Source organism: Lissotriton vulgaris, chromosome 1_2 (genome assembly GCF_964263255.1).
Source record: "Lissotriton vulgaris chromosome 1_2, aLisVul1.2, whole genome shotgun sequence".
Classification (NCBI taxonomy): Eukaryota; Metazoa; Chordata; class Amphibia; order Caudata; family Salamandridae; genus Lissotriton; species Lissotriton vulgaris.
Window position 1 is genome coordinate 161,272,165 of NC_141686.1, and position 288,358 is coordinate 161,560,522.

A 288,358-nucleotide genomic window follows, 5' to 3' on the forward strand; every position below is an offset into this window, starting at 1 on the left:
GAATTTGGAACAGTCATCGTAGGAACGATAGTTAGTGGCAGTGGTAAAGAGCAATTATTAGCAACCTGGTGAGCAGGGGAATTTGCGGTGGCAAGTGAGCCGAGCGAGGATCGTTTGGCCTGCATGAGGTCCAAGGAGACTCTTTTCTCCAGTAGGATAATACTCTTATCAATGGTGTCGTTTACCCTGGATATGAAAAGGTCTATAGGACCGGTCACTTGTGTCACCAGTGTAGCTTTCTTAGACGTGCTTCTAGTTTTGGGACGCATCGTGGTTCTCAGTGATGTACGTCAGAAGTCGTGGGGGCCTGCGGGAACGAAGTAAAGTACAGGGTGACAGGGCCGGGGCCGTCCTCTGCCGTCCTCGAACGGCCTCAAACGGCCCTGTCTTTGCCCAGTCTTCGCCCGTGCTGCGTCCCGCGCTGCGGGAGTAAGATGTTATTAAGTAGGGGGCGTAAAGGGCAGGGGGCGGGCCAGCCAGATTGGAGAGCGGACCGGAAGCTCTTCCTTGGTCTTGCAGGGACTTCTGGGAAATGAAGTCCCCGCACACTCGCAGCCCCGCTGGTTCCTCGCGCCCCTTACCGCCTTGCCGCCGGCGTCCTGCGTTGGTCCTTGAAGATGTTGCCTCTACCAGCGCCCACCAGCGAAGCGGCACCCGCGAAGCGGGTGCGGCGAGAGGTGGGCTGGGAGGCCGGTGCGCTGCTGGGCTGATAGGCTACAGCGTGAGTGATGCCTTCCGCTTCAAAAGTAAGTAAGTAGGTGTCCCACAGGGTAGAGGAAGAGGAGGGCTTTTAACTGGCTTTGATGGGCGGGGGGCGGGCCAGCAGGGAGAGCGGACCGGAAGCTCTTCCTTGGTCTTGCAGGGACTTCTGGGCAATGAAGTCCCCGCACACTCGCAGCCCCGCTGGTTCCTCGCGCCCCTTACCGCCTTGCCGCCGGCGTCCTGCGTTGGTCCTTGAAGATGTTGCCTCTACCAGCGCCCACCAGCGAAGCGGCACCCGCGAAGCGGGTGCGGCGAGAGGTGGGCTGGGAGGCCGGTGCGCTGCTGGGCTGATAGGCTACAGCGTGAGTGATGCCTTCCGCTTCAAAAGTAAGTAAGTAGGTGTCCCACAGGGTAGAGGAAGAGGAGGGCTTTTAACTGGCTTTGATGGGCGGGGGGCGGGCCAGCAGGGAGAGCGGACCGGAAGCTCTTCCTTGGTCTTGCAGGGACTTCTGGGAAATGAAGTCCCCGCACACTCGCAGCCCCGCTGGTTCCTCGCGCCCCTTACTGCCTTGCCGCCGGCGTCCTGCGTTGGTCCTTGAAGATGTTGCCTCTACCAGCGCCCACCAGCGAAGCGGCACCCGCGAAGCGGGTGCGGCGAGAGGTGGGCTGGGAGGCCGGTGCGCTGCTGGGCTGATAGGCTACAGCGTGAGTGATGCCTTCCTCTTCAAAAGTAAGTAAGTAGGTGTCCCACAGGGTAGAGGAAGAGGAGGGCTTTTAACTGGCTTTGATGGGCGGGGGGCGGGCCAGCAGGGAGAGCGGACCAGAAGCTCTTCCTTGGTCTTGCAGGGACTTCTGGGAAATGAAGTCCCCGCACACTCGCAGCCCCGCTGGTTCCTCGCGCCCCTTACCGCCTTGCCGCCGGCGTCCTGCGTTGGTCCTTGAAGATGTTGCCTCTACCAGCGCCCACCAGCGAAGCGGCACCCGCGAAGCGGGTGCGGCGAGAGGTGGGCTGGGAGGCCGGTGCACTGCTGGGCTGATAGGCTACAGCGTGAGTGATGCCTTCCGCTTCAAAAGTAAGTAAGTAGGTGTCCCACAGGGTAGAGGAAGAGGAGGGCTTTTAACTGGCTTTGATGGGCGGGGGGCGGGCCAGCAGGGAGAGCGGACCGGAAGCTCTTCCTTGGTCTTGCAGGGACTTCTGGGAAATGAAGTCCCCGCACACTCGCAGCCCCGCTGGTTCCTCGCGCCCCTTACCGCCTTGCCGCCGGCGTCCTGCGTTGGTCCTTGAAGATGTTGCCTCTACCAGCGCCCACCAGCGAAGCGGCACCCGCGAAGCGGGTGCGGCGAGAGGTGGGCTGGGAGGCCGGTGCGCTGCTGGGCTGATAGGCTACAGCGTGAGTGATGCCTTCCGCTTCAAAAGTAAGTAAGTAGGTGTTCCCTCACTTGTGCTGGTAAGTACGTTTGTACTTTCGTACCTGGCTATCACTGCTTTTAGTGTTTGTTTTGCATGGATAATGGCTGTGTGTTATGGTGCTGCGTAATATCTATTTTTTCAGCCTTAACAGCAGATTCTAGTGGGATTTTTGAATGTGCTCCCCTGTAGGGCCTTAAACTTCAACGGCTCTGTCTGGGCTGGAGAGGGGCTTTAAATCCACATACGCAAACTTCAGTTTTCTTTGCGTCGACTTTGGGCGCACGTGGCACGCACAAGCAGTTTGGTGTACTCGTTGCCTGATGTAGAGGCCTCCCCAGCCCAGAATATTTCAAATTTTTGGACCTGGCATCTTTTGGCATGATTTCCAGTCTTTTTACTTCTGACCTCCTGTTTTTGACTGTGTGCTGCATTTTATTTGTTGCTGGTTTTAGAAATCTGTGCCCTTTACCACTGCTGACTAATGCTAAAGTGCAATTGCTCCCTGCATAAAATGTAATGGTAATTGGGTTCTCCATAATTGGCATATTTCATTTACTAGTAACGCTCTACTACAGTGCAGTGAGTAGCTTTCACAAAAGTGTCTCAGACCTACCACTGCAGTGTCTGGGTGTGCAGATTTAAACTGCCATTTTGATCTGGCAAGTGCACCCACTTGCCAGGCCCAAACCTACCCTTTTGGTACATGTAAGGCACCCCTAAGGTGGGCCCAAAGTAGCACCATGGGCAGAGTGCAGTGTGTTTAAAAGGTAGTACATGCACTGCTGTGTTTTACATGTCCTGGTAGTGAAATATTGCTAATTGTATTTTTTACTACAGCAAGGCCTATCTCAGCATTGGAGCTGCCTTGTAACATCTTACAAGTGTATCTTCCAATTGGAAGCTGATAGAAAATTGAAGTTTGGCATCTCTGGACGATAAAAATAAATATTTTAGTAAAGTTGGTTTTTAAATTGAGGGTCTGAAAAAGCCACTTTTAGAAAGTTTGGCTAAAAGAGGAGTTAGGCCCAAGGGACGAGGACTAGGCAGGGCCCTATAATTGTAAAAAGGAAGGGGGTAAAGCCTGTACCTCACGTTTTTTTAAAAGCATTCACAATTTCGCTCTAAGTCCAAATATATTGATTTTTGTTTGTACCAGTATTTTATTTATACCTTTTATTTTTCAAATTCTTTTGTTCTTCATTAGTTTGTTTCAACATGAAAAAGACAGTTGTCCGTTAATATCTATATTCTGTATATAACCATTTTACTAAACATTCTGAATCCACATAAATGATAAAACATACTGTACATAATACATCACATTAAACATTTATATACAAAAAAGGAAAAAGACATCCAATACATGCACCTTTTTCCACCAATTATGGTGCACAAATTAGTGATCCTAGATTCCTTCTAGTGTCTATATGAGGTATCCGTATATACACAGGGAAAAACGTTTTTTGGATTTAGTTTTTCTGGAAGGGGAATTAATCCTTGATTCACGGACTAGAATTTAGTTTGTCATTCTTCTGTACTTTGGTCATATGCTGACGCGTTTCGAATCCTGGGCGCTGAGTACCAGGATTCTCACCAAGGCTTTTGAGTTTTTACCAGCGTTTGTGTTTTCTGTAAAGGATGTGTAACACAAAAGAAGTTTTTTTTTTTTTTTGGGGACTCATTCCTTCTCTCATTTATTTTTTGCTAGCATTTTCTCAAATTTATTATCAATCGTACCTGAGAAGTTTTGGCTATCTTCCCATCAAGTTTTGAGCAACCGCAAGATGAGCTGTGTCTTGTTTGGGGGACTTTCTGTAAAAAAACAGAAAAACCTGTCAGCAATATCGATTTAGGATGCATTATTTAAAAAGGGGCTTCCGTTCTTGTTTACTATTTTCCTACCTTTTATTCTTCTTTCTTTTCTTTACTGAATTGCGCAGCCATTTATATGCATAGCATCCTACAAGACATATAAACTTGTTATGATATTTTTGTTATGGAGTTTGTATTGCACGTGTCTCTCTGCTTCAAGATTTTCACATCTATATGTACCTGCTTATGGGTATAAGTACTGGTCCTGTGACCCCTTATCTTTATAACACTTCTGGACTGAGGACATTCTGCCACGAAGAAGAGCTGGATAAGTTGTCAGAAGGAACTGCCATTTTGCTGTTGGCTTTGCTGTGTTGCCAACTGCTTGCTGCTTACTGCTTCTATCCTAGGAGCTAAAGGACTGAACTTTGCTTTTTGTATCCTGCTTCCAAGGTGCTCCAAGAGCTTGAGTTGAGCTTGCCTACTGTTTATGAGGTCTCAGGCTCATTAAAGACTTCACCTGAGATCTTCTACTGAGAGTCCTGACTTGCCAAGTGGGGCTAAATCATCCCTTTCCTGAGTCCTTGGAAGTGAATTCTGGTGATTTAAAGTAGAAATCTGCACAGCGACTCCCAGCGTCATTCCGAACCGACGCATCATTGCAGAACTCAAAGTATCGTCACTGCAAGCACAGGTCCTGCTTGATGCGATGACCGCGGCTTCCAATGCAGGCCCCAGCTTTCCATGCCAGCATGTCCGATTAACTGCTGCTGCATGAGTCATGAGAACTGCATCACTGAAGTCTGTAACTATCGCCCTGACTCCGAAGCAGCGCCGTCTTCAGCACTGTAGAATCAACACAGCGTGACTTGACCTTTGAAGCATCATCGATGCATCGTCCCTGGGTGCCTTTTTCTTCATTGACAGCACACCACAGAAAGTAACTGAGGCTGCGTGTCCAAAAATGGCGCATCGCCTCCCCAGCGACAGTAAGGAACCAACCCTGACAATAGAAAAGGGAGAAGTACTCTTAATGGCAGTCAAAGAATACATTTATATAACAAACAGGGTATCAGTGTCTTCCCATAAGTTCTTTGTAAGAGTCAAAACTTCGTGTAGATGCCACAACCAAAGGTAATAAAAAATGTGTTCTTTATTCCATTCTTGGAAGCAGCAGAGATGTGGACCCAGCCAACGCATTTCGTCCCATAGCAATGGGACTTTTTCAGGGCAAGCAACTTGTAAAAAGGGAATGTGCCCTATTCTGTAGCATCAAGTACTGGAAAACCAGTCTCATCTGATTCAAAATTAACCCATTTCTTAACGAAATCTAATTTCTTGAAAACAGTGAATATTTCAGAGTCCTAAGGTCAAGAGTCCCAAGATGTCATTGAAAAGGCCACAATTTGCCCAATGTTAACAGCTTTTGCTTCCAAGCATGAAATAAAGAACACTTTTTTCAATTACTTTGTATTGCAGCATCTACACAAAGTTGTAACTCTTACCCAGAATTTATGGGGAGACACTGATAACCAGGTAGTTGTATAAATGTATTATTTGATTGCCATTTAGAGTGCTTCTCCCTTTTTTCTTGAATATAATTTTGGGGCATTATGTGGAACGGTTGGCCCTTGGAGTGGGGCACGTTTAAGAAACGTTGTGGTGTGTGGAAATTTGTGACCATCAACGTTCTATGTCCTGTAATTGAATAAAGAAGCAACCCATCACCTCCCCTGCCTAGCAGTAAGAAACCAACACCTCAACTCCCCTGTAGCAGTAAGGAACCGACGCATCACCTGCTTTTTCTGCGCCTCACCTCACCTCCCCTGCTCTTCGCTTCGTCTTTGATTTTTGACAAATCTAAGGTACTTTGTCCTGATCAAGTGCAACCATTGCTTTTTAAGAACTGAACTTTATTTAATCTTTGAAAATTCATATCTTGACTTGTGTCTATTTGATTTTAGTCACTTTGGTCTTGTTTTATTCAGATACATATTGGCTATGTTTCTAAACTGGTGTGGAGTCCTTTTGTAATGTTTTCACTGTGTTACTGTCTGTGTACAAATACTTTACACATTGCCTCTGGGAAAGCCTGACTGGTCTGTTCCACGCTATGAAGGGAGTTAGCAGGGGTTTATTTTAGCTGTTTGTCAATTTTACCCTGTCTAGAATGAGGTACCCTTCTAACAGAAATAAATATGCCACACACGGATCCCTCTGACAGACATCTTCATTCCTCAGCATACGATCACACACTGGACACTTATTTTGTCATCACCATAAATAACCACATCTTGACACCACCCAGCAAGTTACATAATTCCTCTGTGAGCCCACCCAGAACTGCAAGGGTCCTAGTGCAAATAGTCTCACAACACTACATATACCACTTACTACAACTTAGTTCTTGCTTTAAGCAGCACTGCTTTTATTCACCTGTATGATCTGCCTCACATGTGCCAGCCTCATCACAGTGAAGGGGAGTTACTGTCACAAAAAAAGTAATCGAAGAAACAAGTTATGAAAATGGAAGGATTGAAGCACATTGTGTCAATTTTATCGTGGTTTTATAACACTCCTGTATATATGTATATATATATATATATATATATATATATATATATATATATATATATATATATATATATATATATATATATATATATATATATATATATATATATATATATATATATATATATATATATATATATATATATGAGTGATATTGGCGCAAAATCATACAGGAGTCTAGAGTTAGTCTCTGAGCTACAGATGCCATTCTTGAGGGTGGTGATCAGATCGAAACAAGGTTCTTCCCTTTCACAGAAGAGAACTTGTGCCACCTCTGGATGTAACTGCCACTCTTGATCCGCTAAGCGCCAACAGCTGAGCTCATTTGTACTGCCATTCAACGATCCTGCCAGATGGTTCATCACCAGAAAAGTTCCTTGCTGGTCCAGCCATTTACAGAGGTGAAGGGCCTCCTGACACAGGGTCCATGACCCTGCCCTGCTTGTTGCAGTACCATATGGCAGTGGTGTTATCCATGAGCACCTATACCAGTCTCCCCTTAATGGATAGAAGGAAGGTGTTTAACACCATTCCGATTTCCCTCAGCTCTAAAAGGGAAGGGCTGTGCCGCTGACCCAGTAACCAGTACTGCACACCTTTTGTAATGTCCTCCAAAATCTGAACATGGCTGGTGGGGTCCTCTTGATGTTGGGCCCATTGATATTTCAGATCCTACTGCAGAGCCCACATATGCCACCTGGCATGGCTGACAAGCAGGATGCAGGAGGCCATCTGTCCCAGCGGCTTCAAAGTCGACCTTATTGAGATCCAGGTCAGAGGCTGGAAGATCTGGGCCACAGCCTGAATGTCCTGGACTCTCTTTCCTTGAGGATAGGAATGAAACCGAACCATGTCCAGAGTGGCTTAAATGGAGGGGAGCATCTGCAAAGGAATACCATGTAACTTTGAGATGACAGGAGGTTCACAGTAGTCTGGAGATGGTTGACGACTGCCTGGGGCAAGCCCACCTTCAACAGCCTGTCGTCGAGGTGGGGGAAGACTGGGACCCCTAATTTCTGAAGATTAGCTGCTACCATATCCATCACATTTGTGAACTCCTGAGGGGCGCTGGTGAGACCAAAGGGGAGCATAGCGAATGAAAAGTGTTCTTGTCCTACCAAGAACGGCAGGTAGCACTAATGGCTCAGCAGGACAGGTATATGGATATAGGCATCATGCAGGTCCAATCCCACCATCCAGCCTGCACTTAAAGATGGCCGCTATACGACCGCTGGGGGAGTTGTGATTTGTTATCTTGTGATTTGATAAAGATGGTTCTCAAGGCAAATGCGAGTGTCTGTCTGAGATGCATCATCGATTGTGTGAAGGATACAGGAAGTGCAATTGAGAAGGATGTCTGATGTGTTTTTTTTTTAGCTCAGCCTGTGTATTGATTGTTAGATTAGTACTTTTCTCCCAGTGACACTTGAAAATATGGCCCGCACTATGGCTTGAGCATACTATTGGGAACACAAAAGATAAAGAGATCCACACTTGGGAGATTCATTGTGCTTTAACTCTTGAATAGGGGTGGGCAGAACTTGTGGAATTATGTGGCGTTGCATAAAAACTCTGAGAGATTCCACGGAGTTCGGCCTACTACTAATTGATATTCACGAGGCTTCAAAGTGCTCTCTGGTGGCTGGTGCGCATGTCAAAGGCTTTCATGTGCTCTCTGACATACCTTTCCCATTTCTTTAAGTACAAGAAGGCAAACAAATACATGCTTTTACTACGGTACCAGACAGTGCTCGCATCCGTGAATAATTTACCATATTTATTTAAATGTATAGACCGAAGTAATGGTGTACAATTGCAAAATGACAAGTTTATTGAGAATATTTTTTCGGCTTAGACAATATTTGAGACTCCTAATGACTTTCTGTATCAGAAGGTGATTGATGGGCAGTCGGCAATAACAACAACGTTATTAATGCATTTGACAAAGCAGCAGCAAGAGCTTGTCTGGTAATTATAAAATGAGGCAACAGATTTTGGCAAACCGAAAAAAACCATTATATCTAACACCGTGCATGGACTGGAAGGGGGAAGAGCGTGCAAGCCATGATTTAGTGCCAATTTAGTACAAAATCGCCCAGTTCTCTGATCTCACTACCAACAACAGCAACTTGGTGAATGTTCCTGAATTGATAAGAACAAAATAAAGCATCTGTGCACTGTTCTAATTTGTGTTACTAGTGACATCAATAGAACAACAGAAGCATCATTATTTTTGTCTGCTTACAGGGAATGATTTTTCCATTCACAAAGTGTGTTTTTTATCTGTGCCACTAACCCCAACTAAAAATCAAAAATCAAATGTCACCGGGCTGCGGGTGTAAGCAGGGCATCAGGACCTGCTTGCTGTGCGAGCCCTTGAAGGAAGGCGGCGGGGGGGGGGGGGGGGGGGGGGGGGGGGGAGGAGGGTGGCAGCCGAGCTCCGCAGAGTAGGTACTTAAAGAAGAGAGACTGAGTTGTCCCTGCCTCTTTATTCATACCAGTGCCTTTGCTACGTACCAAGGGCCTCATTTATGAAAAGTGACGCATCGCTGCGTGAAAACAGGGATGCGTCACTTTTCACTGCGCACTCCTTACGACATTCCTGATGCGTCATGTTTAATGTATGACGCATCAGATACGTCAGTATTTCTGACGTATCTGTATGCGCAAAAGTGACGCATTGCTGGAGTGTGTCACAAAAGTGACGCAACTCCAGCAATGCGTCCTTTCACATGGGGAAAGCCCCATGTGAAAGGGCTTGCTTCAGTCTTACGCCTGCTGTGAGGCAGGCACAAGATTTTGACGCAACAGCGTCCTAAAAGTGACGCAGTGAAATCTCATAGATTTCACTGCGTCACTATTACGAGGCTTTTTGCAGGGGAACGCCCCCTCTGCATACATTATACCTGACGCAGGTATAATGTGGCGCAGGGGTTTAAAAAGTGACGCATCGACCTAGATTCGTCACTTTTTAAATATGGCGCAACGAGGCGCATTTTTTACACCGCTGGGGCCTCATTTATGAGAAATGACGCATCGCTGCGTGAAAGCAGCGATGCGTCACTTCTCAGTGCGCACTCCTTGCGACATGATTGATGGGTCATATTTATAATATGACGCATCATGTCGCAAGGAGTTACAGATACGTCAGTATTTCTGACAAATCTGTAGGTGCAAAAGTGACGCATTGCGGGAGTGTGTCACAAAAGTGACGCAACTCCAGCAATGCGTCCTTTCAAATGGGGCAAGCCCCATGTGAAAGGGCCTGCGTCAGTCTTACGCCTGCTGTGAGGCAGGCGCAAGATTTTGACGCAACGGCGTCCTAGAAGTAACGCAGTGAAATCTCATAGATTTTACTGCGTCACTTCTACGAGGCTATTTGCGGGAGAACTCCCCCCCTGCATACATTATACCTGACGCAGGTATAATGTAGCGCAGGGGTTTACAAAGTGACGCATCTGCTTAGATGCGTCACTTTGTAAATAGTGCGCAATAGGAGGCATGTTTTACATCGGAAGCGCAAAACTGATGCAAGGCCTCATAAATGAGACCCCTGGTGCGTCACAAAAAGTGACGCACCGGCGGCGCAAAACTGACGCAAGGCCTTCATAAATAAGGCCCCTGCTGTATTCCTTGCGGACTAGAGAATACACAATGTCTATGTTGTCTTGATCTTCTCCCCCCCCCAGGGCCATGCCTGAGCCCTCCAATGCAGACCGCCCTAACCGTATGTCCGACAGTTTTCAGCATGTTCCTTCCTGTCTGGTATGACGGTTGAGGAAGCAGTGACACACCATCTAGTGAGAGCATCTCGGACAAACACTAACAGCCTATAGTGGAATGTAGCGGATTCACATGGCCATTAGTAGCTAGCCTACCACAGGCAGCTGTAAAGGATAGACCATACCCCGGCCGAAGCCATGCTGGGTGTAGGAAACCCATTGCTGTTCTATATTTAATAAATGGTGGGCGGTAAACTCCGCTCCTTGGCGGTGATTGAGTTTTGATGAACTCCAGGCTCCGTTTGGAGCGCGTAGTCTCCAAACTCTGAACTCTGCCTGCGGAGCGCAGTTTACCACCCACTGCTGCTCTTAATAGTAATTCAATTTATTTTTCTCCTCTTGGTCACAGTGGTGTGAAGTGTTTTGTAAATGGGGTAGATAAGGACTACATTAGGTGGCGATTTTTAAGGTTAATTTGGCCATGAAGCACGTGTTTGCTGGTGTTGCAGCTGCAAATATTAGGATCACTCAACATAGTTTGAGAAGACTCGGGTACAAGCAAAGCAGCACTTTTTTGGATAATAATGTAATTTCTAATGTTAACTTGCTAAAATTCCTTTTTGATAACCCTTTAGCAGTTAAGAAGAATGTGTTTAGTGTTTGAAAACTGTGATTATGAAGGCGGGACTATGTTAATTTTCATTATACTCCTTCGTGCCTTTCGCTTTTGGGATGTAGGGGTTCACTTTCTTGACTGCACGTGGGTGGTATTTTATCACTAAGTTTGCCGTGGTATAGTTTCTTTATGATTCCTCCAGTGTTATTTTAACAGTGTCAATAAGTAAGTAGATTCTGCCTGTTCACAATTTTTACTGAATAGTTGAATTACTACTTAACCAGGAGATTATTCATATATACACTTGTGCATGGCTTTTCGGAAGTTGAAATGTGGTGCTCACAGGTATTTGGTACAAGAAATTCACAATTTTGGAGTCACCCTGGTATTTGTATGGTGAACCATGTTTTGTAAATTGGGGGATGGGCTATTTTTGTTATTCTAGAGATTTTACTTAATGTGTGTATATTAAGTATGTTTCCTAGCCCTGAGAAAGTTGTGGCTGTGGTGCCAGATGAAACACATGTTGACTCTGTGCTCTTGAGAAAAGAGGACAATAAAGGAACTGATCCTTGATATAACATGAAGGATGCTACAACATACTCCTTGATTGTGGCAAACAGATACTTTACATTGCTAAATTGAGACAAACTTTCTGAGGTAAGTGGTTCTTAGAGAGGAGAGAGTGCTATGAATCCCTGTCTAGTGGCCCAGACAGAAGTGAAGTGACGTCAGTGCACAGGAGTGGCACCTATATAGGCTCCGCACACAACTTACAGAGCGAAACTGAAACAGTGTGGAGTGACACAGCGCCACCTAACGGCACACAGAGGTGCTGTAGAACAGTTTGCAGTCTTGCACCTGGGAAATATTCAAAAGACGAGGAATCTGCAGCTAGAAGTCGCTATCAAAATGGTGCTTTATCACAAACATTCAATTTCGATAAACCAGTAAAGACCAGAGACAACAAGGCAATGGCAGTCCAAGCAGAAAAATGCAAAGGTCAAACTCTCAGCCCATCTGGAATGTAAAGTCGTCCCCAAGCCTGACTGCCTTTACTTAGTCTGCCAATATCTAAATATTCTTTATCCTTTCATGTAGTGTTAAACCTATTGCATAGCTTTAGCAGAATAATATCAGGATTACTAAAGTCATACTAATAGAATTCCTTTTCAGGTCTTGCCCACTACACATCCCAAGGTATGTTTTCAAAGGTTTATTGTCTGCTTACAGTGGGCTTAGACCCTGCATACTACACCATTGCCTGCCCACGGCCTTTAAAAAAAAAAGTATCATTATTACAAATACCTTTTGTTTCACTGGGAAAATCTGCTCCCTACCTGGCTTCCCCATCTAAACGCTGCTGGCCCAGCAGAGTAGCTGCCTTCAGTCTTCCCACCGCCACATTCACCACCATTGCGGCCGCTGAGAGGAGGACTACGCCTCCCAGGGTGCACAGCTGCCGAAAACGCCCCTGTCATTTCCCTCACCCGGAGGCGCTTGAAATAGCGCTTACACCCCGCGTCGCGGGACAGCGCGCGGGACACGACGGGCTAAGCCCGGGCAAAGGGCGGGCCCACTGTGGCCCTCAGAGGTCAGAAGAGGCAGGGCTGGGTCATACCTTTTCCACCTACAATTAGGCTACATGGGACTTCAAAACTCAAAGGTACTGTGATATCTTGCCCCAGAACCTGTTTCCTCACTTTTTCACTTTCTGCCTCATTGTGTTTTTGGTGGGGCCCTTGCTTATTACTCTCTAGGTCACAGAGTACCTGTGCACAAAGATTGTGGAATATGCTGCGCAGGGAAGGAAATCATTAGTGGGTGGGTCCGTAAGGGGGACGCTCAATCAGTTTATTACCAGGGCGGCCTCCATGCTGGAGCATGAGATAGCCATCACCGAGCGCGGCATCTCAACTGAATTCCAGAATAAACGTTCATCATTAGGACCCCTCCAATTAGTGACTTCACCAACGCCTACTCCGGACAAGGAGAGATCTTCTCACAGCGATATTGGCACTCCTCTCATGTTTAAAGATTCTACAACATTATATGAGCCCAACAGGTCATATAGTAGCAAGGATTCTAGCACCGATCCTGTCTTAGAAATAATTTCGAAAGAACCCCTGCTTCAGAAACATTCGAGCCCCACTGTAACAAAAAAACCTGGGGGCCAAATTCTATCTAAAGGGCATTCATTAAAGAGGAAAAGAGGGGGAAATAGACACGGGGGTAGACAGGCTAAACTGACCAAGACCCACCCACATTCCCCAATACATCAAACTACAGGAACAGGGAACATATTATTAAACACAATCTCAGGCCAGATTCCAATGCCTTTTCCCCCAATTCATGAGTTAATAGGGAACATTGAAGTCCTAGTGAAGTCACTACTTCTTCTTCTATTAGTTGAAAGAGTAAAGAGAACAGCTTACGTATTGGGGACCATAGAAGTTGCCGTAAATCAAACACAGGTTTATTAAGGGAATTATCATCCAATGTAAGTAATAAATCTGTATTAGTAGAATCGGCGACGCATAACACCAGTAAGGCAAATAAAATTCTAGAACCTACACATACACTACCAGACAAAACACAGACTCCAACCACTGCCACTAAACCAACTAGGACCGATGGACCAGAGGGACATGAAATCCGGTCAGCGACATCACGGGGTAACAATGGGAGGGGCAACTTAGATTCTAGAAAAAACACTGGCCCCATTTTGCGAATTGATCTTCCGCCAGAAGCAGCCCCTTATGTTGCGGTACTGACTATGGTCCCAGAATTACAAATAGGGAAAACAGAAGGCTTTCAGGAACTTACAAATAAAGTCATTTACTGGCTAAGGAATAATAGACCACTACCCCCCAATATCAATGGGGAAATTCTGAATGTGAGAAGGTTCAATTGGGTGGAACAGAGGCCTAAAGATACCCAAGGCGATGCCATAATAATCAACTTTAGGGACCGCAGGGTTATCCCGTACCTCAATGACTTGTATAAGGAGAGCGGGGGGTTGGGATCCAGATTCACAATTTGAGTTATTTCTATCCCAGGTCCCTACTACCCCATCAACATAGCCGAATGAATCCCTACCAGGGATCGTGGGGGGTCCCTGCATTTAACATCCCTACCCTAAACAGATTCGATGCACTCACAGGATTAGATGGAGTACACTGACTCACTTCAGGGAAACGTATGGTCCCATGTGCACTAAATCACATCGACTGGTCAAATGCCTCAAATGGCTCTCCACCCCTAGCATCACAGTTAAATGTGGACTTAAGTAAACACATTGTCACTAAAAAGACCTCCACACAGGATAGTTTGCGTAGTGATAGTGAGCGGGGTGTGAATGAGACAGACTATGTATTCAATATAGTCCCGGCCATTCCTACGGCGCCCATTGTAGATGGTAGTCTTGACTGTAGGTAACAAGGACCCCCTGATAAGGATGAATATCCTGGGACAGGGTAAACAATGTATGAAGTAACACTCCGAGGCATACACTAAGGAAAGTACACAATAGATTCAACAAACAAACTAGTTCAGTTAGGAAAAATATATTTTTTTAATTTGATAAATAAGGAATATTAAAATTAAGTGCATTAGTCACAATTGATAAAAATAGCAATATAATGATACATATGTATTCACAAAACAGATTAAAAAGAGGTTAGATGGCATCCAGTCGACGCGTTTCGACATATACAATATGCCTTCATCATGCAAGATATTAATATTATTGATTTCCTTGAAATCAATAATATTAATATCTTGCTATGATTATTTTTTACAGAACTTTGATGGTTAAAGTCCTGATGAAGGCATATTGTATATGTCGAAACGCGTCGACTGGATGCCATCTAACCTCTTTTTAATCTGTTTTGTGAATACATATGTATCATTATATTGCTATTTTTATCAATTGTGACTAATGCACTTAATTTTAATATTCCTTTTTTAGCAAATTAAAAAATTATATTTTTCCTAACTGAACTAGTTTGTTTGTTGAATCTATTGTGTACTTTCCTTAGTGTATGCCTGGGAGTGTTACTTTTCATACGATGGTAGTCTTGACAACAGCAGTGTAAAATCCCATTCAAACAACAATGTCAATGTCTTAAGATATCCTAACCAAGCAACTAGCTTTTTAAATAACTTTCACAAAATACATGATATGGGTCTTACAAATCTTTGTCCACCTTGTACGACCTCAGATAACCCTGCCGATCCGGCCACCTCCACAATGGAACTTAAATCTCAATTAGTACAACCAACAATAAGCCCTCCCATAGTAAATCCCGAGGGGTGACAATCGCCCACCTGTCCTGTGCCTCTCGTGGGAAGTGTTGAAGTTATTTTTCCTGAAGTCACTGAAACCGGCCCCTTATTGAAGCCTGTACTTCCCAGCAGCATCATTAGCTGGAACGTGGCAGGCCTGCTCGCCAAAATCAATGACCCGATGTGGCAACCATTGACTTTAAATTATAACATCATATGCGTTCAAGAAACTTGGGCTAACAAGGAATGACATATTGTGGGCTCTAAAACTTTTTTTACTCCAGCTACCCCCGGCCAAAGTGGTAGGCATAAGGGGGGTCTGTGTACTTACATTTTGATCACCACTGGACCCTTTAATGTTAAATTCTCCACTAATGAATACTATCAAATTTTAATTACATCATGGGGATACCTACAAAATATGGTGCTGGTAAATTTTTATAATAATATTCCTCCCGTATTTATAGAGCGTGTCATCAACAACCTCTTCACAGATCTCATTAAAATCGAGGAGCATATGACAGGAGACATGGCCCTGCTGTGGGTGTGGGATTTTAATTGCCCCCTATGTCCCAGAGGAATAGCGTGTTTGTGCGGTGCGGGAGACGACAACGAAAGGGCCCTGAGTCATTGTACCCACACAAAACTAGCGGAGCTATATAATTCTATATCAGCTCAATTATCTTTGTCTTTCATTAACAAACTTTGCACCCCCATTAATTCATTTAGACCAACTTTCAATGGGAGAGGGTACAATTCGATTATTGATGTTACTCTCCTATCAACTCGTTATGTAGGTGTGGTACTAAACTGGGAGATCATTGATACTGCCCTTAGCGATCACTACCCCATTGCTGTAAATTGAAGGCTAGGGATGGTGATTTAAGTCACAAGAGCAACATCATATATAATCTAACGCCAATACTGGCATCGAAAAACGGGTTTTGTATCAAATGGGAAAAGGTGACACCCACAAACTTTTTACAAAAGCTTGTTAGGAAACCCAATGAGGAGTTTAAAATTTGCCTTTCAATTGAAGAAGATGCTCATACCATTGTTGGCTCATTTACAAAAATCTGTTCAGGTATAAAACAACTTTTGACCAGAGTACCCCGTAATCCACCAAAGGGGTCTCAGGGATGGTTTAACGGGAACTGTACTAAGGCGCTTGCCGCCGTGAAAAAAAGCTCTGCATTCTTGCCCAAAATCTAGAGAAAACATCCAGTCAGCTTGATGTGCCTATCGGAATGCCCTAATAACCAGGAAAAAAGAGCTAAAAATGCAGGCATGGTCAGCCCTGCACGCAGCCTCCGAGCTGAAGAATAACACTGCCTTCTGGAAAGCAGTCAATGCCATGTTTTTTCAAGGCCATCAGGGCCCCCAAATAGATCAAGCTATCACAGCACAAGACTGGGTTACACACTTTGAAGGTCTCTATAATGAAATAGACCTCCCAGGAATAACACCAAAAAACCCTGAGGCACTGTCGGCGGAGATACAGAGCTGTTCTTTCCCATTGGGCATCTACTTCCATCTTGATGAAGTGATCAATGCACTCACAAAAAGCCCGGCGGGGAAGGCTCCAGGGCTGGCTGCGTTCCAATAGATGTTTTCAAAAGTATACCTGACCTTTGGGCACCTCTGTTGACCAGAGTGCTCAACTCCTCAAATAACATTGGGTTCATCACCACCTGGTCGGAGGCCATAGCAGTTCCGATCTATAAAAAGGGGGATAGATATGATCCTGCCTGCTACCGGCCAATCTCGCTTCTCGATGGCCTAATGAAGGTCGCAGGCAGGATCATTCTAAACTGAATGCAGGACTGGTTGGAAGAACATGAGGTGGTTTCCAACCTGCAATATGGGTTCAGGGCAGGTAAAGGGACCGTTGAGCAGGGACTCCATCAAGCAATAATAACAGCTAAGTATATCCATGCCAAAAAAAGAAATCTCTTTATAACATACGTGGACTTAAGCTCTGCATTTGATTGTGTCGACAATGGAATGCTTTGGCAAACACTATCTGACATTGGTCTGGACAATCAAATCCTCACTTTCATCAAAGAACTCTATAATGGGGCTGGTGCACGTGCTAGATTTGGCAGGATGGGTGAGTGCTCTGACATGTTCAGAATCCACAGAGGAGTAAGACAGGGGTGGATTTTAGCACCCCTGCTTTTTACTCTATATATAAACAAGGTTGGATCCGCCCTGACTGAAGTCTACCACGATTATCCCACAGTAAATGGGACACCCATTCCCATACTCCTTTACGCGGATGACGCTGCAATTATGTTCCAGACCAGGGTTTCTTTACAAAAGGCGGTGTCGAAATTTTCAGATTTCATGAAAAGTAGAGGCCTCTGCGTGAAAGTTTCTAAAACATACACTATGTCATGCGGAGCCAAGAAAGAAGAACATCCTGTTCAATTGTTCTGGACGTTAGACAGGTAGAGCTTACCGACAGATTCTGCTACCTTGGCATACATTTTGAGAGAAAGGGCTCATGCAAACCTGCATTAACTGCCAGGGGTCTTGCGTTTACTAGAGCCACTGGAGCTCTGGGGAATTTTGCAAAAAAGCTAGGTGGAAGACCAGTAAGAGAATTGCTCCAGATTTTTAAGGCCAAATGTATCTCTACTGGGACATATGGGGCAGGACTCTGGGGGATTGAGTCTGTGGAAATCATCCAACGAGTTGAAAATCGATTCCTACGCTATCTATTGGCCACTCCAAAGAGTACTGCAGCATATGTAACACATATGGAAGTAGCCTTGCCATATGTTACAGACACTATTAAATCATCCCCAGTCTTGCTATGGCATAATGTATGGGTTAATCCAGAGACCTCTCTGAATAGAGATATAATAAAGGATTGTTTGGCATCTGATGGAGCCACCAACATCAAATGGTTTACCTATGTTAAAGACCTACTGCAAGAAATTGGGCATCCTGAATATTTTTCCAACACAGATAGTATGGTGAACGTGTCTAGAACTGCCCTTCAAAAACTCCTCTTACACATTTAGAGAGAAAAAGATGGCGGGAAGAAAGATCTAAGAAGACAGTCATGGATCACGATCTGATTACTGTTAATAAGGGGGCCCAGTTGTATCTTCTGATCGAACAACCCCCTTTGAACCGCATGCTCCTGACTCGTTTTCGCTAAGAGACTTTCTTTAGACTGATAACCTTCCCACAGTGTAATGACTGGTCAAAAGAAAAAAGAACCTGTCCTTGTGACGATGTTTCTTATCAGTGTAACATTCACTGTATTCTCTTTTGCACCTTTTATAACCATCCGAGGAAAACATTGCTGAAACCCCTACTTGTATCATGGGGCTTGAGGTCTTGTAGAGGGGCATGTGATAAATTTAGATCTCTAGAAAATGAACGCATCATTGGAATCGTATCTTCTTTTCTGAGAGCTACCGTGAGGTATAGAAACACAATGTAAATCTAAATTTGTACCTGTTTTTGCTGAATATGCAGAATGTTTAAAACTCAAAATGAATTTTCTCACTAGGCCGCTGTACTATATCATGAAATTCTTTGATTTTAACCCCTTCGATGCTCATGACGGAACGGTTCCGTCATGAGCATCGGTTGAGCTGTGCTAATGACGGAAGCGTTCCGTCATGACCACACCCAATTTTGAGGATGCAGCACCGGTGGAAAATCTCCGTAGCAGCGATGAGGTTAATGTGTTTAACAAATTTTGTATCTTTTTTAATTATGTATTGTAAATGCAGTCACTGAACCAGCATCGCAACTGTTTATTTTAAATCTGAATTTTATTTGTACGGTTTTATGAATTCGTTTTTACAATTCGAATAAAGCTTCTGGAATTGAATTGAATTGTATCATTATTTTTCAGAGGACCCGGCAGCAAATTGCTGTGGCCTGTTGCTTTTGCAATACTTTAATTTCTTTATATCTCGAATTGGTAAATAAATAAAATGACAATTTAAGTCATTTTGTCGGTGCAAATTCATAATAGAGCATGTGAATGCTTAGAAAGTGATGTGGCCCCTGCCTCATCACACCTTTGCTTTTAATTTTAGCTTTTCACCATCCTGCACAGCATCTTGCTGATGCTGTACATCATGGCTTTAAGGCATTAGAAAAGCCAATAGGTCCCAAATACAGTGCATTTTTACCACTTAACACCTTCGCTGCGGCGGCTATTCCGCCGCAGCGCTAACGGTCGCGGGGGACGCTCGGCTCACCTGCGCGGGTGACAGAACCATTTCGTCACAGCTCGCGGGTGAGCTGTGCTTGTGACGGAACGGTTCCGTCAAGGCCCAGCCCGCTTAATGAAACGCGCCGCGCTGGCGCGAAATCAGCGCCGCGCAGGCGCGGCGAGCGGGCCGTGATGGAACCGTTCCGTCATGAGCACAGCCCACCCGAGGGGCGTGACGGAACGGTTCAGTCAATAGCGTTGAAAGGGCTAAAAAATTACAATGTAACAAATTAAAATGCATTTAAGGAATCTGCGGAAACTGTTGAAGAAAGCTAGCGTTGGACCTTTGGCCAGTGATCTAGGGAATCTCTCTACAAGAACGAGGGAAGATATTTTGACCAGGTTAAGCATCTATATTAGTCTTTTGTCCACAAATATTTCCATTGTACAATATTCAACCCCTCTCTCTATCCCTCTATATGGAACTTTGTGCACGCCAGGACATCGATAAAGATCCTTAGAAGAGAAATACTTTCTGTCATTATCCAGATTGGTTTTAAGTTTGAGTATCTGTTCAACAAAGCCTTCACTGCTTTGTGAGTCTGAGCGTTCACTTCTCCTTGTTGCATTTCAATGCCATTTACATGATGTATACAATTCAGAGAAAAAATGGCAAGGCTAAACATTCCTGTCCTAGAACTTCCATTCCTCATGCTTTACGCCAGTTTAAGAAGTATTTCTTGATAAAAATTTATTTCATGTAACATGAACGCTTAGACTAAGCATGGGCTAAGTGTTCCTCAACTTTACGATCTCACACTAGGTTTGCAATCTATAATCTCGTCTTTTGCCCCAAATATGTCATTTTTCTTCCAGTGTATACAATCACTGTGTTCCCTCTGCTGAAAAGGTATATAAGTAATTGGAATTTTCTCCTTCTCCTTTACTAGTATACAGGAACATTATGTGAGTTCATGGATTTGGACCAGTAGTGTTGGATCTGTGTTGTGCCCCAATCCACGATGCAGCATCTGACTTGTGTACTGCAGCAAACTTATTGCTGTTTCTGTCTTCATCATAATTTAATCAACAGTAGTTCACACATCTCTGCCAAGCTCACCTTTGAAGATTCCAGAAAGTATCTTTCAGTCTAAAATCAGGATCATGCTACTATCCAAATTTTGGATCATACTATTACCCTGTTAGAAATTGGATTCCTGGATAGATGATCTATGCACCCAGGCCAGGCAGGAACGACCTCTTTAGTCAGGGTAAGCTAGATACACACAAAAAGATCACCTGTGGTCACCCTCTGTTAGCTTGGCACAGAGTAGTCTAAATAGGCAATGTGTGAAGTATTTGTGCAACACACACACACAGAGTAGCAGAATGAATCCACCACAAAAAGACTCCACGTAGGTTTAGAAAAAAGAGAATAGTTATTTGAGCTTGATAAGACCAAAACGACAAAGATCCAATCAGTAGAAGCCTAGATATGATTTTTAAAAGAATAAATGCTAAGACAGTGCTTAGAAGTCAATAGCACTAAGGTTACTTGCAGTTGCACTAGACTGGGGTAATCCCAAAGTTGAGGCCGATCCTGATCTAGGGCAGGCCGGCTACTGGACTCAGACAGGCCCAGTTGACAACACTCCTTAGATGGAGCAAAGCTTCGAAGTCGAAAAATCAAGGCAAGGAGTCGAGGAGGTGCTGTGTTGTCGTCGATCCGTGGATGGAGGCAAAGGTCAGGACTAATCAGCGCCGTAAATCCAGGGGCGTGGCCATGGAGGCGACGAAGATGGCCGCCTTTGCTTGAAGCTCTGCTGTCCGGGCGGCCTACACACGACATCCTAAGGGCCTGAGGCGTTGTTGACACCGCTCCCTTCATCCATCCTGCAGTGGCAGCGATTTGCTGCCGATTGATTCCAGACTTGGACTCGGGGTTGCCCGGGTGTTATGTTATGTTATATGTTGTCTTATATAGCGCACGGCTACTCAAAAAGAGTGTCCCGGCGCTTTTATTGAAAACCTGTAGCAGAGTAACACAACACAGTGATATAAAAGCGATATAAAAGGGTGGAGACGTTACGGCGGAGGAGCGGGCCGCCACCCCACCGTCGGCCGCTCGCGGGTAAGTTCTGTGCTGGGGCGCTGCGTCTACGGGCCTGGTCCCGCTTTGGTGCCAGGTGCCTGTGCTCACCTTCCCCGGACATCTGCCTGAGGGCTAGCCCGCGCCGGCTCTGGGGTTCTGGGCCGGGCGCAGCCTTGCGGCCTAGTGCGCGGGCCGGGACCGGGGGCTGGAGTAGCGGCTGCCCCGGATGGGGATCGGGGGGCGGGTCGAGCACTGGCGCCTACAGTTGGGCCCCTGGGCTGGGGTGGGCGACCTCCAGTTCTGGGCTGCCACGAGACTAGGCGGCCCCGCCTCCCTCCTCCGGTGGTGTCCTCCGGTGCCCGACAGTAGCACGGAGCGGTGTGGTTCCTGAACTTCTGGCGGTTCCCCGCCACTGGCCGCCATATTATCTGGTGTTTCCACAGCGGGAACGGTATTTGCACCAGCGACCAGCTACTAATCGTCGACCTTGCCGCCAACACCTTCACTGGAGAGCAGTGCCGGGACACATGGCCATTTACTGCACGCTGCCTGACTGACCCCTTGTTGTTGCCGGCCCAGTCTGCCCGACCCTCATCTCACGGTGACCCCTGCAGCCATCAGTCTTGACTACCGGCTACCACACTGCCGTTCTCCTTTGGCATACCGCGCCAGACCTCGACTCGTGCCTACCACCTCCCCACTTGGCCGCTACAGACAACGGGCTGACCCTCGGCGACCATGGGTAAAAGAGATCCTAACCAGCGTAAACTCGGCTTCGATAAAACCCCCCTGCTGAACGGGGATGCCGCCATGGGCGCCTCTTCAGAAGCGGTGCCACCCACCCAATTGGACGCCGCCACCACAATGGTCTCCACCATGATGTCCGAAATGAGGGCTGGGTTTAAAGTGCTGGACAATAGATTTGACACGCTGGAACAAAAGCTTGCGGACATGGGCTCCAAAGTGCAGGTCCATGATCGGCGCTTAGATGTGGCTGAAGCCCGCATTTCAGATCTGGAAGACTCTGGCACTAAAACGCTGAAACGTCTTGAGAGAGTTGAGAAGATCTTGAAGGAGGTGGCCATTAAAAATGAGGATTTAGAGGCGCGCGGGAGACGCAACAACATACGCATTTTAGGTGTTGCGGAGTCCACCCCAACAGGCCGGAGGGACGTATTTGTGGAAAAGCTTCTTATTGACTTGTTCGGAAGGGACCTGTTTACCCAAGGGTTTGTGGTGAAAAGAGCACACCGTTCCTTAGGTCCGCGACCACAACCGGGCCTACCACCATGCCCAATCATCGCTCGGATCATGTACTTCAGGGACCGTGATGCAGCCCTGCGGGCCGCTCGAGAAGAGGGCAAACTCCGATGGCAGGGCGACTCCCTATCATTCTACCCTGACTTTACCGCCATGGTTCAGGAGGCGAGAAGGAAATACACCGGGGTAAAGGCCACACTGCGTAATCTGGGCCTGAAGTACGGCATGCTTTACCCCGTGCGGCTACGGGTGGAAGTGGCAGGCAGGGCCCGCATTTTTGACTCTCCAACGGATGTGCAGGAGTTTTGTCGAACTTACAAGGCTACCGGTTCTCAGACCTCGTCCAATTCCAGAGCTCAGTCGCCGGCGCAGGGAGACACTCAACAAAGCGTGGACCTGTTCGCTGACGCTCGTCAGGGTTGACATTTATTCTCCTGAATTTTTGCTTTCATGCTATCATTGGTCCCGGTGCGTGTTGCTGGCTGCGATCCCTAGATTTCCTACTCCATCACAGTGTTTGATTGCCCGGATGTCGTGGCGTCGCTGCCCCCTGGCGATAGCCGTGTTCATTGAGGGCTTTCCTGGTTCTTTTGCTTTTTTGGACCTTTTGAGGTTTCAACTACAATTGTACTTTCGTTATTCATGATGCTATGTCTTTTCTCCTTGTCGGGTGGGATGGTACACTCTGGGCTTCATGAGAGGCTGGGTGGAGGGTGGGAATGGGTTTTTGTTGGGTTTTGTTTTGATTTAAGGTGTCCCAATGTCTATGCAGTCACTGTTGCGATCATTGCGATCATTACCGGTTCATGCTACAGGTCATTCCACCCTACTTCGCTCCTATGGCCACGTTAGGATTGCAGCTGGGCCCCTCGGAGCTATCACTCATGACGTGGAATGTTAGGGGTCTGAACAATGACAGAAAATGCAAGCAGGTGCTCAATTATATCATTAGGCATAAAATCGATACTATCTTCCTGCAGGAGACCCATCTGACCGCTGATTCCGCCACTAGAGTGGCCAGGAGCTGGGGCACACCGCTTCTTCGCTAACTACAACAGGTACTCCCGGGGGGAAGCGATCTGTATCCACAAACGGCTCCCATTTCAACCGCATCATACCATCCTTGACAAAGAAGGCAGATACGTCATAGTTGCAGGAACCCTGATGGGTCATAGGGTCATTCTCGTTGGGATTTATGGCCCGAACACTGACGCCCCCGCTTTCTTCAATGACATACTTGTACACTTGTTACACTTGGACCCTGGCCTACTACTGATGGGTGGGGACTTCAACCTTCTCCTTGATGCACAGAGGGACAGCACAGCAACTACCCCGGACACACAACCCCATTCACGCCCAGTCCTTCGTGACATCTGCACACGATTTTCCCTGGTGGACATTGAAGCACTACTACACACCACTACCTCCGCCTATTCACACTACTCTGGATTCCACGACACCTGGACAAGGATCGATTACTGGCTGTTATCCCCGGAGGTGGTTGGGTGGGTGACGGACCTCACTACTCTTCCACGCACACTGTCCGATCATTCCCCCGTAGTGCTTAGGTTGAGGGTCCCCCGGGAGGGGTGCTACGAGAGGAGATGGCGCTTCCCTGGGAGGGCTTTACAAGACCCGGTTTTTGCAGAGGAACTCCGGGAGGCCATAGTCGAGTACTTTGATTTAAACTCTGGCTCGGTGGATACCCAGGCTGTTCTGTGGGAGGGATTTAAGGCCACCATCAGGGGAGCTTGCATTACTAAACACACTGGAATGCTTCGTGAAGTCAGATCGGCCCTCACACGGATAGAGCGTGATATCGCGGCGCTAGATGCAGCGCAACTGCTGCGTTACACTGAAGACCGGGAGCGCAAGCGCCTACAATTAATGGTGAACTTTCGAGAAGAGGCTGAGCGCGATCTCCGCTTCCTGTCCAGATTGTATACGGCCCGACAATACGGGGAAGGGGATAGACCCGGCAAACTTCTAGCACACCTACTTAGTCCCCCCTGCTCCTCCTCCTACATCACTGAGCTTAGGGGACCGACGGGGGACACCACACCTGAGATCTGTGACGCATTCCTGTCCTACTACACCAGCCTTTACACCTCCACCTTGGCTGACGTTGCCGCTGAGATTATCTGAATGAGATTGCCATGGTGTTTTTGGAGAGGTGGATGATTGATTTCCTGGCAGACCCCATAACAGCGGAGAGCGTTGAAGAGGCCATAGACTCTATGAAAAGCTCATCGGCCCCTGGGCTGGATGGGTTTTCAGCTGACTTCTACAAGGCCTACAAAGACCTACTAGTTCCCCAATTGGTAGAGATGTATGCTGAGGCGTTCGAAACTGGTTGCCTACCCCCAACTCTGAGGGAAGCAGTCATTGTGTTGTTACCTAAGCCGGGCAAAGATCCCACGCTTTGTGAATCCTACCGGCCCCTGTCCCTTTTGACTCTTGATTATAAAATCCTTGCGAAAGTGCTTGCCATGCGCCTCTCCCTCCTGATGGAGGCCATTATCTCACCTGCCCAGTCGGGCTTTATCCCACACCGCTCCACTTCCCTCAACCTCCGCACCCTGTTTTCCGTCCTGCACCAGGTAGACCCCGACACGCCGGCTGCGGTGATTTTGTTGGATGCCGAAAAGGCGTTTGACTCCTTAGAGTGGCCTTTTCTGATGTCTGTAATGCGCCGCATGAGCATCCCGGAATGCCTGGTCAACACTGTCGAATTGTTGTATACCCTGCCCGTCGCCCGCCTCCGCCTCAATGGGACCCTCACCGCCCAGTTCCGGCTGGCGCCCGGCACCAGGCAGGGCTGCCCACTGTCTCCCCTATTGTACATACTAGCAATGGACCCACTGGTCCGTCACTTCCAGGAGAGGCACTTACATCGTGGCCTCCAATTCCGCACGGGCCCACTCCTGGTCTCGCTATATGCGGACAACACCATCCTGTATGTCAGACACCCGCAAACCAACCTGGAGCCCTTACTCCTAGAAATTACCAGATTTGGCAAATACTCTGGCCTCCATATTAACTGGCACAAATCGGTCATATTTCCGCTCACGCCCAGCACTACCGAATGATCCAGTTCCTTCCCCCTTACGTGGTGCCGCGACTCAGTAAAATACTTAGGTGTTCATATACATTTGGAGACGGACGCCATACTTCGACTGAATTACGGCACTGCACTGACGGCCCTGGAGGGGCAAATTGAACGTTGGAATAGGCTCCCACTGTCCATGGCGGGGCGGGTCGCTATTATCAAAATGATTGCCTTACCTAGGTTTCTGTACCTATTCAACAATATATCCATACCCATCACTAAGAATTTTTTCACGCAGCTTCGCTCCCTGCTCCTGACACTGGTGTGGGGCGGCAGGACCCCGCGGGTGGCATGGCAGGTGCTCACTCTCCCATACGACCAGGGTGGGATGGGCGTTCCAGACTTTTACCTTTACTTACTGGTGGCGCAGTGCTCGTATGCATATACATGGTTTCACCCTGACGACAGGGTCCCGTATCTAAAGCCAGAGGCCGACTTGGTATTGCCAGGTTCTTTGTCCACCACACTCTCGTCGGGCTTCCCGAGGGATCCTAAAGACATCCAAACAGTTTCGTCTACGTGCTGGGCGTGGGGGAGACTGCGCTGACTGGTTGACCTCCCACAATTATATTCCCAGGCCCTTCCACTGCCGAACGCCACTTGGCTCCTGATTACTGGGGAGTCGGTGGTGCGCCGCACGTTGTCCAAGTTCCATGTAGACACGATAGGAGATCTGTTCCTACAAGGGCACGCCTTCACGCTGACAGAGGATCCCAGAATTACTGAAAGGACGTTCATGGACTCTTTTGTCCTCACTAGACTCCAATCCCTGCTATGCGCTTCCTTCCCAACGTTTCCCCTCCCCCCGGAGGAGATGACACCCCTCACTTTTATCATTTAGCATCCTGCTAGCGCACACCTTGTTTCCAAACTTTACCGAATGTGCAGTGATCTCCTCCCCTCCCGGGATCAGGTTGTCCGTGCTGCTTGGGAGGCCGATTTGGGTTACTCTATTTCTGATGACCAATGGCTGTGGTGCTGCAAAGCGACCAAAAACGTATCCATTAATAGCAAACACAAACTCTTACACTTCAAATTCCTGCGTAGGTTGTACTTCACAAGAGCATGACTCCTCAGAATAGACTCCTCACGCTCTCATAACTGCCCCAAATGCGGTGGCCAATTCGCAGATTTTGCTCACCTTTCTTGGACCTGTCTTAATCTGCATGACTACTGGTCCCAAGTCCACACTACCCTTGGTTCCATACTGAACTTAACCCTGACCCCAATACCTGAGATCGCCCTGCTGGGTTATGTGGCAGAGTTTCCTAGGGCGGTGCGTAGATTGGCGGCGCTAGGTTTTCTTCTGGCAAAACGAGAAGTGGCACTGAGATGGTGCGACCGCCATCCCCCCCTACACAGCTCCTGGCTCAGAAGCATAGCACATTGCAACCTCAACAGCACGGAATACTCAGAAATGGTCCCCTCGACATCCAGACCGATTGACATTTGGGGCCCATACGGTGCGTACATTGCGAGTACCATCGAGAGCACTCAAACTACACCTACTCCCGAGCAGGTTCCGGAGGGTATTGGTTGAAGTGTATTAATGGCCATTGTCGCGGCCCGGTTGCAACCTACACAGTTGATAGCTGCGTTCCTATCCCCTCCCTTTTCCCTTTTTTTTCTGATTGACTGCCTTGCTGAATGGGCTACTGCATTGCGTATACACACGACTGGTGGCGCTGGGTGGGTCCGCTGCCCTGGGTGCTCACAGTGGAGGTTGTCCCCTGACGGGGGTCGCTCTTCTTATGTTGGCTATACAAGTAGAGCATGATTGGACAATGCTGCTATCGAACACTGAGACTGTTATGACACCTTTTGAATCATCATTTCATGCTACTTGCTCTGTTTTTCCTTTTTGGTTTTTTATTTCTGGAAAAAAGTGACTATTTTATCAATGTGTTCCTCCATTGCGCTCCTGAAAAAGAAAAAGTTCATCTGTAACGATACACCACATCTGTATTGCACACGGTACACACTGCGGGGCATACACTACTACCAAACGCCACCGGGCCTCCGGGCTGTCGGTAACAAGGCTGTGTAATTCCACCGCACATCTCCTCGATGCCCGCTTTCTTTTGCCGCTGGCCTCCGGGTTGTAGGCACAAACGGCAGTGTACTGAATGCAACGTGCAATAAACAGTTGAACACCAACAAAAACAAAAACAAGAAAAATCAGCGCCATAAATGGAAGGTTCGATGTTGAATCACTTTGCAATGCAGGCACTGTGTCGATGTCGAGTTGAATTGTCCGTCAGCCTTGAGCCGCGCCGGCTGTAGAATCGTTGTTGTCAAGCAGCCACTGCTTAAGCATTGAATGTGATGTATCAGATCCAATTGGCGCAAAGTCACTGCTGTGTAAATGTGGAAAAAGCTGCAAGAACCCACTTTTGAGGTCCAGAACTGGAGATGGACCTAGGTAAGGGTAGGACTCACAGATGGCAGAGTCCAGCAGCACCAACAGAATTGTAGGAAGTCTTTTATTCCCCTGAGACTTCGGAAAACAAGAGGCAAGCCAGCAAGCCCTTGGAGACCACTAGGAGGGAAGGTAGAGGCAAGACCTCCCTCCAGTAGAATCAGGAATCAACAGGTAGCAAGGTAAAAAACAGAAAAGCAGTCCTTCCAGAAAAGCGATCAAGTTGAGTCCTTTAAGCAGCAGATCAGTCCTTCTGACAGAGGTTCAGTCCAAGATCCAGAAGTGTATGATTTTAGGGGGTCAGAGACCCATTACTTATTCCCAAAAGTGCCTTTAATATAGGGGGTGACTTCAAAGCAGCTCTCTGAAGTGCACAAGGATCCCTTCCAACCCAGTCCTGCCTGTCAGGCTAACCCGGGGGGAAAATCTTTGTGTATGGACAGGACACAACCTTTTGAAGTAAAAGTGTCAGCTCTTCCCACTGCTCCCTGCCCAGGAAGACCCATCAGGTGGCAGATGAGTGTTCAGAACTCACCTTCCTGTATTTCTGGCTGTCTAGAGGGTATGCACAAAGTGTAGCTGTGACCCAACCCAGACATGTACTGGAGACTTGCTTTAAGGCACAAATGAGTTAAGAGCAGAGAAATGTTGACTTTCTAAGCCTGAGATGGATTCTGGTCGTAAAACTAAAGCCGCAGCAAAAAAAACAAGGTTCTGGCTCAAGTCACGAAGCCGACCTTCCAAACGAGATAGTATTCCAAATCGTTGAAAAGGTAATTTCGTTTAAATTCCATTTAAATCTGGCATGTGTCTTCCCCACTCACCCAAAACCTTTAGATTCACGTGTTGATTCACGTGGCAAAATCGGCTGATTTCGTCAAAATAGGAAGCTTGCCCCCTCCCCCACATCACTTCTGTCCTGAGGAAGACCCCGGTTGAGGTTCAAGCTATACCTACATATACATTGGGGTTGAAATGTTGGCAACCTACACACCCGCCAGCTTTTGCGTTGAACTAGGAAGCATTTACTACAACGCTCTTAGCATGGCTCTGTAAAAGTTGAGGAAATTTATTGCATTGTACTGCGGCTCTGTGTTGAAGCCAGTGAGCTAGCATTTTATGTTGATCAGGGTCTTATGACATACACTGCATTATTTCCCATTCCTTGCACAAAATGTCACTTATACCCTCAACTACCCCTTCGCTTTCACCTATTGGGGCACAAATGTTTAGTGTATAAATGATGCAATTTATATGTGATTTTCTAAAGGCACATTGTGATTAAATAACAGTGTACCTACCCTACCTTTACTGTACATTTCTTTATGTTTTCCATGTTTATTTGAATCTACTATTATCTCTACTTTGAATGAATGTGTGCTTGACCCCTTCCCTAATGTACTGACTTTCTAAAAGTGACATTTCTAAAACAGTCATTTTAAATTCAACTTCACCAGTAAAGAGGATTTATCATGACCATTCCAAACATATGAAACATGAAAAAGCTACTCCTCTCCAATCAGGAATTAAAACTTAAAAGTGTGTTAAGGGACTCCCAATGCTGGCCTGTGGAAGGGGTAGTCCTCCCAGTAGTTAACAATGAAATAGGTTGTTTGTCACTACCGGGACATGAAAAACATAAAAGTTGCATGTCCTACCTTTTTCTTACATAGCTCACTGCCCTTAGGGTTACTTAGGGCCTACCTTAAGGGTGACTTTAAGGCTTGGCAAGTGGGTTCAAATGCCAAGTCTAAGTGTGAGTAAACTGCATACACACTCACAGGCAGTGCAGTGGCAGGCCTGAAAAAGGTTTGAAAGGATACTTTTGTGAATGGCACAATTAGTGCTGCAGGCCCACTAGCAGCATTTGAAGTAGAGGCCCTGTATAAGGTATACCACTCTACAAGAGACATGCCGGTACAACAAGTATGCAAATCAGGTATACACTAATGTCATCATGTTTAGAGGAGAAAGCAAATGCATTCTAACACTGGTCAGTAGTGGTAAAGTGCCCGGAGTCTTAAAGCACATAAAAACAGTCAGAAATGTAGGAGGAGGAAGGCTAAAAGTTTGAGGGGACCCTTCAGAGAGGACTATTTTCCAACATACACTTAATACAAATACTGATACTACTGTGCACTTCACTTCCAATCCCTCACTTACTAAAATATGTCTTTCAATACTCACTACTGTCTTAATCTGATTAAAAGGTCATCAAAGGGGCCAGCACAGGTTGAGTCTGACACAGCACATGTCAATGACCCAGTTGCGCAAACCATGGTGGGCACTCTTGCTTAGTGCTAAATTTGTGAAACAAAGAGTGCTGGGGCCCAAAGCTCTGCTTAGAAGCAGGCGGCCAAAACAGTTAAACATCGGCATGCCAAATACCAAGGCTGGTAGCCTTTATTCCACTACCAGACACTCCCAGCACCTGTGAGAGTCAATTTTTTGTCAATAAGGAGCATTTGGAAATAAATTAATCTAACATTAGATTGTGTTTACACTGTACTCCATCTTGCCTTATCACAATATATCGCATACTGACTACTGCTGTTCTTATTCTAAATAAAGTGTGTCTAGTGTTTACTTGAATAAGCAGAGGTTTCTCATTGTACTGAATCAAGGATGATTCTCATCATCCGAGGCTTAGACCACAACAATATATTAGTTTAACTGTACAGCCAAAACTGTGTGAATGGTTGAATATTAATGTATTACTATCCTGAGAGACTCCTTGAATGTATTCTCTAGTAAAAGGTTTCTTCTCGCTCGTTTCTTATTGGTCCAAATTCTGAGAACAATGCATTTTCCCCAAGTGTATGGAACTCTTTGTTCCAAGTCCGATTGAAATGTGTGGATTTCTGTAACTAGTGAGACTCCTTTTTCCCCACCTTAGAAGGCAAATCTAGAATTTAGAACCATAAGGAGTTCTTTGTACTTTGATTTATATGCTTTGCTGCTAAGAATGTGCTCATGCTACCTTTATTGCAATCTGCCTATTTACTCTTAAATAAAGTATGGAAAGAAGAATCATTGTCTGTCATTCTTATAAGAATGTTTCAGCTTTATTATACGAATTCGCCTCCACTGAAGAAAGATGCAGTTCCAGTCGGGGAGCACCAAAATCAGTATGGGGACTAGACAGCTCCTGGTCACAATTGCTGCCACGCCCCAAGAGATAAAATTAAAGACAGACTTGCGAGCCGACACCCCTTTTTTTCTCACTTGTAGGTTTCTACTTTCTGTTTGTGATGGTTTTGCCATCTTTATCTTCCTGACTCTTTCCGATCTGTGTATTTTTTCCCTCTCTTGCACTCTGTAAATATCTGATACATGAAAAATAAGTGCTTGTTCCTATAAATAAGGGTTGGTTTCATGTCTACAGGCAAGGAAAAGAGATGATACCTCCCCCTCCAGCAACCGAGATCTGGAAGCGGAGTGTTTGCATTTGCTTGGCTGGAGCTGTCAGCCACCACCAAGCAAAAGCAAACAGCTATGTCCCATGGGTGGGCACCCAGGAGGGGAGCTGCTCTGCCCCCTTCTTTCAATTTCAATGGAATGCCCCAGGGAGATGATGGTCCCCGGGGCCCAGAATGGCCCAGGAGGGGGGCCATGCAGGCCCCTCCTCATACAAAATAAAGAAAGCCCTAGGGAGGAGCTTGAACGTGGCTCTTAGATGATTGTGATAAATAATCATTATCCCACTGCCGCGTTTACCTTGTCAGTTTAATCTGAAAACATCATAGCCTTCATGGATAGATATTCTAAAATCAGGGTCTGATGCAAAATCAGCCAAGGTCACCGAAAAGAAAGATATATCAGGGGTCAAGATCCATAAATGAAGATAATTCATATTTGTTTTTTATCAATGATCTAGTATTAAGAAGTATGCGGGTCAGTGTGTTATATGAACCCATCAATTTAGAGGTTTTGTGAGAAGTGACTGTTCTAAAACAGATCTAAAGACAAAGCTCCAGTTTAAACAGGAAAATTTACTTGATACAGACTTGAGATTGTGCAGAATTTGGGCCTACCGGAGTTCCCAATCCGCATACATTCTTCCCTTAAATAGGCATGGATGGCGGGACTACCAGGGGTCCGGGCGTAGGCGCAGTCTGGCCACTGACGGACTTGCCTTTGGTGCACCTGCTGTGTGCGGACGCATTTCATAGTCCCTTAAGAGGCCGGCATCAAGGGGCATGGCCAAGCTTCAGGAGTGTGCTGAGACGCTTCGGATTTTTAATCTATGGGTAAAGTAAAATCACTAAACTGGGGTCAAGCAACCCCTTGGTACTGCATAGGCTACTCTGTGCAGTAGGAAACAATGGCAAATAATATCAAACTAGAATAAATGTGAAAAACAACAGAAACACATAAAATGGATATAATAGGCGACACAGCCTTCCCAAGTTGGTAGGATAAGATTAGGAACCAGGCTCCTCCTAAAATGGCTTCTAAGAGACTACACGGAAAACAAACGGCCTCCTATGTGAGCTGCCGTCCACTGCCAACTAGGACACTGAGGACCAAATGTATGAGCTTTATCTTTAAACCGGGATGTGAAATTTGCACTCCTACAGGAACGGGCATGCAATTTGTGATTAACCTGTAGAGTGATAGGTTGAATCGTAAATTGTCCATTAGTATGGTGTCACAAAACAATCTGCCTAATAAGTATTAATTAATAAGGTCACAATTTGCAACACCTTGCGATAGAATGCAAAATGCGGAGATGAAGGTCTGCAAGAGAGAGGAGTTCTCCATTTCTTCATTGACGTTCCCTATCTGGAAACTTTTTGTTTAAAGCAGCCTATGTCCATTTAAAAGACTGGTGCTCATTTTAATTTAAAACGTTCTTGTTTAGGAAGTCATCAGAGGGTAGTGCCAGTGGACAGTGGTCCTCTGAACAAAACAGTGACAACAATGATGATTTCTAAACTTTGAAGTACCGACCAACAACTTTAGGGGGGAAGCTGCACCCCACCCCAGGTAGCAGTATTCCTAGCCTGCCCCCTTTTCTTTATTTATACATTTTATTTCCCAAGATGGCTATCTATCTATCTATCTATCTATCTATCTATCTATCTATCTATCTATCTATCTATCTATCTATCTATCTATCTATCTATCTATCTATCTATCTATCTATCTATCTATCTATCTATCTATCTATCTATCTATCTATCTATCTATCTATCTATCTGTTAGACCTGTCTGCATCTGGGGGTGTTCTAACCATTATTATTTATTTTTGTCACCCTTAGCCTCCCAGTGTTTCTATTTTTATTTTTATGTTCACCAGGATTTTTCAGTGCTGTCAGGGGGCTAGGTGTTCCTTTACTATGAAGCCATTTTCCCCTTCATACTCTGTGAGGCCTAGTTAAGCTTCTGGAAAATCTAGGGACACTAAGGAACCTAAAATGGTGTCCACCAACTGCCATAACGGACATCCCAGGAAGGCAGACCCATAGGCAAACATGAGGAAGGTTCCAGAATCATCTAGTGGCTTCCAGGGGTCTGAGGCCAGCCTATAAAAGGCCAGTGACCAGCAGCCATTTTGTGCATTATTGGAGGTGATCAGTGTGGAGAGAGGCGACTTGAGGAGGAGGATTGTGCACTAGTAGTGACAAGATCGACCTGTGGGGCCGGCTGTCGCTCTACTGGGAAGTGCCCCCACCTAGGCTGATCAAACCCCACTGTTACAGCGACCACCTTCAGAAACCAGGAACTCTGTGGCGAGTTCTGTGAAGAACTGTGACTCTTGAAGTGTGGCTACTTGTGACCTGTTAGTCCCACCCTGAAGGCCGTGTGCAGAGGGGGCAAACTGGGACACAGCCTCAAGCTGACTGGCCCCGAATTCAGGAGGTAACGAGTAAAAATAGTCGCGACTGCAGCACTCAAGACCGACATCCCCCTTGACAGGAAAAGCGGCGGTACCAGCTGTCGTCCCTACCTGAAGGCGACGCTGCCGCCGAGTGCATTTCCTGACGCGAGGTCGGCAGAAGAGGAAGAGCCCAGCTGACCCGTGTTGTTCATCGGAGAGTTCCGTGGAAGCGCCGGAAAAGGCGGGGAGATTGCAGGTAGCGTGGCTGAGCGGAGGCGGAGCCCTGTGTGAGGCGGCCGGCGGCAGCAATTGAGGAAGACGACAGACGTCCCAGAGGTTGAACAGGGCGGAGTCGGGAGTGCGAGGAGCCGGGCGGAAGAACGTCGCTGGAGCCGTCAGACTTCCCCTCAGCCCAGCGAGCAGTTGAGAAAGGTGCATCGGAACCGGCGAAGAAGGTTCCGTGAAGGGGACTAGCCCGAAGCTGACTGCCGCCTGAAGTAAGCTGGGAAGAGTACTCTGGTGGGAAGGGGTGGTGAAAAGTAAAGCGTCCCGGCGCCGTGTGGGTACACAGATCGAGCTTCCCACAGAGGCGCTTCCCCCTGGTGCGTGGGCGACACGCAACAAACTCCCCCCAAGAGTACATTACTGTAGACTGGAACTGGGACCCGTTAAAGCAATTAACTGTCCAGCGGTGAAACGACTAAGCAGGACTCAGGAACTGGGGTCATAGGGCAGGCAGGCCTTACATGTGGACAGGAAAGGGGTGTATTGCTGTGAATGACCTGAGTGGCGGGGGAAACTTCCATTGAGAAGGGGTAGAAGTAAAAACTATCCCAGTTCCCCTGGGTGCTTAGAGGAGTCTAGAAGGGCTAAATGAAATTGAGGTTTTAACTACCCTGTCTCCTTACAGATAGCCAGCTGTCTAATCCAGATTCAAATGCATCAGTAAAGTCCTCTTGTTGAACAACTGTACCTCCCAGCCATTATGGTCTTACAGTTCCTATGGTAATGTAGACTTTGATTTACTTACAGGAAAGTTGCATTGAGTCTTCTCCAATCGTTAATGAGATCAAATATTCATGAGTAAGGTTAACAGTGGAATTTTGATTTCTGCCAAACAGGAAGAGGTGGGGGCTAATGCATTCAGTGAAAGTATTGTAAAGATTACAACTGTGAAAGTGCATTAATGTGGAAATTTTATATGTGAAGTGATGAAACAGTATTGCAGAACCAAACAAGAAACCATAGCTTGCTTTTATAAAACATTCGTATTTTTCTAAATGGTGTGGTGTCTTTTATTTTTAGTGGTAAGTCATTGGGATACTGTGAGTGGGTCCTGTAAGCACTTAATCAACGCCTTGGAGTTTAGCTGTTCCCCCTACTGTGCCAGGCTACCCTATGTAGTCTAGGATTCCCTAGGTCTAACATAATTGGTGTTTCAGCGGTGGGATCACGGATTTGTGCTTACACTCACTTAGTAGTAACGCAGTGCTTACCACGGGCCTACACCTGGAGTTTTCTCCCTGCGGCCCTCCTAATTTGAATTTTGTTTTTTCTATATTTATTTCTGGTGGTGGGTGGAGGTTGACCCCAGGTCACTTTTTGGTTTTCTCCTGTGTGAAAAGTTTATTCCATAGTGAAAATGGAGATAAATGTGGAAGAGCTGGAATCCTATACCGTGACCCAACTTAAGGAATGGTGTCAGCAACAGGGGGTATTCTTTAACCAGATCGCTGCTGTGCATTTTCCCCTCCTGTGCTGGAAAGTGTGATTTTGGATCTTTCATGACGAGCTCAGCTCGTCATCAGCACAGCTCCACTGTGCCTCATGACGAGCTGAGCTCGTCATGAGCATGGAAGGGGTTAAAAAAGGTGCCAGGAAAGGCGAGTTGCTGACAAGCATAAGGGCATGGGTGGAGGCTCATTCCGGGGAGGAACCAGACCCAGAAGGGAGTGACAGGGACACTGTCCTTGAGACTGCAATGTTGTACCAAGCTGGAGGGGGGAATCTACTAACAGGTCCCAGGACACCTTCGAGGGTGGGCAGCAGCGTCTCAGAGAGGGGTTTGACCGACGCCGAGCTAGAAGATAGGAGGGAGGAGAGGAGGATGAGGTTGGAATTAGCCAGAATGGATATGGAAAGGGAGGACAAGAGGTTAGCCCACGAGCGAACCATTAAAGAAATGGACCTACAAGCTTTAAACCTAAGATCTTCCAACTCAGATAATGGTGGCAGCGAAACTAAGGTGAACACCAGAGAACCCAGACCCTACTTACCCAGGATGTCATGGCTAGCTACGCACCAAGTGATGATATTGCAAAATGGCTAGCCGCCTATGAGGTCTCATTGAGGGCCCATGGGATCTTGGAAGCCCACTGGGGGTGTGGGTTGTATAAATACATGCCACCTGCTGGCAGGGATACCTTGTTGGCCCTGGAGCAGGGTGAGCAAACCCACTACCCTACAATGAAGGTGGCGCTGATAAGGAAGTTTGGGCTAACCCCTGAGAAGTATAGGCAGAAATTCAGGAGTAGCCACAAACTAGGCACGCAGAATTGGGTGGACTTTCTTGATTACGCCAGGAAGGCCCTGGAGGGTTGGGTGAAAGGCAGCAAGCTAGGGGACTATGAAGGTTTATATGACCTCATACTCAAGGAACACCTACTCGAGAAATGTTTTCCCGAGCTGCGACAGCATCTGGTGGACAGCAAGCTGACCAGCCCCAGGAAGCTTGCTGAGGAGGCGGACATCTGGGCTAGTACCCGGGTGTCATCAAAGGGGACTGGAGGGGATTCCCAGAAGTCTGGACAGGGCGCCCCCCAGAAGAAAGAGGGGGGAGATAATAAGAGGGAGTTCTCAAAAGGTCCACAAAATACTTCACAAGGAAGGGGCAGAGGATTCATCCCTAAGGGTAACCCCCCCGCAACCCTAATCCTGGCCAGAGCCAGCAGCCAAGGGTTGTTCATTGCTTCGAGTGTGGTGGGCGGACACTATAAAGGAGACGTGAGATGCCCAAAAAGACCACCCCCTCCCACTGGAGGAAAAGCCCCGGGAATAACTAGTGTAGTGCTCGAGGAGGAGATGCCTTTGGGTAACGGAGGGGAGCGGGCGGGTGTCACTTTAGTGTCCCTGGGTGATAAGGAGATGGTACCAAAGACCCAATTGCCCTCCAATACTACCAAGTATGAGCAGTGGGTCACCATCAACGGCCGTAGAGGGGAGGCTCTGAGAGACACAGGAGCCAGTATGACTATGGTAAGGAGTCAACTGGTGTCTCCAGAGCAGGTCATCCCAGATGTACTCCATCCCGCCGTGATGGCTGACGGCAGATTGGGCCACTATCCCGTGGCCGAGGTACCCTTTGAGTGGGGAGGGGTTGCAGGCCCACTTCGAGTTGCCGTAAGCCCTGCTGTGCCTGTTGATTGCCTGTTAGGAAATGATATGGAGCACAATGCTTGGAGGGGGGTGGAATACCAGACTCATTCTGAGATGTTGGGAACCCCTGACTGGGCCTGTGTCAGCACAAGGTCCGCGACTACCCGGAGGGGGAGTTCGCTTACGCTGGAGCCTGGAACAATGGCCCAGCCGGCTGCCAGAGAAGAGAAGGACAGGAGGCCGGAGGGCCCTGCCTCGGCATCTCCACCTCGTGAGACAGACAGGCCACCTGCAGAGGTGGATCTGGAGTCCACAGGGGAGAATATTGCTCCCTTGGAGAACCTACCCATCCCTACTGAATGGCATGTGGAGGGAGGTCCTTCCAGGGAGGAATTCTGCAAAGCTCAGAAGGAGTGTCCTACTCTTGAGGGGCTGCGGCAACAGGCCAAAGCCCAGGCAGCAGGGGACGTTGTAGGGAACTACCAGATTTACTGGGAGGATGGACTCCTCTACAGTGAGCCCAAGGCACCCGGACATGGTTCATCCAGGGCCTTGGTGGTCCCTCAATGTTTTAGAGCCTTTCTTTTAGAATTGGCTCACGAGATACCATTGGCAGGACACTTGGGACAGGACAAGACCTTTGCCCGGCTTGTCCCCCACTATTACAGGCCTCGGATGAGAGTGGCGTCTGATACATATTGTCGGACGTGTGTGTCTTGCCAAGCCAGTGGGAAAACAGGGGTGAAGCTAAAAGCTCCCCTGGAACCACTACCTGTCGTTAGCACCCCCTTTGAAAGGGTGGGCATCGACATTGTAGGGCCATTGGATCTACCAACTTCAGCTGGTCACAGGTTCATCCTGGTTTTAGTGGATCATGCCACACGGTACCCAGAGGCAATTCCTCTGAGAACCATCACTGCACCCGCAGTGGCAAGGGCCCTGATGGGGATCTTCACCCGAGTGGGTTTCCCCAAGAAGGTTGTGTCCGACAGGGGGACCAACTTCCTATCAGCATATATGCGGGCTATGTGGAAGGAGTGTGGTGTTACCTATCGGTTTACCACCCCTTATCACCCACAAACCAATGGTCTTGTGGAAAGGTTTAATAAAACCTTAAAAGGTATGATAAGAAGTCTGCCTGAGAGCCTGCGGAGGTAATGGGACGTCCTCCTACCCTGTCTCTTGTTTTCCTACAGGTAGGTGCCACAGAAGGGAGTGGGCTTCAGCCCCTTCGAACTTCTGTATGGGCACCCTGTACGGGGTCCTCTCAGCCTGGTGAAGGACGGATGGGAAAAGACTCCCAGGAAGCTTCCCCAGGACGTGGTGAGCTACATGCTGGCCTTCCGGAGCCAAATGGCCAAGTTGTGGAAGCAAGCTTCTGACACTTGGAAGCCAGCCAAGCAGTTATGAAGGAGTGGTATGACCACAATGCTCACCCAGTGGAACTGGAGCCTGGACAAAAAGTGTGGGTGATGGAACCTGGAGAGCTAAATGCCCTCCAGGATCGTTGGACAGGCCCCTTTGAGGTATTGGAGAAAAAGGCTAAAGTCATTACTTGGTGGATCTTAAGACCCCGAGACAGCCCCACCGGGTGCTGCATGCCAATCGCCTCAAGCCACACCATGAGAGGCCCGAGGTTGTCTTATTGATGGTGACCGATGGAGCAGAGGAAGAGGAAAGCGAACATCTCCCTGATCTTCTCTCGTCTCAAGAAAAGGATGGGTCGGTGGAGGGAGTGATTCTCTCACCATCCCTGACTCCTGAACAGCAGAGAGATTGCCGCCAGATCCTGGAGCAATTTTCTTCACTGTTCTCCCTTGTCCCGGGTAGGACCCACCTGTGTACCCATGACGTGGACACAGGAGACAGCCCACCTGTGAAGTCTAAGATCTACCGGCTGTCGGACAAGGTGAAGGCCAGCATCAAGGGTGAAGTCGCTAAGATGCTGGAGCTAGGAGTGATTGAACCTTCTAGTAGCCGTTGGTCTAGTCCGGTGGTTTTGGTACCAAAAGCTGCCCCGCCGGGCACCACACCTGAATTGAGATTCTGTGTGGACTACCGAGGACTAAATTCAGTAACCAAGACTGATGCTCATCCCATCCCAAGGGCGGATGAACTCATTGACCGGCTGGGAGCTGCCCAATACTTGAGTACCTTTGACCTTACTTCAGGGTACTGGCAGATTTCCCTTACTGAGGGGGCGAAGGAAAGGTCAGCCTTCTCCACGCCTCAGGGACACTACCAGTTCCCTGTGATGCCCTTTGGGCTCAAGAACGCCCCTGCCACTTTTCAGCGGCTGGTGAACAAGGTCCTTTCTGGTATGGAAGCTTTTTCCGCTGCTTACCTGGATGACATTGCTGTCTTCAGTAGCAGCTGGGGGGACCATTTGCATCATTTGCAAGCTGTTCTTCATGCCCTGCAACAGGCTGGCTTGACAATCAAGACGAGCAAGTGTCAGATCGGGCAGGGGTCGGTGGTGTACCTAGGCCGCTTGGTGGGCAGAGGGTCGGTGCAGCCCCTCCAGGCAAAGATTGAGGCTATCATGGCCTGGGAGCCCCCCAAGACTCAAACTGAGGTCCGAGCCTTCCTGGGCCTCACTGGATACTACCGTCGCTTCGTGAAGGGGTATGGCACCATTGTGGCACCCCTCACTGAACTTACCTCTAAGAAACAACCCCGACGGGTAGTCTGGATGGAGGCTTGCCAGCGAGCCTTCATGACCTTAAAGCAAGCATTGTGTACTGCTCCAATACTCAAGGCCCCTGATTTTTCTAGAGAATTCATTGTCCAAACAGATGCGTCAGAACATGGCATTGGGGCAGTGTTATCGCAACTAAATGATGAGGGCTTGGATCAACCCGTGGTTTTCCTGTCTAGGAGACTACTCCCCAGGGAACAGAGGTGGAGTACCATTGAGCGAGAAGCCTTTGCAGTGGTTTGGGCCCTGAAGAAGCTGCGCCCATACTTATTTGGCTCGCACTTCCTGGTTCAGACCGACCACCTTGGCTGATGCAAATGAAGGGGGAGAATCCCAAGTTGTTAAGGTGGTCCATCTCCCTACAGGGAATGGACTTTCGGGTGGAACATCGGCCTGGAATGGACCATGCCAACGCAGACGGTCTATCTAGGTATTTCCGCCATAGTGATGAGAACTCCCAAGGGATTGGGTAGCTCTCCCCACTTTCAGCTGGGGGGACGCGTGTTAGACCTGTCTGCATCTGGGGGTGTTCTAACCATTATTATTTATTTTTGTCACCCTTAGCCTCCCAGTGTTTCTATTTTTATTTTTATTTTCACCAGGATTTTTCAGTGCTGTCAGGGGGCTAGGTGTTCCTTGACTATGACGCCATTTTCCCCTTCATACTCTGTGAGGCCTAGTTAAGCTTCCGGAAAATCTAGGGACACTCAGGAACCTAAAATGGTGTCCACCAACTGCCATAACGGACATCCCAGGAAAGCAGACCCATAGGCAAACATGAGGAAGGTTCCAGAATCATCTAGTGGCTTCCAGGGGTCTGAGGCCAGCCTATAAAAGGCCAGTGACCAGCAGCCATTTTGTGCATTATTGGAGGTGACCAGTGTGGAGAGAGGCGACTTGAGGAGGAGGATTGCGCACTAGTAGTGACAAGATCGACCTGTGGGGCCGGCTGTCGCTCTACTGGGAAGTGCCCCCACCTAGGCTGACCAAACCCCACTGTTACAGCGACCACCTTCAGAAACCCGGAACTCTGTGGCGAGTTCTGTGAAGAACTGTGACTCTTGAAGTGTGGCTACTTGTGACCTGTTAGTCCCACCCTGAAGGCCGTGTGCAGAGGGGGCAAACTGGGACACAGCCTCAAGCTGACTGGCCCCGAATTCAGGAGGTAACGAGTAAAAATAGTCGCGACTGCAGCACTCAAGACCGACATCCCCCTTGACAGGAAAAGCGGCGGTACCAGCTGTCGTCCCTACCTGAAGGCGACGCTGCCGCCGAGTGCATTTCCTGACGCGAGGTCGGCAGAAGAGGAAGAGCCCAGCTGACCCGTGTTGTTCATCGGAGAGTTCCGTGGAAGCGCCGGAAGAGGCGGGGAGATTGCAGGTAGCGTGGCTGAGCGGAGGCGGAGCCCTGTGTGAAGAGGCCGGCGGCAGCAATTGAGGAAGACGACGGACGTCCCAGAGGTTGAACAGGGCGGAGTCGGGAGTGCGAGGAGCCGGGCAGAAGAACGTCGCTGGAGCCCGTCAGACTTCCCCTCAGCCCAGCGAGAAGTTGAGAAAGGTGCATCGGAACCGGCGAAGAAGGTTCCGTGAAGGGGACTAGCCCGAAGCTGACTGCCGCCTGAAGTAAGCTGGGAAGAGTACTCTGGTGGGAGGGGGCGGTGAAAAGTAAAGTGTCCCGGTGCCGTGTGGGTACACAGATCGAGCTTCCCACAGAGGCGCTTCCCCCTGGTGCGTGGGCGACACGCAACAAACTCCCCCCAAGAGTACATTACTGTAGACTGGAACTGGGACCCGTTAAAGCAAATAACTGTCCAGCGGTGAAACGACTAAGCAGGACTCAGGAACTGGGGTCATAGGGCAGGCAGGCCTTACATGTGGACAGGAAAGGGGTGTATTGCTGTGAATGACCTGAGTGGCGGGGGAAACTTCCATTGATAAGGGGTAGAAGTAAAAACTATCCCAGTTCCCCTGGGTGCTTAGAGGAGTCTAGAAGGGCTAAATGAAATTGAGGTTTTAACTACCCTGTCTCCTTACAGATAGCCAGCTGTCTAATCCAGATTCAAATGCATCAGTAAAGTCCTCTTGTTGAACAACTGTACCTCCCAGCCATTATTGTCTTACAGTTCCTATGGTAATGTAGACTTTGATTTACTTACAGGAAAGTGGCATTGAGTCTTCTCCAATCGTTAATGAGATCAAATATTCATGAGTAAGGTTAACAGTGGAATTTTGATTTCTGCCAAACAGGAAGAGGTGGGGGCTAATGCATTCAGTAAAAGTATTGTAAAGATTACAACTGTGAAAGTGCATTAAGAGTCCGAGGCCACCGAAGTCATCTGCGGCGTACCACAAGGATCCTCACTCAGTCCCACCCTCTTCAACGTATACATGAGCACCCTTGCGGCCATCGCTCGCCAACACAATCTCAACATCATCTCCTACGCGGATGACACTCAACTGATCCTTTCTCTCAACAATGACCCCAGCACCGCCAAAACCAACCTACATGAAGGAATGAAAGAAGTTGCCGAATGGATGAAACACAGCCGTCTGAAACTGAACTCAGATAAAACAGAAGTCCTCATCTTAGGTACATCCCCATCTGCATGGGACGACTCTTGGTGGCCAGAAGCCCTTGGAAAAGCACCCATCCTGACAGACCACGCACGGAACCTAGGCGTTATCCTGGATTCTTCACTTTCAATGAACAGACAAGTCAGCGCCGTATCCTCATCCTGCTTCAACATTCTTCGCATGCTCAAAAAAACATTTCGCTGGATCCCCACCGAAACCAGAAAAACAGTCACCCATGCTCTGGTCACGAGCCGACTGGACTACGGAAACACCCTCTACGCAGGTACTACCGCTAAAATCCAGAAGAAACTCCAACGAATCCAAAACGCCTCAGCCAGGATCATATTAGACATCCCGCGTAACGAACACATCTCTGGCCACCTGAAAGACCTCCACTGGCTGCCCGTCGATAAGAGGATCACTTTCCGACTGCTGACCCACGCACACAAATCACTCTACGACATCGGACCAGAATGCCTCAACTCACGACTGTCCTTCTACACCCCCTCCCGCCAACTACGTTCTTCCAGCCAAGCCCTCGCCACTGTACCCCGCTTCAACAAGACCACCATGGGAGGAAGATCCTTCTCATACCTGGCAGCTAAAACTTGGAACTCACTCCCCACTTACCTTCGCCTTACCCAGAACCACCTAGCATTCAGAAAGCAACTTAAAACATGGATATTTGACAAGTAATCCTCCTCCCCTCCCTAAGCGCCTTGAGACCCTCTGGGTATGTAGTGCGCTATATAAATTCTTTGACTTGACTTGACTTGACTATTGCAGAACCAAACAAGAAACCATAGCTTGCTTTTATAAAACATTCGTATTTTTCTAAATGGTGTGATGTCTTTTATTTTTAGTGGTAAGTCATTGGGATACTGTGTGTGGGTCCTGTAAGCACTTAACCAACGCCTTGGAGTTTAGCTGTTCCCCCTACTGTGCCAGGCTACCCTATGTAGTCTAGGATTCCCTAGGTCTAACACTATCTATTATCTATCTATCTATCTATCTATCTATCTATCTATCTATCTATCTATCTATCTATCTATCTATCTATCTATCTATCTATCTATCTATCTATCTATCTATCTATCTATCTATCTATCTATCTATCTATCTATCTATCTATCTATCTCTCTATCTATCTATCTCTCTATCTATCTCTCTCTCTATCTATATATATATATAGATAGAGAGAGAGATAGATAGATAGATAGCTAGATCGATAGATAGATAGATATAGATACACACACAGAACAATTATAATTACCTTAAGTACTTTATCTTGTGTGGTAAAGGCATATGCGTGGTGATTGCCACATTGTAAAGGCTGTTTCCCCATCATAACGCCATGACAATCATTCATTGCACTCCACACAGGTAATGATAGAAAAAATCTTCTTTTTCCATTTACAATCCTAGGGGTATACTATGTATGTACTTGTCTGAATAGTTTTAACAAGCTGGGACAGAGGCTTATCATTAAATATCTGTTATACAAACCTTTCTTCAAATACTTATTGACCTCTCTGACTCGATAATTAGCGAGGCTATGAAGTGTTTGGCTGACCATTCTAAAATGGCTGATATGTCATCGAGTATTCTTAATGATTACGTTCAGTCTTTTATGCACAAAAGTTGTGACATCATGTACTTTGGCGCATTTGGCTCACAAGTTCAAACAAACCTGGACAGAAGGTCATAAATAAATCATTACCGTACACATTTTTAGAAACAAGTATTTTTTTCTCTTTGCAAATTTAAATATTATCGGCGTTTTGTAGTATTTGGCTAAATGCTCAAAGTTGGCCGTTTGTGTTTGGTTTTTGGAACGTAGTATTTACGAAAACTGGGGGGACATTTTTATGACAATATTACTTACAAGTATGATTAGTTGGAGCAAACATAATCCTTGAAGTCATACCCATTGTTTTTTTTTTGGCCAACCATTAAAAAAGACCTGATAAATGACCACTATACTTGGCCAAATCTTGCAGATTTATGATGTATTCATTTTATTAATTTGAGAAACTCCTTTTTGGAGCCCATGTGATTACATATTTTTCCATGTGGGGTTTAATGAAAGTGAAAATACATGTTATATTGAAGTTATGTATAGGTCCAAGTGGGTAGAGATATATTTTATGTTGTCATTGTTTATTTATAGGGGACTACTGACCTGATGAGGGACTACTAATATTCCCGGGACTGACAGAAAATAGGGCATACTTATATGCATCCTTACATACTGAGGAGGTAAGCCCGGCATAGAAGGAGCCCACAACTTTTAACATAGATTGGGGTATTCAACGGTATACACCTGTTACAACGCAATTTTTACAACGCACTACCACTACAACGCAGGCATTACAACGCATACAATTACAACGCATTGCGCTGGGGGGCGCTCTAGGATAGGGAATAAGTATAATTTACTATCCAACACCTTCCCTTGGGTCCACGGGGACTGGAGTTAGAATAGTAAATTATACTTACCACTATCCAGCACCTCAAAGCGCTATGCGTTGTAACGGTATGCGTTGTAAATACCGCGTTGTAATGGTATGCGGAGTAAAAGTATGCGTTGTAACGTCATACATCCGTATTCAACTATTGTAATATTATTAAAAAAATAGTTGTTTTACATAAATCATTTTTGAAACAGTGAATGGATGTATACTATACTATTTAGGAGAGATAAAAAATAAGCTGAATGGTATTTAATGGTGAGTGACTACCGTTATTTTAGGATCTGGTTCGACATTTGGATGTCTAGTCTTGATAATACAGGATTTTAATCTAATTGATATTTGTCCTATTGGTTTATAATGTTATGAGCTGTTATACTAGACAGGCCTTTCAAATTATAAAACAGAATTGCAGAAACAATAATGACAAAATAGACATTTTTATTGACATTTTATTAATAGAAGAAATTGAGACTTTGGTCATATTGTGATGTACATTATAAATGTTTAAATGCTTGTGATTTTTGTGTATGGGCGTGCCTTTGTTTCATGTTTGGGGGCATATGCTAACTTGGTTGTGTACCCCTAGATGATCAGGGACATGCTTAGAACGAAATAACAACTATCGTCACTTCTTTGAATTGTCTTTAAATATTTGGACTACAGTAATGTACTCCTCAACAAATGTGGAATAACTTTTCTTGAGTCGTGAGTTAAGCCCATCTAAGATGTGGAATAATTGTATGGTCTACTTCTCTCTTCTTTGTGTAAATTGCTTTTAATATGAAGGGTTTTGGAACAGTTAACCCAGAGAGTTGGGCATCCGTAACCTGGAATTACTTTGATTGTGGTAACACATATTACAACCCTTCTTATTAGTGTCTTTTTACCTTATAGTTAAAAGAACACTCAAAAAACACTGGAATTCACCATTTGTAATTTACTGAAGTAAATATAACTTTCCCCCTCTCAATGCATAGTTATGTAATTTTAGATGTCATCAGTGATGTTATCAATGATGTCATAGAACATGTCATGAGTGATGTAAAATGTGAGGTCATCAGCAGTGCATGCTGAGGGTGGAAGATGTGCATAGTGTAGGGTTGGCTGAAGGGCCTGCACCCAAACCTTTGTGGGCAATCAACCCCCGCCTCCTACCCCTTCGGCGCCCTAGCCCCTTAGGCAGACAACACTACCCTATGCTATTCTTTTTTTTTCAGCCATGCAGGACTTCCACATGACGTCCTATCTCCGGCAAGGCCATGATGGCACAAAAACATTAAAAAAAATTGTTCCCAGGGAGGGCCCCTCTAGGATCACCCCACAAGGACTACAATGAAGGTATATCTACATTGTCTCCTTATAACTTAATTTTGCCTGAGTCCCGTAATGGCAGCCACAACATTTCACTTGATGTTGCAGCCAGCCTATGACAGCACTCAGTCTCACAGGACCGGTCTCAGTCCTGCAGGTCAAACCAGTCAGCATGCTTCATTTGCAGTTTTGTCTCACTAGACTTACTCTGGATTCTTTTGGGAGCCTGGCGGCACTAGATATCTCTGTATTTTTAACCTTAATTTCCCCAAAACGGCTGGACAGAATTACACAATATCAAAAAATCACCCTTTCCGGGCAAAGATTTAGGTTTCTGCCAAATTTGGTGTAATTTCCGTATTGTTGTCTGATTTTTCCCTATGGAAATTGTATAGAGAAAAGGCGTTTTGGCATCCCCTTTTTCTTGTCCTGCCTCTGACTGTCCACCCCAACACTTTCCATGACAGAGCGGATGAACTTTTTTTGGGAAAGTTTTGTGAAGATTCATGAAACGGCACAAACGTTATTAGCAGAGCAAAGAAAAAATTTCCTGTAGAAAGTCTGACCGAACTATAACTACACTGTAGCAACCAGCACTGTGTAATATATGTAATTTCACCTTCATTTTTCGAACAATATATAAATGTATTTCCTTTTTGATTTCTCCAGATATGTATTTTTACTCAGACATGTATTTGTACTGTGTGTGTGTGTTTGCATGTGTGTGAAGAACCTGAATTCCTTCTCACTCTGGACTGTATTAAGAACCTTAATGAGTAAAAACTTGTTGAAGTAGTCTAATCTCTTCATGTTTAATTATAAAAAAACTCAAGTCTATAAGGATTTTGTGGATTATATGTGGGTGGAGTAATATACTTCTACAATCACAAAAAACTGCCTTCAAGGGCATTTTAGTTTGTTGCCCACCTGAGCCCAGAGAGAACTTCATCCAACCGCTAATTTAGTTCATGGAATCCTGTCTAGAATTCCCTCATTTCACTGTCCTGTGTGATTTTAATTTTCACTTGTTTTTTTCTGAAGACAGAGAGATGAAGCGCCTAGTTGATGGCTTGTATAGCTTTGAACTCACGCAGCTGGTGAATCTACCTACTCATCAGGCAAATCATACTCTCTATGGCGTCTGTACTAGCAACCCAGATTTCAAACTGGACAAAATCTTGCCTTTTATGTGGACTTATCACAAAGCGGTATTTCTAAAGCTTAAAGTACCGACCAACAAGTTCCCCAACCCTAATGCATCTACTTCCTTCAAGTTTTGCCCCTGTAAGAAAATGTACAGTATAGAAGTAAATAACATTCAGAGGAGGTCGCACCCCACTCTAGGTAGCGATATTGACTCAGCGTCTGCCAAATATATGAATTGGATCGACACCGCAGTCACCCAGGTGGCCTCTGTAAAACAAGGAAAAACCATAGGACCAAGACCTCCACTCCTTAGTATTCTCCTGAACTTAGAGAATCTAAGCAAAATTGCAGGCATCAGGAGCAAATATGGAGGATTGATTATTGTCAAAAGAAAATGAATAAACATAAATGACTTATTAAAGATGATAAACCCCTATTCAACACCAATACAAACAATATACCTTTGGATGATCCAATATATATTGAGACGCTTGGAAAGGCCATTCATGCTAAGCCTGATGCCATTTCAAACCCTCTCATAGCATTCGCACCCTCACTCAGAAGGTTGCCATGCTCATCGAATCCACCAAATCTGGTACCCCTCTGGCCCCTCTCCCTGCATTCTTCCCAGAGTCTCAGACACAGTATCTGTCTATCTTATGGTACTTTTTATCACATTTCTGATTTCCAGACATTTTCTAATAGGGTGGAAAAAGGCCTTGATACTCACACTGATAAAAAAGCTGGTAAATAAACTCACCATAGATCCCCTCGACAATAAGAACTACAGGCCTAACTCTGGTCAGCCTCTGCCAGTCAAAATATTAGAGAAGACAATGAATCAAGATAACATAGTGGTGGGTGGAATAAAGCTGGTAGATCTCTCGCCAATTACCTTAAAATTAAAAAGCAAAAAACTAAAATTGCTTCTATTAAGGAACCTTCTGGAGTGTTGCATCTTTCAGATTCTAAAATTCTTGATTGCTTTACTGCTTTTTATTCCTCTTTTTATATCCCATAATCTTCTCCTTCTCCTGACCTTATTGATTCTTATTTTCAACGAATCCTATGTCTCCCGAAAATCAAGTTGACCTTTCTTCCTTGAATTCGTCCATCTCTGGACAAGAAATTATTGATGCTATATCCATTCTGCCCAAAGATAAAACCCCAGGTCCTGATGGTTTCTCCATCCGATTCTTTCTCCAATTTAAATCACTTTTGACCCCTCATCTCGTCTCCTTAATTAATCCTTTTCTTAGTACCGGTACAGCGCATGGTACTTTTGCTCAGGCTATACTTTGCTTGATACCTAAAGAAGATAAATATCCGTCCCTTTGCAAAAATTATAGGCCAACTCTTTGATTAACACAGATTGCAAAATGTTTGCAAAATTACTTGCCATGCGTATTAATAAAGTTATTCCTGATCTTGTTAATATATACCAATCCGGATTTGTTAAATTACAGATAATTCACGTACCTTTCTTAACATCCTCCATCTCGCCTCTAAACTAGATTCTCCTCTAGCCGCCAGAACATTAGATGCTGAGTAAGCGTTCAATAGGGTTAATTGGGAATTTGTCTTTGCTGATCTTAAATGGCATGGTTTTGTCCCCCCTATCCTCCAATACATTCAACTCCTGTACTCAGCTCCGAACACTTCTGTTTAGGTAAATAGTTGTCAGTCCAGTTATTTACCTCTTCTTAGAGGGACTAGACAGGGATGTCCCCTTTCCCCACCTTCTTTTTGTCCTTGCATTGGAACCCTTTTTAGAATCAATCAGACGCTCCCCCCAATATTCAGGTTTCCAATTCAAGTCACTTGACATTAAGTACTGCTTATGCAGACGATATTCTTTTGTACATCTCCAACCCATCTACTTCCTTGCCAGCCTTTTTTTCACTTTTACAGGAATACTCTAATGTCTCTGGATATAAACTTAATGTAGATAAATCTGAGATCCTACCTCTCAATAAATTCTGTCTTCCTTCCATGTTCTCTACTACGGGTTTTGAATGGAACTCCAAACATCAAATGTCTCGGTATCCTTTATGCCAATACCATCAAGGAAATAATCAAAATTAATCTTGCTGACATCCTTACGAAAATCTCCTCTCTGACTGATGGTTGGTCGCCTCTTTTCCTCTCATGGTGGGGTAGATTAGCTACCATCAAGATGATGCTCCTCCCTATTATTAATTTTTACTCCTCCATGCTTCCTATTTCTATTCCCAACTACTTTTTCCGTGTTATTAATAGCTCTCTCTCCAAATTTCTTTGGACCAATCGCAAGCCCAGGATCTCATTGGCTCGTCTTCAGTCTTCTAAAGAAGTGGGTGGTGTCAATTTTCCTAACATTCGACGTTATCACTCTGCTTTCACTCTAAAACAAATTTGAACTTCTTAATCTGAAACCTCAGATCCGCCTTTAACAGCATGGAGCTCGCTGGAACAAGCTCAGTACTCTCCTTTTTCTTTTCTCTCTGCTATCTGTTTGTCCCAACCTCCTCAGCGTTTCTCATCTACTATTTTTACCCATTCTAAAGCAATCACTACCTCTCTGCTGCAATTTCACCTACCTTCTACTGATCCCTTTTTACGCACCCCAATTTGGTATCATAAACACATTAAGATTAATAAATGTTCCTTATTTTGGAAAGAATGGATTGATAATGGTATTATTACACCTCATCATTTAATGAAAGATGGTTCTTTCATGGATTTTTCAGAACTCCAAGGGCTAGATGTAGGTAGAAGAGATTTACCGATTTTTAATTACCGAATTTTACCGATTCGGTAATGAAAAATCGGTAAATCTAAGGGGTGGGTATGTAGGTATTCCAGATGTGCTAGAATACCGATTCGGAAGAATTCGGTATTTACCGATTCGGTAAATACCGAATCGGTAATGCCCATTCATTCCTATGGGCTTTGAAGCCCATAGGAATGAATGGGCATTACCGAATCGGTATTTACCGAATCGGTAAATACCGAAATTCACAAGGGTGCAGGGGGTGTCACTTTGACACCCTCTGGCACCCCGAAAATAGGCATGTGCGCCATGTGGCACACAGACATGCCCTAAGGGCATGTCTGTCTGTCTCATGGCTAGGTGTGCATGCACACAAGTGCATGCACATCTGAATTCGGTATTTTAACACCCAATTGGATTGGGTGTTAAAATACCGAATTTGTAGGGCCTTTGGGACTCAGAAGAGTCCCACGTACATCTGAGATTTACCGAATCGTTAAAAATACCGATTCGGTATTTTACAGAATCGGTAAATTTACCGATTCGGTACATTTACCGATTCTGTAAAATAATGCCCCTACATACCATTTCTGAAATACCGGTCGGTAACGGCCGAAAATACCGATTTTCGGCCGTTACCGACCGACCTACATCTGGCCCCAAATGTCTTACAACATTTCTTCTTCTCATACCCCTCATTATCCTCTACTTAAAGAACCTCTCATTCGCTTTTCCCTGCAGGACTCTCCCACGATCACTCCTGATCAAACTCTCCCTTCCTCTATTGACTTCTCCACTTAATTTAAAGCTACCACCATTTATAAATTACTTTCCCGCCCTCTCCAGGTTAGGACCAAATCCAAGTTAGAGTTTGTATGGGAAAAGGATCTGGCCCTAACAATTCCTTTATGCACATGGGATAACCTTTGGATAAAAATTCACATCTCCTCACGTTCTGCTAGCACTACATAGACCGTAATTTATTTTTATAACAGACTTTTTGTCACCCCCTGTGATATGTATACATTTAGGTCACTAGATTTCCCCGAAGTGTTGGTCTTGCCCTCACAATAATAGCAATTTCTTTCATATGTTTTTCCTTTGACCTCTAGTTAAAGCTTTTTGGTCTCAAGTTTGGTCAAACCTAAATGATATTTTATCAACTAATGTTACTTTTGAGATTTCACATGTTTTTCTGGGTAGTTGTTCTGTTTGGAATGTTCATGGTATGGTGGGTAAATTCATTGACTTACTCTTTGCCATTACTCTTCAAATTATTACTACCAACTAGAAAGACACTTCAAAAATCTCCTTCCAAGCCTGGTGGAATTTGCTCTGCCATCATCACAGACTTGATCGTGCTTTCGCTAATTCTACTGCTTTGTTGATCAAAAAGGACTTGCTATGGTTGTCTTTAACCTCTTTTCTTTCTAGGTCAAAACGTTAATGTTTATATATGCATTTATTATTGGTTTTTCTTTCTCAGTATTTTTTCACCGTCACTTTTTCACCTTTCCTTCTTTATTAGACCCTTTCTTTTCTTCTTTTCTTCTCTCTTCTCCTCTTCTCCATCTCTCCTCCTCCCTTTTTCCCTTCCTCTTACTTTCTCTTTCTTCCTAAAATCTTAAAAATGCATTTGACTTTGTATAGTTTTTATTTCCAGCTGAGGTGTGATTCTTTTTTAGGCTTTTACTTTGTTGTTAATTTTTACTCGATTATTGCTACCTCTTATCATATAACATGTACTGATGTTTTACTATGTTTATTACTTCAATAAAGCTTTCTAAACTTAAAAAAGATAACGTATACTTTACATGATGAAAGCCTTCTCTTAGATCCCTCTCAACATGGGTTCAGAACTAATCACTGTACCGAGTCAGCCTTTGTGGTGGCCACAGAGGAAAATAGAGCCATTGTTGACAACAGTGGGAGGGTGGCTCTGATTGTACTTGACCTTCCATCCACATTTGATGTGGTTAACTATTCATTACTCATCAACCAGCTCCAAAGCATCAGCATTAAGGGCTTTGCTCTCTCCCTTCTAGGCTCTTTTCTGTCAGATAGAGAACAAGTAGTCGCACTTCAAGACTTCACCTAAGAACCTTTCTCTCTTCCTTGTGGTGTCCCTTAAGGGTCTTCATTAAGTCCCACTCTCTTTAATATTTATGTCACACCTTTAGTTAATTTAATCCACACTTGTGGGATCTCAAACATATCATATGACGATGATACTTAGATAGTTGTGTCAGTTTTATCTAATGTAGATGAGGTGGCCAGTTTACCAACTGCATGATTAATATTGTCAGTTAGATGCAGAACAATTGTCTTAATCTAAAGTCTGAAAAGACAAAGGCACTCCTATTTGGTTGGGATACCTTTGGAACACTGCCTGGTGGCCTCCCAATCTTGAGGCTCATCTTCTACCAGTGCAAACAGCCAAACATTTAGTCCTCTTCAACGGAAAGCTGTGCTTTGCTGACCATATAATCAGGTTATTTTCTCCTGTTTTTTCGTAATAAGAATCTTGAAAAAAATTCTTCCCTTTTATCCCCACGGACCTTCAGCAAACAGTTATTATGGCACTAATCATCTTAAGGCTAGACTACTGTAATGCTCTGTATGTCGGTGCCCAGCAACGCCTACTGAAAAAAATCAAAATCCTTCAAAAGGTGGCTGCTCACCGACTCATGAAATTCCACAATTCAGCTGTTTGACAAATCCTTGTCGGTTTTCATTCGGTGCCAGTGGGTGAACAGATGAAGTTTAAGGCCCCATGTTGGGCCCATAAAACTCTTCACATAGTTGACCCTGTCTACTTTCAAAAACTTGTTTAATGGCACTTACCTACTCACAGTCTTCATTCTAGTTCAGCAAAATAGTAGGGATCCCCAGACTTAAAAAAGCTCGATGGGGTGGTAGAAGCTTCTTCTATTTCACTTGTAAATGGTGGAAATCACTGCCTGGCCCTCTCAGAGACAAGCCAGATCTGTCAAAGTTCAGGAAGCAGCTGAAAACCTGGCTTTTTTCTTCATCTGCTAAATAGTTGTCCGTTTTTTTGGAAGGGCTTTGTCTGGACGCTAACTCCAAGACGCAGACAGTCATTCCAGTGGTTTGCTTTTTACTTACAGTTAAGTAGTGGTACTCACACACAAAGAAGGGTGCTCAAACGCAGAAGATTTCAAAATTATTTGTGTCAGCCTTCGTTTTTGTGAAGTTTAATGCAGTCTTGCCAACTGCTGCAGTCGCTTCCCAATATGTTGAGAAGGAGGGTGAACAGGCCACCAGAGTAAATAATAAAAGGATTGAGCATGGGTGATCTACTGTCAGGAATTATGTTACAATACATGTCAAAAAGGAAGCCTAACCAAGTTTTTTTTTAACATTTCGGATCAATATATACGAGGCAATATTCACAAGTGTCTGCCATACACCAGAATTAACTTTAATAAGAACTTCAAAAAACCTCATACATGAACATAGAGGTGTCTGACCTAAGTGAGACCCCTTTACCAAGAATGAACCTGCACAGTGGCATACTTATACAGTTCTTTAAAATGGAGGACTGCAGCATGGAGTAAGTGCCCCTAGGATAGGACGCGTACAGCGTAATATGGAACTTATTACTTTTTTAAATACCCGTAGTGTTCTGGAAAATACAGTAGCCTCACAACATGAACACAAATATCCTTACTACGACATTCATTACTTTTATGATCTTTATTTGGAGCACAATCTAAAGTCTCAAAATATACAACCTGGTTTTCAATGAATGTTCAAGAAAGATCTCACTGACAATTAAATTCCTGCCATTATTTGTTTCCCTTTATTAGTGCTCCCCAACCCAATGATTGTTCACTTCTTGAAAGGTACTTTTAAAGGGTTAACTCATTCTCATGATCCCTTCACCTATTTGACTCACTCAAATATTAATTCTCTTGCAAAGAGTTACGCGTCAGTACTATTCATTTACAGCCCAGTTGATGGAGCGCCTAGAAAAAAATGTTTGGTTTCACCAGTCAACTTTTTGTTTGGCATTTCAGTTTTCCTGAAAGGCTTCACATATTCTTGCAGTGGAAAACTCAGCATCCTGGCGAGGCAGTCATTTTGAACTTTAAAACTCTGCTGCAAAAGGGTAATCCTTCATATTCCTGCATCTGAAAAAAAAGTCATAATCAACTGTTTTAAGACAGTTATGAAACATTGTTTATAAGAGCACTCCAACTATTCCATGAGCATAAGTTCAGCAGCAGCTACTAAAGAGTGGGGTTCATATACATTAGCAGCAGATGGCTGTTCAATGGGTTCTCGACCTTGGGATCTCCCCAGTGTCAATCATTAGGCAGACGGTCATAGGCGACACAATGAACTGCCTGGGGTCAATTTAGAAACTGGTAGGGAAGACAGGTAGAAGAGGAGAGGTAGGTCATTGTCAGGAAAGGCGTGGAAGCAGATGCAAAAAAAAGCAAACAGCAGAAGGTATGTAGGCACCTTAAAAACAAGCAATGGCAATGCAGATAGGTCGGGTCTATACCTGAAAGTGTTTCTGCAGTCACTGGTGAGTGTATGCTCTCATTAACCTCTCTTGCCTGGATCTGTCACTTATCCACATACTCATGCATTCAACGATCCACCAACAAACTCACTCTATGTATGTATGTATGTATGTATTTTTTACAAGACCCAGACAGACACATTGTAATAAAAAAGTCATCATTGAAGGTACCTGCCTGCCCTTAACATATGATTTCAATACTGCCTTGGTTTATATTTTAATCATAAACAGGTCAAACCTACAGCATCTGATGTAACTTTTCCCAAAGTAGCAATCAGGCCTATGGCCTTCAACGTTGGTATATCGCCACTTCAGACATACTGTATTGAGCATAAGCTTTTTTTAACTAGGCAACCATCAGGATATAGCAATAACATTACAAATATGTACAAGTCTGCAGTTGTTAAACGAGTATATAACCCCTCCGAAGATGGTCTATCAGAGATTTCCAAGATGCAAATCTACCATCAGGCCTATTGACTTTAACAGACACTCTTTTCACAAAACAAGTCAGCTCTACTGCCTTTGTTACAAGGTTCCATAATGAATAGATCAGACCTATATCAGCACTGACATGATATAACGTTTACCAATGAACCAATAGGGCCTATATCATTTGGGATTGGCTTGCCATTTTAGCTAACAATTACCTTGTCTATTTAAGCTTCAATAAAAAGCAACCATAAGACATACACTCAAATTGCAAATATGAGAAAAATCACAGTTGTCAAAATAGTATACCGTCCCTCCCAAAGGGGCGTAACAAGATTTGTCACTGAACACATGTTCTATCCCAGGGTTTGTTATAGGGAGTAATAAAATCCTTTTCTGATACTGTCCTTACTTTAACAAACCCCTGCCAGGAGGCTTTAACCCAGGGTAATAACATTCCACCCAAACAAGGCTGTTGACTTCAAAATTACCTTTTTACAATAAATAAGTCAAGCCTATTGCTTTTGTCATAATATTTCATAATAATCATATAAAGTCTATGCAATCTAATACTATTTTTTCCAAAGAACTAATGTGGACCATATACTGTTACTGGCTTATAAACATCATCAACTCAGGCCTGCCTTGAGTGAAAGCTTTGTGCAGAATCAAGACGCAGACTCGAACATTTGAGTGAATAGTTAAGTGCACAAGTAATTTATTCAGAAAACAGTAAGGACCACCGGGGCGAGTAGCAATGAGAGAAGAAAAAGAGCGGCTGCATTCCCATTCCCTGGGGTATTCAAATCGGCCTTACAGCAGGCGCGCAGATGAGCAGTCTTTTGGACTCCACACAACTAACTCACGGTTGTTGGTGAGATGTCTCCAAGTGTGGATCAATGTCTAGTTAAGAAAGGTTGGCAATATGATACCCTGTGGAGGATTCCATGGTTCGCCACGTAGCCATGAGTAGGTGGCTAGGCAAGGTGGAGAGCGAGAGAGAAATGCTGAAGCATACCCACTGCCCATGGAAAAGCAGGAGGTAAAATACCAAAGTATACAGGGGCAGGGTAAAGATACAACTTCCAGTGTACTCAATCCACGGCCCTTTACTACAAAGGATGTGAACCATCTACCCAGTCCTTGAACAGCCTGCTACCCGGAAAAATAAAGTATAAAACAGTGGTATATAGTGGAGCCTCTCACATGTCCATGCATAGAGAGAATGATAACCTGATCACTTGGTGGATATGAGGAACCCAGTCAAAGAGCTAAAGCCTGCCTCTATTGAGATCCTCGCGATAGAAACCAACAAAGAAACCCTTTTGTAGGATTATTTCTATTACAGGCCATGGTTCCAGGACAGTGCAATGGTAGGTGGCAGTGATTACCACAAAGATACTGTTAAAAGTAAGAGAGGGGAGCTCGAAGAGTAGCGATGACATCCGCTGACCACCTTTTCAATAAGATTGCTTGGCTCAAATCCAACCTGACGTCAGTTCAGTCAAAACGAAGGTCCTTGTTTCCAAGAGTTACAGCAATTGAGATCGATTTACAGAGAGTGGAGGCTAAAAAGAAATAATTTGTTAATATTTGTTACCTAGCAGAGCGCAGTGATTAACACATCCTGTTAAATGTGCAACAAAACCAAAAGTATACCTTTAGGACAGACTCAAAAGGTTCGAAAATGTTCAGAGCTCAAAATCAAAGATTGATTTGATGGCCTATTCCGTGGGAAACTGAGGGCTTAAAGGGACTTTTTGAGACTTTTTTTACCCTTAGAAATGATTCAGACTGCAGAGAAGTTACTAATTAAATTGAACAGTGTACCACCTACCCTCCTGGGACCCAAAGAAAGAGGGAAAAAACAGTGCATGATCATCGTTCTACTTTGAAATGAGAAAGTGAGAGATTCTATACAGAATCACGCATTCAAAAATACATAAGTATGCTTGGTGGTGTGGAGTAGAAGACCTAGCTATTTGTGCATCAGAAACATATTTGAAATCTCTCCATAGTCTTTTTGAATGATCACACTACATCTAAAAATGATTCTGGATACTCACTATGAAGTGTAAAATGTTTTGTTATAGTTTGGCTTATTTCTGATTCTAAAGACCCCATCTGTTTCTCCTTTGAAAGAGCGCGCATGTTAAGAGTTTTGTATGCACTACTAACCCTGGGCAATGAACTCCGCTCTGCTACCGGAGATTTGTTAACTACGCATTGAGTCAGTTACTACACTGCACCCACAAATGCTTTGATAAAGCAACTTTACATGTTAACAAGCATATAACCAATTCACAAACATGAACTTTGAAAATGAAAACTATCAGGCAATGAGAGAGGTGATGATTTTAGCGTCCCCCCTAGCCTAGGGGGAAGACCAAGCAGATGCCTTGAACACAAAGAGCATATCATGCTGAACGATTCAGTGTTGGTCCCATCCTCTTCCAACCACCCCAAGCACAGTTATGGGTAAAAATACAATCCCAACAAAAGGCCCTGCAAAGCATTATGGGCCGAGATTAGCAGTGAACAGTGAATATTATAGTATCCAATATCAAAATAATTCTACAAAGAGCTGCAGTTCAACTAGTCGTTACTAGATGTCTCTCACAAGTCAAATGCAAAAGCATTGAAATTATTACATCAAGCTGCAGTTCAACTAGTCGTTGTCAGGTCTCCCTCAAGTCAAATGCTTTACCATTTGACTCATGAGGGACACCTAGTAACGACTAGTGGAACTGCAGCTTCATGAAAGGGTTTCAATACTTTTGATTTTAAATGGTGAGGGAGACCTAATAACAACTAGTGGAACTGCAGCTTGATGTAATAATTTCAATGCTTTTGCATTTGCATTTGACTCGTGAGGGACACCTAGTAACGACTAGTGGAACTGCAGCTTCATGAAAGGGTTTTAATACTTTTGATTTTGACTGGTGAAGGACACCTAATAACAACTAGTGGAACTGCAGCTTGATGTAATAATTTCAATGCTTTTGCATTTGACTCTTGAGGGACACCTAGTAACGACTAGTTTAACTGCAGCTGTTTGTGTTCTGCTCACAAGAAAAAGGGTAGAAGTGCTTTTTAACCTGCTATACTCTCACCCCCTTTCTAAACTCTACTTGTTCAAGTAACCTTCTTTTATCTGATTGACAACTAATTTTAATCCACTTGTTTTCTATATTGTGTTATGCGAAATGGTTTTAATTAACTGAAATGAATTACTTACTTATTAACTAAATTGCTTACATGTCTGCAACACCTCATGAATGCATACCAACCCCCATAGACAAGGATGGACATACTTCTGCATCAGACCTCTACACACAAACCTATTGTACCTCTGCAAAGACCACTACCCCTTACACAGACCCTTATATGCATGTGCACCTCTACATACAAAAACACTAGCAAAGATATATGGATATATAAATACTCACTGCTGCAGTGCACCCCATTACACAAACACCCACCCCCACCCCCACACACAAACACACACACCTTTGTACCTCATCCCCACACACTTACTGAAAGAAGGCTCTTTGCCCGCTCCTCTGCAGCTCATCTTTTCAAAAAGTAATTAAGCAATGTGAAGTCTGTCACTTGATGCCCTTAAGTTCCACTGAAGCATTTCAGGGCCATTCAGACCAAACGCATGACCTTCTCCCATGCCTTTCTAATGACTCTCAGTCTTTGCAGAGAGAACCCGTTAGCAGACTTTCACTTTTCCACCGGAAGAAACAAACGTTTACAGTAAAACGGTAGGCCCTGAATCAACTGAATAACCACAAGTATTTCGGTAACATGTAATTTTCTTAACAAAAGGCAATATTTATAGGCAGCCCCATGCAGGGATAACAACAAAGCCTCAGTCTTCAGAGCACCCACATGATTTAGATGGAGCAATCAGCCTAACGAGGATGCCAGCTTTGGATTTATGAAAATACTTGCACGTGACTGCAATATTTAGTCTTTCATGACTATATATTACGTTTAACACCAAATGTAGAAATCTGACCATGGCCCTCAGACATAAAACTGCCTTGGGACCCTTCCCTGGTACCATTTACCTACATCTCACACATGACAGAGCCCCTCCAAAATAAAACACCATCTACCTATTGCTGAACTCGCTTATTATTAAAATTACTTACCTGTTGTGGAAGCTCTTTTCAAATGCATGTCCGCTGTGACGTAGCAAGCAGCAATGCCTGTCTTCGTTCCACTCCAAAAAGTGGAGAGAAAGAGACAGCCCCCAGCCATCCTGTGCTGCCACAAATGAACACAGAGGCCCTAATATCGATGACCTTACTCTCTAAGCCAATCCTGCCACTGCAACTGCTGTTACAGCAGCGCCAGGATTGGCTCGGACAGGTTGGCCTCACCTCTCGTTTCTGAGTCCAGAGGATGTGACTTTGAGTCACATCTGGCTCGCTAATGCACAGGTGGAGGCGTCTCTAGTGCGCATGTCGGGCTGGCCGGGTGCTACAGCATTTCTGTTGAGAGAAGTGCCTGGTGGGAGTTATGACAATGTACCTTGGAGTAGAAGTGATCTTGCTTCATTCACAAATGACTTTCCCAAGTTGAGAGAGAAATCAGTGGAATGGTATACATAGGTTGATCGATTTGTGAAGATGTTAAAGGTTTTTTTGGGTGCATTTGAAAAGCTTTTTTTACGTTTTGGTATCCAGTGATTTTAAAGTGGCTACAGAATGGCATGAGAAATAGCCTTTTTAGAAATGCAGTGACATGTGTTACTTTGCCATTCAGTGAGAGAGAGGGCTGCACTCTCTCAGAGGTTTTATGGTTACATGATAATAGCTGAAGAACTACACCCTGATAGGTGTGAAAGTATTGTGTTGAGTCATCCCTTGACTGTCTTTGTGCCCCACTCTGTAGAAATATTGTTGCCCCGTACCTGCACACAATACTTACAAATAGACGCTTGACCAGATATGAGTTAATCATTCTGGCAGCGGATAACGTGACGTTAAAGTGTTGTGCCTCTCTAAATCCTGCAACTTTGCTGCCCTTGCCTGAGAATAGGTGATGATAACGAATTACAGTAGGACTGTCTCGATGTTACTTAACTGTGCACCAAGCAAAGACCAGATATCCAAGATGAGTAACTGCCTGAGTCTGATTTTGTGCTGTTCATTGATTGATCCTGTCTATGAGACAAAGCAGAAAACGTGAGAGCTGCATTCGCAGTTTGTACATTATCAGGTGTAATTGAAGTTTCCTGGCTTCAAGGAATAACATCCGCACAAGTGATTGACTTGATTGCCCTTACTAGGGCATGCTGTGTTTCTGCACAGTTGAAAGTGACGATTTTCACTGATAATCAGTACGGTTTTAGTGTTGTTCACAATTCTGAACAGCTATGGTCACAGAGGTGTTTCATGACCTTCAGGTTTCCCCATCAGAAATGTGGTAGATGTTAATAGGCCGCTCGAAGCTCTACAGCTATCTGCCAGGATTGCGGTCATAGGAAGTAGTGAAAGAGGCAAACAGCAAAGTTGGGTCAGAGCAGGTTGTGTTAAAAGAGATGATATTTGGGTTCGGATGATTTAAGACATGTGTAATGACTTGACATTACTACAGCCCTGATCTCATTGGGAGGGATGCAATTCTACGCTTGTTCCAGCAGACATGGTTTAATCCCAGGTTCAGGTTGATGGGTGAACGATTGTATCACAGATATGGTGTTTATCAACAAATGAATGTAGGGAAGAGAACTGCAGCAACACTGAGTTACAAAGGGAGATCAGGAGGTCCATTCAACAAAATGCAATTTGACTTTATTGAGATGTCTGTGCATCTTTTCACGTTGGGGTGAAGCTTACCCGACCAGAAGAACTGACAGTTTCACAGTAGCAAAGTTGTAGTTGAGGGAGTTAATACCTAGGTTCAGGTTCCCGTCTTCTCTAGAGCCAGACTGAGGCACTCATTTTAATAATGAGGTCTGGAGAATGTTGTGTGCAGCATTCGAAGTGGAGCAGAGACTACATTGTAGTCAACATCATGAGGATTCAGAAATTGTAGAACAAATGAATGGCACACTGAAATCCAGACTAGCCAAAGTGTGTGCTTCAGTGTCTTTGAAATGGTCTGATGCTTTGCCTCGTGTTAATGAGTCTTCACAGTATTGCTGATCGGAGGACAGGATTGTCTCCTTATGAGATAAGCATGGACAGAGCAATAAGATTGCAGATGTATCTGGAAATGCACTTGTGAACATTGCAGATGACATGATTCTTGATTACAACAAAGGACTGTCATCGTGGGGCAGTCTGTGTCTCTTCAGGTTGAAGCTGCCACAGCCTTGTCACATCAGGAGCAGCATGTTAGGAAAATGTGCTTGGAGCCTTGTTGGTGTGGTCCTTACCAGGTCATTTTAGTGATGACTGCGGTCAAGTGCAGAGGTCTCCCCAACTGGGTGCATGCCACCCACACTCGCAGAGTTGAGTGTGTCCTAGATGATGTAACAGCACCTCTCCCAGAAGTACCAGTTGTGACCGAGAGAAATCAGGAGCAGGTTAGACAAGTTCTGGGGTAACAACAAGAGTTTGAAACAGCACACATTTGGTCTGAGGGGGGTTCTATATGAGTCAACATTTGAAAATGAGGCAAGAGTGTCTCTTCCTGTGGTGATGACTGAGCCAGATTCACATCCTGATGAAGGACTTAGTGCTATGGTGAAGCGAGAGAGAAGAGTGAGGGCGAATTTGTCTGAGGAACATGTGCTACACACTATTCCAGAGGAGAAACAGCAATCACAATGTGGATTTTACCACGCAATACCATTACATAGCATGCGTTACAACCCAAGGGAAAATGATGCATATTTAGATAAAAGTCTACAGCTGATACAAACCGTGTGGGAAAGAGTGAATGCAAACACACCTTTAAAGCTAGAGGGCACTGGGAGTCATTATTGGTAGGTAAAGTTCCTGTTATTTCTAGATTGTATTATGTTTGTGGAGCACATGCATATTTTAGATTGCCAAAAGGATGGTATGTAACATCTTATTTAGGTATAGTTTTCTAAAAATGTATCTTGTGGAACATTTTGATGATCCTGTATGGGAAGAGAAGACAAGACTCAAAAGAATAGATAGTGCTAGAGAAGTAGTAGAAGTAGTAGAAGATATTTAGGTGTGATTTTGAATGACATCAAGATTAGAAAGTTATCCACCATTGTGTCCACCAGTACAGCAGGAGCTTTATTAGTTGTGGATACTGAAATAGTTGCTGTAAAGTCCATGGGTTTGAAGAATCGCCTTGCTTTAGACATCCCCCTCGCAAAAGAGGGTGGAGTCTGGCAGATGTTAACGGTCCAACAATGTTGTACTTACATCCCTGACAAGAGTAAACATTTTTATTAGGAACATTACTGATCTGTAGTGTGATTTGAAAGAGTTGGAAGCAACATGTACTTGGAAAGCAACTGGAAATGGATTTGCTTCAGTGGGTAGATGGTTTGGATATCTGAAAAGTGGATTAGTGGTATGCACCTTGTGATCATTTCTCTTTGTGCAATATTCCTGGTTTTGATCTTTAAAGGATATGAGTATATAAGCAAAGAAGGGAGTGCAGACAAAGAGAGCAGATATAGAATTAGTGGAAAGTCAGAGTAGATACTATGATAAATGAAACATCTGGAGGAATCCAAACAAAAATGTATGAAACCCATCAGGTTTTGATTGGTCCATCACATAGCTAGATTTGCCATCAGAGGCGGGATTGGAACCGCATAATTTTGCCTCCACCCTAACACATCATGGAAATGCAATATATATGTGCATTTAGGACCATATACTCTGTGGGCCTGATTCACAGAATGAACTTAAGACTCAATCCTAAATGTACTACTATTTTGGTATTCACAGAATGCACTTACTACTTTTGGCATTCACAGAATGAACTTACTACTTTTGGTATTCACAGAAGTTTGGATTTTGTCTTAAGTCTGTCTTAAGTCTGTCTTAAGTCTGTCTTAAGTTTGTCTTAACCTCTTCGACGCTCATGACAAGGCCAGCTCGTCATGGGTTTTACCTGCGCTGTGCTTATGACGAGCTAGCCTTGTCACGATTATATGATAATCAAAGAATGTCAGCGCAGGACGGGAAAACCCCGTAGCAGCCAAGGTGTTAAGACAAACTTAAGACAAAATCCTAACTTCTGTGAATACCAAAAGTAGTAAGTTCATTCTGTGAATGCCAAAAGTAGTAAGTGCATTCTGTGAATACCAAAATAGTAGTAAGTTTAGGATTGAATCTTAATTTCATTCTGTGAATCGGGCCCTGTGTGCCTAACTTTATTAATGAGAAGCAAAGTATTCAACTTTATTAATGAAATGCTTTCACTGTAGAAACTAGATGTTCATGGCGTGTGCACTTTAATGTTTAGCGTAATCATGAAGAAATGTAGTTCTCATACATACCTACTCTATGTCACAGGTTGTGTTACATTAATTTGAAAGTACATTACACAATGTAAGCATGAACACATTTACCTAAGTTACAATTATAATAAATTTGAATATGCAGGTATAATCATGCAGTCAAAGTTCACATTTTAGGGTTCATCTGAACTAGCTTAACTATGCCTGAATTTCACAATGTATTTTCTGTTTGCCTTGCATTTTCTCCCCTATGTATGTGCAGTTTCAAGGCTTTATTAGCTAGAGAAAGGAGTGCTATGTAGTAGTGATAGTAAGGCCTGAGAAGAAAATCTTGGCAGTGATGTGAAGAGCTAATAAGCTGAATAAGGTGTCTATTTATTGTGTATGAGTAATGGTGTATCATCCAAGACTGTGAGAATGTCCAGGTTTCATGGAATGGGAAAATCTGGAGATATTGCCACTGTGCATGTGAAGTGCAATTACATTGGTTCCTGGAAGAGTGGTGTGAGGATCAAATGTATCTGTGTGTTTTTATTAATGTATGTATACACTGTTAGAGTTTAGAGCGGATCCCGTTTGGCTTAGAGAGGTACATAGCTATGCTTGCTGTATTTTTGTGTGTAAAGCTAAATGCTAAACACTTGTTTCCTTTTAGAGCATTTCCACTGAAATCCTTACTATGGTGACACCTTCCTGTTTTGCTTTCCTATTTTCTGAATATTTTTTGAGATTTCCATTCTGAACCATCCCTAATCCAACTTAGAGGCCTACTTAGGTGACTTACAATTTTTGTCATTTGTACCTATGTGGCTGCGCTTGTTGTATACTGAACTTACTTTGTCGACTAACGGTAACTTTTTTATTCTGCACCTGAGCGATGCTTAATTTGCATTGATTTGATTACTAATTTGCAATAAACCACCTAAACTTTAGTTACGGATTCTTGGTCCTTCTTGTGTGGTCAAATGGGCTACACAGATTTGAATTGTTTTATTGAATGCTAACTTCTTTGCTCCTCAGTCATCCATAAAGATCTGCCAAATGGTAATTGAGTGCCAACCATAATATCTGTCATTTATTTTACTTCTAAGATGCAAGTGTGTGCCAATATCCACATCTTATCTTAATTATAAAAAACATGAGCTCCGCCTTTTTCCAACCAGGATACTTACAGTTCCATGTCACAAAATCGCCAGTTTCTGTTAAAGCTCAGAATAGTCTCCATCTCATCTTGTGCCAGTTTAAAATCAAATACCTGGGAATGCCGGGAGAAACATAAATTGGGTCAATTGAGCAACACTGAAGAAATGATCAATAAGCAATTCAGCTATGATGTACAGTATTAACAGAATATGGCACCCCCTCCCCCACCCCTCAGTGTTTTTCCTTGCACCAGCACAAAAAAGCTGCCTAGTGCCAGCGCAGGCTACCTTGACCGTGGTGCAAGGGTGCCTGCGTTGCAGGAATGATTATGTTTGTGCATGAACGGACAACTCAGGATATTGAGCAGGGAATTGCACTACTGGAACGTTGGAAAAAGTGACGCTCCTGTGGCGCAATGCCCGTGTAAATATGTCCCTGAGTTCCAAATGATGATGATAGCATAAGATATGTGCATAAACTATTCATGACTTTGAATAATAATGCTTAGCAAAACAATAAGCCATATAGTGAGAGGGCTAATACAAATGTGGACATTTTGGGCAGGGAATAAAATAATAGGCTATGGATGTGTGATAAAAATATGATCATAGCTTTTCTAACATTTTCCCTAACTTGAATAATGACTGTAGAGTTGTTCATAATAGCCATCTTCATTCTGATGATTATGATTTGCAGTTGAGTTATACATAATAAATAATTCCACATAGTCAAATACCAATTATTGTGTTTGTTTACTAATTTCGGGATACAAGGGCATAGCTCCATTTGTGATCAGCTGCAGATAAGAGATTCTCTTACAGGTTTGCCTGACTTCCAACACTCACGCTCAGGAGTGAGAGACACCTGCCAGTCCTCATTTGCTTCTAAAAAGGCATTTATCTTTTTGGGGCTAAGAGGATCTACAAGGGGACTCCAGTGGTCTGGCGGGGGAGGGGGCGTGACAAAATGCAATAGATCTGATTTAGGTCACCTGACTATGCTTTGACTTAAAACACAAGCTCTATTAATCTTACATATACAACACATTTCACCCCTGTAACCTAGCACAGTGGTACAGCCCAAGTGTTGCACCTCACCTGAAAGTTTTGCTTGATGCGCTCCGGAGTGACTGATTTGGGAATTACAATCAAATCTCTCTGGATTTGGAACCGCAGTAATACCTACAATAATACAAAATAATTATTTTAAATGAACGGTCCTCTGAAAACAGCCTGCAAGACTCAGAGGATACTGCCTTCTAGCTCTTGGGTCTTCCCATTCTACTGTGATGTAGGGTCGCCACTTGAAATAAGGTGATGAAACCAATAATTGTGTCAAAGTCAAAATAGTCATTATTCGGCTTTGCATAAAACCATAAAAGATAATGCAGTAAAAACAACACAATAAAAAAAACAATTAAAAAATAATTGAATAACACAAAAAAATCGAGAATTGCACGTTTTGCCTTGAATCTGATTGTTTTTTAATTTAGTTTGAATCAACACTTTGCACTTTCGTAATACGAGGCTCTGCTTCCCTGAGAGGCCATTTTGTTGTGCCTCATGCCATCTCTAGTCAGCATTCTAGCTTTTAAGCTGGGTCTCGCCTCGGCTCACTGTTTAATGGCCTGGGAGCAGATGCGCAGCAGACGTGCGCAGCGGGTTCACCAAAGGGAAGCCCGTCTGCACCCGTCCACGTCCGACCGAGACCAAAAGCCACAACCCCATGCCCAAATATTGCTATGAGATTAATCTATTCTGCTAAACAATTGTCCAAGCTCCGTCAGACCAACTAAAAAATTCTTAATTTAGATGAAGCCGTCTCCGACTGCCAGAATTGTAGATTTTTTCTCACTTGCTCTAGGCAAAGTAATGAGTAAAGCGGAAGGGTCCGACATAATTGCAGTGAAACAGGAAAATCTGACAGTGTTGAGCGACCAGAGAAGATTACACCTAAAGGTACACTCTCAGCTCCTCAAGATTTTAAATTTTATAATATTAATTGCCGCTCACTCCCTAAACACAAAACTAATATTTTTGATCTCCTGATAAATAATCAACCCAATGCTGTATTTTTAAGAGAGACCTGACAACAAGATAGCTCAGGTCCTGATGTGGCAACAGCACTTCCATCTAACTATTCCATCATCAGAAAGGATAGGTAGCTAAAGTTGAGGGGTGGCATTGCGATTATCTATAAAAGCACTCTTGAATGCAAAGCTGATGATTTCTCTGCCACTGATTGTGAAGCTTTACTATTTAAAATCATGCTTACACAGAAGTTCACTTTTTCCAGTATATTGCTTTATTGTACTCCGGGCCCAGCTGGGCCATGGGCAATGTTCTTCCCCAACCTAGTAACCCCTTCATATTTTGAAGAGGCTGAAATGCCAGAAACCGGTCCCCGGTAGCTTGTCTCCTTTCTGGTAAAGAATTGGCTTGGTAGTTTAGTCTGCCCTGTTCCCATGATGCACTGGGCCAGGGACAGACTGATTTGCATATAGCCAGGTTCTGAGCTGGGATGGGGCAGTGAGATAAATAACGGTGATGGATCAAGCCCTGATCTTTGGACTGGGTAAGAGTGGTCTGCTCAATTCAGACACTCTGTTCATCACCACCCCCTTTTGTAAATCGATTTTGGCCACTATAGGTGTGGCAGGGTATACTCAGACATGAGTCCCTTTCTCACTGCTCCATCAGGATTCAAGCAAGCCGGGCCGAAGAGGCTGAAATGCCAGAAACCGGTCCCCGGTAGCTTGTCTCCTTTCTGGTAAAGAATTGGCTTGGTAGTTTAGTCTGCCCTGTTCCCATGATGCACTGGGCCAGGGACAGACTGATTTGCATTAAGCCAGGTTCTGAGCTGGGATGGGGCAGTGAGATAAATAACGGTGATGGATCAAGCCCTGATCTTTGGACTGGGTAAGAGTGGTCTGCTCAATTCAGACACTCTGTTCATCACCACCCCCTTTTGTAAATCGATTTTGGCCACTATAGGTGTGGCAGGGTATACTCAGACATGAGTCCCTTTCTCACTGCTCCATCAGGATTCAAGCAAGCCGGGCCGAAGAGGCTGAAATGCCAGAAACCGGTCCCCGGTAGCTTGTCTCCTTTCTGGTAAAGAATTGGCTTGGTAGTTTAGTCTGCCCTGTTCCCATGATGCACTGGGCCAGGGACAGACTGATTTGCATATAGCCAGGTTCTGAGCTGGGATGGGGCAGTGAGATAAATAACGGTGATGGATCAAGCCCTGATCTTTGGACTGGGTAAGAGTGGTCTGCTCAATTCAGACACTCTGTTCATCACCACCCCCTTTTGTAAATCGATTTTGGCCACTATAGGTGTGGCAGGGTATACTCAGACATGAGTCCCTTTCTCACTGCTCCATCAGGATTCAAGCAAGCCGGGCCGAAGAGGCTGAAATGCCAGAAACCGGTCCCCGGTAGCTTGTCTCCTTTCTGGTAAAGAATTGGCTTGGTAGTTTAGTCTGCCCTGTTCCCATGATGCACTGGGCCAGGGACAGACTGATTTGCATATAGCCAGGTTCTGAGCTGGGATGGGGCAGTGAGATAAATAACGGTGATGGATCAAGCCCTGATCTTTGGACTGGGTAAGAGTGGTCTGCTCAATTCAGACACTCTGTTCATCACCACCCCCTTTTGTAAATCGATTTTGGCCACTATAGGTGTGGCAGGGTATACTCAGACATGAGTCCCTTTCTCACTGCTCCATCAGGATTCAAGCAAGCCGGGCCGAAGAGGCTGAAATGCCAGAAACCGGTCCCCGGTAGCTTGTCTCCTTTCTGGTAAAGAATTGGCTTGGTAGTTTAGTCTGCCCTGTTCCCATGATGCACTGGGCCAGGGACAGACTGATTTGCATATAGCCAGGTTCTGAGCTGGGATGGGGCAGTGAGATAAATAACGGTGATGGATCAAGCCCTGATCTTTGGACTGGGTAAGAGTGGTCTGCTCAATTCAGACACTCTGTTCATCACCACCCCCTTTTGTAAATCGATTTTGGCCACTATAGGTGTGGCAGGGTATACTCAGACATGAGTCCCTTTCTCACTGCTCCATCAGGATTCAAGCAAGCCGGGCCGAAGAGGCTGAAATGCCAGAAACCGGTCCCCGGTAGCTTGTCTCCTTTCTGGTAAAGAATTGGCTTGGTAGTTTAGTCTGCCCTGTTCCCATGATGCACTGGGCCAGGGACAGACTGATTTGCATATAGCCAGGTTCTGAGCTGGGATGGGGCAGTGAGATAAATAACGGTGATGGATCAAGCCCTGATCTTTGGACTGGGTAAGAGTGGTCTGCTCAATTCAGACACTCTGTTCATCACCACCCCCTTTTGTAAATCGATTTTGGCCACTATAGGTGTGGCAGGGTATACTCAGACATGAGTCCCTTTCTCACTGCTCCATCAGGATTCAAGCAAGCCGGGCCGAAGAGGCTGAAATGCCAGAAACCGGTCCCCGGTAGCTTGTCTCCTTTCTGGTAAAGAATTGGCTTGGTAGTTTAGTCTGCCCTGTTCCCATGATGCACTGGGCCAGGGACAGACTGATTTGCATATAGCCAGGTTCTGAGCTGGGATGGGGCAGTGAGATAAATAACGGTGATGGATCAAGCCCTGATCTTTGGACTGGGTAAGAGTGGTCTGCTCAATTCAGACACTCTGTTCATCACCACCCCCTTTTGTAAATCGATTTTGGCCACTATAGGTGTGGCAGGGTATACTCAGACATGAGTCCCTTTCTCACTGCTCCATCAGGATTCAAGCAAGCCGGGCCGAAGAGGCTGAAATGCCAGAAACCGGTCCCCGGTAGCTTGTCTCCTTTCTGGTAAAGAATTGGCTTGGTAGTTTAGTCTGCCCTGTTCCCATGATGCACTGGGCCAGGGACAGACTGATTTGCATATAGCCAGGTTCTGAGCTGGGATGGGGCAGTGAGATAAATAACGGTGATGGATCAAGCCCTGATCTTTGGACTGGGTAAGAGTGGTCTGCTCAATTCAGACACTCTGTTCATCACCACCCCCTTTTGTAAATCGATTTTGGCCACTATAGGTGTGGCAGGGTATACTCAGACATGAGTCCCTTTCTCACTGCTCCATCAGGATTCAAGCAAGCCGGGCCGAAGAGGCTGAAATGCCAGAAACCGGTCCCCGGTAGCTTGTCTCCTTTCTGGTAAAGAATTGGCTTGGTAGTTTAGTCTGCCCTGTTCCCATGATGCACTGGGCCAGGGACAGACTGATTTGCATATAGCCAGGTTCTGAGCTGGGATGGGGCAGTGAGATAAATAACGGTGATGGATCAAGCCCTGATCTTTGGACTGGGTAAGAGTGGTCTGCTCAATTCAGACACTCTGTTCATCACCACCCCCTTTTGTAAATCGATTTTGGCCACTATAGGTGTGGCAGGGTATACTCAGACATGAGTCCCTTTCTCACTGCTCCATCAGGATTCAAGCAAGCCGGGCCGAAGAGGCTGAAATGCCAGAAACCGGTCCCCGGTAGCTTGTCTCCTTTCAGGTAAAGAATTGGCTTGGTAGTTTAGTCTGCCCTGTTCCCATGATGCACTGGGCCAGGGACAGACTGATTTGCATATAGCCAGGTTCTGAGCTGGGATGGGGCAGTGAGATAAATAACGGTGATGGATCAAGCCCTGATCTTTGGACTGGGTAAGAGTGGTCTGCTCAATTCAGACACTCTGTTCATCACCACCCCCTTTTGTAAATCGATTTTGGCCACTATAGGTGTGGCAGGGTATACTCAGACATGAGTCCCTTTCTCACTGCTCCATCAGGATTCAAGCAAGCCGGGCCGAAGAGGCTGAAATGCCAGAAACCGGTCCCCGGTAGCTTGTCTCCTTTCTGGTAAAGAATTGGCTTGGTAGTTTAGTCTGCCCTGTTCCCATGATGCACTGGGCCAGGGACAGACTGATTTGCATATAGCCAGGTTCTGAGCTGGGATGGGGCAGTGAGATAAATAACGGTGATGGATCAAGCCCTGATCTTTGGACTGGGTAAGAGTGGTCTGCTCAATTCAGACACTCTGTTCATCACCACCCCCTTTTGTAAATCGATTTTGGCCACTATAGGTGTGGCAGGGTATACTCAGACATGAGTCCCTTTCTCACTGCTCCATCAGGATTCAAGCAAGCCGGGCCGAAGAGGCTGAAATGCCAGAAACCGGTCCCCGGTAGCTTGTCTCCTTTCTGGTAAAGAATTGGCTTGGTAGTTTAGTCTGCCCTGTTCCCATGATGCACTGGGCCAGGGACAGACTGATTTGCATATAGCCAGGTTCTGAGCTGGGATGGGGCAGTGAGATAAATAACGGTGATGGATCAAGCCCTGATCTTTGGACTGGGTAAGAGTGGTCTGCTCAATTCAGACACTCTGTTCATCACCACCCCCTTTTGTAAATCGATTTTGGCCACTATAGGTGTGGCAGGGTATACTCAGACATGAGTCCCTTTCTCACTGCTCCATCAGGATTCAAGCAAGCCGGGCCGAAGAGGCTGAAATGCCAGAAACCGGTCCCCGGTAGCTTGTCTCCTTTCTGGTAAAGAATTGGCTTGGTAGTTTAGTCTGCCCTGTTCCCATGATGCACTGGGCCAGGGACAGACTGATTTGCATATAGCCAGGTTCTGAGCTGGGATGGGGCAGTGAGATAAATAACGGTGATGGATCAAGCCCTGATCTTTGGACTGGGTAAGAGTGGTCTGCTCAATTCAGACACTCTGTTCATCACCACCCCCTTTTGTAAATCGATTTTGGCCACTATAGGTGTGGCAGGGTATACTCAGACATGAGTCCCTTTCTCACTGCTCCATCAGGATTCAAGCAAGCCGGGCCGAAGAGGCTGAAATGCCAGAAACCGGTCCCCGGTAGCTTGTCTCCTTTCTGGTAAAGAATTGGCTTGGTAGTTTAGTCTGCCCTGTTCCCATGATGCACTGGGCCAGGGACAGACTGATTTGCATATAGCCAGGTTCTGAGCTGGGATGGGGCAGTGAGATAAATAACGGTGATGGATCAAGCCCTGATCTTTGGACTGGGTAAGAGTGGTCTGCTCAATTCAGACACTCTGTTCATCACCACCCCCTTTTGTAAATCGATTTTGGCCACTATAGGTGTGGCAGGGTATACTCAGACATGAGTCCCTTTCTCACTGCTCCATCAGGATTCAAGCAAGCCGGGCCGAAGAGGCTGAAATGCCAGAAACCGGTCCCCGGTAGCTTGTCTCCTTTCTGGTAAAGAATTGGCTTGGTAGTTTAGTCTGCCCTGTTCCCATGATGCACTGGGCCAGGGACAGACTGATTTGCATATAGCCAGGTTCTGAGCTGGGATGGGGCAGTGAGATAAATAACGGTGATGGATCAAGCCCTGATCTTTGGACTGGGTAAGAGTGGTCTGCTCAATTCAGACACTCTGTTCATCACCACCCCCTTTTGTAAATCAACTTTACCATTTTGGGTAATCTGAATTCAAACTTAGATGATCCTAAATGTAATAAAAGTGTGTCATTCATTTAGAAGCAATGAACGTTCAACTTTGTAATTCAGGTCCTACCCATGTCGCAGGCCATCTGCTTGATCCTATTTTCTCTAATTTGTCTGACCTTAGCTGCCCCACTGCTTTTCCCTTGTGCTGGTCCGATAATTTTTCTGTTACTTTCTTGTTGAAAGTCTCGCCTTGCCCTCCAGCAATCTCTAAACAAAAAGTTAGAAGTTGGGGAAAACTCAATGTCTTGGCTTTGAACAAATTTCTAACTGACAGTAAACCCGCTGTCGAACAGATTTCAACCACGGATCTTGGTTCTATCCAAAACTGGATTTTACAAGCAGTTGATACCTGCCTCCCTCTGTCCAACAAACGCACTAACAATCATCGACCACCAGCCCCTTGGTTCACTGACAGGCTTAGGATTAAAAAGTCCAGATGTAAAACCCTAGAAAGAAACTGGAGGAAAAACTACCAGATAGGTGCCAAAGTGGCATACAAAAAAGCCCTAAGTGAGTACCACATTCTCTGTAAAGTAGCTTGAGCCGAGTTTTTCTCACATAAAATATCTCAAGCACAAAATTGCTCTGAAACTCTTTTCAAGGTGGTAAAAAAACTCTCCGGTTCTGAAACCCAGGCCACTCCCCTTGTCCTTACTGGTACTCAATGTGAGGAACTCGCCCACTACATTGTGGATAAAGTTGAAAAATACACTCTGCACTGTCCTGTAAAAACTCACAAAATATTCCATCTGATACCGAGACCTCCCCAAATGCTACCATTGACTGAGACCTACAATAACACAAAACCAACCGACAAACTGAAAGCTTGATCTATTTTGGAATTCAGCTCGTTTAACCGATTTTTGCAAACATTAAATCTGGTTCTCCCCATGATCAACTTCCTACTTCTGTGGTGAAACAGCTTGATGCCCCTATACTTTCCATAATTATGGACCTCCTCAACGCCTCTTTGCATGAGGGCCTCGTTCCCTCAGAATGGAAACATGCTATGGTGCTCCCTCTCCTAAAGAAAGCCAATGCTGACCCGACTAAGCCATCTAAATTCCGTCCATTATCGCTGCTCCCGGCTTTTTCTAAAATTCTTGAAAATCATGTTAACACTCAGCTGACCTCCTTTGTTGAGTCCCAGCATTTTATTCATACCTCTCAATCTGGATTTAGAGCTGGTTTCATTACTGAATCAACTCTACTTGGAGTCACCGAAACACTGAGGCACCGGTTGGATGAGGGCGAAATGGTGGCTCTTATTTTACTGGACCTCAGCGCCGCGTTTGATGCGGTGTCTCACACTGTTCGATTGAGAGCCCTGCAGTACTTGGGCCTAGAGGTCTCAACTTTGCAGTGGCTTGGCTCTTTCTTAACCTTCTGTACTTTTCAGGTCTTTTCTGCAGAGGCCAGCTCCAATTCTTACTTGTCACCCTATGGAGTCCCCCAGGGCTCTGTGCTGAGCCCTTTGCTGCTTAATGTCTATGTCCGTCCTCTGGCTGATGTTGCCGAGGAGGCTGGGCTGTCCCTTTTTTCCTACGTCGATGACACTCAGATCATCTTTTCCCTCTCCTTATCTTAGAGATCTGAACCCTCAACAACTTACTCAAACTTAATGGAGACAAGACTGAAGTCATGATCTTAGGGGAAAAATATGAACTCTGAGGACCTAAACACTGGCCTTCTTAAATTGGTGCCCTGCCAGTACTTCAGGTTTGCAATTTGGGCCTCATCATTGACAATCATCTTTCAATGAAACAACAAGTCACCAAAGTGGCTTCCACCTGTTTTAGTGTTCTAACATGGCTGAGCCAAATTCGATTGATGATACCTCTCTCTGCGCAGAGAAGGGTAGTTCATGCCCTGGTAACTTCTTGTCTAAACTACGGTAATGTTCTTTATCTGAGTTCAAACAAAGCTACGATTCAAAGACTTCAAGTGGTACAGTTTGCGGCGGCCAGACTGTTGTCTCATATACCTAAGACTGCCTCAGTCTCTGGCTTTCTTTGCACCTTCATTGTTGGCTAAAGATGGGGAATCTAGTCAAATTCAAAGCTGTGTGCTACATGTTCAAAATCTAACTGGAGTGGCCCCAAAATATATGCAATCTCTAGTTCAACTCTACCAACCCTCACGCCCTTTGCGCTCTGCCCTGCAAATTATGTTTGCTATCCCTAAAATCAAACTTATTTTTCCTACCTGGGACCCACCCTATGGAATTCTCTACCTCTCTCTTTACGTGAGGAAACCATGTATGGTAGATTCGGCAGAAGTTTGAAGTTTGAAGACTCTCCTACCCGGTTGGTGCCAGGAAAACTCTTGGGGTAGCTGTGCGCCCTACAAATTCAGTTTATTGATATTTCAGAATAACCATACAAGATATACAAATGCAAACACGATCACAGTAAAATGGGTAGGACTTAAATGTGTCTGCTGAATGCGTCCAAGATAAACAGACTGATGATAAAATCTTAGCTCAACCTTCAATGGATTTCATGCACCTAACAGCCTCCTTAAGAAAAGAGGAAGTCCTAAAACATACATCTGGGCTCCCTAAAAGCTGTAGATAAAATAATGCATCACAACACTTTCTAAAACTGAGAGACTTTAAAACTGGCTTTGGGTAGATAACAAAAGGAGCACTGTAAAATTTGCAGAAGAACATGAAGTGCATCATGAAGAGTTTGAGTTCTGGACCTGTTGCACGGACAGGCCTGAACGCCAGCTCCCAATCTACAATGGCTTTCCCTAAAAACAGAGAATGCCCAAAACGGATCCCGCCGGAAGCGAAGCAAGATCGACCTCTCCCACTCAGAATGAGGTAGAGATAGATAAATTACTGGTATTTTTCTCACAAGCTAAGTGCTAAATAGTCCTTGACTGAAGTTTTGGTGGCCTCAGTATGTAGTCTTCGCGAAAGATTGAACGCTTTGAATGTCTATTTAACCTCCATCTTATCAGATTTTAATAAAGTGTGTGGCGCGTGTGACATGTATGACAGTCCTAGCTCATTAAACATTATGGAGACAGCTCAACCAAGGAATGGAGCGACCTCTATCAAGGTTGAGACAATCCTGTATAATGTTCCTACATAATCTGGCCTCCGCGTTAGTTCATAGCATTAATTGGGCCAATGTGATTTTATCTGTAATAAAATTAAGTTTAAGAATGATCCGAATGAACAATAAAATGGGAGCTAGTAGGGGGAAGATGAACCAAATGCCTTCAAAAACTGCTCTCCTCTAATTGCACGGCCAGAGGGTTTAAATAGTCCCAGACTCATGCCCGAAGCTGGGGTGATGCATTGTGCATTATAAATGATTAAAGATGGTGCGGTGGAGCCCTTCCATGTCGCTTTGTGGATATTAAAAAGGGCCCCTGCCAAGCTACTTGATTTTAGCCATGCAGGAGTAACCTATGAATGCCTGGAGTCCAATTAATCAAAAACAACGCCAAGATAACAAAAACAGTTAACACTGGTTAAAATGTGTCTATTGACATGGAGTTTAGAGGATCCTTTATTTACGGGAACATATGCCATGTGATGTGACTACCCATTGTTGGTAGTTAGGTCAAGATTGCTCATAAAAACCACAAAAATCTCAACCAGAATACTTCAAGCTCTGCGAGTCCGGGCTCAAAAGGACCATGTCATTTGCATATGCCAATGCAGGTGCCAACAGATTCTGTATTCTCTGCATATTCGTGGTTACACTCTACAAATGTGAGATCAATTTGTTTAAATAGAGGCTAACCCACAAAGGAGCCAGGATGCAGCCTTGGTGCACCCCTCTGGCATTGACCACAGTTTGGCTCTATTCACTCTACAGGCCCATTAAGGCCAGGTAGAGTGGAGAGTGCGTGGCAACGGTGTATGTGCCAAGGATCAAATGTACATTCATGCACTGTTCCACAGTACCCAGTCCTCCAAGCAAACCAAATTGGAATGGGCCCAACATCTTGTTTCTTAGTTGCCCAAGCTCTTACTCGGTTGAAGACCACCCTACCCACAGTCTTAACAATGCTTCCAAGTAAGGAATTCGTTCTGTAGCACCTTGAAGAATTCTTATAGTCTTTTTGAAGATGGAAACAATGGTGGATACCATCCAAGAACTTGGGATCTTGTTACAGAAAGAGTTGTTTAAACATTGGCCAGCAAAGGGCCACCAGGGGTCGATGGTGCCTTTTATGAGGTCCATGAGCACTCCATCCAGCCCGGGAGCCTTTCTACCAGGGTTTGGCTTTATAGCAGCTACCACTTCCTGCAAAGTGAAATTCAAGTGGCAGCATTTCTCATTTTGTCCTTTAGACAGTCCTCTAATTCCTGCTCCTTTGCAGTAGTGTATGGTGCCAAAATGCTGGATCCAGTCTAAACCAGAGACATTACAAGATAAAAGGGGGTTTGTCGGGCATCCTCTGTCTAATCCTATTCACCATATCCCAGAATACTTTACTATTTTGATGCGTAGCTACACGTTCCATTTTTTCCTATTCCCTGTTAAACAAAAGTTCCCTCCGGTCCTTTAGGATGTTTTAATAAATTGACCTTGCTGCCCTCATCCACTAGTGTTCTTTAGGGTGATCCAATAGTGCCATCCTCAAAAAGTGATTGGCCGCAGAGCATTGACTGTCAGACCGGCATGGGCACTCTTGTTTACTACAGCTAGGCTACAGAAGATGATTGCCTCATAATGGGCCAATAAGACACCGTTGCACCCATCTCCCAAACAGCCTTGAAATAACTGATGGTGATTTTTTTGAGTTGGCAAAGGGTAAATGCAGGATTATTCAACTGTCAGACTAATCTAAGGCCATCGTTGGATTGCTGGGAGATTGCCACAGAGACAGCTGGCACTTTGGTCTTGCTTAGGGGAAAATGACCTTGAACAATAATGGACCTCCTCACTCTGTCTCCTTTATATAGCCCCGGTAAAACCAAAAAGAAAAAGCCCTAGTGGAAGAGTATAGTCAATGATCGAGGCTCGACCCAACCCCCTGAAGAGACTGCTCGAGGACCGATTAATTGAACAGATTAATCAAGTCAACAAGGTCAAAGTCCAAAACAAAATACCCACATTCCGTCCCTCTGCCGTACATATGTCCTAAGGGGACAGCTTGATTGTCCCATCCCAAGTCCTCACACAAGAGAGCTATCTCAGCATTAAAATCCCCACTTAGAAGATAAAATGGCAGAGCACAAACCCCCTCCCCGATAGGCCTCAAACCTAAAAGAAAAGTGACCAAATGAGAATAATGGATGCAGTCAGAATATATGAAGACATTATTGTAGACATTAACCAGACAAAAATTATAAGGACTAAAAATATCCTGGATGAGCAATGCTTGAAAAGATTACGCCTTAATGAACATAAATCAGCGTTGAGAAATGGTATATTGAATGCCCCATTGGTAGAGCACAAGGACATTTGGATTTACCTTGGTTTACTTTAGAAAATATTATAGGAAAAATGTGTGGTGGCTGCCTAGAGGAGAAAATGAAATTCAGGGAACAGTGTTACATTTCGAGGCTCAACACTGTGAGACAAGGTCTTCATTCAAGGGAGGAATTGATGAAACTCACTTATCAATAGGGTAACACAGTTCAAGAAGAATATGTACAACAGACCTCTAATGAATCAGTGAAATTAAAGAATGTGAAGTTATTAGCGCACCAACAGAACCATACGACTGGGGTGCACAGTATGGTTAACACACATCAAGATAACTTAAATAATAACAAGACCATAGGTTGGTAGGGAACCATATGGGACCTTATTAGGCTCTGGAATTCCGACCCCCATTTGAACATTTCTGGGATCATTATAATGCTTCCAGTGAACAAATATTCTCACATTGATGCATGCATAGCTCAGATGTATTAAGAGGTAAATCATTTTAGAATGAAACCTTTGAATCTGACCAAAAGGGGAGACGGGCGCTTGCTCTAATGCGATGTCTACATTAGAGAGCCTTTTACAGCATTAGTTAAGGGAGAAAATCTAAACATATGCCAACCAAACAAATTAATAAAACTGAGATTTTTCGCAAGTCTCGCAGTACGGCAGAATCCACTAAAATATGGCGGCACCAAATCCCAAGGGGCGAGTCGACTTCTGGCAAAGATCGCATGTGACACCAGAAAGAAGACATCCATGTTAGCCTGAGAGGAATCGGGTCCACATGGAAAATACAAACAGGATGGCAAGAAGTGGTGACACTTTCACGAAATACACGAACCGAGGTAAAAGGAGTTAATGTACACCTGATCTCAGGATAGGGGGATAGTATAGCAAGAAATTAGCACAAATAACTTGAGAAAATAAGAAATACAGGGGCATATTACCATGGGCCATTATCGCCGCATTAGCGGGACTTTTTCTAGCTAATTCGCCGATAATTTCATCGCCCTATTACCAAGCTGTAGCTTACACCAGTTAGCGACAGCTTGTAGGTGATAGCGGGCATTTAGGGGCCCACTTTGCATGTCAGCGATAATTATCGCTAATGACATGCAAAGTGGGCGTGCTAAGATGTTAGCGACTGAAAACAGTCGCTAACATCGCTATCTCCGATTACCAACTTTTTGAAATATTTGCACTAAGCGCGAATATCTTCAAATGCTAATGCCTGCCCAGAGCTGTTCTTAGCCATGTTATCCAATCGTAGGTGGATAACATGGCTAAGAGCATTAGCTCGGTAATCCATGAATATCACTGACTTTTCAGCGATATTCATGCATTTCGGCCGATTTTTATCACTTAGGAGATAAACCTTGATAATAGCAAGGCTCCTAAGCAATAAAAATAGGCGAAGCACGGCGATAAAATTACTGCCGCTAACCAAGCATAGCAATAATTATCGCTTATGCTTGGTAATATGCCCCGCGATTTGTGACCCGGACACTCTTTGCCTTCATTTACAGAGAATGGGCCGATCGAGGTTGAGTGGAGGCCAATTTTTGAGCGACTAACAGCCAAAGACGATGATTGGCCTACCATCCTAAAGAAATCCGACCTAATTAGAAGGGAGGGTGCTATATCTAAATAACAAGTGGGGGAATACTTTTCTAAAAAAAAAACTTCTTTGATTTCGTGATTGTTGGGAATCCCTTGATGGATGTCCCTGATATCAGTAGAGATAAGGCTCTCCATATAAAATGAAAAAATACATATATATATTTCTTTTTGTTGCCCATGTTTCTCTGCAGTAGAAATCAATATATATGGGACTTACTGACATTGTTGAAGTACAAACAGACCCCATATAATGGTCTGCAACAAAGCATATAACAGATACGCGATGGGGACTGATTAAAAGGCCCGACGGGTGAGTTCTATGCAACATGATTGAAACCATTGTATTTAGTGGAGTATCATAGTAGCATGGAAGCATGTGATTAACGATCGAATTTTAATAATAGAAAGAAAGTTGGAGAGTTCTTAGCCTATGGCACATGAGTGAACAAAATGATGGACGTGTTTTGACTTGAGTAGGCATAGTTACAGTATAGTTGCTGAGAAACTGACTACATTGAATTTTGTATGTTGATGTGTGGGATCAGCTAAAGATATGAGGTTTGCATTTTGCTGAACCCCTGATTGATATTATGGTGCCACAGTACAAACTAGGAAGTATAATTAATACAACTCAAATTTGTGTTATAGTGAATCATAGGTCTTTGTGTACCTGTATAATCAAGACCAAAGATCGATTTTATTAGATATTTGATACTGGTGGTAACTGTGACATTTGTGTATTTATATCCAGGTGCCAATGACAACGATTCACAAATGAGAGATACAACTGTGGTCTTCAAAAAGGTGGTCTATATTTGTGCAATACTACCAAACCATGTGACGCATCTAACTGACTAAATCTGTAGAACATACTGGCCTGGTAGATGGGAGCTTTTCACTGATCATATGCCTGTAGTGATTATATACACAGATTCGTTGATGAATTGATGACTAAGTGTACTGTCTTATGCGTTTTATCTCCCTTCTTTTTCTATTTATATAAAAATAAATCCATTGTATTTTAAAATTATATAGGACATTTGCTTGCTTATCTGTTTTAGGATTTGCACTTAATACAAATTGTTGGATTTCAATTGATGGGGTCTGATCAGTTGTGAAACAGTATTTTGTTCATATTTAAGATCAATATATTGTTTTTTAGTGATGTGTTTGGCTTAACGATATGATATCATTTTTTGTTAACTACAACTTTTATATTACTCCTATGTCTGTAGCGCTATAAATAACAGTTGGGGTTCGGATGTATACATGAGGTGTGATTGAAATCATGATTGTGCTGCTTGTAGCATATGGTAAGGTTGGAGACCAAAGGGAATGTTAGCTTTATTTAACAATTAAGTTAACCCATGCAGGGTTCGTAATCTTATCCATAATACCCGCAGCATTCCGGCTCGGCATGGAAAAACAACGGTCAGCTCCCACCGTCTTGGAATAATAACCTTCTGGTTGGATACCAGAACACATAGGTGAACAACTAAAAGAAGAGTCACCTACTGCAAAAGGGGGCATTAATAAATGTCCATCAGACGGTAAAGGGTTGACCTCCATAGTATCATTCCCCTCTACACTGGTATTAGATGGAATGGCCTGAGTGACGTCAGGGAGTCAGTCCAAACCTGCTAAAATATCAAAATGATTTGAGGTTAGTACTTTAAAACATCAACATTTCACAGGGAAATAGGGTTAACCCGATCAGACACTTGTGAATCAGATACATTTGGTGGCTGCGGTTTAAAGCAGGCTGGGGTTGAAAATGTGGTTTGTAAAAATAACGTAAAGGTAATAAAACAATGTTGCTCCTGAATACCGGTTAGCTTGGACATCCAAAAAGCAAACTCCGCACCAATAATGGGGATCTAAAATTAATAACATAGTCACCACATCTGTCCACTTGCCCAGGCCCAATCGAACCAACCCTGTAAGTCAATAAAATATTGTTTGCAGAAGATAAGCAGAAATTCCTGTACCACACATGCCAGTCCAGAGTTTTATTAAAAAGTTCTTCTGATCCTGTGCAAAGGAGGATCACTTGTTAAGATAGCCACATACGGACAAGAAGCTAAAGGGAGATTCAACACTGGTTGGCTGAGGTTGAGAAATGACCCACTGTTCTCAATCCCATTAGGGTTGGGATCATCTGGGAAATTTAGGCCCTGGAGATGATGCAAGGATTTGGCAGGTGGAGAAAAGGGGGATAGGAGAGACAAATCAGAAAAATTGCGCTTAAATGCTAGGATAGTATTATCAGGACAGTGTATACCTGTTGGAAACCTCCAAACTGTCATAGGCCCTGAAATATTGAGGGAATTAACTGATGTGCAGGTGTGCTCTCCGTACCCCCCATAGGGAATGATGGCGGCTGGACCTGGCTTGGGGGCGAAAAGGAGAGACATGTTTAGCTAGCAGCCTCACAATTTCATTTCAGGCCACCCGCCTAGACCCTATTACATTTACGGGTGGCTGAGGTCTTTCAGAAGCAATAGACATGTTTTCAGATGCAAACCTAGTGCTCCCTGGAGGAGGATCGCTGGGTGATAGCACCGTATCAGAAGATGTAGGGACTGCATTTGAGACTGCATTTGCACCTGAAACCACACCAGAATGAGGGAAAGGCACCTTTCACTTCATGCAGCTTCGGTACTGATAGCTCCCATAGCCCTCTCCAGCATCCTATCTACTGAGGTGCCTTTTACGGGAGGACTGGAGGTGGGAGGATCTTCTGCAGATTTTCTTTTGCCCATATCACAGTAAACAGTGGGTCGCAGTACAATAAGAAAACCGAAGAGAAGGCAACTCCGGATGAAGACCGAAGAGGAGTAGCCCGGTCACCACTGAGCTCTGACGGGCACAGGCAGGCCAGTCCTTGGCCAAGACATTGCCTAGGCATGGCCAATTCGTGTCCAGCACAGTGGGCCTTTCGTTGGCACTTTAAAGCGCTAGGGGAGTCCTGCTCCCTCCCCTCTCAGCTGCAGTGAACGGTGGTGGCGCCTATGGGTGCAAGGGCTGATGGGACTGGGAGTCCTCACACAACAAAATGTCCCATGCAACGGGGCTGTCATTAGCACTATAAAGCGCTAGGGAAGCCCTGCTCCTCCCTCTTTCAGCTGTGGTGAATGGTTGTGCCACCTCCGGGCACATGGGCTGATGGGACAGGTAGTCTCAGACACAAGAAAATGTCCCGTGCAGCAGGGCTGTCATCAGCGCTATAAAGCGCTTGGGGGGTTGCCCCTCTCATCTGCGATGAATGGTGGTGGTGCCTCTGGACGCAAGGGCTGATGGAACAGGTAGCCCCCAAGACAAGACTCAACAATTGTGATCTGGGGTACACTTGCATAGAACTGAAGAACATCTTGCATAATGGTCCCAAAATGGTCTACATTGGAAAGGTCCATTTAGGGAAAGAAAGGGTAAGTTTTAGAAAATAACTATAAAAATACTTCTTGCGCATCTGATGCGCAAAACAGACCCAGGGAATACAAATCGTCATGGTTCGCACCCATCCTTAATACTGCTTATGATTTCCAGACCTCCATAGCACTCCATTTGGATGTGAATCTTCTCTTTTCACCTTCATTCGTTTTCTTATTTACTCTATACAGATGCATTGAATACTGTTGTAGAATGCAATGAAAGGAAAATGAACAAAATAAATAAATGAGTCTTCCTTACCAGTATTGCAGGAATCTTTATGCAGATCTCGACTGATGCATGTAGACATCAGTTTCAAACTCAACACTTCCCAGTTGGTTCTATCATATTTTATAAACTTTATACACACATTCAGGCTCTCTTTTGCTTTCAAATTCTCTCCTCCTTTTCTTTCCTCTTCAATTATGCCTCTCTCAAGCTGTCTCTCCGCTCTCTCATTCACAATCTCTTGTTAATGATGTGGCTCTTTCATTTACTTGATGGTAACTTGCAGGTGCATTTTCAATGATTTTGCATTAAGAGACTAGGGGCCAGATGTATCAAGGCTTTTGCGACTCGCAAACGGACTTTTTGCATATTTTCATATGTATGAAAAAATCGCAATTTAAGGAATCGCAATAATTTGTGATTCCTTTTTTTGCCATAGCATTTAAGGAATCGCAAATTTAGCGATTCCTTAAATAATATGTATGTAACATTTTGAAATTGAGATTTTGTGTTAAGAAATCGCAAATTACCACCAACTTGTAGTTGGTGGTAATTTGCGATTTCTTTTAAAAATGCCCTATTTGGCATTTGTAAGGGTGGCATGTGAGGCACGTGCATGCCCATAGGGAATGTATGTGCGCCACATGCACACACATGTAAATTTTAGGGGTGCAGAGGGTGTCTTTGAGACACCCCTGCACCCTTGAAATAATTCTCAAATTGCGATTAGCTAATTGCGAATTCGCAATTTGAGAATTATTGCACTATCATTCCTATGGGCCTCCTGGCCCATAGGAATGCATTGGAAATTATTCTTTATTTGCGAATTCACAAAATGCGAATTCGCAAATAAAGAATAATAAGGAATCGCTAAAAAATAGCGATTTTGTACATACATTCCATTTTGCGGAATTCTAAATAGCGATTCGCAAAAAATCGCTATTTAGAATTCGCAAATCGGAATCTTGATACATCTGGCCCTAGGAGGTTCATAGCAGCACTGCCTAATTCCCTTTTAACGCATAGGTTTCTAAAACTTTCTACAGGCAGCACTCTGTGAGTCAACATTTGGTCACATTATGTCAAGTGTTTCGTAGTATAGGCAAATGAAACACATTGACAAAACATTGTAACACCCTGTTGGCTGCACTGGGCTGGTACTTTTGCTTTGCGTCGCCGTTTTTTAAAAACCTGAACAAGCTGCAATTAGCCCAATAGCATTATGTTAATTTCTAAAGGCACTCTTTGTCCTCAAGTGCCCGTGCCTTTGTTCAAACAGAGAAGGCTGAGGCGCTGGACCTTTGTCTTTTCCAAGAGAACCTTTTACCATGACAAACTGCCCATCACAATAAAAGTCTCACCCTTGGATATTTTGTATTGGCTTTCGGATGGCTCAGAACGAGATCTATTCCACCTCCATAGGGACTATTTGATTAGCCAGATTTCCAGGCTTAGCAGAGGTCCTCCTTTATTTCAAAGTTGTAAACCTCGAAAAAAACTGCAATGGGAGATTTAGGAAGAAGGCATCCTAGAACTTCTATAACACTGGCCAACAACCAATCACTCTTTTTAGGCATTTGCATGTAAGTATCGTTTTTTTTATAGGACGACCCAAGCCAAAAGGCGGTGAAGATATCTACAAGATCAAAGATGGACGTTTGTACATGGATGTAAGGGTTCCTCATCACCATCAGATTTTGGGAAATCCTCAAAAGTCCCACTCATAGCTTTCCTTGCTTTCCGGGTGTTGGACAACATGATTCAACCTCATTTGCCTGAGGACTGGTTAGGTTGCAGGATCACACTCTCTTTAGGCATCCTTAAAATGTTCAAGTTGAAGATACCATCACTACATATTTCTTGCTCCTGGCAAGATAAGAATCTCCATGGCAAAAGAAACTAGAGAATTGAAGTTGCAACTCTTAAGATTTGGAGATACTGGAGAGCATAAAGGGAAGGCAGGACGTTTTCTTTACGTGCACTGTGGTATTACTTTAAACATTACAGGCATGAATATCAACTTGTTTTCCCAGATGACTCAAACAGCATGTCCAAAATAGTAAAATGATTAGGAATGGTCCTTGTTCTTGCAGATGAGCCCATACTACCTGAAATAAAATGACAATATCTCCCACTGGTGACCTAAAATGCTGTTCCATCAAAAAATATGATGCAGTAAACTCCCTCTCTGAATCCGAAAATATTTGGGGAATCAACAGCGGACAAACCAAAAATTGGGACACAACCCATGGTGCCAGAAGACACACAGATGTAGTTGCTGGCTGTTCAGTACTAAAATTCACGAAGGCTGGGTGAGGCAATAAACTCAATACCAATTCACGCCAACCGTGTTTAATTTCCTTTCTTTTCTTATGCCTTCTGTGTTTCTTAGCAGACACAGATGAATCGTTTGAGATCAAGAAGAACTGCTCCTTAACTGTAAAGGCACCTTAAACAGATCAAGGGTAGGACCTGAACTTTGATACTTTTATACAAAAGCTAAAGATCCCATTACTACAGTACTGATGTACTGCCAATGGTACTATACGGGGAATCACACTCAGCTGCTACAGGTATAGACAGGTTGGTCAATGATGGGATATTTGGCTCTAGGGATCTGATGACACATTTAAGCCTCACAGCCTTGTGGGGTCCAGACCAAAAGGCAAATAGTGTTCAAGGGCTGTTTGGAGGTGAAGAGTAAGCACTACTTATGATTCTGATTAGTTAAATAAAGATGAATACGAGTTTGGAAATCTACAATGTGCACTTTAAAGTGTGTACAGTGGTCATGGATTGGTTTTAGTGTGCAGAACGCTCCTGTGAATCTGGAATTAAGATGGCTTACAGTGCTCAGGGGATTAGTAGACTGGTGCCCCATCTCTGAGTCAACCCTTAGCCTCCTACTGAAGGTCTGTATATTATTTCAAATATATGTCTAAGGTCAATGACAGTATTACATATGCTCTTTAATAACGTTAACACACCCTTAGCGGCAACAGGCAGAACACAAACTAACATGAAGGGGACAAACAGGAAGAAAGTATTACAGGAAAGGTTACAAAGAGGAATATGGAATAGTTTGACAAAAGTAGAGGGATAAAAGGATCAGTAGATTAGACTTTTTTTAGAGCCATTAGTCTGAATAAACTTCACTGTCACCAGGTACCTGAGCAGATGTTTTCTTGTACTTTGCGGCAATCTTCTTGATCCTAGGGTCCTCCAGGAGGGCTGGATCTTCAGGTTTGGCCCTAGTAAAGATAGTAGGAGAAGAAGTAGTGACATTTAGAAAAGGCAGGCTAAGTAGATCTTATGAGTTCACAACGCAGTTGCGTTTATATTTTCCATAGTTCTCCATGTTTTAGATTTATAATTAAAGAAGGTATAACGGGAGATAGGATGAATGGAATGGAGAAAGAAAGGACAAAACATGGATTTTTGAAGGCACAGTTTTAGAAGTGAGATTTTGAGCATATCTAAGGAAATTTCATGAAAGTTCACAGCAATTTAGAACTAAAGAACTAAAATAACTTGTACTTGTTTGGGAACTGGCCTCAAATATTCATTAATACAGATTATTCACAGTCCTGCTGAAACAATACACCACAGTAACATCCTATACAAAGACTCATCAGTAACCTCCCTAATGGACTTGCATCACCTTCCCCCCCAACTAACAAACCTCCACTGGCTCCCATCCAGAAAAGATATCATTTCAAGATGCTGATGCATGCCTACACGGCCCTCCACGACCATGGACCGATATGCATCAACCAATGCCTGAACTACCAACAACCGTCCAGACAGCTGCGCTCCACCTCCCTAACCCTCAATCACACTCCTTGCATCAGTCAAAGCCACAGCAGAGGGAGATCCTTCTCCTACCTCGCTGTCAAGTCCTGGAACAACCTTCCCCTCCATTTCCGAACAACATCCTCTCTCACAGAATTCAGAAAGGGCCTCAGGACCTGGCTCTTTGACTGATCCCAGCAGGATCCGAGCACCTAGTTACCCCAAGGGTGATTATTTGCGCTCCACAAATCTAGATTGGTTGAAATAATGGTGCTATAATATTTTAAAGTGCTGTCCTCGTGTCACACTGCTGACTAATAACCTGCAGTGCTGCTTAACATCATTCTAAGCTGCCCAGTATTTCATATCACAACAGTGCATAGAATAGCACTGGGCAGTGCAGCGGCCAAAGCTGGACCTTAAACTGGTTGAAGGTAGATGTGTAAGCAGGAGCAATGGGTACTTTTTAAGAGTCTTCAATCTCAAGGTGTACAACACGTTTTGCTGCACAACTCTTTGATTATGTCCATGCTGCATTTCTTCACGGTATGTGCTCAACTCTAGTGTTTTTCAAGCATACCGTTGTGGTTCATGGTGCTGGGGAAATAGGTAAGACTGATTTAGTAAAAGGCACATCTTGAAATGAGAGATGCCGGTGCCGAAGTAACGCCATTAGCGAAATATCTAAAGGCAGCTGCAAAGGATCACAAAAGTAGAGGCAAATGTGGAGAGAGAGAGAAATCAACATGTTCCCCTTAAGTTCATGTTTATTAAGGTGTTTGAGGTTTACTAATCATGGGATGCATACTTACAAGTTGACGAGGTAACTTGACGTCACAGTGGACACAGTGCTAGAGTCCAAGACCTCTCCTTCACAAAGCAATGTGCTATTGAACTTTAATATACTGCTCAACATGCCCTTTTTATTCATGCCTCTTCAGTACATGGGTCATTAAGTTTCTAAATTTCTGAATCATTCAAAGTGTCACAAGTTCAGGCTTCATAATTAATTCATCCTCATTCCACCGTAGCAAAGTTATTATTACTCCGTTTTCATAGCTGCTATCTGCAGATATCTATAGGGAAGCTTTGAGATGGTTTTGGGGGACCTTTAGAGAACTCTTTCTTTTTATCTCCCCTCTCGTTGTTCTGGCGGAAACCCTGACCACCCTTTTGGGAGTTACCCCCAGATACCTTCAAGGACACTCTGGTGCTGACCCAGATGTCCACCTCCTCAGCAGGTTTCCTGGGGTCAGTCTATTTGCTATCAGCCAGGTGCTGGTGCAGCTCTAGAAAACAAATATCATGCATGTGCTCCTTCAACATTAAGTTGTACAGCCCTGAAAAATCATCAACCTTGCTGCCCCTCACCCAGCCCTTCAATGCCTTGCTGGCTAAATCAAGGAAATCCACCCATGTTTGTGATGAGATCTTGTGGGTGCCCCTGGTTATGATCCTATACCTACCTCTCAGGGCCCAGCCCAAACTTACTGACCCGGATGGCCTTTATAGCATTATAGCATATCTAGTCCTCTACCTCTAATTTAAGGAGTGTGTCCCTTTCCACTGTGGGCATATACCTACCACCCGCAACTCCTCTGGGACCTTGTGCAGTCATAGAACTACTTTATAGGCTGCAAAACATTCATCTATGTCGTCCCCCACTCCATTAATAGGCATCAACTCCTTGAGTATCCTGACTCTGGACTCACCAGTGGACACTGTAGGTATGCTGCCACCGTTGCTACCACTGGACCCCAGTTTTAGGGCTCTTATATCCCGCTCTGTCATGCTGAACTCATTGACCATTTTCCTCTCTTCCGTGGCCAGCTTTTTCTCTTCTAGAGCTTGCTCTTTCTCCATTTTAGCTGAGGCCTGCTCTTTCTCTAGCTTGGCTAGGGCCTGCTCCTTATCCAATTTCACTTTGTAAGCTCTAGTTTTAGTTTCCTCTACTCCTTCCTGTCCTTCAACTTGTCTGAAGACAGGGTATTTGAAGATACACAAATGCCTGGTCTACTGCGGACTTACAATCCTGGGAGGATGTTACTCTCCACATCAGTAGTCTGCTTGACAAGACCTCCAGACAGTTCCTTCTTCATTTCCTCCTCCTCAGACTCTGACCTCTACTCCTCATTCTCTGTGTTTATCTGGTTGGGTGCTGTCAATGCTCTAAAGCTTTATGAAGCCCTGCCTTCTTGGCACTTCTCTTAGTGAACTCCCTTCTGGCAGAACCCCTTGAGCTGGGCCACTGTGTAGGTTTACAGATTGCAAAAATCAAATATTTCAATTTAGGAAAAATTGAAAAAGGGTTCAAATTGGTCTTAGGAAAGGCTTGTAATGAAAAATGACTTACTATATGGTATTGCACAAACACAAGTCCTATCCTCACCATTGATCACTAATGTTGGAAATGGGGTTTCTGGTTGGCAGAGGTATGCACCCTGTCCAAACAGGCACCACCACTCTACTCGAGGTAAGTTAAATACACAGTAAAAGATAACCTGTGCTCCCTCTCTTGTAACTTGGCACAGAGCAGTCCGGTCTATCTAAAGAGGCAATTTGTAAAGTATTGGTGCAACACACCCCTCCACACACCTATTAATACAATGAGATCACCACAAAAATACACCACACAGGGTCAGTACAATAGAATATATGATTCTATAAGAAAAATAAGACCAAAACAACAAACATCCATTCAGTAGAACTAAAGTTATGAATTTTTCAAGGTTAAATGTAAATATAGGGCTTAGAGTCGTAAAGCTCCAACCGGGACCATCTGGCCATGCTAGAAATTCTGGCCAACCGCGATGGAGGGCACGCCGCCTACAGAACTCACGCAGGTCCGGCTAAAAATGTACCCTGGGTGCAGCGACAGCCCGTGGAGGGAGTTACGGTGGGGCAGGAGGGCGGGGAGGGGGAGGGGCAGGGTGGAGGTTGCTAAAAACCGGCATATGGATAATTGCAGGTAAGTAAACAATTTAATTAATAAAACGAATTTCGTAGCTCGCACTGCATTGCATTTTGCGATGCAAGGCACACTACGAAATTCGTTTTATTAATTAAATTGTTTACTTACCTGCAATTATCCATATGCCGGTTTTTAGCAACCTCCGCCCTGCCCCTCCCCCTCCCCGCCCTCCTGCCCCACCGTAACTCCCTCCACGGGCCGTCGCTGCCTGGGTGGATGAAGCATTGTGGCCAATCCCGTGGATGAAGGCAACACATTAGTACTGAGAGACTTCATCGAAACGTTGTGATGTGTTGTCGTAGAGTCAGGCAGTCCATCAGCATCGAGCCGCACAGTCCGTCAAGGCGTTGTCGTTGGGCAGTCACTGCTTTGGAGTAGAGGGGAAATGTGTCAGATCCAATCAGCGCAAAGTCATCGATGTATGTGTTCTGCAGAAATCAACACACAACCAAGCACTTTCAAGGGCCCAGGACTTGATTAGAACCACTTGGCAAGGCAGTACACACAGATGGCAGAGTTCAGGGAATATTACAGGGTTGTAGGAAGTCTTTGATTGCCTTGGGACTTTTGAACAGGAGGCACGCCCGGGTCCAGTCCTTTTCTTCGGCTGGGCAGAGGATAGGAAGTAGCTAGCAACAGGCAGAACATGAGAGCAGAAAAGCAGTCCAACAGAGTGGCAGTCCTTGTAACAGCACAGCAGTCCTTCTTCCTGGCAGAGTTCTTCATGGCTCCACTAGGGCACTTTCTTGGTAGGGCCAGAGCCTCAGTTCTTATACCTAGTTGTGCTTTTGAAGTTAGGGTGACTTCAAAGAAGGGTGTTTGAAGTGTACACAAGACCTTCCGGACCATAGATTTTTAAAGTGATTTGAGTGTCATCTGCATAGTTGTAACAGGGAAGATTGAATGATTTAACCCCTTCACTGCGGCGGCTATTCCGTCGCAGTGCTAAGGGGGCGGGGCAGAAATGCGGTGGGCGCATGCTGGTGACAGAACCGCTCCGTCACCAGCATCGGTTGCGCAGTGCTTATGACGGACCGGTTCCGTCATGGCCCGCCCGCTCAATAGAACGCCCATCGCAGGCGCAGAATCCGCGCCGTGCAGGCGCGTCGGGCGGGCCATGACGAAACCGCTCCGTCATCAGCACAGCTCCACCACGGCTGATGACGGAGCGGTTCCGTCATCAGCAGGGAGGGGTTAATCAGGTTTGGTAAGTGGCTTAGGTAGATGTTGAATAATAGAGGGGATATGATGGACCACTGAGGGATGCCACAATATTGTGTATGAGGAGCTGATGGCAAAGGTGGAACCAACATCAGTTTACAGTTACAGCTAAGAGGCCAAAAATGTATTGGGAGTTAGCTGATCTACCATTTCACCTTTCATATATTGTATGTTGGACAAGAATGTGCTGTGTGAAAAGATTGCACAATTGTATAGGACATTGAGTCATCTCGTTCTTAAGCCAGCAACTTAGATGACCTATTTCGGTTCCTGATACTTAAGTGGTTGCCACTACCTAAACCTCCCAGATATTCAAAAGCAATGTTCAATCAGGAAAGTCCAGATTCCAATGTGGCATAATGTTTTGATTAGTCTAGTGTACTGGGGCAGAGTCATCACTTCTGGTACAACTTAAACTTGACTGACATTGCTCCAGCTTAAAATGACCTGTTGTGATTTTGAAGCCTGCTGCGATGTATCTGCTCGAGAAATCTTTATTTAGTTTGCATGAACCAGTCAGTTTGTTGGATTAATGTTCCTGCTGCAGAGGGCTGCAAATTCCCAAACTAGCAGTAGTGTGAGTCTGAAATGACCCAATATAGACTGCCACATCACAAAGTGCTGCATATAGGAATATCTACATTTTAGAAATGGCTCAGTATCTAAATAGCCCTGACAGGGTCAACACACTCAGGATACCATTCAAAACTCCGCTGCAAGATTCATACTCGATCTTCTACACCACACCTACTTCTAACCTCCCCTCAGAGAGCTCCACTTGCTCCCCATACACAAATACAGACAATGTAGACTCTTTACACAGACCTACAATGCCCTACACAACACTGCACCAGCATACCTAAACACTTACACCTTCACCAACCGGCCAGACACTTTACCTTCAGCCACACTCTTACTCACACATACCACCCTGCATTTAGAAAAGCAGAGCAGGAGTGTGCTTGTTTTCCTACATCCCACCCTAAAAATGGTACAAACCTCCACAACACATTAAGGTCTCCTCTTTACTTCTTGAGTTCTGCAAGAAGCTAAAAACATGGCTCTTTAAACTCTATGGGAAATACATTGAGAGACACATGCTCAAGTACCTGAATGAGGGAATTCTGTGATTTAAGCAATTTTTGTGTTTGCAGGGAATTCTGGATAAGAAGATATATTTTGATCCATGCACACTACACCACCCCAGATTTCCCTAGGTACCCTGTTTTCAGAAATGTCTGGGCCTGGCTTTCCATTGTTTCCGAATGATTACTGGCCTAAATACTGTAGTTACCGACAGAATGGGTGAATTTGCAAGGCATCATCTTGATGTTTCCTTGTTTTTTAATGCCTCCGTGAGCCTTTCCATTCACAAGCAATAGCACAGTCACTCAAGTGTATGAATGCTGCAGGAGCGGCCCGTGCAGGTAAGAGCAGTGGGGCGGTGGGCAGGGTGGGGGGACTCGACAGTCAAAAACAAGGGAAAATGTAAGAAATATTTAATTTTCCCTAGTCATCATCTGTCGAATAGCTTACCATGTTTTGACCAATACATCTGGCCCAAAGTTATTTCAATGCACAATATTGTGCTTTATTTTCTTAAGGGGATCTTAGTGTAAGATCCATAAATCACCTTCCATAGCAGTCTTCAAATTCCTAGAAAGATCTAACCATTCCTTTTTAATACACATTGATTTTTGAAACTTGCACCCTCTTTTTATGTGTTACTCTATGCTCGTGGTTAGATGATGCTTTCCCTTTTAATGTTTATCAGCCATATGCACATTTACTGTATATTAGCTGGAAAGTACATCATACATGCTGAGAAGGCAAAGTAATATTACACAGGTGATTTGTCTTCCTAGTAAACATTTAAATATGTCAGTCTCTTAACTGTTTCATAATGTGAAGCTTGACTTGTATATGAGACACTAGTAATGCCAATCACTCAGCAAGTACATATTTTCCATTTCTAGTATACATGGCAAGCTTCCATGCGTTCTGCATTCACTAAAAGTGCGAGCTCATCCAAGCAACCACACAGATAGGTCCACCTTTCGGATTCTATGTGAAAGAGTGGAGAGTATCCATAATTCCGGAAGTGGAGGACTATGTGGCATCCAACTACGAGGTACCATGCAGGCAGCATCAACAAGCGAGATTAATAACAAGCAGGATACTAGATGCAATTTGTGAAACCATGACTTAGACCTTCAGAAGCATCTGTGGCTCCTCTAACTGAGATGGAACTAGTGTCCTCAGCCAGGCCAGAGGACTCATTCTGAGCTCACACAATCACCTATCCTTTGCCATGCCTATCCATCTTGCTGATCGAGTTCTAATGAAAGTCTCCTTTGGTACAATGTACTGCATACAACCTGGATCTAATTATGAAGGTGAGTATGCTAATATGGGTCCATTCGGTTTTGACTGATGTTTTTGATCAAATGTAACTGAATTGTCAATCTTTTGTAACAAACATATAGTGAAATCCATTGAGGATGTTCCCAGCCTCCCCTGTAAAATGACATCTAAATTCTATTTAGTTTTCACCATTGTGTAAAACACACTGTTCACCACTAAATTCAGCAAAGGTTCGTGATGGGGGAAACATCCTTAACAACGCGGGCATTACCCCGCACTGCTATTACGACGCTGCCTTTACAACGCAAGTCGTTACGACGACTTGCGCTGGAGGGCGCTATTGGATAGGGAATAGTTCATTTTCTATTCCAACACCTTCCCTACTGTAACGTGGGCTGGAGTTGGAATAGAAAATTAAACTATTCCACTATCCAGCCCTTACAGCGCAAGTCGTTGTAACGACTTGCGTTGTAAAAACAGCGTTGTAACGGCACGCGGTGTAAATGCCCGCGTTGTAATGCCGTACATCCCCTGACGGATATGCTCCAAACTCTCTGTAAAGGTATTTTATATTTGAGACATCTTAAATTACAACTTTTCTCATGAAGTTGGGGAAAATTAGGAAACTCCACACTTTACGAACCAGATAAAGTATACTAACTTTACGTGGGGTAAGGTTTAGCCCTTTCTGTCCTTGAAGGTGTGATTTTTTCCTGAAGCAGAATGCCCCAGGTAGGACATTCTTCAGCACACAATATTGAGTGTGGAGGTGTGGAGGCTGGACATCAAAAAGCATTTTTTTTCCTGCCGATTTCATTATTAATATCCTCTGTTTTGGTTCCTTAATGCATGGGTATCACCACTCTTAGGTGTTGCTAGTAACCTATGTATCTTTGGCGTCTGATTGTTCCTTGGGATCCTCCTCTGCCATTCCTGGGTAGACTCCTCAGATCAAATAGTATGGTTGGTTGTATAATGTTCATTCCTATTGGTTGATCCCTGCCATACCAGGGCCTCTCTCCCTACATATCATTTCTAAGGGTTTCTTCTGTACAGCCCTTGGGAGGGACACTCAGAAGCAAAATAATATGGATAATTGTATAACACCAGTTCCAATCAGTTGAATCTATGCCATTATTCTTTGAACTCTTAAGACCATTGACTGTGGCTGTCTGCATGATGGCTGCTTGTTTACATCTGGATAGGCTAAACTATGGGCTGCCTTAGTGAGTACCAATGCATGAATCAATGAGCACTTCTCACCAGAGGCAAATACATGCTTCCAATACAACAACAGTAAACAGGCAATCCCTTGGATCGAGGACAGGGAATATTCTGGGTTTATTTATGCTACATAACATGGAAGCCTTGGTGTACCTTACCAGGATTCTAACATGTGACTTTTAGATTACTGTGAATGTCAGGAAAGAGTTCAGTTGCAGATCCATCTTGCATTGCATGGGAACTTATTTTCACCACCCTCTAGTGCACTGCGTGGTGCTGTTCACTATGAATTTACAATGCAGAACAAGCTGCTAGCGCTTCAAATCAGCATGTGCCATGCGCACATTCATGGAACTCTGTGGGAATCTTGCTGAGTTTTTAGGTAACTTCATGTACATTCCGCAGAGTAAATTCTGCGAGCACCGTCCATGCCTACTTTAACACCTTCGATGCTCATGACGAGCTCAGCTCGTCATGAGGTACACCTCTCATACACTCATGACGAGCTCAGCTCGTCATGAACAATGGGAATGAACAATGGGAATAAATCGGGGCCAGCACAGGAGGGGAATACCATCAGCATTGATGGTGTTAAACACTCACATGATGAAAATGTATACAAGTTGGGGACAATAGGGAAGGGGTTAGCATTAGATGCTCAGGTACTTTGTGAGGTGTAAGAATGTTTTGCTTTTTCTTGCTTCTTGCTTACTAATCATGTTGTAGACTTTAGGTGGGCTTGGAGAGATATTTTTCTTCCACATGGCTCATTCATTAGTTTCTAAAAAGTTGATAACTGAGAAAGTTTATCATTTGAAATGCCTACATTGTAGCATCAGTTTTAAAACTATAAAATGTAATAAAGATAATATTTAGAAAAGATGGACACTCACATTGGCCTGTCAGGGGAGCCTAAGGGAGCATAGGCGGTCACAGCAATACCTTTAGACTGGCAGTACTCCACAAGCTTGACCTGGGTTAGGTATGGGTGGCACTCAACCTGAAAGTAAAGTTAAATCAAGTCAGCCTTTATGTTATCAGAAGAGGAGCTTGGTAAGCACTGGGACAGCAAGCGCCCGGGCACATGTGCGCAATACAGAAATGGTTTGATTGTATTTACTGTTTTCACATTTCAATCTGTATTTATCCATATTTAATTATGCACTACTACATGTGACTTTTTTATCAGTGAATACACAAAAATGCTACTGTTATAAAGATACTGGGCCTGATTCACAGAATGAACTTAAGACTCAATCCTAAACTTACTACTATTTTGGTATTCACAGAATGCACTCACGCCTTTTGTCATTCACAGAATGAACTTACTACCTTTGATATTCACAGAAGTTAGAATTGTGTCTTAAGTTTGTCTTAAGCCAGACTTAAAACAGACGTAAGACAAACTTAAGACAGACTTAAGACAGACTTAAGACAAAATCCTAACTTCTGTGAATACCAAAGGTAGTAAGTTCATTCTGTGAATGCCAAAAGTCGTAAGTGCATTCTGTGAATATCAAAATAGTAGTAAGTTTAGGATTTAGTCTTAAGTTCATTCTGTGAATCGGGCCCACTACTATTATATTTCCACAGTATGTAACTGATCAGTGTTTCTCACAATTTGATGTCTGCAGGCTTGTTATGTGCTATGTAAATATATACAGTAAAAAAAAAACACCCATTAAACAGGAGCACTGTTGTATGTGTATTACGCTATAAATGACCTGGCGGTTATGGCAAGCAACATGGAGAAACACTTAAAGATAATCTAAATTCTGCATTTTTGGGGGTTTTCATAGTAGTTACAGATAAATAATTGTTTTGTATATAAATGAGAAACAGAAAGCACAACGTTGAATTTAAAGGTAATTTGGTATTTAAGCAAACTCATTTTTAGACCCTGGAATAACCTCTTTATTTATGTTTATCCTTTTATCAAGTACGTGCCAATACATTACCTATCAACTCTATCAAAATATTCTGTCTTCAACTGTCTTTTAGCAATAAAATGATATATGTATATAAAGCTTGCATTAGCGCTCCTCTGCTCATGCCTGTCTACCTGGGGTACAGACATCTCCCCCATCTACCCCGCTTATTTGCGCCACATTAGTTTGGCATCTACCATGTATAACCTTCCTATATATATAGCAGCTCCACTCTCTATTCATTGGTGCTCCTATTTTTCATTTTAGTCTTTCATCGACTCCCCTCTAAGAGTTCCCTACCTCCTCTTTTTTATCATTGCCATTCCCTCCCTATAAGGTATGATTTGGCTTTATCATTTTACTGGATTCAAGGTAGTCTCAGATATTAAGACTATGTCAGTTTTTTAGCTACTGCCAATTACTCCTCAAAACCCCCATCAGCCTTTTGCCGAATTCTTGTGATATGGGTTTCTTCTGCATGAACCCATTGCATAAGATCCTTTTTCCAAGCCTCCCCTTTGAGGCCTATATGATGATGCTAGTGTATGGCTATGCACTGGACAGTCAGGAGGGTTCCCAGACTGACTTTAATGCATTTTGGTGGTTGAATTATTCCTACAAGGCATTGCTTGACCCTTAGTTGATGTTTATGTGATGGAACGCAGCTTGGTCATAGTCCCCTTTTAGTATTCAACTATTATTGAACAGGAACTCTTCATGCATATAACATTTGTGCCTGCGTCTCCACTTCTAGGGCAGTTTCTTATTCTTGTACAGTACATTTTGTTTAACCCTAGAGGGGTCGATTAAGCTGTATGTACTCTACATACCCTGCAGCTGGTCCCTTTGTTCTTATGTAGATCATAGTATGAGATCTCCACTATGTATGTCCATACTTGCTCTTCTGCCACTCTATGCATTCATAGCCTTCCCTTAATACAATGACCAGTGATGATTGATCAAGAAAAGAACCTTCACATATACTGAGATGCCTCAAATCTGTGCTGTATCTCTTGTAAGACCAACATAAGGTCTAACTTTATATAAGTGCTATGTGTGCTTGATTAGCAGACGTATTATTTCTTGGAGGGGCTAAACTCTCTTCAAATATCAAGCAATTCACTTTTTCCATAACCTCCCTCTAGGCACCCATCATATCCGGTTAACTTCTCAAGTTGAGGGGTGCTTATTCAACATTCTTTATAAAACAAAATTAACTCCACCTTCCCACATAACTATAGTTCCCAAGTATGTAAATCCTATGACAGCCACAAAGATGATTTGTTGCCTACATGAGCTAAATAGATTTTTGTAATGCTCATTAGGTGCCATACATTAAGAGGTATGTCCCTTTCAGTTAAATAGGTGGTAGAGTACATTTGTCCACTACATTTCTTACATACTTTCTTTACCACAGCTTCCATAAAGTGTGTTTCCTGTAGACCGGCTATACCAAGCCCACATCTTTAAAGACACAAGTGAACCCTTTTTCGCATGGTGTAATATTTTGAGGCTCTCACATTCCAGGGAAGGAATTTAACATTGGTGACATGGTGTTATGTAAGTGATATTTCCTGAGGCCTTTGATCTATCATCCAGCACCTTGGTTTCCTGGATATGTTTGAGGTGTGACAGGGCACGCGCCCCTTCTCTTTCTCAGCTCAGACTAAGCCATAATCTTCTGAATGTGTGACAAATCTCTGAGATGATAACTCCACTACAAACTCACCTTCTAATAGTGCGCACACACAGTATCCTACCCACTTTGTTTGATGCTTGAAACTAGGAAATTCAAACATGAGCTCCAGTTCCACCAACTACCTAAGTGCAGTTGTTCATGTCAAGTCTCTGCTCTTCAGATTCTACTCAGGATCGGTGTTCATCTAGATATCCATCAGCTCTTGTTGGTTGTCTATCAAAGCTATTGTATTCTCATCCCTCAACACAATTCTGGTAGGCAATACAAGACTCCCCAACTACGTCCTCTCTTTCGTTGCTGAGGATGTCCTTGTGATTTTCCTTCATCCCTCCCTGGGCTTCTGCTGTTTGCTTGAGGCTCCTGTTAGTTTTCTTTAATCACCCATGTCCAGCCAATCCCACTCTTCTGATGGGATGTAGAAGATGTGTAACTTTCTTTGAGGATTACACAAAGCTTGGTGGGTACAGCAGATAGTACTTCTGCCCTGGGCTTGGAATTAAAGTTTCACTCCTTGAGAGGTCTTCCTTAACTTCTGTATGCTTCAGGTGTAATGTGGGACACTTCTTATCACATGTTCCTTCAATCCAGGGTCACCAGGTTTCACATATCCTGCAGTATTACATCTCTGGCTCTGAAGTTGAATATCCGACCTATAATTGCTGTTGGAGATGCTCCAGGCGGCCCAATGGGCCCTTTCCATGGAAAATAAGTTAGGCAATCCTTTCAGTAACAGTTTCTTTTAAATCCATTGTTGTACAAACAAGCCAGGGCCCAGGCCTTCTTCTGGTTTAGGCAAAACACACAAGGCAGAGGTTGTTCCCTCTGGCCTTCCCCTATGAGCCATTGAATCTGTTTTCTAAGTCCTGATCTTTCAATGTTACTGCCCAAAAGCCTCCAACCTCTCTCATCTGCCTCCCCGCTAACTCTCAGCTGTTGCTTCATTACTTGCCTTACAAGCCCATCTCTGAACTGTATCTTTCTTACAAACTTCGGGCCCGATTCACAGAATGAACTTAAGACTCAATCCTAAACTTACTACTATTTTGGCATTCACAGAATGCACTTACTACTTTTGGTATTCACAGAATGCACTTACTACTTTTGGTATTCACAGAAGTTAGGATTTTGTCTTAAGTTTGTCTTAAGACAAACTTAAGACGGGCTTAAGACAGACTTAAGACAGACTTAAGTTAGGATTTTGTCTTTAGTACGTCTTAAGTTTATCTTAAGACAAACTTAAGTCAAAATCCTAACTTCTGTGAATACCAAAGGTAGTAAGTTTAGGATTTTGTCTTAAGTTAGTTCTGTGAATTTGGCCCTTCGACTTTCTCCACCTGCCTCTCAGTGATCTGTCTCTATCTATATCAAATCTATCATACTGTATCCCCTACATCTGTCTGATTGTCACCTATGTGTGTCCCCTGTTTCACTCTCTATCACGTGTTTACCACTATAACCCATTCACAGTGTCGGGCTTGGGAAGGAGAGAGATTTGAAAGGGTACAACGTTTGTACTCTCCCAACTAGAGATGAATTCACAGTAAAACAAACGTACCCTTTTCAAAGAATAAGCTTACATTTCCGGCTCACGCACCCAATTCCTGAGGAATTCCACAAGTGAGGATGGATCCCGTCTTCCTGGCGAAATACTAAAATATCTCAAGTGCATTTATTAAAAGTAACGAATGGCCTCACAAACACCCCGGGTGCAATGCTTCACCATTGGCCATCCTGCGCTCGCCAAAGCATACTCCAATGACAAGCGGGCCCCTAGTCAAAGGCTGAGGGAATCTTTTTTGAAGGGAACCACCTACCAAAAAGACGTCTGAGTTTAATATATGGCGGAAGATGGATGGTTAAAAACAGTAACATAAAAGGTGAGACTCAACTATGGAGTTTCTGTTCTTATTAGGTCGACATGTTTCAGATCTTAGTTAGCGGCTTTCTTCAGGGCCAAAAATAAGTGACCATATTATATTTCCTAGCTTAATACCCACATACTCTGTGTACATGTGCACTAAATCAGATCCCTAATTTCTTGTAAATTCGGTCAGGAAATTTTCCTTTTTAACTCGGGTCCTACGGAGAAACATAGAAATGCCATTTAAAATGTTGTTAACATGAAAAGGACAAAACATAGTTTACATACATCATAGTTTAAATGAGACAATACATGTGTAATCGCTAGGACATATATGCAATTAATTATCAATTACAAATATAGTTGAAATCACCATATTTGGCTGACCACATTGTGTCTTCCTAGTGCGTACACTGCACACTGCAGCCAACTCATGCTTGTGTAAGCCCAACAACAAAACTGCTTGAATGTGCATCATCTGAACACTGGAATTCGTCATGCACACACTTAAAAATTCACACCATAGCTGCAGGAGAATCCTAATCCGTGGAGGAGAGGAGAGGGGTAGCCTTATAGTCACACACAAAATAAAAAGATGGTCAATAAAACGACAAAGCTAAGATATTGCCATATCTGGTTGAGAATGCCAAATGACTGTTTGTTCAAGGCACCCACCTTACTTCTTCAAAGGTCTACCACCATTACAGCAACTATTGCGCAGTCCAATCTGCTTCCGATGCTGTCATAATGATGGTGCGTGGGGGAATATAACACCTTCGCGGGTAAAGGCGTCAGAGCGACTGTGTCATGCAGAGCGCCTTCACTGGAATATCGTGGATTGTAGTCCAAGCACATTGAGAAGATTGCCAGGTGGTCCGTTCTCCTCTCGCGGCTGATATGGCAATTGGCCAGTTTGAGAGTGAGACACAGGCTGCCACTCATAACTTGATATGGCTTGCTGGGCTGGGGATTTTGGGAAATGTAGTCCCAGCCCTGCGCTCATTTATATAGACGTTTTTAGGATATACAAATCAATGTGTTTGTCCACCATGTCAAAAATTGTAAAATGTGACAAAAGTGACAGCAATGGCCCACTCACAGGTTGGGGAAATGGATAATAATTACTCCTAATTTCGAGAGTGGACCCTCAGTGGCTTTCACTTCTAAATATTTAGACATATGGCGTAATCTTTTTAAATTGTCAATTGTCAATTATGGGGGCACTCTGCATACATGAATTCTTGTATAGTTCTTATGTATGTGCATGTATACATTAAATGTGAAATCATTCCTGTCTCCAGGTGGTTTATCAAGGTGGTATCAAACCCTACGATCATTACATACACATCGGCCATCCAACAAGGGGTTTCATCTATATTTGTAGTCCGGGAAGCCATAGATGAGGTGGATCATGTGAGTTTTCAGACTTTGCTCCCACCATTGCGCTCTTTCAAGCAATTTTTGACTCATGTTACTCCCAGTGCAGTGAGCTATGACCTCTAGTAACAGCCACAGTAAATCCTTTTCTGTATGATTTTTTTTTAAATAGTGTCTGGTAATACAAGTAGGAGGCTTCCGACACCAAATAGTGCTTTGGTATTCGCTAATCTAAAGCCAGATTTTTCGAGTTGTCATTCCAAAGTAATTCTTGCCACAAGGGCAGGTTATTGTGTACACCATATTTTCAGTGTTACATTAGTGTGTTGTTCGAAGATCCATGGTCGGTCAGTGCCAATGTTTACTTCCTTAAACTGTTTTGTAAACGGACAGGCCGAGCAGCGGCCACAAGGGAAATGTTCCACCACCGGGAGGAGGTCCCATATGTTCCAGTTGGTGGTTATTGTTGTGTCAGTGTTCTTGGTTGTCCATGTGTGTGCCAATTTGTCCCTTCGGTTCATACTGCTTTTCAAGGAAAACAGAGACTGTTTCTATTTGATGTCTGTCTTTACAAGTATAGCCCAATGTTTTGAGATTAACTGCTTTACTTTGTTAGATGCGGGAGTACATGTGGTTGTGGGAAGTCAATAGCCCTCTGATATAGCACTCAAACAGAAGATACCCATGTTTATAGTACATCAGTTTACCTCCAACTTTTTGTGTAACACCCTCCAAAATTATGTCAGAATAAAAATACCCAGCATTTGACAACAAAACTATTGCTACCATCTTACTGGCCGCCTCACTTTTGGGAGACATAAATGTACCACAAGCACTGGACCCAGATTAAAACAGCACCATGATGACTGAATATTTACGGGCAAAGGTAGCACCACAGGGACTAATTGTCACTAATGCGTCATGTTTCTTTCTTGATGACATCATTTTCTGCAAAGAATGGTCGTACGTGGCCTGAAAATATACAATGGATATTATTAATATAATAATATTAATACGGCCAAAAGAATTTTTGAATACAATCCCTGATATTCCAGTCAAGGCGCTCTGCATGACGCCTTCTCTGATGCCTTTACCAAGGGACCCATTATATTCCCACAACCGCCATTGTTATGTCAGCGCCGGACGGAGATGGGACCGAGTAATAGAAGCCATAATGGGGTTAGACCTTTGCCTTGAACAAACAGAGTAGATGCATTCTCAACCGGATATGGGCCACATCTTAGCCTTGTCTTTTTATTTGCTGTCTTTTTCTATACAGGAGTAGGATTCTCCCGCAGCTAGGGTGAGAATTTTTAAGTGTGTACATGACAAAATCCAATGTTCACATGAGGCACGTTCAAGCATGATTTTGTTCTTGGGCCTACCCAAGCACTTGGCTGCAGTGTGCAGTGTACACACTGGGAAGACACAATGTGGTCACACAAATATGGTGATTTTGACTGTATTTCTATTTGATAATTAAGTGTATATATGTCCTGGTGATTACACATGCATTGTCTCTTTTAAACTATGATGTATGTAAACTATGTCTCGTACTTTTTATGTCAAAAACATTTTATATGGCTTTTCCATGTTTCTCTCTAGGACACATGTTAAAAAGGAAAATGTCCTGACTGAACGAACCAGATATTAGAGATCTACATTTTCACAAAATGTGCGGCTATGCAAATAGGGAAATATAATAGGGTCAATTAGGGTCTAATTTTGGTCCTGAAGAAGGCCCGGGACCTAGTTGGGGGGCCAACTAAGGGCTGAAACATGTTGACCTAATAAGAACAGAAGATACATAGTTGAGTCTTATCTGTTCTGTTTCTGTATTTAACCATCCCTCTTACGCCATATAATAAACTCAGAATAGTCTTTTTGGTAGGCGGTAGGTATTTTTATTGGATATTACCCTTCCCTCAGTTACCGTACAAAAGGATTCCTCTCAACCTTTGATGAGGGGCTTGCCCACATTAGAGTATGCTTTGGTGAGCGTGGGATGGCGGATGATGAAGTATGACACCAGGGGGTTGTGTGAGGCCATCCTGTTACATTTTATGAATGCCCTTCAGATACAGTGGTATTTCAGAATGAAGATGGGATCCATCTACATTTGGGGAACTCCTCAAGAATTTGGTGGATGAGCCTGATATTGGGGCATATGCTTTGCAAAGGGTACGTTTTTTTCATTGCGTATTCACTCTCTTTCATACCTTTTTGTATCTCTCTCACACCTGTCACCTCTCTCTGTAAATGCTGTTGCTTTTAGCTCAATTATTTATTTTTGCTTATGTTCCACTGCTTCTTCCAGCTTTGTGACCTTTCATTGGCTTTCTTCAAACAAGTTCTGAGCAAAGTGACCTCCATTGTGATGGCATACTTTTTGTGTCCCCGAGTCGAACTAGAAATCTCAATGGCCTGCAACAATTGGGTTTAAGATGGCTCTTTACAGCGTCAGTGGGCTTCTCCACCAAATGATTTGCCACTGTAATAGAAACTCTTCTAGCCAGGGCCGGTCCTAGGATTTTCGGGGCCCTGGGCAAAAGGGAATGTGCGAGGCCCCTGAAATGTACATAAGTAACACCTTCTGATCTCGGGAAGCTGCTTTGTGCAGACTCCAACTGGGCCCCAGCTCCTCCTCTAAGCCACCCCAAACACCTCTTGTACAGCCCATTTCGGACTGAAGGTGTGAGAATTGCTTGGGGCCGAGTTAAACCTATATGGGTTAAAGTGCCGACAATGGGCACCCTGCGGAGTCCCTGAATGGGCAGCCCTAGAGGTGTCTCCCTCCCCTAGGCCTTCCCACGCCATCCCTTAGAGGCTCCCCCTTCCATGAGCCCAATTGTAAAGAGACGTATTTCATTTATTTCTTTCACTTTGATCGGCAGGGGTACACACGGACTGGTGGGGTGTTGCCATTGTGTGGGGCCCCATCCTGGTAGGCAGAGTGCGAGTTACAGCCTGAGTTGGAAGTGACGATGATCCTGATAGATTGTCAGATAAGTAGCTGAAGGACATTTACAGGTAATGACACAAAACAATGTGCACCATCAGGTAGTAGTTAAACAAAATCCCTAAAAAGCGCTCCCAGCGTTCTTTGTTGCTATTAACAAGCAATTTTGGCTCGTGGCCGAAAAGCCATTAACATGCAAAGACAATTTGACACGGCTTGGAGTTATTAGAAACAATGCAAAACTCATCAATAAGGCATGCAACTGTCAACAACGTTGCAACACCACAGAAAATCAGTGTGACACTTTACCAGCTCACTTCCGCATCAGATGGTTAACATGTATGACTCATGCCATTCAGATTCTGTGTAATCTGTACATGCATGTTTATTAACTTGAAAACGGCTTTTAATGTAAGTTTCTGTGCATGTTTCGCGTTTGATAATAGGTATTCAAACAGGAAGTTGTATGTGTTTAATAATTCAGTGCAAAAACTTTTTTTCAGGGTTTTAAACAAGAGCCAGGCAGAAAGTGTTTTTCCCGGCCTCATTTTTACTGCCTGCTGTAGCCCGGCCCCTGCGTGAGCGCGACGAGAGTGCTGTGCGCACTGCGCAGAGCTTTTCTCCCATGATGATTTTAATTTATTTATTCCTGCTGCCCGCAACTGCGGGGCTGGTGGCTGGGCCCCCCTGAGCGCGAGGCCCTGGGCAGCTGCCCATACCGCCCATGGCTAGGACCGGCCCTGCTTCTAGCCATCGTATACTCATTTGTTTTGCTTAGCTTTGTCAATTTTGCCTGCCTATGTCTTCTCTCTCTCTCATGTACTACTAGTGTGGGATTTATCATGTCATAGCTAGCCCCAAAAGTTCACAGAATACCAGTATTTTCTCCTCGCAAATCTGTCTCATATTTCTTTTTCAACAGTTGCTCCCACTACAACAGCAGCTTCTTTGTAAATTTAGGCTATCACAGGAGGGAAGGAAGCAGCAAACTTAGCCAAGCCATGCTCTCCAGCAGTTGCCAATGGACAATCTAGTCTGCCGCTAGAGCAGTGGTTCTTAACCCGTGGTCCAGGGACCCCGGGAGCTCTGCAAAGTCTACTCAGGGAGTGGGTGACTGATTTGAAAAATTGAAGAATTTTAACACAATAAGAAAGTGTATATAAATGAAGAAATTTACAATTTGAAATTGGAGGAGAAAAGGTTAGTATCCGCAGATTGAATGTGGGAGCAGTGCAAGTATACTATAGAGAATTTTGTATGGACAATGAGTGGCCTCAATTGAAATTAGAAAAGATCTTAGCTTCAAAATAAAATGTAGATTTGTTTAAGTTTGTTCGTGAATTAAATAAAATATTTCATCATTTGAGTATTTGTTTGATGAATGTTTGTATTTGGGTTGTTTTTTAAACTTCAGATCATGGACAATGCTTAGCCCGTGGCACCCTGCTTCCTGTAATGATTCGGTTGGGGGTCTCCAGATTCCAATAATAATTCATTAGGGGTCGTTGTGTTCAAGTAATGATTAAGTGGGGTCCACAGAAGTGAAAAGGTTAAGAATCACTGCCATAGAGCACAAGTTCAGAAGACTCTAAAGCTAGCTTTATGCACACCAGGTTGGAGGCTAGAGAACCTTCGTCAGAGTCTCCCAGTGTTGCCCTATCCTGTATGGCTCTCAGTTCCCTGGACCACTAAGCACCCCACCTCCCTCATGGATGTCATTTAGGGGTTGCGATTGGTCGCAGCTGAGATCTCTGGTTAGCCTCCTGTGCCTGTGACCCCAAGCAGTGAGCTTGTGAACCCTGCCCTCAGAGGAAAGTAACAAACTTTCTAAACAATTATTTATTGTTACAACAGATGGCAGTAAGAAGATGTCTCTGTGGTTCCTGTCACCCTTGTGCATGTGGGAGAGTAAGCAGGAGACAGAGAGAGGGGTAGAGGGTACTCAGGTGGAATTCGGGATAAACACAATTAACAGCAAGAAGAGGACACTACTAAGAGATATGTGAGACTTTGAGAGACAAAAGCTGGGGTGTATATGTGTGTGTGAGAGAGAGAGAGAGAGAGAGAGAGAGAGAGAGAGAGAGAGAGAGAAGGATGAAAGAGACATCAGAGGGAGGTGACAGATGTGAGCGAGATACATACAGGTGTGAAAGAGAGTGAGCCAGGTGATAATGATAGGTGATAGATATAGATCTACAAAGATACTGCAGAGAGAGGGAACCACTGGTGAAAGGGGATGACAGTTGCAAAAGTGATAGGTAAGAGAGACAGAAAGAGGGGAAAGACCGATGTGAGGAAAGTAGTAAAAGGATAGGTGGTGACAAACAACTGAGAGGCAGGTAGAGGTAGGTGAAACTTGTAAGAAAGATGTAGTTCAGAGATGGACAGGTAAGGCAAGTAATAAAGAGGCAGCTGAGAATTGGCGGGAGGCAGGTGAGATACTAGGGGGAAAGAGAAAAAGACGGAGAGCAGATAGTTCAGTGAAGTAACAGAGACAATGCCGAGAGAGGCAGCTCAGAGCAAGTTGAAGACCGGTGTGAAAGAGAGGCTTAATAAAGAGACAGGTTAGAAAAACAGCTAAGAAGAGGAGGGGAGGCGTCCTAACGTTACTACTACTAAATGCCTTCTGTGAATACCAAAAGTAGTACGTTCAGGATTTTATCCCAGTTTAGTAGTAGTAAAGTTAGGAGTCCTAACTTTAATACTACTAAATGCCTTCTAACAAAGAAGCAAGTAGGATGGTGGAACCTTTCTTTAAGATGCACCTGACCACAATAGCCCAATTAATATTTCCCCTCTAAATATCACCGAGGGAGTAGTGTGCACACTGACAACCACCCACCATCACAATGGCAGTTCTATATAGAACTTTGAGATACAAAACGTAATTTCAAGCAAAGGTGCACCACAAAAAGGACATGTGTAAACTAAGGTCTTCTAGTTTGCACACAAGATATATTCAAAAGAAACTTTTCATATGAAACCGGACAATTTTTTTCTCAAAAAAGATTTTTCTTTATTCATTCCAAATGTTAAAGGACAGCCGACGCGTTTCATCCCTACGGGGACTTCTTCAGGGCAAGATAAGTAATGGAAGCTCCTTAGGCGCGACGATGTAGTGTTGGAGAAGTCCAGTTGCGACTTCTATGGCCAAATCGTGTGTGGTCACAGGATCACTGGTTCAAAAACGTCCAGTGTTTCGTATGATTCAATAAAAAGCAAGAAGTTCTGTTACAATTCGATAGGGGACCTACGGTTCCTGGAACTAGCATTCATATGTAGTTTGAAAGTAAACGGATGTGTGTTAAATGATGAGACATCCCATGGGATCAGTGCTTTCAAGGATTACAGCGAGTCAAGGGATGTGCTTAGCCATTTATTCAGTGGCTGCGAGCAACATGTCCCCTTTCTTGTTTTATCTTGATTTATGGTGTTATGTGCAGTGGTCCGTACTCATTCGAATCCAGCTGCAGAATCGTCAAACCAGCGCTGTTCCAGAATCGTCCGTAGTCGTGTGTCGTCCCCTTCCCGTCTAAACCAGTTAGTATAGAACCTGGTGAGACTAAATGCCTTCTGTGAATACCAAAAGTAGTAAGTTTAGGATTTTATCTCAGATTAGTTCTGTGAATTGGCCCCAGTGTTATTATCGAACATTGAAGTACACCGTCCATCTGGCGTGATTTGGAATGGTAATATTGTGTTTAAAAATAGCTGGCTATAGTGTTGTTAAAAATTATTTTTGTAAACTGATTGTATCTCTGTTTATGTGGTGGAGTTGCTAATAATCATCTACTAATTGCAATCTCGACTCATCTCCACCACATACAGCTTTGAAGAAACTTTTACCTGATTGGTTGCTGGCTTATATTTAAGTCCTGGCTTGTTCAAGATGGCTTCAATCTGAGCGTGGTTGAAGTTGGAAACACCAATGGCCTTCACCATACCAGCATCCATCAACTCTTCCATGCCCTTCAAGAAGTCAGATGAAATGTAAGTGTCAATAAACCCCTACATACTGTAGAGAAGCAGCGATCTCATAACTCACAGATGGCGACCTGCCCACAGCCCCATACAGAGCAAAATAGCCAGAGCTGCTGATTCAAGAAATGCACCCCAACCATAATACAGTAACACAATCAGTACAAAAGACTCCTAAGTACAATATATTTATTTACCCACATAGTCTGGAAAAAGAACCCAGTAACAAAGACCAAGATTCCACAGGCAACAAATAATCCATGATACCATCAAGCAACAAACAGACACAACTTCATAAAGTACAAAGAATTCACAAATAATCAGGGAAAAAATTCCCATAGTTCTCCCCACCTGCAAATATCTGCTGTAGACCAAAATCCACACAACCTGAAACCTATTACCTTGCAATCCACACCCCACAGAGAAACATCACAATTGAGTACCATACAAGAAAAACAATGTAATTGCATACTGTAACAAGAGCAGAACTACTAGGAGCACAGTTTTAAACATGCAATTTTACCAAAAATATCAAATAAATTCCTTAAGATCAAAGCGTGCAGTTATGAGGTGACAACAATGGCTGCTGGAGAATCAAACTGCCAAAGATTAGTGCTCACCAGTGAATGCTATCTGTTGATTATACAATGTGGCAAAAGTAATTTTTCATTCGAAATAAAACCAAACATAACTTTTTTAGATGACTTTTCCATACATTCTCAGAAGTATATGTCTATTGACAGTATGACCAAAGTGTGCGTTCTATTGTAACACCAAACAGAGGTAGAGGGCAAAATCTAAAAATATCCAAGAGTGGACATGTAGAACAGATGTCATGAAACAGCAAACACATCATTCTCCTAATGTGACACTAAGACATCCTCAGTTCATCCTTCACTGACAGTAGGACTCCTGGTGCAGCACAGCTTCCCCAATCTTACCTCCCAAGTCTCCAGAATGTTAGTGTTGCTCCTAATTAAATGCCCATTTTCATCAAGTGGGATCAGCTTGTCACCAGCCTGCCAAAGAAAAAGAAAAATATCTCACACAAGAACCTTTATGGGCACTAGGTGAACACCTTTTCACTCTTTCTAAAGGCAAACGCTTGAATGGTGACCACATGCAAAGCAGGACAGCAATGTGGTGTAGTTAGGGCAGTGTTGTTAAGTTCATACTTTGCACAAAAAGAAGTATGGCCTAAAATTGACATAAAAATGTACCTTGAACCCAATCGGCCAGTGGATCAGGTACATATCAAGATAGTCCAGCTTCAGCGCATCCAGAGTTTTCTGACATCCAACCTTCACCATTGACTTCTCATGAAACGTGCTCCAGAGCTACAAGAGAACATAGTTGAGTTACTGGAAGGATGAGTGTTCACTCCAGGCTTCTGAAAGGTTAGAAAAAACACATGAATTATGTTCAATTCTAACCCAGGTGAACAGTAATTGAAATGCATTACTATCTGGTGTGTGTTCAATGGGCCTGCTGCAGGCTTCAATCAGGGCTCCAAATGCAGGAGGGGGAGACAACTTTATGGGCTGAGGCCAAGGACTGAAGAAGCTTGAAGAAACTACCCGTTTCCATCCCTCCTTAACAGGTTTGATGTCAGAAGCCCCAAAAGGAAGCAGCAACTGCCTTAGAAGATTTCAGCTAACTGTGCACTCTACAGGACATCTTTTACAAGCAACAAAAGGTCCATCAGTGCCGTACAGATGCACAGAGTGCAATGCAAGAAGGGATTCACATTAGACGTATTCTGTTTAAGCGCCTTCTGGTGGCAAACAAATCAGAGTCTTCTCCACTAGAAGCAGGGAATTAGGAACTTCTAAGACACACCATTGTATCTAGATGCGAAATCACTAGTGAACAGACCTGAAAATGACTTTAGACTGGTGGGATGGACAAACAAAATGCATGAGTGCTTGATTTTCTGGTAGTAAAAGGAGACAACATATTGATGGGAGATCACTGACATTAGGTGAGCATGGCAGTGTGGACAATGTATTACAAACAATTGTGAATAGCCACAAGGTTTAGACTTTGTTGGTTTTATTTGCAATTCCAGTGCCTTTCCCTGACCATTCCTATGACAATCCCTGAGGAAGAGTCACTGCGACACACTTAACAATTACCAACGCAGAACTAAAGTATACATTTTTATGCTCTGACCACTTCAGTGTCCCTTCTGCAGGCAACAGGCAACAATGTGAATTTTCTGCCAATGTAGCTCACCTCTGAGTCATGGGTGGGGGATTTCTGTCATTTTGCATGAGCAAGTGATTCTCGCGCATAAAAAAAAGTGTGGCTATACGCGATGGTGGAAACAGGTCTTGACGTGCTAAACAGGCATTATAGAAACTGTACATAAAGTGCTGACTTAGAAGTCATGGCCTGGGTAAAAAGTAAACATATCGTAACGTCCTAAGAAACGAATTTCTAAATGCAAATTCGCATGCATAAGTAATTGTATATGATCAATGTGTAGTTTCTATATACAAAATAGAATTACATTATATTGAACCCTTGGCTTGTAGTACATAGGTACCTTGAATACAAAATAGCCTTCTCCCTGTTCTGTGGCTGTGTATGCATTTTAACTCTCTGTGAAATACGTGCACCTAGTTACTGAGTAACCGGGTGTGTGAGTGTGTGGGCATCCAAAGGGTTAAAAAGTAATGTTTTGAAGCACCCTTTCTACCCCAATAAAATGTTTTTCTAGTGGAATAGACATATTGATTTTACTCGCTGTCACCTTAAAACAGGAAGTGTTTAGGGCCATATGGTAATAACAATCCAGAAAATGTACTTTCAAATCACTCATTTTAAAAATAACGCACATGGAGGCAATACACCACTGAAACAACCCTGCTGCTACAAGCTCCTATAAAATACTTTTCAAGGCCAGAGAGGCGTTTCTTAGATAGTAAAACAGAATGTCTAGAATGGAACCACCAACAGGACTGTTTACCTTCCCAAACTCTCTAACATTCTATGAAGACAACTAGACCGTCTACAAGTAACAAAGATATGCACATGTATAGAGCAAGTGTAACTGAGCAGTTATTGCAATTGTTGTTTTCATGGGGTGAACCAGCTGAACGTGATTATAGTGTGAATTTGGGCGGAACTTTGATGTAGAAATGACTGTTTTGCCTATCACTGCTTGGCAACAGCATGAATATGTGTGTGAAATGTATAAATAAATACAATTGGACATATAAAGAGTGTAAATGAAATTGTACTGAAGTGCTGAATTATAATGAGTCTTCTCAGCACAAAAGCGGACAGAAAAGAATATTTCACATTGTGTCAAACAAATTCTATTTTATCGGCCCCTGACCAAACAGAAGAGATTATATATTACAGGTCAGTGGCTGAATCCAAGGTGTAAAAGTGGTCATGCGCGTCAATAATGGGATGTAAATGCAAATTGCTGCTTGTTGGGATCCCTGGTGTTATGAAGGTAATGATATGAAACAGAAAGTAGGACATGAGACTTTAACAAACGTAGGGCCTGATTTTAAAGTCAAGTGGATGGAGTAGTGTTCATTGGGATGGCAGAGGACATTACTACGACAATCCAGAGGGTACTCTGCTAACCACATTTACAGACTGTTTCCTTCAATGTAAGAAAATGTAGGTGAACGTCAGCCACTTGATTTGATGGCCTTTCACCAAACTAGTAACATTTTTATGTTTTTTGATAACAAACTTAGATAGTGGAATTTTGTTATTGAAAAACAAAAAAATAATGACCCCCCAAATCCTGGGCGGTCATTGGTTTTCCTGTGCATCTCGTTCAGATTTTTCCTGGCCATGGCATACCTTCAATCAGCAATAAGCACACTTGCCCTACAGGACCTTTGGGAAACCATTGGGTCTCATAAAAGTTTCAAGAAACTATTAAACAAATCAGTAAAGATACTGTCCCTTGGAGAAGGCAAAGCTGCACTAAATGGGAGGGCCCATAGCTGGTTTGTTATTCAGAGCTATTCCAGGTGCCTGTCACAAACATACATTGGTATAGGTTTTTCGAGAGCAGTGAAGGAAAAATTCCTGCATCTGAGACTGGGAATCCTACCAGCAATGCGGCACCTCCCACAGATTCAACAACACTGTGTAGATTATTGTGTGATGCCAAAGAGGATGCACTACATTTACTCTGCATCTGTAAGGGCTTAGATAAGAAACAAACATCATTATTAAAATCTACCCTGAAGGAAAGACAGATTTGATCATGCAGACAAGCAGTAAAAGCTTGCTTTGAAGGAGGAGACATTCAGCTAGCCTGCAGCCTTGTCCTCTTTATGAGCGCAGCATGAACAAAGCTAAACCCAGCAGTAAACTGATTCCCTGATCATAAGCTTGCGATTATTGCTTGCTTTAGAACAAGCTGGATACATTTTTAGTGTCAAAGTCTAAACGATCTTTTAATCTCCACAATTAAACCCTTTGTTGTTTTAACAGATTGTTCCTGGCAGTAATGGAACAGAAAAAAGAACTACCTTGTTACCCATAAAAAGGTGAACAATGTAATGGCCTTTCTTCAACAGTTCTTGCTCCATTAGGCCATTGGAGGAAGTATTCCATTGACGGAGCTCAGGAGGGCTCTGTCCATAAAACTCTTAAGGTCCACTCTTCTCTAAAGGTGGCAGGCAGACCAAAGGTTTGGTGGCACACTTTCTGCATTTGCGATGGAGTAACCTGTCCACCAAACTCTAAATCATATTTATTTATGGCATCTGTAAGTTTTCCAAAGTGGTCATGCAGGTAAAACGAAGGATGTTAGTGACCTTGCAAAGTCACGTTTGATGAATTCTGATTGATTTGAGGTCATTTCTAAGCTCTTTAATACACTAAAGAGGTTTTCTCAAATTGACCTTGCAATATCCATTTAGCTGTTTGGTGTGTGGTCAAATGTCACTCAAAGTGTCATACATGACAGAAATGTCACACAAAATTCTATAATCAGGGAAATGCCAAGCATACGCCAAAAGAAAGCTATGCAGCCATGGCTGTGGTCTGAAGAGAATAAAGAAGGTCTGTAGTCAGACCGGTGCGGTCCTCTGTGCCCTACCACTTTCACTGTAAAGTCGGAATTTCATGATCTGTTCAGAATAGCCAACAAGTCACTATAATTGCTTTCGAAGGTGTGTGAACTGCCTTGGGTGTTTTTTTGTTACAGGGGACCGCAATTGCCAATTGCCAGGGCCTAGCCTTATGTACAATAAAACAGTACTCCATACATGACTACAAACAGGGTGAATACAGATGTGTGTGCTCAGGACTAGAATAATCTACAAAATTCCATTGATAGTTATCAATATAATGTCCTGGTGACAGACAGGTTCAGACAGACCACAGGCCCCTCAGATGCTTGATGCAGATGAGGGGTGAGAACCCAAAACTGTTGAGGTGGTCCATTTCTCTACAGGGGATGGACTTCACGGTGGAACACCGCCCTGGCACAGATCACGCCAATGCTGATGGTCTGTCCAGATTTTTCCGCTTTAGTGATGAGGACTCCCTAGGTCAAGGGTAGTTCTCCCCATATTTCAGCTGGAGGGGACACGTGTTAGACCTGACATCATTGGCTTGAGTCTCTCCTCCATTTTTTTCTGTTTGCCTCCTCTGTTTACGATGTTTTTGCTGGTATAATGCTTTGGGCACTGTGCCATTGCTGATCAGTGCCACAGTGCAAGTGCTCCCTATGTAAAATTGCTGTATTGATTGAATTCCATGTTTGGCTTATTTGGTTTACTGTCAGTCCCTAGTCTAGTGCACCAGGAGTGCCAGGGCTTGTAAATACAAATGCTGCTCGTGGGCTTGCAGCACATGTTGTGCCACCCACAAGAGCGGCCTAGTAAAAGTATGTCTGCAGGTCTGCCATTGCTAGACCTACGTGCAGTCTGGTACTGTCACGCTGACTGCGCAAGTACACCTACTTGCCAGTCCCCAAACCTTCCCTTAACTTGATGTTAGTCAACCCTATGGTAGGCCTGAGGGCAGGGTGCATTGTAAGCATAAGGTAGGACAAGCCTGACCAAGTTGGCATGTCCTAATAGTGAATTACAGCCATATTCGTTTTTCACTATTGTAAGGTTACCTGCTCTCCATTAGTTAGAATGATTTACAAAAGGGGGTGGTGATGAACAGAGTGTCTGAATTGAGCAGACCACTCTTACCCAGTCCAAAGATCAGGGCTTGATCCATCACTGTTATTTATCTCACTGCCCCATCCCAGCTCAGAACCTGGCTATATGCAAATCAGTCTGTCCCTGGCCCAGTGCATCATGGTAACAGGGCAGACTAAACTACCAAGCCAATTCTTTACCAGAAAGGAGCCAAGCTACCGGGGACCGGTTTCTGGCATTTCAGCCTCTTCGGCCCGGCTTGCTTGAATCCTGATGGAGCAGTGAGAAAGGGACTCATGTCTGAGTATACCCTGCCACACCTATAGTTGCCAAAATCGATTTACAAAAGGGGGTGGTGATGAACAGAGTGTCTGAATTGAGCAGACCACTCTTACCCAGTCCAAAGATCAGGGCTTGATCCATCACCGTTATTTATCTCACTGCCCCATCCCAGCTCAGAACCTGGCTATATGCAAATCAGTCTGTCCCTGGCCCAGTGCATCATGGGAACAGGGCAGACTAAACTACCAAGCCAATTCTTTACCAGAAAGGAGCCAAGCTACCGGGGATTGTAGTTTGGTTTGTCCTGTTCCCATCATGCACTGGGACAGGAACAGACTAATTTGCATACAGCCAGGTTCTGAAACTGGGATGGTGCAGTGAGCTAAAAAACGGTGTTGGATCTAGCCCTGATCTTTTGACTGGGTGAGAGCTTTCTGCTCAATTCAGAGACTCTGTCCCTCACCACCCCTTTTTGTAAATATTTTTGTCCACCCTAAGCGTGGAAGGGTATTCTCAGATGTGAGACCCTTGCTCATTGCACCATCAGGATTCAAGCAAACCGGGCCGAAGACGGCTGTAATGCCAGAAACCGGTCCCCGGGAGCTTGTTTCCTTCCCAGTGTAAGAATTGGCTTCTGTAGTTTGGTTTTTCCTGTTCCCATCATGCACTGGGACAGGAACAGACTAATTTGCATACAGCCAGGTTCTGAAACTGGGATGGTGCAGTCAGCTAAAAAACGGTGTTGGATCTAGCCCTGATCTTTTGACTGGGTGAGAGCTTTCTGCTCAATTCAGAGACTCTGTCCCTCACCACCCCTTTTTGTAAATATTTTTGTCCACCCTAAGCGTGGAAGGGTATTCTCAGATGTGAGACCCTTGCTCATTGCACCATCAGGATTCAAGCAAACCGGGCCGAAGACGGCTGTAATGCCAGAAACCGGTCCCCGGGAGCTTGTTTCCTTCCCAGTGTAAGAATTGGCTTCTGTAGTTTGGTTTGTCCTGTTCCCATCATGCACTGGGACAGGAACAGACTAATTTGCATACAGCCAGGTTCTGAAACTGGGATGGTGCAGTGAGCTAAAAAACGGTGTTGGATCTAGCCCTGATCTTTTGACTGGGTGAGAGCTTTCTGCTCAATTCAGAGACTCTGTCCCTCACCACCCCTTTTTGTAAATATTTTTGTCCACCCTAAGCGTGGAAGGGTATTCTCAGATGTGAGACCCTTGCTCATTGCACCATCAGGATTCAAGCAAACCGGGCCGAAGACGGCTGTAATGCCAGAAACCGGTCCCCGGGAGCTTGTTTCCTTCCCAGTGTAAGAATTGGCTTCTGTAGTTTGGTTTGTCCTGTTCCCATCATGCACTGGGACAGGAACAGACTAATTTGCATACAGCCAGGTTCTGAAACTGGGATGGTGCAGTGAGCTAAAAAACGGTGTTGGATCTAGCCCTGATCTTTTGACTGGGTGAGAGCTTTCTGCTCAATTCAGAGACTCTGTCCCTCACCACCCCTTTTTGTAAATATTTTTGTCCACCCTAAGCGTGGAAGGGTATTCTCAGATGTGAGACCCTTGCTCATTGCACCATCAGGATTCAAGCAAACCGGGCCGAAGACGGCTGTAATGCCAGAAACCGGTCCCCGGGAGCTTGTTTCCTTCCCAGTGTAAGAATTGGCTTCTGTAGTTTGGTTTGTCCTGTTCCCATCATGCACTGGGACAGGAACAGACTAATTTGCATACAGCCAGGTTCTGAAACTGGGATGGTGCAGTGAGCTAAAAAACGGTGTTGGATCTAGCCCTGATCTTTTGACTGGGTGAGAGCTTTCTGCTCAATTCAGAGACTCTGTCCCTCACCACCCCTTTTTGTAAATATTTTTGTCCACCCTAAGCGTGGAAGGGTATTCTCAGATGTGAGACCCTTGCTCATTGCACCATCAGGATTCAAGCAAACCGGGCCGAAGACGGCTGTAATGCCAGAAACCGGTCCCCGGGAGCTTGTTTCCTTCCCAGTGTAAGAATTGGCTTCTGTAGTTTGGTTTGTCCTGTTCCCATCATGCACTGGGACAGGAACAGACTAATTTGCATACAGCCAGGTTCTGAAACTGGGATGGTGCAGTGAGCTAAAAAACGGTGTTGGATCTAGCCCTGATCTTTTGACTGGGTGAGAGCTTTCTGCTCAATTCAGAGACTCACCACCCCTTTTTGTAAATACATTAGTTAGAATGGGCTGCCATGATTATTAATGCTATAATCCTAGCTGGCTCGGGGAGCATGGTACAATGTCGAGTTTGGTATCCCTGAACTCGGGGTTTAATCACGCATCCATTTGTGTGGATGGTTTTTGGACTCTGGGTTTGAAAATAGCACTTTTAGAAAGTGGCTATTTTCTCGTCTAACTATTTCTGGTTTTCTGCTGGTTTGGTGTGTGTGTGACAGGAGCTGGGTGGCTCCAGAGGTCTGAGTGAGTCAGTGTGGGATGAGTGGGACATTTGCATTGAGAGTAGGGGGAGAGTAGTTCCTGATAGCCTGCCCTGCCTGATACAATGCTGGCTCCACCTCCTGCCAGGCGACTGATGACTCTGTGCCTGCCAGGGACGATCCTGGCCCCACCTCCTACCAGGAGGCCGATAGCTCTGCTCCTGCCAGTGACAATGCTGACTCCACCTCCTGCTGGGCATCTGAGGACCCAGCCCTGCACAGTGAATAGGCCAGGTGCCTCTGCCTGGCTACACCCACAACAAACCCAGGATGTGGGGAAATTCCCCTGCATGGACAAAGGGATCAAAGCCAAAAAGGGGTATAAGAGAAGGACCCCTGAACCAAGAATTTAGATCACTTCTGACAAGGAACCCTGAACCAAGGACAAGAAGCCTGCTGATCCAAGGACTTGCCTACCCCTTCTGCCAGTGTGCTGTTTGCTGCGGGGAATCCTGCAGTTGCTTCTTTATTTTTGCCAAGGAACCAGGAGAGAGGAACTGTGTGTGTACTCTCAAGGTTTCATAGAGAAAATCTCCAAGGGCTGGAAGAGTTCCAGCCTCCTGTTGAAGTCACAGGGCTAAAGGACTTCATCTGCTAAAAGTGCTTGTTGCTGGAACCTGAAAGTCCAGCACCTCTGAAAGAAACCAGCAATCTCAACGCCGACGGACGCCGCCGAATTCAGCTCGACATCGTGAGTAACGGCTCCAGTGTCCCGCTTCCTCGACGTAGGCCGCCGGGCCCGATTGACGCCCGCAGCAACACCAGTGAGTAGCGAGTTCGGCTCCAGCTCCAAGTGACCCCGTGTCTGCACCGCTGCTGATCGCATCGACTTCGAGCCCTCTCGACGCCGTGAGCGCTGCTCACTCTTGCAACATCATCATCGACATCGACGACGACGCCGTATCCTGCTTCGCCTCGTGAGCGCTGCTCCTGCCTGACATCTGTCGACGCCGCTGCAGATCGCCCCGACTCCGAGGCCCGATCGATGCCGAAGACGCGACGCCGGACATCTCGACGCCGCTGATCATTGTGTGCTTCGCTTTTCCAAGGTACTGTGTTGTGGGCGTCTGTGCGACTCCGGGCTCGACATAGCGCTCCTCGCGGTCGACGCCGAACCTTTGGATTAACTTTGCCTCGATGTCGTGTGACTCCAGTGTGGGTTACATTGTTGCTAAGAACTGTGATTTAAAGAAGAAGAGTTGCTTTTGTTACTAAAGACTTTGTGCTAAGAAGAAACTACACTTGAACTATTATTTTTACTTCCAAGAGTATTTATAAGATTGTGGTATATTTTTGTCATTATTTGGTCTTGTGCTTAGCCTTATATAAAAATCCTTATTTTTATAATACTACTGTGTCGTGTCCATTTGTAGTGTATTCACTTTATTACTGTATGTGGTCATAAATGCTTAACGCACTGCCTCTGAGATAAGCCTGTCTGCTTTGCCAAGCTACCAAGGGGGTGAGCAGGGGTTATCTAAGTGTGTGATCCCCTTGCCCTGACTAGAGGAGGTGAGTCCCTATTTGTCAGATGTGTATACCTCTGCCAACTAGAGACAGCCAAGTCTAACACACACACATACGCGTAGACATAAAATTCTTGTAAATATTGACATAAATATTTCCTGTCCAGAGAACTCTAAATTGAGTATTTTATGTTCAAAATGCTTCGGGTTTGAAATATCTGGGTTCATGGGAATAATCCAACTAATTTAAGCCATAAATTCAGTTAATCTTTGTTGAAGAAACTTCCACACAGGCAGTTTTCGACCGAGGTGCAAGAAAGGCAGGCTCTCAGGCCAACTGCACTGAACAACATTCTGGCAGTATTTTAGGGACTATTTACAAAGGCATTCTGGAGTAGGGAAAGTATTACTCCTGTAGTACTCTTTTAGGGACTCAAACGTACCTTTGTGACAACTAAAATGTAAATAAAATCCAAATATTTGGACTGTATTCATTTATGTGTGGTAGATATAAAAGGTCTATAGAAGCTTTGCATTTTTTTGTATTAGGAAATTCGATATTTCAGGACAAATTCACAAAGGCATGTAACAGGGCATAACTCCTAAATGCTTCTGAGACTTTTCACTTTTCCCTTTATTCTGTAGGGGATCCATTTAGAGTAACATTCAGATTCACATTTAGTCAGGTCTTAACTTTGTCAAAAACAATATGAAATATGGATTCCCATCCCTCATGATAACTCTCAAACTACAAACATTTATAATTAGCTTTATGGAGAAATTTGTAACTTGCCCTCAAGAGTTTGAAGTCTTCAGAACAGTACCTTGCTGACGACAAACAAATCTTCTCGTTTAACAAGACCCTCCTGGATTTTCTGACAAATTCCTTCCCCAACTTCTTGCTCATTCTGATAGACAAAGGCACCATCGAAGTGGCGATATCCTGCATCAATGGCCACCATCACAGCATCCTTCACTTTTCCAGGAGGAGACTGGATTAACAAAAAAAATTAGAAGAACAAGAAGAACATTATTTAGTTGTGCCTCAACCATAGCATAAGCAATAATGCCAAATACAAGCACTGGCAAGACAGGAGGTCTGGCCCACCTCTTCAATGTGTTTAATTATCCATTTATCTATAAAGTAAATCACTCACCACCTATGCATCTTTGTACAGGACACATACTCTCTCTCTCTCTCTCTCTCTCTCTCTCTCTCTCTCTTTCTCTCTCTCTCTCTCTCTCTCTCTCTCTCTCTCTCTCTCTCTCTCTCTCTCTCTCTCTCTCTCTCTCTCTCTCTCTCTCTCTCTCTCTCTCTCTCTCTCTCTCTCTCTCTCTCTCTCTCTCTCTCTCTCTCTCTCTCTCTCTCTCTCTCTCTCTCTCTCTCTCTCTCTCTCTTTCAGGGACGATAGCAAGAATTACTAGATGAAAACATTTGAATAGCATGCATGGTACTCACAACAGCACTAGGAGGCCAGCCACATTAATGTGCCCTATACAAATATCAATAGCATATCATTATGCTGACTTCCTTCTGAAATTGACCAGTAATGTTAATATCTGTATTTATTTTCAAATCGTCATTCTAATCAGCAGACTTTAGCCAATAGCATTTCTATTTCTCTGCATAGGCACAGGAGGTAGGGATGCGCAGTGCTGCAGCACATCCAAAATAGCCATGCTGGAGTTCAGAAGGCGAATGAGCATTACAGAGACATTTCTGTTTGATCTTAGCAGATTTGTTGTGCTTTCCAAGACAGAGGACAAATGTCTGGCTATGTCTTGCTGCCCATTCTACTACCATGGAGATTGGCGTTTTACTTTCCATTTCTTTCACCGACTGCAAAGCGAGAGAAGTTTATAAAGTGAAGAACATGACAATCCTGCTATGGTAAAGGGAGTGTGAAAAGAAAGGCTGTAGAATTTCAATTGTATTCTAACACAAAACAACATTTAAATACCTATAAGCGGACTGTAGAAATATTTCAAAATACATCAGCCATTAGCAAACTACACAAATAATTTTTTTTTGTAATTCTGAACTGTGATGGAAAGAAAGTTTTAAGTAGGATTAAAGCAAATCAAAACACTTTTCTTGGTGATGCACAGGCAATAAATATCTACTGAAACTCTATTTCCGCATATTATAGACTACATGTCTGTACAAATGTATTGACCATTTCAAGGTGCTACACCATGTTTTCATAATATATTTGTTCCAAAAATTAGTACAAGCTACGTATTACACCAATACCGGTCTCATGCTGAATGGGTGTGGCTCATTTGCTACACTTGTTCTTTGTGTGACATTTGGATTTTCTACAACTTTTATGACTTCAGTGATGTAAGATTGATGGCAGCACCCCCACTCTGAAAACTGTTTCAGGTCCACTGTTCCTCTGTGCTTGTCCTCACATTTTCCAGGTGCAAATTGATTATGGTTGCCATCTTGGAACGGTATTGCTTAGCACCTCCCATGGGGAATCCAACCAAAGTAAAAAACATGTACATTCATAATGTGCAGTGAAACACCAGCTGTCCCCAAGGCGCAAAACTGTGGCTGCTGCATATCCCAAGAGTAGTAGCTAGAACCACTCCCACCATAGCTCATGGCCAAAGCATGAACCTTTGCTTGTACAAAGAGGAGTTCATCAAACAGGTGATGGCCCTAGTGGTAGTCAGGGTTTTCACATTCTGATGGCTCATACATAATATTGATCCGCTATTGGAAAGGGAAGACCACTCGGTCCCCCCGCACGTATGGATGGGTGCCCCGATCCCCCCGGGAAACCATTTTGGGCGGGGGGCGTGGTTCGGCTGGTATGCCCGAAGCGGCGTAGCCGGAGCACGCCCTTACCGCCCAGAAAGGGTTGTCCTAGAAACCCACCCGGAAGACTGCGCCCCGTGGGCGTACCTGAGGAGGGTCCCCGCCCTCCCGCAGACGGATAAAAGAGCGGGAATCCAAAGAAGCGTCCTCTTGTTCCAGTGCTCTGGAGGCTGCACCACCCGTTGCTCGTGAGCCCTCGAAGGAACAAGCGGCAATTTTGAGAACTTGTAATCTTGTTTTTTCTCTTTCAGTTATCGAGAGTTCGAAGGATCTGGGACCTTCGTTGATCAACTTGAGCGGAGTAAACGGAGCTATGGCAGACAAAAAAGCGTGAAAGAGCTCCGAGCTGGAGAAGGTACTGCGCACCTTGTCGAACCGAATGGCAATCATGGACCGAAAACTCGGTAAAGTTGATTCGATCGGTAGAGGTTTGGCTGAAGTTAAGAAGCAGTTAGCGGCCCAGAACGACCCCTTAGGCCGCCCTAAGAAGGTAATAGGCCCGGCCTTGCCGGGAGTCGTCCCTGAGGATAGGGGGAAGCGTATTAAGAGGAGGGCGGTTTCCGGGGAGGACCCGGTGCCCGAGGTACCCCCCCCCGCCCCCATCACACCGGCGGACAGCCCGGTACCAAGTTCAGATACGGGTCTACCAATCCCGTTGGTAATTATCCCTGTCAATGATGATCAGATGCCCCCAGAACTGGCTCTTCAGTTAGCGGCAGTATTACCCTATCTCAAGAAGAAAGCGGGGGGGGCAGTGGCGGGGGGAGGGATCCGGCCGAAGAGGCAAGATTGATAATTGAGCAGTTGCGGCAATCGAGAGAAGCCGGGACGGCGAATGCTCCTTCTATTTCCTCACAGGTAGCGCCAGGAGCAAGCACGGTTGGCCGGGAAAAGACAACGAACACGGCGGTTGAACCTGGTAAGAATCCATTGCCAATGGTTGGGGAAAGTTCAGTGCCTTCGCGGCGAGAGAGGGTGGCACAGCACATACCAGCGGCCACTAAGGAAATGATATGGGGGGACAAGTATGTGAACATGTTTTCTTTATTGACCGACCATCGTGAGATGGAGTATGCAAAGACCCAGAAGGATCTATGGCACCCCAGCGTGTGGCGGGCCAAAATGGCAGAATTTAGGGTCGATGAGACCGTAGCGAACTGGGTGAAGGCCTTCTCGATATTTACGGCAGTAATGGGGGAGCGTAAGCCTGAAGTCAAGTCAAGTCAAGTCAAGTCATAAAATTTGTATAGCGCACTACATACCCAGAGGGTTTCAAGGCGCTTAGGAAGAGGAGGAGGATTATTTGTCAAATATCCATGTTTTAAGTTGCTTTCTGAACGCTAGGTGGTTCTGGGTGAGGCGGAGGTAAGCGGGGAGTGAGTTCCATGTTTTAGCAGCCAGGTAAGAAAAGGATCTGCCTCCCATGGTGGTCTTGTTGATGCGAGGTACAGTGGCGAGGGCTTGGTCGGAGGAGCGTAGTTGGCGGGAGGGGGTGTAGAAGGACAGTCGAGAGTTGAGGCAGTCTGGTCTGATGTCGTAAAGTGATTTGTGTGGAGTGGAGGTCTTTAAGGTGACCAGAGATGTGTTCGTTGCGTGGGATGTCTAATATGAGCCTGGCTGAGGCGTTTTGGATTTGTTGGAGTTTCTTCTGGAGTTTAGCGGTGGTGCCTGCGTAGAGGGTGTTTCCGTAGTCCAGTCGGCTCGTGACCAGGGCGTGGGTGACAGTTTTCCTAGTTTCGGAGGGGATCCAGCGAAATGTTTTTCTGAGCATGCGAAGAATGTTGAAGCAGGAAGAGGATACGGCGCTGACTTGTTTGTTCATTGAGAGTGAAGAGTCCAGAATGACGCCAAAGTTCCGTGCGTGGTCTGTCGGGATGGGTGCTTTTCCGAGGGCTTCCGGCCACCAGGAGTCGTCCCAAGCAGAGGGGGATGTGCCTAGGATGAGGACTTCTGTTTTGTCTGAGTTCAGTTTCAGACGGCTTTGTTTCATCCATTCGGCGACTTCTTTCATTCCTTCGTGCAGGTTAGCTTTGGCGGCGCCGGGGTCATTGGTGAGAGAAAGGATCAGTTGAGTGTCGTCCGCGTAAGAGATGATGTTGAGGTTGTGTTGACGTGCGATGGCCGCGAGGGGGCTCATGTATACGTTGAAGAGGGTGGGACTGAGTGAGGATCCTTGAGGTACGCCGCAGATGACTTCAGAGGCCTCAGACTTGAATGGAGGAAGGCGGACTCTCTGGGTTCTACCGGTGAGGAACGAGGTGATCCATTCCAGTGCTTTTCCTTGGATTCCGATGTTATTGAGGCGTTGTAGAAGGGTGCTGTGGCAAACTGTATCGAATGCTGCAGAGAGGTCGAGGAGGATGAGGGCGACTGTGTCTCCATTGTCCAGTAGAGTTCGAATGTCATCTGTTGCTGCGATGAGGGCGGTCTCAGTACTATGTTTTGCTCGGAAGCCAGATTGTGAGGGGTCGAGGGATTTGTTGGCTTCGAGGAAGGCGGCGAGCTGGCAGTTGACGGCTTTCTCGATGACTTTGGCCGGGAATGGAAGAAGCGAGATGGGGCGGTAATTTTTGAGTTCGGTGGGGTCCGCTGTTGGTTTTTTCAGAAGGGCGGTGAGTTCAGCGTGTTTCCAGTCTTCAGGGAAGGTAGCGGAGTTGAAGGAGCAGTTGATGACGTCTCGGAGGTGCGGCGCTATGACGGAGTCTGCTTTGTTGAAGATGTGGTGAGGACATGGGTCTGTGGGGGATCCTGAGTGGATGGAGTTCATCAGGCGGATGGTGTCCTCAGTGGAGATTGGCTTCCAGTCGTTAAGGGTGTTCACGGGGGGAGGATGGACAGCAGACGGCAGGGTGGGTTGGTTTCCGGGTTGGTTGTCAAAGCTGTTGTGGATGTCTGCAATCTTGTTGTGGAAAAAAGAGGCTAGGGAGTCGCAGAGGGTTTGAGAGGGGGTGATGTCGTTGGAGTTGGCCGAGGGATTGGAAAATTCCTTGACGATGTTGAAAAGTTCCTTGCTGTTGTGAGCGTTGTTGTCGAGTCGATCCTTGAATGCTGCTTTCTTGGCTTTTCGGATTAGTTGGTGGTGAGTGCGGGTGGCGTTTTTGAAGGCGTCCTTGGTGCTGGTGGTTGGGTCTTTTTTCCAGGCCTTTTCAAGGGAGCGGCAGAGTTTCTTGGACTTCTTGAGGTCATCGTTGAACCATGAGGCCTTCTTGCTGCCAGGTTTGTTTTGATGTTTTTTCAGAGGTGCTAAGGTGTCAGCGGTGTTGGATAACCATAGGGTGAGATTGGCGGCGGCTTCGTTAGCGTTGGAGGAGGGGGCTGGGGTGTGTTGAAGGAGCGATGCGGTGATTTGGTCCGTGGTGATTTTGTTCCAGTTCCTTTTCAAGGTAGGTTGGAGGTGGATGCTGGGTTTTGGTTTGTTGTAGGTGAAGTGAACGCATCTGTGGTCAGTCCAGATGAGGTCCGTGGTGTGGCTGAAGGAGACATGGTTGCTGGAGGTGAAGATGGGGTCGAGTGTGTGACCTGCGATGTGGGTGGGGGAAGTGACCAGTTGTTTAAGTCCGAGGTTGGTGAGGTTGTCCACGAGGGTGGCGGTGTTGCGGTCGTTGATCTTATCGAGGTGAAAGTTGAGGTCTCCCAGAAGGATGTAGTCTTTGGAGGGGAGCGCGTGTGGAGTGATGAAGTCCGTGATGTCTTCACTGAATTTTGCGCGGGGTCCTGGTGGCCTGTAAAGGAGGGTGCCTCTGAGTGTGGTCTTGGGGTCATGTACGGGGGGAATGAGTGGAAAGGATATGACATGCAATTCCGAAAGGCTAAAGAGTTTGATGTAACTTTAACGTGGGACTGCCTCGACACGGTATCATGGCACAAGCAGCTCTTGCCTGGATCGGCAGGTACGTCCTCGCCGGGCGGGAGCGGGCCTGGGACAGTTCAGCAAAAGCCAGCTCAGCCCTTTCGAGCTAGTGCCGGGGGGGAGACGCAGCCCAAGACTGGGGGGAACGGGGGCAAGCGCGGGGTCTGTTGGGGCTTCAACAGAGGAAACTGTAACAGACCCCAGGGAACGTGTAGGTTCCGGCATGCTTGTGCGGGCTGTGGGAACTCCTCACACCCGGAGAGTAGCTGTAGATCCAAGAACAGTGGTACGGGAGGAAAGGGGGGGTCCAAGCAGGAGTGAGGTGATGCTGGGTAAACAATCCCCTTCACCCGTTGACATCATGGCTTTGACTCCCTGGTTGAACAAATACCCTGATCACATATCCGCCGGGGTGTTGAGGAATGGTTTCCTATATGGCTTCAACATCCCGGCGGAGAATTTTCACGGGACCCCCTTTTGTAAAAACCAGCTATCTGTCCAACACAACCCTGCAGTGGCAGCCAGAAAAATTAACAAAGAAGTCGGCCTGGGGCGGGTAGCAGGACCCTTTCCATGCCCGCCAGTGGCGGATTTTGTGTGTTCACCTCTGGGAGTGGTCCCGAAGAAAGACCCGGGGGAGTATAGACTCATTCACAACCTATCGGCCCGAAGGGCGCTTCGGTGAATGAGGCCATTGATCCGGATGTCTGTTCAGTTAGGTACGCATCATTCGACAATGCTGTGACCCTGCTGAATCGCTTGTGCCCTGGGGCCCTGATGGCTAAATCAGACATCGAGTCGGCATTCAGGTTGCTCCCAGTACACCCACGGGACCAGCGCTTGCTAGGATTCACCTTCCAGGGGAAGTATTACATGGATAAATGCATGCCCATGGGTTGCTCAATTTCTTGTGCTTATTTTGAGATGTTCAGCTGTTTTTTGGAATGGGCTTTCACTAAGGCTACAGGACGTAGAGAAGTGATGCACTATTTAGATGACTTCCTGTTCTTGGGGCCGGCAGGCAATGCGAACTGCGCACAGGCACTGCGGGATTTCTGCATTCTCATGCAGGAGTTTGGCGTCCCATTGGCACCAGGTAAGACGGTGGGGCCATCTACTTCACTCGAGTTTCTGGGAATTGAGCTTGACTCGGGGGAGGGTTCCTTCCGTTTGCCAGCAGAGAAGGTGGCCAAGTTCAGGGCATCCTTGACGCAGTGCCTGGGCAAAGAGAAAGTGACCCTGCACCAGTTACAACAAACAGTGGGTCAGCTTAACTTTGCCTTGAGAGTAATACCGATGGCTCGCCCATTCTCCCGCTCCATTGCACGAGCTATGGTCGGCCTCAAGGAGGGACACCACCGCACAAGACTGTCGGCAGAGGTTCGCCAGGATATGCGCACTTGGTTGGCATTTCTGGCGGACTTCAACGGTCGAGTAGTGTGGAACAAACCCCCAGCTTCGTCGGAGGAACTGGGTTTGTGGACCGATTCAGCCGGGAGCGTGGGATTTGGCGCCATTTTAGGTAACCGACGGTCGGCGCAAGTATGGCCGACGTGGTGGCACGCCAGTGGCCTAACAGGTAACATTGGGTTCTTGGAGCTGTTCCCCATTTGGGTGGCTCTGTTGGCATGGCCAGACGATTTCAGGGACCGATCAGTAGTGTTTTGGTCGGACAATATGTCTGTAGTTGAGTGCATCAATCAGCAAGCGGCCCACTGCAAGTGGATCTTGAGACTGTTGAAAGAGATTGTGTTGCGTTGCATGAGATTGAATGTACAGTTCAGGGCAAAACATGTGCCGGGTGTACTGAATAATGCAGCTGACGCACTCTCTCGTTCACACATGCAGGCTTTCAGGGGCTATCTACCCACAGCGGACCTAGTGGCGGCACCATTCCCCGAAGCACTATGGCGGATCGGTGCCCCGGATTACAAGACCTCAAGGCTGCCAGCTTAGCGCCCAGGACGAGGAAGGCTTATGAGGGAGCGTTTCGTTCTTACTGCGCCTTTTTAGGCCCGGCAGGGAGACATAGCTGGGGGCAGGAGGATTCCTTCCTGGGGTTCCTAGTAGCACTGCACAGAGAAGGCCGATCAGCAGCAACGGCCAACAGGCATAGGGCGGCCATTTCATTCATGGCACAGCTCCATGGTTTAAGGGATCCAACGGGTTCCTTTTTAGTCAGAAAGGCCCTTCGCGGCTGGCAACGCCTGCAGGGTCGCAAAAGGGATACGAGGCACCCGATTGGTTTAGAGAGATTGTCTCGGCTTTTAGCAAAGCTGGATGAGACATGCTCCTCCCCCTCTGAAGCAGTTCTGTTCCGGGCAGCTTTCGCCTTGGCGTTCCATGGGGCCATGCGGGTAAGCAAACTCGTGGCGAGGAACAAGAAGGATAGGGAGGGAGGCCTTGGCAGGGATCACGTGCAAATACGGGGTGATTCGATGCTAATCTCAATAGCTAGGTCCAAGACAGACCAGGATGCTGTGGGAGATAGTGTGGTTGTGCAGCGCGCTCGAGGGTGCCCCACTTGTCCGATAAAGTGTTTAGAGGAATACTTGGCACAGAGGCCGGCGACATGGGGAGGGAGCCTGCTTAGGCACAAAGATGGCACCCCTCTGACGAGATTTCAGTTTCAGAGGGTGCTAGCACTGACAATCGCCGAGGCGGGCATGGACCCGTGCGATTTTGGGACCCACTCCTTCAGAATAGGGGCCGCTACTGAGGCTACGGCTCGGGGTCTGGGTGTTGAAGAGGTAAAACTGCTGGGCCGTTGGTCCTCAAACTGTTTCAAAAGGTATGTGCGGCTGCACATGTTGTAAAAGACTAATGAAATGCACTCACGCTTGTTGTCTTTTGCTTGAATTACAGTTTTGCGAGCCTGTGACGCGGGGCGGAATCTGTGATCAACCCATCACCGGAGGACCAGCGGTCGAGGATCACCGACTGGAGAGCAAGTGGTATGGGTCGTGGGCCACTCATATGTGAGGCGCGCCGGGGACGTATTCATGGCAGGTGACGCGATTCACGCATCTGGGGAATACGGGTTCAGAGTGACCTTCCATGGGATGGGAGGCCTCTGTTTTGACCAATTACAATCGTTTATGGAGGGTCTTTTAGGGCGGAAAAGGTCACCGCCATCTATAATCATGGTGCACTTGGGGGGCAATGACTTGGTGAGACTGGGAAGACGAGTGTTAGTGGAACACATTTTGTCGGCAGTCAGCTGGTTGGCTAAGAGGCTCCCGGGGTGTACAATTGCCTGGTCCCACATGATTCCCAGGAAAGTGTGGCGCGGGGGTTTCTCTGTGTCGGCGTTGAACCACTCGGTAAAGAGGGTCAACAATAAAATCGGGAAACTGTTTCGCTCTGCGCATCTGCATAGCATTCCCCATGGGTGTATTCGGGGTGATCATTATTATCTGAATAATGGGGTCCACCTGTCCAGGGCAGGGAATGAGTTACTAATAGGAGACTTCATAGCTTGGCTGAGGGGTTTGAGTTGGCATGACCTTTAGGAGGTGTGGGGGGCCGGATAGTCGGTCAACTATCCGGCCTGTGGCGGTAAGGTCATGATCGGTGAGCAATAATTTCAAGGTCCCTAGGGGGGGCGCCACCCAGAATGGATGGGAGCGCCCGGGGGGAGGCGGCCATTGGCCCCTCCCATGGGTAGGCGGGACCCACTACGGATGGGTCACCTAGGGGGAGACGGCCATAGGCCCCTCCCAGGGGGGAGACGGCTAGATGCCCCTCCTACGAATTTCCCGGGGGCCGGATATCCGCCACGGCGGAAGAGAGTGTGGGGAAGGGGGGGAGTCCACGCTGTCCTTCTTACAGATACCTCACACGGGGACTCGGACGACCTTTAAGATGGCGTCGAGTGAGAGGGGGCCCCCACGACAAGGGAAGTCACAGTTGGCAACAAGGGTAAAGTCATCTGCGCATGCGCCACTCACACCGTGAGGGCGGGAGTTGGGTAGTAGGGATCTGACACCGGTTAAGACCTTGCCGTTGGCCCTTAATGCTAGGATGTACAATTTTAATTTAGAATATATACATTTTCAGGATGCTAGACTCGGCTAGGAAACCTTTGTATTAGAGAGCTGTTAAGGTTAGCCAAAGAACATGTCTTCATCAAAATGTAACGAAAGTAAAATTGTACATAATTCATGAAACGTTTTAATTTAATGTTTTAAATTTTGTTTCATATTTTAATAAATACGGCCGGGGGGGTAACTCCCCCCCGCCTTCCAAAAGCTCAAACCAGTGTCTGTCTCCTCCCTTTGGGGAATTGGTGTTGCGAGGGGGTGGCGGGCATCCCGGCCATATGGAAAGGGAAGACCACTCGGTCCCCCCGCACGTATGGATGGGTGCCCCGATCCCCCCGGGAAACCATTTTGGGCGGGGGCGTGGTTTGGCTGGTATGCCCGAAGCGGCGTAGCCGGAGCACGCCCTTCCCACCCAGAAAGGGTTGTCCTAGACACCCACCCGGAAGACCACGCCCCGTGGGCGTACCTGAGGAGGGTCCCCGCCCTCCCGCAGACGGATAAAAGAGCGGGAATCCAAAGAAGCGTCCTCTTGTTCCAGTGCTCTGGAGGCTGCACCACCCGTTGCTCGTGAGCCCTCGAAGGAACAAGCGGCAATTTTGACCCACCCACCAGCCCCTATTGCAATGTTTTTGAATAAAATGATTTGTTGATGATATCAGATTGTATTAAAGAGATGCAGTCAATTTGTTTCAGCATTGAATAAATGTGTATAGGCCTTTCTTCCTTGGTAGAAAAGTAAAGGAATGTATCAAGTAATATAATTGTCTTGTGCTTTAGGACCTTTTTTCCTTTGTAGAAATGAAAAGTTGATGATTCATCAAGCTGTTTCACGTTAGGTGAATTTTATTACCGTAGTAGGTAAAACAACTGTTGTATTTATTTTTTGGTCGGGCGGTAAGGTCATGATCGGTGAGCAGTAATTTCAAGGTCCCTAGGGGGGGCGCCACCCAGAATGGATGGGAGCGATGGGGGGAGGCGGCCATTGGCCCCTCCCATGGGTAGGCGGGACCCACTACGGATGGGTCGCCTAGGGGGAGATGGCCATAGGCCCCTCCCAGGGGGGAGACGGCTAGATGCCCCTCCTACGAATTTCCCGGGAGCCGGATATCCGCCACGGCGGAAGAGAGTGTGGGGAAGGGGGGGGGGAGTCCACGCTGTCCTTCTTACAGATACCTCACACGGGGACTCAGACGACCTTTAAGATGGCGTCGAGTGAGAGGGGGCCCCCACGACAAGGGAAGTCACAGTTGGCAACGAGGGTAAAGTCCTCTGTGCATGCGCCACTCACACCGTGAGGGCGGGAGTTGGGTAGTAGGGATCTGACACCAGTTAAGACCTTGCCGTTGGCCCTTAATGCTAGGATGTACAATTTTAATTTAGAATATATACATTTTCAGGATGCTAGACTCGGCTAGGAAACCTTTGTATTAGAGAGCTGTTAAGGTTAGCCAAAGAACATGTCTTCATCAAAATGTAACAAAAGTAAAATTGTACATAATTCATTAAACGTTTTAATTTAATGAATTTAACTCCCCCACGCCTTCCAAAAGCTCAAACCAGTGTCTGTCTCCTCCCCTTGGGGAATTGGTGTTGGGAGGGGGTGGCGGGCATCCCGGCCATATTGATAGCTCCTCTCATCTCTTCTGGCGCTGGCTCTGCAGCGCAGCAAGTGTGCAATGTATTATTGAGGATAGGGCTGTCTGACGTTCTGGTGCACCAAAAGCAGCGAGTCCCAAATGGTGTGAGCTTTAACGATATACTCATTTATTCTTTCATTGGCTTCATGAGGCTCAAGCAATTATAGCCCGTCACAGCGGGGCAAGGCCCAGAATTCTGTGGGTTCAGCTAGGTCAGCTTCTCTGGCTTGAGGAAACTATTTGTGCTAATGTGTGACCCATCTGGACCTAAATAGATCCTAAACCATTCCTTACTAGGCAGCTTTTGATGCACCTGGGATATTTCTGTTCTGTTTCGGGTCACAAACAGCACTCAGAAGAGTGAGGTGAAGGGGTTGAAGCACCCAGCTGACCCAGGCGGGAGGTGAAGGAAATCTGGGCCTGAGAAATGAACATCAGTTCCCTGCACGCCACTGGAAGCAGGCTGGAGACATGGTGATGCTGCCACTTCAGACTCTGATCTGGGCCAGGTAGTGTGATGGTGACGGTGCTCAGCTCTATGGAAAGCATCATTGTGGTAAGATGATAATGAAACATAAATGAAAAACACAATATTAGCTAAATGCCATTCCTTCATTCAAGAGATCGATTAATCAATGATATGGAGCAGTCACAGGATTAGACTTATGATCTTTGAGGTTGATAAGGTGTCTCAATTATTCTTAGTATACTTTATGACACAGTCCAGAAAAGCAATAATACTAGTATGTACATTATATACCTTGTATTTGATTGGCACCTCAATAATGCATTTATAAAAAAAAAAAGTACATCCGATTTATATAAAAAGTCCTGTTTTATCTTTGCTTAACTAAGACGCTATTGTTTTAGTGTGGCTTAATTGTAATAGGAGAATTTGTAGCACAACAAGAAAATATATTCCCAATTATTCGCTTGCTATACTTTATTATGTGATCATATTAATTTGTAGATTTCCTCCAACTGTGTAGATGTGTTTCAGCCTTAATTTAATTACAATGTAGTTTATTAAAAAAATTACACTATTGAGTGTACACATTTTACATAAATGTTTAATATTTCTTTTGTTTATATTATTGTCTACTCCTAAAATCATTCTGTGCTAACACTTCTTTATGTGCATCATATATGTTTAGAGGTAATCTACATGGGTAACAAAACTAAGTTCTAGTAAATTAAGTACATAACTTAGGAACTATATCATGCTTATATCATGAAGACCAGTTACATCTGGTGAAGGTCCAGGGTATGACCCATGGTAAAAAGTGTGCGGCCCAGTCAGTATAACCATAACTGTGGTGTGAAATACAGTTTTTGTAGAAAGCTAAAGTTTTCTGCCATATATTAAAAATATATGGGCCATGCAGTGAGAAAGTACCAAAAAACAGAACACCACTCCAATGAATTAGAATAAAGAGTAAAGTGAATAACTAAAACATTAAAACAAATGTAAAAAAATTCAAGAATAAAGAGAATAAAAGGTATCAATTGTGGACCGAAAATATTTCAACCTGTTTATAACATAAAGAAATGTACCAATTTTATATAAAGAACTTGACCACTTAAAACTGCTGGACCATGAAAGAAACTATGCTTAGTCACAGAAACTGCTCTCTCATGGATACTGTTGTAGCTTCACTTTAAGTAAGAAAAGAGTGTGATCCTTTGGAGACACATTGTAAAGTATGCATGCGATAAATTCAACCACACGTTATTCATTATGGAATAGCCATGTATTGACTACAATTTTAAAACGACTCAAATTTCGGGGTCTATTACGATGGCGGGCGGACAAAGTTCGCCCGCCACCATAACGGTGAACGGGACCGACCGCCAGAAGTGCGGTGGTCCCACTGTGGCCATTAGGATGCGACTGCCACCCTGGCAGTCGCATCCCGCATATTTAACATTGTGGCGGCAGCACCCGCCACAATGTCAAATGTGCATTGGCATGTGCATGTGCCTTGGCATTGGCATGCACAAGTTGACAGGCCCGGTGCGGTGCCTGCCACCTTGTGCATGCTAATGTAGGGGGGTACCATAGGTCCCCCACCAACGCCACGGGTGCCCGCAATGGGCCCCCAAAGGCAAAAACTGCATGCATTTTCATGGCGGCATCGTCGCCATGGAAAGGCCAAAATCCGCTGTCATCTTAATATTATTGCCCAGGACCACACGGCAGGCAATTGTAACGATTGCTTGCCTGCACTAAAGTGGCGGACGGTCTTTTCGCCCTCCGCTGTGCCCCCGCCATTGTAATAGGGTGCAGGGTAAATGGCGTGCGGGCGGGAAAAGATGCCGGGCGGATCGTAAGGACCCTACATCATAATGGTCCCCTAAAGAGTTAACCACTATTGTTGTCACATTCATGCCTGGAGTGAAAGCAAGCGCTTACCCGGAAGAAACCTAAATCTAAGAAACATTTTGAAATTTGCCCTGACCATTGGAATTCACAACATTTGTGAGATCTTCATGAACGATGGACATTCTCTTTGCACTCTATGATCTGGCCACCATTAGGTCCCACCAGTATCCATAGTCAGCACTCCACAACATTTAACTGGAACAGTTCACTCTCTTTTGGAAATGGTTAAGGCTTCACAAGACCTGTTGAATCCCAAGATCATAGAAGATTTCCACCTGAAAAACCCCTGTTGATTGACCACATAAGTTATATTTTAGTCATCAAGCTATTTTTACTCATCAAGCTATTTTTATTTCAGCTAAGGAATGACAAGTCAAAGTAATGAAGATGTGCCTTGACAATTCTGTTTCTGGTCATTGAAGATTTAAATCTATTTTTTGTTTTGTTTTAAAATCCTTTGAGTGACTTTTGTTTAGTATGATCTTCAGGCCTTCGTACTTGCTCTGTGTGTGCTCAATGTAAATCCTTGCTTTGAAAGCCTTTTGGATTGTTGTAGCCCTTACCAGTGGTCTCTGAACCGTGGCATATGATCTTGGAAGATTTCTGCACAGCACTTCCACTTTCTGAAGTTTCCAGTGTGATAATAGTGATTGTAGACACATTTTGAAAAATTACCCATTTCTCTCCATTGCAGAAGATACTTAAAGTTGAATAAAAGGCCCAGTGTTTTCCGACAGATATATTTCACCTTCATAGAGGCACCCGATTAAAAGCATTGTGCAGTCTGAATGAAATATTCAGCCTGGAGCTGTACTTGCTCTCAATTGCAGAATGTTTCCTACAATTATGCAACTGTAACTGCTACTACAAATGGGCCTCCATCCTTTTCTTGTAAAAAGAATTAGTTAGTTTCTATGAAACTCATTGATAACTACTAACATTGTTAGTGTTGTAATAGTGACTACATCAAACAAGATTACATAAGAGGCTGCAATTTGCAGGATTACTACTAGGGATCACCTCAGTGCACCAGGCATGGTTGCCAGCAGTATAAAAGGCTTTGTCAATATTGAATGCCTCTCCATGGGTGATATATAACAGCCATGGCTGCAATGGTTCTGGCACCAAGGTAGTAACATTTGTAAAATGTCTTCCCCAAACCACATGACTTATTACTCAAATATCAGCTTTAAATATATTTTTTCTCCTAACATCAGCTTATGAGTTCAGAGTTATGAGTTCTGAAAATAAACACATTGTCTTTACTGTACACTCTAAATGTTGGTATACATATATTTATTCAACCAGGTAAAAGCTTCTAAGTTAGTAGTGTGGTCTGCACAATGGAGAACGACTTGCAGGTAGTTAGAGAGTTACCAGTAGCTCACAAGCTACTTGTTGGATAAGCCTGTACTAGAGTATCACAATTATTTTGATTACAAGGATTCTATCAGTCAATTCTTCCATCTTCTCAAATTGTTCCTTTCATGCTTGCTGCTACTGAATAGTTGAGTCAGTTGAAAACACACAGGTAACTTGTTTAAGAAACTTTACATCATTCTAAGATCATAATATAGCAGTATCCTAGTATATGAAGATGTATTTTTGGAGGAAGAAGGTTTGGCTGTCAGCTCATTTTCTCCCAGTTCTTAACTTAGCAATTATATTACAACAGCAATGTTTGTGCCATTTGTGATAAGTCACCAAGTTGGTCCTGCAACTTCCAAATGGAAGTTATCTCATGTTTGGAATATCAATGTTGTCTTCATTCCTCTCAACTGAATCCATACATGCCTGATCCAAATATAGACTTCAATCTGTCTGATCAGGGCCGGATTGGGAACCTACGGCAGCCCTGGCAGTTTTCCAGAACCAGCCCCTGGGTAAGCACTTCCTAGCCCGGGGAGGCTGGAAACGCTTACTTGCTGCTTTTGTTAACTGGAGGCCGATATTGCAACACCGCTGCAAAATCAGCCCTCGGTCACAAAAGCAGCCCCCACTACTGCATAAATCGATCACCACCCTTCCAGCCTCTCGAGGATATGTTCAGTGCCCGGTACGACCAGTCCGACCATGTCCCTGATCATCCACAAATATTTGTACAAGTATAACCTCTATAAAAGGTTCAAGAGATTTGTGATTCTCAGTCATTCAAAGAAGCCTTCAATTTTTGATCCAGTTGAAGGATTATCCTCTAAGTGAGTGTTCCTGGTAAGAAGCTTCTTCAATCCATGCCCAGATTTCACTCGACCCATCCTGCAGAAACGAAGGAGCATACTATCAAATCTGTGCACAAAATGGTATAAGGAACAAGAGCTTACCTGGAACCAGGCAGGGTAGGAAGTCTATGGGTTCTACAGTAAACCACAGTCCTGTACACTGTATCATGTGAAGTGTGAGACCTTCAGAATGCATGAGCAACTTCAGTGCTCTTTGCCTGCAGGAACTGGTGTTTTCTTTTGCAGATTGGGAGGCGTATAGAGTGCAGGTGATGACTGCAGGCTTCCTAAATACCGCATGGCACGGAGAATGTCAAACTTGGGCTTCTTCATAGAAGTACGCATGTCATACATTTTCAATTAAGGATAGGAATTGACCTTATAGGATGCCCTATCCAAGATGGTGGTCAGACAGTCCACTGGGAGTTAATGGAATATTCCAGTCACAATGTGGTAGTTTCTTCTTATGACAGATTTCCTGTTTCAAGTATATAAAACTCAGCACACTAAGGCATGATGTTGTGCAAAGCTTTTTATTTTCAGATTTTTCATCTAGCTCATCACCCATTTGTTATTCGCTTTTCACCTTGATTTTTCACATTAGAGTTCCTTGTGAACTATTCCATTGTGATCTGTTAATTTCTGCTTTGTGCTAATTGTTTGTTTCCTCAAGCAGTTGGGATATCTTATTAGCGAATCCTTTCACCTTGGAAATGTTACAACGCTTGGCTCTTTTGTCCTTCCTCATGACAGGAGGAGCTTGGTACCTTGCTGTTTCCTCCATTGCAACCTACACCTTTAATCCAAAGTGTATAATATTTTGTGGTGGACAGCATGATTTTGACTAGTTTGCGTTGGAACAGTGTTTAAATCAAAACATGGCACAATGCTGAAAGTAAAAATACTACCAACATTCAGTGGCTCGACTGCAAGTAACAGCAAAAAAGGAGGTTCATTTATACCTATAATAAAACTATATGAAACATTTATTATGTAAAGGGTAATATTTGTGTGTTGCAGAAAGGAAAAGACAAAAAAAGATTGTGAGGCATATTACTAGTAGCGAATATTATATAATAAAAACTCAACAATAGTTTACTCCACACCTTAATGGAGCAAAATCATGTTACAGCAGGTGACATGAGAAAATATTATTTTATGCTAATTTTGTATCAAGTAGCGTGATATGCATTTGAGCCTCATCCCTTTGTTATATAACTTTCCATATTATCTCATGCTAATTTTATGGTAATCCACCATGAGAGATCTAAGTGTATCCACAAAAGGCCTCCTTTTTCATATATTTACACATTAGTTCTTCCCAGTTGGTGTAAAGAAACATATATGAACATGTATCTTCGTATAATGGAGCTCCTCAGTATTATCTGGTATACATTTGTCTACCATATGTAGTATCTGTATCCAGATATATGAACGGCTCATTTATGATCCTTATACAAAACAGGGTATAAATATGTTTATAAAATAAACATACATAGCTCATTTCCAATGCACTACTCTACAGAATCTCAATGTACTTACAAAATTTCAATGACAAAATATTAAGGGCCTGATTATGATCACAAACATGACGGATATCCTATCCACTGTATTAGAAGTTCAATAGGATATAATGGAATTGTGATACAGAAGATGGGATATCCGTCACATTTGTGACAGAGTACCCCATCCACCAAGATCATAATCAAGCTCTAAGTTTTTGTTGTATAATTTAGGAGGTCATGTGAAAGTTAATTTTGTATACATCAATTTGTATACTATACATTGGTATAACATGAAAATGATATGCATATGTTACATTGTCAGTACTACATCATCAAGTTGGCTAATCCTTCAGTGTCTGTTGGTTAATGAGTGGAGATGTTACATGTAGTGGGTTATGCCTTATTCTAACTTTAGAATCCCCTTTCTCCACGGTCTCTCTGTGGGCTCTGATTGCCCCCAAGTTGTATCTCTATTTGCCATATACTTATGCGTATGCTCACATGAGACATTGGTCTTAATGATATAGATTCAATATAATTCAAAGATATCTACACAATTCACTAGCACCTTCTTTTGCCGCCCAAACAAATTACCTCAAAAACATACATGATGCACATGAAAAAGTATTAACACAAATTATTATTGACTTTGGGAGTTTATCATAGTAAACATAGTGTTGATAAGACACTCATACAAAAATAATTATGTACTGTATGTGTGAACAATCTGTATTTACAACTGTATAAATATTGTTATTATGAATTGTAGATATTTTTACTATTGATCTGATGAGGCTTTGTAATTGAATGTAGGCTCAACTGCATCTTCACATTTAAAGAAAATCTATACATTAATGTAATAAACAAAATGAGTGCTCTAAGTGACTTGTGCAAAAGATCCACCTATTATAATTAAAGCACCCTGAGGGCCAGATGTAGGAAGGCCATTACCGACCGGTAATAGCCTTTTCTGATGTAGGTGGTATATTTACCGATTCGGTAAATAACGAATACCAAATCATCATTTACCGAATTGGTAAATGAGATGTAGGAAGCACTTTAAAGAGTGCTTTTGTGCTTTAAGGATTCGTTATTTACCACCAACAATTAGTTGGTGGTAAATAACGAATACCTGTGTAAATGCAACTCTGTGCATTTACAAATCTGTGCATTACACCTGTGCCATGTGACGAACATACATGCCCATAGGGCATGTATGTGTGCCACATGTGCACCCCAGCACTATTCAGGGGTGCAACAGGGTGTCAAAGTGACACCCTGCCACCCTTGACTCTATCCCAATTTTACTGAATTGGTATTTACCGATTCAGTTATTTACATTCATTCCTATGGGCGGCCCATAGGAATGAATGGCAATTACCGAATCAGTAAATACCGATTCGGTAAATACCGAATCTTAATGATTCGGTATTTTTTACTGACTTTTTATCTACATTGCATTTACCGATTCGAAAATACCGAATCGGTAAAATTCTGTATTTTCGAATCGGTAAATTACAATTACCTACATCTAGCCCTAAATCTCTAGTGGAATTTATATCTGAATATGATATACTTTACTTTTAATAAACATGTTAAAGAGGTTAAACAAAAATACAAAGGTATATCATATTGACAATATGAATATTATTTGGAGGATTGTGTCAATTTATATATCAGGATGGAGAATAAAGTCTACAAAAAATATATGAGACACTTTGTAACCTTAGAGAATGCCAGACTAATCCTGTGACCTCTTCAACTCAACAATAGATTGATCCCAAGAAGAATGAAATTACACTTAGCTAATATTGCCCTCCCCATATTATTTTAGGGTTAAGGAGCTGCCTACATTTTTGCTATTAATAAATGAGAACCACACCACCCAGCAGGGGACATTTAAACTATTACCAGCACCCGATGGCAGAGGAAGAGAAGCTACTGTAAAAAGGAAAAGCCACCAGGGAATACCTTGACTGACTTTCACCATCCCAAAGTCTAAATGCCAAAATTGTAAAGAACCTTGAAAAGCATAGGCTGTCCCAAAACATGACACAATAATCAAGCCAGTGGTGGAAGGAGGCTGACTCAAACCAGCCAGTGGCTCAGGTGGGCTGTCCCCAAACCCTTTTCAGCATAGTCTTTTTGTGTTATTTTTGGGTAACTAACATGAGCATTGGTGACAGCCAAATTATTGAATTAATCGTATTCAATTAATCAGTTACTTTGAATTCCTTTTTGGAAAAGTGACCTAATATATTTTCCTTGCTGTATGTTTTCTCAAGTCCTCACATTATTTTGTCAAATGTGTCAAAGGGCAATATGTAGATTTATTACCTAGTTGTTTTGCATCACTTGTATCCACCACCTGCTTGTCTTTGAAGTATGTTAAATATGATCTTTCTGGGAAATTGTTGGATCTCCATTTTAGTGTATATTGGGCATCTTAATTAGGGGTGGGTGGAATTTGTGTAGTCGCGCTACGCAAAGCTCAGCAAAACGGTAAAAAATCCCTGCAAGCATGCAAAAGTTCCACGAACACGCGAATTGCTTGTTTCCGCCCGTTCAGGATGCTTTTCTCCTGTTCGCGAACGCTGTTTGCGTGCTCGGGGAGAAATATCTCACAAACATGCATTTTGAAAGCGCGAACAAGCAAAAAATTCCGCAAAGACGCGGAACGCAGAATTTTTGGCAATTCCGTGTTCTCCGCGGAACGCGAAATTTCCCAAATTCCACAAGCGGTGCGGAATTTACCGCCCAGGCCTTATCATATTCTTAATATGGTAGGTAGAAAGGACAATCCTTTACTTTGCATGGATATTTCAGTGTCTGTTGACTGAAGAGCAGAAACATTATATATAAGGGGTTATACTATGTTCTGTATTTGGGCCTCCCAACAGTATTTATATCTGCAGGTTCTAATTTTTCCCTAATTTAATCTCTGCTTGCCACAGTTAAGCTAATCCTTCTATAGTCTACCCAGCTTATACCTGGAGTCATAACCATGACCTTTTCCCAATGTTTTTAGCCTTCACGAAATAAGTGTAATATAAGTCTTATATAACCACAGAATTCAATGGAACCTGCTGTTGTCTGCCAGAGAGATCATCTCAAAAGCATATATGATGCAAATGAGGAAGATGATAAACAATTCTTGGGCTTAGCCCAATAACAAACATAGTCAAGTCAAGTCAAGTCGAGATTTATATAGCGCGCTACATACCCATAGGGTCTCAAGGCGCTTGAGGGGGGGGGGAGTTACTTGTCGAATATCCAAGTTTTAAGTTGTTTTCTGAATGCTATGTGGTTCTGAGTAAGGCGTAAGTGAGTGGGGAGAGAGTTCCAGGTTTTAGCTGCCAGGTAGGAGAAGGATCTACCTCCCATGGTGGCTTTGTAGATGCGAGGTACAGTGGCCAGGGCTTGGTTGGAGGATCGCAGCTGACGGGAGGGGGTGTAGAAGGACAGTCGTGTGTTGAGGCATTCGGGTCCCAGTTCGTAAAGTGCTTTGTGTGCGTGGGTTAAGAGGCGGAAGGTAATCCTCTTATTTACGGGGAGCCAGTGGAGGTTTTTCAGGTGACCAGAGATGTGTTCTTTACGCAGGATGTCTAGTATGAGCCTGGCTGAAGCATTCTGGATGCGTTGGAGTTTTTTCTGGACTTTTGCGGAGGTACCGGCGTAAAGGGTGTTTCCATAGTCCAAGCGGCTCGTGACCAGTGCGTGAGTGACCGTTTTTCTAGTTTCAGTGGGGATCCAGCGAAAAGTCTTTTTGAGCATGCGAAGAATGTTGAAGCAAGATGATGAGACGGCGTTGACTTGTCTGGTCATTGAGAGTGAGGAGTCCAGAATGACGCCCAGGTTTCGTGCGTGGTTTGTCGGGATCGGTGCTTTTCCAAGGGCCTCTGGCCACCAAGAGTCATCCCAGGCGGAGGGGGAGGTGCCTAAGATGAGGACTTCTGTTTTGTCCGAGTTAAGTTTCAGACGGCTGTGCTTCATCCATTCGGCTACTTCTTTCATTCCTTCGTGTAAGTTGCTTTTGGCGGTGATTGGGTCTTTGGTGAGTGAGAGGATCAGCTGAGTGTCGTCAGCGTAAGAGATGATGTTGAGGTTGTGTCGGCGTGCGATGGTTGCGAGGGGGCTCATGTATACGTTGAAGAGGGTGGGGCTGAGTGAGGATCCTTGTGGCACGCCGCAGATGACTTCAGAGGCCTCTGACTTGAATGGAGGGAGCCGGACTCTCTGAGTTCTTCCGGTAAGGAATGAGGTGATCCATTCCAGTGCTTTTCCTTGGATTCCGATGTTTCTGAGGTGCTGTAGTAGGGTGCTATGACAGACTGTGTCGAAGGCTGCTGAGAGGTCGAGGAGGATGAGCGCGACTGTGTCTCCGTTGTCCAGTAGAGTTCGAATGTCGTCTGTTGCTGCGATGAGTGCGGTCTCAGTGCTGTGTTTGGCTCGGAAGCCGGACTGTGAGGAGTCGAGGGATTTGTTGCTTTCGAGGAAGGCGGCGAGCTGGTTGTTGACAGCTTTCTCGTTGACTTTGGCCGGGAAAGGCAGAAGCGAGATGGGGCGGTAGTTTTTGAGTTCGGTGGGGTCAGCTGTGGGTTTTTTCAGGAGGGCACTGAGTTCTGCGTGTTTCCAGCTTTCCGGGAAGGCGGCGGAGTTGAGGGAGCAGTTAATGACGTCTCGGAGGTGTGGAGCTATGATGGAGTCTGCTTTGTTGAAGATGTGGTGTGGGCATGGGTCAGTTGGGGATCCTGAGTGGATGGAGTTCATCAGGCGAATGTTGTCCTCAGTTGAGATAGGGTTCCAGTTGTTAAGGATGTTCAAGGGGGGTGAGGGTCCTGCAGTAGGTTGCGTGGGTTGGTCTCCTGGTCGGTTGTCGAAGCTGTTGTGGATGTCTGCGATTTTGTTGTGGAAGAAGGAAGCTAGGGAGTCGCAAAGGGCTTGGGAGGGGGTGATGTCGTTGGAGTTGGCTGATGGGTTGGTAAATTCTTTGATGATGTTGAATAATTCCTTGCTGTTGTGGGCGTTGTTATCTAGTCTTTGAAAGCGGCTTTCTTGGCGGACCGGATTAGTTGGTGGTGTATGCGGGTGGCGTTTTTGAAGGCGTCCCTGGTGCTGGTGTTTGGGTCTTTTTTCCAGACCTTCTCGAGGGAGCAACAGAGTTTCTTGGATTTCTTAAGATCATCGTTGAACCAGGAGGCGTTTTTCCTGCCTAGCTTGGTTTGACGTTTTTTCAGCGGTGCTAGGATGTCGGCGCTGTTGGATAGCCATTGGGTGAAGTTAGTGGCTGCCTGGTCGGGGTTTGAAGAGTGGACAGGAGGGTTTTTAAGGAGCGATGAGGAGATCTGGTCGACGGTGAGTTTGTTCCAGTTTCTGCGCAGTGTGGGTTGAGGATAGTTATGGATTGTGGTCTTATTGTAGATAAAGTGAACGCAGCTGTGGTCAGTCCAATGAAGAGCTGTGGTGTGGCTGAAGGAGACATGTTTGCTGGAGGTGAAGATAGGGTCGAGCGTGTGACCTGCAATGTGGGTGGGGGAAGTGACAAGTTGATTGAGTCCGAGGTTGGCGAGGTTGTCCAGAAGGGTGGTGGCGCTGTTGTCATTGTTCTTTTCCAGGTGAAAATTGAGGTCTCCCAATAGGATGTAGTCCTCGGAGGGGAGGGCGTGTGGGGTGATGAAGTCAGTGATGTCGTTATTGAATTGTGCACGGGGTCCTGGTGGCCTGTAGATGAGGGTGCCTCTGAGAGTGGTGTTGGGGTCGGTGTGGATCTGGAAGTGAAGGTGCTCGGCGCTGGCAAGGTTGACGTCTGAACTGGTTGAGATGCGGATGGAATTCTTATGGACGATGGCGATGCCTCCTCCTGTGTGCTTGATGCGGTCTTTACGGATGATTTTGTATCCTTCAGGGATTGCAATGGTGATGTCTGGGGCTGAGGAGGCGTTCATCCATGTTTCTGTTAGGAAGGCGGCGTCCGGTAAGATGGTGTCTAGTAGATTCCAGAGGTCGATGGCGTGTCTGTGGACCGAGCGGGTGTTGAGCAGGATGCATTTTAGGTGGTTGGAGTCAGGTCTCTGATTGGTGTTAGTGGATGAGGAGTTGTTCTTGGTGCCGTCGAACTTGCAGGAGTTGCAAGAGAAGGGTCCATGGGTGTGTCCAGGAGCGGCTTGGACGCAGTTGGGGAAACGTCCGGGGTTAAGGGCTAGGAGGGTGGTGGCATCGTAAGTAATGCGAGTGGACTGGGCATTCTGGGAACCAGGGGGTCTGGCGCTGGGCGCGGACGGGCGTAGACGAGCTTACCTTTGGCGCACCTTCGGCGCGGCCGTAGTGCGTGGACGCTGCGTGTTGGGACATCAGACATAAATGGAGAGTGGAGGGGGGGCGGAGGAAGGGAGGAGCAGCTGGGGAGGCGGGTGCGGGGCGGAGAGGAGGGGCTTGCTCCAAAGCACAAACAAACAAAATGGCAGTAGTGGAAAATACGAGCTGGGCGAGCTTGGGGCCACAAAATGATTTAAGCAAAGGAGATAAGGCACAGGTAAACGAGCAGCAGTATATACGGTACAAGCTAAACAAAGCGAGCGCAGTGCAAGATGAAATATGCTAATGTTACAAGTAAAATGCGGGCGGTTACAATGAGGGCAAGCGCTGCGATGCAGGTAATGAATAGCAGTGCTGATGAGAAGCGCTACGATACCAGCCAGCAGTATTCAATCAGGGAATCACTCGGAGGGTCAGGATAGCGCTGAGGGACTCGGCAGAGAGCGAGTGAGCGGCCGCCTCTTACAGCGTAAGGGAGGTCACAGCGCTTCAATCTACGGGGCAGTAGTAATCAATCTTGGAAGGGAGGAGCAGCTGGGGAGGCGGGTGCGAGGCGGAGAGGAGGGGCTTGCTCCAAAGCACAAACAAACAAAATGGCAGTAGTGGAAAATACGAGCTGGGCGAGCTTGGGGCCACAAAATGATTTAAGTAAAGGAGATAAGGCACAGGTAAACGAGCAGCAGTATATACGGTACAAGCTAAACAAAGCGAGCGCAGTGCAAGATGAAATATGCTAATGTTACAAGTAAAATGCGGGCGGTTACATGTTAAAAATGTTGGCATCCCCGTTCACAAAGAGGAAGAGGTAACTTTGGGATCCCTTCCCTTTTGCAAATGGGTTACTACCAACTTGAAGTTGGTGGTAACTGCTAATGTTTTGCGACCGCATTCCCAGTTGCAAAACATTCATACATACCAGTGCGACTCACTATTAGCAAGGTACAGTCCTGGCACGGCCCTTCTTAATAGTGACTCACAAACCCAATTTGCGCTTCTGTCATAGCTTACCGAATGGCAAAGTGGGCGTTTTACATTTTAAAAAGTTTTTTTTCAGGTTGCAAACGGCACGATTCTGGCAATCGGGTTGTTTGCGACCTTAAAAAAGCTTCACATATCGGACCCTAAGTGCTTTACTTCCCTGGGGGAGTGACCAGGGAGGGCAGAGTGGCACTGGGGGAAGGAAACAGTTTTTCCTTTCCCCAGGTGTCTCTTTGCAGTGCATTCCTGCTGCGTGATCGCAATTGGGACCACGATCACGCAGCAGGAATGCACCAACCAGGGCCACCAAGTTTTTTTCTTTGGCTTTGGGGAGTGGGCTCCCCCTATATTTGGGTTAATATTGGCCATTTCTGACCTCCTTGGAGGCAGATCGGCCATATTTTATGCCTATCTGCTCCCAAGAAGGGGGTGAAACAAAATAGACACCAGTGTCGCAGGGTTTCCGTTCTCTCACAGAACTGTGCTCAGAGACCTAGAACCTGGGTGAGTCAGGGTGACCCAAAACTCACCTATGTTTCAGAAATCCCCTTACCAGGCTAGCTACAGTATCTCATCGGCAGTAAATACTTCCCGATGTCTTAGACAATCCAGAACATGAACTTAGAATACCTCAGGTATCGTGGAACACATGAACACTCTTTCGTTATATTATCATTCCAAACCGAAACTGGGAGGCAATGAGAACACGTGCAAGTTTGAAATGTTTATTTTTTCAATGCAACATTCTCAAACGCAGTATCTTGTATAATACCAACATACATATTATAAAAATCAGAGTCAGCAGCATAGTCACTAATCCATAATAAGCAAACTGTGATAACATATTATGATGCAAAATCTATAGAATTCTGTATCACCTATATTTCGCGCACCCTAATTAGCATATTATATCTAAGAAGGTCTCATTTGGGCTTTAGCTGGGCGAACCCATACCTCAAATTCTCAGTAGTAGGAGATCACATCAACAGCTACCAGCTCTCAGCATGTCCAGCATCAAGTGTGTGTAGCATTTCCTGTAACTGTATCTTGAACTCACGTAGAGCCCAAAGTTGGCACAAACATTATTTGTGTTATGACTAACGTAGTGCGAGGATCAGGCCTAAAATAACCTTGTGTTAGAGTGTGCAGCTCTCAGTGTGCAGACAGTTGTTCCAAATGTTCCAGGCACGACTGATACCAGTGCAATAATATATTATTTTGAAGTAAATCAAATCCTTCTTCTAGGTTAAAAGCTGTAATAACAAGTAGGTGTCGTGTGCAAACCGAAGCAGAAAGAAAAGATGGCGTTTAAACTTTTAACAAGCACATGCTAACTTAACACAACCTATGGGAACGTAATAACCATATGACACCCCCCCAATGGTCCGAGGACGGTCAAAAGACAAATATATATATAAGCCATTACACTATGAGAGGCAAGACTTGAAAGCAGAGTTCAATGATATTGAGCCAAGCTAAATGTATGTAATGCATGTAAAATTGAAAATTACAAAAACTATGTATGAATGCCTATAGTGGCCACACAAAATATAAAAAGTCGAACTTGAGGCCTAAATATTATAAACAGGCCTTTAACATATGAAAAAATGCGAATGTTCGCATTGAAATTGGCACCATTCAGAATTACTAAAAAGTCACGTGCCATATAGATGGAAGTATTCAAAGTCATCCCTCGTTGAATGAATATGCAAAATATGTAGCAACAGCTTCCAATATGAAATCACTGTCATCATCCGAAAACAGTTCAGCCATCCAATTAAGCAATGGGAAAGAACATACGTGCTCCTCCAGTACTGAATCCTCTAGCATCATCAGAGGACAACTCAGTGGGTTCTCGAGAACGCTTTGTGCCAGAAAGTCATGCGCTGCTGCGAATATGTCCCACTGACCCATTAGTCCATGCATCACTGCCACAGCCATAACCCTTTCGCCAGAACAGACCAACTCATGAGCCACTACGGGGGACATCAGCTGATCAAAGTCGACGTCAGGAGAAGTCGGTAAACAGAGACACAAATCAATGGCCCAGTCGAAATCACAGCTCAGGCAATGAAACACAGGCTGGACACAGGTGAAATAGGAAAATCTGAAAGATAATCCAAAAGCCGTGCTTAAAGTCGCAAGCGGCAGGGATCCATAATAATCAAGCATCCGGTTGCGAAACTGCATCAGTAGGTGCTGTGCGTTTCCTTGCGCAGGATGGGCATCCATGTTTTATGAAATAAAATATCACCAGAACGCCTGCAGCCAAAGCCAGCAAAACAGGAAATCCGCCAAACAGACTAGCGAATATAGAATGAAAGAACGCAGGGATGATACCAAATACTTTTTCAAATGTAGTCACAAGACCACTGCTAACCATTTTAAAAAAATGAGCGAGGTTGGATGTGGAGGAGGCATTAAAGATTTGATGAACTAGCTCGCAAAAATGAAACGGCAAATCAGTACTTAAAAGAGCTTGTACTTCTGTGCGTGTGTTTGCTAGGTGAAGGACATAAGTTTCACGGGCAGAGCTCAGGGCCACCTGTTATAACACCATGAATAAGCCATGTTGCTGCAGTTACTTCAGCCACTGAAAATGGCAGGGATTCTAATTTTTCAATATGTAACATAGAAAATGTAGCATCTCTCATTGACAACATGCGCTGTTTTTCAGTCAAATTAAAAGGGGCAAATAATGATGAGATGTTCAAAAAAGTCCATGGCACTCGACCAGACTTAAGAGTCTGTAGTGTCCATGCAAACTGCATCACAGAACGCAATTGATTTTGACCATGATACAACACGGACACTTCATCATGTACTATGTCGACAACAGAAGACACAATATTATTTAAAGTGTAAATTCGGGAAGAAAGCGTGTTAATGCTGTTATCAACCACTGCAAGCACTTTTTCCAAATTAGCTTGATCAATAGCCCTTAGGCGTTTAGCAGCCTCAACCTGGTTAACTTTCCAAATTTCATTGTAAATTGCATACAGGAATCGCTTAGATCTACCTTTAGCCGGGCCTTTTATAAAATCGTTTAAATCCACATTATCATGTAATTGAGACAAATGTAGTTTAACTGCAGCTAAAGTAGAATGTTGTAACCAATTTTGACACAGCTTACCCACAGAATAAGTCGTGACAGAATAGTCTCCCTCAAAACGTGGATCGGGCCTGAGTTTTGTGAATCCCTCAGCCAAACCCATAAAACGGCGCTGGCAAGAATCAGCACTTTTCTGCCATACCAGCCAACCCTTGGAATCCAAACTGGAAATGTCAAAGGATGAATTGTGTAAAAGAGTTTGCAACTCTTGAATTGAGGAATCAGTGAAATTACCCCAACCAGTAAATTCATTTAATTCTGGGATTGTCGGTGTATTTAATTTTTTAGAAGAAGCCAATCCAAAGCATGTTGTCTGGAAAATGGTAGAATTTAAAAACAACATGTGATTCGGGATGAGACATGCACGGTGCAAAGCCTCAGTGCCTTGTACCTGCCAATCTTTGGTACCCCAAACCGATTTAAGGTCAATTGTTCCTTTCCAGAACTCGTAGCCATCTACAGCCAACTTGTCTAAAAAGGACTTCGAATACAGCAATTTTGTATCGGTAAGTCTAACTTTGGAAATGGGCTTTTGTGTCATTTTAAAATAAAATGACTCGGGATTAGACTGATCAAAGTCTGTAAAATATGTATATTTTTTCAGAAATGTATTAGAACTGCCACTGAATGGAGCAGGGCAATGTTCCCATTGTGTATAATTCACAGCAACCCTCCTGGAATTTGTCTTATGTAAAAAATGATTACCATAGTGTTGAAAACAAAACAAATCACCATAATTAATAGAATCAGTATACAGATCCTCAGCATCGAAGGCAGCATAATACTTTAAATCAGAGAATAATGCTTCTACGGCCTGAATATCCCAATCATCAGAACGTACATTTTGTTTAATCACATCTCCCATGTTTACTCTAAGCACATTTGGAACATTAATCACTTCAGTAGGCCCATGTATCTGAAACCTAACCGCATCCCACACAATCCCGTCAAGGACAGGCCATGCTGTAATGTTAACTGCCTTTAAGTTTCGTTTCTGTCTGAGCGCAGAATGTGAAGAGGAGAGAGGGTTCAATGTTCCATTAAGGTACCGAATTCCTGTTCTTTCTTTAACGTAGTGACCATCGATCAGGCGGAAAAAATAAAACACAAAACCAATTGACATAAAAAGATAGAATGAAAATAGGATCAACCAAATGTATGTCCAAGGTGGAATTAAAAAATGTTTTTTGAACAACGTGGCATATCTTGCAATGTTTGTGGGTTTCTTTGATGTTTCCGAAACAGAGTCAAAAGAGAATCTGGACTGGCCTGCCAAACGGGTCTGCAAATCAGGCATCGATAAATCAGCAGGATAAGTGTAGGTTAGCTCATCAATGTTAGTATCAGGAATAGTATTTAATAAAGGTCTGGATATGGCAGGCATCTCGAGGGACACCTCCTGTTCTGCACCAGATGTAATAGCCAGCACAGAGTGCCTCACCATGGAAGGACAGGATACAGCCGGTGTCATGCTATGAAGAATCGGCCACCCTGTGTGTCTTGACATTGTCAATAGAAATAAATCTGTTTTCCTTACGACCTGGAAGTGGTGGTAAAATGACTGTTCTTGTGCCCTTCACTCCAAGTACTCGGACTGGTGCTCGATATGAGGGACCAAACTCTTTTTTGTTATCGATCTTCTCTCGAACCAGTTCTCCAACTTGGGGTAGCCAGCCAACTACCGGGATCTGCAACGCATCATCCGATGTGGAGGGCAAATGTTCCTTTGCAAGACTGTCTCTGGTCTTTTGTAGATTCTGTAAAACATTGCAATGTTCATCTACGTCAAAGGCCCCGGCCTGGGCCTTGTAGTCCGGCCCATCAAGGTCAGGTACATACATCTTGATACCAAAGAGCATTTCGTATGGGGTCCGCCCACCCAGAGACCTTCTAGGGAGATTATTAAGCGCACGCTGCATGCCTATGAGGTGGGCTAGCCAGTTTCTACCAGTGCCTATAACTCGGGCTGTCAAAGATTGCTTTAAGTCGCGGTTCATTCGTTCTACTACACTATTACCCTCGGGTCTGTAGGGGCTTGAAAACTTGACTTGGACTCCCAACGAAACCATAGCAGCCTTATATGCCTTAGAGGCGAAAGCCGGACCCTGGTCCGAATGGAAAGTACCACAGGCAAAAATTCCCACAAAGACACGCAAATCCTTAATGACAGTCCGCGAATCAGCTCTTCGATGCGGCCATACCCATACAAAGCGTGTGCATGAATCAACTGCTACTAAGATGTACTTAAACGCAGTATCAGAAGAAAAAGGACCGCAGTGATCCAAATAAACGCAACCAAGCGGTTTATTAGAGATGTACAACTGTGTCTGAGGCGGACGCGCAGCAGTAGAAGGCTTAATCTGCTGGCAAATGTCACATTGAAGAACATATTCACGCGTCTGTTTGTACAGACCCCGCCACCAGAATCTCTGTTGTAGCTGAGTTACAGTGGCCGAGACGCCCGCATGCGCAGACGCCACACCTTCATGCGCCGCTGTAATCAAAGCAGCTCTGCGATCCGAGTTGGGAACTAGACGTTCGCCAACTTCAGGGATTTTCACATAAGGAACCTTATCGGGACTTAAGTGGTATGTGTATTTAGAAGGGAATCCCGCAGGATATTTACTTCCCTTCTCCGTTGCAGCTACAGCTGCCAAGATGTCATCATCGATTTTGCTTTTGGACCTCGTGACTGCTGCAACCAAGTATTTTGATACCGCTGACTTCGCTGCTTCATCAGCAAGCGAGTTGCCAACAGCGTGGACCCCCACGCGCTGATGACCGAGAGTATGAATCACAAACACGAGTGGCAGTTTCTCTTTAAGTTCCGCCACTCGGACCCAGATAGTTTTATGTTTTATTGTGCTACCTTTGGAATCACGAAAATCATTCTGAATCCAAAAGAACAAGTTTTCATTGTAAGACTGGACACAGTAGTAAGAATCGCTTACGATTAAAGTCGTCACACTTGGATCTGCGTACTCCAATGCAAGCATCAGAGCACGAAGCTCTGCCAATTGTGCGGTGCAGTCTCCAAGCGTCTGCGTGTGCACGACACTGGACTTGAACTCATCGTTCACCATGGCACCGACCACAATGGCGCAAGCGGAAACGTAGGCATGTTTAGAGCCATGCGCAACCTGCGCCGAACCATCAGTGTAAATGATGCAATGGAAATCCTCCAACGGCCGCATTGCTAAAGGAGCAGGATGAACAAATTCATACTGTAAATACTCCTGCGACCGTAAAGTGGCGTCAAAAATAAACGTGACATCCTGGGATGCCAAGGATGCAGCCCATTGAATCCACCGAGGGTGCAAAGCTTTGGAATTAGGTACACTGGCTTTCGTAACCGCCTCTAAGGCAGGGCACGGGGTAACAACCAACATGAGCTTTCCCTGTGACAGGGCACGTTCCTTAAGAATTGCCATCTGCACAGCCGTTAAAACTTTCTCCACAGTGGAAAAACGCAATTCAGCCGAAGTGTACAAGTGTGACTTGTAAGCAACAGGTACAGTATCTCCTTCATTAAAAGTCAGGTACGTGAAACCCACCGCCCCAGGGATAATTCTTATCACCAGGTTGGTCTGGTTATCACGAGTCTGTAAGTATTCAGAAGCGAGCAAATCAGCCTGCAAAGACTGCAGAATTGCTGAATGCTCTGGCAGCCAGCATGATTTGGAAAAAGATGGTTGTATCAAAGCATACAAAGGCTTGATACGCTGGGCATATTCCGGAATGTAAGTCCTCCCGAAATTCAGAAAACCCAGAAGAGATTGTAATTTTTTCAGTGTTGTCGGAGAGCACAACTGTGCACATTTCTCCAGGAAATGGGGTGCTAAACCCTTCCCTTCATGGTTAAGCTCGTAACCTAGAAACAACACTGTGTACTCTGCAATGTGCGACTTTGCAAAGTTAAATTTGTAACCCACATCAGCAAAGTTACAAATTATGCTATTTACTCGACACAGGTGCTCCCAAAGATCGTCGTCTGTGAGATAAATATCATCCACATACGAACAAGCAACTGGGTCGAAGCTCTCCAAAAGAGAGACTATGCGCGCGGAAAAAACTCCCGGACTGTTCTTGTAGCCCATTGGGAGTCGTTTAAACATTTTTTGCACGCCGCCGCACGTAAAACTGGTCCATTGAGAACTTAGACCATCTAATCTATGTGCATAAAAACCATTGGAAATGTCAAGCGTGGTTTTGAACCGTTTACGCTCAAGACTATTCACTAACGCAGAGCCGTGCGTATTCTGTACTGCACAGTTACGGCAATGCGAGTTCAAATGCCTATAATCTAAAACCAAACGATATGACCCGTCCGGTTTGTTTACAGTAAAAAGGGGGTTATTCATCGGTGACACACACGTTTCAATTACACCTTGATATTCCAATTGTTCAAGGATAGCTGCGACTGAAGCTTTCGCTTCACGCCGTATGGGATATTGGGGTTGAGGCTGTGGCTGTGACCGTAAAGGAATCTCATGGCTTGTTGACAATTCATCCCAGCCACACTGATTGCGGTACACAGCCGGCGCAAGCGCCAGAGCCCACTCTTCTGCAAAATGCAGCGCCTCCACCCTCGGCACAGAGTGCGCGAAGCTGGGGAGGATTACCTCCTCCCCTCGCGGAGCTGCGAGAACAAAAGGTGGGGGCCAGTCAGCCTCCGAAAGCAAAATGTCATACGTAGACGATAGATTTTCCCAAAATACCCCTTTTACAGTTCGCTGCATGTCACCTTCAATTAACAGGACAATTTCAAAAAGTCTTTCAGGGGGAGCAACATGCGTATCTGCAGTTTCAATCACAACAAAAGTTTCAGTCGCTGTCACCTTCAACAGTGGACGGAGGGCCTCTCTCACTATGGTAATCTCTGCAGCGCTGTCCAGCAAGGTCAGAGCCCACGTCAGATTCCGAAGCCGCGTTCTCACTATCTGGGGCATAACGATGCGCGGTCAGGGCAGCGACTTTCTTCGTGGCAAACTGAGGTCTCTTGGGCGTAGAGCCTTCCTGCTGATCTCCACTGGAACGCGGGCGGGGCTGACCACGTCCTTGCTGGCCACCCCGGCCCCTGCCGCCCCCTCCACCACCGGTTGACGGAGCCGATGAGTCCTGAAAGGAACGAGGAGAGCGTTGTTCAGAAGCCTGAAACCTCTCAGGCGATTTAATCATCGCGCGGTCGCGCAAATCATAAACACGATCCGACTGCGCAGGCAATGGAGACGCAGGAGTAGAAACCTGTGTTTGTTGTTGTTGCTTACCCTGATTCTGTTTTTTAGGCCAATTTTGTTTCTTGGACTTTTGTTGACCACCAGTTTCCGATGTCTGACTCTGGGGCTGTTTCTTTTCCTTTTCAGAAAAAGTCTTAACCCCCTTTGCATTGCGGCCCACCATTGCGTAAGCATGCACAATAATCTTTGCTAACTGTCGGGGTCGATCGGGCTCGGGAACCAACGCTAACGCGTTAGCAACTTGAAAGTTCACTGCATCACCCTTGACATTCGCAAGGATCACACCGCAAACCACTTCAAAGGAGCCACACAGGCGCATGCCCAATTCAACAGCCGCCTCCGGTCCATGTTCATCCTGAACACGTTTAAGGACCCCACCTAGGTTGGTCACAGACGGGGAGCCATAGCACCTCGAATAGACCGCCGCAAAAGTTTTTCCCCAGGTTTCACAGTCAGCAAGGTCAGGAGCCAGATCCTTCGGTAAACTCAGTGTAAGAATCCGATGCTTATCACCCGGACTCGTATTAGGAAACACAGCCTCCAGCTGGCCGAATTTCTCAGCAAGCCAGAACGGAAAATCGTCCTTTTCTAAGGGCTTTTTACCCATCACGGAATTAACCATGACCGGGTTGATTTTCAGACCAGCATGTTCTGCACGAAGCTGTGCGCCTCTAGGGGCCGCTTCCTGAACATTACGGCCAATGTAATGAACAAGCGCTCTAATTACTCCCACCGCGACTTCATGAAGCCACCGCAGATCAGCCACGTTACAAGTGGCACGTTGAGGGTGAGGAGTAAAACCACCCAAAGCAGGCCATGCAGTGCCCGGAATGGACAAAGGACCTAACCTCGGAGCGGTTAAAGCGTGCGGTAGGGCGCCACCAAACCAAACTCCATGCTGCCAAGCGTCAATAGGAACCTCCAGTGCTCTGTACGGAGCGTACGCAGCCGGTACTACCGTAGCTGTGTATGTGTGGAACACACCAGAATTAGCGTCCACCGCCGGAAATGTCACCCACGAATAAAACAGTTCGTACGGGTAAGCATGTTCCGCGCTCACCACCAGAACCACAGCCAAGCCATCTAAAGGGACATCATATATCCGCAAATGGTCACGCACCGCAATGCGACTATGCTGCGGGATGTCCACAGGCTGAGCCATGTTAGCACAGGAATTAGAAAAAACAAAGTATACTTTGTAGCACAACTGGGTAGTAATTCAAGGAAACCGTTTTAGATTGATTCAAGCTTGAAAACAACCTATTTCAAAAATAGGTAGGTTTTTCCGACACTGCCGTTTTCCAGAAACGGGAATGTAGGCGTTAAGGTTTGAATGATATACTACTCGAGTGTCATGTTATAGGGCCAACCAACGTATGGGCGCCATGTCGCAGGGTTTCCGTTCTCTCACAGAACTGTGCTCAGAGACCTAGAACCTGGGTGAGTCAGGGTGACCCAAAACTCACCTATGTTTCAGAAATCCCCTTACCAGGCTAGCTACAGTATCTCATCGGCAGTAAATACTTCCCGATGTCTTAGACAATCCAGAACATGAACTTAGAATACCTCAGGCATCGTGGAACACATGAACACTCTTTCGTTATATTATCATTCCAAACCGAAACTGGGAGGCAATGAGAACACGTGCAAGTTTGAAATGTTTATTTTTTCAATGCAACATTCTCAAACGCAGTATCTTGTATAATACCAACATACATATTATAAAAATCAGAGTCAGCAGCATAGTCACTAATCCCTAATAAGCAAACTGTGATAACATATTATGATGCAAAATCTATAGAATTCTGTATCACCTATATTTCGCGCACCCTAATTAGCATATTATATTATATCTAAGAAGGTCTCATTTGGGCTTTAGCTGGGCGAACCCATACCTCAAATTCTCAGTAGTAGGAGATCACATCAACAGCTACCAGCTCTCAGCATGTCCAGCATCAAGGGTGTGTAGCATTTCCTGTAACTGTATCTTGAACTCACGTAGAGCCCAAAGTTGGCACAAACATTATTTGTGTTATGACTAACGTAGTGCGAGGATCAGGCCTACAATAACCTTGTGTTAGAGTGTGCAGCTCTCAGTGTGCAGACAGTTGTTCCAAATGTTCCAGGCACGACTGATACCAGTGCAATAATATATTATTCTGAAGTAAATCAAATCCTTCTTCTAGGTTAAAAGCTGTAATAACAAGTAGGTGTCGTGTGCAAATCGAAGCAGAAAGAAAAGATGGCGTTTAAACTTTTAACAAGCACATGCTAACTTAACACAACCTATGGGAACGTAATAACCATATGACACCAGGGAAAAGTAAATTGACCTGTGGGGGAGCAGCCCCTTAGGCAAGGATCACTCCCCCTTTTTTAGGGGAAATTATTCTGGCTGTTTATGTCTCTCTTGGTGGAAAATCGGCCATATTTTATGCCAATCTGCTTCCAAGGGGGGGAGCAGACACCCACTCGACAATAAGGAAAAGTATATTGACATGTGCAGGAGAAAGTCCTTAGGCAAGTGTTTCTCACCCTTTTTTTTGGAAAATTGTTCTGGCCTTTTCTGCCCCTTTGTAGGAAATGGATCATATTTATATGCTGATCGTCCCACAGAAACCCACTAGACACCAGGGATAAGTGTTTGCACAATAAGAGGAGGGCAGCTCCTCTTTTATTTGGCCACATATTTTGGCCATTTCTTTCCTCCTTGGTGCAGATCGGCCTTATTCTTAGCCCCTCGACCGCAGGGAGTTTTATATTTATATGTTGAGGTGTGGCCCCTGGGGTAAGGGTCCCTCCCCTTTATTGGGGAAATATTTTGGCTTTTTTCTGCCCCCCCCCAGGGCAGATTGGGTATATTTTTTCTGCCTATCTGTTCCCAAGAGGGACAGAAAACTATTAGACAGCAGAGAAAGTTTCTGTGTGTGAACTGGAGTTCAGCAGATTGTCTGTGTATACTGGCATTTAGCTAGTGGTGTGTGTAGAGTGGCGCTTAGCTAACAGTGTGTATCGATAGGCACTTGGCTGGTAGTGCATGTGGACTGGTGCTTGGCTGGCAGTTCATGTGGCATTTGGCTGGCACTTCGCATGGATTGGCGTTTGGCTAGCGGCGCATGTAGACTGCTGTTTGGCTGGCGGTGTGTCTAGACTGATGCTTGGATGGCGGTGTGTGTAGACTTGCAGTGTGCATGGATTGGTGCTTGGCTGGCGGTCGGTGTAGACTGATACTTGACTGGTGGTGTGTGTGGACTGGCAGTGTGTTGGTGGCTGTTATGTGTATTGACTTGTTTAAAGTGTGTTTGTCAGTTGTCTGATGTTTGGGTGCTTGGTGGTGTAATTGGTGTGTTAGTCCTGTTGGTGAATGAGAGTGATGGACTCTTAAATGCCACAGTTTGTAAAAGTAAGTGTTGTATTGTGTTGGGTCCGTAGCTGACCGTGTGAATGATTTTCTGGGGCTGGCGCATGAAAGGCATGTAAATGGACTGTAAAGCGGTTTGGATCTTGACGTGGCTTTACAGCTCACAAGTTGTAAGTCAGTGGTTCTTAGATCCAATGTTGAAAATATTAACAATGACTTTTGCAGATTTATTTTCCTAACGTCATTGTTGAATAACTTTTTTTTAAAGAACCACTTACTCATCCTTGTGCCAAATCTGACCAGTATGCCAGTGATTAACTAGTGAAGAGATGTGCAATAATGTTTTTGTTTTTTTTTGCTTTTTACCATCATTGCATACTCTCTCTGTAGTGAACAACTTTTGCCTCACATCTTTTTGGAACAGGTCACTCAGAGAATAGTATGTGGTGAGTTTTGTGTGGGTCCCAAAAGGTTTACTGACCCAGAAGCCCTTGTAAACTTGCTTAATTGGCAAAAACATATTTTTTCCTCACATTTCTGTGTGGGAATGTTGTGGGATCACCGGACCGGCTCAAATTTCCTACCACTCAGCGTTCCCCCACGTCTCCTGATAGAAATGCTACTTCACTTGTGTGGGTGGGCCAAGTACCCACGACAGGGAAGAGCGCAAAATGTATTGGGGAAGGATTACAATTATTAATCACAAAACTAGACACCTGGGGGAGTCCAGGGAGGTGTGGCTTGGATGGATCCCCAACGTTTCAATACCCAGAATCTCCATGCAAACCTCAAACTTAGCTAAAGAAATCACATTTTCATTACATTTCTGTGTGGGAAATTTGTGGGATCACCGGGCTGGCACAAATTTCTTAGCAAACAATTCACAAAAAGATCCCTGTACCAAGGACAGATAGTGTTGTCTATCTACTAAACATGAGTATACACTGTTCTGGAAATATTACTACAATTTGCCAGAAACAACCCCCTTTCTCTTCACAGTGAGGTGTGTTTTCTCTAATGTCTTGCTGTCCACAACAAACCAATGTTTGTATCTAAAAAGCCAAAAAAAGTTTCAGGGTGGCAATCAACTCAACGTGCCCAATGATGTCTGCCCTCAATCAGACAGTACATCCACCCACAATCAAACAGATAAAGAAAATGAAAAAATGTGTGGTGGGAAGGAAGGCACCTTACGGGCGAACAACCCTCGGGGAACTTGGCAGATGTTACCAATTCTATGCCCCTATCTCATCATCGGTTGCCATTCCAATCCCAAAAGAAATGAGTGTACAAAACATAGAAAAAGTACAACACAAAAGCACAAGATGTGTGCAAAGAGGTGCTAGACAGAAAGCTTACATCAATAGCTCACTGATGTGACCAACATAGAAGAGTGACATAAAATCATCAGACACACTCACTATATATCTTTATTCTTCGTATTAGTGTGTACTGGTGAATTAAAAAGGCTGGTAGTCTAATAGTGCATACCAGTACCTGATACCGACATGTTTCACTGCCCCAATGCTTTTGGCAGATTCATCAGGGTATTAACACTCGGTCACTGCACCGATTATGGACACCTCTTTTTGGACACTGTTGAGTTGAAAAAACACACCCATAAAAGACCATTAAAAACCTTTTCTGAAACCAATCTGGACATCTTATTCTCTAGAAAAAAGAGGTCGGAATGGGGGACATTTACCCTGAGTCAGCCCTGTCCTCTCATACTGGCTGATCAAGCCAACGTCCACTTCATTTCCTGTCGACTGATGCATCAATCTGCAAATAATGAAACCACAAACCAGTTTTTGGAACCTGAACCGGTTTAATGTCAAAATGCTCGCTGCAAGGCATATTCCTAAGCCGATTGGTTCACACTCGGCCCTGCTATGAAACTAGTGTCCCTCATCTAAACAACAGTCCGGGGCAGTACCAATCCATACCCCTGTAGACGGACAGGTTTGCTCCCATGAGGCGGCGGTGCTGCGAAGGGTTCACAGCGCCGGCGCCAATGTACTTTAAACGTTAACCATAATCCCAGTATCACTACCTCCTTACTAGGCACGATTATTTACACCCTTAACCCTTCTCCTCACCGTACAGCTTCGTAACCCGGACCTTCAATCATCCCAGGAACGCCGTGTACTCGCTGCTGATTTTATTTAACTGTGTGTTGATTGCAGCGGGACCGGGGGTGTCCGGTCAATTAAATACTGCGCGCACATATGTACTTAGTAAATGGCATATTTTATAGTTTAATATGCCATTTACTAAGTACATAGGTGCGCGCAGTATTTAATTTACATTAAAGTAAAGCGGCATCGGTTTGAGGTCTATCTCTTTATAACACCAGCAAATGCTATTCATATATACTTAAAACTACGCTCCACTCTAAGATGGCGCCTGTTTGTGTGCACACCGGTAAGCGCTTCTGAGCATGCTCGGTAATTCACGTGACCGGACACCCCCGGTCTCGCTGCAATCAACACACAGTTAAATAACATCAGCAGCGAGTACACGGCGTTCCTGGGATGATTGAAGGTCCGGGTTACGAAGCTGTACGGTGAGGAGAAGGGTTAAGGGTGTAAATAATCGTGCCTAGTAAGGAGGTAGTGATACTGGGATTATGGTTAACATTTAAAGTACATTGGCGCCGGCGATGTGAACCCTTCGCAGCACCGCCGCCTCATGGGAGCAAACCTGTCCGTCTACAGGGGTATGGATTGATACTGCCCCGGACTATTGTTTAGATGAGGGACACTAGTTTCATAGCAGGGCCGAGTGTGAACCAATCGGCTTAGGAATATGCCTTGCAGCGAGCATTTTGACATTAAACCGGTTCAGGTTCCAAAAACTGGTTTGTGGTTTCATTATTTGCAGATTGATGCATCAGTCGACAGGAAATGAAGTGGACGTTGGCTTGATCAGCCGGTATGAGAGGACAGGGCTGACTCAGGGTAAATGGCCCCCATTCCGACCTCTTTTTTCTAGAGAATAAGATGTCCAGATTGGTTTCAGAAAAGGTTTTTAATGGTCTTTTATGGGTGTGTTTTTTCAACTCAACAGCGTCCAAAAAGAGGTGTCCAAAATCGGTGCAGTGACCGAGTGTTAATACCCTGATGAATCTGCCAAAAGCATTGGGGCAGTGAAACATGTCGGTATCAGGTACTGGTATGCACTATTAGGCTACCAGCCTTTTTAATTCACCAGTACACACTAATACGAAGAATAAAGATATATAGTGAGTGTGTCTGATGATTTTATGTCACTCTTCTATGTTGGTCACATCAGTGAGCTATTGATGTAAGCTTTCTGTCTAGCATCTCTTTGCACACATCTTGTGCTTTTGTGTTGTACTTTTTCTATGTTTTGTACACTCATTTCTTTTGGGATTGGAATGGCAACCGATGATGAGAAAGGGGCATAGAATTGGTAACATCTGCCATGTTCCCCGAGGGTTGTTCGCCCATGAGGTGCCTTCCTTCCCACCACACATTTTTTCATTTTCTTTATCTGTTTGATTGTGGGTGGATGTACTGTCTGATTGAGGGCAGACATCATTGGGCACGTTGAGTTGATTGCCACCCTGAAACTTTTTTAGGCTTTTTAGATACAAACATTGGTTTGTTGTGGATAGCAAGACATTAGAGAAAACACACCTCACTGTGAAGAGAAAGGGGGTTGTTTCTGGCAAATTGTAGTAATATTTTCAGAACAGTGTATACTCATGTTTAGTAGATAAACAACACTATCTGTCCTTGGTACAGGGATCTTTTTGTGAATTGTTTGACTAGAGTGGAGGGCGATCCCCTTTGTACCTTTTTGTTCCCTCTGGGCTCCTTTGTGTTATTGCACAAATTTCTTAGCACCCAGCGTTCCCCCTGGTCTCCTGATAAAAATGCTACCTCACTTGTGTGGGTGGCCTAAGGGCTCGTGACAGGGAAGGGCCCAAAGATTATTGTAGTGGCATCAAAATGATTGATCACAAAATGACCTGGTTTTGCACTAGACACCTGTGGGAGTTATGGGAGGTGTAGTTTGTATGGATCCGCCAACATTTTCCTACCCAGAATACACTGCAAATCTTAAATTTAGCTAAAACAAATCAAAGATGAAGGACTACCAGGCCAGCACACATTTCCTATCATCCAGTGTTTCCTCAGGTCTTAAAATAAAAATGCTACCTCACTTGAGTGGATGGGCCAAGTGTCCGTGACGGAGAAGGGCCTAAAACATATTGTGGAGGCATCAAAATTATCGTTCACAAAATGACCTGGTTTGGCAAGGCTCAGGAACCATCTAGGGAAACCTACAAAATCCATACATTTCTGAAAACTAGACACCTGGGGGAGTCCAGAGAGGTGTAGCTTGTATGGATCACCCAATGTTTCTTACCCAGATTCCCCTGCAAACCTCAAATTTAGCTAAAAATAAAAAATCTAATTTTCCTCACATTTCTGTGTGGGAAAGTTGTAGGATCACCGGGCCGCACAAATTTACTACCACCTGGCATTCCCCAGGTCTCTCAATAAAAATGCTACCTCACTTGTGTGGGTGGACTAAGTGCACACAACAGGTAAGGGCCCAAAATGTATTGTGGAGGCATCAAAATTATCGATCACAAAAAGACCTGGTTTTGCAAGGGGATCATCTGCGTTTTTGCTCCCAAGATCAACGGTCATCTAGTTAAACCTACCAAACCCAGACATTTCTGAAAACTAGACACTAGGGGGAGTCCGGGGAGTGGGGCTTGTGTGGATCCTCCAAAGTTTTCTTACCCAGAATTCCCTAAAAACCTTAAACTTAGTTAAAAAAAATCATATTTTCCTCGCAATTCTGTCTGCGATCACCGCTCTGGCACAAATTTCCTACCACCCAGCATTCCTCTTGGTCTCCTGATAAAAATGATACCTAATTTCCCAAAAAAGTGTAGAGATTGAAGAGGTATCAAAACATGTTCATAAGCGCAATTTGTTTATTTTATGTTTTTAAGCTGACTCTGCTTCTGACAGAAGCAGTTGCATAAGTATCACTGGCCAGGAGAGAAAAACGTCTATGAATATCACAATATCTCACAAGACATGAAGAAGACAAAAAGTATATATTTTGAGACATAGTACAAGTGGGTGGATAATTGGCTGTGTCCTATTTGCACAAGATGACAGTTCAATGTTTTTTCAAAGTCTTAGATGCTATGGATTATATCATGTGTCTTAGAGACTTCCAGTGCAGAAGGCTTAGGAGAACAGAACACAGAACCTAGAAGGAGCTCAGGACAGTGTAGTTGAGAGTAGGAGATATAGTGTATGCTGATAATTTACTCTGTGGTGGTGGATGCAGGCAGTGTGTGTGTTTTTTTTTTATAATGCTGTACCCCCACCTCTTTCATATTGCCTTCCCTTGTGTGCGTGCATGGTGGTAGCTGTCTGTGCCCCTGTGTTCAGAGGAGGTAGCTAATGAAGTAGGAAGTGAGGCTTTGGTGGTTAGAAGGATGCTTAAGTTGTAATGAGGGTGTGTATACAATGGAGGCGCTTGTTTGATTTTCTGGCATTTAGCAGACAGTAGTGTGGTGCTTCTGCTTGAGAGTTTTCCACTGTCCACTGGTTTTCAACATGGGAAGTCAAGCTGGGTGTTTGTACATCAGGAAAACATTTCATAGGAGAGGAGGGGCATGTGTGCATGTGTGGAGTATTGGTCAAATTGCACTTTCTGCTGCTGCCTGCAAGGAGAGATGTACTCCTGTCCCAGGCAGTGTTGGAGAATGTGTTTCAGCATATTCCTTTGAGTGTGGTATTTATTTAATCCCTGTTATCATGGCTGGGATCAGGACCTTTGACAGGATCATCTCAATCAGGAGGGGCTGCTGTGATATCTCCCACCTGACTCAAAGTATTGAGCGACCTGGTATCTTTTCTATATTGCCAGGTCTATATTTTAAGAAGTATACCTTGGCTTCGGTGAATTAGCCGTCATTCCTGACCCATTAATGCTGACCTTGAGATAGAGGTGGGAACTGCTCCTAGTCTTTGTCTACTTTTGGTTTGTGTCCCTCTGGTTCACATTTCCACTCTACTGCAGTGGGAATGTAAGAGCCCCCCCTCTTATCCAGGTTAAGAGGGTGTGTCTATATGATTGGGTTAGTTGTTGTGCCTGTGAACGCCCTGTAAAGAGGTGCACCACATACCCAGGGAGGGTTCGACACTGGCTAGTAGTGGGGCATGGCACTCACTGTGCTCCCACTGGATTCGCCTGCCAATCATGTAACCTGCTCCGGTTGGCTTCCCATACTAGTGAACCAACAGTAAGGGGGGCCTCCCCTACTGCCAGAGAGGCCCTGGGGTATATCCCGAAGGAGGAGTTCGGGGTAGGTGAGGCAGAGACACAAGCATGTCTGCTGTTCGAGTAGAGAAGAACCCCCAGGGGGTTCTCCCTACCTCGGGGGTCAGCTCCCTCCAATGGGACACCTTCCGTGGTGGCTGAGGGCTCTTGTGTGGCCAAAAGGCATGAAGCACTTTCCCACTCTCAGGGCAGTGTGAAAGTGTGCACACCTTTCTTACCCATGGTAGGAAGAGGTGCTTACGTGAAGGAGGGAAGCAGATTATCCGCTTGCCATTGCATCCGGGGTGAGCGCTGGCACTAAGGGTGGGCTGACTATGTGTCCGTCCTCCTATTGCAAGCCGGCCGGCGCACTCGCGCCAATGATGTTCCTGGACCCCTGTCACCGGGCTGCTACTACAGGCCGGTGTGTGCGCTGGCCCCAACGATGGGCTTTGCCGGCGTCCGACCTTCCCTTGCAGGCTGGACCACGCACAGGCACCAAGGATGGTGCTAAACATGCGCAGTCCTGCAGTATTCATGTTGTTTAACCATGTCTCCAGTAACCATTTTGGGCAGGGTGCGCACTTGCACAGATCATGCTCATAAACGAGTCTAACCTGCCACTGCAGGTCTGTGATGGAGCCATTGCACACATACTCAAGCTGGCCTTGAGAAACCCCTGGCCATTCTGAGGATGAAGGGCCGGACAGGTGCACACAGTTGTGCCCTGCCAAGATAGACAGGAATACCCTTTTGTCTTTTCCTACCTACGAGACTGCTATTTCCATAGGTTAAGATGGGGAAGTAGTGGACAGTACTTCCAGCTGCAATTGTGGATTGCAGAGGCTCAGCCGCTTGATGTTTCCTATCGATGGATTTGCGATGCCAAACCATTTCCAATGGTGGAAACGGGACTTGGTAATCTCACTTTGAATTGCCACTCTATAGAAATATGGACATTTTTATGCAATTGGGATGGCCAACCTCTGCCATTTGGGGGCCTGGTGGAATAGATGGTAGGAAGGGGTTGGGACACACTGCCTCTGGAGTCAGGTCATGGCCCTCATAAAGACAGAGATCTGTATTATGTGGCCTTATAGTAAACAGGATGGAAATTTAGGGGGCACATCTGTGGTTTACAGAGATACCTTTGGAACCCTCCCAATTTCAAAGGCCCACTGCTGTAATAACTGCTGGTGCCACCCTCCCACAAGGGGGTGAGATCCGCTTGTGGGGTCACAGGACCGGAGGACCTGGTCTGCATGGTGCACACTGCCAGGGGAATTCTGTTGTGCACAAGAATGATTACTGCCGTTGGAAAGGACCACGTGGGGGAAACAACACTTACAACGCAACTTTTACAACGCACTTCCTTTACAACAAAACTTTTACACCTCAACATCCATTACAACGCATGTCATTACAACGCAACCATTACAACGCATGTCACTACAACGCATACCACTACAACGCATACCTTTACAACACAGTCATTACAACGCATACCTACACTATCCAACACTTACCCTACTGTTGCAACCCCTTGAGTTAGAATAGTAATTTGTACCCCTACACTATCCAATACTTACCCTACTGTTGCACCCCCTGGAGTTAGAATAGTAATTTTAACCCCTACACTATCCAACACTTACCCTACTGTTGCACCCCCTGGAGTTAGAATAGTAATTTGTACCCCTACACTATCCAATACTTATCATATATGCAATGTAATGGTATGCGTTGTAATGCTATGCGTTGTAAATGTAGTTTGCGTTGTAGTGGAATGCGTTGTAAAGGTAGTTTCAAAGGTTTCGTTGTAATGGCATGCGTTGTAATGGAATGCGTTGTAATGGATGTTGCGGTGTAAAAAATGCGTTGTAAAGGTATGCGTTGTAAAAGTATGCGTTGTAAGGACATACATCCCCACGTGGGCTTGCTGAATAGTTGGTGGCTTGGCCCACCTACCTGCTGACGTGTGGCCCTGAAGTGAGCTCCCCCAAGGACCAGTTGCTGGTCTTCTGTTCTCTCGGAGATCTCAAGAACATCAAGGATCTCCTACGAGGGACCCACACCATCTGGAGAGCGGTACCCTCAAAATGCCCACATTGCCTGCTGCATTTCACTGGACAGTGCAGCGTGAGATTCGTACTACGAATTTTGCCTGAAGACTGGAGTGCCTAGTGCAGAACCCTGAAATCAAGCCTGCCTCTCAGGTGATTGGCCCTGTATGTCAGGGACCTTGGCACGCATAAGCTTGATGGTGAGCAGATTCACATGTTGCGGATTCCAAAGTGGCCCGCTTCGTCATGTGTGGTGAATTTCTCTCAAGCGACAAGCTGGCTGCACACTCATTGCATGTGTTGTCATATTCACAGGGTGGGACCCTCAGAGGGGGGTTTACCCTTTGCAGTGTCTTATTCTACCTTGCAAGAAATTGCTGAACTTGCGCCTGTGTGCGTTACTCGTATAGTGCAACCTACATCAACATGTGCCAAACAGAAGGCCTCTTTTCCAGGGAGGTATGGAATTTGCAACTCTTCATTGTGTGTCCTGAAGTGTCTGGAGTGACCAATTGTATTATGCACAAAACCTTGTGCCCATATTGCCTGGGAATGTTCGTGATCAATGTGTACCGGATGGGGGCCTGCTCTGACTGGGAGGTACCCCCTGTGTTATTTTTCATTCTTCACTTGTGCCTTCCTGGCCACATCATGGGTGGGCTGGTACATGTTTTACCATGTAGAGGTGCAGAGAGAGTGTGTGCGTGAGAGTGACAGACTGTGGATCACTTGTGATTCACAACACTAGGCAATGGTGTTGGTTTATACATTGATTTCCTGTCAAAAGTACTTTACATTTAACATTGGTTTTACCCGCGTGGCCCCAATCGCGGTCCTGCTAAAAAAAATTATAATTCTGTATATGCCCATATTACTGGAGTTGTGGGCCATAGTGCACACTATAACTGTGTCATATTGCATGATTAGGATTGTGGGGGTGGGCTTGGGGCTGACAACGTGTCGCACCACATAAGGGTACTGGGGGGGGTTTAAAATAAGACATTTCTCATGTGTGCACATTATCGACATCTTATTAACACAATTGGGCCCAGTACTGCTAGTAGTATTACCAAGTGTGATTTATGCCCAGAAATGGATGGTATTCATGTTGCCTTGATTAATATGTGTTTGTTGGCTATAAACAATATTTGTGATGTGCCGTGTATTTACTGTGGTGGAGTGCTCTGCCTTTGTTTTACACATTGCCTCAGTAATAAGCCTGACGGCTTAGTGCCAAGCTACCCAATTGTGAGCGTGGGTTGTACAGTGTGTGTAATTACCTGCCCTTATTGGGAGCTGTAGGTTCTGCTTGGCTGGGGCACCTCTTCAGTCAACCAGAATGTGCCGATTCCAAGAGCAGGGTGCACGTTGTATGAAGCAGACACACCAATCCTCTGCATTACTTTATAATGAATCAAAACTGCCACTAGACAAAGATCCGGCCTCTCTCCAGCACAAACAATCACCAGAGTTATCTTGACATTGTTTGTTATTGCCTAAAAACCGCTGGACACACAAAGAACTCTGCAGCAGTTGCTTTTTGACCATAAGTTTTTTTCTAAACACAGCCCACTCTCCCTCACCCACGAGCTTACAGCCAGGTGCGGCTGCACCGATCGCACCACCCTAAAGCCGGTCCTGCTTGGAAGCACTGATGGGGGTCATGCAATGGAATTCTCGATGCACATACATGACACTAAAACTACAGGACGTAGAACTCTGTTAACATAACATACCTTTAGAGAGCACTGTTACCGCTTGGGTCTGGATAAGATGTCTGTTGTTACCCAACTAAAATGTACTCATGTTATTGACTCCTGGGCACCACCAGACTTGACTGAGTTGTAGCATCATGCGAGAAAACACCACCCACAATGTAACATCCACGACTCACATGGGACTGTGTCTGAGGTCAGCTGTGTTTGTAGCAACTGCTGGTCCCACCCCAGAGCCTGGGTCCAAAAGTAAAACCCAACAGGTACGGATCAAATAGCAAATTCACTCCAAGCCTGCTCGACTTTTAACTGCAAGTTTGTCCCCAGTTGTGGAATCGAACTATGTCCAGCTGGCCCTGGAAGGGGGTCTGAAAGCTGGGGCAGAATTACACATTAAAAAAAAGCCCGAAGCATCGCGTGGAGTGAAGGTCACATCAACAAACCGATGGCCAAAAGTGGTGACGACAGAAGCTCCAAGGAGACAGAGTCCTTGTCACTGAGGTGCTCTATTCTGTGTGCTTTTCCTCCAGGCTTTGGTGCCGGGTGCTGTACACGTCAGTAGGGTGCAAGAATGCCACGGACTCTGGTGCTTTTGGCGTAGAAATATACAGCAGTTATCAGGATTCAATGGGCTCCTCAAGGCTCTGGACCCCAGTGCCACTGCACCTGCTGCACCATGGCTCATGGAGCTGCACAGCGATGGGTGAAGCATCAATCGTCTACCTATGCTACATTTAGAGATTGGAAAATATGATGTGGTGAGGAAATACTTGTCTGTGACGTGGTGGTGGTGGGGGTGGGGTGGTGGGTATGGGGATAAAGAGGTGAAGTCAGCCCAGTGCAGTGCACCGTAGGAGTGTACTGCAACCCGCACAGACCTGCTACCAACAAAGGCAAAACAATACAAATGAGTGAGTCTGTAAACGTTTCATGAGCATCACAACTGCAATCAGTGACGCAACAGGGACTTTCTCTGCCCTTTATACTGAACACAAACGCAGTGCTGCTGTGTAGCTGTAGTAGTTTTTTACGTAAATAAACTCTGTCACCAAACACACAGAATAGACATCAGCTACACTCACACTGGGTAGGTAGGCTCACACTAGCAAGGGTAACATATAGCAGTTCACCCGCATGCTGTGCTGTAGAAGGTCAGCTTCTGTGCCATTTATAAGTAAGTCATTATTTGGTGATTCAAATAAATATTAAAGATAAATGCCAGGTCCTACTTTTCTATCTAGAGCAGTTTTTCACATTGAAAACATCTGCCCCGGGTCACCAAAGCATTTGCACATTCGGGATTCGCTAACCGAGTCTCACTCCGAGTCAGTCAGAAGCTTTTTCCAGGCCTGGGGGAAATATACAAGTGGAGCCCAGTCGTGCAGAGGTCACAGATGAGCTGGAACCCCCTTCTGCCGCACCGTGTGATCTGCCTAATCCCTGCATAAGAACCTGTTCACCACCCCCTGTTCCCTCTCCCCCCCCCCCCCACCTCCCCTCCCACCCCGCTTTACCTGCCACGTGCCCAGCCCCAGCGCCGGCATGAGAGCCCCGGTGTTCAGCTTCACGCAGGTGGCCATGACTGCTGGAGGTCTCGAGGCAGCTCTTCTGGAGACGAACTTCTGTCAGAAAGGTGCGCGTGAGATGCAGGAAGCGCGAGCTCCACAGGTTCTTAAACTAGCGCTTCGGGACACACCCGGAAGCTCTCTGTCCTTAGATGGCCTGAGACTTCGAGGCTTTTGATTGGACAGGCCGCTGGACCGAGCAAGCCAGAAAACGGCATGATTTTCCAACCAGTTCTGCAAACACTTAGGCGCATTGCTTGAGGGGAGCGGGGGTGGGATTGTGACCTCCCCCAAACCAAATGCTTTTTTGGCATGGTAGCCCTTAGTCGGCTCTGCAACGTAGGTCTGTAGTTTTTTTCTACTAATCTGATGCAAAGTTGCCTTTCATATTTTATAGTGCCAATATCGGCCCGTACCCGCTTATACACAACCCCCCCCATCACACAATAACGGACACCACACAAGTTGATGGAGAAAGTTGTTGCAGTTTTATTAGCATATCATATGCCAACATGTTGGGTTAACTTATGGACGATCCAGGACAGGCCGCCCCTCGCGACCCGCCCACCTGACCGAGCTATAACCCCCCGCGGTGTTAAACCTTAGGGGCGTTATCAGTTTGTGGGGGAAGGTCTAACCCCTACCCCCGGCGAACCTCTCGTCCGCCCATATACTCAAACCCCCCCCCTCGGGGGGCAGAGCGTTGGCAACCCCCGGTTGCTCAGGTACACAACCGCCCGAAGGACTAACGGGGCGCCGTCAGTCCCCCAGGATCCTTTTACTGTGGATCTCCCTGGGGGATATATCGCTCACGCACCCTTCCGGTGCTCCTGTAGAGGGTACCCTTCTGTACCTTCCTGTATTGGATCGCCCTGTAACTCCGCCTGCAACACAAAACATTTCATTAGTAGTAGCCCCCCCCAACCCCGATCTGCCCAAGAGCAGGGTAAGCGGATGGGAGGGAAAAGAACGCCGGGCAGTCCGGTCCGCGCTGCGGGATTCACCAGCGGTGGGGGGCGAGGGTCTGCTACGCGCTGCTGCACAGGAACAAAGAGGACGCCAGACCCTCGCCCCCCGGGCTATATAGCCCTCCCCCCCTCTCCCCAGGACAGGAAATGAACTCATGCGTGGGGGAATCCCAGGTTGACCACTGGCTGACCACCTAGTCAGCCAACCACTAGACCGCTGAAGGTCCGTGCCATCCTATGGCACTAAGGTTGGCCGCCCTCGCAGGTAGCCACCTTTGGTGTCCCGGGGCAGCCTGTCATAGTGCCAATATCGGCCCGTACCCGCTTATACACAACCCCCCCCATCACACAATAACGGACACCACACAAGTTGATGGAGAAAGTTGTTGCAGTTTTATTAGCATATCATATGCCAACATGTTGGGTTAACTTATGGACGATCCAGGACAGGCCGCCCCTCGCGACCCGCCCACCTGACCGAGCTATAACCCCCCGCGGTGTTAAACCTTAGGGGCGTTATCAGTTTGTGGGGGAAGGTCTAACCCCTACCCCCGGCGAACCTCTCGTCCGCCCATATACTCAAACCCCCCCCCTCGGGGGGCAGAGCGTTGGCAACCCCCGGTTGCTCAGGTACACAACCGCCCGAAGGACTAACGGGGCGCCGTCAGTCCCCCAGGATCCTTTTACTGTGGATCTCCCTGGGGGATATATCGCTCACGCACCCTTCCGGTGCTCCTGTAGAGGGTACCCTTCTGTACCTTCCTGTATTGGATCGCCCTGTAACTCCGCCAAGGCTCCCGGTGCGGCAACCGCCGTCCGAGAGTCCCCCCATCCCTTATCTGTCCTCTATTTACAACCCGCTGCTCCCATCGCTTCAGATAGGTCCAGCAGGAAAATGGCTATCCCAACTTCTGATAAATGGACGCCGTCCTCATCGAAACAACCCGTACATTTGGTGTGCAACAAACTGTGTCTTATGAAGCCGAATCCCCTCTGCTCTGTGAATTTACGCATGGCACTATTCACTCGCCTGCGGGAAGTTTCGATGGCCACCCCTGATCTCGCACCCTTCCAATGCAGTCTTGGAGTGATCTCGGACCACCATACTTCGCACCGCCCCAACAGATTGCTCAATTCACTCAGCGTGCCCCTCATTAACTGCAGCAGGACCCTGCGCTCCAAGGGGACCAATCCCTCGCCTCCCAAATGCACAATTAAGAGGTCTGGTGGAGACTCGCCCCCGTCCAATAGCTTTTGAAATATGCGCTGCACGCTACTCCAATGCAATTCATGCGACACTATCCACCTGATTTTTGTTGCTGCAAAACCATGCTTCCATTTTCCGCTATCGGCCCACCGGGCTACCCTTTGTATTCTCACATTTCCAGCCACCCAGACCGATTTACCTAACAAATAAAAAGATGCAGATGTTTAAAAACACGTTTATTACATATCCGATTATACACTGCTAACAATACATTGCATCATGTCACAAACATATCTCCAAAAATTGCCTGCCAACCAGTCCTGTATTAACCCACTTAGGTGCGTATGTAACGTTTGTAACAGCTGGACTCCCAGCGCCCCACCTGCTTTATATTTGCCATTGGCAGCCCTGCCTGAAAAGCTGTAGTTGCAGCACCTATCCTAAATGAGTGAGTACAAAACCTTTTTCCCTGTCTGTTGCAGCCCGCCAATTCTAAGCAAGTGTCCATGACGCGCCGCAGCTGGTACTTGGTCAAGGGGGTTTCATCTGCGTGAATCAGAAGGTAACCCTCCCCCGGCGGGCGCTGCGCAAGATAATTTCCCACCAGCTGCACGGGGCAATACCTGGTAATTCCCAATTTGTTCAGCACTATCACCTTGCCTGCACCTCCTTGATCTGTTTTCGATTGCCTCAACCTTATAGACAAGCAGTCCCCAACCAAAGTGGCGTCCTGCCTACCCAAAGCAATACCTGATTCGTCATTCTTTGATGCAGCCACAATCTCCCCTATTCTGAAGGCCCCAAAGAATGCTAGTGCAAAGGTAGCGGAAAAAAGTGCTGCCTCAAACGCGGAGCTGGTGGCCCTCTCTGTGTTGTCCAGCATCCCTCTCAAAGTTGCAAAGTCAATCGCTGCCCTGTTATCAGGAGCTCGGGGCTCACTTCTCAACCAACCTTTCAGCGCTGACCGTATTAGAAAGGAGTTGGTTGGGTCAGGCTGTCCCCTCAGCCTAGCGTGGTGACTAATGGCCGACAAATGGCCCACCACCCAAGATTGTGACTTGCCCTCGTCCTTCGCCCACATGATAAAGTCCTGAGTCCTGGACTCCAAAGTTGGCAGCACCTGCTCCCAATCCCCAGTGACTGCACAGAACTTCTCCACTCCTGCCCGGTAACGCTTCACTGTTCGCGGTGCCAAAGCCAGCTCGCCTAGACCTCTCAATCGCCTCTCAGATTCAGAATGAACCACAGGTGCTCCGGGAACCTCGTCATCTCTTCCTTTGCCCTCGGCCACTCCTCCCGAAACCTGTGCCACTGAAAGCGAGAAAGAGCGTCAGCAGCTGTGTTCTGAACCCCTTGGATGTGCCGCGCTCTAAATTCTACATTATAGACCAGACAAACCCTCATCAGCTCCCTGAGTAAGCATAAAACTAGAGGGCAAGACGCAGACTGAGAATTGATGGCCTGTACCACGGCCAGATTATCCGACCACATCAACACCCTACGCGCGGCTAACTTCGCTGGCCACAGGTGAAAAGCTACAACAATGGGGAACAATTCCAGCACCGTGATGTTGGAGGTCACTCTCTTTTTTCGCCAGACGTTTGGCCATTTTTGTGCGCACCAGTCCGTGTCAAGAATAACCCCAAATCCTTCCCTACCAGAAGCATCTGTGAACATCGCCAGTTCAGGTGACCCTGCCCACGGCGCCCTCCAGACCACAGAGCCGTTGAAATCAGCGAGAAACATTGCCCACATCCTGAGATCCCCCTTCATACCTTTACTAAGTCTCACCAAATGATAACTCTTCTTGCCTTTCGCGCATGCCCTAGCCAGCCTGCGCGCGAAGACCCTTCCCGCCGGGATGATTCTGGCGGCAAAGTAAAGTTTCCCCAGCAGCCCTTGCAAGGAACTTAGCGTCACTTTGTCCTGACCTAGAGCCAAAACAATGGCCTGCTCCAGGTCCCGAACCTTGTCCGCTGGTAACCTACACTCTCCCTTCACCGTGTCAATCTCAATCCCTAGAAAAGTCAACACCTGCGCAGGCCCCACTGTCTTACCAGGAGCTAATGGAACCCCCAAAGTAGTGGTGAGTTCCTCAAATTTCTGCAATGCCTCGCTGCACTCCATCGACCCTTGAGACCCTACAAAAAGGAAGTCGTCCAGGTAGTGTGACACCCCTTTTATTCCGTAGCGGGACTGTAACGCCCACTGCAGGAAGCTGCTGAATGCTTCGAAGTATGCGCACGACACTGAGCACCCCATCGGCATGCATCGATCATAGTAGTACATTCCATCCAACTTGAAACCCAGCAAGTGTTGACTGCTGGGGTGCACCGGCAACAACCTAAAGGCTGACTCTATGTCTGCTTTCGCCAGCCACGCCCCCACACCCGCTCTCCTGACTAAATCCAATGCCACATCCAGTGAGCAGTAAGAGACGGAGCAAGACCCTTCCTCTAACCCATGGTTAACTGATGCCCCTTCAGGATGAGAAAGGTTGTGAATCAGCCTGAAAGCACCTGGCTCCTTCTTAGGGACCACCCCAAGTGGTGACACCACAAAGTCTTTTAACGGGGGACTTGCAAAAGGGCCCGCTACTCTCCCCAGCAATCTCTCCTTCTCCACTTTGGATCTCACCACCAGAGGCAAATCCCTCGCGGATCTCAAATTCTCAGCCTCTCTGGGGGCCTCACAACCCACATATGGTATCCTGAAACCCTCGCTAAATCCCGCCAGCAACATGAGCCTGTCACGCGCGAGCGGATATTTCTGCAAGAGGGGCCACAAATTGTTCAAAATTACAGGCGAGGGTCCCTTGCACGCCCCTGCTGTACTGCGTGCACATTCATCCAGAATCAAATCGGGGGCGGGGGAAGGGTTGGAGTGAAGAGGCGGTGCGCTGGGTTTATTGCTTGCTACCTGTCTCCTTTGTAGGCTTGGGAGCGCCCCCTTGCTGAGTGGTGCACGATCCTGCTGCGTGAGAGCCTCCACACTTGTTGCATGAGTGCCCAAACTTACAAGACTTCCCCCAAGCGCAATAACCGGCGTTGAAAGATCGACAAATACCCGGGGATGCTCTTTTAAAGAAGCCTTTGTTACCCCCTCTATTCCTGTAACCACCCCGAAAGGACTGTCTGTCCTGCTGCTGCTCGCTCCGCTGCGAGGCGTTGTTTGAGTACTTGCCTCCCTGCTTCTTGTCTAAAGCCCCCCCATTACGAAGCAAGTTGGAGCCCATATGGTCTAGCCACAACTGAACCTCCTTCTGATCCCATCTCATCTCTGGACACAGGGACATCCTTCGCCTAAACTCCAAGTCATAAGACACCCAACCTTGACCACCCCAACGCGCAGCCTCCTTTCGTATCAAGGTACTGTACTGGACTAGCGCCTGCGCCTGTTCTGGATATTTCTCCAATATCACCGCCTGGAAAATTGCAAATGCATCTAGCCAATTTTCTATGGTTTTTTCAGGCCATTGTTGGTATTTGGTCTTTTTATCCTCCTCCTTAACTCCAGCCTTCCTGACATCAGTTCCTTCCTGACCTAACAGCAGTAGCGAGAAGATATCTATCAACTCCCTCTTCCATATCAATTCCTTGGCCGCTAACGGAACTTGCCATGCCAGGTGACAATGACCCGACAACAGGGGCGCGGCCGCCACTCGAGGCTCAGTGTTAGGGGTAGTAGGAGATGCCGCCACCAGAGGCCCAGGGTTAGGGGTAGAAGGAGATGCTGCCAAGGTAACCATGCCAACTGCGCTTCCTGTAGAAGAAATGGTATTAGATGACACAGATGATACCCCAGCACCACTGCCCAATGTAGGGGCCACAGACGTACCAGTGTTTTGCGCGGGAGTGACCAATCCCGCAGCCACAGGGACTGCCGTGTCGCTGACAATGGCTGGCGCAGGCAACACAGGCAGGGTGGGCTGCAGCGGCGTGGGAGGCGCCACAGTGTTATCGCTCGCCAACGCCTTCGAGGAGCCCGCCACCACGGCAGGGGTGTTAGTCACTTGCACGAGCTGCGTCGTTGAAGACAAAGCCGCCGCCGGCTGAGCGCCCCACACAGAGGCCGCCGCCTTTGCCCCTCCACTGTTGTCCGCCGGTGTACCTGCAGTCTTGTCGATCTGTGTCGGCGGTACCATGGCTCCAATGAGCTCTCTCATGAATTCTTTAAGGGAATCAGACTGTCTTGCAAGGTCCTCCCGAGTGGCATACACGGGCTGGACAGGGGCAGGTTCCTTAGAAACGGCCTGTGCCACCCCCGGCAAAGAGTTTCTTGGCGGGGGCTCAATTTGTGCGGACCCTGCTCTGCTTTTCCCCGATGAGATGCCCGGTAACGCCCCAGGCAACGCGTGTCTGGGCGGAGACTCTATATGTGCGATCACAGCTTTGCTCTTGGCTGCTGGAGGGTCAGGCGGGAACTCTTTGGATGTCTGTTTCTTAGCCCGTTTGGAAAATCTAGTTGGCCCTGCTTCTTGCGATTCAACCTCGGACAATGGAGCCTCGCAGATGACCCCAGAATCATCCTCCTCCGCCTCCTTCAAGAGCCCCTCGACCCAGGCTAAACCTTTCCTCTTGGCCATCCGAATGAAGGCCGCCCACTGTGGTGCCTGACTCGCATCAGGCAGCGAGTCTTCCACCTGCGACGTCTGAGTGAATAGCGATGGGGATCCCTGGCTTTCCATGTTTGACGAACCGTTCAAAATCTGAGGATAGGAGGATAAAAGACAATAAGCAATGTCCTCTGCGATGGAGTGATATGGGCTCCCTTACACGGGTCCCGCACCGATCACGACCCAGCCCATCTTACTTACTTTGAGTGCTGCGACTGTGGCGACTGCGAGCGAACTCCAGACCCGACAACTCAACGCTTGCACTGCTGCTCCCAATCCGGTCCACAGGTCCACCCCGATCTTCTATTGCTCCCCTATTCCTCTCTGCAAGAGAAAACCCAAATTAGGAACGTGCCTCCAAAATTCTTTTATTATATTCCATATGACTTACTGACCACAGTAAGCCAACCGTTTACCTATGCCGCCCCTGTTGACAGTCCCGAGACCTTGTGCCTCTTATGCGTCTGTAAAATTAAACACATGATGAGATGCCCCATGCCCCCCCCCCCGCCCCGTAGCCCAACTGACCCCCGACATTAATCCTAAGATCCTAAACCTCGACTAAACCTTCTGCAGACACTACCCACGAGGGTGCGTACCAAACAAACCCCTGTATTAACCCCCCACCACTTACGCCACTCCTTGCGTGAGCTGTGAAATCCTCCATCCGCGAAGCAATCCTGCATAAAGACAAATCAACATGTGAGTCGCCCCCCCCCCCCCAACCCACGTTGCGCTTACTCTTGCCTGTCCCAACTACAGCACCCCAATACCTGCTCCCTTGCTAAACTCATCCCAGACCTCCGTTCCATAACTTAACCCATTCTGCGGAACCCCCCCCCCCCTTTCCACGGCATTCATCAGCATCTAATAATGTCAAAACGTGCACCAAAGCATATGCAAATATAATAACCCCATATTAATGTTTCCATGTGCGTTTGAAATTTTTTTTTTTTTTTTTTAAACATTTCTTCATTATGTGACATTCTGAGAGCTTCTTGTTGAAAACAAATCGAAACATTTATTATATGAGACATTCTTAGAGCTTCTTGTGTAAAACATAATTGAAACATGATTCAATTGTAGTGGCATTATTTATCTGTCGCTTACTTCCCGGGACGCGGACTCAAGCGCCTTAGCAGCTAGCAGCGCTGTCTCTCATCACAGGCCCGCCGCGCAGGCCGCATTCCCAAACCCGCCCCCCGACCGGGCCCGAAGGTGCAAGGCACGAGCGCATTCCTGCCCCGACCCCCCCCCCCCCCCCCCCAAAGCCCGAAACAAAATCCCCGCCGGCCCTCCTCCCGCCCCCCCCCCCCCCGCATTCCAAGACCCGCCCGCCCCGTCTCCGTCCCAAAAGGTGAGAGGAGCGGGCGGCCGCCCAAGCGCCAAAGCACGCGCCCGCAGCGCTACACCCCCGACGCCCACACAACTTAAATTGGACAAAAGCCGCCCCCGCTGCACAACCTCGGCCGGAAAATTGTAATCCATGATATCCGCTCTACAGGATGTCCCGCCACCTACTTACGCAGTGATGGGGCCCCCCTCCCCTCCCTAACATGAGCCCCCCCCCAAGCCCAACTCCAATCACGGCAGCCCCCCCCTAGCATAGCGGGTCGAAAATTAGGGCCACCGTCCGAAAGCGCGAGGCCCCCCCGCGGGGGCACCTACCGACCCCTCTCGCAACGCTCACCCCCTTGTACTCCGGGACACAGCAGCGCCCTAAATCGCAGCAAGTTGACCCAGGCAAAGATCTGGACCAACGCCCGCCACCCCCCAAAGTAAGCGAGGCGAGGCCCCCGCGGGGCACTCACCGAATTACCTGAGGCGCTCCCACCCTTCCCCTTCTCTCTCTTTTTTTTTTTTTTTTTAAATAGCGCCAAAACACGCCGCAGACCAAAGCTAAGCCTGAAGCTGCCCCACACCTTTTCCACAGCCACGCGCGATGCTGGAAGCACGCCCCGCTCTCGCCACTGTGCAAGCCCCGCACCCCCCCCCCCCCCAGCCTTCCCCCTCTCACAGCAACGCGCGCTGCTGGAAGCACACCCCGCTCTCGCCACTGTCCAAGCCCCGCACCCCCCCCTCCCCCCCCCCCCAGCCTTCCCCCTCTCCTCCCATCGCACAAGTCACTCACCTTAAAAAGAACGCCGGGCAGTCCGGTCCGCGCTGCGGGATTCACCAGCGGTGGGGGGCGAGGGTCTGCTACGCGCTGCTGCACAGGAACAAAGAGGACGCCAGACCCTCGCCCCCCGGGCTATATAGCCCTCCCCCCCTCTCCCCAGGACAGGAAATGAACTCATGCGTGGGGGAATCCCAGGTTGACCACTGGCTGACCACCTAGTCAGCCAACCACTAGACCGCTGAAGGTCCGTGCCATCCTATGGCACTAAGGTTGGCCGCCCTCGCAGGTAGCCACCTTTGGTGTCCCGGGGCAGCCTGTCAAAGTGTACGTTCGTCATCAGAGACAAGAAAAGGTTTAGCTTGTTATTTTCTTGGAAAAGGAACTTAAAAACATACAGGGGATATTTACAACTGAATGGCTCAACACCTCACTCCGCCACTTCAGAAACGCAAGGCTGCACCATATTTACGAGCAGGCACCCAACGCCCAAAGGGCTCAATGGGCTTCAGCCCGCCACGTTGTGTGTGTCAGCCCGGGCTGGGACAGCTTCTCGGACACACACACAGACAGTTTTTGAGCTGCTATTGGCTGTCTAGTCTGGCGCCCATCTTATTGCAGGCGGACCTGAGTACTTCACAGGTCTTTAAAAGACCATTTACTTGTTAATGAGGCTTTGTTGTTTTTCACCCCTTCTTTGAGCCCCTGCATCTCCACTTCGCCTATTGCTGGAAGAATACCCCCACCCTGAAATTTTTATTATTAGCCTCCCCCCAAAAATTTGGCTCTAGTTGCGCCTCTGTTTATGAAAATATGGTGCAGCCTTACGTTTCCCCCTGCGCTGGCGATACACATAGCAGTGTAGCACCAACGCAGGCACCCTGGCACCATAGTGCAAGGGTGTTTGTGTGCAGGGAAAGATTGTTTATGTATAGGAAGTTACCCCTTCCTGTACATAATTAGCACTTCTATGTGTGCTGCACACATGGAAGTCACAAAATGTCATATAATTTAAAGATTGTTTATGTGTAGGAAGGGGGACTTTCCTGTACATAAACAATTAAAGGTTTTTTCTTTTTCCATGTGTGTTGCACAAGGCAGCACACATGGAAAAAGCAAAAACAAGGAGAAATAAAGCATTTCTCCAACTTAAGACTAGGTGTTTCCTGGTCTTAATTTTGGTGCTGCCTCCTATTTACGCTTCCCTGTAAATACCGGGCAGTGTCAAATTCAATAATTCAATGGGTGTTGCAGTGTAAAGCCACAACAACACCCACTGCCCATCCCTTTCAGACTAAGCATAGCGTGAAAGGGGCCCTTATTTAAAAGGCAGCATTAAGCCACGTACAGTTGCTTAACGCTGCCTTGTAAATAAGGCGAAACTCCTATTGCCTTGGGAATGTCACAAAAAGTGGCATTGCTGTGGCGATATGGGCTTGTAAAAATGGTCCATGGTGTCTGATTTTTAAAGATAGTAGTAAAGCTTCAACCCCCTGATGGTCTTCTGTGAACGGGTGCAGATTTACTACTTCCTGGAATTAACAAACATTGGCAGTAGTACGTTTGGAAAGTAGCGTCAGTCGCAGGTTTCCAGGCATATTTCTGGCAAAGTGATATTTTGTAACATTTTTGGACATTCCACTTCAAGAATGCAGATTAGGGGGTGTTGTCCGGCCACAAAGGAACCTTGCCGCCTGAAGATAGAGCTCCGCTGCAGGATGGGCCGTGAATGGACAGGGCTGTGGCATTGATGTTTTTGAAACGTCGAACACTTTCAGTATGGCTGGCCTGAGTTTCGCTGGAAAATGAACTCTTTAAGGGCTTGTTGAAGATATTGACTTATTCAATTTTAAGTATGCCATGCAGATAATTCTGTTTAATTTTAGAAGTCCCAAATGTTTTAGTATATACTTATATACTCTACTAGCAGCCCGTCCCGACGCTGTCCGGGTATGAATTGCTGCCGGCCAGTAGTATATTATTTTGTAGGATTTCGTTTTGATAGCATTTCTTATCTGTGACAGGCCTGTGAAACGCTCCGATTCACAGTGCACTGCTGATGCACTTAAGAGTGCGCGTTCAGTAGTGTGTGAACTCGAGTTTCCCTACTTTAATTTTCCTTGCAATATTATATAGCGCGAACTCGACAACATGGCATGAGCACAATTTACATTACAGAAGAACACATTCATTTGTGGTAGGCACAGGGAGACAAAGCGATTTGCCTGGAATCACAGGATGTTGAGCTGATGCAGAGATTCGGACGTAGCTTCCCAGCTCTAAAGTTCGCAATTCTAGAACTTGTGGCGGGAGGTGTGTCTAAAAGTGTATGTCGGTGCTGGCCATCAATGGGAGAGACCTGTGCATTTTTCAAATGGGTGGTGAAAAAATATGAGTATGTTGCTGGAGATGTGGGCCGCCATGCCACCAATGTACTTACCGGGGAGGGTAAACACCCATTATTCCGCAACTTTCTTTCCGGAGAAGGGGTTTACATACTACTCAGCCCCACACCAAAAATGCTTAAGGCTGGATTACTTTTATATATCAACTGCATTACTCTCTAAATCTAGTATTGATAGACTTCCACGCATATTTAGCGACCATAATCCCCTTATTTTAACATTAACATTGTCTAAAGCGAGAAGAAAAGAAAGGATATGGACTTTTGAAAGAGCGTTACTACAAGATGATAAATATATTTATCATATGAAAAAATGGATTAAAAGTTTTTTTGAAATAAACAAAGGTAGTGCGGCAGTAGGGATGGTCTGGGACGCCTTCAAGGCAGGGGTTCGCGGCGAGACACCGAGTTTCAGCACCTTTAAACGCAAGCAAGAGCAACTTAGAAATAGAGAATTGATCAACGCGATCCTTGAAGCTGAGGAAGAGCTACATCAATGCGTACTATCAGGGGCTGCTTTGGATCATGTGTTTAATAAGCTCCTAAAAGCCAAATTGGAGGCAGAAGAAGATATTGCAACTTAGGCAGCTAAGAGCTTTACTATAAAAAGAGAGAAATGTTACGAATTTAGTGAGAGGATTGGGCGCACATTAGCCATCCGCACTAGGCAAAAAGCGGCTTCAGGAATAGTAAGGGAAATTAGGGATATAACAGGTACCTTATGCTTAGATTCTGAAGAAATACGGGAAGTATTCAAGAAATTTTATGAGACATTATACGATGACAGGCAAGATGGAGACCTAGGAGAAAATAAAGGATTATTTAAATGAAGTTCCACTTGAAAGATTGACAGAAGAAGAGGCAGAGCAGTTGGAAGACTCGTTAGATTTGGAAGAGATCAAAAAAGCCATATCTTCCCTCAGGAAAAGCTGCTGGTCCGGATCAACTGCCAATCGAATTCTATAAGGTGTTTTGGGATATACTGGCTGACGATATGGTTACAAGTATGCAATCAGCCCAGATGGGTGTATCCATACCAGGGACCTGGGGGGGGAGCGGAAATTGTAATAATACTTAAAAAGGGGAAACCTGCTACCGAGCCGGGGTCTTACAGGCCGATTACTTTAATGAACTCGGATACGAAAATTTATTCCAAGGTGCTGGCCATAAGATTCGCCAGAATAATAGGAAACCTTGTGTCCGATAACCAACACGGATTTATCCCAGGAAGGGGCACCACCCACCACACACGTAAAATAATCACTTTGTTTTGACGCAGCAGAAGTCGCAGGGGACCCGATGGCGGTTATGTTACTAGATGCCGAGAAGGCGTTTGATCGGGTCTTCCGGGACTATCTGTGGCAGGTTTTAATTAGACCACAATAAGCACTATAATGAAAAAAAGTCCAGCCGGACTTTGAAATTTATTCAATGTTTGAATACATTAAATCAGACGAACCAACAATTAAACAGTGGGACACAATGCTACACATACAATCAAACAATACAAATACTTGGGGTATTTCAGGCATATAAAAGTTAGGAGCAAAAAGGAAATTTAAAGTGCATTTGCTACACATATGTGGAAAACATACAAATTTAGGCACATAATAGTACACTATTATTTAAACCACATATCATGTCGACGGCGTTTCGATCCAACTAGCATTAAAGGATCATCATCAGGACATTCATTGCTTGCCTGAATGAAAAAAGCCTGTATTGACAGGAAGGAAGGGGACATATAACATTGCATTAGCCAACTGTGTTACTCACAGGATTTTTCAACGCAAACTCATGCCAAGTTTTTAAGGTGCTAATTGGTCATTCAGGTGAGCAGGTGTCAGACAACCTGTGCCAACCATACAAGGCGCAGTGGAAGGCAAACCATGCCACGCTCGGAATCTATGCCGTGAACAAGTCGTGTTCAAAATAGTGAAGAGGTCTAAGCCGTTAGTGAACATCCAACAATTAGTGCAGCAAGGTGCTTGGGCTGAAGGAGTTTAAGCCGATAGTATACGTCCAACAATTAGGTGCTTGAACTAATATAAGGGGGAAATAATTACATAAGCTCCAGAGGCCCGGTTGGGGCATGAACCAGCGTGTAGTACTGGAACCTCGGACCAATAGAACGGACGGAGCAGTTAATTCAAGTGGTGCCTAAGGGATAAAGACCAAGTTAAACTCGGGCTTGATAATTGAAGGGCACAAGGTTAGCGAGGAGGTGAGGAATTGTTTACCTCATAGAGTGCGGCTAGGGATTGCCATAAATTTGATGAGGTATAGCTAGACCGAGGGTGGAGAGGCTGAGATTATACTCCTCTGGTATGATATCCACTTGCAGCAAGTAAGGTGGTCCAATGTGTGACGTGGGGTATCAGTCTGCTCCTCCACCTGTGTACTCACTGGAATATATTCAGAAGATATGTGAAGGTCCCTCTCTATTCTCTGACACCACTGATAATACCCCCTCTACTACACCATCTGATCTACCTGAACAGCTGGAGAAATTGAAGAAAAAATATGTACGCTTAGATTTGATGACTCTTATGTTGAGACAGTATTTAAAAGCTGAAATTATCCCAATAGGACTAATAGTAAGAAACATCCCTGGCATATTTACTGACAACCCGAAATACATCAAGGGGTTCAGCCACATTGGCACTACCTGCTCAAGACACTGGCTTGTTTTAGGTATTGAAATAGCCACCGAGACACTCAGTACCTTACTAGTTGAGATTGAAGAAATTGAAAGAAAGATCAAAGACGGCAGCCTAGTTCCTGATTCTAAAAAACTCCTAGACCAGGCCCAGAAAACAGTTGATGAATTCCAACGAATTGAGCAGAACAAAAAGACTAATAAAGTCAAAAAAGACATTAAGTCTTTTCATATTGAAACAGCGTACCCCTATCTCCAGAAGGATTTTTATTTAAATCGTGCTTACTCTAACCCCCGCAACACAAGACCTTGGGGTCGGTTTAATCAACGCCAGACATTGGTTGGCTTTTCTGACTCCTCAGTAGATCAATCCGAAAATTCGGACTCTAGAGATAACGCAGGCCCTTCTAATAAAAACCATGTCAAAAATAGGAATAATTTTTTAGACAGAGTACAATCCAATACACCAACCAGAGGGAGGGGCAAGAGAGTTCCCCGCTGGCACAACCCTCCAGGCGAACGCCAAACGAGACAGAAATTCTACAAATGGTAGATCCCAACATGAGTGAATCTCAGTCCATTCCTATTTTTAATCTGTCAACGCACAATCTTTCTAATGTTGAATCCTCACTCCTTAGTAAAGGCCTTTCATTTGTGCCTACAATTCGCACTGACTTTCTAGAGCTCCAAACAGAACTTCTCAGATTTTATCGGAAGGTTCGCTTGGATCCCTTTTTTCAAATGAATCCTACGCCCATGAATATATCCAACACTCCATTTAAACCACCCTCTACCTTTCTTCCCACGGCAAGTATGGTACCACCAGAGGTCATTACCTTTGAGAAATTGGTTACTAAGGATCTTAACACATTGAAAGAAAGAAAAAGATTCATTACTTACAATCTACCTCTAGAAGAGAAGAAAGCCATTAACTCGCTTAAAAATCTTGAAACTCTTGTTATTAAGAGTGCGGATAAGGGTGGTGGAATTGTCTTACAAAATAGAGATGAGTACACTTCTGAAATTCTAAGACAAGTCTCAAATACGGACCACTATATGAGACTTCCGACTAATCCAACTAAAGAATTACAAACAATAATTCTAAAAATTACTACAGATGCCCTTGAATTAGGGATCATTAACCAAAAAGAGCACCAGTTTCTTAATACTAAATTGCCACGTATGCCAGTAATTTACACCCTGCTTAAAATACATAAGAGCATCACCGCACCACCAGGACGACCCATTGTGTCTGGATGTGGTTCGATCCTTCAACCTTTGGGTAAATATGTAAACTTTTTTTTCAAAGATTTCCTACAAGACACTCAATGCTATGTCAGAGACAGCATGGCCATGGTAAACTTCATTGAAGAAACTCCCTTTAGTGTTGGCCACCAGTTGTTGTGTACAATGGACGCCGAGTCCTTGTATACAAATATTCCCCAAACTGCTGCGCTACTGGTTATACGCGACATCCTGGATACCAGGCCCAGACCACATCGGGTTCCCACAATTTTCATACTCCAACTATTGGAAATCTGTCTGACAATTTTTTTTCTTCTTTTGATCAGCAGTATTTCCAACAAATCAAGGGTACTTCAATGGGGGCAATTTTTGCCCCCAATCTGGGTATACTATTTATGGATCAAATAGAGACTCACTCTATGTTAACACCCTCCAATCCCTTCTCATCAGATATCATTAGTTGGAAACGCTATATCGATGATATTTTTCTAATTTGGAATAATGATGAAGGTAATTTAAATCTATTTATCCATTGGCTTAACAATAATTGCTGTGGGCTCACGTTTACCAGTTCCATTGACACTGAATCCATCCCATTCTTGAACTTAAACATATATCATCTTGAGGGCCTTTTACACACAAGGTTACATCGCAAACCCACTGAGAGGAACACATTGTTATCCTACAATAGCAACCACCCTAGAGCCCTTAGGGATTCTTTGCCCTATTCGCAGTTCCTCCGCATTAGACGTAATTGCTACGCCAAGGAAGACTATTTCAGGGAGGCTGCTGTACTGTCTGATAAGCTAAAACATAGGGGCTACCCCAACAGGCTAGTATGAACAGCTGTCAAACGTGCCTGGTATTGCCCCTGTCCGAAAGATAAAGAATCCAACACAAGACTAGCATGTGTAACTACATTCTCACCTGTGTCCAATAACTTGAAGAAAAGTATACTTAGGCATTGGCCTACTCTGAGTGCGGGTAGTCTGCATTATGATCGCCCGTTGTTTGCTTTCAAAAAAAGTTCCAACTTGAAAGATCACTTGGTCCGAGCAGCTCTTCCAAATCCCCCCACTTTGAGCACAATCGATTCTCTATGGACACAAACACCATTAGTGGGACATGCTAAGTGTGGTGCGTGCAACGTATGTGAATTCACCATCGAAGGAAAGTTCTTTGTATTTGATAAAGTCAATATTTCATGTAAAAGCTTCACCAATTGCAATAGTAATGATGTAATTTACCTAATTCAATGCCCATGTAAATTAATATACGTGGGCCAAACGAGACAAAAAGTCAAGACAAGGATCTGCCAACATCGCAGTCGTATTCGCTGTAAAACTCCCAACGCCCCATTGGTGGACTACTTCACGGACAAAGGACACACATACAATGATTTGAAATGGACTGTCCTGAAATCTGTGAAGTTACCTCCCCGTGGAGGTGACATTGGACTTTTGCTCAATAGAGAAGAACTCAAGATGATCCTACTCTTTGACAGTATACGTAGTGGCCTCAACCGTAATGAAAATTGGACCTCACTTTTGTGAATACCATTTGTCCTGTCTCTGAACTAATGAATTGACCTCACTTCTGTTAACCTTTCCAATTCTTGTGAATATCGAAATTATGTAATGTTTTAAATAATGTGTCTAATTGTGCACCTCCACCTTCACTATGTCATATCACCTGCATGTGCCTGGAATTCGCTCTCAAAAAATAAACCCCCCTTATCACCATTCCAACATGTCAGCCGTTAATTTGGGTTGCCCAACCCCACTTGGCCGATACAATGTGCTAATTCCCACTCCATCATGGCCGCCGCGGTTTCTACTTCTACCGCATACGCCCACTCTCAGACGTTCCACGGCGCTACTGTGCACCGGGACGGTTCTTCAAGTTCCATTGTGAACCGAAGGTAAGCCTTTGACATGTTCCCAGGCTGACTGTGCCCTGAATTAGGGAACAAATACTTATACGGTTCCGCGCTATGTCTTTCATAGGAGCCCTATTACAGGCTACCCCGCTCCGCAGAAGGAGTCCTTACTGTCAAACGGCAGGTAAGCGACTGGTCCCTTGGGTTGGGCTAACACGTACCTCTCACTGGTACTTAGCACGGGCTCGTAAATTACTTATTTTATTCGGCCCTAGGTATCCTTGTATACTACCCCACGCCGGAACCTTCTCCGGGAACGCACCTCGTTGCAGCTACCTCGCTCCGTATCAGGAGCCTTATTATCAGTCCGCAAGTAAGCGGCCCTTCCCATTAGGTTTTGGCAATTATGACCAATACACGCTCCATTACTTTTTGGCTTAAATTGACTAATTTTGGCCCCAGGTACCCTCCGGAACGTCTTCCGGACACCAGCCTCTTCGACCCTTGATTGATACCCCACGTCACACATTGGACCACCTTACTTGCTGCAAGTGGATATCATACCGGAGGAGTATAATCTCAGCCTCTCCATCCTCGGTCTAGCTATACCTCATCAAATTTATGGCAATCCCTAGCCGCACTCTATGAGGTAAACAATTCCTCCCCTCGTCGCTAACCTTGTGCCCTTCAATTATCAAGGCAGAGTTTAACTTGGTCTTTATCCCTTAGGCACCACTTGAATTAACTGCTCCGTCCGTTCTATTGGTCCAAGGTTCCAGTACTACACGCTGGTTCATGCCCCAACCGGCCCTCTGGAGCTTATGTAATTATTTCCACCTTATATTAGTTCAAGCACCTAATTGTTGGGCGTATACTATCGGCTTAAACTCCTTCAGCCCAAGCACCTTGCTGCACTAATTGTTGGATGTTCACTAACGGCTTAGACCTTTTCACTATTTTGACAGAATTCATCCAGAGCATGTTATAGGCACTTTGAACACGACTTGTTCACGGCATAGATTCCGAGCGTGGCATGGTTTGCCTTCCACTGCGCCTTGTATGGTTGGCACAGGTTGTCTGACACCTGCTCACCTGAATGACCAATTAGCACCTTAAAAACTTGGCATGAGTTTGCGTTGAAAAATCCTGTGAGTAACACAGTTGGCTAATGCAATGTTATATGTCCCCTCCCCTTCCTTCCTGTCAATACAGGCTTTTTTCATTCAGGCAAGCAATGAATGTCCTGACGATGATCCTTTAATGCTAGTAGGATCGAAACGCCGTCGACATGATATGTGGTTTAAATAATAGTGTACTATTATGTGCCTAAATTTGTATGTTTTCCACATATTTGAAGCAAATGCACTTTAAATTTCCTTTTTGCTCCTAACTTTTATATGCCTGAAATACCCCAAGTATTTGTATTGTTTGATTGTATGTGTAGCATTGTGGATGCAGGATTGTGTCCCACTGTTTAATTGTTGGTTCGTCTGATTTAATATATTCAAACATTGAATAAATTTCAAAGTCCAGCTGGACTTTTTTTCATTATAGTGCTTATTGTGGCCTATAATTATTGATACGTTGATCTTTCTTGTCGAGGACCGTTGTCTTTAGCTAAATTGATACCCCAGGTCCTTGCTTACCTAGTGGGTTCCCTTGTCTTTTAGTAAAAGGTTTTAATTAGAGCAGGATTTAGAGAAGGATTCATAAAGGCAATCTAATCGCTGTATACTGCCCCAGTGGCTTCTATACGGGTTAATTCAGGATCCACGCGTCCATTTCAAGTAAGACGAGGAACAAGGCAGGGATGCCCGTGTTCCCCGCTTCTATTTGCAATGTATATGGACCGTCTGATCTGCAAAATAGAGATGATTGAAAGAATTATCCCACTAGACACACTCATGGGTCAATGCAAGATACTTGCATATGCCGATGATGTGGCAGTGATTACACCGAACCCCATAGAGGCGATAATGGAGGTAGAGATAGAGGCCGATAGATTTAGTAAAATCTCAGGATATGCGTTAAACCCCACCAAGACACAGATAATTAAAAATCAGCAGACAGATTGCTCTGATAATCGGGTGGCTCAGACAGGAGTATATTTGGGAGTGACTATTATTGCTGATCTGAACATACTAGTGGAAAAAAACATCACACACATAATAGCTAATGTAAGGAAGGAGTTAGATAGGCTCGATAATTTACACCTAACAATTTTTGGTCATACTAATATCGTAAAAATGATGATACTGCCCAAATTTTTATATCTTTTTAGAGCCATTCCACTTCTATTCGAAACTAAATGGTTTAAAAGTTGCAAGCACATAATTAATAGGTTTATATGAGCGAAGGGGAAAACTAGGAGAGCCCTTAATTCATGTCACTCCCTCGTGAAAGGGGAGGGTGGTCACTCCCAGATCTTAAACTTTATTATTGGGCAGTGGCCTTTCAGTATATGGCGGGCCTTCTAGGGGGGGGGAGGTAGAAGGGCAGGACAAACTAGGTACATTAGCTATATACAGCCTGGTAATGGGGGTAGAAGCAGAAAATCTATTCTTGAAGTTCACTGATGCGAGTTATTTTAAAAGGACTAGATTTGAGGCAATCTAGGCTGCACACACGGTATGGAAAGCGTTTGCTAAAAAGTTTGGTCTGGGAAAATATAACGCCTACCCAAGAATGAATAGTAACCCTACCTTCCCGAATGAGGAATTCACTGTTCCAGCTTTTGATGAATGGGGGAGAAAGGGAATAATCATGGTTGGTAATGTGGTTGGTCCACAAGGACTGCTGCAATTTTCAGAACTATAGGCTATATATGATTTAGATATGAGACACTGCTTTAAGTATTTACAAGTTAGACGTTTTCTTATTACAAAAAGGGGCGGGGGGCGGCTGGATTTTGCAAAAACCCAATAATGGAAACTATCCAAAGGGGTGCTGATTGCACGATTAAAAGATTGTATTTTGAATTGACAAAATTAAAACAAGATGATATGGAAAAATGGGCAGAGAAGTGGGCAAATAGCCTGGATATTGGGGCGGAAAATTTCTATCAGTCATTGGAGCTGGGACAGCAAACTCTCTGTTTAGCCTCACTTCAGGCACACCACTATAAAACCCTGTACCATCTATATGATACACCTGCAAAAATAGCCCAATGGGGAGGGGTATCGGGCACCATATGTTTTAGATGCGGGAGTTCAGAGGCAGATCTAGTGCATATCTTTGCTACATGTCCCCACTTGCAAACAACAAAAAAAGATATCGAAACTTTTTTAAATACACTACTAGGAAAGGAGGTAGTTTTAACTCCAGCAATAATACTTCTAGGAGTCAATAACGAAGACATGCAAATGCATGGTAACAGATTTATTTTCTTGGCCATGGCAGTCCTGAGATTATGTATAGCCTCGGCATGGTTGGACCCTTTGCCACCGACATACGCCCAGTGGTTGGGTAAATTGCTGTCAATATATAATGTAGAAATTGCAATATATGCAAGAAAGGGGAAAAGGGAAAAAAGCTGGGAATACAAATGTGGGAACCTATCACATTATGGAAGGAGGGAAATTCTTAGTTAACTAGATATCACTAATTTAGTTCACTGGTATGGCTCTCTTTTCTTTTCAAGTTTCTCTCTTTAGGTTGTAGTTTAATTTTCTTTATTAGTTTGATTGTCTCTTCATGTCTGATATGTATATATAAAAGTATGATCATCTAAGAATGTAATGAAGGTAATTGCACTATATTAGCCTGTACTATGTCTTTTCTGTTTATAAATTAAGTGCTCTGTACATGTATATACGGGGGAAAAATGTTTAATAAAAATATTAAAAAAAATAAAAAAAAGAGAGAGACCTGTGCATTTTTCAAATGGGTGGTGAAAAAATATGAGTATGTTGCTGGAGATGTGGGCCGCCGTGCCAAAAATGTACTTACCAGGGGAGGGTAAACACCCATTATTCCGCAACTTTCTTTCCGCATACCATCACTCTGCATACTTTCATTATGAAAGTACCATGACTCCGCAAAGCCATTATAACGCATGGCATTACATTTTATATGCTTTTACCACGCATACATTTACAACAAAATTTGTTGTAAATGCATGAATGGTAAACGCATGTATTTTTTTAATGTTTGGATAAGGTAAGTATGGGTATAGGGGTATATGTTTTGAGGTACTGAGGTATATGTTTTGGGGTGTTTGGGTATTTTAAGGATTCAGATATAGTTTTGGGTTATGGGGTACAGGGGTAGTTTTAGGGTTTAGGGATAGGTATGGGTTTTGGGCACAGGGGTATTTTTAGAGTTCAGGGCTAGGTTTGGGTTTTGGGGTATAGGGGTATTTTTAGGGTTCAGGGGTAGGTTTGGGTTTTGGGGTACAGGGGTATTTTAAGGATTCGGGGGTAGGTTTGGGTTTTGGTGTACAGGGGTATTTTAAGGGTTCAGGGCTAGGTTTGGGGTACAGGAGTATTTTAGGGTTCAGGTGTGGGTATGGGTTTTGGGGTACAATGGTATTTTTAGGGTTCAGGCTAGGTTTGGGTTTTGGGGTACAGGGGTATTTTTAGGGTTCAGGGGTAGGTTTGGGTTTTGAGGTACAGGGGTATTTATAGGGTTCAGGGCTAGGTTTTGGTTTTGGGGTACAGGGGCATTTTTAAGGTTTAGGCGTAGGTTTGGGTTTTGGGGTACAGGGTATATTTAGAGGGCTAAGATGGGTTAGTGTTTAAGGGTGTTGGGGTATTTTAAGGAGTAAGGGTGGGTTATGATTATGGGGTGCAGGAGTATTTAAAGGGAGCAGAGTGGGATTAGCACGCAATATGAGACATGGCATGAAGGGCGGAACGTACCACATGCCCCCAGCGTTTGTCACGCCCCCAGCACATGCCCACAGCACAACGCAGACACGCCCACAAGGGACTACTTTGCTGGCACAGTTCTTTTACCTTTTGAATGTATATGGTGGGCATCTGCATAGCCTAGGCCCTTCTGCTGCAACTGCCCTTTCCAACACTGTATTGGGTGTTGTGATTGGTGGTGCTGCGGTTCCTGAGGTTACCCGCCTCAAAGGTTTGGGCTGTCTCTTTATTATATTAGTATGGATTATATTACACCTCTCCCTTCCCAACAATTAAAAATGCACAACAACGGGTCACCAGACCTTAAATCCCCTGCTGGCTATCGGTATGCCCTCCTGGCAGTGTTCCTTACCGTGGTGGTGCTCTAGTGAGCCCAGACTCGCAGTCATAAGTAGAAGAACTCAGCGTGTTGCAGTATTACAGTAGCGTTTTCTTTCCTATCTATTTCTCCTATCACTGATATCCTTTCCTTTTGGGATATCTCTCCTAACAAGCCTTACTATTCTTCATGTGATATTAACTGGGCTCTTTTGTCCATACTCCCCTCTCACTATTTACGTCATTGCCTAATAAGACGGTAACATCTAAATTGGATACTACGCACATTACTCCTCATTATCACACTCATCCTCCTATACTCTTTTCAACTTCCTTCCAAAACATTACGAGTTCCCCCAATGTCGCTTAAAGCCCCTAGAACATCTTTAGATAATTTTGGATACAAAAGTCTCTGGTGTCCCTATAGACATGAATAACATTCACCCCCTACGTGCAATAACATGGATGTTCACAGACTTACACAATATATTAAAAGGAAAAAAGTACTCTCTTACTTACAATCAAAAAGGGTGAATGTGGCTTTGCTTCAAGATACACATCGTGATGCACTGGAATCCAAAGAGCTGCGTAGAGACTCGGTAGGTAAGACACAGCCCTACCCGTAAATGTGGTGTAGCGATCCTTATCTGTAAATCTCTTCCAATTGTGGTATTGAAAACATGGGTAGATACAGATGGGCGATTTGTATTTGCCAAGGTACAAACCAGTGATATTTATCTATGTGTGGGATCAGTTTATGTACCAACAGGTGCAAAAAATCATTTATTCTTCAACTGAACCGCTTATTACCAGAAATAGGTGCCTCACAATATCTTATGGGCAGGGAATGAAACTTGGTGAGGGATCCAGTCCTGGACAGAACAGGACCATTTGACAAGAATAATGCAGCGGATAAAGAACTGATAAGTGACATAATTGAGGATGATGGTCTGTTAGATCATTGGCTTCTCACTCATTCGGCTGACACTGAATACACATTCTCATCCCCTACTCATGGAACTCTTTCTCGTCTGGATTTCTTTCTAATCTACCAAAGTATGGTTCAATTGGTTCAAGAATCCCATATCCTAAGTTTCTTTAGGGATATTCTTGGTTTTTTATTTCCCCATAAAAAAGTAGAAAACATCCCCTGGAATTTTTTTAAACCAACTCTTTGGGAAATCTAACGGAATAGTGTTAAATAAGAAAATGTAATTGGCGAGGAAAGACATTTTTAAAAGTTTTGACTCACCGAGATGGGAACGTGGGAGAGCCCCCATGCCTTCAGCTGTTTATTACTATTGTGGTGACTTTTTCAAAATTGATTCATGCTAACTTATCAAGGTTATGAACTATTTGTACTCCTAAATGTCTAATTTCTTATTTTGTGAGGTTGCCCCTACAATGAGTATTCCATTTCATTAAGTCCGTACTTTGCTGATTGATTAAATATCCAGACGCCCTTCTGAAATTCTCCAAGTGCTCCAAGATCGCAGGGAGTGACTGCTCTAGGTCGCCTGTCAGGATCATGAGATCATCTGCATATAGCCAGATTTTTTTTCCAACCATTACACCTAAAAGGGCAGATATTCTGACAAGATCTTAATTTGCCAGCTAATTGTTCTATATATATATATTGATAAGGAGAGGGGAAAGTGGGCAGCCCTGTCTTGTTCTCCTACCTATTTTCAGTGACCTAGTGAGACTCCCATTGACCAGAACCCTGGCATTTGGACTTCTATACAAGGCCTTGACTGCTGCTAGGAAGGTTTCTCCCAAGTTAAATCGCTGAATCATTTTATATAAAAATGGCCAGCTAACCCTAGCGTCAAAGGTCATTATTACTAGAGGAATCTCATAATTCCGTGCCATATCAATTGCCCCTATTAATTCATAAACTAATTGAGAAAGCTGCCTTCTTTTCATAAAACCCTTCTGGTCATGGTGTATCAGCGGACCCATCACCTTGTACAAGCATTCACTTAGAATCTGGATATAAAGTTAATGATCGCTATTTAACAAGGAGATAGGCCTGTAAGACTCACAGACTTGTGGGTTCTTTTCTGGTTTTTAATGCGGAGAGATTAACGCCAACGAGGTCCACATGTTCTGGTCGTCCCCAATCATCCAACCCTTTTGGCAGAAAGTGGGTAAGACGATCTCTGGCATTTTTGGCCAAAGGAGTGAGCTGACTACGTCCTCTGTATTCTTTGGAGTGTTTCCGGGGAGGATAGATAATCGAAGTTTAACTAAAAACCATCAAGCTCTTTTTTTTGTTCTGAGCCTTCCTGCACGGGGGGAAATATATAGAAAATGGATCCTCCCTTGCCCCCCTATGGAGGAAGAATGGATTTATTCCATTCAGAGGATTTCCAGACTTGACGTGCAAGTAAGCAGACCAAAAAAACGAAATACTGGGAAATATGGGATGACTGGGTTAAGGCACAGATTTCAACTGCATTATAATAAGTGTTATTCTCAATTTTTTGCCGGTTCACTGTTTCACTGTTACTTGGTTGGGTGTTTCATTTATTTATGATATCTCGTCACCTATTTACCTGGTCTTTCATGATTTTTTCTACATTTTCTTTTCTTTTTTTCTGAGGATTCACTTTGAATTCTTGGGCTTTATGGTCTGATTATTATTAAAACTATGCCTTATTGGTTGCTCTGGTTGTGGGGTCACCCCAGCTATAGCACCTATAGAAGTCTAGGTGCTATTCACCACCCAAGAGGATAAATACTGGAATGACCCGGAGATAAAACTATATTCTTCCTCCCTTGCGGAGTGACCGGGTAGTAAGTTATCTTATCTTGGTGTGGGCTATGCCCATTCTTCTTTGAACCTAAAGCATAATCGATACGTGGGGACCAAAAAAAAAGAATCCTATATCCTAGAAGTGTCAATCTCTGATCATTCAACGGTTCTTTTATATTTGCAAACAGGGTCTGCCAAACCGGTACGTAAACCATGGCGCATGAGTACTCAACGTCACAAAACTCCTAAGGGTAAATCCTGGTTAAAAAATCAGTTCTGGATCTACCTTTCCACCAATCAAGTGTCTGTGCACTTGGTTAGGACTCTCTGGACCTCAGCCAAAGCTACATCCTGAGATCAACTTATGAGAGATGCAGTTCAAGTCAATAGGCAAAATGCTGCATAGCAAAAAGAGCTGGAATAGGACATTGCATCATTTTCCCGGTTATACTCTTGAAAGCCTATTATTCAACATCGCAAGTCTTTGGAGCAAGCCTGTATTGCATAAAATAGTCTGTTTACATCCAAAGCAGAATATGCCTTACAAAAAATGAAGGGGAGACATTATGAGCAAGGAGAAAAGGCAGGACGGCTTTTGGTGTCACAAATGCGCCAGAGAGAGGTGTCTATGTCCATAGCAGCCATAAGATCATCTGGAGGAATCATGCTGACTTGTCCTCAAGATGGTATACAGACATAATATCGATTCCAAAATATAGAATAGCACTAATATCGAAGTCAAAATATAGAATGGACAAAATATCGAATGGACAGAATATAGTGGTGAAAAATATCGAATTGAAGGTAAGTATTGTGATATCGATTTTTAAAATATAGAAAGTTAAAATATGGTAGTATATAATATAGGTATTAAAATATATAAAAAATTTAATAATATCGAATTTTTAAAAGTTTTTTTATGGTATTTTATTTAATTTTTGCATAATTTATTTCTGTATCGGGTTGTGGGTTTATAGGGGAATAGGGTGGGGAGTAAATTAATTAAATATGTTAATTTAAATATTGGTATTAATTTTGAATTAATTGTTAATTAATTATTAATTTGTAATTAATTAATTGTTAATTGGTAATTCGTTTTTATTAATTGATTAATTGATAATTATGTTAATTTTATAGATTTATTTTCTGTAGCAGGTTGTGTGTTTATAGGGAAATAGGGTGGGAAATAATTTAATTGTAATTAAATTAATCATTTGTATTTATTTATTGGTATATATATTTACTTTATTGTTAATTAATTGGTAATTGGTAATTCATTTGTATTAATAGGAAAATAATTTTAATAACTAATATTTATTTGCATTTTTAATTGATTAATTATTACGTAATTTTAAATTGGTACTTTATTTTAATTAATTTTTTATTGGTATTGATACTTAATTTATTTTTATTAATATATTAAATCTTTACTTTCCCTACTCTTAAACTCACTAGTGTGGGAATAGTAATTTTGTATCCCTACGCTATCCAACGCTTTCCCTACTGTTGCACTCTCTGGAGTGGGAATAGTAATTTTTACCCCTACGCTATCCAATGCTTTCCCTACTGTTGCACTCTCTGGAGTGGGAATAGTAATTTTTACCCCTACGCTATCCAACGCTTTCCCTACTGTTGCACTCACTGGAGTGGGAATAGTAATTTTTACCCCTACGCTATCCAACGCTTTCCCTACTTTTGCAGTCTCTGGAGTGGGAATAGTAATTTGTACCCCTACGCTATCCAACGCTTTTCCTACTGTTGCAGTTTTCGGAGTGGGAATAGTAATTTTTACCCCTACGGTATCCAACGCTTTCTCTACTGTTGCACCCTCTGGAGTGGGAATAGTAATTTTTACCCCTATGCCATGCAACTCTTTCCCTACTGTTGCACTCTCTGGAGTGGGAATAGTCATTTTTACCCCTACGCTATCCAACGCTTTCCCTACTGTTGCACTCTCTGGAGTGGGAATAGTCATTTTTACCCCTACGTTATCCAACGCTTTCTCTACTGTTGCACCCTGTGGAGTGGGAATAGTAATTTTTACCCCCACGCTATCCAACACTTTCCCTACTATTGCACTCTCTGGAGTAGGAATAGTGATTTTTACCCCTACGCTATCCAATGTTTTCCCTACTGTTGCACTCCCTGGAGTGGTAATAGTAAATCGTACCCTCTCGCTATCCTACGGTAAAAATATTGTATATTTTTATTAATATTATGTTAATATATATATATGTGTGTTAAAAAAAATGAAATTTTATGTTTATTGTTTTTAACTTAAATCAATTATTTCATAATTTTAAAGTTATTTAAGTATTTTTAAGTATGTTTTAGTTAATTATAGTTATTATTTCATTCATTTTAAATTACTTTAAGACATTTAAAAATATTCAATATTTTGACTAACTTTATATATTTTATGATATTTTTAATTCGATATTTTTGTACTTACCTGTTTGTAGATAGGATTTCGATATTTTTGCTTTCTATATTTTATCTTCGATATTTTGGGTATTCTATATTTCTGTATTCTATATTTTGTCAGTAATCCCCTCAACATTTTGTTAAGGAATTTGCTTCTTACTACAAATCTCTGTATACCCCGGGAACCCAGATGGACAGAGACAAGATGGTTTCTTTTCTTGCAGGAGTGGGACTGCCTCACTTCTCAGGGGAAGGCAGAGTACTCCTTGAGGGAGAGATCAGTAAAGAAGAGATTTCCCAGGCAATAGCCAAACTCACTCATCAGAAATCCCGGGGAGATGACGGCTTCCCAGCTGACTTTTATCACCGGTCAGCTGAGGGGAGAGTTGATACCATACACGCGGCTTATCAGGTAGCAGATCGCGAAGCCTCTTTAGGATACCTTTCTAATAAAGCAGTAATAGCAGTTTGACCTAATCCCGGAAAGGATTAACTGCTTTGTGGTAGTTACCATCCCATCTCGCTCCTCAATTGTGATATCGAAATTCTGGCTAGTATTCTAGCCTCTCAACTTCGTAAAGTCCTACCCTCCCTAATTCATCATACACAGGTGGGGTTTGTACCCGGACGCTCATCTAGGAATCATTTACCTACTTTGGCTCATACGCTTTGGTCTGGCAGATCCTTCTGGGATGATGCTCTGGCAATGTCACTTGATGCGGAAAAGGTCTTTGATCGCGTTGAGTGGGAATATCTTTTTAAAGTTTTGGAGCAATTCGGCTTAGGGGACCAGTTTATAGCTAAGGTACGACTGCTGTATGAAAATCCCACTGCATAAGTTAATTGTGGAGGTTTTGTCTCAAATCCATTTCCAATCCGCAGAGAAACTCGTCAGGGTTGTCCCCTTTCTCCTATTTTATTTATCTTGGCCATTGAACCCTTAGCAGCCACAATCCATCAGTCAGCTAATGTTGTGAGCATTCGGCTTCCGGTGGGAGAATCTAAACTTTAGCGCTATGCTGATGACATTCTGCTCACTATTGCTGATTTACCCCACACTCTGCCATCACTGCTCCAAATCATAGATAATTTCTCCTCCTTTTCAGGGTACAACATTAATTGGGACAAAAGTGAAGTAATTCCCATATCAGATGGAACCACAAAAGCAGCTATATAGGGATATAGTGGACAAGGTCTATAGGAGTTGGATTAGCAATACATTAGACTGCTGCATTCCTAAAAAACTGACTTGTGCTAAGCGTACAAAATCCCACGCTTGGTAAAATGAGTCTTAAAGGCAGAAAAAAAACATTGCAAATCCTTGGAACGTTCCTGGAGACGCTCCTATGACCCCTCAGCCAAACAACTCTATAGACGGGCGATCAAAGCCTATCACAAGCTTGTTCAAAAGGCTAAAGCCGCATTTTATACCAATCTAATCACTTCAAGCACTAATCGCTCTAAAACCATTTTTCTCCCATCAATGATATGACGAAACCCACAGCAGCCACCACTAATATCATCTCCTCCAACCAGCATTGCGAAGCTCTAGCCCAATACTTTATTGATAACATTGACTGCATCTATACTACCGTCGATGCGCGTAGGGTGGTACCGGATTTTTGGCCTTCTACCACTATCTCCGACTCCTCCCCCTGCCTTCAAGACCTACCCCCCCTGTCCTGTAAAGACATGGAAACCATCTCCAACAAGGTGAAATCCAGCTCTCCTGCTGACCCTGTCAAACCTGACATTTTCATGAAGTTCCAAGACTGTCTCCTGACAGAGGGGTGGGTACTGATCAATAGATCACTCCATTCAGCGGTGCCCCCCAAATCATGGAAACACGCTAATGTGGTTCCAATCCTAAAAAAGCCCACATTGGGCGCATCTGCTCCTGAGAATTTGCGGCCCATCTCATTGCTCCCTTACTTGGCGAATGTCATGGAATCCCATGTAAACACCATCCTTACAAAGTATCTAGAGGAAAATGAAATTCTGGACAAGTCACAAAACGGGTTCTGGTCTAATCATAGCACAGAATCCACCCTGTTGGTAGTCACGGAGCAGCTGAGGGCGGTACTGGACGAGGCGGCACCACAGCTCTGGTGTTGCTTGATCTGAGTGCGGCCTTCGACACGGTCTCCCATGAGATCTTGCTCAATCGACTCAGGAAGATCGGGGTTAGTGGAACGGCCTGGGCCTGGTTTGCATCTTTTCTATCTGAACGCTCCTTCCAGATCCATGCCCCCCCTCATCAGTCCAATACCCATCCCCTCAACTGCGGTGTACCACAAGGCTCTGCGCTGAGCCCTACACTTTTTAACGTGTACGTCCGCTATTTGGCCCTTTTGGCCAAAGCACGGGGGATTAATATGCTATCCTATGCGGACGACACACAGCTGCTATTTACCTTTTCCAAAGACCCCGGCCTAGATAAACTTAGGTTCCAGGAGGATATCTTGGCAGTCTCAGATTGGCTGGCGGGTAAATACTCCAACTTAACTCCTCTAAAACGGAGGCGCTCCTGTTTGGGAGAGAATAGCATAAATGGGACCAACATTGGTGGGCCGCTGTGCTGGGTCCTCTCCCCCAGCCAAAAAACTCAGTAAAAAATGTAGGGGTCCTAATGGATAATTCCCTGTCCTCTGAACTGCGTGCCAAAAAAGTGGCAGGCAATTAGTTTGGCCACTTATGTGGGCTGAAGCCCGTTTTAGGATTCTTTGCTGCTCCCATCTGTCAGATGATCATTCAATTAGTAGTCTTGTCTCGTCTGGACTACTGTAATGGACTTTTACTGGGTACCATTAAAACGGTCACAAAGAGATTACAACGGGCCCAGAATGCTGCCGTCTGCACTCTGTTTGCCCTTCCTAAATACATTACTGTCACACTTCCCATCTCTTGTGTCATCTACACTGGCTCCCGATCGAACGGAGAATCCATTTTAAAACTCTCTGTATCCTTCATAGGATCCTATTTAGCCAAGTCCCCCAGATTCTGCAGGGTCTTTGTTCATTGTATGTACCTACACTGGCTCTGCGCTCTGCTGATTTGCACCTGGCCTGCACGCCCAGGGTACGCAGGAGTAGAGCAGGCGGACGCTCTTTCACGTCTCTAGCTTCTGTCCTCTGGAATTCTATTCCAATCTCTGCCCGCTGCACTCAAGACCCCTTGGCTTTCAGAAAACAGATTAAAACCTGGCTGTTCACTTCCATCTAGTCGGGGCGTTTTCTTGCCCTGTTGCACCTGTAGTGGACTTTCTGGGCTGTCCTTTCCCTAGCTTCCACCTTTAATTTTGTCTCCCGATCTGCTAGCGCTGGGACGCCCCGGTGTTGGGGTAGCCATGCGCTTTATAAATTTCATTAACATAACATAACATATCACTTCCGCTGGCAACCTTCGAGTCTTAAATACTTGGGTATCCAGAGGGGATGGTTGCAGATAATTTAAGTTTTATACTCACCCAAATGCAACACAACTTTGAAAAATGGAAAGTACTGGGATTATCCATGTGGGGAAGGGTACAAGCTGTAAAAATGGTTACCCTTCTATATTTCATTTATACCCTTGGAATGCTTCCTCTTCAGATTCCTTTGTCCACATTATGCCTCATAGATTCTAAGATTACGTTTTGTATGGGGATCAGCAAGACCTCGTCTAGCTGTAACAAAACTGAAAGCACATCACTCTGGTGGTGGTCTGAATCTTCCTTTGATAAATCATTTTATTTTTGTATTACAACTATCTCAAGTGACATATATGCTAATAGAAACTTCTAATAGACCACAATGGGTACATATAGAAAGGCAAATGTTGGATTTATTTCTGAAGATTTGGGCTCCTTTCTTACAGGTAGAGAATGGTCCGTTTATACTAAATCACACTGATCAACCCACGATTAATATTTCAATACCCTTAAGGTAATCATATAATCCATTATCTCTTTTAATATACTGACAAGAATGTGATTGGGGATTTTATATGCGTTTACGATCATCTATTATTGTCATCAATTTCTCACTCATATTCACATGAGTAGATGTGTATCCAATATTTAAAGTTTATCTAATATAGTATTTCAGACTTTTATTAAACTTTGGCCTATGTATTTTCACATATCTCCCCTTTACCTCTTCCATTAATTTATATCAATATTAATTTGTCTGTTCTACTTAACACCATCGACGCTTATGGTTTATATGTAAAAGACATAGTACTATGTAAGTTTTAATGAACTAATTCATTTATCTATTTATCCATTATAAATACATAATATTTGCATCTGTTTTTTAGAATGTACTAAATATACTCTGCAAAATCCTAATAAAAAAATTAAAGCACAAAAAATAGAATGCATATTAGATTGTATACATAAAACATTTCCTTTAAAAGGCCACTTTGCTCTTGGCCTGTTGTTAGGTTGAGCTTTGATCGCCCTGTTATATTTCTTCTGTGGGGTTTGGCAAACCCACCGATTGCCATTGGTTACTATATGTGGCATTCAGAAATGCTGGCTTCTTATTGGTGCATTTCTGTAAAAGTCCCTCCTTGGTGTGTTTAGTTCTCTTTATGCAATTTCACTCTGAGAAATTTTTAGGTGGGCATCACACAGTGCAGAGTGTGTGATGGCCTCTCTTCCCTCCTACCATCTGGCTATTACAGGCCAGGGGTTGTATTTTTGTTTTTGGTAGTTATGTATAGCGTGAACTTGATCCAAAGGTATTTGAGCGCTTTACACGACGGGGAAATTTAGGGGCCCGATGTAGGTCGGTCGGTAGCGGCCGAAAATCGGTATTTTCGGCCGTTACCGATCGGTAAATAGGTGATAGGTATGTAAGGGGCATTATTTTACCGAATCGATAAAAATACCGAATCAGTAATTTTACCGATTCAGTAAAATAAAAAATCAGTAAATTTAACGATTCTGAGCCACCCATATGTAGGTGGGACTCTTCAGAGTCCCAGGAGCCTTAACGAATCAGTATTTTACCATCAAATCCAATTTGATGGTAAAATACCGATTCCGGTGTGCATGCACACCTATGCCATGTGACAGGCAGACCTGCCCTTAGGGCATGTATGCCTGCCACATGGCACCCAAGCCTGTTTTGGGGGTGCCAGAGGATGTCAAAGTGACACCCCCTGCACCCTTGTGAAAATCGGTATTTACCGATTCGGTAAATACCGAATCGGTAATGCCCATTCATTCCTATGGGCTTCAAAGCCCATAGGAATGAATTGGCATTACCGATTCGGTATTTACCGAATCGGTAAATACCGAAATCATCCGATTCGGTATTCCAGCACATCTGGAATACCTACATGTCGACACCATAGATTTACCGATTTTCAATTACCGAATCGGTAAAATTCGGTAATTTAAAATCGGTAAATCTATTTCACCTACATCTGGCCCTTAGTGAGTTGCACAGAATCACCTATGTTGAGCCGATGCAGAGGCTCGAACCTGGGGCCAGATGTAGGTCAAATAGATTTACCGATTTTAAATTACCGAATTTTACCGATTCGGTAATTGAAAATCGGTAAATCTATGGTGTCGACATGTAGGTATTCCAGATGTGCTGGAATACCGAATCGGATGATTTCGGTATTTACCGATTCAGTAAATACCGAATCGGTAATGCCCATTCATTCCTATGGGCTTTGAAGCCCATAGGAATGAATGGGCATTACCGATTCGGTATTTACCGAATCGGTAAATACCGATTTTCACAAGGGTGTAGGGGGTGTCACTTTGACACCCTCTGGCACCCCCAAAACAGGCTCGGGTGCCATGTGGCAGGCATACATGCCCTAAGGGCAGGTCTGCCTGCCACATGGCATAGGTGTGAATGCACACATGTGCATGCACACCGGAATCGGTATTTTACCTTCAAATTGGATTTGATGATAAAATACCGATTTGTTAAGGCTCCTTGGTCTCTGAAGAGTCCCACCTACATATGGGTGGCTCAGAATCGGTAAATTTACCGATTTTTTATGAATCGGTAAAATTACCGATTCGGTATTTTTACCGATTCGGTACAATAATGCCCCCTACATACATATCACCTATTTACCGATCGGTAACGGCCCAAAATACCGATTTTCGGCCGTTACCGACTGACCTACATCGGGCCCCTAGTCTCCCAGCTGGAAAGTCGGCAGCTTTGGCCATAAGGCCACATCCTTTCCCCTCACCCTCTTTGCAGCAACAGAAACAAAAGCGGTCTTTCACACACCTTGTTTTTTTCTTCTTCTGAACACAGCCAACTCCGTTTTATTGGGTTTCCTTGTTGTGCAAATATTACAATAAAACTAAGGCTATTCTTGCCAGAGATTGTGCAGCCTGATTAGCAGTAAAAGGAGACTGCAGTGGGAGTCAATAGCTTGCACAAGTCACACAAACACTCCCACTCTGCCTGACCTGTGTTGCAGACACTGCGCTCCATCCACTTTCAATTGCGATTTTTGCGCTCCCTGGCTGGACCCAGCCTGACGAGCTGTTTACATGCTTATCATCGCGAGACTGCTGAACAATTGGAAAGAGAGATTGCTGATTTTAAAGTTAAGAATCTCACTTCTTTGCCTGACTCCAAATCGTCATTACTTCCCTGTAATGAAATTTATTTTGCGACGCAAAGTAGATGTTTGATTCTAGGCATTGCTGCGCTTTGTGGGGTACAGACAGACGCAAAGGGGCCACGTGAATGCCTTTTAAAGGGCAGCTCTTTAGTTACATCTGGAACATGGAGCTTGGGAAGAAAGCGATGTGCAGATTTGTGGAACTTGGGACGCAGATGAAATTACGTACTGTGCGCGGCCGGTAGGTTGCGTGAGTTCAGGCAGAATCAAGATGGTAATGTGAAGCATGTGGTGGGGTGTTACAACAAATACAGCTACATGCAACTGTCTTGCCTCTGCAGATTCTAAAATATTACGTTCATAATCTCCTAAGCGTTTGTGGTTTTTAGTGAAAAAATATAAGGTGGTGGGAGTAAATTGTCCTGAAACTTCGACTCTAATCCCTCCAGCCCTAAATCAGGTTTTTTTGCAGCCTCACTCCCTTCCAGAGACCACCAAAGACCTGTTCAACAGTCCGCAATTAGGTAGCCCCCTTCCCTGGATCCCACAGACTTCTTCCCTAAGTCATTTTGCTGAACGAAACTTGACTTTTATAATGCATGAGAAGGCACCTTTTTACCTGTGCTGCATTAAAAACATCTAAAGCTTCAGTGAACACTACATCATGTAGCTACCCAGTATCATAACATCAAAAATGCATTTGCAACACACCCTCTGGTGGATCATCGATCGTCCAACAAGGGCGTAGTCAATCTGTCTTTTTCTTTTGATTACGTTTTATCAGCATTTTGAGGTGGAACAACTGTGAAATTCTTTACAGTAATAATTATCTTTACCCCTTTTTTAGGTCGAGTCTTGGCAGTGCATGGGCTGCTCTATGATGCATGCTGTATTCAGGTACAGACTTGCAGCTCCGCCCACTCTCCGCCCATATTTTTCATTGGCTTGTGTCATTGTCTACTGTAAACTGTGGCTTTCAGTGGCCAATAGGCTTAGTAGTGTCTCGTTAGTCCTGCCTGGTCTTATTTTCTATTCTCCCATGAGTACATCCCTTTTTGTGTGTGTTGTTAAAAGCCTTCTAGTACTATTTTCTCAAATAGCTTTGTCCTGCCTCTCTGTTGCAGGCAGGACATGCCCTCTCCTATCTTTCCTAATGCTAAAACAAAAAGCTTTATAGCACGGGCACCAAATGCATTTGCGATGCAATATGTCTCGCATTTGCGAGAGTTTAAGCTATTGCCATTGTAAATGACAATGCTTTTTATTTATCTATTTTAAAAACACCACAAATAAAAGGCATTGTTATTTACAATGGCAATAGCTCAAACTTTCGTAAATGACAGACCTATTGCATTGCAAATGCTTGTTTAATCCATGGGGAAAATACTTTTCTACGTACAGAAACCCTTTCACTTCCTCAAAAGTTAGGAGTGTCCTGTTCCACTTTCGACCGTGGAAACGGATTTACGCCAGTGCTTTGCTGGAGCAAATCTGCAACAATTTACAAGATGGGAAAAGGTGTTTCAAAAGTATGTGAAACCCACTCACTCATAAGTGGGTGGGCATTCACTAACTCTCAAGGCAAATCAGGGTTGATCTCCCAACTCCACGGTCCTGGCTTGAGGTTTACTACTGCATAATTGTAATATGTTTTAACATACAATTACGCAGTAGTAAACGCTGGGTATCCTTTGGGGCATACTTTTACATGCGTACATTCTTGGCTGTGAAATTGGGATGGTGGACTGCGATGTAGGACAGCCAGACTAAAGACCAAAAAACACTGATGGTATTTTTAGAGAAACTATTAGACTCCACGGGGATTGAGGCAACAAGGACAGCACTTATCCAACTGTGGGGAGAATCAAAAACTCATTTTGGTACACAGAACCAGAAATTCAACTCCCCTAAACTTTCTAAGGTTAAGGAACCCTTAAATAATCAATCAACACATAGTGGTTCAGCACCCAACATTATATAAACCAAAATAATCTTCTATCAAGTAGGAGTTCAGCAAAATACACTTTGAATAGCATGAAACAAATTACACTTTTTCTTTATACAAAACACCAATCTGACATATTTAGTTTATGATACTTTATTCTTTTATCTTCATCTTCATAGTTATTTAAGAACTATGGCCAACTTGTTTTGTCCTCTCGGACTTCTTCAGGGCCACAACAACATACATAAATAATTATTTAATTTACAATATTTACAAGTCAATAAAACAAACATTCATCATGTTCAATTCTGACTTCACATAACACCTATACAACATTTATTCTGGTGAATAATAAATCCTTCTAATACCCACATGTGAAAAAATAGAAATGCAAAACTTAAAGTACCATATATTGAACTAGCTGAACTCATTCAACACTAATATTTTCACCAATACATTAAAAAATTCAGTGGATTTGTTTATCCTTTGGTGTCTAGATTTCTTTGCTCTCACTTTGCACTCCAACCAATCTATTCTGTATATAAGGTTTAATTTTTACTGATTTATGGGGAGATGCAGCTCAATATACCCAATGTCATATGTAAAAAACCCTTACATTTAAATGAGATTGTTCTCAATTTGACCACACGGTATGTCCTGCTAATTCTTCTATCTATGGTCATATTGTTTTATCCTACAACATAATAAAAAAAATATATATGTAACGGAACTAGGGGGGGAGAGTTCTAATAAATAATTCTGTTACAGTATGCTTTATCCACTTTTAGGTCTTTAAAATGTGTGATTATTCTTAAATCATACCTCTTAGATTGAGGTGCGCCCCCATAGTAGTTAGTCATGAAATATTAATTTACAGAGATGTAAAAATGTCATAATCTAAAATGTTCTGAATGAGCATTCCACTCCAGACGATGGCGTCCTACGGTGACAGGACCTACGACCAAAAATGGTAAATTGAGATTGCCATTAAGTGATTAGGAAGTATTTTACTAGTCTAAGAGAAGTAAACATGTATATATTATTTTCTAAAGAAGTTCCATTCGAGTCAAACTCTATGGAACAAATTTTGTTTCACAACTCCATTGCGTCAAATGGAAACATAGACTTCTTTGAGCACCCATTGATAAAGAAGAGATGACTAACAAAAGACAAAGAAGCGTTATGAGTAGGCCTGCGGCAAAATATCACAAAAGGAAATTTTTCCGTGTGCTGTTACTTTCACTCCACACAGAAAGTACATTGCTCAAATGCTTTGAACTTTGTCAAAGTTAATCTCAAGCACAAAAAGCATAATTGGACAGTCACCATCTATAAAAGTACCATAAAATTACAATGCCCAGTAATTTATCTAATTGAAAATGTAAAGCAATCTAATATTGTCATGACCAAGGAATTAATCTCATAGGATTTAATACCATATTTAGGATCACCCCTTTAACTCACTCAATTATAAGCGTGTGGGTGCAAGGCGCAGATGACAGTTTTTTATCTGGCGCCATCTTAACACAGTAAATTTGTACATCATGAACAATGTAATGTGATGTCAAAAATTGTCTATGGCAATCAAAAAGCATGCATTCACATAAATTTAATGATCTATAGAAATGATCATTTGAAATATTGCCCCACCAGAGTCAAATGCCTTATAGAATGCTCTTCTGGGAGAGCACATGTTTATACAGAAGAAACGTTTGAGATTAAGGTGTGTATAGATATCCTAACCAGCGCCACTTTACAGATGTTACTTACATTCTACAGCCTGCGCTCTATATGAAATAACCATATAAAACAAATATTTGCACTGCAATAGGTCTTTGCATTTAAGAGAGTTTAAGCTTTTGTCATTTACAATAGCAATAGCTCAAACTCTTGTAAATCCGAGACCCATTTCACTTCAGTGACGCAGCCGCCACTGTCCAGGGCTGCTTGAAAGTGAAAGCCGCATGGTGAGGAAAGCACATCATGCCTACAGTAGGAGAAACTCATTAAAGAAAATAGTACTTAAATACTAAATAACACATACCATGTCGCAACAGGTGTAAAAAATCCAGTCACCATGAGAGGTTCCAAATGTAGCCTAGGCTGTATCAAGGCGGGACCAACAAGCCTAATAACAACTCGGAAGCCAGCATTTACAAAGAACAATGACTCAAGCCAATTTAAAAATAGGGGCAGAGATTGGAGGGGGCGTCAAAGCCATACTCCACTACTGCATGCCTCACAGCAGCTCATGCGTTGCCCAGGCTCCACCTAAAAATACAGGTTGTTGGTTGTTCTTTTTCTTTAATGATGCACCCTGGCCTGCAGACTTGCTTTCAGAGCCTAATTGTAGAGCTTTCATGAATAACGTCAGTGCCTGTGGCTACTTGAAGTGCCTTGGTAGTGGTCTGAATTCCGTGGGGGAGCTGGCTATTATGAAGCACTTGCGAAAAGCAGGGGTAACTACAATACTCATGTTCTATCAAAAGAAGCCCAAAAGCTCCCATTCCACAAAAATTAAGAGATGACATATTTCTGGGCACTAAATCACCAATAAGTTCTCCCCTGATTGCCTAACTGCAACTAAGTGGTCAAGTTTCCTGGAACAATCCCTGTGCTAACAATAGGTGGAAAACCTATGTGAAGCTATTGATAAAGTACCACTATTGAGTGGGAAAAGAGGCACATCCTTTTGTTTGGTATTCTCTCACACACCCTAATGGTGTCGTGCTTCATCATTGGGACATCCTGACGCCTAGAAGTCAGGGTGGGCTCCACCATCTTTCAGGGAGCGTTTAATGAGATTTTTTTGGCCAGGGGGATAAAGATTAAAAATCCACAGACAGATCCCGGTTTCCCTTTATCCTTGGATTTGTCAGGGGCAGTAAAAACAAAGAAAACGGGTCGGTAGGGATATTATGGTCAAAAAACAAAAGGACGTGCCTCCTTTTCCACACAATAGTGGTACTTTATCAATAGCTTCACATAGGTTTTTCCACCTATTGTTAGCACAGGGATAGTTCCAGGTAACATGACCACTTAGTTGCGGTTAGGCAATCAGGGGAGAACTTATTGGTGATTTAGTGTTACCGCACGGGAGGGTGCACTCCCCTCTAGATATAGAAAGAAACATCAACTATAGAGAGTGGTGAGGCAGTGACAGGTATGGAGAGCTGTGAAGGAAGAGCAAGGAAGTGACATTAAAATAAAAATGTGAGGTTGATACAGAGGTAGAGAGAGGCTGGTATACAGAGAGATAGTTGTGAGGTAAAGAGATCAATCAATCAATCAAACAATTTGTATAGCGCGCTACTCACCCGGAGGGTCTCAAGGCGCTTGGGGGCGGGGTGGGTCGCTACTGCTCGAACAGCCAGGTCTTGAGTTGCTTCCTGAAGGAGAGGTGGTCTTGGGTAAGACGGAGGTGGATGGGGAGGGAGTTTCAGGTCTTGGCTGCCAGGTAGGAGAAGGATCTTCCTCCCATGGTGGCTCTTCGGATGCGTGGAACGACGGCGAGGGCGTGGCTGGTCGATCGTAGTTGGCGGGTTGGCATGTAGAAGGTCAGGCGGTTGTTGAGGTACCTGGGGCCTCGGTCGTGGAGGGCTTTGTGTGTGTGGGTGAGGAGGCGGAATGTGATTCTTTTGCTGACGGGGAGCCAGTGCAGGTCTTTCAGGTGTCCGGAGATGTGGCTGTGGCGGGGGATGTCCAGGATGAGTAGTGCAGAGGCGTTCTGGATGCGTTGGAGTCTTTTCTGCAGTCTGGCTGTGGTTCCGGTGTAGAGGGTGTTTCCGTAGTCCAGTCGGCTGGTGACAAGTGCCTGGGTGACCGTCTTCCTGGTTTCGGTGGGGATCCATTGGAAGAGCTTTCGGAGCATGCGTAGGATGTTGAAACATGAAGACGAGACGGCGTTGACTTGTCTGGTCATTGACAGGGAGGAGTCCAGGATGAAGCCCAGGTTGCGTGCGTGGTCCGTTGGCTTGGGTGCGCTGCCTAGGGCCGGGGGCCACCAGGAGTCGTCTAAGGCAGATGGTGATGATCCAAGGATGAGGACTTCCGTCTTGTCTGAGTTCAGTTTCAGACGGCTGTTCTTCCTCCACTCGGCTACTTCTTTCATCCCTTCGTGCAGGTTGGTTCTGGCGGTGGCGGGGTCGTTGGTGAGGGAGAGGATCAGCTGGGTGTCGTTGGCGTAGGAGATGATGTTGAGGCTGTGTTGGCGTGCAATGGCAGCGAGGGGGCTCATATACACGTTGAAGAGGGTGGGGCTGAGTGATGATCCTTGTGGTACGCCGCAGATGACTTCGGTGGCCTCAGATCTGAACGGGGGGAGGCGGACTCTCTGGGTTCGTCCGGCGAGGAATGAGATGATCCACTCCAAAGCCTTCTCTTGGATTCCGACGTTGCTGAGGCGTTGTACCAGGGTGCGGTGGCAGACAGTATCGAATGCTGTGGAGAGGTCCAGGAGGATGAGGGCCGCTGTTTCCCCGTTGTCGAGCAGGGTTCGGATGTCGTCGGTGGCTGCGATGAGGGCGGTCTCGGTGCTGTGGTTGGCTCGGAAGCCGGACTGTGAGTGGTCGAGGGATCCGTTCATCTCGAGGAAGGCGGCCAGCTGTCTGTTGACGGTCTTCTCGATGACTTTGGCAGGAAACGGGAGAAGCGAGATGGGGCGGTAGTTCTTGAGGTCGGCGGGGTCCGCTGTTGGTTTCTTCAGGAGGTCTAAATAGGGGACGTAGATATATGGAAAAAGAAATAGAGGCAGAGATGGAAACGTATGTAAAGGCCGCGAAAAGACATGAGAAAGAAGGTAGCACAAAAGGAGCAAGATAGTGACCAAGGAGAGATAGAGGAAACAAAGGTAGAAAGAAAGAGGCGACTGGCAAGGTAACAAAAAAGGTGACAAAGATTCAGAGGTTAGATAGTGGTTGAGGTGGAGTAGAAATAGACGAGATAGGGAAAGATGTGAAGTACGAACAGAAATGTGGCAGAAGTGAGATAGGGAATGATAAAAAGATGGATGAGAGAGTCAGAAGAGAGGTATAGACAGACAGAGAGGAGATAACCAAGTAGATGAGTTTGTTAGAGAGATGTGAGAAGTAAGAAGTGAGACACACAGAGGAGTGAATTGTGGAGAGAAGTGTGAGGTGGGCAGAGATCTAAGTTAAGGCAGGAGGGATGTATAAATGTAGAGGAGGCAACAGTGAGGGTTGAGAATTTGAGAGAGGTACAAGCAAGGTGGGATACAGAGAGTTGTATGAAAAGATGAGGTAGACACCAGAAGGGTAGACAGTTGAGAGAGAGATGGGGTAGGTAGAAACATGCAGAGAGAGGGGTGAGGTTAAGTAAGAAGCAACAGAAATGATAATCTTTAATTTAATTGCCCAAGACTCAAAGTCCGTCCGGAACAGGCATGCTCAACTGTTACATTATAAAAGAATCCCTTTTACGCACACCATTATCACTTTTTCAGGAGACTAGTCCGATGCCTGTAAGGTGGTGCCCAGGGCATTTACCCATGCTTTAAAACTGCTCTGGTTGTAAACTATACATATGACACAGGGAGTGGGTTTTAAATTCACTGTAGTATTCTACTGGCTCAGTTTTAAAATTAGTTTATTTAGAATTTAATAAAGTACAGATTTACAAAACAGCATAGTACAAGTGAAAATGGTTTAGTTATGCATCTCTAAGCAATACAAATCGTCTGTAAAAGAGAAAAATTATTCATGGTCTAAAACAAGAGAAGTTTGTTTATACAAGCATAAGAAAACAATAGCAATATATATAAAATTGCATACAGAATTAAGTTAGCAAGCAGGATAATTAATTTACTAAGTGGAGATGGGAGGAAAGTGAGGGAGGTTGAAGAACTTACCTTTGGGTGGGTGTGCATGCAAAGGAGTGTTGTACACTATCATCTGTAAACTGTGTAATGGGAGACCATAAAATCTGACGTTTCAAAGCTAGAAACAGAGGAGATGCGTAATTTGTGTCCAGTCTGTCATTAAAGTACACCCCACACCACCAAGCTTGAAATGTTAACTTAATAGAATATTTCCAAAGATTGGTGATGTGTTGGAAGGCCACTGCCAATAGTAGATCCAAAATATGAGTGTCACATCAGGGTGAGTGCCAACCTTCAGAAATACTACTCTGAAATTTGTAGATAAAGAAAAGGGAACTGTAGTGTGAAATACTGAATTGCCTCCAACCCAAACTTGTGCACGAGAGCGCAATACAGAATGTAAATGTAAATGAATTTATATAGCGCAAATCACCGAGCGGTTTCTAAGCGCTTGCTTAGGGAACCCGTCCTGGTATTCCCCTGTGAGATAACCCCAGCAGGGTATCCGCAAGGTGAAAGCCAGGCATCCCGCCGCAAGGGGCCGTTGTGGAGATTAAGCAAACTATTGCCCAGAGTCACAGAGTGTGAACCCGTGAATCAAGTAGGCACCAGAGCGAGAATTGTCAAGTCCATGCACATTTTAGGACTCAAGACCCCGTCGAGCTGGGAATTAAACCCTGGTCCCGGGCTGACCTCTCCTTCCAGGTCTACCTCCTCTAACCAGTGAGCCACACTTCTCCACAGAAGGGCATGTAAAGAGTAGATGTTTCAAATCTGCCTGTGGGAGAGACATGTCCAACAAGTATCCACTGAAGCTGGATGTATTGTGTGCAGACGGGTGGGAGTTAGTAAAAGTCTGTTTATTATAAAGCAGAGGAACTGCATGGTATTTGCTGCTCTAGATGATTTTCTGATTTTATTAAAAATTTTTGCTCACAAAGGAATTTACCTTCCCAGGCTAATTCCACCTTTCATTTGGTCCTGTTAGAGTCAGAGAAAAGAAAATAAGAATAAATGGTAGATGCTCTTGGGGAGGAGTACAACAGAGTAGACCAAAGGTTATAGTTGGTGAAACTGAAGATAGAGAAAGTTGAGTAGGTTCATAAGCAGTAGAGAGAGCATTATACAAAATTCTGTATTTGCGCTCAAATGATAAAGATAAATCAGACTGGTGACGGACTTGGGAGAAAGATAAAAAAGTATTACGTTCAAAGAGTTGGTGGATCCAAATTATACCTTTGTTTCTCCAGGATTTCCAATAAATGGGTTTATTATTAACTAATATAATTTGATTATGTCAAAAGGTAGATCTAAGAAAAGTATCTATGTCTGTGGGAGAATTATGGAGAGTGGAATCTAATAATCCACAGGAGTGTTTAAGAGCAGGCGTAGAAAGAGATTGTGGTTTGCGAGTAAAGGATAAATATTCCTTATATGAAAAAGGGAGGAGAAAAGACATTTCTACATCTACCGATAACAGGCATATTGTTGTGGAAATGGAACGCAATCTAGATGACTGACGTAACAAAAAAGCATATTTATGATAATTAGGAAAGTCTGGGAAATTAACCCCACCTTCCGACTCTGGGCAGGTTAATTTAAGCAAAGACATACAAGATTTTTTATGACTCCAAAGGAATGAGATGAGAATAGAGTTAATCTTCCTAAAGTGTTTAATAGGTATGGACACCGGGAGAATTGATATGGTAAACAGTACAATAGAGTACAACATCATTTTAATAGTATCCAAACAACCACACCAGGTAAGATGGAGCTGGTGCCTTCTGGTAATTAAAGTAGTTAATTTATGTGCACATTTTTCTAAGTTTAGAGAAACTGAGGTAGAGATAGAGGAAGTAAACCAGAAACCAAGATGTTTAATGTGTTTAGGATTCCCTATAAAAATTGGACAGAATTCTTCTTGAAACTTGAATTTAGTCAGGGGTAGTATTTCACATTTCTCGTTGATCACCTGTAGACCATATCATGGGCAGGAGAGAAGTGAGTGTATTTTCTTAAAGGAGGGTTACAAAGATGCCAGGCGTCAACAAGCTTCCATTGCTTAATAGTGTGAACAAAATGTTTGTGCGTATTATTTGTTATAAAAGTAACCAACGAATTAAGTTCTATAAAAGTATCGACTATATGGTTACTGTCACCGGCTAGAATAAAATTCTCTTTGGGATATTTAACAAGAATCTGATTCAGGTCAGACCAAAAATGGGAATCATTAACCGTAGAGGCGTAGATATTAAAAAAAGAGACTGGAACTTTTCCAATTGACAATTTAGTATATAGCCATCTACCTACATCATCATAATCCTGGGAAATCAGTTTAGCACACGACTTATGACATAACATAATACCTTCATTTCTTTTATCATCACCTGGGGAGAAAAACACATCACCAACCCAACCTCTTTTTATCTTTAGAGACTCTTGTTCGGTAAGATGCGATACCTGAATTAATGCTATATTGGCATCCAAATGGGACAAAACACGTTGCCTTTTAATAGGGGTGTTTAAACCTCTGACATTCCAAGAAACAATACTTAAGGACCAGAAAGAAATATTGCGAAAGAGAAGGTAGCCCATAAAGCAAGAAGAAATAAAACAATGACCGAAAAAAAGATGGGTAAAACATACCTATGAAGGGTAGTATCCAAGAAAGGGTGGGGGCGGATGAGGCCACATGGAATAGATGGTACATTGGGAGTCCATAGGGAGAGTACGAGAGGAGCAAATCACATATTACATAATACGGGAAGACCGCAACCAAGAATGAGATACCTGCAAGAGAAGCAAAAAGGATTAATACTTAATACTAATCATAATACAACCATGATAATGATGAAAGAGAGGAAAGCTCCTGAATACTCATAAGGAACAGCAAAAATGTGAATAGAATATAATAAAACACTTTATATAATGATAAGAGTTTTGAGTTAAGGTTTCCTGAGAAAGAACAAGATAACATAAAAGAGCATTATTTAAGAGGTGGAGGGACCTGGGGTGACCATCATTTCGATTTTGCATGCATTGATGAAGCTCTTCGATTTATTTGTATCCTCATAAGTAGTTGTCTTGTTTTTGTATATGACTTTAAACTGGCATGGTCGAAATAGGCTAAAATGAGCTCCAAGTAGACGAAGATCTGGTCTCAAATCAAGGAAATCCTTAATAAACACAAGGATTGTAGCAGCGGACCTTACAATGCCGCACCTAACACCCAGTTCCAAAAGTTTGTGAGGTTCTGTGCCGCCACCCCTGACGTCAGCTGCTAATTGACGTCGCTGTGTTTTCCAGATCACAGGTACTTTGTTTAATTTTCTATGGGGGCGCACAAAGAAGAAGTCCAAAAAAGCTGTCAATTCTGAGTACATAGAAAAGTTCTTTATTTGATATTGTTCATTTTAAAAACAGTCACTGTGCAATTTGCAACAAGATCAGCCAACGCGTTTCACTCCCTACCAGGGAGTTTCTTCAGGGCGAGTGAAGTTTACACGGATAGCGCACACCAAAAATCCTCCAAAATCGTGAAGATAGTTTTTCTCTCTCTCTCTCCTGATGGTTAGAGTTCCTAGTTGTCTTGTTAGTTCGCTATTTATGAGTACAGGTGCTTTTATTTTCACTTCGAATTGTTTGTAGACTTTTGAAAAAACCTCTCAATAGAGTTGTGTGAGATCCCCTAATATCGCGTATCACGCTCCGGTGCTCTGAGATTCAGGTGAAGGAAACCGAATACGTTCCATCTCCCATCGTCATTTATTGGTTCAGCGATTATTTGTGAACCTGGAAAAGTTTCCTCGACCACATCAAAGTAACGGCATGGATGGCCCCAAGGAAATCCTTGCGTCTGTCTGGAGTAAACTTGGCGTAGTCCTGGGAGAAAAATAAAGTTTTCCCTGTCCAAGAAATAAGTTTTAATGACTTGACAGACGAAAGGACTTTGAGGAAGTCATTGTATTCAAGAAAGTACATATGACATCTCTAGGACTACGTACATGAGAGATAGATGCTGGTAGGCGGCCCAGTCTATAGGCCCTCTGAATGTTGAGATGGGTATCCCCAGGTAAACATTTCACAAAAAATACTCCAATATAATTACACCAAGACAGAATGCCTGGTGATGTGTAATCTGTAACATTAAACAGGACTACACCATGAGTGGTAGCAAAGATTATACGGTTACCCACTCAAGGCAGTCGGACCATGCTAATCATGTCCGTATGTTTAGGAGGAAAAAACACTATTTCTTTTTATTTACCCTCACACAACCTAGTGGTGTCACGCTTCATCATCGGGTCACCCGACCCCTAAAAGTCAGGGTGGACTCAACCACATTGTTGAGTAGCTCTTAGAATAGATGAAGGAAGGGGGGCTTAAAGATTAAAAAACCTCAGTCCGACACCTGGCTTTCCTTTATTTTTGGGTCTGGCTGGGTCAATAAAATTCAAAAAAATGGGTCTTTATTGATTTTAATGGTCCTAAGACCCTAGTACCGACATGTTTCGGTCCACAAAGGCTGTAAAGGTCCAGGACTTTCTTCAGGGCTGGAAAAGAACCCCCTTCTATGTGTGGGGAATTAGAGGATGGGAAGTCCCTATCCTATCCATGTAGTGAGGGAAGGGTAGCTTCTCCTCATGTATGTAGCATGTATGTAGAAAATAAAAGTGTCTCTACGTTGCCAGGCTCCGTCCAAATTATGGGGGCTTCCTGATTCTCACAGGACCGAAATGTACGTTTTATGTGGTCTCAATTTGAGATCTCACCGGCTATTACACCTACTGCGGCTTCAGTCCCCGGCTCTGCGAGACATCTCTAGGACTACGTACAGGAGAGACAGATGCTGGTAGGAGGCCCAGTCTATAGGTGCTCTGAATGTTGAGATTGGTATCCCCAGGTAAATTCTGCTGCCTCCTCTTCCCTCGTCATATTGTATCTTTCAATTCTACTAAATATTGTGGTGTTGCACAGAACGTCCGTTTTCTCCGGCAGCAGTTTTGGTGGTAGCGGGCACGCCGTTCCCTTGTCTAGCCCCGGGAGAAAGTGCGGCCAGCAGGGTTCTGCTCTGCCCTTCCGGGGACGGGAAGCAGAGGAACGAGGGTTCGAAGCTTCAGTGGGACCGCGTCCAAAGTAATTTGTATGTGAATACCCCCCCACAAAATGAATCTCTTTCATTCTCGTTTTTGTCCGGTGTCTCGTTACCTCGGGGCAGCCCAGGGCTGATCTTTTCATTCTGCTGCAATGAGGGTTGCTTAGAGGCTAAGAGCAAGTCAGAATGCAAACTACTTTCACACCCAGTCCGAGAGGCTTTAGGCGGGTCAGGTTTCAGGGTAAACTGAAGCTAGTGAATTTACGCCATGAGAGGAGATGGCCTAAATTCACTCCAATCTGGGGAACCGGGTTCGAGTCTCGAAAATGACACCAAAATCCCCATGCCTTACAAAAACGAATGTGTCTCCATACTACGCGGCTAACGATAATTGTTCTTCATTTGTTTGGTAGATATGTTAGTCTCAGGGAGGAAAAGAGATCTCAGATGTCACCCTCATAATTTTCCTTCAGCTTCCCCCTCTGTGTTACAGAATAAGAATGGGTGATTGTAAGGGATGTCCCTTTAGCTTTTCAGGCACACATTATGCTGCGGACCTCTTATCCTGGACAGTATTTGGGGGCCCGTCAGTGTAGTCAGTTAGACCGCGGAGTACGTTCCATCGTTAGCAACCTCATGCAGTGTAGCAGCCTCTTTCAGTGTTGGCGGCCTTCTTTGGTGAATCACAGTGACAAGCAGTTGGTGCATAGCGAAGAAATTTCAGGGAGACTATGGTAAAAGGTTCCAGTGCTGTAAATTGTAATATTTCTGACCCAATTTATCAATAAGCAAGGTGTTTGGTTTGCTGACGGTTATTATGCATGTGACACAGATCCGGCGCACGTGGGTTATGGCGCCCGTTTGCGGCCATTTTGTTGGCGAGATGTCCAGCGCACGTGGGTTATGGCGCCCGTTTGCGGCCATTTTGTTGGCGGGATGTCCAGCGCACGTGGGTTATGGCGCCAGTTTGCAGCCATTTTGTTGGCTGGATGTCCGGCGCATGTGGGTAATGGCGCCTGGCGCGGCCATTCTGCTTCGTTTCCATCTATCGTGGGGGACATGCAGGTTGTATTGACATTGATAGTTTGTATGCACTCATTCAGGCTGCTGAATCGCGGAGTCGCCTGTTGCCCCTTCTGTCGCTCTGGTGTATGCGTGGTGCCATATGTGTGTTCGCCCCCCTAAGACATGCACTCTGTGCTAGAGGGCACGGATCGGCCTTGGGCTGCGCAACTTGGACAACACCGGGAGCGGAGAGAGACGCTTTCGCTTGCGAGATTCTTGCCGGCCTTTGCGTACTGGGTTGCTGCCTTTTGTGCCGCGTTCTGCAATTCCACCTTTGGCCATTTTCCAGCTGCTCCCCTGCTGGTCACGAAGCTCACGAGATTCTTGCCGGCCTTTGCTTTCTGGGTTGCTGGCTTTCATGCCGCGTTCTGCGATTCCACCGTCGGCCATTTTCCAGCTGCTCCCCTGCTGGTCATGAAGCGGCCTTCAGCCCTCGCACCCCATGGTCTGGGGGCCTTTCCGGGTTCACGGCGGCACACGTTGGTGTGGATGTGGTGTTGTGTCGCACGCGCGCCAATTTGCAAGCTGGTTAACGCTGTCAGGGCTGAGGCGTGTTGTCATACCCCCAGGCCTTTTGGCTCTTACGTCTGCCCTCGAGGCCATGCCTCTCGCTCTGGTGTGTAGTCAGTTTCCTCGCATCCAGGGTGACCGCCTCGGCACACAGCTGGTTAGCTCTGAGGAGTCTGGTCTCAAAGGGCAGTGTTCGCGACCTTTGGCTAAATGATATAAGGGGGTTTCTTTTCCTTTGGCTCTTCCATCCAGGGCAACCTTGCGGGCTCCATGTTTTAACATACCCCTTGTGGGGGCTTCACTTCGAATTGTAGGTGTACCTTCTTAGTACGGCATGGTGATGCTCCCCTTGTCCGGTCTCCAGCTTTGGGGCTGTACGAAGTTATTGGGAATTATTTTCGAACCGGATTATACTTCATGCCGGCTGCCTTTTCCCAGCTTAGAACGCGCCCTGGGGGAATCCTCATTAGAATTTGTGGGGTCTAGGGCGTGCTATATACAAAGCTGGGGGAGACAGATTGCCGTGTGGAAGCAGCTATAATTTAGGTGAGCGCTGGGGTGGGTTTATATGCTTTGCGCCCTGAGTTGAGAACAAGTGCAGAATACTTGGAAGGACTTCTGTGCGGGTGGGGCATCCACGCCAGCAGCATGCCTACTCAGCATAATATACTCAGTATGTACATGCGACTGAGTGCCTGCATATAAGGGAAGATGATAAACTCTGTATGTACATGGGACTGAGTACCGGCTTATGAAGGGTGTGTGTTACATCAGGCCATCCGCCATTGTATGCTGCATGATACCGTTTTTGTGTACATGAACTGGGTGCCCCTGTGCAAGTGAGGTGTGACCATCAGGCAAGCGAGAACGGTATGATGGGGCTAATGTGTACATGTTCCGCTGTGCCAGGATGATGAGGTTGTGTTATTCAGACTGGCGGGACGCTACACAGCATGAGGTGATGGGTATGTACATGCGACCTGTTATTCTGTCCTAAGACATGTGCGATACACCAGCCATGCAAATGCTACTGCATAGGGTGGACAATATGTACACACAACAGTTTGCTGGTGTACAGGGGAGGTGCAGGACTCAGGCCACCAGCATACACACAAGGTATGATGTGGATAAACTACATGCGGGATTGGAGTGCTAATCTTCAGGGGATGTTTTCTAGAGCAACCCGTCCACTCCATGACCAATGTATACATGAGACTGAGTGTATGTTGTAGGGGATGTGCAATACACCTGAACCCTGCATGACGTGGTATGTGGGCATGTAAATGAGTGGCCATGCAGAAGAGTTGCATGGAGCAGACACTGTGTGAGGTGCTCAGCGTACATGGGAATGAGCGCCTGTCACCCGCTGGAGAGGTGCCGAGCAATGGGTCTTGTGTGCACAGCAGACCTAGGTATGACTGCTCAGTCCAGGATAGACGCGTAGTCGGGCGCTCAGTGTACAGGTATATGTATGGACAACTGCTCCTGCGCATTTTGTAATGACATTTGGAGCGTATTATTGGACTACATCTAACATTGCCTCAAAATATGTAATGGCTGCGACTGCCATAACAGAATGTATGTAGGCCACAAACAGTGTGGAATTACTGGACCAAATGTGTTTACTTCCAGTCACTTTTCAGGTGTTTGGCGTCTATTTTGGGCGGGTCAAGTACAGCGTAGGGCAGGCACTCCTGAGACCTACACGCCTCATTTCATCGTTTCTATTCTCCTCGACTTAGCCATGCCTTCGCATGCCGCCGCAGTATGGCGTTTGTCTTCAGTCTGGGTCCTCTTTGCTACGACTCGGGGGTACTCTTGCCGCCTTTCCTTGATCGTGTACCACCCAGATCCTGTTTGTCTATCCCCCCTAAAAGTAGAGAGGTGTAATAACTTGCACAGTTTAATCCAACCCAGCGTGCTTTTTAGCCTAGGCTGAGCTGTTTTAGAGAAGGCCATTAGACATCCTTTGATTGTGCTACATTGGGCTTATATATAAGATTCGGTGCGTGCATGGGCACAGGGATTAAGGGTGCAAAGTTGGTCAGTAGATTAAGGGAGACACACCGAAGAGCTTGGTGTACCTTATCGTAAGAGGCATAGCAAGGGTGCCATGACCCATAATGCAAACAGGAAATATGGGACTGAAGGTTTTGTTGTAAGACTGCTAGTACTATGCAATATTGTTTTATCGGCTGTTACCGGAATATTGTCATGGCTTTTATTAACTCAATATAGAGTGTAACAGAATGGAAGCCACACTGTAGCAGTGCCATTACACCTGCTGCATTGATAGGTATTGGTTCAATGTTGACCAGAAGTGCTGCTTGGTAATGGTAGTCTGGTGGTGGTTTGACTTATTTAACCAAAGAATCAAACTAAAGCTACTTTGTATAAGTAAGTGTAGCTTGAGAAGGCTGCGCTCACGGCTCTTTTGGCAGTCCTCTTGTTATTTAATATATTGCAGATTATCAGCCAGCACGGCTGAAGTGTGGTAGTGCTCTGACAGATCTGTGTCTGTGTATTCTAGGACCTGAATAGCACAAGGACGGTGTTGTTTTGGGAGAGGTGTCTCTGTGTCAGACAGAAATGAAGTCTAGGGTGCGTGGGCATGTGGGCAGAGCTCAGGTTGTGGGCGCCTCAACCGAGGTTCTGTCAGTGGGTAGCAATCAGTGAGCCATAAGAGTGTATTGATGCGTGCACGTCACAAGAGAGTCCCCATCGTAGGTAGAGGGAGATTCTCCGTACATGGCAGAACAAATTCACAAGGTAACCACAGGAGCACCCTTACATGGTAAAGGAGAATCGAATTTTATACGTGTTCAGCAGTGTCTTTTTCGCACACTCCTAGGTGCAAGGGTCGTTACCTGACTTGGCATGTGAAACCTGCCTTTAGTTTTGCGACGCTTCTCTTTGTATCAGTCGCTAGTGGGACGCTAATAGGCGCCACTCCCAACTCCTGGAGCATATATTGTGGGCTTCCTAGTGCTCGTACTGTACGACAAGCCTGACCTCTGTCATGTGGGGGGCAGTGTTGGCCCTGCCTGTTGCCTCTAGAATAGCTGCACAGCATATGAGCTCTGGAAACCACGGCCCCTTATGAGGCAGTAAAGGGACAAAGGAGTCTTAACGAGTAAGCGGCACCCAGTATTCGAGGATACACGCACTGCAGTGTTTTATCATGTCCTTCTCATCGTTATTAGATAATGGGAGAGGCTGGCAAACAGCAGCTAACGAATAGCACTAGGTTGATGATGCTTTGGGAGACGTATCTCTGTACCTGGCGGAATGTCCTGTTTTGGCAGAGTTGTGCTCGTGTGGCGGATGCCTCGTCTAGGGCGCATGGGCAGAGCTCAGTTTATGGGGGCCTCAACTGAGTTTCAGTCAGCGGTTAGCAATCCGTGTAGTGCCCATACTGTACAGGTAGCCTGACCTCTGTCGTGTGGGGAGCGTACGAGTTCTCTAAACCACGGCACATTATTCAATAAGGTACAAAGAGTTTAATATGGAAAGCGGCACTCAGTACTCCAGGATACATGCGCTGCATTGTCTTCATATTTCAGAAGATGTGTTCATTCCTAAGCCTTAGTGAGGGGCACAATTCGGTTCGCCATGCAGTGGTAAGGCTGAAGGCCAGAAGTGCGAAGTGAACAGTGTGCAAGGGAGCCTATTATCTCATGGACTTAGGAGTATGAAAACAATGTCATCCTAGCGATAAAGACCAGCTCCAGTCTGTCAACTTGCCATTTTGAATGTGCTGCAGAAATAAGAATATTTTCTTTCTGAAAGCCAGGTTATTTACCTCTTTTTCCATCTTTATACTTATGTTAGTTTCTGAGAGATGGAGCAGTTGGGACAGCGGTTCTTTAGCTTACCCTACATGTTTTCTTTCAGTAATAGCGAAGTGCTTTCTCTTATAATAGAACTTCCAACAGTATGCCCCCCCTTTTATTGGATGCTCACAATGCACTAATAATCAGTTAGACTTTACGGTCAAGTACTGGTCTGAGGCTGTGCCTCTTGGTTGCTATTGGGATGGCTGTGCGTAAGCAAGTTTAAGCTACAATAGTATAAAAACGTGTTAGTATCCCGTATTAGGGACACTGCTAACTGAGTTAATTGCAATACATAAGGACAAAGGTTGCAGTTAGGAAGGAAGCTAAGTAGTGGGGGGCCCGGGCGGCGGTGATTGCCGCCGGCCGGGCTGTGGCGGAGTTACAGGGCAATCCGGAAGCAGAGAAGTGCAGCACTGGACCTCAGAGGGCACATAGGGGTGCCAGAGCCTAAGACCTGGGGCCTCATGGGAGGTTCCGGGAACAAGTGTCGGCGTCCCATTCGTCCTTTGGGCGGTTGTGGGCCTGTGCAACCAGGGGTTTGCCTAGTACGCCCCGCAAGGGGCGTGAGTATTATGTTTACCATAAGGGGCAGCACAAGATGGTTCGCCACGGTGCTGCCTGGCTCATCAGGCGGGCAGGTGGCGAGAATGGGGCCTGCCCTTGGATTGCCCGTAAGATAACCCACTATGAATGTAATAAAATAAACCTGCAGCAGTTTATTCCCAATGTAACACTGGTGTCTAGTGTGTTATTTGCGGGATGCATGCTAAGTGTGGGGTGGGGGTCCTGTTGCCCTGAAGTGTCAAAGTCTCCTTCACATCCAGAATATGGAGAAAATCAAATAGAAATATGTGAAGGCAGTATCTAAAGTAGACATCTATATAGCAGGAGCAAACTAGGCTAGAACAGCTGCTATTGTAGAGAAGCGTTGAATAAACAATAGGAATTAGAAAAGTCCTGAAGAAATTCCCTCAGATCTGGGGAGAACGCAATTGCGCTTGCCACAGCAGAGCAGGTAAAATGGCAGCCGGTTGACAGAGGAGAATCGAAACACCAATCGTTATAAAAGCTCCGAGCCAAAGTGAAAGTTGGTCAATGCCGAGTAATGTTGCAGGGCCTCACCGCATCTCCAGACGCTTGTGCATGGTTTTGGGAAAGCTGCAGGGAGAGCTGCAAATTGCTCTCATCCCTCACCGAGTCCCAGAGGTCTACCCAGACACCGCCATCCTTCGTGGGCACCAAGCCACGCCCCCCCACTACTGTGTCTCAATGTGGCAGCCACCCCAAAAATTGAAGATGTCATTGCTAATGGATAATACTCTATGGCTCAAATTATCTACCACTGGCTCAAAAATAGATTTGTCTCCCAAATGAGCACCAAAGAAATAGTGAAAGTGCCAAATGTCAAAGACATCATGTTGAGCTCACTGATGGGCGCCTAAGCCCTCGGAGGCTCTGGTCCATCCTGGATTTTCAAACTTACCGAGGACCATGCAAATTAATTCCATTTAGATTTACTATATGTTCTTATGTGAACTTCAAACCAGTCCACATTTTTAAGCACTAGAAACAAGCCTGCTGGGACTCGTAGTTCACGTTCCCGTCTACGGCTTTTAAGCTGAGGAATACTTTACGCTGTTTGCTACAAAAACGAGGAGTGGCTACCGTTATCTTTATTTCCTTGGGCCAGTGTGCAGCTATAAAAACACAATATGCTGAACACTGAGGACAAAAACATTTATCTCACAAAATTCGTGGCGATCCCCGTAAAGCGGCAAATCAAATGGCCCTGCGTCTTGGCTTATATTGAACCAAAATCTGGCTCAAGCATTTGAATAAATTGTTGCTTAAGGTCTCAGAGATGGTAAATGGAATAGGAACAGGGTCATGCTCAAACTTACAGAAGTACGAGTAAGACATTTACCCACTCATCTACTGTTTACAGTGTTTTAAATGCAGGCCACAAAGATATGAATCATTATCTCTGTCTCTGCACAAGAGCGATGTCCCAAAAAAATACCCGGGACTGATCCACTCCATACTTTGGCGATGGCCTAACTTTGGAACTGGGGAACCAGGTTCGAGTCGCAGCATTTGCTCAGCATCCTGTGATTCTGGGCAAATCACTTGGCCCGATGTAGGTAATCCCAGATTACCGATTCTTAAATACCGAATCATACCGATTCGGTATTTAAGAACTTGCAATTGGGATGTAGGTAATTTTTCCGAATTAATTACCGAATCGGTATGATTCGGTAATTAAGGAATCAGTATTTACCGATTCTGTAATTGCCATTGATTCCTAAGGCCCTTGAGGCCCATAGGAATCAATGTCAATTACCGAATCGGTAAATACCGATTCGGTAAAATTACCGAATTTGCAGGGGGACAGGGTGTCACTTTGACACCTGTTGCACCCCTGATTGCCCTTAGGGCATGTATGTGTGCCACATGGCACAGGCGTACATGCACAGATGTGCATGTACACAGGAATTCCTTATTTACCATGACATAGTATGTCTTGGTAAATAACACATTTTTAAGGGCCGGTGGCACTGTTTTCAGTGCCACCTACATCACAAATTTGAGATTCGGTAAATTTACCGATTCTGTAAATTACGGAATCGGTAAATTTACCGATTCTGTAAATATACCGAATCAGTAAATTTAAGGCCCCCTACATCTCAATCACCAAATACCGGTCGGCAACGGCCGAAATCGGCCGTTACCGACCGGTATTTGGTGACCTACATCTGGCCCAAAATCTCACAGTTCCTATCAAAAATGAATGTGGATTTGTGTAACGTAAGTGGTGCTCATGTAAAGCTCTCCAATATCTTCGGGTCGAGTTTGTGCTATATAAATCTGCAAAAATAAATAAATAGACGGTGGCCTCTAGCGGTAAAATGGCTGGTCATGGTTCTAATACTGGCTCCCTCACGTGACCGGACTGCATGACCCTGGCCAAAGTGTTTAATCTCCATGAGTTTCAGCTGTCAACATTAGGAGCGAATTCACAGAGGGAAATTTTAAGCACTGCTGAAAACATTGACACATTCAATATCCCTGTTCCTCCTCAAACACAAAATAATGAGTACATTTCAAAGTGCATGTGTGTACTTGTTTTGGAGATAGTTCAATGTAGTGGGGTAACCCGTTCAATAAGCAGTACGCGCTAGAAAATAAACAGATGCTTAGCTCTTATACAACCACTGGACCGATTAAAAGCACTGCAGGAGAATGGAATAAAGGTATGCTCTAGTATGTATGCCCTGTCAGTGTTCCCTGCGCCGTACTCTGGCGTGGCTCGTGCACAGTCCCATTTGATGAAATACCTTTCATCGCACCACGAAGAGAAGTGTCAAACTTGTTGAGCTGTTCCCCATCATATGTAAGTAGCTAGGGAGCCTCAGCCACCGTCAGCAGATCCACTAAAGGGCATCACAATTAGCTTATTTACATGTTGCAAATTTACGGAAATGTGTTTACATTTTATGATATGGTACAAACGGTGGAGTAGGGGTAATTTTACGCATTTGTTCCTTATTGGTGGTATTATGGATGTGAATCATGCTACTGCCTTAATTTCTGAAAATGCGGATGTATGGTGTCGACCTGTCAATGAATAAACAAACGGACAGCATACTGAATCCTTTCCAGGTTGTTTGATACACAAACACCCATATCCAGGATGGGGAAACAGTTGCCGCCTACAAATGAACATGTGCACCTTACAAGGAGTCACACTTACACTATCCACATGCCTGTGATGGGAAATGCTGGCAGTGTAATCGGCAGCACCACCATCACACTTTAACTGCTAGGCTCCTGTTTGTGTCTCCTAAGACCGCCAGTTCTATTCGCAGCGCCTTGACTCCTTTAGAAAATATTTGCGCTCTATAAGACCAAGCCCAATATTCATTCATTCAGGCAGGCATTGTGGATCCGGACATCAAGGATGGATGCTTTGGCACAGGAGGCCGGGGCCTCCAGGTGTGGCCCTGGGTGTAGCAGGCCATCTTTTGTGCATCATCAGCAGCTCCCCTGTGAGAATAAAAAAATATTTGCAATGCCATAGGTCTCGCATTGAAATGTGAGACCTATGCCAGTGCAAACAAGCTGACTCCATTGTCCGAGCTGCTTTGAAAGTGAAAGTGCGCATATCGTGTTAAACATTAGCAAAGTTGACTCTATCCGCTAGCGCCGTGGGTACAAGTCATGCACTGTGAGCGCTGATTTCATAGCGCTTTTTAAAAACTTGGCGATTGCTGCTAACTTTTATTTTCAGTGTATTCCTTGTGTTTAATTTTAATTGCGCCTCACCTGTAGGCTGAAGTAATCTTGTGTGGGATTGTACTCTCTATACTCCCGCCCCGGTCCGCCGCGTCCATCTTGGGCGTTTGTAGCGGAGGGTGGAGGAGGAGCCCAGCACTTCCGGGTTCAGGGTTGTAAGTTCAGCGCTCTAGATGCGCTGTATGAGTAGTTAATAAATACCCTGCCTTGACACACACGCATGGTGGAGACGAGTCCAGCCGGTGGCAGTGGCTGACTCTATCCGCTAGCGCTGTGGGTACAAGTCATGCACTGTGAGCGCTGATTTCATAGCGCTTTTTAAAAACTTGGCGATTGCTGCTAACTTTTATTTTCAGTGTATTCCTTGTGTTTAATTTTAATTGCGCCTCACCTGTAGGCTGAAGTAATCTTGTGTGGGATTGTACTCTCTATACTCCCGCCCCGGTCCACCGCGTCCATCTTGGGCGTTTGTAGCGGAGGGTGGAGGAGGAGCCCAGCACTTCCGGGTTCAGGGTTGTAAGTTCAGCGCTCTAGCTGCGCTGTATGAGTAGTTAATAAATACCCTGCCTTGACACACACGCATGGTGGAGACAAGTCCAGCCGGTGGCAGTGGCTGACTCTATCCGCTAGCGCTGTGGGTACAAGTCATGCACTGTGAGCGCTGATTTCATTCAGAAAAGGGGGTGGTGATGAACAGAGTGTCTGAATTGAGCAGACCACTCTTACCCAGTCCAAAGATCAGGGCTTGATCCATCACCGTTATTTATCTCACTGCCCCATCCCAGCTCAGAACCTGGCTATATGCAAATCAGTCTGTCCCTGGCCCAGTGCATCATGGGAACAGGGCAGACTAAACTACCAAGCCAATTCTTCACCAGAAAGGAGACAAGCTACCGGGGACCGGTTTCTGGCATTTCAGCCGTCTTCGGCCCGGCTTGCTTGAATCCTGATGGAGCAGTGAGAAAGGGACTCATGTCTGAGTATACCCTGCCACACCTATGGTGGCCAAAAACGATTCAGAAAAGGGGGTGGTGATGAACAGAGTGTCTGAATTGAGCAGACCACTCTTACCCAGTCCAAAGATCAGGGCTTGATCCATCACCGTTATTTATCTCACTGCCCCATCCCAGCTCAGAACCTGGCTATATGCAAATCAGTCTGTCCCTGGCCCAGTGCATCATGGGAACAGGGCAGACTAAACTACCAAGCCAATTCTTCACCAGAAAGGAGACAAGCTACCGGGGACCGGTTTCTGGCATTTCAGCCGTCTTCGGCCCGGCTTGCTTGAATCCTGATGGAGCAGTGAGAAAGGGACTCATGTCTGAGTATACCCTGCCACACCTATGGTGGCCAAAAACGATTCAGAAAAGGGGGTGGTGATGAACAGAGTGTCTGAATTGAGCAGACCACTCTTACCCAGTCCAAAGATCAGGGCTTGATCCATCACCGTTATTTATCTCACTGCCCCATCCCAGCTCAGAACCTGGCTATATGCAAATCAGTCTGTCCCTGGCCCAGTGCATCATGTGAACAGGGCAGACTAAACTACCAAGCCAATTCTTCACCAGAAAGGAGACAAGCTACCGGGGACCGGTTTCTGGCATTTCAGCCATCTTCGGCCCGGCTTGCTTGAATCCTGATGGAGCAGTGAGAAAGGGACTCATGTCTGAGTATACCCTGCCACACCTATGGTGGCCAAAAACGATTCAGAAAAGGGGGTGGTGATGAACAGAGTGTCTGAATTGAGCAGACCACTCTTACCCAGTCCAAAGATCAGGGCTTGATCCATCACCGTTATTTATCTCACTGCCCCATCCCAGCTCAGAACCTGGCTATATGCAAATCAGTCTGTCCCTGGTCCAGTGCATCATGGGAACAGGGCAGACTAAACTACCAAGCCAATTCTTCACCAGAAAGGAGACAAGCTACCGGGGACCGGTTTCTGGCATTTCAGCCGTCTTCGGCCCGGCTTGCTTGAATCCTGATGGAGCAGTGAGAAAGGGACTCATGTCTGAGTATACCCTGCCACACCTATGGTGGCCAAAAACGATTCAGAAAAGGGGGTGGTGATGAACAGAGTGTCTGAATTGAGCAGACCACTCTTACCCAGTCCAAAGATCAGGGCTTGATCCATCACCGTTATTTATCTCACTGCCCCATCCCAGCTCAGAACCTGGCTATATGCAAATCAGTCTGTCCCTGGCCCAGTGCATCATGGGAACAGGGCAGACTAAACTACCAAGCCAATTCTTCACCAGAAAGGAGACAAGCTACCGGGGACCGGTTTCTGGCATTTCAGCCGTCTTCGGCCCGGCTTGCTTGAATCCTGATGGAGCAGTGAGAAAGGGACTCATGTCTGAGTATACCCTGCCACACCTATGGTGGCCAAAAACGATTCAGAAAAGGGGGTGGTGATGAACAGAGTGTCTGAATTGAGCAGACCACTCTTACCCAGTCCAAAGATCAGGGCTTGATCCATCACCGTTATTTATCTCACTGCCCCATCCCAGCTCAGAACCTGGCTATATGCAAATCAGTCTGTCCCTGGCCCAGTGCATCATGGGAACAGGGCAGATTAAACTACCAAGCCAATTCTTCACCAGAAAGGAGACAAGCTACCGGGGACCGGTTTCTGGCATTTCAGCCGTCTTCGGCCCGGCTTGCTTGAATCCTGATGGAGCAGTGAGAAAGGGACTCATGTCTGAGTATACCCTGCCACACCTATGGTGGCCAAAAACGATTCAGAAAAGGGGGTGGTGATGAACAGAGTGTCTGAATTGAGCAGACCACTCTTACCCAGTCCAAAGATTTCATAGCGCTTTTTAAAAACTTGGCGATTGCTGCTAACTTTTATTTTCAGTGTATTCCTTGTGTTTAATTTTAATTGCGCCTCACCTGTAGGCTGAAGTAATCTTGTGTGGGATTGTACTCTCTATACTCCCGCCCCGGTCCGCCGCGTCCATCTTGGGCGTTTGTAGCGGAGGGTGGAGGAGGAGCCCAGCACTTCCGGGTTCAGGGTTGTAAGTTCAGCGCTCTAGCTGCCCCTACCTCTCCTATATAATGTGCGTAGGGCCGCGACCGCGCAGCGGACGCGTGCAGCGGGCGCGCCGGGAGCGCGCCGAAGTCGCGCCAAAGTCAAGCCCGTCTGCGCCCGTCCGCGGCCGGACGGGGCGCGGGGCCATGACTCTTGGCCATTTAACATCCCAAAAGATAGGGTATGATAGACAGGAGCTGCTAGATCTTTGTCCCGATGTCACCCTATCTTGTACACACACTATGGAGGCGCTGTCAATGCACAGCTGCCCCATATGTTCTTTCACGCCTGACGAACCACCCACCAAGGCAGATCCCAATAAGCAGATCAAGGCGGGATTGTTAAACTGCCGTTCTCTCAGCAAACATGGTATACAAATATATCAGCTACTGGAGGATGATGGATTTGATATTATGTTTTTTACGGAGACCTGGCTAGGAGAATTCTCCGACCCTGACATCATAGAAGCTATGCCCCCTGGCTACTCCCTTTCCAGACTGGATAGGAAGGATGGCAGGGGAGGAGGAATTGCAATTGCCACTAAAACTCCCTTACAATGTTCCATATCTCCTCTTACTATTGATCACTGTGAAGCAGGATCCTTTACTATCATCATAAATCCACAACTCTCCCTCTCAGGCATTCTTGTATACAGACCCCCAGGGAGACTGTATGACTTCACATCTAGCCTGTTAGAAACCACTGCTCACCTAGCAATAAGGAAAAGCAGTTTCCTGGTGCTTGGGGATATGAATGTTCACTTTGACGACCTCCTCGACTCGGAGGCGATGGACATCAGGTCTGTACTTCAGTCCCTACAGCTTGACCTAATAAATCATGACCCAACTCACAGACTTGGTCACCTCCTAGACCCTATCTTTGGGAACGGCTCCAGAGTGCAAGCCTCACCCCCTATTCCTGTACCCTGGTCTGATCATTCCATTATCCCATTCCATTTGCAGATATCTGAGTCTGATCCAAAAAATGACTCGGACCACCGATACCTGCGGCGGAAATGGAAAAGTTTTTCCCATGATACTTTTAATAAATTGCTCGAAACAGGAGGTTCTCTAGTAGGCACCAACTGTGAAACAGCATACAGTCAGCTGCAGAATAGAATTTTAATGGCCCTAGACAAAACTGCCCCCACTCGCAGTATGAAAAACTCCCAAAACTCCAGAAAATCCACCCCATGGTACACTCCTGAACTCCAGGCAATGAAATCCGCGTGCAAAAAATTAGAACGCGAATGGCGTATCAACTTCTGCCCTGATATCAAACTACAATACAAAAAAGCGCAAAAGGAATATAATAAAAAAATCCGCACTTCCAAAGCCTTGCATTACAAAATGCGCATTGGGGAGGCAGAGAACTCCTCCAAAGAGCTTTTTAAAATTTTTAAAGAAATTTCAGTGCTCACAAATGATAGTGTGTCTTGCAATAACTCGGTGGAAACCTGTAATAAAATTGCACATTACTTCTCGGGGAAAATCACTAACATCTATGCCAGCTTTTCTGGCAACCTGACTTCTGGCCATGATTTTGTGGAAAGTGTAGATGTTAGTCTTACTGAGCCTCATCTACAATGCTTTTCGGTTCCCCCTCCTGAAATGCTTATAAACATCTGTAAGAGCGTCAAATCAGGTTCCCCGCGCGACCCGGCCCCCCGAAAGTACTGAGAGAAAGTCTACAAGTACTAGAACCTTATTTTAGGCACATTATCCAATTATCCTTTTCTTCAGCCTGCCTACCGCTAGATTGGAAAAAGGCAATTGTATTACCAATTAAAAAGAAACCCAATGTAAGTCAGGATATCTTGGAAAACCTGAGACCTATCTCTCTTCTGCCATACCTTGCGAAAGTGACCGAAAAAATTGCCAATAAACAACTCATGGCTCACTTAGAAGCCAATAATTCCCTGCACAGTTCCCAGTCTGGTTTCCGGACAAACTACTCCACTGAGACAGCCCTCCTGAGAGCGACTGAAACTCTACGGGCAGGAGCTGACGAGGGTCATACGATGGCACTTATTATGTTGGACCTCAGTGCTGCGTTTGACACTGTAGCACACTCCATCTTGCTACAGTGTCTAAACCAGGCTGGGGTCACCAAGGCTGCACTGGGATGGCTTAAAGCTTTCCTCATAGACCGCAGCTTCCAGGTTCAGAGAGGCAACCTCCTCTCTGATAGCATTGCCTTAGAACAGGGGGTACCTCAGGGCTCCGCCCTGAGCCCCACCCTGTTTAACCTTTATATGGCCCCGCTGGCGGATGTGGTCCAATCGTACGGCGTAAAATTAGTATCTTACGCCGACGATACCCAACTCCTCATCTCCTTATCCCAGGCACCCACCTTAGCAGCCGCAAACTTTAAAACCTGTATGCAGGAGCTCGCAGGCTGGATGAACCAACACTGCCTGAAGCTCAACGGCTCAAAAACAGAGGTTCTTGTGATAGGGGGAAGCACGGCTAGTTGGACTCAGGACTGGTGGCCTCCCTGTTTAGGTCCTCTACCTACTCCTTGCAAGGAAGCAAAGAACTTGGGTGTCTGGGTTGATCCCACGCTTTCCTTTGACAGCCATGTCCATAAAGTAGTAGGGAAATGTTTTGGGGTGCTGAAGACCTTAAACCGTACTCTGGACCTTCTCCCTTTAGAGGCTAGACGCACTATGACCCAAGCTCTAGTCACCTCCCGTATTGATTACGGTAATGTGCTACTTTTAGGGACAACCGAGAAGAACATCAGAAGACTGCAGGTTCTACAAAACACAGCAGCGCGACTAGTCCTCAGGTTACCCAAAAGAGCAGCCTCCAAGCCCACCTTGGCTGCTCTTCACTGACTTCCTATAAAAAAGAGGATCCTGTTCAAAGCGCTACTACTATGCTACAGGATAACCTCTCAGAAAGCACCTGAATACCTGAAGGATCTTGCCATCCCCTACGTGCCCAATAGAGCACTTCGTTCTATGGGAACTGGTCTTCTTAAAATCCCTCGGATAAATAAGGCCAGAATGGGAGGACGCTCCTTTCGCGCGTTGGCGACCAAAAATTGGAACTCTCTCCCTCTGAACATCAGATTAGCAGAGACTGATCCAATATTCAGGAAACTCTTAAAAACCCACCTTTATACCCTATAGGTCTTTCACTTTTTTTTTCTGCTGCTCTCTCCACAGCGCGGGGACACGCCGGGATGGCGTCACCAGGCGCGTTATAAACCCCTTTATTATTAAAGCACGTGGTGCCTGAAGTAGGAGAAACTCAACAAAGCAAATAGTGCTTACAAGAGTAAAAACCAGTACTGTGTAACAACTGAAGTAAAGGGGCCAGTAACCATTGGAGGTTACAAATGAACCAAAGGCAGTACAAAAGAGGGACTAAGAAACCAATTACTGAATCAGAAGCCTGCATTTACGAAGGAAAAACACAGAAGCCAATGACAAATATGGACGGAGAGTGGGCGGGGATTCTCTTCTATATTTGCTACAACAAATTGCCAGAACAGCGCATGAGTGCTGGCTTAGGCTCGACCTAAAAAGGAGCGCCAAGTATTATGTATTCTTTATAGTTTAGGTATATTATCAAAGTTGTGATAATATATCACTTTTTGAAGAGCATAATGCCACTCAAACAGTATTAATAACTCCCCATGATATCAAGACAAAGGAAACAGGCATAGCATCTTAGATACTCACAGAATTCCCAGTTCTTTACCGCACAGAGTTGACAAAGTGATGTAAGGCGAAACCCTAAAGTTCTGAATATAGCTTTTAAATAACCTGCCAATGACTCCACACCTAACACAGGTTAGCATTGAACACCAAAATAAGACTATTTGGTTGGCACTATCTTACAAGGTTTATTTTAGTATTACGGAGATCTACATTTTTATTAAAACCGGTCTGTAAACTAGATGAATATATAATGACAATATGATACAAAGAAACCATAGTATTGTGATCTAATTTATGTACGGAGTCAAAAGTATAGTGTCATATTGACACAACGCTCCCATATTGCATAAGTATATGAAATCAATGCACAATGTACATTCAGATCATGTGACCCGGGCCATCTTTTGGGAAATTGTCAGAACACCATTCTTCCATACTTTGTAATACATAATGAAGACTCAAATGTAACCAGGGCCATCTTATCACCGTGTCTCGCAACTACATGAGGGTATCAGTCCAAATGTGTGAGATCAAAGTCCAATAGAAGTGGTACTATTTGAATTATTCCAAACAAATATTATGCATGTGAAAGTTTAATTTTCCTAGTGAGTCAAAAATGCAGAGCAAAAACAGATTCTACCCATTTCTCATGCCAGATCAACTTAAGATCATATCATGATCACCGAAACTAAAAGAGTGAAAAATTGGCATAATTGTGAGCACCATCATTAACTAGTGTTTCTTCTGTAATAAAGCGCACTAAACCATCCCCGTTTATCTTTAGTAGGGGAGATGACCCTCAACCTTACATTCTAAACCTGTACAGTAAAAAGTGCAAAACGCAGAATTAAGCTATGCTATCAGACAATAAAGCATTGCTTGCTCAATAGAATATCAGGAGTTATTCCCAAATCTTTTTCTGTAATAAGGAAAATGAAACTATACCTGTTAATCTGTAGTTGAAAAGACAACCCTCAATATTTAACTTTCAAAATCTGGCCAGCAAAAAACGGCAAAACGCAAAATTGAACCATGCGATGAGACAATCTAGCCTCATGGTCTCAAAAGATTATAAGGGGTTATACCCAAGTCTTTTGCTGATGGTTAGGACCTCGTGTTTCTAGCCAATGAACAAAGAGTGTGACAAACAGAGTCATGGGCACGGCTCAAGTACAGATCCAAGGAATAAAATATTAGAGAAAAATAAACCTTTTTAGTTTAGTCCATTACACACGCATCTAAGAGCGATAAAAGCCAGTGATGAATTCCAACATTGTATTTAAGGCCAAAATAGGCTAGTTTTCAATATCAGCCTGTATAATAGGAAACAACATAATCAGCCTATCATATTTGTTTGTGGTACATAAATATTGGAAGAGATACAGACCCCCACATTTTTTAAGCAAACTCTTGAACTTGTCAGAGACTCATTAGCTCTTATTTAACCTTCTGTAATAGAAAATATCCATATTACAGAAAGTGATAATGTTTGTTATTAGTGTTGAATCCAATCAATATTTTCCTTAAACGGCAGATCCAACTAGCCTGTGCCTAGGAAAATTCAACTTTTATGTGTATAATATTTGTTTGGAATCACTAAGATAGTACCACTTTCAATGGACTATGATTGCACACATTTGGACTCATATCCTCATGTAGTTGGGAGACACTGTGAAAAGATGGTGCTGGTTACATTTGAGTTTTCATTATGTATTACAAAGTACAGAAGAATGGTGTTCTAACAATATCCCAAAAGATGGCGCGGGTCATATGATCTGCACCTACATGGTGCATTGATTTCATATATTAAATGCAAACCTTTTTCCCTCTTCCATCTCTCCACTATCCTTCTCAATCCAAATAACTGACTAATATCTACCACTAAAATTACTTTTATATTTCACGTTAATAATTCACCACTAATCCTATATGGGTTCCGGAGTAGCGTGCTACTTGTAAAAAAAAAGCACTTCAACACCCCATCAGGGATAACTAGCTGTATGTAAATGCAAACCTTTTTTCCTCTTCTATCCTTCCGCTATCCTTCTGAATCCAAATAACTACCTAACCTATCCACCACTCATATTACTTTCATATTTCACTATACTAATTCAAAACGAATCCTTCTTGGGTTCTGGAGTAGCATGCTACTCGCTGAAAAAGTGCTTTGACGCTTCATCAGGGGTAGCAAGCGCTATATAAATGCAATTACAATTACAGTTACAATTTATATAATGTGGTAGCTTTGTGCCAATAGGACACTATCATTTTGACTCTGTGCATATGTAAAGATCAAATATTAGTGTTTCTTTGTGTCATGTTGTCTTTATATATTGATCTAGTTTGCACGGCGATTATAATAAAAATAATAATCTTGGTAATACTAAAATAGCCTTTTTACGATGGCGCCGACCAAATAGTCTTATTTCGGTGTTCAATGCTAATCTGTCTCAGGTGTGGAGGCCTGGGCAGGATATTTAAATGCAGTGTTCAGAATGTTACGGTTTCGCCTTACATCACTTTGTCAACTCTGTGCATTAAAGAACTGGGAATTCTGTGAGTATCTAAGATGCTATGTCCTCTTCCTTTGTTTTGATATCATGGGGAGTTAGCAATACTGTTCAAGTGACTTTATGCTCTTCAGAAAGCGATATATTATTGCAACTTTGATAAGATAAATAAAATATAAAGTATACATAATACTTGGGACTCCTTTTTTTATTTGGTCATTTCATGCAGAGCTTAAGCTATAGAATGTGAGTAACATTTTCAGATCTAGATGGGCGTTTGATAACGCTCTTAACTTGATTTGGTGGGGAAATATTTTAAATGATTATTTCTATAGATCAATACATGTATGTGAATGCATATTTGATGTTTGCTTTAGACAATTTTTGACATCACATTGCATTATTCGTGATGGACAAATTCACTGTGTTAAGATGGCACCGGATAAAAACTGTCATCTGTGCCTTGCACCCAGACGCTTATTATTGAGTGAGCTAAAAGGGTGATCCTAAATACGTTGTAAAATTAGATAAATTCTTTGGTCATGACAATATTAGATTGCTTTGAATTTTCAATTACATATATTACTAGACATCGTCATTTTATGGTACTTTTATAGATGTGCCTTTCCAATTATGCTTTTTGTGCTTAAGAGATTAACTTGGATGAGTTCTAAGCATTTGAGCAATGTACTTTGTTGTGTGGATTGCAAGTAACAGCACATGTAAAATTGTCCTTTTGTGATATTTTGCAGTGGGCCTACTCATAACGGTTCTCTGTATTTTTTAGTCATCTCCTCTTTATCAATGGGTGCTACAAGAATTCTATGTTTCCATTTGACACAATGGAGTTGTGAAACGAAATTTGTTCCAAAGAGTTTGACTTGAATGGATCTTGTCTAGAAAAATATAAATAAGTGTTCACTTGTTTTAAGCTAGTAAAATACTTCCTAATCACTTAATGGCAATTTCAATTTACCATTGTTGGTCGTAGGTCCTGGATAGGACGCCAACGAATGGAGTGGAATTCTCATTCGGAACATTTCAGATGATGACATTTTTACATCTCTTTAAACTATTATTTCATGACTAACTACTATGCAGACGCACTTCAATCTGAGAGGTATGAATTACGAATTAGCAAGCATTTTAAAGATCTAAAGTTTGAAAGAGCATACTGTAATAATAATAATAATAAAACGTTTATAAAGCGCCTGGCTGCACAAAACTGTGTGTCCCCGCGCTAACTGCTAAAACAAACCAAATCCAGAGGAGCTGTGTCATGGAGCTCATCAGACGACTTACTTACTAGGGAACAAATGAGTTTTTAATTTTGCCCAAAATCTCATTTCGGAAGGTTCCATCCGCAGGTGGAGTGGAAGGGCATTTCAATATTTTGTGGCCAGATAACGGAAGGATTTACCTCCCATTTTAGCTCTTGTGATTCGGGGAAGTTTAAGTAACATCATGCCTGATGATCTTAAGTCTCTTGTCGGACAGTGGATGGTGAGAAGACTTTTCAGGTAGTTAGGGCCCTTGTTGTGAGCTATACGGTGGGCATAGCAAAGGGTCTTGAATCTAATTCTCTCCATAATAGGGAGCCAATGAAGTTTGGATAATGCTGCTTTGGTAGATGTTTTTCTTGAGAGACCGAGCACCAGTCGGGCTGCTGTGTTTTGTACACATTAAAGCTGGTGAAGGCCCTTCTGGCTGACACCTATCAGAAGGGCATTTCCATAGTCCAAATGAGGTGTTATCAGGGTATGGACTATGGTTTTTCTAGCTTCGATGGGAAGAAGATCAAGTATCTTTCGGAGAACTTTTAATATGCCAAAGCACTTTCCTGTTATTTTATTAACTTGGGTCTTACCGGAGAGGTCAGAGTCCAGCATAACGCCTAGATTTCTAACTGTCTCTACGGGACTAAGCAGCTTTCCCAGTTCACTGGGCCACCATGCGTGAGACCATGCAGAGACATCTTTCCCCACCACCAGTACATCGGTCTTGTCTCCATTTAAACAAAGACAGTTGTTATCCATCCAGGTGGCTACTGCCGACATACAGTTTGAAAAATTGGTGGCATGTTCTCTTCTATCCGGGGTCAGCTTGAACATCAACTGTGTGTCGTCAGCGTAGCTGACAATGCCCACCCCAAAATCCTCTACAATGCGTGCCAGGGGTTCCATATAGATGTTGAATAACGTAGGGCTCAGACTAGAGCCCTGTGGAACCCCATGGCTCACCCTGCGAGGCGATGATCTGAAGGGTGGACAGTGTAGCTGGAACGATCTGTTGGTTAGGAAGGATTGAAGCCAGGCAAGTGCTGGGCCCTTTACTCCCATGTCCGAGAGACAAGACAACAGCGTTGAGTGCAGCACGGTGTCGAATCCTGCACTGAGGTCCAATAGGACCAACGCTGCTGTCTCGCCTTCGTCCACCATCCTCCGAATACATTCAGTGGAATATAGGACTGCCGATTCGGTAGAATGGCCTGGTCTAAATCCCGATTGGGAGGGGTGGAGGAGGGCTTCTTTCTCCAGAAACTCCATTAGTTGTTTGTTTGCTACTTTTTCTATAATTTTGGCACAGAACGGAAGAAGTGAAATTGGCCTTAAGTTTTGGAGTTGGGAGATGGGAATGTTGGGTTTCTTTTTTAAAGGCATCACTTGAGCAGTTTTCCAAGCTTCTGGAACGTAACATTCCTGGAAGGATAGAGTGATCATGTAACTGATTTGATCAATTAGTGTGTTTTCCATCACTTCCTTACTTTTTTCCGGTGGGCACGCATCGATGGGGGAGCCTGAATGTATTCCCTTGATAATATTCAGTAGATCCTGTTTATCTGGGGTAGTGAACGTGGTGAGTAAAGATTTGTGCGTTGGGGAGGCTATATTGTCTACATTGCTGTTTACAGGAGTTGTGGAGTTTGTAAAAGTGGCATTAATTTTTTCCACTTTTTCTACAAAAAAGTCGGCGATTTGCTCACATATCTCAGTAGAATATGTATCTTGAGTGTCTAATCGTGTGGGGGTTGTGAGTTCTTTATAGACGCAAAACAACTCTTTCGTAGGATTGTCTGCTTCCTCAATTCTGTTTTTAAAGTGATGACTTTTTTCTACTCTAACCATTTTCTGATATTTTTTTAGTTCAGTTCTGTAGCTTTCCTTAAGTTCAGGTGCATAATTTTTCCTCCATTTACGTTCTATTGATTTACATTGGGCTTTTGCTATTTTGAGTTTCTCTGAGAACCATGGGGCGGTTTTGGATTGTCGAGCTGGAGGTTTGGTGGTCCAGGGAGCGATTTTATCTAGTGCTTTTCTTATGCATAATTCGTAGTTGTCCCATACCTCTTGCAAGGAGTGACCTGTGGTTGGGGGTTGCTCAACTAGCATGCTATTGAAGAGTTCTGGGGTGAATTTTTTCCAATTTCGACGTTTATGAGAAGGGGGTTTGGTAGATATGGTTTTTGTGGGTTCTCTTTTTATCTCAAAAGGTACCATGCTGTGGTCAGACCAAATTAAAGGAATTGGAGGAGAGGTCTTAATTCCCTCCCAATTTGCAAAAATCGGGTCTAGGAGATATCCTTGTTGATGAGTGGGAATAGTAGAGAGAAGTTTTATATCTACAGAATTAAGAGCAGTCGCTAAAAGTTGTGCTTCTCTGGAGTTAATATCTTCGAAATGAAGATTCAGGTCGCCTAAGATAATAAGATTTTTATATTTGATTGCTAACTGGGTGGCTGATTCAATAAGTTGGCTGCAGAAAGGAACCGCATTTCCTGGAGGTCGATAAATAAGTAGACCTGTGATCATAGTAGTGGGTTCTAATTTTATAGTAAATATACCCCACTCACTATTAATTATGGTTGATTTTGCTAAAGTGCATTCTAACTCTGCTTTACAGATGAGTGCAAGTCCACCTCCCCGTTGCTTTTGTCTGTCAATTCTCAGAAGACTATAATTGGGTGGTATAGCTTCTAGAATGTCAGGGGAGGATGATTCTTCTAGCCATGTCTCGGTCAAAAACATGGCGTCTAGATCGTTCTTTTTCAATAGGTCATGGATTTCCATTTTATGTTTTGTCATGGACCTACAATTTAGCAATATCATCTTCAGTTTTGCTATCTTTCCTGAGGTTTTGGTTGTCGTGGGAAGTGGCTGGTTACATAGATTGCAATGCGAGGGTATCAAATCAGGGTCTATAGTGTGAAAGCATGGTTGGGTTGAGTTCTTACCGAGTGTGAGGAGGTCTGTTTTCGAGTAGTGGATTCAGTGGTTTTCGCTTCCTAGGGCTGCAGAGTTTATTTGATGGGTGGGGCCATAGAGTTCTGCCCCGCGCCCCGGTCGTTCGCGGACGGGCGCACACGGGCAGGACTCTGGCTTGACTCTGGCGCGCGATCGGCGCGCCCGCAATGCGCGTCCGCTGCGCGGAGCCATTGACGTATGTTTTTATGCCGTCGTCCGAGTGAGGTGCACTGCGAGCCCTCACTAAGATGGCCGCTACCCTATCCCTGTTAGTCCCCGCAGATGACGGCCCATGAATCGGCCACACCCACAAGGGAAAGGCAAGTAGTCTGCCAGCTAATAAGGGAAGCAGGTACAAATTTCAATCACCCTTGCCTTGTCTATCGCTTCATATTTAACAACAAGGGGTGGTGATGGACAGAGTTTCTGAATTAAGCAGAATACTCTCACCCAGTCAAGAGATCAGGGCTAGATCCATCACCGTTTTTTTAGCTCACTGCACCATCCCAGCTCAGAACCTGGCTATATGTAAATTAGTCTGTTCCTGTCCCAGTGCATGATGGGAACAGGGCAAACCAAACTACCAAGCCAATTCTTACACTGGGAAGGAAACAAGGTTCCGGGGACAGGTTTCTGGCATTTCAGCCGTCTTCGGCCCGGCTTGCTTGAATCCTGATGGTGCAATGAGCAAGGGACTCACATCTGAGTATACCCTTTCACGCTTATGGTGGACGAAATATTTAACAACAAGGGGTGGTGATGGACAGAGTTTCTGAATTAAGCAGAATACTCTCACCCAGTCAAGAGATCAGGGCTAGATCCAACACCGTTTTTTAGCTCACTGCACCATCCCAGCTCAGAACCTGGCTATATGTAAATTAGTCTGTTCCTGTCCCAGTGCATGATGGGAACAGGGCAAACCAAACTACCAAGCCAATTCTTACACTGGGAAGGAAACAAGCTTCCGGGGACCGGTTTCTGGCATTTCAGCCGTCTTCGGCCCGGCTTGCTTGAATCCTGATGGTTCAATGAGCAAGGGACTCACATCTGAGTATACCCTTCCACGCTTATGGTGGACAAACTATTTAACAACAAGGGGTGGTGATGGACAGAGTTTCTGAATTAAGCAGAATACTCTCACCCAGTCAAGAGATCAGGGCTAGATCCAACACCGTTTTTTAGCTCACTGTACCATCCCTGCTCAGAACCTGGCTATATGTAAATTAGTCTGTTCCTGTCCCAGTGCATGATGGGAACAGGGCAAACCAAACTACCAAGTCAATTCTTACACTGGGAAGGAAACAAGCTTCCGGGGACCGGTTTCTGGCATTTCAGCCGTCTTCGGCACGGCTTGCTTGAATCCTGATGGTGCAATGAGCAAGGGACTCACATCTGAGTATACCCTTCCAAGATTATGGTGGACAAAATATTTAACAACAAGGGGTGGTGATGGACAGAGTTTCTGAATTAAGCAGAATACTCTCACCCAGTCAAGAGATCAGGGCTAGATCCAACACCGTTTTTTAGCTCACTGCACCATCCCAGCTCAGAACCTGGCTATATGTAAATTAGTCTGTTCCTGTCCCAGTAAATGATGGGAACAGGGCAAACCAAACTACCAAGCCAATTCTTACACTGGGAAGGAAACAAGCTTCCGGGGACCGGTTTCTGGCATTTCAACACCAAGTGAGGGAAGTGCTTTCTAAAGTTCGTGCCTCAATTGTTGAGCAGCGCGCGATCAGTCCAAATGCCAAAGGGAGGGGGAAAGGACACACGGGGAAGATATTCAACAAAAGATTAAAAGTAATCAAGATTTTTAAAAGTAAACCTCCCGGGTCAAGCCTCAGGAGTGAAATGCTAAGCAGTAAGAATGCTCACGTGCTTTCTCTGTTTTTATGCCGTTGTCCGAGCGACGTGCACTGCGAGCCCTCACTAAGATGGCCGCTACCCTATCCCTGTTAGTCCCCGCAGATGACGGCCCGTGAATCGGCCACACCCACAAGGGAAAGGCAAGTAGTCTGCCAGCTAATAAGGGAAGCGGGTAAAAATTTCAATCACCCTTGCCTTGTCTGTCGCTTCAACACCAAGTGAGGGAATTGCTCTCTAAAGTTTGTGCCTCAATTGTTGAACAGCGCGCGATCAGTCCAAATGCCAAAGGGAGGGGGAAAGGACACACGGGGAAGATATTCAACAAAAGATTAAAAGTAATCGAGATTTTTAAAAGTAAACCTCCCGGCTCAAGCCTCAGGAGTGAAATGCAAAGCAGTATTAGAAATATTTATTAGAACCCTCCCTAGTTTTGTTACTTATATATCTTTTCTAAAACAAATTTGTAGGATAAACCAATATGACCATAGATAAAAGAATTAACAGGACATACTGTGTAGCCAAATTGATAAAAATCTCATTGAAAGGTGGGGGTTTTTTACATATGACATTGGGTATATTCAGCTCCATCTCCCCATAAATGAGCAAACATTAAACCTGATATATAAAATAGATTGGCTGGAGTGATATGTGAGGGCAAAAAATAAAGATACCAAAGGATAAACAAATCCACTAAATTTATAATGCATTGGTGAAAATGTTACTGTTGAATGAGTTTAACTAGTTCAGTATGAGGTGCTTTAATTTTGCAATTCTCTTTTTTCACAGTGCGCATTATGAGGATTTATTATTCACAAGCATAAATGTTTTATAGGTGTTATGTCATGTCAGAATTGAACATGTATGTTTGTTTTATTGACTTGTAAATATTGTAAACAAAATAATTATTTATGTATGTTGTTGTGGCCGTGGTTCTTAAATGACTATGAATATGAAGCAGCAATCACTGAGGATCCACTGCCTGACTCGAAATCGCGGCACCTTAATCGCATCATCCAGCAAGCAATTCTGGTGAGTACCCGAGCTAACTCCGGAGGAAGGGTCTACTCACTGGTTCTTTGCTCCTGAAACAGTGCCTTTAGAAGCGCTGTCCCTGGATAAGAGTTTCAGGTCCTGTGACTGTGATACCTGACCCAAAAATAGTTGTTTTCAACCTATGCCTACTCGGTCAGTAACACTGAACAATCTCCTTCACGCCTTCCAACTTCTCCCTTGTGTCTCTTTGAATCCGGCATCAACTCCACACAGTCATGCAACACAGCACTTGTCATCCCCCCATGTCTTTGATTACTGCACCCAGGCTTATTACTACTTCCTTGCTCCCCAGCTAACCCTTTCCGAGGATTCGAACTCCAGTATCGAGTGGCTTAATTGATGCAATCCCAACTCCTTGTCACTTAGGTGATGCCCATCCCTAGACTGCACTCAACTGTATCCCCAGCCCATCCCTAATGATGAACCAGCCCCTCCAAATTGCCAAACTTGCTCTCTCAGATCAGATCAGAATAGCTGGTCCTGTTTACACCCCAGCAGGCGGAGCTGAACTCGAAGGAGCTACAACCCCTTAAGCAGACATAATGCCTTCTATCACGCCAACAAGCCTTAGCTCCCCTGCTTTCAAACTCCTCAAACCTCAAGGCCGAACTCCTTCGCCATCATTTTCCCCCCTAACCTCTAACCCTAAAGCCAGAAGAAACTTAAAACACAAATTGATCAAACAACACCCAGAAACACTCTTTGCAGACATTTACCACTGCTCCTCCAGAGGCCAGCTGAAAATGGATCTCATTTTCCACACGGACAGACACATTTCCAAAACCACCAACACCCCCCACAGCTGCAAAATGATGTTCTCATCCCCTAACGCCCTTTGCACAGCGGCAACACCTCGGTGACCATCCTCTCCAATAGCACAGTCTTGATCCAAGCCAATAATGACAACCTAGAGGTAATCGACTCCCTCTTCCCCTCGCCACGCAACGCCCACTCTCACGCTTGCCTCCCCCGACCGACTCACTCCTTATCCTTAGGCAGATCGAACTGCCATGGGATTCTGGAATCCAATCCCACGCCTATCGCCTATAACGACATCCTCCCTCCACTTGACACCTGCCTCCACTCCATCCCCCTCGCTCCCAACACGCATGGTTCTTACCCCCACCTTTATACCACTTCGAGAGGTTCTCCAACCCCAGAACGTCTGTTGCCTCCCCCCTATCCCCTAACAATGCCACCCCAACCAGTAGCCACCGACCCTATCCCACTAGCTATGACTCCCTGCACCCTCCCTCCACCCACACGCAAGAGAACGCCAACACCACAGAGCAATTCCTCGCTTCCCCCTCCCATGGACACCACCGACACCATAATGCAGCCCAACTTGGACAAGCTCTCCACCTCCCGGGACCTCACCACCCAGTCCATCCCTTCCCCTCCCTTGGAAGATGACTCAGCATCTCACTCTACTAGAAAGCCAACTAGAAACTATAATCCTGGGTCTCGAAGATATCCTACTGAACCTCAACACACTTCGAGAGCTCAACCCTTGCCCGCATCTTCCCACACTATCTACAGCTGGAATCATCAAAGGCCAGCTAAAGTCCAGGGATGCAATTGGAACTCAACCCCTCTCTCAAACCAGACACAGAGACCTAAAAGATCTAGACCCGTAATGTCCACGAGCGAAGCAATGGAGCTTGCTTCCTCGTATGACACTGCCTCCTCTTGCTCCTCTAAAGCCAAGAATAACGAAAATAACCCGCTGATCCAAACCCTGAATGAGCTTCGACACAACAACAACCTCACCCAACACAGCGCAGAGGAAACCCACAAAGGAGGATCAACCCTTGATGCCATTATGGCCCATCCAGACTCAGTCACGATCGACCGCATCCTGCCCGTTGACTGGTCCGCCCACCACATCTTATTATTCAACATCAACCAAGTGCTCCTAGGCCAGCCCCCCATGCGGGAACCGCCTCAATGGGTGAGAAATCTAACTCCGATCTCCCGGGTGGACTTGGAAGTCAGGATAATCTCTCTCCTTCCCATCCCCACAGGGGATCTCAGCACAAAAGAACTCAACTCCCACTACAACTTAACTATGACTGACATTTTAGACAAAATAGCACCTCTGAAACAAAAAAGAGTCAGAAACACCCCATCCAGATCCTGGATCCTGGTTTAACAGAGACATAAACTCAGAAAGAAGGCAAATAAGAGCCGCTGAAAGACTTGTGACAGAAGGACTCATTTGCGCTAGCTGCCGGCCTTTGCCCATATTTTAAAAAACTATTTCGGTTTGTTCTTGTATTTTAACTCTTCTGCACTGCCCTTACCTGCTTTACTTTTCTGCCGCTCGCTCCCCTGTCCACCAAGGGTTTGCCTGCTTGTTGTGGACGGAGCAGCGGTCTCTCTACTTCCGTGAGGAGGCAGGGTAGGCGATGTACTGACGTCAGCAGCCTGCTGATTCAGAGGATTTAAATTCCATGCCTCACACTCCGCGCAGCGTACGCGTGCAGTAGGCGCCAAAGGCAAGCCTGTCTGTGCCTGTCCGCGTCTGACCGGGGCCAGGGGCCTCAACCCCTGCCCCTTTTACAAATGAAATAAGGAAATATTCTCCCAGTTTTTTGTATGGACTTCGGAGGAGTCCGCAAGATGATTGCTCCTCCTTCAAACCTGGTAGCCCCCTCATGCCATGCACTGGCGGTAGCTTCACCTGCACCTCTTTACTCATTAGGCTACAGAGGCCTTATACTGCTATCATGACAAGGTCCACTAAACAACTGCCCACTGGGGGAAAGGCTATAGAGGCTCATAGAGGCTATATAAAGGCTCACACAAAACAGTTTAAGTTTTTTAATTTAAACTGTAGATCCCTCTCAAAGCATAAGGAGGATATTTGCGATCTCTTACAGAACTCCCAACCAGACACAATTTTCCTTATGGAAACTTGGTTACATGAAAGCTCTGGGCCCGATATTGCAGTGGCCATACCTCCAACTTACACAATTGTTAGAAAAGACAGTGAAGATAAAACTGGTGGCGGTATTGCAATAATTTTTCAAAAAGATTTCTCGTGTAAATGGGAGAACTTATCCTGTGAAGGTTGTGAAGCCAGTATTTTTAGGCTCCTGCTTACACGTCTGTTTACGCTTTCAGGATTTTTGGTGTACCGCCTGCCCGGTCCAGCTGGGTGGTGCGCGGCGAGATTTCCAGAAACCATTGCTCCTTTCTTGCTTGACGCTGCCAATTTTACTATTGTGGGTGACCTAAATATTCACTTTAACAATCCCATATGTAAGATTGGATCTGCTTTGATCGCTGATCTAGAAGAAATTAATATGTCACTTTATAGCTCAGGTCCCTTCCACAGGGCTGGTCATGTGCTGGATCTTATCCTTTCTAACGTATCAAATATCTCATGCCAAACAGACCTTCCCTTACTTTGGTCTGACCATCTCTTAGTAAGTTTTAAGGTGGAGATCGACCTACGGCTGAATAACCCTCTACACCTCCTTACCCAAATCTAAGTGCAGAAATTGAAAGAACTTAGATATTGATTCTCTAAATCAACATCTAGCAAGCAATATCCCGGCTATTTCTTCCATTTAGATTTCAAATGTAGATACCATCCACACTTGGATCACAACATCTGTGAATACCTGCCTTCCTACATCTCTCAAGAAATTAAATAATCATCGCCCCCCTGCTCCGTGGTTCACAGAAAAGTTAAAAGCCTAAAGAACTAAATGCAAAGCCTTGGAAAGATATTGGAGGAAGGACTACGCACCTGAATTCAAACTTAGCTATAAACTTGCTAAGAGAGAATACAACTCTCTGTGCAAAGCGGCTTGGGCCGAACAAGTGAACAATACTATCTGCACATAATAACTCCAACGTGCAGTTTAAAATAGTTAGGGAGCACTCTGGAGCAACCTGTCAACCAGCGCCCCGGGTACTTGATGAAGTACACTGTGAAGACATGGCAAAGTTCTTCATAGAGAAAGTTGAGAAGATCTATGCAGAATTAAATACAGTAACAAATAATGTTGAACAGCAAATAAAGAACTCACCCCCCACTTTAGGCTGTAATATGGCTCACAGGACCGAGATTCTGTGTTTATTCACAGAATTACAAATTGGCACCCATTTAGACCCTTTGTCTTTTAATTGCAATTTAAATAGCCTTAAAGCAGGCTCACCTACCGACCCGCTCCATGTTCAGATTCTCCAAAAACTAGAACGCACCTCATTGGAACTTATTATGGAGTTACTTAATGCATCACTGAGGGAAGCTATTTTACCAGCTGAGTGGAAACACGCAATGGTTCTCCCCCTTTTTAAAAAAACGAATGCTGACCCGGTCGAACCTTCAAACTACCGCCTGATCTCCCTGCTCCCCGCTTTCTCAAAGATCCTGGAAAAACATGTGAACCAACAACTCACGCAGTTTGTGGAATCCCATAAACTCTTGCATGTGTCTCAATCAGGCTTTAGAGCTGAGCATTCCACAGAGACCACACTCCTGGGAGTCACAGAAACACTACGTCAGCATGTGGACAAAGGGGAAACGGTGGCACTCATTTTAATTGACCTGAGTGCCGCCTTTCACACGGTGTCCCATTTAACTCTTTTAAAGGTACTCCAGTCCTTGGGGATAGTTGGCTCATCTTTGGATTGGATTAAAAAAGTTCTCACCGGAAGGACTTTTCAGGTTTTTCCCCCATCTGCTAGCTCTAGACTTATGCATCTCCGTATGGAGTGCCACAGCGCTCTATTCTTAGCTCTATGCTATTCAATATCTATGTCAGCACTTTAGCTACCATTGCAGATGAAGCTTGGTTGTCTATCTTTTCTTATGCGGATGACACCCAGCTTCTCTTTTCCTTATCTTCCAATGAAATTTCCGCAGTGCAATCTCTACAGGTAGGGCTGCAGAAAATATCTAGCTGGATGCACGCTAACTGGCTAAAGTTAAATGGTGGAAAGACTGAGGTTCTGATCCTGGGAAAAATTAAAGATCTCCGGGGTCCTCATCATTGGCCGCCAGAAATGGGCAAACTACCCCAACTGGTGCAAACTGCAAGCAATTTAGGTATGGTGATTAATGATCAGCTGTCCTTGAGACAGCAAGTAGTCAAGATCCCATCTACATGCTTTACCATCCTATGGCTCCGTAAAATACTTTGAATGCTGCCTGGTCCCACTCAAAGAACTGTGATCCAAGCCTTGATCATGTCTAGGCTGGAATATGGCAACGTCCTGTATCTAGGAGCCAATAAGGAGGTACTACGCAAACTGCAAGTGGTCCAGAGCTCTGCGGCTAGGCTGCTCTGCCATGTGCCAAAAACATCTTCCATCACAGGTGCTCTCCGTGTTCTTCACTGGCTCAGAATAGAGAACCGGACCAAATGTAAGGCCTTATGCTATATGCATATGATCAAACTGGGCATAGCACCCCTTTATCTATGCTCCTTAGCCCAGACATATCTCCCGACACGTCTGCTCCGATCCTCATCGCAAGCCAAATTTTTAGTCCCTAGGTTCAAACTGTCACACATGGGCTTTTTCCTATCTGGCCCCTCTGCTGTGGAATTCGCTACCCACACCACTTGGTCATGAAGTCAGCCATAAGATCTTCCGTAAAGGCCTCAAAACCTGGCTATTTAATCTGTAGATGCTGTCCTCTCAGTTGCAATTTGTCCTTTGGTGCCGGGAAACCTCTGGGTAGCTGTGGGCCTTATAAATGTAATGTAAAAATATTAATAAAAGACTCTGGTGGAACAACACGTCCCCAATCCTCAAAGAGCAACTCAAAGCAAAACGCGGGATGTACAAAAAACACATCAAGAATGAAAATACTTCTTTCTTTTGCAACGCTTTAGACAATGCTAAAAACAAGCCTAAGGAGCTCTACAAGCTAATTCACCAACAAACTTCCAAACCCTCTGCACCCTCAGTTCTGGCCTCCAAAGACCTGTGTGAGAACTTTGCTAGCTTCTTCAACGACAAAATCTCCAAGATTGAGCTCTCACAAGCTCCCACCAATACACTGGAAAGTCTTCAACCCATCTCCGAAGCAGAGACAGACAAAATGATCTCCACCTCGAAAACATTCCTCTCACGCCTCGGATCCTATACCGGCCCAGTTAGCTAAAAAGCTGAATCTCTCCCTGGTCCCGCTCTGGACCAAGATCATTAACAGCTCCCTTATTACCGAAGTCGTGCCAGACTGCCTCATAGTCAGCCAAATCACGCCACTATTGAAAAAAACGTGCTTACATACTAATGACTACAGAGTCGCCTCCAATCTTCCTCTCCTAGCCAAAATCCTGGAAAGGTGTGTTCTCCTCCAATTGACTCAACACACAGACAGCATCAACCTCTTAGACACCCACAAATCAGGCTTCAGAAAAGGCTGCAGCACAGAGACAGCGATCCTCAATGTCATCGACGATTTACACAAATCACTTGATGCAAGCCAATGCTCCCTACTCATTCTCCTAGACTTATCAGCTGCCTTTGACACAGTGGACCATAACCTACACATCACGGTACTTCAAGATAGGACAGGGGTAGAAGAGGTGGTCCTAAAGTGGTTCTCCTCCTTTCTCCAGAACCGCAGCAAAAGAATAAAGATTAGAAACTTTTCATCAGACTTCCAACCCGTCAGCACAGGCGTCCCCCAGGGATCAGTTTTATCAACTCAACTGTTCAACATCTACATGGAACCCCTCACCACCATACTCAAAAAGTCAAACATCCCCTTCCACTTCCATGCGGACGACACGTAGATCTACTTCGAAACATCCTCCTTTGATGATATTCACAGACTCAACAACACTCTAAGAGTAGTCCAACACAGGCCATCACAAAACCATCTGAAACTCAATAAAGACAAAACGGAAATCCTCCTCATCTCTAACAAAGAGGAGAACTTCCAAATCGCAGAATGGCTTAAATCAATCAACGCCCTAAACAACAATCTCACCCTGGCGGATTCTGTAAGATCGCTCAGAATCACCCTTGACTCTTGCTCTCCAAGCAAGACATACCGCTCTAGTTACCTGGGTCAACGAGATAGGGACTGAGTAGCTATAGACTATGGCCTGCAGGAGAGGAAAGCCTAGTAGTGACAGTTCTAGTCGGTAGGAGGGGTATGACCACCCTCCATTAAACCAGTCATGGCTAACTAGAAGATGGGAAGCCAAGTAGAAAAGGTAGAAATTAGTCATTCCCAGCTCACCATTGTGTAGGCCTCATTGATAGTGAATGAGAGCAAGACGCGGTCGAGACCACCACCAAAAAAACATTGTTGCAGTTCTATCCAACTCTGGAACCACATCCACCACAAGAGAAGCAGTAACTTCTGAAGGATGTATAAAAACCTCAGGTGAATCATCATCTTTTACAGAGTGACGCGCCCCGTCACAATCAAAGATAGAGATTACCATCTCGTAAGATCTGCTTTTGCTTTCCACACCACGGGCTAAAGATTGTGGCTCCAAGTGAGTTCTGGGTGCAAAGTGATCCAAACACCAGATAATTGAAGCTAAGTCGGCAAAGTTCGTCTGCCAGTCAAAGCAGCCTCTATATGCGCCCAGGGGGACCAGGACAGACTTAGCATAGTCCATTCTGAGTCCTGTGGCTGTCTCAAAACATTTCAACAATTGTTGACAACGGGGACCACTGATGGAGGGGTCGGCCAGATATTGAAGAACGTGATCCACATATAAAGCTATGCTGTCCTCATGGGCAACTCCCCGAGTTCAACCAGTAAATTGAGTGTCTGTACAGGTGAGTTGCGCCAGAGGTTCTATTGCCAACACAAAAAGGAGCTGTGATAGGGGACATCTGTGCCGTGTCCTGCGCCCGATGAGGAAGGTAAGAGAGAGGACCCTGTTGATCTGAACCTTGGCCATAGGATTGGTGTAGAGGGCATGGACCATGCCCATGAATCGGGGGCCGAAACCAGCCGAGTGAGCACCTCCTGGACGTAGCCCCAGTCCACTGTGTCGAATGCCTTCTTGAAATCAACAAAGAGTACAGCCGAGTCATGAGGCAATCGACTACGGTGAGCCAGGGCCACAAGGAGCAGACAGAGGTAATGTCTTTTGCCTCATGACGGCATAAAGCCACATTGATCTGGATACATCAGTGTCGTCAGGACCTGCTTGAGGCTTTTGACCAATGCCGTGGCAAAGAGTTTGACTTCACACTGCAGGAGTGATATTGGGCTGTAGTCTGCACATGATGTGGAAGGGGTTGTGTCTTAGGGATAACCACTATTGTGGCCAACTCCAGTTCTGGGGAAAGGAGCCTGTGGAGCAAACCTCCCTATACAAGGATAGTAGATTTTGTTAGTTTAAATGTTTTTATTGGCTGAAAAAATAAAACATAATACAATAATCTAAAGCATAGTACATAAATATAGATTAATATTGCTAGATAATAGGGGGGAGGGAAAGGAAACGAAAGCGAGAAAAGCATGGGGGACAGAAAGATAGAAAAGGGGGAGGGAATGTTAACTCCGTACTGATCCTTATTAGCAACAACTACAGTTATGTATGAGAATTCCTACTATATTAAATTTGTCTATAACCATAGGATAACATTATTTTAAAACAACACTAGTTATAAAGTCAAGGAGATTTGGAAACTTCTTCAGTGTAGGGGTTATGTAAAGGCGCCATTTTAGCTGTTACATTTAAGAAATCAGTAACAGGCAACCAAAGTATGTCTCTTAATAGCAAGTATGATTGGGTGTACATAGGCTCGTTCCAATCTATGGTTGTCGCAAACTCCATACCACCATGCCTGAAAGGATACAGCTGAGGTATCTTTCCATGACTTAGTGATTTGTTGAAATGCAACAGCTATGAGTAAATCAATAATATGTATACTTCGGAAATTCTACCTTGAAAAATATGTGAAAGAGAGAAAGGAATAAGAGTGTGGCAAATAGTATTGATTTGTTGTCAAACTCGGGTCCAAAAAGTATAAATGGCTGGACATTGAAATAACATCTGTTTAAGATCGGCTGATGAAGCTGTACAAGACCAACAGGTAGAGGGGATGGTAGGGTCAATATTATTCATTTATTTATTTTATTTCACTTTTAAAGCGCACTATCACCTCAGAGAGGCATCCTGGCGCTGACAGACTCGTAACACTAAGAGGGGTGCAACTGATAACAGGCTATGGATTTGGGAAGAGCCAAGTTTTCAAGTGCCTTCTAAATGCGAGATGGCCAGAAACCTTCCTGAGTTCGGTGGGAAGAGAATTCCAGAGCTTCGCCGCAGCCACGCTGAACGATCTACCTCCTGCTCTGGATCTCTGAAACCTCGGTATGGTTACCAGCCTAGCAGAGGAGGAGCATAGATTGCGGGCCGGCACATGCCATGAGAACTTCCTTTGTAAACAGACAGGGCCTAACCCATGGAGAGCTTTAAAAGTCAGGCAAAGGGACTTAAATATCACCCTCTGCCTCACTGGGAGCCAGTGCAGCCGAGCCAAAGCCCCTGAAGAGGAAGATCTAGTTGGCCACCCCAGCGCTAATTTTGCAGCTGCAGACTGGAGTCTCTGAAGTCTATCCATTAGATAGCTTGGAGACTCCAACAGTAAGGCGTTGAAGTAGTCTAGTCTACTGAGCACAGTACAACGCACCACCTCTATGCGAGCACGGGGCGGTAGCAGGGGAAGAATTTTTCTCAGGAGGTGAATTATGGTCAAGCAACCAGCTACCACCTTTGAGACCTGTGTCTCCAAAGTAAGGTTGCTATTAAACATTACGCCTAGATTCCGTACTACCTTCGCCGGCTGCACCAGTGGAGAAAAATCCACTGGCCAGAAGTTGCTGGGTAGAAGAGATTGTACCCTGGGCCTAGGGCAATATAACATCTCGGTCTTTCCTGTGTTAAATTGCAGAGAGTTGGCTTTCAACCAGTCCGATGTAGCTCGCAGGCAGTTGTGAAATTCTTCCACGGAGGTTGATTAATTTCCCTCCAGGGATAGAATTAACTGCGTGCCATCAGCGTAGTTAACAATTTTGATCTTATATTGTTTGATGGCCGCTATTAAAGTCTTCATATAGATGTTAAATAATATCGGGCTAACTGCAGAGCCTTGAGGGACGCCATGCGAGATGGTAGAGAAGAAGGATTGGAAGGGAGGGAGGGACACAGCTTGTTCCCTACCCTGGAGGAAGGACTCAAACCACCCACGGGCACTCCCTGCAACCCCTACCTCTCTCAACCTGTCCAGCAGAATACCATGGTTCACCGTATCGAAGGCGGCAGACAGGTCAAGCAGGATCAAAACCCCTGCCTGTCCCCAGTCTGCCCGCCAACGTAGCTTGTCCAGCGCGGTCACTAGGGCCGTCTCGGTGCCATGGGCTGGCCGGAAGTCCAATTGAACATCATCCAGGAGCTTGTGCTGTTCAAGGTGTCTGGAGAGGGTGCCTCCCACCACCCGCTCTACAATTTTTGCTGGATTGGGTAGAAGCGAGATGGGTCTAAAGTTCTTAAGGCAGTCAGGGTCAAGACTGGGCTTCTTCAGTAAGGGGTCACCACCGCTTGTTTCCACTGAGGTGGAACCACTCGAGCAGTAAGCGACTGGTTACACACCAGCCGGAGTGTAGGGAAGAGCTCATGCTCGAACTCCTTCCAGATTTTTAGTGGGATCGGGTCAAGCGGAGACCCAGAGGTGATACCAAAGGCCACTTCCCTGAACTCCTCTGCAGACAGCTGCTCAAATTCCACAAGGGACTCAATTCCTTCCAGCTCATGACCTGCCCCGAAAGTCGACAGGCTGCCACAATCAGCTGCTGCCAGGGGTTGTTGCTTCTCCACCCCCAGATCATCAATGATCAATTTGATTTTCTCCTGAAAGAACCCAGCTAGGTTCTCGCAGAGTTCCTGAGAGGGGGGGAATTCACTCTTGTCACAGTCAGGACTAATAAGGCTGTTCAAGATATTAAAAATGCTACGAGAGCTATTCGGGGCATCCAGAATCACACTCGAGAAGTACGCTGCCTTAACTCTATGTATCTCCTTCTTATAGTCCACTCGCTTAGCTTTCCAAGCAAGCCTGTCCTTGTCCAGGTACGCGTACCTCCACCTTCTCTCTGCTTGTTTACATTCCAGCCTCAAATCTTGGAGGCTGTCCATAAACCAGGGTGCTGAGGGTCTCCCCTACTCCTATGATGTTTAAAAGGAGCAGAGGTGTCTAGCACCAAAGTAATCTTCGAGCAGAGGGCAGCGTAGTTACCTTCAACCTGCAAGTCGGAGACAAAGCATTCCTCAACCATAAATGTTGGTGAGACCACTTTTTCCGAACAAGGGACTTCCAATCCCTACTGACATACTCCCTCACATGACTAGATGTCCCTGCAGAAGGCATGCCTACCTTCACAAAAAACTTGATCAGGGAGTGATCCGTCCAGGCCATAGGTAGCACATCCCCAAAAGTAAGGAGGTTGGCCTCCGAAAAAATCAGGTCCAGCCGATGACCTCCTGTATGGGTAGCCTGTAGAACTCGCTGGGAAAGACCAAGGGCCTCACAAGAGTGAGTCATATTAAGAAATCCAGTGTCCATCGTGCCATTCAGCCACAGGTTAAAGTCCCCAAGAATCACCAAATGGCTGTGAGTAACCGCCATATTTTAAAACAATTCCAGTAACGACTGCTGCTGGGCTAGCATGAAGAGCCCCGGGGGCTTCGCTGAACTTGGCGTCTGTCCCGTTCATTAAACGTGCACGCATTGGAGGTCGCTCTTTCTGATGTGTGGCACCCCAACTATGGAATGCCTTGCCAGTTCTCTTGAGAAGAAATGTTACTCTGTTAGCTTTCAGGAGGGATCTAAAGTCCTGGCTGTTTGTTCAATAGGTTTATCACTTGTTTTGGTCTGTACCTGTTTTCTGCTTTGGGTTTTGAAGCGCCGGGACACTCCTCGGAGTAGCTGAGCGCTATATAAAACCCATTTTAACCTTAACATTAACATAACATTAACGATGCACGTTAAAAAAAGCCTCTGTGAGTTCTTGAGAGAGAAGCCAAAAAGTTCACAGCCATTGCACGCGTCAATTTCAATGACGTTCAACTCAAGGGTGTCTCTAAAAATCACACCCACCCCGCCCCCCTCCCACTAACTCTGGGCCTATGTAGTTTAAGTGGAGTAATCAAAAGTCTATTATAAATAAAAAGCAAAGTTTAAGTAGTATTTGCTGCTCTAGAAGACTTCCTTACTTTAGTCCTGATGTTATTCCATATTGGAATAGGAAAAGACTCTCCCAAATCAGATTCCCAACTACACTCCACATCTGCTTTATCACGAGTAATAGTAATGTCCATTACATTTTTATAAATTTAAGATGCGGACGGAGAGTTAAATAAAACAATCTTTTGATCGAAGGTGAAGAAGTAGGTGTATGATTAGAGACTAAAATATTATAAGAGACTTTTGCAACTGTAATCAAACACATATATTTGGATTGATATGAAGAGGGAAGATAAAAACAGGTCTGCATTATTGAAAAGGGAATACATATACCATCCTGAAAAAGCTGATGAGTCCACTTAGTTAAGTTAACCAATCTTCCCAGAAAATTAACCTATTGTTAAGTTTGATATGTTTATTATACCAAATTGATGAATTAAAACATTGTGTACAATAATTTTGAGCTGATGAGAAAAGTGGTTAGAAGACTTTACGAGGAAGAGAGGGTGTGGTATAAAAGAGGAAGAGAGAAAAGAGAGGTAGGGAATGGGGAGGATGAAATACTTCACAGGCAAAAGAAAAAGCATAATAGAAAAATATTGATGGGATGCAAGAGAAGAAGTAGGAGCTAAAAGTGACAGAGAATAGCAAGAAAAAAGGCTGGGGGGAGAATAGCAAAAAGATAGGATGATCTGAAATTATGGAAAGAAAGAGCTAGGAAGCAAGAGAGAGGAAGGAGCTGAGAAAGAGAGGGAGCAGTGGATCTACTTTTGGCAAAACTGAAAGATGAGTGGGCCTAATGTGGCATATCCTGACAGGAGTCGGCATCAGGAAACCAACCTAAAATAGGACAAACATCCACGAAGTACTGATGGCAGGGACCCTGTAGTGGATAGACCACCACCTATGATAGATTGCCAGTGGACTATGCTCAACTATTAACTCCACTATCCAGGGTTACTTATAACAGTTGTATTGGTAACAGTGGCATAACAATAGCCCCCTCGGCCCCTGCGATATGGAGGGACCCTGGTCTGAGAGCTCCTGACTGGCTTGGAGCATGGGGGGCCCCCTCCATGTACTTTGCAGGGTGCAGATTTCCCAGGTGAAAAAATCAGAACCTGTCTGACAGCCGTCTTCCAGTGGCTCTCAAACCATCAGCTTAAATGCAATGCAGGAAAAACAAAGCTTCTGTTTTATGAAGTAAAGGCCCAGAAACTTGGCAGTCTTTCTGACCTGCAGATAGTCCCCAACCCCAGTGGGCAATGCAATTCTGAGAAGAATTTAAAGTTCCAATTTGATGACTATCTCTCCTTTCTACTTCTGGTAAATGCTATAGTAGGGACTTGCTTTGGACTAAGAAAGTTTCTGAACTTTCTATCTTTCACTGCCTGGAACAGGTGGTACAGGATCACATATCATAAAGGCTTGATTATGAAAATGCCTTGTATTTGGGCATTCCGAAAGATCTCATTAACAAACTACAGGAGGCCCAGAATGCAGCTGCAGGTACTCTCTTGGGACTGCCTTTGAGATCCTCTGTGGCCGGTCGTTTGCTGCCTTTCCACTGGAAGAGACTTCGATTTAAGACCCTTGTTTTGGTTCCTAACACCCTTAACTAGACTGGTGCCGGATATGTTAGAGCAAAGATTCGTTTCTATGCTCCTGCCAATTATTTTTATGCTAGAATTCACAGAATCCGAAGATCTAGGATCTATGGGCCCGATTCACAGAACTAACTTAAGACAAAATCCTAAACTTACTTTTGTTTTTCTTCTGAAAAAAATCTTAAACTTACTACTTTTGGTATTTACAGAAGTTAGGATTTTGTGTTAAGTTTGGAGTAAAATTCCCGATGGATCCTCTTATTATTTTGCTGGGGGCCCTGGCGGAGAACTCTGTATACCTGCTGAGAATCCCAATAGGCAAACACGCAACCCCTCGACTATTTGCAGCCCTCTTAACTCTTGCTGAATTCTAGAAACATGCCCTAACCCCCCCACTGCATGTCCAGTGGGTGAAAGTAGAATACATTTACACAAAAATAAATTGACAGCATTCTTGCATGGCACACCACACAAATTTGAAAAAGCCTGGGCAACCTTTCAAGGACTTATGAAAACAGGGAGGCGATAAAGGGGGAGCTCCACATGCAGACCATCGACCTTCCAACACGCAGGCACGGACGCAATATATTCTCAACATCAGGACTTGACTCAACAAGCCAGGTTGTGTGAACTGTGGATCTGCTCCTATTAATTTGATGTATGTGTAATACAAAAAGGGCCTTTTCAGCTAACACAAAGAATGGATCCTAGGGCTTCTACTTGGCACCAACAGCCATGATATCAATCTTGTGAGTGTTTAATATATGTCAATGGCGGTCCATCAAGTCCATGATGTTGTGCATCTCAGACAATTGTGGCAGGGTGTAGCATATAAATGAAATTGAACTAAAATGTGTTTCTATAATCTTATCATTGGCATACATGTAAACGCAGAGATTGTAGGGCCTAAAAAAGTGAAGCAAGAGCTAACCTAAAGGTTGACCAGGCCTACTGACAGAATATAATACTTAAGAGTGTTGCTGGTAATGAGGAGACAGAGACAGGTCAGAAATCGATGAGGCTAAAGAAAAAGGATGGCTTAGAGAGTGGGGAGGAAAGAGGTGGATGATGTTTGCAGGTGCTGCTGAGATCTTCAATTTTGATTGCTTTACCGGTTGTTATCTTGAAGTAAATGTACAGCCGTAGGCACTTTACACACCTTTAAAAAGGTGCCCCTGCTCATGTCAAACACTTTGCAGCTCCATCTGTTCTTTTGTCCTTGTGGTGAATCAACATTAATCAGTGTCCATGCCTCAAAGAGACTGCACAGCCTATCTTCTTGTGACCATCTGGATTATTGGTCCTTCTTTCTGCCCCTTGTGTTGAGTCGGTGCAGCGTTGTCCTAATGAAACAGCGAGAAACCTAAAGGGCTCTCTTGAAGCAGTAATGAAAGTTAATGCAAAACTGAAATAATCTCACAAATTTCAGACAGAAGATATTAGGGCGGCACATTGCATATATCAAACACAGCACAGATATGCCATTTAGGTAGCCTTCATTCTGCTAAGAATATTTTCAGTTTGAATGGCTGCAAATTAGAATCCAACAGAACACATGGGATGGAATGCCCGGGACTCATCCAAGAGAGCAGAGAGATGCCATGTATATACCATGTATCCCCATCACATGTCTGCCTTCCTCATCCAGGATCCTCAGAACGTTTTGCCCTTCCTCAGGCATTTCCATCATTTGGACATGTTTGACTGAGGGTATCTAACACCATTCTCCATCTTTGCCTAACGACAGACCTGTTCTCCGTTTCCTGGTTCTTGCAAATACAATATACTATAACTAAGTGCTCTGAAGCTAACGTTGGGTGATCACACCCCAAATAAGGAAAGAAAGTTTAAATAAGAAAGTGCATTTAGTTTATAGATATCACAGCCCACAACAGCAGTAGCTGCCTCCACTCGACAGTGCTCAGTATAGGGCACCTTTCCAATTATGCTTGGATTTTGTTTATTCAAACAGAACATGCAAGACAGGCTTCCTGAACATGATGCCCTCAAGCAAACAACACATTTTCAAAACCAACAGCACTCCCTCACACCACACCTACGTGCATGTTACAACAACTCAACGGTTAGCTTAAACATGCCATATTCTCAATCATACAAAAATAAGGATTCTAAGTTATACTTTAACCATCATTAGCAAAAGTGTTGAACGCATTCATGCACTAGTGGAAAGCGTGAGGGTTGCACTTCTTACCTAGCCCCATATTTAGTGCAGGTGCTAAATGATTTTATGCATTGAAATACATACAAACGTAAGAGTTACACGTCTTACCTAGCACCATTGTTGGCACAAGCACAGAAAGGGAGAGAAATACTTCATAGCATATGATTTGGTAACTACGCATTTCATTTAAAACACGGAATTCTTGGAAGTCAATCAAAATTTTCCACTCTACTATACAATGGAGCTACCTACTGCACCCACAACCCTTTGGTAAATCAACTTTACATGCAAAAAAAAATACCATATAACCTTTTCACAATAATGACCTTTGAACAACATTAGGCAATGTGAGAGGTGATGATTTTGGGGTCACCCCTTACGTAGGGGGAGGGCAAGCAGAAGCCTTGAACACAAAGAGCATATCATGTTGAGTGATTCAGTGGTTGTCCCATCCTCCTAGGACCATCCCAAGCAAAGATATGGGCACAAATACAATACAAACCAAAGGCCAAGCAAAGCATTATGGGGCAAGACTCTAGAGTTTAATTAATATTATAGAATTAGCTCTCAGCTGAGCTGGAGAGCCTGGCCCTTGAGGACTGTTTTGATATTGGATATTATAATAATCACTGCACTCTAGAACATAGTCCCATAATGCTTTGCAGAGCCTTTGATTGGGATTGTATTTTTGCCCATACCTGTGCTTGCGATGGTCCTAGGAGGATGGGACCACCACCAAATCATTTCAGCATGATGTGCACTTTGTGTTCAAGGGATCTGCTTGGTCCTCTCCCTAGGTTAGGAAGGATCCCAAAATCATCACGTCTCTTACTGCTGGTTATTTTTTATTTTCACTTTTGTGAGATAGCTATATGTATTTTAGCATGCAAAGATATATATTTTTTTTTTACTGAAGGTATGTGAAATTTCTGATTAAAATGTTCATTAATACACAACAGAATTCATACAAAATGTCTGGAATAGGCTATTGCACCAACATTCAATTGATAAAACAATTTTACCTCTACATGCTATAAAGTATGTCACCAATTCACAAAAGTTAGCTTCAAAAAAATATCAGCCAATGAGAGAGTTAATGATTTTGGGGTCCCCCCCTAACCTAGGGGGAGGACCAAGCAGGTGTCTTGAACACAAAGAGCATATCATGCTCAATGATTGTGGTGGTCCCATCCTCCTAGGCCCACGCCAAGAAAAGTTATGGGTAAAAATAGTATACAATGTCACCCAAAGGCCCACGAAGTTGCACAACATCTCTACCAAAAGAGATCCAAAACGAACTTCTCACCTTCATTTGAGGTAATAAATCCCCAAGTGTCCCAACTTATGCTGTTCAGGAAACCAGTGGATGGGGGTGTGGGGCTTCCTAACATTACAAGCTACACACTGGCTACACATCTGTTACCGACCCTGGATTGCTATAAAACTCCCCACACAACATTCAGCACCTCAGGCAAACAGCATTGTGCCAATCTACCAATGGCTCATATGCTGTGGCTGCCACATAAACACAGACTTAAACAAAACACACTTCAACACTCCATTCTATACTTTTGGCCTATTGGAAAACAGAGTCTCGATCCTGTAGCATAACCTCTTTACCATCACCCCTGACCCCTACACTTATGAGTAGACCTGGGTGGTGAACTCCGCTCCATTCGCGGAGTTTTTGGAGTTGTCTGCACTGCATGGAGCTAGCGGAGTTCCGAAAAGCTTTTTCTCTGTCTTACCCTCGCCAACATTTGGTTGCCATGCGCATGTGAGGAAAGCCCAACGCTAGACCATCCTCCAGCAAGATTTCCCAACATTGGCGGTCATGGATGGTCGCGAACGCTCGCGTTGAGAAACCTTCCATTTGCGTTGAGGAAGCTGCCGCTTGAGTAGAACATCTACGCGAGAGGCAGAAAGAAGCAACGCCCACTTGTGCTGCACATGGTACTGCTCGACAAACACCCAGAGATAAATATCAGCACGAACAGTGCGACCTTACGACGCCATCGCTTGCGGAACTTCCCGTAGTGAGGAGGAGTCACGGAACTCAGCGAACTCCGCCCAGGCCTACTTATAACCCAAATTCCTACCTGGCTGATTAGATATCATCTTCTCACACTGGAATGAAAGGAACATATTATGCCTAGGGGATTTTTCCGAAGAAGGAGCATTAATCAACAGAAAGGCCTTTATAGTCCAGCTCCTCCTCCAACCACATGATGACCACATTTACCCAACTACTACATTGGATGAGGAATAGAGATGTTGACAGGTAACAGAGTGGTGTTTGATCGAACACCTATTACACATTAAAACAAAAAAATCTCTCTTGTATACTATCATAAACCAATCACAAACTGAACAGCTCCCCCGTTTATGTTAGCCTGGAGATGACACCCGGCCTGAGGGTCTTGCATGACCTTGGGGAAAGTTATGGATAAGGGTGGCAAAATCTTCCATTAGTGCACATCACAATGAAAATGGTACCTCATCCCCAGCAGTTTAAAAATCAGTAAATGGCAGTACTGATCTCTGTTGAGGGGTATGTAGGGAAACAGGTGACATGTTAGACATGTGGTAGTCCTGCTCAAAGGGCTAAACCTACTGGGAGGAGGTCATTCATATGGTGGAGACAACCACAGGAGCGAAATTCCCGACGGACCCTCTTATTATTTTGCTTCTGGCCGTGGCAGACGTCGTCCATTTTCACTCCCAGATTTTTTATGATCTTGACTGCTGACTGTGGGGAAGACATATTGTGGGGTCACCAGTGTTTCCAGGCATCCAGAGGAGGAGTGCCGAAAAAGATTATTTCAGACTTTTCTGGGTTACATTTAAGATGATTAGATCTGAACCAGGCAAAAGTTTCTTTTAGACACTTGTTAATCCTCTCCCCGTTAACCTCCTGTCCCTTCTTGCATGTGAACAGCAGTTGAGTGTCGTCAGCATTGGATATAATCGTGGCCTCTTCTGTTTCAACCAGAGAAGCCAAGGGAACCATGTACAGGTTAAAGTGTACAGGGCTCAAGATGGATCCCTGTGACATGCCCACACTCAAGGGTGGCATGCAGGCCGAGAACGGGGGTGACCAGACCTCTTGAAATCTGTCCTCCAAGAAGGAGGAGAACCACTTCAACACCATACCCCGAGCCCACACTCCCACAGCCTCTGCAGGAGGTGACCATGGGGCATGGTGTCGAAGGCCGCAGAGAGGTCTAGAAGGACCAGAACAGCTTTACCACCCTTGTCCAGGAACTCTTTGATGGAGTCGGAGATCTCCAGCAACGCCGTCTCTGTACTAAAGTTCTGCCTAAAGCCAGACTGACTCGGGTGAAGAAGATTGTTGGTTTCAGCAAACTCGATGATCATCAAGTAAACATATTTCTCAATTGTCTTTGCAAAGAAAGACAACAAAGAGATGGGTCTGTAATTAGTTAAAACCATGGGATCAGCTGACGTTTTTTTCAGTAAGGGAATTATTTTCACGCTCTTCCAGCTTACCGGGATCTGACCACTAAGAAGAGATGCATTCAAAACATTATTCACAGTAGGATTCAGAATCTCCACCATTGCCGCCAGGAATTTGGCAGGGCACTGATCCGCAGGAGATTCAGATTTAAGGCCCTTCATTATTGACAGGGACGTCTCTAGAGACAAGGGAGGGAAGATGGAGAGGACGGCCCTCTCTTCCTGATTCTTGGGGGCGGTTAATAAGAAGGCCATCAGATCTTTCCTGCCCAAGCCATCAAAAGAGGATTGGATTGTTGTGATCTTCATATAGAAGAAGTTGGCTAATTTACCAATTCAGTCGTCTGAGGGAGGGGAAGGCCTAGTAGCAGCCCTGGGCGAGGGGAAGCTTTTAACAATATTAAAAATGTCTCTGCTTTTATTTCCTGCAGACTCAATTTTAGATGCAAAGAAGCTCTTTTTGGCTGCCTGTATCTTTTTGTGGTAGTCTCTTAGAGCCTCTTTGTAATTCCTTTTGTTATCCGAATTAAAATCCATCCTCCATGCTCTTTCATGACGTTTACATTCCTTTCTACACTGTCCCAGGGTATCGTTGAACCAGGGGGCTGAACAATTTGCAATTTTATTAGGGCAGGGAGTCGGAGGGGCGAGGGCTGAGCTTCCTTGCACGATCCACTTTACAAGGGCCTCTGCATCCTGCTCTATATTGGCAGTTGGCATCAGAGGGTGTTGGTCCAGTTCATATTTGAGGGCAGCTGGGGTGTTCTTGTGAAACCGCCTGGAAGTAATAGGTGCAGCTTGCCCTGAGTCAGTAAAGGCTTTATTAATTTCGAAAATTTAAAACCCACCAGGAAGTGATCTGACCATAGTAGAGGTAAGGGAACCTCAGTCCAGTCAAGATTTTGCAGTTAGCGAATATGTGGTCAAGGGTGTGGCCTTTAACTTGTGTTGGGGCAAAAATATATGGAACGAGATTGAGCACACCTAAGGATTCCCATAGAGAGATAGTCTCAGGGATATCCTGTTTATCCATGTGTACATTGAAGTCACCCAAGGCAAGAAAGTGTTTAAATCTGGAGGCCACAGGGGCAATAGCATTGTTGATTGACTTCAAGAAGGCCGCTGCGTGGCCTTGGAGGTCTGTATGTGAGGAGTCCTGCTAAGGACTGATGGTGGGGTAGGGTAGTCTGTAAGCAGAGACACTCAGCCCCTTCGATTTCTTCTAAGGGAATGCAGGAAATGGCTATGTCCAGTTTGCTAATAATGGCAACTCCACCTCCCTTGCCTCCCACACGATCTTTCCTAAGAATGGAGTAGCCGGGAGGAATAGCTGTGGCAATAGTCGGGTTCGATGTGTCCGACAGCCAAATTTCAGTCAAAAATAAGAAACCAGGTATGGTCTCGCATTACATATCATATATGCGTAAATCATGTTTGTTAGGCGAGCGACAATTTAACAGCAGAGCAATAATGTGTTCATGTTTTTTTAACATTAAGCTTCGGCTCGTCCTTTCTCTGAGTATAGGGCGCTAACGGTCTATTCATGGTGGGCCCGATTCACAGAATGAACTTAAGACTCACTCCTAAACCTACTACTATTTTGGTATTCACAGAATTCACTTACTACGTTTGGCATTCACAGAATGCACTTACTACTTTTGGTATTCACAGAAGTTAGGATTTTGTCTTAAGCCTGTCTTAAGTTTGTCTTAAGACAAACTTAAGACAAAATCCTAACTTCTGTGAATACCTAAAGTAGTAAGTTCATTCTGTGAATGCCAAAAGTAGTAAGTGCATTCTGTGAATACCAAAATAGTAGTAAGTTTAGGATTGAGTCTTAAGTTCATTCTGTGAATCGGGCCCGGCTAGTTCAGGGGCTCCCCAGCTGCAATGCCGGCAGCACAATCGTAGGTCGCCTGCCCCTATGTCAATAGCATTCTTACACTTGGGAGTGGAACCCACCTTCATAAGAGTCTCCCTGCCCAAAGGTATTACCTTGTTTGGGTGTGGTGTGAAACTGGCAGAGTTCACAGCTACAGCCACCTCCGGGACGCTGACGGGCGCAGACGGGCTTGCCTTTGGCCCGCGTCCGCCACGCGGCCTGATTCCTATCTAATTTAAAAGTCGTGCCATGTCCAGAAATGACGGAGGCAGGGGGAGGAGCCGCGTCCCTCCACAACAATCGGTCACTAGGAGACCGTGGTGGGCTGGGGACCGGCTTAAACGAGGAGAAAATGAAATGTGCAAAGTAAGCAGACCTATAAAATGTCAGTAAAAACTCTTCACAAGAATAAAAACAATTTATGTTAAAAGAGGGTACCCAGGCGCTAACAGGAGCAGTATAAGCGCGAAAATCTAATATTAATCTTGGTAGGTTTAATAAAAGTCAATAGTGGCCCATCAACTCCATGATCTTGTGCATTTCAGACAATTGTGGCAGGGTGTAGCATATAACAGAGATGGAACTGAAATGTTTTACCATAATCTTATCATTGGTATACATGTAAAAGTAGAGATTGTAGGGCCTACAAAGCAAAGCTAAGAGCTCTACAAAAAGGTTGACCAGGCCTACTGACAGAATATAACACTAAAGATTGCGTCTGGTAATCAAGAGAGAGAGACAGGTCATAAAACAATGAGGCTAAAGAAAAAGTATGGCTCAGAGAAGAGTGGTGAGGAAAGAGGTGGGTGATGTTTGCAGGTACTGCTGAGTTCTTCAATTTTGATTGCTTTTCCAGTTGTTTTCTCGAAGTAAATGTACAACAGTAGGCACTTTACACACCTTTAAAAAGGTGCACAAGCTCATGCCAACAACTTTATTGCTCCATCTGTTATTTTGTCCTTGTGTTAAATCAACACTCATCAGTGTCCATGCCTCAAAGAGACTGCACAGGCTCTCTGCTTGTGACCATCTGGATTATTGGTCCTTCTTTCTGCCCTTGGTGTTGAGTTGGCGCTGTGTTTTCCTTATTAAACAACGAGAAACCTCTTGAAGCAGTAATGAAAGTTATGGTAGAAACTGAAATTATCTCATAAATTTCAAACAGAAGATATTAGGCCTGCACATTGCATACATCAAACACAGCACAGATATGACATATAGCTAGCCTTCATTCTGCTAAGAATATTGACACTTTGAATTGCTGCAAATTAGCATCCAACAGAACACATGGGACGGAATGCCGGGGACTCACCCAAGCCAGCAGAGAGATGCCATGTATATACCATGTATCCCCATCACATGCCTGCCTTCCTCATCCAGGATCCTCAGAACCTCTTCCCCTTCCTTAAGGCATTTCCATCATTTGGACCAGTTTGACTGAGGGTATCTAACACCATTCTCCATCTTTGCGTAATGACAGACCTGTTCTCCATTTCCTGGTTCTTGCAAATGCATTATACTATAACTCATTGCTCCCTTCTTATACTTACTTATACTCCTAAGTGCTCTGAAGCCAACGTTGGGTGATTACACCACAAAAAAGAGAAGAAAATTAAAATAACAAACTGCATTTAGTTTATAGATATCACCGTTTGCAACAACACTAGCTGCCTCCACTCGACAGTGCTCAGTATAGGGCACCTTTCCAATTATGCTTGGATATTGTTTATTCAAACAAAACATGCAAGACAGGCTCCCTGAACACGATGCCCTCAAGCAAACAACACATTTCAAAGCCTTTTAGTTGGCAGCATGCTGTCCACCAACAGCACTCCCTGCAACCACACCTACGTGCAGGTTACAACAACTCAAAAACGGTTAGCTTAAACATGGCACACATTCTCAATCGTACAAAAATAAGGATTACATGTTATACTTTAACCATCAGTGTCTGAGACCTTACGGTGATAAGTTGCGCTATACAAAAACATTTGACTTGACTTGACTTGACTTGATCAGTAGCAAAAGTACTGAACACATTTACGCACCAGTGAAAAATGTAAGGGTGACACTTCTTACCTAGCCCCATATTTAGTGCAGGTGCTAAATGATTTAATGCACTGAAAAACGTACAAAAGTAAGAGTTACACGTCTTACCTAGCATTGTATTTAGCGCAAGTGCTAAACGCGTTTACACACTATTGAAAAACCTACAAAAGTAAGGGTTATACATTTTACTTTGTACATCGTCTGCACAAGTGCTGCATATTCGTCTGCACAAGTGCTGCATATTTCTTCACACCATCTAAAAAGCACATTGTTCCACAAAGGGGAATGGTTGACTTGCAGCCGTGATGATAATTTGTGTGATGCAATCTTTACGCAGGTAGTCGGAAATACATTTATTGATGTTTTCAAGAAAAGACATCTCTGTCTCAAAACATAGTTGAGGTAAATTGGGTCATGTTGAAACCACTGAACTTTGTATTCATTCTGTATGTTTAAATGTATTGAGTTTGTTTGGCTTTCCAGCAATGGGCCTAGTATAAAAAGTCCCATTTAGAGGAGAGGGAAACAACCAACGGGCATATTGTCAAGGGCTTTATCTCCGCTTTTTTGGCTTTAAAAGCCAAAGAAGCGAGATAAAAATATCGCCCTATCAACAACAGGGTGCTAACATGCAAAATCGCATGTTAGCACCCTTTTCCACTACGCTTCCCTTTGCATCTCTAATGAGATGCAAAGTGGGCTTTCCAAAGCAAAATAATAGGAGAAATGTCGCTAAGCGACATTTCCCTATTATCAAGCTTCACGCTAACCCTGTTAGAGACAAAAAAAGCAGCGCTAATAACTCAGGTAGCCCCGTTCAATCGCCAGGCATGAAGGTGTAATGTGTGGAGGTGGGGGTGTAGAACCTGCCCCTCCATCTGTGAGAGGAGATCTACCCTGAAAGGGAGACTGAGCGGCAGGTGAGAGGAGAAGTGGAGTAGGTCCGTGTATCACACCCTTCTTGGCCAATCGGGGCGACCTATATGACTTGGGCCCGGTCCTGGCGAATCTTCCTCAGAACCCGAGGAATCAAGGGTATGGGAGGAAATGGTTAAAGCAGTTGACTTCCCCAACTCAACTGAAACACGTCCCCCAAAGCTCCTTGCATCGGATACTGGAGACTTCTGAATGACAGGCAGTGAATATTCTCGCGAGTGGCGAACCGGTCCACTCGAGGAGTCCCCCACATCTGAAAGATGTTGTGAACCACCTCCGGATGGAGCCTCCACTCGTGATCGGCAGAGAACTGCCGACTGAGAATATCTGCACGTACGTTCAGAACTCCGGCCAGAGGATTTGCCATAAGACAAATCTGATGGTCCTGAACCCAGGACCAGAGACGCAGAGCCTCTCTGCAGAGACACTGCGACCCTACTCCTCCCTGCTTGTTGACATACCACATCGCGGTCGTGTTGTCCGTCAGGACTTGAACCGACTGACCGCGAAGGGAAGGGAGGAAGGCCTTGAGCGCCAAACGTATCGCCTGCAACTCTAGAAGGTTGATGTGAAGCAACCTTTCCGCTGGAGACCAAAGACCTTTGACTTCCAGATCCCCCAGATGAGCACCCCACCCTAGAGTGGATGCATCTGTTATCACTGTGGCCACCGATGGAGGCAGATGGAAGGGCTTTCCTTGAGACAGATTGCCTTCCACGCCCCACCAAGACAGATCCGCTGCAGTTTCTATGGAGATCCTCACAGACTCCCAGAGATCTCGGTTGTGCTGATACCACTGCCTGCGGAGGCACCGTTGGAGTGCCCTCATGTGTCAGCGTGCATGGTTGACCAACAGAATGCAAGAAGCCATCAGACCGAGCAGACGAAGGACCTTCAGGACTGGAACAACCGCTCCATTGTAGAATAAAGGAATTATTTCTTGTATGTCGCGAATCCTTTGAGGAGGAGGAAATGCACGACATACAGTTGTGTCCAGTACCGCACCTATGAACAGGTTGAGCTGGGAGGGCACCAGGTGAGATTTGGGTACATTTATCGAAAAACCCAAACTGTACAACAACTGAGTTGTCTCTTGCAGATGATGGAGCTCCTTCTCTGGCGACTCCGCTTTGATCAGCCAGTCGCCCAGGTACGGGAATACCGGTATCCCCGACCTCCTGAGATGTGCTGCCACCACTGCCATCACCTTGATGAAAACTCGAGGAGCAGTAGTAAGTCCAAACGGAAGGATCGCAATCTGGTAGTGTTGCGACCCCACCGTAAAACGGAGATACTTCCTGTGCGACTTCAGGATGGGGATGTGGAAATAAGCATCCTGCAAGTTGATCGACACCATCCAGTCTTCTTCCAACAGCGCTTGAAGAACCTGCACAAGAGTGAGCATCTTGAACTTTTATTGTTTCAGATACAAGTTCAAGATCCTGAGATCCAGGATTGGCCGAAGCCTGCCATCCTTCTTGGGGATCAGGAAATACCGGGAGTAGCACCCCTGACCCCTCTCCGGCTCCGGAACGACCTCTATCGCACCCTTTCTGAACATTGCCATGACTTCTTCCTGCAGGAGAAGCAGGTGGTCTTCCGAACAATAACCTTGGCAAGGAGGGCAATTGGGAGGGAACTCCTGAAAAGGAAGTGCATACCCATTTTCTATGAGATTGAGAACCCAAAGAGCTGATGTAACCGATTCCCAATCCCGTAGAAAATGAGTAAGCAGACCCCCTACCGGACCCGCATGATCCGGAATGGTGGATCTAGGGCTGCCATGCTGTTGTAGGTGGGGGGTGGGTGTTAGAGGAGGAAGTAGAGGAGGAGGAGGCCTGACGTCCACGTCCACGACCCCTCTGTCTACCTCTGTATGATTTATACAGAGGGTTCTGTTGTTGCTGCTGTTGTTGGCTTTGTTTGAAGAGACGAAAGGAAGACCTCCCAAAACCCCTGAACTTCCTGGTGGTAGAGCCTTTTGCTTGCAGGCCCAAAGATCCAGCCATTGCCCGACTTTCTTTGGACCTCTCCAATGCCGTATCCGCTTTCTTACCAAAGAGGCCAACGCCATCAAAAGGCAAATCCATAAGAGTAGCCTGAACATCTGTGGAAAACTCTGAAGTCTTTAGCCATGCGGCTCTTCTGGTGGTCACCGAAGAACCCATCACCCTAGCCACAGAGTCCGCCGTGTCCATGCCACTCAGAATAACCTGGCGGGCCGCCGCCTGAGTGTCCAAGACAACTTTGTTGAAGTTTTTCCTGTCTTCCTCCAGAAGCTTAGCTGACAACTGCTTCACTGACCCATTAAGGCATGAACATACCTTCCCAGTAGGCAAGTAGCATTAGTAGACTTCAAGGCCATACTACCCGAGGAGAAAACCTTTGTAGCAGCCTGATCCAATTTCTTGGAGTCCTTATCTCAGGAACCCTAGGGAAAAGAGCCAGCAGACCTGTTCGAACAAGTGGCCTGCACCACCAGACTTTCTGGTGAAGGATGAGAAGTCAAGAACTCAGGGTCACCAGGCTCCACCCTATAACGCATTGCCACTGATCTGGACACTGCAGGTGCAGACAAAGACTTTTTCCAAACCTCTAAAATCGGTTCTGTCAGAGCCTCAGCGAATGGCAGAGTAGGCTCAATAACTGAAGATGGCGAATGCAAGATCTCTGTGAGGATATTTGATTTGAACTCCACTGTAGGCAAAGTCATATTTAGCAATTCAGCAGCCTTTCTTATAACTTCATGGTATGGCATCACATCCCTATAGGGTGCATCCGAAACCACAGGCAACCCCCATTCTGGTGAAAGTTCCAGGCTACTTGCACTTTGCAGATCCTCAAAGCAATCCTCATGCTCCTGTAGCTCGCCTTCCTCCACTTCAGGTTCCCCATACTCCTTCTCCTCTAAGAGACGCTGGGCTCTACGCCTCGACCACTCCAGACGTACCGAAGTCGTCGGATCCGATAACCACTCCAACAGAGTCGAAGTCAGAGCCGGCGTCGAGCGAGGAACTGGGACAACAGGTGGTTGAGAAGACGGAACCGGCATCGAACTCCGATCCAAATCCCGAGGTCGCTCCCAAGCCAGCAAAGCCGTGTGCGGAGTCGCTGACCTCGGCAGCGCCGTACCGAGCCATGGAGGATATGGCGCCGGCATAAATGGTAGAAAAGACCCGGAGCATAAGCTTGGGGAACACCCAAGTTATATGACAAGGAACCCATGAGACCCGCAGGCGCTCCAGAGGGGTACATCGCCCTCGCATAAACACCAAACAGGGCATTTAGGAAATGCGAAGGGTCCTGACCAGGACCAGGAAAGGGAGAGTACGAACCCAATGGCTGCTCCGATAGAGCCTGCTTCGGATTCGGCTCCTCTTGACCCTTTTGACCTTCCAGGTCTTCCTCCGGAGTCGGTGTCTGATGATCCACGACCTCTTTATGCTCCAAAGACTGTCCTGATACCGGATTCGGATAACGCTGCTTTTTTACGTCTGATAATTTTTAGACTTAGCCATGTAATTCAATGGGAGGTGGACTACTTGGCTAAGATCACCCTGGCCTATCAGCAAGGTTTCGCTGGTTGCAGCGTGATTATCAGCTAACGCATGGATTCCTATCGCTTGGAGAGATAAGCGTTGCTGATAGCACGCTATCTCTGCGAAGGAATCCAGCGTTAGCCTGCGATAATTATCCTTGCGCTAAAAGCCCTGAGCGATAATTATCGCAGGACCCTGCTAATATGCCCCCAAGTACCTTCGTTATTTTGCTCACCATGGCACCTCAGTTTGGACTGAGAAATATGCAAATAAGTCTTGACCCTGCGTCTATTTTAGGGCGAAACTGGTTATAGGTTGCTTGATTTCTGGATCTATAAAGTTCAGGCTGGATTGTTCCCATGAGGAGCAGGGTCAAGACGGATGGCTGGGTCTAAACTGGAATGGCATGGTAAGCAAAAAAGCAATGGATTTATGCACAGATCTTCATACTGAGGGCAAAAGTTTGGCATTGCTCAGCATTCCATCCATCCAATGTTCAAATTTGCATTTGTTAGCCTAAGTGGGACAGGTAAGCCCAGATGTGGGTCCTGTGCTCTACATGCCAGCGATGTCAAGCTAGCCTGGCTGATATGGGGTGATACCCCAAAATAGGACCCAGGATTCTTGTTTACCGTCCAGGGAGGACGTGGCCTGGCAATTTGGACTGGACTGTTCCCATGGGGATCAGGGTCAAGACTGATTTGAATATGGCTGGATCCAAACTGGGATGAAATGGTGAACAAACAATTGATGGATCTAGGCCCAAACCTCTATACTGTGGATGGATGTTTGATATTGTTCAGCATTTTGTCTATCCATTGTTCTTTTTGCATTTATTAAATTTAATTTATCAGGTAAGCATGTAATTCAATGTTGGTCATCAATCCACCAATATATATCAGATGTTATGTGTTCTGATATGAGAGTTTTTTTGAGTGCACATTTCACCCGAAGGTCTCAAAGCTCTCCCCTGTCACGGGATACATGGAAGGGAAAGGAGAGCGAGGCAGACTGAGAGAAAAGACTCAAAACAGCCAGGTTTTAAGAGCCTTACAGAACTTTCTGTGGTCAGTCTCCGTACATAGATGCAGAGGGAGTGAGTTCCATAGGGTGGGGGAAAGAAGAGAGAAGAATATTCCCCCGTTCCTGGCAGTGCGGATCTTGAATGGGATGAGAATATGTTTGTAAGCAGAACGGAGAGTTCTGGAGGGGTTATACCTTCTCAGTGTATTAGCAAAATAGTAAGGGCCATGACCACAGAAGGTTTTGTGAACCAGACAGTTGATCTTGAATGTTATGAGTTTTCTGATAGGGAGCCAGTGGAGTGCTCTCAGACTAGGTGTCCAGGGAGATCGAGATGATAGATTTAATACCAGTCTGTCCGCCGTATTTTGGAGGACCTGGAGTTTTGTTAGGTGCTCTTCATTGATGTAAGCCACGAGGGCATTGCTATCATCTAGCTGACTAATGATTAATCCTTGCACAAGCGGCATTCAAGATGGCGCTGGGATGCTTCCGAGTAGCCATGTGCTATAGAATAGCCTTTTAATAATAAAGTGGGACCCATTTAAAGATCTTACAGGGGCTGCTCATTAGTAAATAACAGATGCTGGCCACATAACTGACGAAGTGGGACATGGAAAAATGATAGTCGATTAGTACTCCTAGGTTGTGAACTGCCAACTTGGGTGAAGGACATGTGCCAAGAACGGGAGGCCACCAATCCCTTGACCACAAGGTTCGGACTTTGCCGAAGAGGATGATTTTGGTTTTTCTTGGGTTGAGTTGCAGATGATTATTTTGCATCCAGCAGTCTATATCAGACACACACTGCCTGGAAAGAAGTTTTATGTCGGTGGGGTCTGGTCCTAGCATGATTAGCAGCAGAGTATCGTCAACGTACAATACTGTGTCAAAGCTGTATGATTTGATCACCCTGGCTAAGGGTGCCACTTACAGGTTGAAGAGTGTGAGGCTAAAGATAGCGCCCTAGGAGACACCTTTGTCTATAGGTTGGCTGCTGGAGAAGAAAGTGCCCATGTGAACTTTCAAGGTTCTATCTGTCAGGTAGCTCCTAAGCCAGCTCAGTGCGGTGCCCCTGACACCCATCTCCCACAAGCGATTCAAGAGAATGCTGAGGGAGATGGTGTCAAAGGCAGCCGGCAGGTCAAGAAGGACAAGTATGGCTGATTGTCTGGCGTCAAGGGAGAGTCAAATGTTGTCTACTTTTTCCAGCAAGGCAGTTTTGGTAATATGTGAAGCCTGAAACCCGGATTGAGAGGGGTCCAGCAGATTGTTACTCTTGAGGTAGGTAATAAGTTGTTTATTGATTAGTGACTCTAGGACCTTCCCAAAGAAAGGGAGAAGGGAGATTGGCTCATAGTTGTTAAGCTGCTTAGGGTGTAGGGTGGGCTTCTTTAGAATTGGTTTGACCATGGCCGCTTTTGACCTTGTTGGAACAACTGAGTGTAGTAAGGATAGGTTGAGGTGCTTGGTGAGGCCAAGAAGAAGGGCTGGCCTAATTTTAAACAGAACGTGAGGGGAAACTAGGTCAACAGGGGAGCTGGATTTGATCTTTCAGAGAGCTGTTCTGACATCCTCTTGGGTGAATTCAGTGAATTCGTTGAGAGAGGAAGAGTTCGGGAGGTGATTGCTGGCAGGCCCCTGCTGTTGTTGTTTACCAGCCTTGTGGGCGTAAAGGCTGTGAATGTTGTTAATTTTGTCCACAAACAAAAGAGGACAAGGTACCCATCCACTCTTGCGATATAGGCTGTACTGGCTGGCATGAGATCAGGCTGGTGAATTCTTTTAGTATTTAATACAGTTCTTTGTGAGAATTGAAAGCCAGATTTATTCTGTCACCTAAGTAGTTTTTTTTGGTTGTGGCTATATGGTCAAGATAGTGTCTGTGGGTGGATTTTTTGGCCTGTCTGTCGTAGGTACTTTTTGAGTGCCTCCACTTGTGTTCTGCCTTCCTAAAGGCTAGCTTGTCTGATTTTAGATTGGCGGTGAACCAAGGTGATAATTTGTGGTGACGTTTGACTTTATTTACGGGAGCAATTCTGTCTATGGTCTGACTGATTGCTGCCTCAAAAGACTCAACTGCAGAGTTCTGGTTGTCGGTTTCAGGTTGGGGGGGGTGGTAACATGGAGAGAAATAGTGGCTAGGATTGTCCCCAGGGAGACAAAAAACAAATGAGTGGGCTGGGAAGTAAATGTGCCACAAGATAACAGTACCAGAGTGAACTACCTTCTTCCCCTGACTGAACCGTGTTTTTGTTGTACATTTGATGGTTCAGTGATTTAATCGAACTTAGGGTACCTTCCAACTCAGGGTGAGGAACTAAAAGTCTCTTATCATACTGAGAGTCAAAAGTATTTTATTTTAGGTGAGAATAATGTTTGTTTCCTTTAATTTTTTTAATTGGAATTATTTTCTGTGAAATATAGGTGGATCTGTGTCATGAAAAGCCAATTAAGGTCAACAGCAAGGCTGAGTAAACAGACCTAAGAATGTCCATCAAGGTCAGATCACATTGGAAAGAACAGGATATAGGCCACAAGAAAACAGCAACTGAAAAAAATAGAGAGGGAATATAGGAACAGTCGTCTTGTAAGAGAGAGCCCCTGGCCAACTCCTTCAAAAGTAGGCAGCAGTGTCATCTCTGACTTTGCAGAATGGAGGCATGCTGTTTAGACGAGGAGTACAAGAAGGCTGAAGGGAGCTGAAGTTACTGTTAGCTTAGATCAAAGTTGAAGATCAGAAGGTAGAGTTGAAGCTTGAAAAGGCTAAATCTACTTTTGCCTTGGAAGAACTGAATGCACTCAGCACATGAGACTACCTAGGTGCACACCAATGAGCGCATCAGCTCCGTAACTCAGCAAGGAGCCAATCAAAACAATGAGGTCAGAGCACACTGCCTGGCATACCAACACACAATGTGCCCAAGACACCCTTGTTTTGACGACCAAAAACATAATAAATCCCTCTGAAAATATGAATTCACCCTCCAAAAACTCATCAACCAGAAAATTATAACTCCTTTCAGTCTTACTAAAATCTCATATGATTTTAAACCATCAAATGTCTCATACATTATACACCAAACTCGTTTTGACTCTAGCTTAATTATAAGACTACGATGTATCTTTGAATATCCAAATTTCTCCTCAGGTTCACTCTGCAACTCAATCTCTCCCATTTCGTCCGAAATTCTACGATTTTGTTTTCTCTTCCCCATTAAATTCTCTGATAAAATTCAATATATCACTGATTTCAAGGAAATCTTGATGAAGAGGAATCAACATTAAAATGCTACAGGTTAACACTTATGAAAACCACAGTTAAGTGTAGCTCACTCACTCTGCAACAGAAAAAGTAGATAGTTCAGACAAAACAATTTGTAAAGTTCATAATGGCTTAATGATAATTGGTCAAATTAGCATTATACTTTTAATTGTATTTAATAATGGTAGCATTATCATCAAACCTCTTTTCTCTACTATTATTAGTATCAATATATGATTCAATTGTAGATTTAGGTGAAACATATCCAACTGAAGAATTGATGCTAACTAGAGTACATAGTAAAATTCTCTATTAGAATACTATAGAAAATATCTTTAATGGTAAGCAATAACTCTTCATAATTTTGACCATAACTTCTCTAGAATAATCTAATAAAAAGAATAAACTATTAACTATGGTGCAAAATCAGGAAACTTCAAAATCCACAGTCATCAAATGTCAAAAAATTGTCAGTAATAAGAAACTAAGACAAGGTAAAAAAACAATCTTCTTTAATAAAGGGAATCAGAAGGAATCAGACTTTTGGAACATTCAGAAATTTCAATAAAATGTCTTCAGCACTCCATTAAACAATATCCAGCACTTGTTTTCTTTAATGTCCAGTCTCCTTTAACATTGTATTTACAATGGCTCTTCAGTAATGAACCAATAATCTTTCAAGCCATGTCTCTTTGTTCTGGCTGGATCTTTACCAGATAAAACCACTCAAGTGCTGCATGGTTCTTGTTCGGTGCTCATACTCTTGTTAATCTTCTGACCCCTTGATGCTTTGATTCTTTGTCCCTCATGTCTGCTTCCATCTGCACTGTTTTCTGGTGAATTTCTACTTCAAAAGCTTCAAATTGGTGTCTTTTTTTGGCACTCACTTCCTCCTGCCCATGTTCTCGGGCAAACCATCTTAAGGTTAGCTTTCATCTTTGGACCCACTTATGACAGCTGCTGTATCTTCATCTTTACTTGCCAGTTGATCTAAATGTAAATCGGGATCACCTGGCGATCCTTGGCCAGCGAAGCAAAATCGCGCTCTGGCTGAGTGGCTTAACCTCTCCTAAACGCTATCTGGAATTCGTTGCTTACACAGGGGATCTTTCCACCGGCCTGAAAACATGCATTTCTTCTTCCCATACTAAATATAGCCAATGCTGACCCGGCAGTCACCAGTAATTAATGGCCCATCCCCCTGTTGCCTGCCCCCCTAAAGTCTTCGAGAAGCTAGCCCATCAGCGGCTGGCAGCTTTTATTGAGTCTAATGCCGTACTGCATGAGTCCTATTCTGGCTTCCGCCCTGGCTTCAGTACAGAATCAGCTCAGATTGAGATGGCAGATGCCATTCGCTAGGTGGTGGATGGTCGCTCTGCGGTCATGTTGGTGCTTCTCGACCTGTCAGCAGCGTTTGATACAGTGTCCCATTCCATCTTACTGCATCGCGTCCTACCTAAAATTGTAAATTGTAAATTGATACTTGTATAGCGCACAACTCACCTGCAAGGGTCTCAAGGCGCTTGTACAAATACGGCTGTGGAACCCATCCTGGCTTTCCCTGTGAGGCGTCCACTCCTGGGCACCACCAAGGTGGAGGCCAGGCATCCTTAGCGTTATGGGGGCCGTTGTGGAGATTAAGCAAGCTATTGCCCAGAGTTGCAGAGTGGGACTCCATGATTGGAATAGGTACAGAGGCGAGAATTATCAGGTCCGTGGAATTTTGAGCCCAAGACCCGCCGAGGCAGGGAATTGAACCCTGATCCCGGGCCAGACCTTTGCATCAGGGTCTGCCGCTCTAACCATTGAGCCACACTTCTCCACTACATGGCCGGGAACAACAGGTCTTGATCCATCGTTTCACCTCCCCCGCTAAACCATTAAAATGGGCAGTGCCGGAGGGATCGGCAGTGAGCCCGCTACTTTTCAACATGTATTTGACAACGCTCGCGGAGCTCATCACCGATATTGGGATCAAGGTGATATCTTATGCCGACGACACTCAACTGATGTTTACCTTCAGTGGAGTGTCAGCATCTTCTTTTGACTCTCTGAAAGATTGCCTAAAAAACATCTCTGCCTGGATGAACACTAACTTTTTTTTTTAATCAGTTTTATATAGCGCGAACTAGACCCAAGGCATTGAGTATCAGAGAGCTTTACATGAGCACCAAGTTCCTTACAGACGGACAAATTCATTTTTGTTAGGCATAGGAAGATTAAGTGATTTGCCCAGAATCACAGCGCCGTTGGTGAGACTCAAACACGGTTCCCCAGCTTCGAGGTCGACAGCTCTAACCGCAAGGCTACATCCTCTCCCCAACTTCTTAAAACCTAATGCTGACAAGACGGAGGTCCAGTTCTTTAATCAAGCTGTAGCACCCTCCTCAGCGTTATGCTGGCCAGCTGATTTAGTATCTCCCCCCACACCTCACTTACGCGCATTGCAGTCTGAACAGTAATTTAGAAAGGCCTTGAAAACCTGCCTTTTTAGTCACAATGACTACATGTCTAATGGCCATTTCCTCTGCTGCTGTCCTTATTAGCGCCGGGACACCCCATCCGTGGTAGCTGCACGCTTTATAAATTTCTTTTGTTATTATTATTATCTGTTTAGTCTTCAAATGGAACAGTATGATGTGCTGTGGTGACGTTCATATTTTCTACACTTTGTATCTCTTGTGTTTCTTGTGCTTCTTGTGCTTTTTGTGTTTCTCCACACTCTGGGTCCACATAGCGAACTTGAGTTTCACACTGTGAATTTGGTTGGTGTTCGTATGCTGCCTTCACCCTCAGGGCCAAGGCCAGCACTCTCCCCAGCAGCTCCGCCACACCGCGGCCAGGTCTGAGCCAATCCCGTGCAGGGTTCGATCCAGCTACCCGGAACTGCATGCCAGGGCCCGCCTGCCTGCCTCTGCCTCCGCCTCCTGGTAACCCCCAGTGCTCCCCCATCTGTTGGTGATTGTTTTTCTTTTTCTGATTCTGATTACTGTATTTCTTTCATGTATTGCTGCCTGCTGCATTCGTTTTGTTCCCCTCATTTATGCTGCGTTGTTTGCCTTGTCTTTGCTGTGAGGATTTCCATGAGGTGGTCAGTGAATGAATCGTTCATAACTGGGCGGTGGTAAAAGATGTGCAGGTTGCACAGTAGGGAGGCGTTCCTACAAATTGAGAGGGCGAGGTATTCGCAGGAGTCGGAGGTACCCGCCAGAAGCTCCGTGACAAGAAGGTTAGACAGGTAGATGCAGGCGATGCCACCTCCTTTCTTGCTATGTTGTCTGTCTAGCCTAGCAATGTTATAGTTGAGGGGAACTAAGAGGTCCAGGCAAGGGGATGAGGACTCATTAAGCCATGATTCTGTTAGAATTGCTAAGTCAAGGTTGTTGTTCTGGATGAGAGCAGCAACATCGGCTGCATGCTTTACTGCCGATCAGCAGTTATTTAGGAGGTGTTGGACTTGGCCCTTTTGGCAGGGTCATCCCTGAACTTTTTGCCTTCCTCCAATATTCTCTCTGACCTGTTTTTGTTGGTATAATGACTCTGGGCACTTTACCACTGCTGACCAGTGCTAAAGTGTATATGCTCTCCCCAATGTAAAGTGTATACATGTAATTGATTTCCATGATTGGCTTATTGCATTTACTGTCAGTTCCCAGTAAAGTGCACCAGGAGTGCCAGGGCTTGTAAATACCGATACGGCTCGTGGGCCTGCAGCGCGAGTTGTGCCACCCACAGAAGCCGCATTGTAAAATGTGTCTAAGGTCTGCCATTGCAGAACCTGCATGCAGTCTGGTACTGTCATGCCAGCTGGGTAAGTGTACCCACTTACCAGCCTCTAACCCTTCCCTTTACTTCATATCAGTCACCCCTTTGGTAGGCCCACGGGCAGGGTGCGTTGTAAGCCTAGGGTAGGACAAGCCCTGATGTGCGTGGCATGTCCTCATAGTGAATTACAGCCATTCTCGTTCTTCACTATTGCAAGGCTACCTGTTCTCGTAGGCCAGAATGGGCTGCTGGATTATTACACTCTATAATCCCAGTAGACTCAGGGAACATGGTAGGAAGTCAAGCTTAGTATGTCTGAACTCAGAATAATAAAATACTTCTTTTAGTAAAGTTTATTTTAATATCCTGTGTTTGCAAATGCTACTTTTAGAAAGTTAGCATTTGCTTGCCTATCCATCTCGGCCCGCCTCTGCTCTTATGTGTCTTTGCTATCTGGTTTGTGTGAGTGACAGGGCTGGGGGAAGACAGGTGGTGAATAGGAAGATTACACCAGGATGGGTGGGGGGAGTGCCCCTTGACTCTGAATAGGTCTGTGCTCTGCCACCTCAATGCCGGCTCCTCCCCCTGGGGAGCGGCTGACGACTCTGCCCTACACCTTGTAAGAAGAGAGTGGAAGATCATCAACAGAGTATCCTGGAGGGTACTTGTCTTCACAATGCTGGCTCCACCTCCTGCGAAGCGTCTGCGGGGCTTGCCCTGCTCCCTGAAAGGAAAACCCTGACATCGCAAAACAAAGTAATCAAGAGCTGAGATGGACTATGCAAAGGCCCCCCTGGCCGGGGAAGACAAAAGAAACGGTGTATAAAAAGAGGAACTCCGCTCCTACCAAATCAGATCCTGTTTTGACCATGACGAACCTCTGCCTGACTAGAAGGACCAAGGGAAGCTGAGGAAAGGAAACCTGCAGTGGTGCCTTGCTGAGAACGGAGAGGAAAAGACCAGAGAGGACTTTGAAGACTTGTGCCTGAAACGATCTCCAAGGGCTTGATCTCGAGCTTGCCCCCTGACCTGAACCCCAGGACCATTGGGTTCAATTTTGCCTGTGCCCGTCTGCTGTTGAGCCCTTAAGTTCTTATTCCCTCGCAAGAGTTGTGACTCGGGTGCCTTCGCCCTCCTAAGGTCGTGACAGCTCAGAGCCTGGTCGCCCGCCGCAGAGAGTCCCGCTGAGTAGCTCTCCCTTTCAGTTCCGGGCCGCCCGCTCTCCTGACACCTCGTCTGCTACGGAGCGCATTGGGCGGCTCTCATCTTCTCCCGCCGGAATCTGCACTGAGCGCATCTGGTAGCCTTGGGCGGTCCGTACGTCAAAGCGTACCCGACTGTCTCGCTTTGCCCTCCTGCATACCAAGGCCCGTGCCGCACCTCAAGAAGGCCTTCCGTACATTGGTACCGGAGGCCCGGTGCCGCACCTGTCTGCCCGAGAATGCGACGACCCACACAGATCCACAGGTACGACCCAACGTACTAAGAAGAAGTATGTCCCGCAGACCTGAACGGCGCCTCGCTCAGTGAGTTGCTGCAGACCCCGGATCGCCACAACCCTCCACTGTCCCGCTCACCCACCTCACACCTTGAGGGGCTTCGAGCCGGATAAATCCCCTGAGAACCGCCGGCCTCGTCCCGAGTCCGCCCTCACCTGAGGCTGCGCCTGAAACGTCTCGGACACCCGCAACAAGGTACACTTGAACTCGATCCCGAGTTCACATCGGATCCAGGGTCCCCAAAGTTTGTTTTCCCTCTCGTCCATCATTCATCAACGGGTCGCTTCACCAGCGCAGAGCTCGCATCGACCCACAGCGTACCTTGCTGACAAAGAACACTTAAGAATGTTTTGCCTATTTAAATCTGGTGGCCTCAATCGCTAAATGTTATATGGTCTTGTGATAAATCTGCAGCTGAGTATTTTTATATAAAGTCGAAGGGCCCCATTCACAGAATGGGCCTGATTCACAGAATGAACTTAAGACTCAATCCTAAACTTACTACTATTTTGGTATTCACAGAATGAATTTACTGGAGAGGAAGCATTTTGGTCCCTATCTTTAAAAAGGGTACAAGGGACAGCCCCAGTAATTATCGCCTGATTGCGCTCCTCGACTCCATCGGAAAGGTCTTTGCGAAATGTCTCCTCAGTTCTCTTTCTGATTGGGTCGAGGAGCGCAACATTCTGCCGTTGGAACAGACTGGTTTCCGAAGGGAGCATGGCACGCTGGACAACCTGACTGCCCTTCAGGTGATCACAGATAAATATGTCCAGGTGAGAGGGGGAGTTGTATACGCCGCCTTTATTGATTTCTCCACAGCGTTCGATAAAGTAGATCGTGGAGAAAATTGGCGACGCTGGGTGCCCCTACTCCCCTGTTGGAATTGGTGCGGGCTCTGCACACTGAGACCTGGTGCAGGGTCTTAATGGGGGGCGAAAGGGGGCTTTCGGCCAAAATACCATCTCAGAATGGCCTTAAACAAGGCTGCTTATTGGCACCCCTTTTGTTTTCCCTATATACTACTGACCTCCCTGCTGCCGTGTCTGCCAGTGAGGGGATTGCACCGTTGATAGGAGGGGCGCCAATATCCTGTCTGATGTATGCCGATGATGTGTTGTTGCTTGACTTGACCCCCACGGGTCTGGCAAACCGGCTACAGGCACTTCAGGACTTTGCTGGGAAGCACTACATGAAGATCAATATTAATAAAAGTAAAGTGATGTGTATAGCTGGTAAGAAGAAGTGCCGCTCGACAAATTTTGGTTGGGCTATTGGAGGGCATAGATTGGAGGTCGTAACTTGCTATACCTTTTTAGGGAAAATATTCTCGGCCAATATGAGCGAGAAACTCCATATAGAGCACTGCTCTCGCAAAGCTCTTGCCCATGGCAATGGGTTAAAGTCCCTATACCAGGCAACGGGGAAAAGACACTTTGCTAGCCTTCTAGAAGTATTTAGAGCTAAAATCCCCGCAACTATCTTGTACGGTATAGAAATAATAGAGATAAAATACTGGGACTTTTGCCACAAGACTGAGGGGAAACTCCTAAGATCCCTCTCGACCCTTAACAATGCTTGCCCACTGGCTGCCTGCAGGCTGGACTTTGGACTCAGGAGCGCCTGGGTTCAGGGGCTGTGCGCCCTAATAAGGTGGGTGGCCAGTTTGGCCAGAGCGAGAGAAGGTACCCTGCGAGTTTTACTCAAAAATGAACTATTGGGCAATTTTAAGGAGTTCTCTAAACTCGTAAGTAATTTTAGAAGGGCTGTGAAGATCCTTAAACTCGATGAAAGTGCTCTTTTCTCCTACTCTCCCACGCAGTTAAAGCATGTCCTTAAGGAGGCTTCGTGGGAGTTTTGTTTCCTTTCTGACAAAAAAACAGTTGGAGATAAAAGGAACGTGGAGCCGCTCATCTCCTCCTATAGGCTGAAACAGCCACAACCCTATGCCCTATGGAATTTACCACATGGGATACGTAGGTTTTGGTTTTTATTACGTTATGATTTAATCCCACTTAATGTATTGCTGTCCAAATGGTATGGCACTTCTGCTTTGTGCAATTTATGTAAATTGAATAATCAGGACTGTATGCATGTACTTTTGATTTGTCCTATGTTACGTAATCTGCGCAACCGATGGCTTAAAGTAATCTGTCTCCGCCTCAGCATTGTCACTTTAAAAGATTTTCTTTATGCACTTTATTGCCCTCCAAATGAAATGTTCTGTGCTTATGTTTTTAACTTTTTTAAAGGATTTTTAGCTATTTATTAACTTCTCTGGAAAACTGTGTCTGCCCGGCCTTGTTGGACTGATGGTTTGCAGTATGGCTATTGTGGTTCGAATATTGTATTTTTAAATTCTTGCATTTTCCGTGATTGTGTTGTTTTGTATTGCATATGCTTATGTGGCCCTCTTTGAGAGCCAAAACATAATAAATAAATTTGAAATTTGAATGAATTTACTACTTTTGGTATTCACAGAAGTTAGGATTTTAGACAGACTTAAGACAGACTTAAGACAAACTTAAGACAGACTTAAGACAGACTTAAGACAGACTTAAGACAAAATCCTAACTTCTGTGAATACCAAAAGTAGTAAGTTCATTCTGTGAATACCAAAAGTAGTAAGTTCATTCTGTGAATACCAAAAGTAGTAAGTGCATTCTGTGAATACCAAAATAGTACGTTTAGGATTGAGTCTTAAGTTCATTCTGTGAATCGGACCCTACATATTTTTGATACAATCTTATGACTGGTGTCCGTTTGTGGTGGGTCATTTTATCTACTGTGTGTGATCATAAATGCTTAACTAACTATCACCCTGAAGATTAGCCTTGTCTGCTCGCGCCATACTACCTAGAGGGTGAGCAAGGGTTATTTCTAAAGGAGTGGTTCTCTTACCCTGACTAGAGGAGAGGGTCCCTGTTTGTCACAAGTGCATACCTGTGCCAATCAGAGACCCCCGAGTCTAACAGGAGAGCAGTCAGGAAGGTGTCATAGGGGGTGTCGAGAGTCGGGGCACAGAGGTGTACAGGCGCTAAATTGCTTCTGATCACACTTCTGTTACTGAGGGAAGCTGGTCTGCAGGGGTTGATAGCGACGGTGCGGATGGGATGTTCTGCACTCACGTCTGATAGACAAGGGGTAACTGGGGCTGCTTTGTGGTCCTGGAGAATGGCAAGGATTTCCTTTTCAATGAGGTCTAGCAGATTTGGTGTGGTGAGGGAAGGGTTGTAGGAGAGGGCGAGAGCTAGGGTTTCCTCCTCCGATAGGTGGCAAGGTTGCTTTCGCGGGCGAAGGTGCCTCAAGGAAAGCGGTAGTGGGTATTTGGGGATCTCTGAGATAGGAGGGGAAGTGGGATTCAGCAGGGGCTTTGAGGCTGGCGAAGGAGAGTTCGGCGAGGTGAAGGAGGTTCGTTAGATCCAGGATGGAGTAATGGATGAATTATTTTGGTGGCAATGGAGTGCAGAGTATCGATGTACATAAAAGGGGGGGCGGTAGAGGTGCTAGGCGGGTTAGGATGGACTGTGTTAGGGAAGATGGGAGGCGTGGTTTGTGGGCTAGCAGGGCTAGTTTGCCCTGCATCGTAGGTAGTTAGAGGGGATGTATGACGGTACAACGCATACCATTTCAACGCGTGCCTTTACAATGCGTCTTTAACAACGCAAGTCATTACAACGACATGCGTTGTGGGGCGCGGATAGTAAATAGTATAATTTACTATTCTAACACCAGCCCCCGTGGATAGTAGGGAAGGTTTGGAAAAGTAAATATACTATTCTTTATCCTTTAGCGCCCTCCAGGTGGTTACGACTTGCGTTGTAAAGGACGCGTCGTAAAAGCACTGCGGGGTAGCATCCGTGTTGAAAAGGGTGTTCCCCAGTTAGAGGCGTACCGGACTCAGAGTGCGAGTGGGGAGCTTGGCGGGAGGAGACTGAGGGTCCCGGGTCGATTGCGTTAGCGAGGCTGGTACGTGAGTTGAGGGAGTTAGGATGAGCTGTGTTAGAAGCCATGGAGACCCTGGGGGAGATAGAGGGGAGGAGACCAATGGTCTGGGGACAGTAGTGTTAGCAAGGCCAGTAAACAAACTGGAGGGGTTAGGAGGAGCTGTGTTTGAGACCCTTAGAGAGGAGGAAGGTCGGAAGATCGTCAAGGCAGGTGTTGGTCGCCTTGCCAGTGTCATACACATGGTTTCTGAGGAGGGTAAAAAGGTCTGCAAATTTATTAAGGTTTTTGTTTGAGGCTTGGATCAATACAATGTTGCTTTGGTAGAGGGTGATAGTGAGGGCGGCTCGTAGGGTTGCGGAGGGTGCTATTGTGAGCTTAGTGCCGTAAGGAATGTTCCTGGTTGAGCATACATTAGGGAAGTGCGAAAAGGCATTGCGGCAAGAGGGGATTCTTCTGGAGTAGAAGACGAGGTTGTTGATGAATGTGCCGTTGTCCACACTGAGGCGTAGGTCAGAGATCAGTGTCTCGGGGTGATTTTTCAGGGTGAGGTGTTTGAAGGTTTTTGTAGTGGTTTTGGAGAGTTTAGGGCGGTAAGCCAGGGTGTATGAGTTTGCCCCAGTAGCGGTCAGGCCAGGACCAACCATGATGGAGCAAACTGGGTCAGTAAGTAGCAGATGTCCTTATGTCCTCAGTCATTGAGATAGTAACTGTTTGAGGATATGAAATTGGCCGGGTCGTGAGTCAGGAAAAAGCAGAATAAAATTCCCAGGGCTTTCCCAAGGAACAACAGGTATTTTACTGAATGTTGTAGCCGGTCAGTGCCACTTCAAGATGGCCACCACCTAACGAGTAGGCTAGCTAGTTGTGCTGGTGCAGTCCTATTTCTGTTGCCACTGTCTGAGCATGCCTGGCTGGGGTACAGCTGTGGGCCCTCATTAGTTTTTATAGTGCAGTCCTCTTTCTGTAGTCATTGCCAGGTACTGACATTTTGGAGCGTAGAAGGTCCGAGGTAATATTCACTTTGAAGTTTCCACAGATACAGAGAAAAATCCAGTTTTCTGGTTAATTCTGGACATGGTTCACTGTTCACCATCACAGTCTTTTCTAAAAGTCTTGCTCTAACAGTTAGACATCTGCCAGAGGTCTCTTAGTTGCTGCCCTGCTGTGGTGCAGGGATATAGATCATAGCTGTATGCACCTTGATCTCACTCCTAGCATGAGCACAATTGCCGTGAAGAACCTTGAAAAGGGAGGGGGGTGAGGCAGCAAGCAGCTCCCCAGGGGCCCGGTTCTCATGCGCATCGCTTCGCAGCTCCTTGATCTTATTGCTGCCTGAAGCGAGATCGACGAGAGAGCATTGTGATAGGGTTGAGGCGGTCTACAGCTCCCCAGGGCTTCGGCTCGTGATGTGTGAGGCAGCACAGCTGCAGTGTGGTCCAAGGGTCTGCCTGGGTGTGCTGCGCAGGGCCGCTGGTTCCAATGCGGCACACGGGTTCACAGGCTCGAGGTGAGGACACCGCCTTGCAGCTCCTCAGCGTCTCTGCAGCCACCGAGCGTGCTCCCCTAGTGCAAGGCAGCAAGGCTGCGACCAGGAAAGGGCAACGTGGCAAAAAGCTCCCCAGTACCTCGGCCAGAGCCCGCGCACCCGTCACCATAGGGAAGGGCCGGCACAACTTCTGGCGAGATAACAGACTTGGATAGGGTGACCAACTATCATTGGTGCAAATTCAGGACGGTGAGTGTAAAAATTCAGGACAAAGGTTCAAAATTCAGGACACAAATTCAGGACAGGAGGTCAAAATTCAGGACAAAACTTCAGGACACAAGGTAAGTCTTACAGGCACATCAGAGGTTGCGCAATAGTATATAAGTAAGCCCAGCCATTTCCAAACATATTCAACCATTTGCAAACCTATCCATCATGTATCCTTCCATCTCTCATTTCACTCATCCATCCCTTCATCCATCCTTTCACTCATCCATCCATTATCCATCCATCCACCCTTTCACCCTATCCATCTGTAGCCTTATCCATCCACTCTTCATCCCATTCATTCATTCACTCCTCCATCCAGCCATTTACCCTTTCACCAATCCAGCCATCCTTTCACTTACTAATCCTTCCACCTATCCACTCTTTTAGGACCCGGATCCCCCAGCATGCTCCCCGCTCCCTCCTGATAACCTGAAACCCATATTAAATCATCGACAAAGATTTGCGTGGGTGTAAAACGGCCATGTTTAATATTTGACATTTCATAAACATGACAAGGTATTTCAAATTCATTATTTACAGTTATCAACACAATTTTATTATTGACTTTCATATTCTTCTTCAGCAAGATTCTGATCATCCAGCACTAAGGGGCCTTCCAGCTCACATCTTCCCTGCCGAGCATCCACGCAAGGTGCAACCCACCTGCGCCCATGAGGAGTGGGCCCCTAACCTCTGATCCTTGTCTGTCCTACCCAGGGGCCTGCCCACAGACCACCAGGCTGCCCAGGGACCCAGGAGGCTCGTAACCTGTCGCCTTAGCCTCCCCAGCCGGGGCCATATTTTACAGCGGAGAGCTTACCGTCTCCCCCCTCAGTGCTGGCCTAGGGAGTACGCAAGGCCGACTCCCGTCCATTCCGTTGGTCAATTTTACTGTTCCAAGGTCTTTCTACCGCAACACGCCCCTCCAACCTACTGAGCTAAAGGGACGGGTGGGTGGGAGTTAAAGCTTAATGAAAGGAAGTGGGGGACGCTTCTACGAGCTCACAGCCGGTCTGGTCCAGCAGAGGATGAAGAGACTGAGGTCCTTGCCCCAGGACCCTAAATAGGTCCCTAGTCTCTGCCCTCTGCCCCACCGGAAACGCGTCACCTCATGCTCCGGAAGTATTAAGAGGCCGGTCGCCCCTTAGACCTGACCGGCCGCCACCTGGTCTAATGAGGTAGGGGCAGGGGCCGGGGGCCGGGTCCTAAGTGCGCGCTCCTTGATGCTCGCGCTTGGCATAGTCATCCATCCATCCTCCCTTTCTCTCTCCATCGACCCTTTCACTTAGCCATCCTTCCTTCCATCCATCTGATAGAGCGCGCAGGTCGCCCGACTCTTAGTTTTACCAGATTTCACGCACTTGGGACCATGACGTGTTTAAGACAGTATTTTGATGAATCGGGCGAGTTTACACACCACCATCAGTAATTCTATGTGTTTTCTCTAACACTGTTACCAAGGTACCTGACTTACCACAGGCACCTACTTTCCTGATGGATCAGGAGCTAGCAGTGGACAAGAGATAAGATGATCCTTAATACTTTATACATTCAATAACACTTCGATATTTTATAATGACCATAGACACCTGAAGGGTTTTAAAGATTTTATATAGTAAGTAAAATTGAGAGTGACATGAGGATAAAACTAATACAGATCAAAATATCAATAATCAGGATTACAACTATGATTTAACTGTGAATGAGGGCAAGCACCATTTGAGTGCGAGTAGAAAACTACTGGGTAGGGGTAACAGAGAACATGCTATTCAGTTTCAGGCTTATACTAGGGTTGGTGAGTTTAAAACACATTAGTCAGTGAATTGCTAAAGTCCTACAAGTGATTCAAACTGATCGTAGTCTAACTGCTAATTTAAGCATAGATTCTAAACACAAGTGAAATTAGATCACACTAATTAAGTAAACAGTTTCAATAAAGTCCTACAGGTAGGGAGAAAAATGGAACATAGCTAACAAACAGTTTGCATATAAGTCTTGGAGATGACAGAGAGAAATATCATGGGCAAGGATGCTTTATTAAAAAGAGAAGAAGGAAGGAGAATAGATAGACAGACACCCACAATTATATTTACCTAGGACAGGAATGAGGACTAACCCTGGCCACGGGTCAGCTTTGGGAAAGGCGAGGACAAGGACCCTCAAGGACTTAGGATGCCAGTAGGCGAGCAGGTACAGCTCATGGACGGTCAGGACAGGATACCCCTCAGGATTTGGGTCAGGACTGGGCTTACCAAAGGGCACGACCAACACCTGCAGCTTCGGATGCAACGCCTGCGCTACTCCCTCTCTGCACGGAATCCGCCAGTAACCCCGATTGGGTTCTCAAATCTCTCAACAAAGTGCTTCGCCAGCACTTAAGACTATTTCCACCCCTTGGAGTTTGTGGAAACTTTGGACAGAGTGCTCCGCAGCTCTCTGTATCAATCACCTATAGAGTTCGTTGGGTCGGTGACAGGTCAGCTACTCGGACAAGTCGGACAATTTCTCTAGCTAGAACTAGGCTAGTTATACCCTTTACGGGTCCCTAGACCACCCACAAATGTTGCAAGTGACAGGATCCCCAACTTAGGATTGGTCAGAGGAGGTGGTTAGGTCATTGTCACCACCTAAAATTCTGTATTCCCATGATGAATATTTAATTTTCCGTACCCATCCCTTACATTCCAGTTCCCATGTCTACGTGTAGAAGAGACAATGGAGCACACAAACATTATCGTATAACTTGATACAATTTAGGTACAAGTCGAAGTCTTCTCCCAGGCAAAAGGACAGGTTCCCAGGAGCATCTCAGCTTCGGCAGCCAGCTGGCTGAGTTAGACTGTTGCAAGACTTCATTTCTCATGTCACGTGGTGAGTCCCTGTCAGACTTCTAAGATGGAGAGGCTCCCCACTCCCAGGCCCACAGATACGCAGTACATGAAAAGTAAGCGAAAACAAATTAGAAACACAGAAAAAATGAATACACTGTACACCATGATAAGCTACACTGCACCCCTTAATTTATAATATCTATAGCATTAGGGTTTAGGCAGAAATAGATAAATGTGCAAAAGCGGCAGTAGCAAGCGGAGAGCATGTTAAAGACAAAGCGGCCATTTTAGCTGTAATGCGCATGAGCGAAAAATCCCTCCAGAACTACGAGTGCGTCACATCACATGGGTATGACCGACGCATGCGCAGACTGGATTTCTGCGAAGCAGCGATTCTGTAGTAGTAGTAGTAGTAAAGCTTTATTTCGATATAGAAACATATCATAAAAGCAACATTACAGCATAAAAACGATAATCAAAACAAAGCAACTTGCAATTCATTTTACCATTAAAAGCATCTCATCATTTACACAGGAGAACATAAAATTAATAAGAATGAAGGGGGACACTTTATTGTATCGTCAGTTGTTTAGCAGATCTTGTACGCCAAGCCCAGCCTAGGAATTTTGCCAAACAAATGGCAACAAAGGGTCTTGCATCTGAGAGTAATATTCTTATAGCTTCTAGATGTGAGCGAGTTCCCAGGCTCCTACAAAGAGGCTTCAACCACCTCCGTCTAGGGGCCATATAGGCTCGGCACTCAAATAAAAAGTGTGCGACAGATTCAATTTTTAGCTCGCAGAATGGGCAGTAGGGTACAGTTTGCAGGGGTGGTTTCCAGGTAGAGGTAAACTGACATAAAGGTAGGACCCCAACCCTGAATTTAAAATATAATGCCCTATCATGCGAGCTGTGGATCAGATCCAAGTATGGTTCTCTGGAGGGAATATCTTTAACCATCAAGAAATTGGCAACAGTTTTTGGATGGTTTGATTTACCTAGTCTCTCGTTATCCACCCAAGACCAATAAGCTTTCTTCAGTTCTTGTTTAGGAGGTGCTGTTTTATTTTCCCACGCAGCTCCTAGACCGAGCATGTACAGTGTCCTCTTAACCTCTCTGAGCCAGGCGATCTTATGCCAGCCCGGTAAGGATAGTACATCTTTTAGGGCATCTGCATAACTATGGAGTTCGGGGACGTTCCAAATTCTAGACCATAGTAATAAGGGGCGTAGTTTAGCTTGCTCGCAGATTGGGCGAGTACCTGCGTCAAGCAGGAGGGGGATTGTGGGGGTGCTCTGGGGTAACCTCATCATATCTTTATGAAATTTATTTTCTAGGTGGGCCAAAGTGTCCACTCTCTGGCTACCCCAAAGTTCTGCGCCGTACAGTGCTGCACTCACAACCCTACCCCTATAAATATCAAGAAGTGCCCCAATGGGTTTTATGGAGGAAGCACGCTGTTCTTTAAGTAAAGCACCAACAACCCTCTTAT

At 45.0% G+C, this 288,358-nt stretch overlaps 1 protein-coding gene across 1 annotated transcript; it reads right to left on the reverse strand.

Moving 5' to 3' along the window:
- Window positions 1-53,761: 53,761 nt before the first annotated feature.
- LOC147734743 (aldo-keto reductase family 1 member B1-like) lies at window positions 53,762-168,076 on the reverse strand. Its single transcript, XM_086953027.1, has 10 exons — window positions 167,867-168,076; window positions 119,614-119,781; window positions 109,650-109,766; window positions 109,371-109,448; window positions 108,298-108,420; window positions 95,521-95,627; window positions 86,225-86,306; window positions 65,981-66,064; window positions 64,913-64,995; window positions 53,762-54,494 (listed from the first exon to the last, which is right to left on the reverse strand). Exons 1-10 carry the CDS (start codon window positions 167,930-167,932, stop codon window positions 54,452-54,454), a joined length of 951 nt encoding a protein of 316 aa, XP_086809153.1. The 5' UTR covers window positions 167,933-168,076; the 3' UTR covers window positions 53,762-54,451.
- Window positions 168,077-288,358: the final 120,282 nt, after the last annotated feature.

What these genes read in the sequence shown, in the direction of transcription:
- LOC147734743 (XM_086953027.1), bottom strand. Translation starts at nt 167,932, where the DNA reads ATGGCCACCTGCGTGAAGCTGAACACCGGGGCTCTCATGCCGGCGCTG. An exon ending in ATTTGTTTGTCGTCAGCAAG is followed by an intron (nt 109,767 to 119,613) that starts GTACTGTTCTGA and finishes GTTCTCTTGTAG; the next exon opens with CTCTGGAGCACGTTTCATGA. An exon ending in CGATTTTGTGACATGGAACT is followed by an intron (nt 54,495 to 64,912) that starts GTAAGTATCCTG and finishes CTTTTTTTTCAG; the next exon opens with ATGCAGGAATATGAAGGATT.